General features: G+C 40.8%; 12 protein-coding genes, 2 long non-coding RNA genes and 39 other non-coding genes across 59 annotated transcripts in view; 41 read left to right on the top strand and 12 right to left on the bottom strand.

The window, feature by feature from the left end:
- Positions 1–9,591: 9,591 nt before the first annotated feature.
- On the bottom strand, positions 9,592–18,959 carry LOC115010876 (acylamino-acid-releasing enzyme). Its single transcript, XM_029435741.1, is given in 22 exon segments — positions 9,592–9,992; positions 10,103–10,209; positions 11,049–11,151; positions 11,248–11,441; positions 11,627–11,715; positions 12,122–12,202; positions 12,463–12,546; positions 12,698–12,830; positions 13,217–13,320; positions 14,182–14,233; positions 14,648–14,707; positions 14,709–14,743; positions 15,331–15,391; positions 15,550–15,671; positions 15,760–15,797; positions 16,216–16,307; positions 16,515–16,649; positions 16,890–17,002; positions 17,170–17,245; positions 17,331–17,406; positions 17,888–18,023; positions 18,559–18,959. Coding segments are annotated over 22 exon segments (2,109 nt in total). The 5' UTR covers positions 18,677–18,959; the 3' UTR covers positions 9,592–9,892.
- Positions 18,960–20,924: 1,965 nt separating this feature from the next.
- ifrd2 (interferon-related developmental regulator 2) lies at positions 20,925–31,202 on the bottom strand. 2 transcript variants are annotated; one of them, XM_029436279.1, is made up of 13 exons: positions 30,622–31,202; positions 29,507–29,563; positions 25,964–26,080; positions 25,659–25,743; positions 25,409–25,533; positions 25,151–25,308; positions 24,403–24,456; positions 23,737–23,915; positions 23,517–23,625; positions 23,229–23,363; positions 22,952–23,080; positions 22,601–22,693; positions 20,925–22,459 (listed from the first exon to the last, which is right to left on the bottom strand). In XM_029436279.1, the coding sequence occupies exons 1-13, from the start codon at positions 30,662–30,664 to the stop codon at positions 22,379–22,381; spliced, it is 1,365 nt and encodes a 454-aa protein (XP_029292139.1). In that variant the 5' UTR covers positions 30,665–31,202; the 3' UTR covers positions 20,925–22,378. The 2 variants fall into 2 exon arrangements, with proteins under 2 accessions (XP_029292139.1, XP_029292140.1); XM_029436280.1 differs by lacking the exon at positions 29,507–29,563 and having other exon boundaries at positions 30,622–31,201.
- Positions 31,203–32,310: 1,108 nt separating this feature from the next.
- amt (aminomethyltransferase) lies at positions 32,311–44,512 on the bottom strand. Of its 2 annotated transcripts, XM_029434910.1 has the most exons (10): positions 44,494–44,512; positions 40,528–40,703; positions 38,883–39,050; positions 38,595–38,675; positions 37,526–37,657; positions 37,346–37,424; positions 35,864–36,009; positions 34,780–34,960; positions 34,120–34,275; positions 32,311–33,662 (listed from the first exon to the last, which is right to left on the bottom strand). In XM_029434910.1, the coding sequence occupies exons 2-10, from the start codon at positions 40,657–40,659 to the stop codon at positions 33,487–33,489; spliced, it is 1,251 nt and encodes a 416-aa protein (XP_029290770.1). In that variant the 5' UTR covers positions 40,660–40,703; positions 44,494–44,512; the 3' UTR covers positions 32,311–33,486. The 2 variants fall into 2 exon arrangements, with proteins under 2 accessions (XP_029290770.1, XP_029290769.1); XM_029434909.1 differs by lacking the exon at positions 44,494–44,512 and having other exon boundaries at positions 40,528–40,789.
- A 9,841-nt stretch (positions 44,513–54,353) lies between these two features.
- hyal3 (hyaluronidase 3) lies at positions 54,354–62,484 on the bottom strand. The gene is given in 9 exon segments (XM_029434951.1): positions 54,354–54,701; positions 54,788–54,877; positions 54,958–55,084; positions 55,805–55,952; positions 56,159–56,264; positions 56,266–56,595; positions 57,616–57,909; positions 61,471–61,571; positions 62,070–62,484. Coding segments are annotated over 7 exon segments (1,347 nt in total). The 5' UTR covers positions 57,883–57,909; positions 61,471–61,571; positions 62,070–62,484; the 3' UTR covers positions 54,354–54,422.
- Positions 59,197–64,870, bottom strand: naa80 (N-alpha-acetyltransferase 80, NatH catalytic subunit). Its single transcript, XM_029434954.1, has 2 exons — positions 64,736–64,870; positions 59,197–60,447 (listed from the first exon to the last, which is right to left on the bottom strand). Coding segments are annotated over exons 1-2 (912 nt in total). The 5' UTR covers positions 64,738–64,870; the 3' UTR covers positions 59,197–59,537.
- On the bottom strand, positions 63,331–63,444 carry LOC115011468 (U5 spliceosomal RNA). The gene has a single exon (XR_003832586.1). It is a non-coding gene; the product is annotated as a U5 spliceosomal RNA (small nuclear RNA).
- Positions 64,871–65,824: 954 nt separating the features above from the next.
- Positions 65,825–107,928, bottom strand: prkar2aa (protein kinase, cAMP-dependent, regulatory, type II, alpha A). 2 transcript variants are annotated; one of them, XM_029434953.1, is made up of 11 exons: positions 107,282–107,928; positions 106,116–106,395; positions 81,467–81,502; positions 76,097–76,233; positions 73,668–73,774; positions 70,643–70,784; positions 70,002–70,103; positions 69,573–69,647; positions 69,382–69,447; positions 67,611–67,749; positions 65,825–66,691 (listed from the first exon to the last, which is right to left on the bottom strand). In XM_029434953.1, the coding sequence occupies exons 2-11, from the start codon at positions 106,360–106,362 to the stop codon at positions 66,567–66,569; spliced, it is 1,176 nt and encodes a 391-aa protein (XP_029290813.1). In that variant the 5' UTR covers positions 106,363–106,395; positions 107,282–107,928; the 3' UTR covers positions 65,825–66,566. The 2 variants fall into 2 exon arrangements, with proteins under 2 accessions (XP_029290813.1, XP_029290812.1); XM_029434952.1 differs by having other exon boundaries at positions 106,116–106,399.
- Positions 107,929–109,391: 1,463 nt separating this feature from the next.
- Positions 109,392–127,423, top strand: LOC115010506 (uncharacterized). 2 transcript variants are annotated; one of them, XR_003832483.1, is made up of 4 exons: positions 109,392–109,517; positions 116,790–116,886; positions 118,891–119,062; positions 127,360–127,423. It is a non-coding gene; the product is annotated as an uncharacterized LOC115010506 (long non-coding RNA). The 2 variants fall into 2 exon arrangements; XR_003832482.1 differs by lacking the exon at positions 127,360–127,423 and having other exon boundaries at positions 118,891–119,318.
- On the bottom strand, positions 111,556–149,207 carry mgll (monoglyceride lipase). 2 transcript variants are annotated; one of them, XM_029435084.1, is made up of 8 exons: positions 148,956–149,207; positions 147,181–147,344; positions 135,246–135,352; positions 131,391–131,527; positions 121,527–121,637; positions 120,929–121,018; positions 118,804–119,019; positions 111,556–117,705 (listed from the first exon to the last, which is right to left on the bottom strand). In XM_029435084.1, the coding sequence occupies exons 2-8, from the start codon at positions 147,321–147,323 to the stop codon at positions 117,574–117,576; spliced, it is 936 nt and encodes a 311-aa protein (XP_029290944.1). In that variant the 5' UTR covers positions 147,324–147,344; positions 148,956–149,207; the 3' UTR covers positions 111,556–117,573. The 2 variants fall into 2 exon arrangements, with proteins under 2 accessions (XP_029290944.1, XP_029290943.1); XM_029435083.1 differs by having other exon boundaries at positions 147,181–147,515.
- A 2,141-nt stretch (positions 149,208–151,348) lies between these two features.
- Positions 151,349–172,050, bottom strand: slc26a6.2 (solute carrier family 26 member 6, tandem duplicate 2). The gene is made up of 19 exons (XM_029435082.1): positions 171,923–172,050; positions 170,708–170,847; positions 170,417–170,527; positions 169,057–169,232; positions 168,095–168,259; positions 167,506–167,658; positions 167,295–167,377; positions 167,047–167,194; positions 166,846–166,959; positions 165,464–165,541; positions 165,049–165,144; positions 163,999–164,105; positions 163,745–163,814; positions 162,173–162,265; positions 156,298–156,411; positions 155,398–155,544; positions 154,738–154,792; positions 153,535–153,674; positions 151,349–151,444 (listed from the first exon to the last, which is right to left on the bottom strand). Exons 1-19 carry the CDS (start codon positions 172,048–172,050, stop codon positions 151,421–151,423), a joined length of 2,142 nt encoding a protein of 713 aa, XP_029290942.1. The 3' UTR covers positions 151,349–151,420.
- On the top strand, positions 158,839–166,109 carry LOC115010505 (uncharacterized). Its single transcript, XR_003832481.1, has 5 exons — positions 158,839–158,896; positions 162,185–162,278; positions 164,001–164,076; positions 165,076–165,151; positions 165,441–166,109. It is a non-coding gene; the product is annotated as an uncharacterized LOC115010505 (long non-coding RNA).
- An 18,693-nt stretch (positions 172,051–190,743) lies between the features above and the next one.
- Positions 190,744–190,815, top strand: trnam-cau (transfer RNA methionine (anticodon CAU)). The gene has a single exon. It is a non-coding gene; the product is annotated as a tRNA-Met (tRNA).
- A 250-nt stretch (positions 190,816–191,065) lies between these two features.
- trnam-cau (transfer RNA methionine (anticodon CAU)) lies at positions 191,066–191,137 on the top strand. The gene has a single exon. It is a non-coding gene; the product is annotated as a tRNA-Met (tRNA).
- Positions 191,138–191,387: 250 nt separating this feature from the next.
- On the top strand, positions 191,388–191,459 carry trnam-cau (transfer RNA methionine (anticodon CAU)). The gene has a single exon. It is a non-coding gene; the product is annotated as a tRNA-Met (tRNA).
- A 250-nt stretch (positions 191,460–191,709) lies between these two features.
- Positions 191,710–191,781, top strand: trnam-cau (transfer RNA methionine (anticodon CAU)). The gene has a single exon. It is a non-coding gene; the product is annotated as a tRNA-Met (tRNA).
- A 250-nt stretch (positions 191,782–192,031) lies between these two features.
- trnam-cau (transfer RNA methionine (anticodon CAU)) lies at positions 192,032–192,103 on the top strand. Its single transcript has one exon. It is a non-coding gene; the product is annotated as a tRNA-Met (tRNA).
- Positions 192,104–192,353: 250 nt separating this feature from the next.
- trnam-cau (transfer RNA methionine (anticodon CAU)) lies at positions 192,354–192,425 on the top strand. The gene has a single exon. It is a non-coding gene; the product is annotated as a tRNA-Met (tRNA).
- A 250-nt stretch (positions 192,426–192,675) lies between these two features.
- On the top strand, positions 192,676–192,747 carry trnam-cau (transfer RNA methionine (anticodon CAU)). The gene has a single exon. It is a non-coding gene; the product is annotated as a tRNA-Met (tRNA).
- A 249-nt stretch (positions 192,748–192,996) lies between these two features.
- Positions 192,997–193,068, top strand: trnam-cau (transfer RNA methionine (anticodon CAU)). The gene has a single exon. It is a non-coding gene; the product is annotated as a tRNA-Met (tRNA).
- A 250-nt stretch (positions 193,069–193,318) lies between these two features.
- trnam-cau (transfer RNA methionine (anticodon CAU)) lies at positions 193,319–193,390 on the top strand. Its single transcript has one exon. It is a non-coding gene; the product is annotated as a tRNA-Met (tRNA).
- A 250-nt stretch (positions 193,391–193,640) lies between these two features.
- trnam-cau (transfer RNA methionine (anticodon CAU)) lies at positions 193,641–193,712 on the top strand. The gene has a single exon. It is a non-coding gene; the product is annotated as a tRNA-Met (tRNA).
- A 251-nt stretch (positions 193,713–193,963) lies between these two features.
- Positions 193,964–194,035, top strand: trnam-cau (transfer RNA methionine (anticodon CAU)). Its single transcript has one exon. It is a non-coding gene; the product is annotated as a tRNA-Met (tRNA).
- Positions 194,036–194,285: 250 nt separating this feature from the next.
- trnam-cau (transfer RNA methionine (anticodon CAU)) lies at positions 194,286–194,357 on the top strand. Its single transcript has one exon. It is a non-coding gene; the product is annotated as a tRNA-Met (tRNA).
- Positions 194,358–194,608: 251 nt separating this feature from the next.
- Positions 194,609–194,680, top strand: trnam-cau (transfer RNA methionine (anticodon CAU)). Its single transcript has one exon. It is a non-coding gene; the product is annotated as a tRNA-Met (tRNA).
- A 250-nt stretch (positions 194,681–194,930) lies between these two features.
- trnam-cau (transfer RNA methionine (anticodon CAU)) lies at positions 194,931–195,002 on the top strand. The gene has a single exon. It is a non-coding gene; the product is annotated as a tRNA-Met (tRNA).
- Positions 195,003–195,252: 250 nt separating this feature from the next.
- Positions 195,253–195,324, top strand: trnam-cau (transfer RNA methionine (anticodon CAU)). The gene has a single exon. It is a non-coding gene; the product is annotated as a tRNA-Met (tRNA).
- A 250-nt stretch (positions 195,325–195,574) lies between these two features.
- On the top strand, positions 195,575–195,646 carry trnam-cau (transfer RNA methionine (anticodon CAU)). Its single transcript has one exon. It is a non-coding gene; the product is annotated as a tRNA-Met (tRNA).
- A 250-nt stretch (positions 195,647–195,896) lies between these two features.
- On the top strand, positions 195,897–195,968 carry trnam-cau (transfer RNA methionine (anticodon CAU)). Its single transcript has one exon. It is a non-coding gene; the product is annotated as a tRNA-Met (tRNA).
- Positions 195,969–196,218: 250 nt separating this feature from the next.
- trnam-cau (transfer RNA methionine (anticodon CAU)) lies at positions 196,219–196,290 on the top strand. The gene has a single exon. It is a non-coding gene; the product is annotated as a tRNA-Met (tRNA).
- A 250-nt stretch (positions 196,291–196,540) lies between these two features.
- On the top strand, positions 196,541–196,612 carry trnam-cau (transfer RNA methionine (anticodon CAU)). The gene has a single exon. It is a non-coding gene; the product is annotated as a tRNA-Met (tRNA).
- Positions 196,613–196,862: 250 nt separating this feature from the next.
- Positions 196,863–196,934, top strand: trnam-cau (transfer RNA methionine (anticodon CAU)). The gene has a single exon. It is a non-coding gene; the product is annotated as a tRNA-Met (tRNA).
- Positions 196,935–197,184: 250 nt separating this feature from the next.
- trnam-cau (transfer RNA methionine (anticodon CAU)) lies at positions 197,185–197,256 on the top strand. The gene has a single exon. It is a non-coding gene; the product is annotated as a tRNA-Met (tRNA).
- Positions 197,257–197,506: 250 nt separating this feature from the next.
- Positions 197,507–197,578, top strand: trnam-cau (transfer RNA methionine (anticodon CAU)). Its single transcript has one exon. It is a non-coding gene; the product is annotated as a tRNA-Met (tRNA).
- A 249-nt stretch (positions 197,579–197,827) lies between these two features.
- On the top strand, positions 197,828–197,899 carry trnam-cau (transfer RNA methionine (anticodon CAU)). Its single transcript has one exon. It is a non-coding gene; the product is annotated as a tRNA-Met (tRNA).
- A 250-nt stretch (positions 197,900–198,149) lies between these two features.
- trnam-cau (transfer RNA methionine (anticodon CAU)) lies at positions 198,150–198,221 on the top strand. Its single transcript has one exon. It is a non-coding gene; the product is annotated as a tRNA-Met (tRNA).
- Positions 198,222–198,471: 250 nt separating this feature from the next.
- On the top strand, positions 198,472–198,543 carry trnam-cau (transfer RNA methionine (anticodon CAU)). Its single transcript has one exon. It is a non-coding gene; the product is annotated as a tRNA-Met (tRNA).
- A 250-nt stretch (positions 198,544–198,793) lies between these two features.
- On the top strand, positions 198,794–198,865 carry trnam-cau (transfer RNA methionine (anticodon CAU)). Its single transcript has one exon. It is a non-coding gene; the product is annotated as a tRNA-Met (tRNA).
- Positions 198,866–199,115: 250 nt separating this feature from the next.
- Positions 199,116–199,187, top strand: trnam-cau (transfer RNA methionine (anticodon CAU)). Its single transcript has one exon. It is a non-coding gene; the product is annotated as a tRNA-Met (tRNA).
- Positions 199,188–199,437: 250 nt separating this feature from the next.
- Positions 199,438–199,509, top strand: trnam-cau (transfer RNA methionine (anticodon CAU)). Its single transcript has one exon. It is a non-coding gene; the product is annotated as a tRNA-Met (tRNA).
- A 252-nt stretch (positions 199,510–199,761) lies between these two features.
- trnam-cau (transfer RNA methionine (anticodon CAU)) lies at positions 199,762–199,833 on the top strand. The gene has a single exon. It is a non-coding gene; the product is annotated as a tRNA-Met (tRNA).
- A 250-nt stretch (positions 199,834–200,083) lies between these two features.
- Positions 200,084–200,155, top strand: trnam-cau (transfer RNA methionine (anticodon CAU)). The gene has a single exon. It is a non-coding gene; the product is annotated as a tRNA-Met (tRNA).
- A 250-nt stretch (positions 200,156–200,405) lies between these two features.
- trnam-cau (transfer RNA methionine (anticodon CAU)) lies at positions 200,406–200,477 on the top strand. Its single transcript has one exon. It is a non-coding gene; the product is annotated as a tRNA-Met (tRNA).
- A 250-nt stretch (positions 200,478–200,727) lies between these two features.
- On the top strand, positions 200,728–200,799 carry trnam-cau (transfer RNA methionine (anticodon CAU)). Its single transcript has one exon. It is a non-coding gene; the product is annotated as a tRNA-Met (tRNA).
- Positions 200,800–201,049: 250 nt separating this feature from the next.
- On the top strand, positions 201,050–201,121 carry trnam-cau (transfer RNA methionine (anticodon CAU)). Its single transcript has one exon. It is a non-coding gene; the product is annotated as a tRNA-Met (tRNA).
- A 250-nt stretch (positions 201,122–201,371) lies between these two features.
- On the top strand, positions 201,372–201,443 carry trnam-cau (transfer RNA methionine (anticodon CAU)). Its single transcript has one exon. It is a non-coding gene; the product is annotated as a tRNA-Met (tRNA).
- A 250-nt stretch (positions 201,444–201,693) lies between these two features.
- On the top strand, positions 201,694–201,765 carry trnam-cau (transfer RNA methionine (anticodon CAU)). The gene has a single exon. It is a non-coding gene; the product is annotated as a tRNA-Met (tRNA).
- A 250-nt stretch (positions 201,766–202,015) lies between these two features.
- Positions 202,016–202,087, top strand: trnam-cau (transfer RNA methionine (anticodon CAU)). The gene has a single exon. It is a non-coding gene; the product is annotated as a tRNA-Met (tRNA).
- Positions 202,088–202,337: 250 nt separating this feature from the next.
- trnam-cau (transfer RNA methionine (anticodon CAU)) lies at positions 202,338–202,409 on the top strand. Its single transcript has one exon. It is a non-coding gene; the product is annotated as a tRNA-Met (tRNA).
- Positions 202,410–202,643: 234 nt separating this feature from the next.
- Positions 202,644–202,715, top strand: trnam-cau (transfer RNA methionine (anticodon CAU)). The gene has a single exon. It is a non-coding gene; the product is annotated as a tRNA-Met (tRNA).
- A 2,867-nt stretch (positions 202,716–205,582) lies between these two features.
- On the bottom strand, positions 205,583–218,030 carry LOC115010502 (solute carrier family 26 member 6). The gene is given in 16 exon segments (XM_075074126.1): positions 205,583–205,648; positions 206,381–206,505; positions 206,863–206,917; positions 208,101–208,268; positions 208,614–208,703; positions 210,548–210,617; positions 213,238–213,344; positions 213,525–213,620; positions 213,883–213,960; positions 214,114–214,227; positions 214,585–214,732; positions 215,190–215,272; positions 216,113–216,265; positions 216,489–216,672; positions 217,505–217,640; positions 217,922–218,030. Coding segments are annotated over 16 exon segments (1,746 nt in total). The 3' UTR covers positions 205,583–205,618.
- A 2,798-nt stretch (positions 218,031–220,828) lies between these two features.
- On the bottom strand, positions 220,829–233,299 carry LOC115010499 (WD repeat-containing protein 6-like). The gene is given in 11 exon segments (XM_029435081.1): positions 220,829–221,484; positions 222,508–222,852; positions 223,832–223,865; positions 227,485–228,481; positions 228,677–228,793; positions 229,098–229,175; positions 229,420–231,737; positions 231,739–232,229; positions 232,463–232,627; positions 232,823–232,939; positions 233,163–233,299. Coding segments are annotated over 10 exon segments (4,839 nt in total). The 5' UTR covers positions 232,893–232,939; positions 233,163–233,299; the 3' UTR covers positions 220,829–221,260.
- A 458-nt stretch (positions 233,300–233,757) lies between these two features.
- fsbp (fibrinogen silencer binding protein) lies at positions 233,758–237,711 on the top strand. Of its 2 annotated transcripts, none has more exons than XM_029435085.1 (4): positions 233,758–234,028; positions 235,601–235,656; positions 235,859–236,027; positions 236,582–237,711. In XM_029435085.1, exons 1-4 carry the CDS (start codon positions 233,764–233,766, stop codon positions 236,980–236,982), a joined length of 891 nt encoding a protein of 296 aa, XP_029290945.1. In that variant the 5' UTR covers positions 233,758–233,763; the 3' UTR covers positions 236,983–237,711. The 2 variants fall into 2 exon arrangements, with proteins under 2 accessions (XP_029290945.1, XP_029290947.1); XM_029435087.1 differs by having other exon boundaries at positions 236,621–237,711.
- An 809-nt stretch (positions 237,712–238,520) lies between these two features.
- The window catches only part of celsr3 (cadherin, EGF LAG seven-pass G-type receptor 3), a 44,759-nt gene continuing 20,779 nt past the window's right edge, over positions 238,521–262,500 (bottom strand). The window contains exons 8-23 of the mRNA XM_029435938.1: positions 261,851–262,042; positions 261,580–261,766; positions 260,630–260,797; positions 257,886–258,012; positions 256,491–256,697; positions 253,609–253,783; positions 251,451–251,563; positions 250,480–250,559; positions 249,329–249,455; positions 248,946–249,065; positions 247,371–247,468; positions 246,802–246,893; positions 246,358–246,531; positions 244,703–244,897; positions 242,023–243,055; positions 238,521–241,719 (exon numbers count right to left, since the gene is read on the bottom strand). Of these exons, the coding sequence (XP_029291798.1) occupies positions 241,692–241,719; positions 242,023–243,055; positions 244,703–244,897; positions 246,358–246,531; positions 246,802–246,893; positions 247,371–247,468; positions 248,946–249,065; positions 249,329–249,455; positions 250,480–250,559; positions 251,451–251,563; positions 253,609–253,783; positions 256,491–256,697; positions 257,886–258,012; positions 260,630–260,797; positions 261,580–261,766; positions 261,851–262,042 (3,116 nt within the window). The 3' untranslated portion in view covers positions 238,521–241,691. The remainder of the gene's footprint in view (positions 241,720–242,022; positions 243,056–244,702; positions 244,898–246,357; positions 246,532–246,801; positions 246,894–247,370; positions 247,469–248,945; positions 249,066–249,328; positions 249,456–250,479; positions 250,560–251,450; positions 251,564–253,608; positions 253,784–256,490; positions 256,698–257,885; positions 258,013–260,629; positions 260,798–261,579; positions 261,767–261,850; positions 262,043–262,500) is intronic.

A 262,500-nucleotide genomic window follows, 5' to 3' on the forward strand; every position in this document is an offset into this window, starting at 1 on the left:
CACACATTCTGCATACATGTATAGACAGACACGCACACATGCTGACACAAACATAAAAAAATGCTGAAATTAACAAAAACTGTGAAGATTTAGAATTATTTAAAAGAACGTGCAACAACAAAATAAAAAATAAAATTTGCTTAATGAAGGTTTTGATAAAATAGAATTGCAGCTTGCTGAAAGTGTTTAATGTTGTGCACCTATTAAGCCCAAGTAGTTAAAGTAGCTAAAAAGGAATAAGAGACACACTGGAGGGTAACTCACTGTATTACAGATTGAAAGTTGAACAGCAATATGAAGGTCCTGTACTAAATGGTCATGTTCTTTGTACTATGTTATAATCTCACTATGTATCCCTCTTATACAGAGAAGAACCCATTAAATGCTGGAGCAGATCCGAATCCCAGGGCGGATACACAAATACTTTTTCACTCATGGCAGCGGCCTTGACAAATTTCTGCGCTCTCCGAGTGCCCTTCAATTTAATAACAGTATTCATTTTTATTAGTTCCAATATTATTTCATTATTAAGTACATGGTTGAAGAAGGCTACGATTAACATTTCTCTTATGTCATATTAAACCTGAAGAGACCTGTGGAAGATGTGTGTGTTTCTGTGTAGCGAGCCTGTCCTGTGGCGAGTCCCAGCATGCTTTACAGATGTTCATTAAGCAAGAGGTTAATGTTGAGGCCATAACCTGCTGACAGAAGAGTAGTTCAATCAGACCAGAGAATACCTGAAATGATTTGGGTAAATAGAGAGGACGTTTTAAGTACTCACATTTTAAAGCAGGCAGCCGTACCACTTTGAACATTTATATCGAGGTCTTAAAGCTAGGGTAGGTAGTGTATTTTAGTAAAAAACTTTTGTTGAAATACTCTTTACATCTCAGTTGAAGTCAGCAGAACCCTGCTGACTTCAACTGAGAAGGTTATTGGCCGCTGGAAGGAGCACTTTGAGGAACTCCTGAATCCGACTAACACGCCCTCTATGGTTGAGGCAGAGCTGGAAGCTGATGGGGGATCATCGTCAATTTCCCTGATGGAAGTCACTGAGGTAGTCAAACAACTCCACAGTGGCAAAGCCGCAGGGGTTGATGAGATCCGTCCAGAAATGCTGAAGGCTTTGGGTGTTGAGGGGCTGTCTTGGTTGACACGCCTCGTCAACATTGCGTGGAAGTCTGAGACAGTGCCTAGGGGGTGGCAGACCGGGGTGGTGGTTCCCCTATTTAAAAAGGGGGACCTGAGAGTGTGTGCCAACTACAGGGGTATCACACTTCTCAGCCTCCCTGGTAAAGTCTACTCCAAGGTACTGGAAAGGAGGGTTCGGCCGGTAGTCGAACCTCTGATTGAAGAGGAACAATGCGGATTCCGTCCTGGTCGTGGAACGGACCAACTCTTCACTCTTGCAAGGATCCTGGAGGGGGCCTGGGAGTACGCCCATCCAGTCTACATGTGTTTTGTGGATCTGGAGAAGGCGTATGACCGGGTCCCCCGGGTGATACTGTGGGAGGTGCTGCGGGAGTATGGGGTGAGGGGGTCACTTTTGAGGGCCATCCAATCCCTGTACGCCCAAAGCGAGAGTTGTGTCCGGATACTCGGCAGTAAGTCGGACTCGTTTCCCGTGAATGTTGGCCTCCGCCAGGGCTACGCTTTATCACCAATCCTGTTCGTGATTTTCATGGATAGGATATCGAGGCGTAGTCGTGGAGGAGAGGGGTTGCAGTTCGGTGACCTGAGGATCTCATCGCTGCTCTTTGCAGATGATGTGGTCCTTATGGCCTCATCGGTCTGTGACCTTCAACAGTCACTGGATCGGTTCGCAGCCGAGTGTGCAGCGGTTGGGATGAGGATCAGCACCTCCAAGTCTGAGGCCATGGCTCTCAGCAGGAAACCGGTGGATTGCCTACTCCGGGTAGGGAATGAGCCATTACCCCAAGTGAAGGAGTTCAAGTACCTCGGGGTCTTGTTCGCGAGTGAGGGGACAATGGAGCGAGAGATTGGCCGGAGAATCGGAGCAGCGGGGGCGGTATTACAGTCACTTTACCGCACCGTTGTGACGAAAAGAGAGCTGAGCCAGAAGGCAAAGCTCTCAATATACCGGTCGACCTTCGTTCCTACCCTCACCTATGGTCATGAAGGCTGGGTCATGACCGAAAGAACGAGATCACGGGTACAAGCGGCCGAAATGGGTTTTCTCAGACGGGTGGCTGGCGTCTCCCTTAGAGATAGGGTGAGAAGCTCAGCCATCCGTGAGAGACTCGGAGTAGAGCCGCTACTCCTTTACGTTGAAAGGAGTCAGTTGAGGTGGTTCGGGCATCTAGTAAGGATGCCACCTGGGCGCCTCCCTAGGGAGGTGTTCCAGGCACGTCCAGCTGGGAGGAGACCCCGGGGAAGACCCAGGACTCGGTGGAGAGATTATATCTCCTCACTGGCCTGGGAATGCCTCAGGATCCCCCAGTCGGAGCTGGAGGATGTGGCCCGGAGAAGGGAAGATTGGGGTTCCTTACTAGAGCTGCTGCCCCCGCGACCCGATCCCGGATAAGCGGTAGACGATGGATGGATGGACTCTTTACATCCCGACAGCAATCAATAGATCAAATGCTCTCACAAATAAAAGGAAAATAAAATCCTGTATTTGTGGCTGTCGCAGCCTGCCTGTCTACATAGTGACCTTTCTACCTGAGCGCACTCATTGTGTCGTCCACAAGCTGCTAGCTTGACAGTTGTGAGTACTAATAGCCACGCTCCTTGTTTACGATCATTATGATATGTTTAGGTTCATAATGATGATTTTGAGGGAGTGGTTTTTGACGGAGTCCTGAAGTTGTAATTGTTAATTGTTAAAAATAATTCTATAATCCCATCGAACATTTGAAATGATGAGAAAACAAAACAGCTGCAACATACAGCTAAAAATGTGCAAGCTAGCTAGCTGAGCTAAGCTAACGTAACAATATCAAGCACTGTTGACGAAATGTTTTTGTTGGTTATCTTTCCTGTTTGCGATTGGTAGGAATGAGTGTAGGCTTTCAAACTAAATACTTTATCTCCCACTCGATGTTGCAATCACGTTACACAAAGAGCAATAAAGAAACTGGAGTCAAATTACTTCTATGTGTACAAAACGTTGCCTGAGCAATGGTGATGGTGGAGCAAATGCATCCCTACATTATTCAGTCATTATTCACTTTTTTGTCTTTTCAAAAATTGTAATATCATACAGTCCCTGCAATCAGGTCCATTATATTTAAGCAGCCTTTATCAACGATCTTTTTATTATTTTCAGCATCTGACAAAAACAAGCATTAAAAAGATCAATGGACAACCCTGGTTCTGTTGAATCCTTCGCTGATCGTTTGTCAGTCTGTTAATGCACACAGGAGACTAACAAAGGTAAGAAACATGCCATTTAGCTTAACTGCGGTCAGGGACTGAAAATACAACATGGGAAAAGATAGGCTAACGTATGTTAAATGAACCTGCCCGGCCCACTGACTCCAGCCAAACTTTAAATTAATTAAAAATAGGATTGCTCTGTTGCCGAAATGCTAGCAGCTAGCTGATGGGACAGGATTCAGCTGTGGAGATGGGGCATTCGCTTTTTTAAGTGTAACTTGCCGAACAATATTTAGATTTTTTTCGAGGGAAGTAGGAGAGTGGTGTAGAGATTCAGCAAAAGAAAATGTTTTTTTAAATGTATCCGCCAACTATGTATTTTTACAAGTTTGCTCCTGATATGGTTTTCTCCCCTATTATATAACGTAACCAGGCCCCCATGTTTGTACACATTAAAACTGACTCTGATTTTAGCTGCTTATCTCCTCAACCAAGACAGTGAACTATATTTTATTTAACACTTAAAGAAATCCCACAGGGAGGTAATGCCAGACTAATGGATAGGCTAATATTTAATCTGCACGACTTCTTTCAACCATCTGAGAAAAACAGTTTTAAGCAACGTGCATCATTTAAGTCTTACAATAAAGTGCAGCTTCATCTTTACATCTGCAGTGAAGTATTTTTACAAGTGTTTGGGGACAAGTTTATTAGCTTTCAGTAGTTTTAACAGATGGCCAGTGTGGGTTGAGTTTAGGAAAGTCCAAATACATGTTGAGACATTGAAGCGATACAGATATGAAAGACTTTGAGACGAGAAAACGTTCAAGTTATGTAACCTATACATTAAGTGAATTATTTTTGTTTGTGGTAATAAAGAAAGGTCATAACATTGGGATATATCACAGTGATAAAGACGTAAGCCGTAAGCCAGGCCCAAGGTGTTTATAAGTGTTTGTACCGTTTTGAGAAAGTGAAAGTACTGGGCGAAGATGTGATAGCAACATCATTCACAGTTTCACAGTGTTAGGACATTTGAACTTGGCTAAACTGCAATTTAGTTTGGAGTGAACTGACTTTAAAAGAGTACATGCATGTTTGAGTGACGTTGATGAGATGAAAACTTTATTATAAAGAAAGTTAAAAGCGAAAAACAATTGTCAGAAAACACAAGTTCATACATGATTTGAAGATCTTTAAAGATGTCTTATATTATTAAAGTGTGTGTAGTTTGTCCACACCCAGGAGCCATGAAAAGCACTCACGGCTGTTATTCTGAATTCTTGTCATTCCCGAGTCCTCACATTGACATTATGGAGATGTGAATGTGTTTTGTCCGACAGCAGAATCGTATGTTTGGGAGCAGAATGAAGTGAATGAACTTACGGACAGCTGGACAGAGAAGCTGCAACACAACAGACAAATGATTGACTGTAAATTGACAGCTTTATTGTTATTATTTTGTCTTGCATTTTGCTGTTGAAACTTTGACTCATGTCAGTGTTTTGTCATTACATCAAAAGTTTAAAATCCACCAAACATAATATCAATAAAATCGGGTTAAAGTTTAGATTTGATTGATTCTGATTTCTAGCTTTCTGATTGATTCCTTTTATTTATCGTGTCCTGCGAAACGATTTGCTTTCAATATATTTTGTTTCTTTTTCATAGATTGTTATTTAGCACTTTATTTTAATGCTGCCTAAGTAAAGGCAAAGTGTTACATCTAGGGAGAGACAATTCCTCAGATGGTCCAATTCCCGCGTTCGGAAGTCGTTCTTCTGACTTCAGGTGTGTTTATCACCATTAAATCGAAAGGTTGAAACGACATGGACGCCATAAAGATGTGTTGTTGTGTATTGCTCAGAGCGTTTAAACGACACGTTGATAGCCGTTTCCGAGTTGTTGTTCCGACACGTTTTTGTCTGATTATTCCGACACCACATGAATGCAGCACAAGTGCTATATCTCGCAATATTAATGAACACAAAATATCATTTGTGTATCCGTCTTGTGATTTGGATCATCCAAAATTTAATGAGTAATCCTGCAGATAGACAAACCGATCCGAAAACTTAACGTCCTTGGCGGAGGTAAACATTATGGTGACTTTTAGTGTCAAACTACAAAAACAGTAGATCATGCAATAGCGTCTTTAGACCCTCTCTGCCTGGTAAACACCCGTGTCTTCCAACTCTACCCCCTCCCTTTGTACTGTGGGCTTTCTGTTATGAATTTGAAGTCTGAAACAATTATTGCAGACATAACTGTTTCCTCGACCTTTAGACAGTTCCCTACAGATTCACAGGCAAGTAAACTGATCCTTATTTGTACATTCGATGGAGTGCTCCTTTAATTCTACTATCAATAACTCACTGAACTATTGTTAAGCTCTTTCATCATCCGTCTATCTCTTCATTTACACTACGTAAAGGCCCTCATGAACTCTCCCGGCAAATTCAGTTGAAGGAATGTTGCATGTAAACCAACATGGCTCCACCTTCGATTATTGTACATTATCTAAAAACCAGCAGGACATTTAAACCTGCATCATCTAGTAACCACAACAACAATCAGCAGCACCAACAATGAGGTCAAGAGATATCCCTGTAGCCTCAGGACGAGGGGTTTGTAGATGTCTTGTCCTTCTTTTGTTGTAAGTTGTCCGGATAAGAGCGCCATGTTAAAAGCCTAAATTGTAACCCAGGAACCAAGAAATCCCGTCTCTATATTATCTTGCATGGCACTGGTACAAAAGTAGCTTAGGCCGCAGCATGGGAATAGCGAGATAGATGAACGTGACAAAAGAAAGATGGATGTGAGCCAAATGGATGGAGGAGAGATGAAAGAGGCTTGTGTGTGTGAGGGAGGTCAGATGGCTTTGAAAGCTTAAGAAGAGCGGAGAGGGAATATTTCCATGATCTGCTGGGTGCTGTGGACTTAGATAGTACAGTAGACAGTACAGCACAGGCATTAATGTGCCAAACATGCAGAATTATAATGCACATGCAATGTAAAACTATAATGATTATTGCATTAGCTGTTTAACATGGTTTAAGGACTCATCACTGCAGACATTCTCCACTCTCCAGTTATTTTGTCTATTAAAAGCCGGGTTTCCATCCAAATTAAGTGCAATTTTAAACCAAATTTCAAGAAAAACAATAAAAGAAAAGTTGGTTTAAGCATAGAAAATATGGCATGTATTGTTTACATGTTTGTTTAATGTATTCATTTGACTGCTTCCAATACAAAACAGCTAGAGTTGAGAACACTTGATTCCAAATTTATGAAATAAATTGATTTATATTGGAAACGGGTCGAAATTACTTCACCAACAAACAGGACTCAAAAGTTGTATATTTTTGCCCAAGGTGCACTCATCAACTACAGAACCTTATAACAAACACAGACCAGACCCCAAAGCCTTTACAACATCCTCATAACCAACAACACACCCCCTCACTACGTAGACAATAGCTCCACCAGTTATAGACGGCAAACCCAAAGCCATCACAGTCCCGACCAGCTGCGTTGTAAAACCATTTCAATCCTGTGATTCATCAGCATTTAACAAAGCAAATGCCACAAAAAAAAGATAGCTGGAGCGAAAGAGACAGGACAGAGAAAGAATGTGAAGAAAAAAAAAAGAAAAGTGAAAGGTCACGACACACGTAGCGCTGACATAACAGAACGTCCCGTCCTCTCCTGAACCCCCGGCCCTCGCTGTTCAAACTACTTTTAACAGCCAAAGGGTGAATCAAAAAGAAGATGGTTAAATGCTGCTTCCGCCTGTTAAGACCTGTGTTCACAGGGTGTGAATGAACCCTGTGTACACACACAAATGCTGTTTTGTGGTTAAAACAGGGAGACAAAGAAAATAACGAGGATGGAGGGTAGGAAGAGAGTTCATAGCCCTCAAGAACTAACAGGTGCTTCCACCATTAGACTTAAACAGTTTGTTGGAGAAGTGAACGTGTCCTGAGTCTAATGCTTCAGTTTAAGATAAATTTTAATTCTGGATACAGTTGGAACCTTTTCTCTATTCCCGTGCGATTAACATCCATGTCAATATATGTTTCGAACTGTTTTTGTCATGAATACTTTGAGACAGAATGAGAATATTAAGCGGAATCAAATGAACGTCATTTTTATTTGTCAGAATGAGGACAATCTTTCTGAGCTTTCACACTGTGAACAAAAGCATCAACCAACCAAGTTGTGCAGAAAGTTTATTTATGAGGATTATAAAACAACACTTAGGCTCCGTTGTCCGAACCAAGAAACTTTATTGCTCCTTTCAACTATAACAATGGCAGCACATACCAGATCCACTCCTTCCGTTATATAATCACAGGGGAGTATTCTGCATTTTGATGTTGTTTTGATGTTTATTCGTCATGCTCCTGGTGTGTAAAGGTCTTAAGAAGAAGTTAAATATGCCAGTTAGCTTAGTTTAGCACAACAATGTGGAAACTGTGGAAACACGAGTGGTATCGATCTTCTCATCCGACTGGTTAGTCCAAGTGTATTTTACAAAATGTCAAACTATTCCTTTAATTCAAGGGGATAGCAGTTTGTCAAAAGCATTTACCAGACTGCCAATAATATTTTTATGGATATTCATAGTGCTACATAGATCATTTTGGTGATCTTAACATCAGGAAAAGGTTTCTACTATTGCCATAAAACTTTCCAAGAACATTCATATTGCTCAAAGATTGAACACTTTCCATTTGCTTGTTCCTTGTTGAGTCTTTGGGTCAACATTACATGTGTTATGTAAAGTCCAGCTCCCTTGGGAATGAAGCCTATACTCACTGATCAGTTTGTAGGACAATGTAGCCTGCCCTGGCTCTCCCGTTATATTGTATTCAGCCCTTTTCCGTCGTCCTCTGCTGTGCTGTTCTCCGTCTTACATTGCTGGAGAAAGACGGAGAAAGAGAGGGGAAGCACCAGAACAAACCAACTCCAAAAGACTCTTTGTCCCCCAGCATCAGAAAACACACTTGCACTCTTTCCTCCCTTTGTCCGTCTACCTCCTACAGCAGAAGCATGAGTCTTTCCCCTGTCTTCAGCTTTCAACAATGCTTCATCTCTGTGCCCCGGCCCACACAGCAGAATACCACGGCGGGGTGCCGTGAACTTCTCTCTCTATCCGGCTCATTCATTGTCTCGATCACCCAGTCGCCTCTGTCTCACTCCTCTTTTCTTTATCTGTCCCTTCCTCATCAACATTCTCTCAATCTCCATCCTTTTCTCCCTCCATCTATCAAATTGGTGATCTCACCCAACACCCACGTTACAGTGACTTCATCGGGCAGCAGCTGCTGTCGAGGCCGCAGAGCAAAGTGTTAGTGGAGGGGACAATTAACACCCACCGCTGTGTCTGCGACGCCAGGGTCGAGACTGAGGAGAGGAAACTCCTGGAAGATATCATTACCCTCAGTGTCTCATCTCTGGCACTTACTCTTTCTAAATCCGCATCTGTGAATTTCATTTGTCAACTGAAGGAATGCCAACTTGTGTTGTCTGGGAGGTGAGAGTGGTGGGACTGTTAAAGGCCGCTATCAAGACTTAACAAGGCCACCGGCGTATTCTCGTAGTCTGTTTGTGAAAATAAAGCTTTGAGATCTACGTTGGAGTTTGTGTGGGAGGTTAGGTAAAGGTTTACGAGGTAAACAAGTGTCTGTGAGGAGATGAATACATCTGTCAGGCAATACTCAGAGTTGACCTCCACGGCAAGAAATTCAGAAGAAAAGAAGAGATCTCTTTGTCGGATCGTCTGTGCTTGTCTGAAGGGTTACAGCAGATTATTTGTTCGGGCAGCCCTGTGAGTAAAGTGGTCAAGAGCCTAAATAAAAAGCTCCAGATGAGGTTTCAAGTGGTTTGGGTGTTTTACAGCTCTGCAGTGGGTCTGTGTGGTTACAAGGCTTCAGATGTCAAATTTTTAAATGTGACTGCTCTGGGAAAATTTTCCTTCCCTTTTTTGGCTAAATCTAAAGCGAGTGATGATATGGCCACTAAGAGATCTAAAAGAGACATATAAACATGTTCGTCAGAAAGCTGGTAACTTATTATTGGGATAAATGTTTAGAGAAAACTGTTTAGACGGACAGACACTGCCATCTGCTGGACATTGTACAAATTACATGTACTGTTGATGATCTTTGCCATCCTGCACTATAATAATTGTCATTTATTAGGAATCTTGGGAGATGAGTGAGGAGTAATATCTAGTTGTTTTTTTATTATTGTGGGGGAAAAAATAATAAATACATGTGTCAATAATAGTTTGGGACACTTTTCACAAGAAGTACTGAGTAACTAAACATGACAAAATACATTATTATTAATAATAATAAGGTTTGTAAGAACATTGTTTTATTACAAGCTTTGATTTGGAAATGTTTTTACAAAATTAGGTTCTTAGTTGTTAACAAGGCAGACGTGTGTTCAAGCATCGTGTTGAATCCTGTGATGGTGAACTCATTTATCCTCTTTCATGAGCAGCAGGACTCCTTCATCACAGTTTGTGTGTATGTGTGCGTGTTCAGAAATGCTGGTGCAGCCACAGCACTGTGTTGAGGAAGCAGTCGGCCTGTGTGTCCACTCTGGACAGAGAATGTCCGTCTTCAGGAAACCACAACAATCTGCATGGACAAACAGAACGATGGGTATTAAAACCTGCTGTGAGCTGTTGTGTTGGATCAGATGGTCCAGGTTTGTTTACTGGCCGTATTTAATGTTTGCTCTGTTGTACCTGACAGGTGAAGCTCGGCTCTTCAGTGCTTTGTAGAGCTCCAGACCCTGGTGAGGAGACACTCGCCTGTCTCTGCCGCCCAGCATCAGTAACACTGGAGCCTTGATCTACAAACAAACACACAGATGAACACACTGACAGCAAACCAAACGTGTGTTGGCCCATGACAAGCCCCTGTGTCCATGGAATGGGAAAAAACATCTTTCTTTTGTTATGACCTCTTCTCTATTACCACCTGAGCCACTACTGATAAGGCTTACATTGACGTAGGTTTCGGGGGGGGGGGGGGACCCAGGGGACTCATGCCCCTCAATATTTAGAACATTCCAAGTAGTAAAGGACTTTTATTTTGAAGAACTGCTAGAGCCTTAAACTGTGAATAAGAAGTGGACGTAGTTGCAGTGAAGTCACACTTTGGTTTGTGGACTGCGGTTTTGATGCCTCGAGGTTGGCATTTTGGCCGTCACCATCTTGTTTTTTTGAAACCAGAAGTGATACGAGAGGGTGGAACAACCGAACGCTGAAGAAGACATTTTTAAGCCCAAAATGACCTTTGTGAACTGAAAACACACCGTGAAAGGGTTAAAGTTCTAAAACGAAAACACGGAGAACACCCAATCTCAGACAGCAATCTGTGGTAGCGACCTGTCAATCACAAGATAGCCACGCCCTAAAGCACATCCTGCTTTATCGTCTATTTTACTCTAAAAGGGACCATAGTTTACAGAATGAACATCACGCTGTATTGAAGAAGACCTGAAACGAGAGATGATCAGGAAAATGTTTACTGTTTTCAGAAGCTGCTAGTATGGCTTAAGATTTCTATTATTTTGATCAAGGCAGCTACATAAATTGCAGAACAAAAATAACTCCTGGTTTTAGAGTTGTATTGTTTATTTATATACTTTGATTAAAATACTGTATTTGGAGGCTGTGTGTGTCTGACCTGAGCAGCATGTGTGATGGGGGACTTCTCCAACATGGCCGCCAGGGCTTCAGCAGTGGGTATCTGGTCATATGAGTACTGAAGCCCCACACTGGTGTAACGCCTGGAGACACACAGAGAGGACAAGGACATGAGATGTGATGCAGTGGAGCTAAAGCTCATGTGCGGACAAGTTGTTCTGTACGTGCGTGTGTCTCACCAGTCTACTATGTCAGTGGTGCCCAATAAAGTCGCAGCGTTAATGACAGGGTTCCTGGCCGCACACGCTCTGTAGAACTCTGGGTACTGACCAACCAGATGACATGACAGGAAACCCCCGTGAGAACCACCAATCACAGCCAGTCGTTTGGGGTCAAGGGTGACGTCCCTCTGCAGCGCAGTGAGCACGGCCGTCTGGGTAAAGACACAAAATATTTGTGTATAACACATGACTGACTAAAAAAGCGCGTCAGACTTCTTCCTGCATGCAATTTGTCCTTTTTCTTCCTTAATCATCGCAACTCCAGTCCTCAATACTTGAAATTCTAAAGTATTTAACAGATACATTTTTCTATCCAGGACTTTGAGTCAGCCAGTACCTGCACATCTTTTACATCCTGGCCTCCGATCTGACCGATCAGGGACAAGATGTTGTCCTGGCCGAACCCCGTGGATCCCCGGTAGTTCACTAGATAAAGAGGCACAAAGAGGGAGAGAGGGGGAAGCTACATCAAAGGAGAAATGGAAAAGCCTTTGATAATGTGAGTTTAGGAGGATTACTGTTTTAGTTTTAGTTTTTGCTGGTTTTCGCCAAAAAAACTAAGTTTTCTTTTTAAAAGCAGATCTGACACACAAAAAAGACACGGACCACTTTTACAGTAAACTACGTCCCCGTTTCAAATAAAGCAATAGTTCAACATTTTGGCAAATATGCTGCTAATTCACATTTTTGCAGAGAGTCAGACAAATAGATCGATCCCCCGCTCATATCTGTGTACGTACTATGAAGTGTGCCAGTGTGTGTGCGTGTGCGTGTGCGTGTGTGTGTGTGTGTGAGTGAGAGAAAGAGAGAGAGAGAGAGAGAGGCGTCTCACCCATGAGCACAGCGAAGCCGAGTTGAGCCAGTCCAGCTGTGGTGCAGTTCCACTCTGCTGGGAACTGGGAGTGGGGGCCACCTGGGGGAGCAAACAAACATAATAAAAGCATAATATAAATTAAGCAATATGTTTCAATGGACACAAAAATACAGCAACAACACAGACAAGTAAACACAGACTGGGAGACCGATAGTCGAGGGCACATACCACATGGGTGCAAATGCCCTGAGCAGCGAGTCCCCCGCTGCATTTCTCTAGTCTCTTTCTATTTCCTGTCTCTCGCCAATATCATATAAAATGTGCAAAAAATAATCTTAAAATAAAAAGTAAACACAGACCATGGATGAAGATGACCAGAGGTATCTCGGCGTCATGGAGGGGACGAGAGGGTTTAACCAGGACAGCCCCGAAGTCTAAACCAGCTGAGAGAGAAAGAGAGAGGGAATCACATCACAGCGAGTTTCATACTAAAAGAGTGATCTTCATCATTTTTATTTTTATTTGACCCACTGTGTGTGTGTGTGCGTGTGCGTCTGCGTGTGTGTGTGTGCGTGTGCGTGATCTCATGCTCACAGTAGTGTGTGTTGTCCTCCTCTGGTGGAGGTGTCACATCTAGAACTGTCCAGTGGAAGTCAAAGGTCATAACGGGCTGCTGCAGGGTCCGCCAGGTCACAGCCTCACCTGCTGAGGGGAGGAAACCCACCCTCTGCACACACACACACACACACACACACACACACACACACACACACACACACACACACACAACCACTTGTAAATTAATTTTTCATCTGACTAATCTTGTAATAATATATTTTTACAATGAAAACTTCAAAGGATGAATGCACTCACAAAGGACAGGTTGTACAAAGTGTAAACCATACGTTGGTGTTTTCTTTTACCTAAACTAATTTTTTTCATAAAGATTTTCCTGTAATTGGGTTTAGTGCTAATTAGCTAATTTTAATTAATTTGTCATCTGACTAATCTTGCTTAACAATGCAGTAAACTCTATATTGTGTGTGTGTGTGTGTGTGTGTGTGTGTGTGTGTGTGTGTGTGTGTGTGTGTGTGTGCGTGTGCGCTGTCTTACCAGAGTGGGAGGCGTGTTGGGGCTGGAGCAGCAGACGACCATCAGGTCATTTTGGACCGTCAGCAGCTTCCAACTGCCATAAACTTTGGAAAGATCAGTGAGACCTGCAGAGGAGGAACAGAGGCAGAAGTGAAGAGAGAGAACGAAGACACGGTCGAGATACGAGACACAGAAACCAACAGAGATAAAGATCTGGTAAAAGTTTCAAAAGTAATTTTGAAATAATGTACCCAGATTCAATCGTACGTGCGTTGATGATATTACTCCCTGCACTTGTACATCTAAATCACAGAAGATGTTTGAATAGTTAAATTATGTACAGCAACTTTCAGCTCTTGCAATAAAATCTAGATAAATATAAATCCAAACAAAAACAATCATCGCTACTATTGTGATGTATTTGTCTTTTTTTATTTTCTTTAAATGGAATCTCTGCCCGTCAGTGCGTTCTGTTGCATTTCAGCAACTTCTCAATTATTTTGAAATTCCCCGATCTGTTGGTAGCAACATTAATCCTGTTGGTCTTGTCGTACCTTCCAGTTGTCTCTTGTGCTCCTGATGATGAAGATGAGAAGGTGGAGGAGGAGGAGGAAGGAAAGGAGGATCAGGAAGAAGAGGAGGAGGAAGGTGAGAGTCAGAATAAGGAGGAGGAAGTGGAAGTAAAGGGAAAGGAGAAGGAGAGGGGGGAGGTGAAAGAAGAGGGGAGAAGGGAGATGACAGAGGAGAGAGAGGAGCAGCAGGAGGAGAGGGAGGAAAAGGCGCATGAGGAAGAAACGCATCCCAGGGGGCAGGCCAACAGGGGGAAGGAGGAGGGGGAAGCAGAGGAGATGAAAGAGGAGGAGAGAAACGAGAAGGAGGAGGGGGAGGGAAAGGGAAAAAAATAGATGAAGATGAGGGCAGAAGAGAGAGAGGAGGAGGAGGAGGAGGAGGAAGAGGAGGAGGAGGAGGAGAGGATGGACTCTTACTATCAGAGAGGGAGGTAACTTTGTTTGATTGTCTGTCGACCATGAAGAGATCCTGAGAAAGAGAAGAAGAAAATAAATGAGTCATGGAAACTGTGTACGATGAACACAAAATAATAAAAGAGAAAATTAAATTAAATTGCTTACAATACAAAGATTTTTCTGCATGTCTGTTAAAGGAATAATTAACATTTTGGGGAATACATTAAGCTGCTCTCTGGCCGAGAATTAGACGAGAAGATCGATACCACTCACGTCTGTGTATTGATTATGTAGCAAGAGCCAGGAGTTGATTAGCTTAGCTTAGCATAATGACTGGAAACAAAGGGAAACAGCTAGCCTGGCTCTCCCCAAAAGGAAACAAAATGCAACCTCTAAAGCTCGCTGATCCACACAAGTTATGATTTTTACATTTCAGCTTGTGTAGCCATTACACAAATGATAAAGTGTGTAAACGTGTGGTTGTTACCTTCCAGTTCCTGCGGGCGCTGCTGAACACCACTCTCTGAGCGTCTGTAGACCAGCAGCAGGGTGGGCAGAGCCTCATACACACCTGCGAACTCACCTGAAACAGAGAGACGAGGAGAGAATTAACGTTTTACCTTTAAACCTTTGTATCTTTTAACGCTGGTCTTCCAGGAGAGCGCTCACTCCCCATATCAGCCTCTTTTATCCAGCTTTGTTAAGAGATTCTTAATCTGCAATCTTTTGTTAATCAAAGCTTTAAAAAACAAAACATAATAATATAAATGTATCATATTGTACAGGGTGAGGTATATTCAAGTCATTTTTGCAGATAACATAAAACTAATTATTGTGTTGAGAAAAGATGCATTTAAAGTATAAATATAATCTGTATTATTAACTCTGCAATTATTGTATTAGCAGTGCAGTTTCTGATGTTTAGCAGGTATTCACCATCTTATTTAGTTGGTAAGCATGCTAACATTTGCTAACTAGCGCTAAACTCAAATTACAGCGAGTATTAGACAAATTAAAGTTTTGACCAGATGATGGAAAGTCAGAAGGTAAATTACTACAATTCATCCTGAGTGGGGCATGAATGTGTGTATCAAACATCTAATAGTTGCTGAGACATTTCAACATTGCCAAACCGAGAGCACAGCGCCAGTGTGACGGTGTGTAACCTACCGGTCTGAGGTCTATTAACAACATCCAACAGTGTGGACGTCTTCCTGCTCGTCAGGTCCAACTGTGGAGGATTAACAGTCACTGTTATTATCTATCACACACACACACACACACACACACACACACACACACACACACACACACACACACACACACACACACACACACACACACACACACACACACACACACACACACACACACACACACACACACAACCTGCTGCAGGCTGAGGCACTGGTTGTGAGGACCAAACACTTGACCCTGCAGGTAGATCAGCGTGGAGCCGTCTGGACTCAGTCTGGGACAGGACATAGACAGGTTGGAGCCAGACAGACACTCTGGTGAGGAGGGAGGAGGACAAACAGGGATCAGATGAGCAGAGGGAGTGTGTGACTGTGATTCAGGAGACAAAGACAATGTGCTCACCGCAGTTTCCATCCAGGTGGAGCTTGAATAACGCTGACCTGAAACAGAATTTTAAGGGAAAGAGATACAAAAGGAAACTGTAATTTCCACTGTTTAGTTTCAGCCCTGCTACACAAATAAACTATATTTTATCAACACAATAAATGTTTAACATTGTTTCAAGAATGTTTAACATTGTAATAAAACAGGGATAAGTGTATGTAAATATGAGGATGTTTAGTGCCTGTATATACAGTATGTTATTAAAAATAGAGGAAGAATTGGTGAATTCTTCCTCTATTGGTAAAAGGTAATGTGCCACTATCCTTTATGTCTTTTTCCCTCCTGATAGTTTCTTTTTTATTACTTATCCAGATCAAAACTTGTGATTTTCTGCTACACAACTTCACTATATTTCAGTGCTTCAGTTGCTGCTGTTTCTTCATGTTGGCTGAATCAGAAAACAGACCATCTAACCTGCGGTTGGAGCAGAACCTCAGTCCCAGTCTGAAGGGTTCGTGGTACCAACCGATGAAAACCACCGACTGACTGCCGGGAGCCCACAGAGCCTGGAGGGCACACACACACACACACACACACACACACACACACACACACACACACACACACACAGTCAGTATTACTAAAGATGTCAATCAATCTACACTGGCATTAGACTTCGACACAAAGGCGCACTGGGACAGTTGACCTCCGCACACTAAAAGTCCTAAAACATAGAAATCCTGCAGTGTCAGGTGAATTGTCTCTGTCCTCACCTGTCCAGGTGAGACATCAGGTGGGACGCCCTGCAGTTCGCTGACGGAGCCGCTCTGCAGATTCACCACACAAATAACCGGAACGCTCTTATTGGTCAGCGTCTCGCCCCAGTCTTCACGGTACACACTCCTGTCCTGTTTGAGCACAATTACACACACACACAAGCACACGTGTCGCGTTGAGAACACAATATTAACACTCTGTGTAGTTAATGACGTGAATGTCATTTTGGCTTAAGGATGTATTGTACAAAAATACTCTTGGATTAACATTTGTAATTTATCTTTATGCAGTAAAAACTCAAATCCATCAGGTGTGTGTGTGTGTGTGTGTGTGTGTGTGTGTGTGTGTGTGTGTGTGTGTGCGTGTGATACCTTCCTGCATGCAGAATCCCCGCCATGTGATTCTATTGATGTGTCCTTGTTCTTCTCAGCTACATACAGAAGTTTGTTTTCACACTCTGACCAAGACAGACAGCCAAACTGGGCTGGAAACGCACACACACACACACACACACACACACACACACACACACACACACACACACACACACACACACACACACACACACACACACACACACACACACACCAATAAGTGTGTGTATATAAACACATGAACACACAACGATACAGTCTGAAAGATCCGTCTCACCATCATCGTACACTCTGCCGTGTTTGTTGAGCGCCGTCAGGTTGAGGCACTTCCTGAGGCCGCGGTGGTCCCATATCTGAGAGGCAGTAACCATAAACAACGACAGTCCGTCAACATGCTGGAACATTGATCTCACAGACACTGCGGACCATCTTTCTCACCTCGAGGAGCTGGTGGCCACTTGTTTCCCTGACAACGGCCCTCAGGCCTCGAATGGGAGAGAGTCCGCTCAGTGACCTGAAGAGAAGAAGAGAAATAGAAACTCAACAGCAGCTTCACTGTGCTCTCTGGGTAAAGGTGCACCTGTAACGTATAACGCAAAAACAGGGCAGAAGATTTACAGTTCACTGAAATGATTTAGGATGTTCTAATTCAATAAATGAAAACAGTGTAAGCAGAAGTGCAGCACTTTTATCATCATCATGACGAATATATGATCAAATGTTCATATCTTATGCTGCTCAGATCTCATATGGAAGGCTGCAGCAACACGGATTGAGCATTAATTTACACTAAAAGTTGTAATAAATCTGAGTTTTGGCTTCAAAACATACAATTCTGCTGAATAATGGTCATTCAGGAGTTGACACAGATAGATGTGCACACAGAGTAGCTCCCTTTAGAAGCACTTTAATGCACCAGGCTCTTCCTGCCAACCTTCTCACATAGTATAAGGCTATATAAATACATTTGATGAGTATTTTCAGTGTGCACTCACTCTCCAGACACAGGCACACAGGGTCCCGGTGGGAGGACAGTCCTGATGCTCTTCCGGTGGTTGCTGTCAGCGATCAGAGTCCACTGCTGAGAGTAGCGAAGTCTGGAGCCTCGGACCAGGTCGCTCTGACTCCACTCTGAATGTGGACAGTTTTCAAAGTGCCGTCAAATAAAGTTATTTAAAATCATGTCAATCCACTTTAGGATCGTTGCTAGAAAATGCAAACTCCCTGGTTTAAAGGATCATAATTAGTTGATCAAAGTTACACAGAAGGTATTACTACAATTTTATTATACATTAATTTATCAAAACTATCTTGACTCGGAGATATCTTTATGGCAAATGTTTAAGACATTGAGGATGTTGTTGTGCTATTAATGTAACGTTTTATGTTATGACAATCTAAGCAGCCATGTTGCTTGAATCAGTGGTAGTGTTATGTAGAGGACATGTACTGTGGAATATCCCAGAGAAACAGATGGGTTTACTCTGTAAACCTTTTTAAACCCTTTTTAAACCCTTTTAAAGACGAGATCACTGGTGTCAGTAGCAGAGCGCCTTTGAGCGGCAGCTTGTCGAGAGAGAGAGAGAGAGAGAGAGAGAGAGAGAGAGAGAGAGAGAGAGAGAGAGAGAGAGAGAGAGAGAGAGAGAGAGAGAGAGCAGCAGCTCACCTGCAGTCACGGTGTACGTCCGGAGCTCTGGGAGCTGCTCTTGACTCACATGGGCAGAAACAGGCACAGGGAGCCCGCTGACCTCTCCGTACACCCCGGTGACTTGACTGGGGTCCATATGTGGTTGCTGCCGCACACATGCACACACTTCACATTAACTCACCAACCTGTCACACTCGTACGGTGAACGCGAGCAGCCAGACAAGTGCAAACTCATGCATCTATCAATAACATTAAACCGTTAGCAGCGGTTAGGAGGGTTAAAATAGTCGCGAGCCTCCGTTCACTGCAGTTCCGTTCATGCATGTATCAACAAAACTCTGTCAATGGTGTGTTCGCCTCCCCTGCACTTGATTCAACCTTTTCACAGCAATGATTTTTACTCTACCAGCGCCTCCATGTTGAATTCATGAATGGACGATACCACTTTGGTTCAGTTTGGAGGGGTGTAGTAGAGGAAGGTGACCGCATGGGGGCAGCAGAGGTCACAAAGGTGGTCATTCTTGATTTTCTATTACTACTGATGAACTGGTTAATATACAGGTACATCTCAATAAATTTGAATATCGTGGAAAAGTTAGTTTATTTCACTAATTCAATTCAAAAAGTGAAACTCATATATGGATTCATTACACACAAAGTGAAATATGTCAAGCCTTTATTTGTTTTAATCTTCAGGATTACACTTTACAGCTAATGAAAACCCAAAAATCAGTATCTCAGAAAATTAGAATATTACATAAGGCCAATAAAAAAAGTATTTTTAATACAGAAATGTCGGCCTTCTGAAAAGTATGTTCATGTGTCTGCACTCAGTACTTGGTTGGGACTCCTTTTGTATGAATTACTGCATCACTGCGGCGTGGCATGGAGGCGATGTGGCACTGCTGAGGGGTTATGGAAGCCCAGGTTGCTTCGATAGCGGCCTTCAGCTCGTCTGCATTTGTTGGGTCTCGTGTCTCTCCTCTTCCTCTTGACATTACCCCAGAGATTCTCTATAGCGTTCAGGTCAGGAGAGTTTGCCGGCCAATCAAGCACATTGATTCCATGGTCATTAAACCAGGTAGTAGTACTTTTCGCAGTGTGGGCAGGTGCCAAGTCCTGCTGGAAAATGAAATCAGCATCTCCATAAAGCTTGTCAGAAGAAGGAAGCATGAAGTGCTCTAGAACTTCCTGGTAGACGGCTGCGTTCACTTTGGACTTGAGATAACACAGTGGACCAACACCAGCAGACGACATGGCTCCCAAATCATCACTGACTGTGGAAACTTCACACTGGACTTCAAGCAACTTGGATTCTGTGCCTCTCCGCTCTTGCTCCAGACTCTGGGACCTTGATTTCCAAATGAAATGCAAAATGTACTTTCATCTGAAAAAGGACTTTGGACCACTGAGCACTAGACCGGTTCTTTTTCTCCTTAGCCCAGGTAAGACGCTTCTGAAGTTGTCTCTGGTTCAGGAGTGGCTTGACACATCCCATGTCCTGGATACGTCTGTGTGTGGTGTCTCTTCACTGACTCCAGCCTCAGTCCTTGTGAAGCTCCCCCAAATCTTTGAATGGCCTCTTCTTGACTGATCCTCTCAAGGCTGCGGTTATCCCTGTTGCTTGTGCACCTTTTCCGACCACACTTTTCCCTTCCACTCATCTTTCTCTGACTGTTTGGATACAGCACTCTGGGAACAGCCAGCTTCTTTAGCAATGACCTTTTGAGGCTTCCCCTCCTTGTGGAGCGTGTCAATGACTGACTTCTGGACAACTGTCAAGTCAGCAGTCTTCCCCATGAATGTGAAGCCTGCTGAACCAGATTGAGACCATTTAACGGCTCAGGAAACCTTTGCAGGTGTTTTGAGTTCATTAGCTGATTACAGTGTGACGCCGTGAGTCTACAATATTACTTTTTCACAATATTCTAATTTTCTGAGATACTCATTTTTGTGTTTTCATTAGCTGTAAAGTGTAATCATGAAGATTAAAACAAATAAAGGCTTGAAATATTTCACTTTGTGTGAAAAGAATCCATATAATATATGAGTTTCACTTTTTGAATTGAATTAGTGAAATAAACAGACTTTTCCACGATATTCTAATTTACTGAGAAGTACCTGTAAGTAATATAACATAATATAAAAATTCTGAGAATTATTAAAATGAAAAGTGGACTATACTAATATGCGTCATGCTGTGCCTCAGGCCAACATTGACATTTTCTTCAGGCTACCGTAGGTGTAATATCTCATTACTCTACATCTTAAGTAACAATCCAATGAAGTTCATTGTTTAATAACGTTTATTTTCCTCACTGATCCGGAGTATAAACTACTTTCTCCTTACAGAACATTTTTGGAATTACAAAAGACACAAAGAACATGCTTAAATAGTCTTTATTTCATTTGATCCATCTTCTGTCTATGTGCCGTAACACCAGAACCACTGAGGAGTTTGGTGAAGCCGTTCTTCATCCAGGAGGGTCAAACCTGGTTCAACAATAGAAACTATGAAATCTGATTGGGAAGTTTTCCACAAGGGACTATCATCCCCATGCAACTGATTAATGTGCTTTTTAATTTAACACAATTAAAAACACCTGACCATCATTAAAGACAACACCATCACACCTTCATCAGCAGCTCTGGTGAGAGGCCTGTACGGTATGTTTAACTGCTCGTCAGAGGGACAATCCTTCCAATGCATCTGATGATACAAGTACGTATCTCACCATAAATCCCTATGTACAGTATATCTGCAACACATGCACATGGATAGATTGTATGACCCACCAACCCGCATTAAAAATATACATCCCATCGTTGTGTCTGTAAACAGTTCTTAGCATTTTTAAGTTTCTTAAAAAACATACAGTACTGTTCTTTTAATAAATTAGAAGGTAAAACACATTTAGCCACCAGAAATGTTTAAAACGTATTTTTACTCTCAAAAGATATTAAGAAAAGATGACAATATTACCTCTTTGATTTGACTTTTTAATTAGGCATCTTCTTGTTTACGCATTTCTATGCGCTTTATTTTATGTTAAATAAAATTCAATTAAAACACACTCACACAAACACATTTTCATTTAGGTTGCATTGTTTGTAAAGCCAGTTTCTGGTTTGGCAGTTGAAGCAGCCACAGATGTTGATGCTCAAACGTTTAACTTCAGAGAATAACCGAGACTGATCACGTCCTGGAAAAGCAGCTTTATGTGGAAACTAAAGTCAATAATTAGCATTTAAAAAGACTTGACTGACCCGTCAAGCCACCAGGCAGCAGTTCAAGCTGAGTATCAGAAACAATACCCATCAGCACCAAAGACTTTCAGTATCCGTATCATGGACGGCTTCCATGTTGTCCCAGCTGTACGACAAAGCTTTAAAATGTTTGACTTATTACTTTCTCTGTATTTCTATTCATAAAATTAATAAAAGAACGTTTTGATATCTGAAGATCAAATTTATTTTACTCTCCCGTGTAATTTAATCCCACGAAAAAAAGAAAAATTTTTGCATTGCTTTTCAGTTGACATCTACTTTGAAGAGTCAGAACTGGTATTTGGGAAATACTGAGCGATTGTAGTTGCATTTCACTCCATTTTGTGGAAGAGGAACAGTAAAATAGCCTTTCCCTGTGGGAGCTAAGAACGAATGTTGGCCATCTTGAATCTGGAGTATTAGTTTGCAGGTGAAGAGCACAAGTGAAAAAGCCCTTTTCAGAGTTTGTGGAGCCTTCGTGTGTCTGACAGCCGAAGTGTTGAAGGCATCATTTTGTCTCCATCTCCATAAAGCCAACTACTCATCCATTCACTCCATCCCCGTCCTTTTCTCACATGATGTCAGCCCGTTTGTCCCGGACTTTGTTCCTCTGTTTAGTCCTGGCCTTGAAGGCAGCTGAGTTGAAGAGATGCTGTTGAAGAAAAAGAGATGAATGAAACAATTCAACTCCAACTACACCGGATGCCTTTTTTATTTACTTAATGGAGAAGAATACAATCACACTCTACAAGGTCGGCTTGTTGCAGCGTGAGGACGGAAGAGATGCTGTTACCTTCTCAAACCGAGAGATCTTGTTGCCTTTGGTGGTAGCGTCCAGGATGAGGGGAGGGCCGAGGCCAAAGATGTCTCTCACTAGTGGGTTGAACTGCACCAAAACAAAAACACTAAAATTAACAACATGGGTTGTGGACATAAATGTCCAACTGTGAATCCACTGATTTTCCTGTTTTGTGTTTTTTAGCATTTCCTTTCTAATGTTCTGTTTCTGCTAACAGTTGCAGTATGTGAATGCCATTTTTAGGGCTGTACCGAATAGTTGGAACATTTTCCTTTTTTTTTTTAATGCAGCACAACTGGGGCACAAACATGTCATTACACTCCCGGCTTCAGTGCATTTCCTGACCTGTAGATGGTGTCTCACTCCGGACTCCAGGATCTCTTTGAAGGCATCGTAGATTCTTCTCCTCATCCAGCTGTCGATGTAAACGCTCTCCACTCCAAACCTGATCTTCTCGTCGGTGAAATCCTCGCTCTGCAGGAGAAGAAAGGGGACATCACGAAGTCAAAGCCGGGGCAGACGTTCACGACTCAAATATGAAAAAGAGCATTAGTTTACGGAATGATTTACTAACATAAAAATCATTAATTACAGTTATCATCGTTGCAGCGATCAAACATACCTCTATGTAATGTAGCACCTCTCTGAAGATGGAGCGCTGTTTCCGCCTGTCGTTCTTGGCTCGGTGCTTGTTGCTGTCTGTGGCTAAACTCTTCAGACATTCACACAGACTTTCACAGTCCTCCACCTCAAACTCCTACACAAGTCACAGAATGCAGCATGAACATATGGCTTTAAACCAATACAATCCTAAATCCATAGATTAAGAGGGTATAAACAGTAAAAGAAGTATACATCCCAAAGGTACTCAAGTGTGTGTGTGTGTGTGTGTGTGTGTGTGTGTGTGTACCTCGTCTATATCTCGTCCCAGCTCCACCAGCAGGGCGATGGTCTCTCCCACTGCTATCCTGTAGTTGACGTCACTGCTCTGCAGACACGCCTGCAGTTTGGGGAGGTGACTACAGGGAGGGCGACAGAATCACTGTTGGTTAAACTATTAGTCATCGTGTTGAGGACTTTTTTTTTTATCAACATGATTTATCAAAATGTCATGAGAATGTTTCACTCACAGGTTAAGCAGCACAGTCAGTCGAGATGCAGGGCAGAGGGTGACCAGCAGCGACCAGGCCTGCAGGGCGGCGCTGTGGAGGCCTGGACTGCCTGGTTTGGGTGTTGGCAGAGTTCCCTCTCTGTTGGGGTAGGACGACATGAAGACACTCTCCAGAAGGGCCAACGACTTGACCAAGTCCTGGAGGGGTTCAGTGTTATGTTGAGGGGGAAAAGAGAGAAGACGTAATGAGGGGTGAGAAAGACAAACAGCACATTGGTAAATACAACTATTGTTAATGACGCCATATTATGATTTAATATCCCAGATAATAAACCCACATTTGATAAGATTGATCTGTTTAGAAGTCTCTTGTTTAATATATCTTTGTTTACACTAGGACACAATATCAGATTTTCCCATTATTTTCACATAATTAAACATCCCTCCCCCAAAGATTTGTTTGTTCCAAACACATTTTCTACTGGCCCCGGGACGACTGGATTATTTACACAACATCATCATCATGTTTTGGTTATCATCAATATTGGTATATCACAACAGTTTAGTTTATACATTAGGTGCTGCGGTAACAATGTGTAAAAATGAAACTTCTGAACTACTAGCAGTCAAACTATTCCGTGTGGTGCCGGTGTTTCCCCCCCAGAAAGAATCACGTTGTTCGCACCTCTCCTTCTTCAGCAGTAGAAACATAACAGCACATCCCCAAAGCTCTGGCACACTGAAGGAGACAGACACAATAAAAGTCAAATAACCAGACAAACAAATAAACAAAATGCAGGTTTGCTAACATATAACCTTTGTAATTGAGTTAATATCATAACCCTAATGCAAATTCTTTTTGAATTCTTCTGAAAATTCTATTCAGAAAAACTCAAAAGGTGGTAAATAACCGGGTTTTAACTTCCTGTATTTGTTGCTCCAGAATTAAAATGTCACACTGAGAGTTCCTCCAGAGTCCCCTAAACTCTGTCTAGTGTTGTTTCTTTAAGTCTTCTGCTTGTTTCCAAAACTGACAGTGGGCAGAAGATAGCAGGCAATAAGGGCAGCATGACACTTAGAACATCAGAGTTACAACCTTGACAAGCAGGGAGTTTCTGCTTAAGTGGAGAGTCCACCTTTAAACTGAATTTGCCAAAACTCCATTAAAACCATTATTTTTAAGTGGAATTTCCCTTTAATGGTGTAAACTGAATTACGAACTTTCGTCTAAACCAGATGTTTTTGGATGTGTTGTCGTTGCAGTGCAACTTTTGTCACGTTGCTGAGATTTAAGCTGCAGTCCACGCAAGCATTTAAAAACATGCATACGTTTTAATCTTTTGTTCTTTTTTTTCCAGGACTTGCTGTAACGAAAGATAACTCCACATCCAAAGTGTTGCACAATGTCAGAGAAGGCTTATGTGATTACTCACACTCTGGCGGGCTGCTATGCTGGCACTGTTGTCAATCAGAATTGCGGTGAGGATGGGGCGAAGCATCTTGAAGCCCTCCTCCGCCTCGTCTCCACCGCCCAGCTGGATACAGAGCAGCGTGAAGACTGTGGCTGCCGCCGCCTGCTCGTCCGCGCTGCCTAGAGGGAAACAGATGTTTGTTATTTGTTTAACTGCAGTAGTTGTTAACTGCGTTTCTCTTCCACCTGGAGAAACAGAGGATTAAATGTTTCGTCTTACCCTTTTTAAGGCTCCTTTCCAGGCAGTCGCTGATGGTGAGGCGTCTCTCTGTCAGGAAGTCGTACAGCACTCTGGATGAGAAGGCCTGTCGCAGCGACTCGAGACCTGCTAGACGTGTCTTAGAGCTGAGAGAGACACAAAGGGAGACAAGGAGCGAGAGAGGACAACAGGGTTTGTGTTAATGGGAAGACTTTTCCTTTTTTGTTTTTATTCATAGCGACTGGGTGAAAGCAAAAAAACATAAACTCACCTCTTATCCATCAGGTTGTCTATACACTGCTTGAGTTTGTCTTCAGTTTCCACCTGGGCAGTCTGCTCATCAACCTGCTCCCCTCCTGTGATGGCCAGTCACACACACAGGATTTTGTTAGCTGTATGCAACTGTAATGTTTCACCTTAAGGGGAATTCATGCACACTTTACTGTCACTAATAAGAATCTAAAATGTTGGCTGTATTCATTTCCTTTGGTGCATGTAAGCAGGACCTTGGCTCTCATCCAAAATGAATAAGATTCTAAAAAGCGTGTGTGTGTATTATCTGATTTATGTACAAACCTGTGCCCTCTTCCAACACAGAGGTGCTTTCACTGGCACTGCTGCAGTGGCTGAGAATATCAGACGTCAGCTCATCATCGCTGGCAGCCGACTCTCCCTTCACCCCATTTTTAACACCTAGAGAAAGAAAGAAAAAAGGCCGATGGGGAAATAGTGAGACCAGGGAATAATGAAGGAGAGAGCAAGGGTTGTGTTATATTTACATGAAGGGTGAGAAATATTAATAATCATTCAAAACTCCCACTTTGAGTTAACACCTTAGCTTGGATTTTGGGGTTATGACAAGAGAGTAAAATGTGGATGAATCACTCCTGATTTATGATACGAGCCAACAAGCCCAAGTCTTAATGCTGCTTTCAGACTGGGAGAAAGATGATTAAATATCAACTCATCTGGACAATGCTGAGCATCTATCATGACAGGCATCATGAGGACTAACAAGCACAATAACAGCTTGTAGAAACAGGAAATGATGATCAACACTAAGTGAACAATATATCTAAAAGTTTCTAAAAGAAGCAAACACAACGTTGTTGGTCAACAACAGGCATTTCCTCCCTTTACTGTCCAAAATGGTCAGGCTGCAATACAAGGGGGTGGACAAAATAGCAGAAACACCTTACACTAGAATGCCATCATATACAAGAGCCCCATAATAAATAATACCTTTGCAAAACATACAGGTGTTACTATAATTGTATGGTAATGTGGGTTATATTGTATCAGTGTTTCCTCTACCATTGTCTTTGGGGGGGGCACACTAACAGGACAAATCCCCAAATTAACCAAAATTGGCATGTTTCTCAGCAGTGACTGATTTAGGGACGCTGACTGTAGGCTTACTCTGCTCAGCTGTCTTTCTTTGTCAGTAACTGTACACCAGTAGGGTTCCTCTTATAAACGCACGCATGCACACAAGCACACGCACAGGCAGGGATGAATGGCAAACACAAATTTGCCCCCAACAGAGTTTCAAAGGCAACACTGAGGACTTACAGTCCTCCTGAGACAACGGAGATATGTCTACTCGTGTAGACCGATTCTCACAACTGAAGACGAGCCCCCTCCAACTTATATAAATAACCAGCGCGGCCATTCAAACTGTAACATGACTTCTATCTGGAGTAACTATGCAAAGTGACTTTCAAATGCAAGTTCTGTTTAGTTTGTTTAATGTCAGCCCTGTCACTACTGTATTGCTCTCCAACATGCCACTGTCGTGTTTTATTATCGTTCTCACCCACACAGGAGCTGACCTTATTTATGTTTACAATCAAGACATAATGATGAATAAAGGATTTTCCATTAGGCAATTATCCGTCAGCTTTTATGTTTTTATTGGTACGAGGCGGTAATTTGTGTTTTACTGTTTGAACACAGCTCTGTGCATGAGGAGTGTCCATTTGTTACAGAGTCTGAACACAACAGGGGGTAAGAGAAGGCAGGCTAAGCTAAGCTAACCCTCATGTTCCTGCTGGCTCAGGACTTTCTACTGTTGGTGGGATTACTAGAGACCAGAGTGACCATTCAATCATTCAGTCAGTCACTGTGTACCATCCAGAATGGTCAGACTGTGTGTGTGGTGAGTGGTTTGTGTGTGTGTGTGTGTGTGTGTTCAGTTCAACCAGGTCAGTCGAGGTAACCCAGAGGTCACTATTAGTGCTGCAGCAATGCAACGTGGAAGTTGTAGTTGTGAGGCATTATAAATTGTAGACTACCTGCAAAACTATAAACGTGTTTTCTTATATCATTTAGCTGTTTCCACCTGTGCTCAGGTAGTAAGAAAATTCCAGAGAATAATTTAAAGCAGCTAAATGGGTAACCGGACTATATTTGAGGTCAGAATATGTAAAATGAGCCGACCCAATTGTAAAAGTTGCATTTTTTTCTGCTGAGTGATACCTCATGAAAAAAATCCAGTTTTTCATTGATACAAGATAAACCTGAATCCTACAATTGGGCTTTCCTTATGTAACAGTCTGACTTCATTGTGAAAGGGGGAGGCTCTTGTGACAAATCTACAGTTCATATCTGAGATAACGCCGAGCGAGCCTCGATCAGTCACTAATGTCCCAGTCATCATCCTTGAACCCCCGGCCACTGAACAGATTACATCCTCGAAGCCACACAAACGCACACAACTACACACCCTCCCACACACACAGTAACACTCAGTAATGTTAAGTGTGAGGGCCATGCCTCAACTCGCGTGTCGTCTCTACTTTGCGGTTACATAGCAATCACTCAAACAGCTCCAGCAGTCAGTCCCCGAGGAAGAGGATCTGCTGCTGACGGACAAATCAGAAATCCAAGCCAGAGGGGTGGGAGCTCGTTTTGAGTTCCCTGGCCGTGGCCTTGTAGTACAAGCTTTAAATGGAAGACTAAATTAACCTGTGTTCTCTGGTCGAGCCGTTGCCTCACTACAACTTACATCCCAAATGTAACATCGGATTCTGTCAAATTTGCTGTATTTGTGGAAAGTTGCAGATTTGAACTCTTAACCAACCAATCAATAACACGTCACTTGTACAAGTATTACAAATAAATAAACTGATTACAGCAATGAAGACAAATAAAGCAGCTTCTCAGGCTTAGTCCACACATACACAGGCATTTTTGCAAACGTAGCTTTTTCTATGTATTTTGGCCTTTCGTCCAAACCCAAACACCATTGTAGGTCACTGGAAATGGAACTTTGGTAAAACTCCAGCCAAGGTGAATATTTATTCAGAAACGTTGTTTTCAGTGTTACATGTAGACAGGGAGGCGACAAAAATATATCCATTAAACAGCGGCCGTGGCTAAATATCCTTCTAACAGGACTTTGTACATGTTTACACATAATGTACAGTTACTCTTCCACTATATCGAGGAACAGAGGTGTCAACATGTGTTATGGGGGTGCGTTTTCATCTGGACGGAGATTTGTTTTAAACAATGATTGTGTGGACAGGATTGTTTTTAAGAACAAAGGAGTAAAAGCCTTGTTAACAACAATACCTGTGTACGTGCAGACTAGATAGAGATAGATACTTTATTCATCCTGAGGGAAATGTAGGCCTCAGTGTTGGATGGTCAGAGATATTTTAACCAAATGAATGGCCTGATGGGAGCACACTCAGACTTAGGCAAAGTAGATGGTGATGAAGAAAGACTAGATGTTAGCAGCAAGTTGGAAGTGAGCAAGTTGGAAGGCTGAGAAGATCAGATGTGAAGAAACTTCCTTTACAGCTTTTCGTCTTTTAAAACAGCCATCATACTCAGCACGATGGTGGGTCGTTAACATCTCGGTGCAACATGCATGATGACAAAAGTGATTGTAATGGCACTGTGCTGCAAAACCAAAAAGAGGCTGTGGTCAGTCAATACAGTAAGCAGCCTGGACAGGTTACATAATGAGGGAGGGGGAGGTTATTCAGTGCACACAGGGAACTTAGCATTATGGGAGGCTGGTGGGTTTACTGCATGCATTGTAGTGAAAGAGCATCAGGACAAGCCTGGAGCTGGACACAGAGCTGGGTCGGGATCGAGCGTCAGAGTTACCTTTCAATGAGGCTTTAGTCGACAACTGGAGCTGAAGAACCTCCTGACGAAGAGAGCCTGGAGATGATGTACGTGTGAATGGATGGATAAATTAAATGGTGTGTAGAGGGGGGGGGGGGGGGGGGAGATGGTGGACGGATCCATAAAATAAAATGGGAATATTCAGGAATAATAGAGAAGAAAACATCAGAAGTGAGCTCCATTTTCCCCTTCATTAAACTGTGTATTGCAAAATACTGATTCACAATAAACAATACTGCCCAACTCAGAAGCCTTCAATAAAAGGGTTTTATCATTGTGTTTATTTCCCCCGTCCTGCCCTCTTATTTGTTTTACTTTAAGCAGAAATCTTCATCCCGTAGATGTAGGCGCTGGCACGTGCGGGCGACATCATCCATAAAACGTGAGGGGGCTGTACTGTAACGCCCTTATAAGCACATGCATGGGACGCACCACCACTACTGTACAATTATTAATAACGTGTAGCTCTGATTCACAAGCAGCCACTTAACTGCACGTAAACGAACTCAAATCATGTGATAATGCACTGACAGGCCCAACTGCACGTGTTGTCTTTTCAACAGTTTTCACCAAACCGCTTTAAATGGTATTGCTGCTAAAAAAATAACACGGTTAACCTTAACCCTATAAGTGTGTAGCCTTAGCAAACCAGGGTCCTGAATGATAGCAGGACTCACCAGTTCACCAAAAAAATGCATCACACGTCCTTGGACAAGTCTTCAATGTTTCTACACGTATATGAACTCGTTGAAGAGAGTGGCTTCAACATAAATAGCACAAACATGCGGATTGGACTGTTAAACTGCAGCACTAATTATAATCCACATGGCAGACTGTAAAACTATATAGAAGTCAAGTAGCTCAAAGTTAGAGGAGCAACAGGCTGTCTCGTTGTTTTATCAGTCATGACATATGGCAGACACCTAAACAGCTACCGCTAGGTTAGTCTGGCTCTAACGGGGTGGCGTTTAAGCTTTACGGTGTGTACTAACACTAAGTTACATCGTAACTGCCATATTTAGTCTTTACATTCCTGCTGGTTACTTGCCAGAAGCTGGACAGCGAGTTAGCTTGGCCGTTACTGATGTACTTACCCGGCTTGCTGGAGCCACGTTTCCCCTTTTTACTCCGTGGCATTTTGAGCAGCGCTCTGATCCACAGTTCACAACAAAGCTAGCTGAGGTTAGCTAGCTAAAGTTAGCCTGCTTTCAGTCCAACTGCCAATATGCTCCTCACTGAACTGACAGTCGGTGCGAAGGTGGAAGCAAGAGAGGGCTGGATGGTCTCCGTGGTTTATCTTGACAACTGGATTAAAAGCTCCCAAAATTACACCTTCTCCCACACTTTTGTTGACTCTTAGGCTAACGGTGGCTAGCGTCCTTCACGAGCACCAACCACCAGCAGCACGTTCAACAACTCTCCGCTTTCTTCAGTCTTGGAATAAAGAATTGTTCAGTGGCAAAAAAAATCACGTCTTTCAACGGTTTCAAAATGTATTATCTATGATTGTCCCCCGGTAATCTATATCTAATTCCAGGTGGAGATATAAATGTTTTTCCAAAGTGTTTAGGACGGAGTTGTGAGCACGCTGTTGTCGCGAAGTCCACCATCTTCTTCAGTAACTACTAAACTAACCGGCAGCGGGGGTTGCCAGGTTAGTTCTGTTAGCATCCCTGTTTCCGGTGTCTAAAAACAAGCCCAGGCGGGATGGATTGTTTTTACTCGAGTTCAATGATTAATCTAACTCTAAGGGACGGACGCATTTGAGTGAGTAAAGTCAGAATTCTGGATCAAGTTTCAGGACTGAAATGTTGTTTTTTCTTAAAAATAGTGAATTCTCAGAAATAAAAACAACACTTTGAGATTTTTAGCATTTTTTTTTCATTTGCAAATGCTTTCAAACAGACATTGCTCTACCCCAGGGGTCTGCAACCTGCGGCTCAGGAGACACATGTGGCAACAACAAAAAAATGGAACTAAATATTTATTTTAATGTATTTTTTGTTGCATGGTGGACAATCTTTCAAAGGGAACACCTCTTATCTTGGAGTTCGAGGTGATATTATGACACTGACAGGGGAATTTTTTAAAAGCCAAATAAATTAATAATCAAATACAAACTGGCCTATTTCTTTTTAAGCTATCAGGCTGCAGTTTTCATTTTTATATTGTATTTTTTATTGTTTTGTGTATTTTTATATTATATTATATTCATTTCATTTTTATTTGATTCAACAAATATGGGGAGGACTCAAATAGACCTGCATAGTTCTGTATGTAGGCCTAAACATGCCAGTGTAATTTCTCCTTCTCTTCAAAAGAGTTTGGTGTTTTCCTTTGTTAAAACAGGTAAAAACAGCAATACGATCGCAACAGTTTCCTTTATTGTCATTCTATAATTTCATAAATGCAACAAATATAGTATAACTATATATAAAATGTATAAGCTGTGTTATCAAATATGTTTTGCAGCTCCAGACAAATCTTATTTGGTGGAAGAGGGGGCAAAATGGCTCTTTTGATAGTAAAGGTTGCCGACCCCTGCTCTACCCAAACCCTTATGTGCCACAATTTGAATGTTGTGAAAGTCATAAGTATGAGACACTCAGAGGCCCTAATCGTGTTCCATTTCTCCGGGCCCCTCCAGACTCTTCTTTGGGAGCCAACATTTTTGCCAGACTGACTGACCACACTAATGTGAAGAGGAATGTCTTGTATAAAAAAACATCTAATCAATTACATTTATTTCAGTAGAAAAAATAACAGCGGGTCATGCAAAAATGAAAATGAAATTGTCTTTAATAAAGAGAATATCTTTTCTGATCAAATAAACAATGCTATTCAAAATGTTTACATAAAGAAATTAGTTAAATATTAAAATTCACAATGACGCAAAAAGTTCACATTTAAGACAGAGCTGACAAAAACTGTCAAGCTATAAATCAGTAGTTTCATTTCTATATTAAGTATGTTATTATTTTTAAACAAAATAGTACATTCAGAATTCCACAGAAAGTGCAAAGACAATGAAATTACATTTCATTAGTTGCCAGACACATAATGACAATTAACATCTTTTCAAGTTAGTTTATCATTGCAACACATGTAGTGTACAATTATCTTCACATCACATTATAAACAGTCTGGTCTTATCTGTCGAGAACTCCCTCAAAATCCCTCCAATGTTTTTGTGTTAATTAGCACATTTCAGATGGGGGTTTTGTATTGGAAGGGTCATTAGCTGGCCATGTTTGAACCTCCCTTGATCAAGCTGTTAACAACTAACGATAATATGCATAGAAATGTGGCTCTGTGGTCTTTAAAACAGCTGAAAAAAAAAGTAATGCAGACAAGTATTGATTTAATATTAAAAGAACCATTTGGATTCTCTTTGTTTTGGTCCGGCAGTGAGAAAGTAAAAAATGTCACGTTTTGTTTGCAAAACCTATATTCTACAACAGAAAGTGAATTCAATCCTTGTGTTTAACGGTTCCACGCAGCCTCACTGTTTCTCTTCTTACTGAATGTGCAGTAAGTGGATTCAGTTTAACCTGCGGTCCACTTCTAAATTAGAAAAAGAAAAAACACAACTTAGTCTATGAACCGTGTTAACAGAGCATCTAGGCCCATACTGTCATACATACATTCTCAGACTCAACAATACTGCTTGTAATTTATTTCCAGCACACATACTATACTGTCTTGTATAAAAGTTTATCATTTTGAATAATTTTCTCTCAAAGGACTCGCCAATGAAGGCTTTCAGTCTTATATTGGTATTGCTTTGCTCGAGGTAAACAGAAGGGGGCATCATTGGGGAATATGGGACAGAGCGGGGGAATGGTCCAGTGTGTGTGTGTGTGTGTGTGTGTGTGTGTGTGTGTGTGTGTGTGTGTGTGTGTGTGTGTGTGTGTGTGTGTGTGTGTGTGTGTGTGTGTGTGTGTGTGTGTGTCTCCCTTCTATCCAAAATAGTAGTTGGTGGGGACGAAGGGCATCTTGCTGACGGTAGCGGGCACAGCTTTTTTCCTGACCTCGACCTGGATAGCTGTTCCGTTCTTAGCGAATGCCAAATCCACGTAACCCATGGCAACGTTCTTTTTTAGGCAGGGAGAGGGGCAGCCGCTGGTCACCTCACCTAAATAAAACAGCAAAGAATAGGTCATAACTTTGGAAATCTGTCTGACACCCTTTCTGTCTAATTCTTCAGACAAAAAGCGTTGAGCCAATATAAAAACATTTACTCTGGGACACAAGGAATTCTATCAGTATTAATATATATCACAATTTGACTCATGCATATTTTATGTCACATTAAACCGTCATTTAAAATGACATTTGATCAATTAAGGCCACAAAGTGTAGGATTTGAAAATGTCTGACTTTGACGACCCCCAGTGGTAGTACCACACAAATCACAGCAGTGCAAGTTCTACACACTGTGGCTTTATTATTGACTTTTTTGTGTGTCAGTGGTGGTGCTTTGTGTTATTTCATGTAATTTCCTTCCACTGGAGTTGCACCACTCTTAATTGAAATACAGAGATACCACAGCTCTCTCGTGTCCACCACCTCCACCGTGTTTGCTTTCTGACCTATGACTTTTCCATCAGGGCCGAGTATGGGCGTGTGTTGTCTGACGGGGGGGCCGGTGGACACCAGACCGACTCTCTTCCTGGCTGTCTTGGCTTTGATCTGAGGAACAATGATGTCAGCGCCGGGGAAATCCTTGGTCTGACGCCGTCGCTTTCCTGCGTGTGAGAGGACAAAAAGCAAAGGAGTTAACACACAGAACAGACTGCACTGTATATTCAAAGCTCAAGATTGCATGTGAAAATCAATAGGGATTAATTGTGAAGCAATTGCGGCATAGCATCATCTCCTGCAATGTCCGTTCAGTTTCTGTGGTTCAATGACACACGAGTTGACAGAAATTCATGCAGTTTGTTTTTTTTCCTAGTGAGATATTATAGCTAAAGGCCTGCAACTGAGTTTAATCAATGTGGATTTTTATTTGTATTGTATTATTAGTTTTTTAACCAGGCAATATCGTTTCAGTTTAGTTTGAAGTTTTCTTAAAGGATATACAGTACAGTTATACAATTTTATATATAAAATACGACTATTTTCACCGCTTATTTTCTATTTAGTGATAAAAACCCACCCCAACTCTCTGCTTGACAAGAGTCCCAATACAGATGAAAGGATTGACAGATTTTAAAATCATATTTTTGTTCTGAACACTGAAATCGTACCTATGGTCCAGACTAGGGTGCCCTCCACAGGCGTGGTGGTCTCATCAATGTCGTTGCCATAGAGACAAAGCCCCGCCTCCAGCCGCAGACTGTCCCTGGCACCCAGTCCGGCCAGCTTCACCTCACCGTTAGCCAGCAGCTTCTCCGTCAGCTCCACCACTCTGGACTGAGGGACGGAGATCTGGGACATAGAGACACGGACAGAGTGTAGAGCTCGGTCTCCATCCAAACACGTTGAATGCAAATTATGAGCTGGAAACATCAATATCATCAACTTTGAAATAATTGTCCTCAATTTTTTGCAAACCTCTAAATGTTCATGAAATAAAAACACAAGTGAGTCTTAACAATGAGGGAAAAATAAGTTAATGTAAAAGGCAAAATCAGATAAAAAGAAGCAAACTCCCACACTCCCTCTGTTAGACCACCCACCCACATCCACCCACCCACATGTCTACAGCGGTCCAACAGAGTGGGCCGGGAGAGAGCGTGAGTAAAATAGATAAATCCATGTAGTAAACCATTCATCTGAAATCAGGCTGCAGTTGGCTTAACCATGTTACTAAGTAAACTATCACCATGTTAAATGAGTAACAACAAAAGGAAGTGGAACTGAGCAGACCGGACTGAGGTCTGTGTGTTTAATGACACAATGCAGCAAATGCTGGGGCACGTAAGTCCAAACAAAATGCACAATAAACGAAGTTAAAGATTAATTTAACTGAAAGCATTATTATTATTTAAATTATATATAGATAGAGATAAAATTGTTACTGTGAATTCTTTTGGGCACGATAATTGTGTCGGGAAAATCTGATATCGTGACAGCCTTTATGGATCCTTATAGATGAATCCTGCTGACTTTGGTGATCCCCTGACTTCTCCTCTAGTGCCTCTATGAGGTTCACATTTGTAGTTCTGAGAGATACTTCTCACAGATAAATGTAAAACACACTCAGGGGGAAGATCTACAAATGTGAGGAAGTAGCAGCTCAATTACCTTCAGTCTTTGCTCAAAGTCAGTGTCAGAAAGAGCAACAAAAGTGGAGGAAGGAAGCAAAGAGAGAGAGAGAGAGATGCTGACCTCCACCCCGTCCTCTCCTGTGTATCCGCAGCGGGTGACCCTGCAGCCAGGAATACCAAACACAGTGGCCAAGGTGGAGGTCATGAAGGTCAGCTTACTGAGGTCCTCTTTCAGCCCCTCCTGTAGCACCTGAGACATGGATGGACCTGCAAACACACAACAAAAGAAAACAAAAAAACAATCTACATGAACTACGACATGGAGAGTTCTGTATAGATCGTGTGCATGTGACGTCACGCTTACGTCCCAACCCGTAAATCAGCCATGTTGGATAATATACACAACCAAGACGGCGCCCGTTCACGTGTGAGTTGCTGCAACGCTTCGTAATTTTCTTTGTATTTAAACGTCTAAGATTGAAAGAAAATGCCAATCGTGTGCGCAGTGTATAATTGTGGTAATAACGCTACTCGTGACCCAGAGAAACGGTTCTTTAGATTTCCTAAAATCATCAAAAACAACGATCCACAAAAGAGGGATGAATTGCTGTCTACCGAACGCCGTACGCTGTGGTTTAGCAACATAACTCGTGAGGATTCAACAGAAGAAAAAGCACAATTCACCTGTGTGTGTGGCGTCCACTTTATATCTGGTAAGAGCTAAAGCTATGTTTTCAATGTTTATGTTAAACATTTGTGCTTATGATATACCCGAACACTGTAAGACTTTACTTCTCGTCACCAGGAGAAGCGGCAAAGCTTTATGATGTAACATCGCCGCTCTTCTCACTCACATTACCACGGCTTGAGCGGTGTATCTCAAGCTCTTTGCGAGTGATTTACACGGGCATGGACGAGCACCCTGTCATCTTTCAGTGGTTTGGTAAGAAGACTACCAACCCAGCCAGAAACAAAGACATTATAAGCATCTAAGCTCTTGTATGCCTTCATTTGTGCGTTGGTTGCCCACAACGTTTGTAGCACAAGGTAGTTCACAATATCCGGATATTCAATCGGCGGTAATGAATCTAAATCCTCAATATAATCCGACGGCTTTAGCGTGTACGGGTCAAGGCCGCAAATTTTGACTTTTTCTCTGAATCTTGCCTTTGCAGAGGACTCCAGAGAGTCACAATACTTTGAAGAAGTCGGAGTTGTTGTTGTTCGCTTTAGTGATTTAGTGTTCGCATTGTTGACTTGTTTTCCAACCAACATGGCATCGCACGCATACGTCACACAGTTTTGTCACGTGTTTGCACACTACCTATAGAGGAGATCAACTAGCCAATTCACAAAAGGATTCAGGGAGGGGCGAAGAAAGCAGCTGAGATAATGAAACAAAACTGAGGAAAGAGATAAATTAAATAGAAGGAAGATCAAGATAGAGGAAGCAAAACAAAAAGAAAGGCAGAATGATGGGCTGACATGTGGGAGGAAAAAGAGAGACGGGAAAGAAGAGAGAGGGAAGTAGGAGGACAGAAAAAGAGAAGAAAGAACAGAATAGGGGTGGAGGAAAGGAATGAAGTAAGGAAGAATATTTTACCTTGCACAGCAATCAGCGCTTCCTCAAGGAATTCCAGATCCACATCAAAACCTGCAGCTTTGAACTCTGCCAGTCTGACCTACAGGCAAAAAGACACACACACACAAACACACACACACACACGTCAGTCTACCACACTCCCGACCTGTCTGTCTACACACACTCTCTGTCTGCATTTACCTTCATATGAGCCGAGTCCTTGTCTGCGCAGCCAGCGTTGGAGACAACGTAGAGGTAGCCCTGGTCAGTCTTTGTCACAATGAGGTCATCGATAATCCCTCCTTTCTCCGTGGTGAAGAGGGACAGCGTACCCTGGGGGGGTGAGGGAGGGGGAGAGAAAAAGATGAGTCGGTGAACATCTTACTTATGTAATGGCAGTGTTTCCCGCCCCCCCCCCCCCTGAATTTCAAGGTGTATTTTTTCACTTTTCACATTGAACAGGTGCTCTTTTATTAAATAAACTAAAAGCTTGTTATTTATCCAATGTATGTGCATGTTTCAGTGTCTACTGCGTTGCTTTGCGCATTCACATTCTCTGTGTCCCCTGTTTTAATGTTTATGTGTACTGCTCAGTCTGTTACTACTTCATCCTTAATTTCTCTCATGTGTGTATCGGAACAGGTTGCCTGGTTGTTTTTATATCTTAGGACATAGAACTTATTATTTCTTTGAATTTATCAGTATTCTCTGGAAAATATTCTGAGCTGTCCTTACACAAAAGTAACCTTGTCAGTGTTAAAAAATAAGTTCTTATCACATGTACTCTCTATTCCTTTAAAGCAGCTACGATAAGCCGACTGAAAAGGTGCATTTTAGAGCCTTTCAGCTCGTTGTTTTGGTAAAAGCTTTACTCTTTTGTTTCACCCTCACTGCTTTCATCAGCTTTGTTTCAAGATACAGCAGGCAGCTGTTTTTAGCTAAAATAACAATCTAAATCTCCAAAAACCCACTGTACTCTCCCTGTTCAGCCCCAAACAGACACAGTTAGCAGCTAGCTGGTGATCATAGTGGAGCATTTAGTAGCTAAATATTTCCCTAAGGAGTTGGTAGAGCTAAAAAGGTGAGTGGATACTGGACTGACATTTATCAGGCGGCCAGAAACTCTCCAAATGAATGCAAATGTTTCTGCTGAATGTTTCCCCCACTGTTAACAAGTACCCATATCAACATAAGAGTAATTATATGTCTATGTATGGGGACAGAAAACATAGTTATTGCAGGTTTGATATGAAGCAATCCTTCATCTCACCTGGTTGTCTTGGAGTTCTGCAATATCTGCAACGACCAGAGACTCCATGAACTTCACCCGGTCTTTGCCGTGGACTTTGATCTGACAGAGGAAAGCAAAAGGATTAAGATATATAGATTAATATAATTATATAGATTTTTTTTTTCTGGTAGGTTGTTTTGTGGATCACAACAAATCTGATTGACAAAGCGTTGCATTTTTCCTATGATGATGCAAGTTTGAGTTTGTTTCCTTGTGTTCGGGAGTGTACTGCATGTACCTGTGTGTGTCCGTGTACACTCGTCTCACCTGCAGCATGTGACTGACATCGAAGATGGCGCAGTGCTCTCTGGTGTGCATGTGTGAGGCGATGTGACTGTCTTTGTACTGGACAGGCATACTCCAGCCTGCAAACTCCACCATCTTTCCCCCCTGCTCCCTGTGGAAGTCAAACAGCGGGGTCTTCTTCAAGGCAGCCTGGGGAAAATAAAAATATATATTAATTATAATACTAAATGGTTGAAATTATGTAACTTAAATATCTATACAATGTTTAAATCTTACATGCCAGTGACATTTGTATCAGTGTTTCTAAATAAATTGATAATTTTAGTATTTAATTGTTTTATGGTATTTTTGAAATGTAGTAACAATCCAACACCGTTTCTAAAAAATAAAATAAAAGTTACATATTGCATTCCATTCCAAAGAACATGCATATTGTCAAATGGTAGAACGACAGGGGAGACTTTTCTACGCTCCTATGATCTGTTCTTTCTATCGGCCCCTAACTTCTGACCTTCGAACCCGCCAGTGAAGGGGGCTTATCAGCGCAGCAGCAGAAATGCATTATGGGGCAGAGTGTGTCGGCACTTAACATAACACTCAATTGTTTTTTACGAAACTGTTCAAGTCCAAAGTCAGCTATTAATATGAATGAACAAAGGGGATGTGCTTGTTCTGGTGGTAAAACACACACACACACACACACACACACACACACACACACACACACACACACACACACACACACACACACTATATTTTACAGCTTGTCACATGGTTAGGAATTAAGTCTTTTTACCCCTTTTTCTTTGCGCTACACTCAAATATAAGTCATAGCTGACATATTACATATGACTGATCATTTAGAAAAATGATAAACAATAAATTTATTGTTTGTAGAAATGATACATTCTGAGTCATGCAACTGATCATTCATAACCTCCTCAGTGAGTGCAGGAAGGAGATTAATGAATTCATTGCTGAATGCATGAATCTGGGTACGGTCACACTTCGCAGCCCCACATTGAGTTAGCAGAGACAGCGCTGACAGGAGATTCAGTCACTCGTGATTTTAATAAAATCATGTTGTGCAGCTCAGTGAAGTGAGGCAGGCAGAGGGAGGGAGGACGACAGTCTGCTGGGACAGATGTACATTATGTCTGCATGAACTGACTGCTGCTGTGACACACTCGTGTTGTTATTGTAATATGCAGTAACACTAAAAGAGACTGTGATTTCATTTTGAGGTTTTATGGAGTGACGGTCAAATGTGAGGGCCAAAACAGCTCCAGCTTCAATTCCACAAACTTCCACTGTATCCTACAAACTAAATCTAAAATATGATCCAGGAAATTAACTAATCTTGCATAAAGCATCATCTTAATTAACATTACGCATACTACTGAGGACAATTCACTCATGAAAGAAAATATAATAGTTATATCTTATGATAAAACATAAAGCAGGATATCGACACACTGGAGGGCCACAGATACTGTAACATAATGAGTAGTATTGAAATATTGTACTGATAACATGAGACACAAACTTAATCTTGCAGTTAGAGAACTGTGATTACGTTTAGTTTACTTTAACCAAAGTAATGCATTTATAAGATGCATCCTACCCTAGAAGTTTACCGTGCAGGGACACTTCACGGTCTACTTACATCTCCACTTGAAGCCTGCCTCTTCCCCACACATCCAGCTCCAGCGACCCGCAGCAAACCCTGGAAGTCCCTGGAAGCCCGCAGCCCGAGCCCCGAACCCCCGACTCCAACCAGCAACCGAGCCCACATCATGGCACCTGAGTCCCCGCTGAAGTCTCACACACACGCGCTCCTTACTGGAGGGGAACTGCTGTTACTAAACTCTGTGGACTCCACACTCGGGAATTTCTGCTCTTCTGGCAAAAACACATGAAGCGGCAGCGATTGGAGGAAGGAGCAAAGACTTGTGGGAGATGTAGTTGACGAGCGTTTGCCCTGCAGGAGTTTGGTCCACGCTGTGGTGTCAAACAACTAAGATACTAAAGAAATAATGATTGTTTGAGCCATAATGTCGCAGCCCCAGAGTCCTACTATAGGACATATTGACGGACCATATATTAGATTATATTGATTACACATCTACAAAGACCCTTTGTATTATTAGTATAGTTAAGTGTGTCTTCACAAAGCTGAACTTTCTTTAAAAAATAGTTTTTTATTTCAGTTACAGCAACTTAAACAATCATATTCATAATTGTGCCTACTGTTTTTATTCTGTTTTCTTTGATTTAAGATTTTAGATAATTTAACAAAGTAAATTAAAATATATATATATTTTTTTTAACTTTTATTCTCTTAAAGTATCCTTGATAGGACATTTAGGAATTACTGTAGATGTGCTAATATACTGCAATAAAAAGCACAAAAACACTGAGTGACAGGAGACATCATAGAGGTAGTTAATGGCCGCTGAGACCACAGGATCCTCACACATTACATGTGTTGGAATTTGCCAGTTGCTCTACTCTCACTTACATCCTATGGAAATCAAGACATTTAATCTTATCTGTCGTTATTTTCAGTTCCTAAAAACGTAAGCATTAGTTTTAGTCAGATAAAGTTGACCACCCAATGACATTTTTCCATGTGAGTATTTGTGTGTGTGTGTGTGTGTGTTTATCCCCATGTGCCCCATCATGCCCTCCAACTAGATCATTGAGTCATCCTTTGGCCTGAGGAACTAATAATACCCCCATGCCTCTGCTGCTATTTTAGGCCTTGGAGGCCTGCAAGGTTGGGCGTGAGCATGTTTGGAGGGGGGTTAAAGGGCTGAGAAGACTCGCTCTACGTCTCTCGCAAGACAGCCATGGTGGTCTAATTCAGAGCATGGACACAGACAAACATACTTAGCAGGAGGGGGGTGGCCTACAGTTGCTCAGTGACACACACACACGCACACACACACACACACACACACACTCACAAGAAGCAAGACCCTGAGGAGAAACCTGGAGGTTCACAACATTTTTGGGATTTAATTTGAGTTTGGTTGGAAGACTTTATTCACTGTGTGGCTCTTGGATAACCTGCGTGGATATTTAATGAATCTGGTTGCTGCACCTGTGGGAGGCGACACATGTTTTGGTAATCGAGTTTGAGGAGACTCGGTGAACAAGAAGAGCGACAGATTGACAAGAACAAACAAGCAGACACACATAAAAACAAAAAAACAAAAACAAAGCTCTTGTTTGTGTTGACAGACGGTAAGTGGGAAGGGAAGGACAGTATTCTTGTTTTATCTGGTTTGGCTACACAGCGTCTTGAGCAGTCAGTTAATCAGGCAGCTTATCATCCAGTCATTCATTCAGTTAGTCATTACTCATTGGATAGGAGCCTCTCCTGTCCTTTGGTCCTTAATTCAAACTCCAGCAACATTGTGCCTTTATGGGTTTGACAACAAGCTCTATTATTAGCTCTGATTAATCAGCTATTCACATGCCCCATGTCTTACAAACCAATACAACCTACTGCTCCACTTTCATCGTTTTCCTCCTTTCTCCTCCACTTTCAGAACCAACCCATCATATTCTCATTTCTATTAATTACCAACATGAAATGTGATATTAAACTAGATCCAAATAGAACAAACAAAACTATTTATCAATGTAAGGCAAGTAAATGACCACAGCGCAGACGAAAAGCATCTGCTGTTGCTGCCGCGATATCTCCTATGAAGCAAGCAAGAATAATTTAGACATAAAGTGCTGTGTATTATAAACACAGCAAAAAAATAAAAGCTGCCAGCTCTTTATAAAGCATTAAATCCTTTCATTTGCTTTGCCTCTCGGTCTTGGAATGGCTACAAATGATAAATAGCTAATTACAAACAAGCCAATCATAGTCAAAAGCTATTTAAGTTATTTAAAGCCCAATTCCCTCATACACCATCTTAGTGGATGTTTTTTTGTTTGTTTAGGAAGTCTTTGGAAGCTATTACTGGGGAAAACTGCATGGCATACCTTTAGGAATATAGCACTATATAATCTTTTATATAGCTTCCAGATATATTCACTGGAAAGAATGTGTTGACTAGTGGAGCGTCATCTTGAACCATCTGTCCATTCCTCAAGAGGAGGCGAGATGTCGAGGCCTCCTTCCTCCCAGACCACTCCTCAGTTCTACAGGGTCAGCGAAAGAGATCTCACCGAGATCGAGCTACATTCTGTGGATTCTATCAACGACCTCCACCGAACACACCCTGAACACAGCCACAAAGGTAAACACACACACACACACACCCCGAACACAGCCACAAAGGTAAACACACACACATACCCTGAACACAGCCACAAAGGTACACACACACACACTTCGAACACAGCCACAAAGGTACACACACACACCCCGAACACAGCCACAAAGGTAAACACACACACATACCCTGAACACAGCCACAAAGGTACACACACACACACTTCGAACACAGCCACAAAGGTACACACACACACCCCGAACACAGCCACAAAGGTAAACACACACACATACCCTGAACACAGCCACAAAGGTACACACACACACACTTCGAACACAGCCACAAAGGTACACACACACACCCCGAACACAGCCACAAAGGTAAACACACACACATACCCTGAACACAGCCACAAAGGTACACACACACACACACACACACACTTCGAACACAGCCACAAAGGTACACACACACACACCCCGAACACAGCCACAAAGGTACACACACTTCGAACACAGCCACAAAGGTACACACACACACACACCCCGAACACAGCCACAAAGGTACACACACACATACCTCGAACACAGCCACAAAAGTACACAGCCACAAAGGTACACACACACACCTCGAACATAGCCACAAAGGTACCCACCCACCCCCCGAACGCAGACACAAAGGTACACACACACACACACTGAACGCATACACACACACCCTGAACGCAGACACAAAGGTACAAACACACCCCGAACACATCCACAAAGGTACACACACCCCCCGAACACAGCCACAAAAGGAACACACACAAACACACACACACCCTGAACGCAGCCACAAAAGGAACACACACACACCCTAAACATAGACACAAAGGTACACACACACTTTGAACCGGCTACAAAAGTAAACACAATGACACTGATTGACTCCCCTGTGTATGATTTCAGGGGTGAGGCCTCCTCGTCCTGCTTACTCCCCCTCCTCGAATGGGAATCTCTACACAAGTGACATGACAGCTGTCAATCAAAGAGGGCGTCCAGTTAGCAGCAAATGGCAGAGTCGTCTACAGGATATGTTGACGCCGAGCTCATCGCGTGCCTATGCCATGGGCTGTGCTATTATCACTTTGCTTCTGCTAACAGTGTTACTCATCTTCTACTTTTTGGGTGAGATATCATATTTATTTATTTAAATGTGTTCCCCCTTATATTTCCTGGATATTTTGTATTTCCTGGATCGATGCTTCACCAAGTTTGTTTCTCCAAATGTCTTTGCAGTTATTATGTTATTTGCAATTTCCCACCTAAATTTCAACTTCAAGCTATATTTGGTAATGACTACAATTTGTTTTAAATGAGTCTGTAAATCTAACTGAAGAAAGAAAAACTGACATTTTTCTATTGCGTCGGTTCCGCCTCCAGTCCAGCAGGGCGGCGCAGTCCGGATGCTGACTGAGGCAGTGAGGGAGAAAGAGGCCGCAGCCACAGAGCTGTCACTGCTGATCCAAGAACTGCAGGCACTGAGACACAACCTGACAGCCATGAGAGGAGGGACATAATATGCACAGAAGACTAAACATGCACATGTATACAACACACACTGGACATGACACGCTTTAAATTGCAGTAAAACTGGGTCTTACGGTGGATTTTTTCCTAAATGTTGTCTGTGTTTCAAGATAAAATGTAACTTATGAAAGCATGTCATACCTGTCAACATTGGAATTTCAAAATAAGGGACATTTTCTGGCGGACTCCGCCCATACCTTAACAGCTCTCAGCCTCCCAGCCCCTACCCATATAATGTAAATGTAAACACATAAAGGACATTCAGGAATACATGTTTATTTAAAGTATCTATTACTTGTACAGACATGTTTATAAGATGTATTTATTTTATTTGTTAGTTATTATCATCAATGTATTTGATGATGGATGAGTTGTGTGGCTTTTGTTTCCCCCCCACGAGGACTTCCTTGCGATGTCAGAGTCAGGAAACATGTCCGCGACACTGCGACTGAAATCATCGCAGAAGCTGAAGGCTACATTATTGTTGGCGCAAAGCATCGACATCTTTCCCTCAGCTTTGGTCACTTGGTCTGCCTCCGACACAGTTCTTGTCACACATGAAGTCATTGACAGTGTATGTTTTGTGCCTCGTGCTTGTGCTTGGACGATTGTTCGTGCTGACGAACATCGCTTATTCCGTCGTGTGCGATGCTAACATCTGAATGGCACACTTTACAAAAAGCACGAGTTTGCCCGACTATGCTTTTTATTAAATAAGGGAAGGTCTCCAATCATTTGTTCAGGTACTTGCATAAAGTTTGAACTTGTTTGGAAGATACAACTGCGTCTCCATCTATCTCCCGTTCACTGTGACTCTCATCCATATGTTTCGTCTTCTTCTGTGTTATTGGTCCTGTTTTCTTCTTCTGTGTGTTTACTGGCACATAACGTTTTTCAGCTAAAGTTAAACATAATACTGCCACCTGCTCTACCGGAGGTCACTTTACCACTGTACACCAGGGGTGGGCAATTAATGTTAGCAGAGGGCCTCATGAGAAACTGGGACTGTTGTGGAGGGCCGGACCAACAGGCTGATCTACCTGCAGACAGATTGATTTCTGGAAATTGACTCGTGGGCCGCACAAAGTGATGTATAAATGGTATGTCCATTCTGATAACTGTGTTACTAAATATCTGTATTCTGTCAACGAAATTAGCTCCTGAGCAAATACCAGGTGTAATAACTACAGCACAGCACATATTAATATTCATACTCAAGCAGCATGCGCTATATCTTTTTTATATTTTCTCCTAAGCAGCAGGGAGAGAAAGGTTTACTGAGGAAAGTTCTCGAGAAAGACAACTTTGAAGGAAATACAAGCTATTTCCTTGACATCTTATACAACTGTTGCTTATTTATATTGAGATTATAGTTATCGTGAATTCTTTTTGCCACGATATATTGACAGCCCTGATATAAATGCTATATATATATATATATATATATATATATATAAAATAACATATTCATTTAAAAATCTATATTATGTTTTAATTTTTTTTCTATTCACGGCAGCACCCGCTGCTCATTGAGGACAGTAACTGCAGAACGATAAGTCACAGTCTCCAAAACAACAGAAAAGTCTCCAATAACACCAGCAAAAGATTTGTCACTAGTAGCTTTTGACAAAAAAAAAGTCGCCAAGAGGGTTTGGAAAGTCGCTAGATTTAGCGAGAAAGTTGCCAAGTTGGCAACACTGAATTTGTGTGGTGCGTGGCACGGATTCTATTTAGTTCCCTCCTCTCCTCCGCTCTGTCTCTGACTGTAAGTGTATGCGCAGTGTGTGTGTGTGTGTGTGTGCCCCGCCCTTTGCAAAACTGAGTAAAGAAAGTAAACACTGAAACGTGCACATAAGTTAGATAAACATAAGCGTTTAGTTTATTTAATAAAAGAGCACCTGTTCAATGTGAAAAGTGAGTTGTGAATATATATATATATATTTTTTTTAAAGAACTCTGGAAAAAAACAACACCTTGAATTTCAGGGGGGGCGTGGGGCTCCGTGAAACAATGGTAGGGGAAACACTGCACTATATACAGATAAGGTTTGGCTGAGTAGGGAGTCCATGGTGGTGGTGCTGGACTTGGACCTGGACTTCTGATGGTGGGCATCATCTGAGGTGGTCTCCAGAGTATACCGGTATATGGGATGCCCATATATCGATTACATGACCAATCAGTGTGTTCAATTTCATAGCAATCCATCCAATAGTTGTCACGACATTTGATTAAAACCCAAAAAACCTTGTGGTGGCACCAGGGGTAAATTGATGGGATCACCAAAGTCAGTAAGTAACTTACAAATGACTAAAGAAATATAAAACGACTACAAAGACACGCAAAGCAACTGCAAAATAACAAGAAAAGGAGCAAAACAGCACAAAGAGACACAAAATGACTACAAAACGTATAAAGCTGGAGTACATACAGTAGTTTTAAAGTATATTGCCTTGTATGGAATTCTATGGACACAATTCCATTCCAGAATGTTAACTGATGTCATAAAAAGAATTCCTCGCACACAGTCTCTGAGTGTGTGAGAGAATTCTTCTTCAGTGTATCACTGCAGACGAGCTGGTGTGCACCTTCGATCGTACCTGTGTGACTTTTGTGTGGCTCTCACTCTGTGTGGCTCTGTGTCACTCTGTGGGACTTCTGTGGGACTCTGTGGGACTTCTGTGTGACTCTGTGTGACTTATGTGTGACTCTATGTGACTCTGCGTGACTCTGTGTGGCTCTGTGTGGCTCTGTGTGACAGAGTCTGGCAGAGTGGGACAGAGTATGGCAGAGTGTGACAGGGTGTGACTGAGTTTGACAGAGTATGGCAGGGTGGGACTGAGTGTGACAGAATCTGGCAGAGTGTGCCAGAGTATGGCAGAGAATAACAGGGTGTGACTGAGTGTGACAGAATTATTTAAACAAATGTACCCATCTGGGAAGAGGAGCAGCAGCCGCAGAGGAATGTCAGCGGTGTCTGGCGAGCACCTCCACCTACAGCCTTTCCTGGCAACTTGGATGTGCAACACACACACACACACACACACACACACACACACACACACACACACACTATGATCTTTCAGTTAACATGCAAACACATTTATAGCTGCCTGGGCAGATAGTTTAAAGCTGCGTTTCTGTTTACGTTCGGTTTACGTTTTCTTCTTCTTCTTCTTCTTCTTCTTCTTCTTCTCCAGACCCTGTTGTACTTCACAGACCACAGATCTACCAGAAGATGATCGAGGGCCGTCAGGATACTTTCCTTCTACACGAGCTGTGCACCAGAGATGCTTCTTCCTCCTCCCCATCCTGCACGTTCACCACCAACTCCTGCTCTTCTTCCAAATTGAGAGCGACCCTCCCTATCTCAGTTCCACCAGCAGTTTCTCACCAAGCAGAGTAATGGAGGTCTGAAGAATGCAGAGACGCTCCACCTCATCCATACTTTCTATTTCTTTTTTTTTTTCCAACACAACATAATTTCTGTCAAATGTTGTATTTGTACTATGTTGTTTATACCTGTACACACGACATCTATTGCACGTCTGTCCGTCCTGGGAGAGGGATCCCTCCTCAGTTGCTCTCCCTGAGGTTTCTTCCATTTTTTCCCCTTTAATTTTGGGGTTTCTTTTAGGAAGTTTTTCCTTGTGCGATGCGAGGGTCTAAGGACAGAGGGTGTCGTGTCCTGTACAGTCTGTAAAGCACACTGAGACAAATGTATAATTTGTGATATTGGGCTATACAAATAAATTTGATTTGATTTGATTTGACGCCTCACTTTTCTAGCCATGCTCCCTAAAAAAGACGACCAGTTTGCACTTGTATTGTTTACTTCTGATCCTTTGCACTGTTCAATAAAGTTCATCATTATCTGCAGTCATCAGTTCATCAGTCATTTCAGTCCACAAGAATTAGCATGAAACACATTTTGGGATCCGAATAAATGAGTAACTTTGAATGCTGTCACACGTTTCTAATTTATTTTATCTTTTCTATTTGAGTTTGCCAGTAGATAACTTTACCAACTAGTTACTTTGTGATAAGTCACCCTAATGAATGGTTTATAAGAATAATTTAATATCTTAGAAATGCTCGTGTCTCTTTCTAGTAAGTTTTTCCATTTCTAATAAGACATCAGAAAAAGCTTGTCAATTCTTATAGTAATCCATTGTTGCAGTTGTACATTTTTTATTTCTATTCATTCATATTATGTTGGATATCAATAACAAAAGGAGGTTCCCACTAAAAGCTAGTGAAGACCAAACGATGCGTTACACCAGGGCTGTTCACTGGGGGTTGGTGGGCCACACAATACTTAGTCAATGAATGACTCTTACTTACAGTAGTGTTAATAGTAACTAATACATGAAATGAACTAGTCACATGCATGCCTTTTTTTTCACTTTAATTGTATCATCATAATTCATTGGAGAAAGCAACCAGTCCACACACAAAAGTAGGAAAGCTATGGTCACAAGGCTTCACACAAACGTGCAAAATGTTTCATCTTCAAAACTAAGGAGACATGAGTTTCCTTGTCCACTAATGTAGAAAAAAAAGATGAATATAATAAAACAGTATTCACCACATTAACAGTAAGTAGCCCTGTTATGATATACATAAGGTGCTATGAAAACAAGTCCATATCCATAGAATGAAATACTAAATTCAAATAGAGCATAGTAAAACAGTAGCATCAGATTCACAATAACAAACATATCTTGGATACATTTTGGAACATACAACTCACTTTTCATATTGAACAGATGCTCTTTTACTAAATGATATTTATCCAGCTTATGTGCATGTTTCAGTGTTTACTGCGTTGCTTTGCGCATTCACATTCTCTCCTCTGCTGTTTCGCGATGGGCAGGGCTCCACCCCCGACACACATACACACACATAGTCAGTCAGACACAGAGCGGAGGAAAAGAGAGGAGATAAAAGCAGGGATGCTATCGTGGCTCTCTCTTGCTCCGTGCAAAAGCGACCAAAAGCCACTTCAAATGATGCTAGTGGTCCTTGTACTTCCTTCTCCGTTCCTCTGAGCCAGGGATGGGCAATACATTTTTACAAGGGGCCACATGAGAAACCCGAGCTGTGTTGGAGGGCCGAATCAACAATACATTTAATTTAATTCTGCTCAATATTCATTTTGTCCCATTGTAAAAAGCAGTACATTATATATTTTGATTAGCTGCTACTGGTAATCAAAAGAATAAGGATATTCTTTTCCAATAAATATATGAAATTGTGGAGTGGGTCAAATAGGAAAATACTCCTAGAGAAGTAATAAACAGTAAAAACAATCATTACATCAGTATTCTTCACAAACCAATACTGAAAAGGTGTTTTACAGTATGTAAAGAAAAGCAATGAATCAACTTTATACAAAAAGTAATAAGTGCTTTTCATGTTTTTCAGTTCACTTTACTTGTTCAGTGAGAAACATCCGTCTGTCTTGAGCTTGAACAAGTGCACTGAACTCTGGTTGAATGTCTGAGGTGGATATGTGCAGGACAGCTGACAGGTGATCATCAGTGATAGAGGATCTGTATCTGGATGTGTTGAACTTCATCACTGAGAATGTCTGTTCACATATGTAGGTAGATCCAAAGAGGACCAGAATCTTCTGAGCATGTCTCCTCATGTGTGGAAGTTCTCCTCTTTCAGGGAACAGTAAAACTCAGGCAGTGAGACTGACCCAAAGTGCTCTGACAGAAGTGTGTCAGACTGCAGGTCAATGAGTTCAAGCTGAACATCACTGGGTGCATCATCCACATTGCATGTAAATGGGGAAACATCATGTGCATTTCATTCTCAACTGTTTTAAAGTCTTGAAATCGCCTCCAAAACTCACCATGCAGGCTTCTAACATGGATGAGTTCCTGTGGAGGTGATCAGCTGATGGTGTGGCTTCCTTCAGTGTTGGCAAGTGGGTGAGAATGTTGTCCTCCATTTGGCTTGAGAAGCTGCAACTTTCTCATGAAAGCCTTCACTGCGCTGTACATTTCATGCACACAAAGGCCCTTGCATTGCAGTTTGACATTTAGTTCATTCATTAGTGCGTCACATCTACAGCAAAACCAAGGTCTGCCATCCAGTCTGCATCTGAAAGCTGTGGGACGTCTTTTCCTTTCTTCACACAGAAGTCTTGACTCTTCTCTCAGGTCCCTCACTCTTTGCCCAGGCTGAGCCACCTGACAGCGGCGTGGTAGCCTATGTCACGATGTTCAGTCTCATTTTCCTCAAAGTGCAACAAACTGTCTCACAGTGCTTGACATCAAACAAGCTCTTGCCCTGATGAAGTTAACTATTTTAGTTACAACATCAACAACATGGTTAATTTGTAGAACTGACTTACACAACACTTCCTGATGTATAATACAATGCAAAAATACCAATTTCTGTTCAGGGTTCATTTCTGTCACTTTATACTGCATTCTCTTCACAAGTCCAACATGTTTCCCCGTCAGATTTGGACAACCATCCGGTGTCACGCCTGCCAGCTTGTCCCATTTCAGTCCCAACTTGTCCACACATGCATTTACCTCCGTGAACACATCCCTCCCTGTTGTTGTCCCTTTCATTGACTGCATGGCTTCTCAAATGCCTCCTTTTACAAACTAAGCACACGGCTTTACCTTTGACTTCTGTAAATAAATACTTAGCAGTCCATGTCTTCTTGAAAACGCGGCATTCTGTATCAATCTTTCTTATTTAGGCGTGAGCGGACATTTTGAGGGCCAGCATCACTTGTAGCTGTTCACGCGCGCGGCGCGCATACGTAAATAGAGAAAAACAGCACCCTTTTCAAAATAATAGCAACACAGTTAGAAAGTTATTTACACCATGCACGCAATACAATGGTGTTGCTTTTATTTTGAAAAGGGTGCGGTTTAAAAAATATATATATACTTTTTCATATATGTTATAATTTACGATTGTACCTCACGCGGGCCGGACAGGGCTGGCCAGATGTGGCCCGCGGGCCGTACAATTATCTCTGGGAAAAAATGGTAACCGGTGGTTGAGGACCACTGTGTTAAAGGGTTTTGGGAGTTTTTCCTTGCCCGCTTGAGGGAGGGGGGGGCTTTTAAAAATGTTTTTTGTGTGATTTAAATAAATAGTTAAATTAGTTCTGATTTAGGGAACAATTAATCTGAATTGCTGTCGGAGCTCCGTGCTGTGCTGCAGTGGTAGTTCTAGACCAATATCACTGGGGGGGGGGGCCTGGCTGGAGCCAAGTGTTTTGTCAGAGGGGCACATTCAACCTGGGACAAAAGAGGAAGCAGTGTTCAAGCCTTCAATATTTTTAGTTAAGTATAAATTAATCGCTCACAACAAAAACAATACCATGATTGGTATGTTCCTGACTGATGACAGCATCTCTCCAGTGATCAATCATAGCATGTGTTTTTATTTAGGTTCCCATGGTAACGAGTCAGACCGTTCATACTAGTGATGGGAGGTCCGGCTCTTTTCAAAGATTCAGCTCTTTTGGCTCTTATGGCTCCCAAATGGCTCTTCATTTAGTGTCACTCGGAGACTTCTAATTTTAGCCTAATTTAGCAATTATAAATGGTTTGTGTGTTGGTCAGCAATTTTTTTTCTCAGTGTTTTCAGAAAAGCCTTATTTTCATGCTTTTTTTTCCGTTACAAAAAAAATACACAGTTACTATTGTTTAACATTTAATCAAACCTTTAAATTAACGACTTAACACAGAACCACAGCTAACAGATTATTATATATTATATATATTATAAATATATATATTATTATATATATATTATATATACAAACATGATGACACTTTAGATAAAAGCGTCTTTGAGTTACAAGAAAAGCGCTATACAAGTCTAAAGTATTTAGTGTTATTATTATTATTATTATTAAAAGTATTTAGTGCAGTGCTTCTTTTTCGGTTTTCGCTAATTTCTTCACTTTCTCCCGACCTGTTGCATTTAAATCCGGCTCCCGTCTCTCTGTCGCTGTCGCTCTGTGTGTATCTGGCCTGCACCACTACACTCGCTGTCTTTGGAGCGTCTGCCCCCCTTCCTTCTTTCACATAATGGTATGATCCTAGTCTGTCCTCGCATGTGATTGACCGCATGGTGTGCCCATCAAAATAAAGTCCCGCCCCTGCCTGGACCGTCGCAAAATCAGTACTTTTTGTATATTGTACAATCTTCGTTCGGAGGGGGGGCACAGGTGGGTCCAGGCTCAGTGTTACAGATGTACTGGCCCCTGTTGCCCCCCCTCCAGAACCGCCACTGCCGTGCTGTCGGAGCAATAGTCAGGGGCATCTAGGAGTGCGATTAATCTGTGTTAATATTTTTAACGAGTTATTTTTTCTGTGATTAATTAATCGAAATTAACGCATTAATTTGACAGCCCTAGTTAAAACATCATTCTGAACTCTATGGACTGGAGAAAAAAAAGAATTAACATTCCCTCCGATATTATGAATCAATGTCAAAATAATCGGAAATGAGATATTTCTTTATAAATCGTTAATCTCTACTCCATAGGTCCGAGACCCCCAAGGGGTCTGCGGAGGTACTGCAGGGGGGGTCGCGAAATTGTCTGTAGATAAAGCAAAGCAAAAAATGTTTTTGAATATTTTGAAATGCTTCTCACAGCAAATATTGATATACGATTAATTTAGATTAATTAATCACAAAGCTTGTAATCAATTAGATTGATTATTTTAATGGCTTGACAGCCCTGATATATGGGAATATAAGGGAATGTGAATGCGCCAGGCAAGAACAAAAAATACTTGAATTTCATGGGGCATCCCTGAAGTAGATGTTAAAGGCTAAAAAAGTGTGTCCTCACTGCCAGAGGGTCCCTTTGCACCCCCCCTTCACGGAGCTCCGACAAATTGATTTCTGGAAATTGACTTGTGGGCCACACAAAGTGAGGGCAAAGGCCGCATGCGGTCCACGGGCCGCCAGTTGCCCACCCCTGATGTACACTTTTTAAAATTAGGCCTATTTTATTTTTGAAAGGTTAAAAATACGGGATAATTAAGGGAAAATATTTAAACGGGAGGACAGTGGGATAGAAGGAGAAATACGGGATAATACTGGGAAAAAGACAGGTATGAAGCATGTTATTGAGAGATGGTTGGATTTTGAAAATAATTTGACTCTCTCTCTGTATGTAACTGTATAAAAAGAACTTTTGAATGACTCGGATACCTTTTGATCTGTGATAACGCATCATCAAAGCAGTAACTGGTCGGAAGAAATGAATGAAGGAAGCATGTGGTAAACATTGCATAATATGCATTGTGTCAAACAATGCATGTTTCTAGTTTGTGTTGTCAGTCAGACATTGAGCATCACTGAAGAAAGTAACATGTGAAACAACACACAAGTGACAAAAAGTAAATTTTCACTCAGATTTGATGTCCTCTGGTTTGTTTCCACAGCTTAGAAAATGCTTCCAGTAACAAAATGTAAATGAAAATGACTAAACATATGTGCTGACGGAGAATGTCTACGTAATAAATAAATATATTCTAAAGTTAAACTCTTAAATATCTGCACTTCAGGGGAGATATATTTAAAATCTGATTATCATGTAGATTTTTGTATTATAGATGTTTTATGTGAAATTCATCCTTTTAAAATAAACAAATAAACCCAATTCACATATTTATTTGTTTCAATTTATTTTGACATTACTGACGGCCACCTTGATAGCAGAGTTGGGGTTACTTGCTCTTCTGTCTGTTTTCGTCCTACTCTTGACACTCCCGCCCGGTCCTGTAGCACTGACACATGAAGTGGTTGTTAAAAGGTTTGCCACTGGAGGAGTCAGTGAGGAGGTGGATTTCATTAGGATCAAAGGTCATAGCTGGACCTGAGGAGACCATGTGACTAGAGCTGGGGCGTCTCCTGGCGCAGCGTCCATTGCCGTTGCAAAGTTGGAGGCTGCAGTGCTTCGTGTCCGACCTCAGCGACTGGACGAAGGGACCCAAGACGGTGTGTACGTAGTCCCTGAGAAGGATGCACTGATGCTGGAGAGAGGGAGAAAGGAGACAGGGTGACACACACACGCACACACACACACACACATAATAACTTTCTCAAAAACATTACATACCTTGGATTTGGCAAACTTCAGCTCTCCCCACAACACCACTCCAGCAGCTCCCAGCGCCGCACTCTCCCCCAATGTGTGCACCAGGTCCGTCTGCACACACACAAACACTCACAGTTGGTATGTGTTTGCATTTGTGTGTATGTTTTTTAATGAGTTGCAACAAATCCCACCTTGTTAAGAAAAGTGAGAGTGTGTGCGAATGCTATCCTGGCGTAGGGAAGGACTGGTGTAGCATGATCGGTATTGTTGCCATGGCGCCAAACTGACGCCACCCTCAAAGCCTCCAGCAGTCTGTGTCTGAGTGAAGAAGAACCTCCATCAGTAACTCCTTTAAAAGGGACAGTCCACTCCAAAATCAAAATACACATATTCTTTCTCTTACCTTTCGTGTTATCTATATTTATAGACTCTTTTGGTGTAAGTCTTGGAGACATCGGCCATAGCGATGTCGTATATAATGGAACTAGATTGTGGTGCTCAAAACGCAAAAAAACACAACAGCAATGTCTCTTTCCAGAAATCATGACACGGATACTCAAGATAATCCGCATACCTTGTTGTGAGCAGTTTTATGTAGGAACTATTTTCTTTCTACACCCTCCGACGAGTGAGCACAAGCCTCTCGTCCGTGAGAAGATCTACGCTTCCTTCTGAGAGGTGATATGTTTGGGGGGGGGTGTAGTTCAGAAAATAGTTCCTACTACTCACAACAAGGTCTGCGGATTATCTTGAGTTACCGGGTCGTGATTTCTGCCGCTTTGAGCACCACAAACCGAGTGTCATCTACTTCCATTATACTACGGCCGGTTCCTCCAAAACTCCGCAACTCACACCAAAACAATCTATACTGATAATTAGCACTGCAGGTATGAGGGGAAATATCCTTTTTATTTTGGGATGAACTGTCCCTTTAACCCTTAACTTCAACATTTTTTTATAGAGGTTTGGAAGGCTATTTTACGGCTGAAGCGGTGCGATGTGGGTGAACATTTCTTCATGTTTCTCGGTTCTCTGTACCTGACCATCAGAGCTGCATCCGTGGATCCTGCCAGCCTTTGTGGCAGGTAGATGCTGGGATAGAGAGCGGTGGACTGACGCCAGAGCCAGGACAGTCGGTCGTTCTGCTTTTTGGTCCCCCCGTGGCAGCGTCCTGTGTAGTTTTCATCTAGTCACACAAATGAAACAAGAAAAGACACATGTTCAGTTTTTATCATCACTTTTAAACTTCATATTCAACAAAAGATAATTGTATAATCTGTTCAAAACATTATTTTTTATTTAAACTTATATAAAAAAAAGAGATATGTATATAAAAAGGAGGTCACAACCCATTAACCAAAATGCTCAACACATTGTTCATGTTTGTCCTACCTGTCTTTCTCTTCTGATTATTAAAGCAGGCAGGGAAACCATAAAACCCCCAGAGTCCTTTGGGGCGATCTCTGCCCGCCAACCGCAGCGTCTCCTCCATGAACCTTCCGAGCGCTGTCCTCAAACGTTTGCCTCGCCATTAATGTCGTGGCCCTTTCTGACAAATCCGGTCTCTCCTGTCTCACCAGCAGCTTGGACTGCCTCTGGTACTCCATCTTGGTTCCAAAGTTTCTCTCCCACAATGGCCGCCACTCTTCCCAGTCGATAACGGCCAAACCGGTGAAGTTTGGCTGCAGTGAGCCGGACATCTGCATCAGCGCAAGGGAAAGGTGAGCTGAGAGGTCGCTGAGCTGCGGTATCCCTCCGTTTACCTTGCTGCCGTCTCGGGAGAGGTATGGATATTTCCCCAAGCGGTCACGGTAGAAGATAGTCATTTTCTGGAAAATGTAAACATTTAGAAATGATTAGGCCACACAAACTCTGCAGCTCTACATATTCATTTAGCCTCTTTTAGCTTGATGTTTTGTTTTTTGGCACATTTAGCCTACTGTTTCAGTCTCAGCCGCCTCACCAACCCTCTTTCTAATAGCAACAGGAAACTTTATTCGGCATGAAGTGCTTTGAGAAACTGGTTCTCCAGCACATCAAAAACAACATCCCAACCAGCCTGGACTCTCAGCTGTTTGCATACAGAGCCAACAGATCCACACAGGATGCCGTCTCCACTGCTAAGTAACAACACCTACATCAGAATGCAGTTTGTTGATTTCAGTTTAGCATTCAACACAATCTCCCCCATTTGCGGACGACACCATTATCATAGGCCGGCGACAAACAACGATGATACTTCATATAGAGAGGAAATCAACAATCTTGCAGAGAGGTGAATAAGCTACTGCTCCATGTCAGTAACACCAAAGAGCTGATTGTGGATTTTTGAAAAAAGACACACAACCCTGTGTACATCAATGGAGCTGAAGTGGAGCAAGTGAACAGTTTGTGCATCACAAACAACCGGACATGGTCACCTCACATCTCCATCCTGATGAAAAAAAGCAAAAAAAAAATGTTTTAAGGAAACTAAAGAAGGCAAAATTCCCCCTGCCAAGTTATTGTTAACTTGTACAGAGGAGCAATAGAAATCCTCCTGACTGGAAAGATTACAAACAGGCATGGGATGTGCACGGCCCAGGAAAAGGAGGGCTCTGCAGCGAGTGAATAAAACTGAACATCACTGGTACCAATCTACCGAGCATCAGTGAAGAGCCAGAAGCATTTCAAATGTGTTGCTTTTCTCTTTTAAAACATATGTGCTTATAACATATATAATGTGGCCAATTTGTAAACCTTAAATAACACGTTTTTTTAAACATAGTATAATAAAAACATTAAAATATATTTACAGTAAAGTATCAGATCCCATTGGTGCCACCGTACTCCCCCCTGAGGTCAGTCACCTGTCCCTGGAAGAGCTGCTGTCGGTTCTCCACAATATCGAAGTCGCTCAGGTCCAGGTGGATGTTGTAAAGTTCGTGACACCGTGCCGTGGGCATGTTCCACACCACAACGAAGGGCCGCTCCTGCAGGATCGGACCGGCCGCTGCAGCAGGGGGTGGGTGCAGGGGGAGGACAACTCCATGGGGGGAGGTTGGTGACAGAGAGATGCAGGGGAGGGGAGAGAGAAAGGGGAGGAGGAAGGGGAGAGGGAGGTGAGAGAACAGCATGGCTGCTCACCCACTGACGTGTCCTTCCTGACAGGAGAGAGAGGTTGGTGGTGAGATTTATTGAGGAGGAACTTTCTGCATTGGGATAGACTAAGAGCAGTTGTGTGCAGTGAGATACGTGTGAGGATTATTAAACCCTGACAGGTAAAAACATAGAAAAATAAAGACAAAGGAATATGTTAATAACTCTCTTTATTTCCAGAAGTTTGGATGAGTTATATGATGCATCAGTTTCAATACAAAACAAGTCTTTTTTAATAAGGCTTCAGTTCAACAAGGCACATTCAACATTGACATCATTTCAGCAGCAGCAGATATAAAGAGCAACACTAATGTAAGTGGTTTGGATGAGCCAAAATATGTTTTAATTACTTACATAACAGCTTTTTCAAAAGATTCCCTCAAGAGAACAATTAAGAGCTCAATTAAGTAGTTAAACATTCTTAAAAAGACATTTACTCCTTCTCTTTCTCCTCTATGAATATACAAATATTGTTCATACCCACACAAGATGTCTCCTACTTCACAGAAAATTCAACTCTCAGTTTATGTGACCTGGTGGCTTCCAGTTTACGCAGCACACTTCTGGAAGGTGCCTTCTGGACTACAATTTCCAAACTAGTTGTATGTGAACGTGTCAAACTGAGATTTAAGGTGAGCACAGAGAAGCTGTCCCGCCTCAGCAGATTGATATTAAAACAGCCTTCTAGTGTCTCTTTATAACAACAGTTTTGTATGGGGGGGAACACTTCTTAAATGTACTAAAGTATTTAAGAAAAGTTCCACTTGTTTTACAACCATGGTTTTATTATTATAGTGTTGGCCACTATTTATATCACACTCACTGCTTCATTGCAGATATACAGGGAAACACCGAGCCCAGGATCGACACATATTATGTTCATTTTCAGATTCATATTTGAATTAACTTTCAAATTTTGGATTTTCTACTAGAACGTATGTTTACATGCTTTAATGTAAAAAAAATGACATTATTTTTCTCTTTAAGCCCCCGTCCGGAAAAAGTCCAGTGTGCAAAGATTACAATGGTAGTTCTCACGCCGTTGGTGCAGAAACATAGACGGGGTGTATTCTAACCCATGACACATAGGAAGGGGAGACAAATCTGAATGTCTTTTTTTAATCCCATATTTTCTGACCACAGAAAACTGACAGTTAAAGAGGACAAATAATATGTCCTCTTTAATGTGCATTTTATAAACCAGTTATTTGGAAGTGAAAACAAGCATCTTCTTCGTCTTGACTTGATGATGAAGATAACAACATTTAAAAGGTTCATAATGCTTTTTAAAAAAAAAGAAAGTGTTTGCTTCTGTAATTTGTGTTTTAGTCTCTGTGTTCCAGCCCGAGAAACTCCTTTATAGAGTGTGTGTGAATGTGTAATAGCAGTGAATGAGTGTGTAAATGAGTGTTTTGTGTATATCTTTGGTATCTATTTAAACATTTCTGTCTCTGAAGTTTTCCACACCCTGTATTTTCTCCATTACTTGTTTTCTGAGTCTGAGACACCGCTAATGGTGCGTGTGTTTTATAAGTCTGCACGTATGTTTCTGTCTCGATGTGAGCACATATACACTAACTGTGTGCATTAATGTGAGGGAATGTGTTGCCAAGTGTATCTGATTGTGTGTTCCTCAAATGTCTTTGTGCATCCAATAGATGGGAACTCCTTTGGCGTCTCTGTAGGGAGTTTCAGTCAGAGTCTGAACTACAAGCTGCCCTGCAGACTGAGGAGGTGGAGGAGGAGCAAGAGGAATAGAAGGAGGTGGAGGAGGAGGAGGGGTGAAAAGAGGACATGGTGGAGGAGGAGGTAAAGTAGAAGGTGGAGGTGACCCCACAACACAAGCACCTCCTTGTGGTACTTGAGCATCCATCTTTGTCTGTGTTTGCTCCTGTGTGTTCGCCTCTTCACTCGGTAATCTGGAGAACCTCAAAAGCGTCTCCATGGGAACAAACGTCGTCATGGCTCCTGCGTTCTGCACCGGCATCGACAGCACGTAGCCCAGGTGGGCGTAGAAGTGCTGCTTATCGTGGGTTGTCAGGTACAGGCGCTTGAACCCTCTGCTTCTGGCGTATCGCTCAGTCTCCTCCATCAGAGTCCGGCCGTAGCCCCTCCCTCGCTCCGCCTTGGACACCACCACCGACTCCACGAACAGGCTGGTGCTGTGACCTACGACCTGAGACACCCGGGCGTGGCCGAGCAGCCGCTCTGTCTCTCTGTGGCCCTGCAGGAGAACCAGGCAGATGGGGAATTGTGCAGAGGACTTCTGGAGGGAGTGAACCCGGGCGGCCTGGCTCCTCTGCCACTCAGAGTTGACCAGGTCTGCGCAGGCAGCCAGCAGGTCCGGACGCAGGTGGATCGGAACCGAACGGATCTTCTCTGGTCGCTCAGTGTGCAGCGTCTCTTTAACTTTTCCATCCAGCGTTGAGATCTCGCAGACTTTCCCAACATATTGCGTCGGACAGTCTGATGTTGAGATGGGGCGCGGGTCAACGCTCAGCTCACCGCCGCTCTTCGAATTGGTTGATGTTAATGGTTCAGACCTGTGGTGATCAGGGTTTAACTAAAGTCAGTCTTCATTCAACTCCTACGGCTAAGTGTCAAATGTTAGACAACACAGATGTTAGCAAATGTTTTCAACATGCAGTTCCTCAAATGTGTGATCAGGTCACAGTGTGTGTTACACAGCAGGTAGTCTGTTGATCAAAGATTCTTTAACAAATCTGACGGAGAAACCAGATGTTTTGGATCAGGAGACACATGCAGGAGGATAAAACTAGAGTGTTGATCTCCCTCTAATCTCTGTCTGCGCTCCCCGTTTCCACTGCAACCTTCACGGCCCTCCTGTTTCTGTAACAGATTGCCACAGTGTTGGGGGGTTGTGTGCCTTGCTCATGGACACTTAATTGGTAGATACAGAGGATACACACATTCATCTCCACGCAGGTCTGGTGTGACTGCAGAGCGACATTCAGTCATAAAACCATGCTCTTAAGTAGGGCTGCAACTGACTATTAATTTCATTATAGATTAATCTAAAGATTTATTTATTTTTCTTATTAATTTGGTACGTAAAATGCCAAAACATATTACCAAAAATGACTTAAATGATTAATCAATTATCAAAATAGTTGCAAAGTAACTTTCTGTCACTCAACTAATCTAAAAAGAACCCTTTGAGGACTTTCTGTGCGATTATTTTAATTAATTAATTAATTAAGTACAATTAATCATTACTTTGAAAAATACATTATATTAATAAACATTTTAGGCATCTTGGCAACATTTACCATGCACCATGAAAGTGCCCTTTGAGCAAACAAACAGTAAGCTGACTGAGACAGAAGAGCTGAGCCTGGGATGTCCTGCAATCACCAGATTTATTAATAGAAATGGTCATTTTCCGTATTGCTTTCCTGTAACTCTATGATGAACCGCTGTTTTAACTGTAAATGGAAAGATGATGTCTAGTATTTAGAAAAGGATGAAAATGACGCTAAAAAACCTTTATAATACAAGAGTGATGAACATCAAATCCTGAGACTTACATATACCATTTCCCTCACCTCTTTGTATATGTACTTGAGATGAATGTTTTTCAGCTGATATCTCCTGCAGATCTTTGTGTGCATTTATTGTTTGAACGCTGCCATTCGGTCTCATCAGTCTGAACGGGGAAGTAGACTTTTATCTAACACATCTTATCGCACAGTTTCCTGAGAAGGCTGAACTGCAATGCAGTAAAGACATCCATAAAGTATACTGGTTTACGTTGCATTTCTTTTTTGCAAACTATTCAGACAAATCTGTTTTCTATTATCTTCCTGATTTTAGTACAAAAAACAAACCTGATAATCTCATGTCATATCATTATGCTGTGACAGATAATGCTATCATAGATCGCTATGGCGTCAATAACTGGATTTACGAGTACAATTAATGAGAGTCTCAAACTCTTTTAGGCCTTAGAATAATCTTAACGAAGCAGAAGCACAGAGTTGAGTTCATCTTAAAGCTGTTAAAGTTTCTCTATTTTCAGTAAATGTTCAAAAAAGAAACAATGCAAATCTAAAATGTTGATAAAAAGTGCTGTGGTCCAAATAGCCTGCGTAGTATTGCAGAAACAAAGAAATAAAACACCAACAACTAAAGAATACCAACTCACCAAGAGATAAAGCCCAACGCCTGCCTGACTGTCACACAGCAATGAACCCAGTCCTGCCTACTCAACGCAATTTCACATTTTCACAACAGTTACAAAAAAAAGGATGTTAGAAAGATTGCCACAGGAAACTGTCAGTTGACTGATAATCACACAGAAGATGATGACATTGGCACCTCGGTTGTTTCCCCGACTCGGACAGCAAGGAATCTGAGTGTGACACTGGACGACCAACTGTCTTTCAGTGCCAGCAACATCCCGCTCCTGCAGACACACTCTGTACAACATCAGGAGGATACGTCCCCTACTGACTCAGAAGGCAACGCAGGTTCTTATCATCGCTCGCCTTGACTACTGCAACTCCCTCCTGGCAGGACTGCCTGCATGTGCCATCTGACCTCTACAGCTCATCCAGAATGCAGCAGCCCGACTGGTTTGTAACCTACCCAAGTTTTCCCACAATGCACCGCTCCTCCGCTCCCTTCACTGGTTACCAGCAGCTGCCAAATCTGCTTCAAGACACAGACAAGACACAGACAGGCAGTGCTGGCCTACCGTGCTGTGAATGGATCAGGTACTTCCTACATCCAGGCCATAGTCCAACCATACACCCCTACTCGCTCACTTCGCTCTGCATCGGCCCCCTATTCCCTGACTACTGTCTCCACTTGTGTCCAAGTGTCGCTGTAAGCGAGCAGCTAAATGGCATTCAGCCATCTGTATTCACACATCTGACATGTCATTATGGCTACAGTTCAAAAGGCCTTTTGAGCTCCCGTTGTACTTCAGGGCACTTGAACAAGGCACTGACTCCCTCACAGGGCAGCAAGAAAAACTACATGTTACATAAGTTATTTTATTATTGCATCATTTAGTGCATGAAAAAAAGGTTCTTTAATATTGTGGTATTTTCCAATTTAACGTGTTTTCTGTTTGTCTTTCCTGCCCATGTTGTTATGCCGACATTTAGCTTCTCACACGGTTTGCAGGGTTGTACAGGATAATGTCGTTTTTCAAGGATACATGTATGTTTAAGCTTTTCTGATTTAAAAAGTCAGATATGATTATCACTTGGAATGAAAATGTGAATTAAAGTTCAGAGTTTGACTATAGCAATAACAATAACGTGTATGTCAGTAACTTCATTCATTTGATACATATTGTGTGAGTTCTACCTGACTAGGACACAGAAATCAACAGATACAGAACTGAGGATCCTATACTCAGATATCTTTCTGTATTTTTTCTTTTTGACAATTTAGGAAGCCCCACATACGCAGGGCATCAAAAAATTAGTTGATACTCTTAGTGTTCCTCTCCACGGAAATCTTTAGTAAAAGGCGAAAGATTTATGCGCTCTGAAGAGAAACAAGAGTGTACTGACTACACACGGGCGAGTGCCGGACCCTATTCGCCGCCTTAGCTTTATCTGTCACGGTGTGGATACACGTTTGACATTTCAGAACAATTAATTTGTATCGACCGAAAAGAACGTGCTTGTACTGTCTGCTAACAACACCGTAATATTTTTTAATGAAATATGTGTAAGTGTAAGTGTAAATAAGTGTAAATAGTCTCTACATCTCTACAGCAATTGCACGCTATGCATTATGGGAACATGGCGACCACAGCCACGCCTCTACTTTTAAAACACGTTTTCTTCAGTTAAATTGCTATTTTTTTGTCAATAAAAAATAATTATTGGGTGAAATTTGAACTAAGCCACAATGTGAAGTTTTTACACCGCAAGAATAGCGCTACTTTTCACAGTTATGTGCTAAAAATGTTCCAGCGCATGCAACCTGCGTTACGCACTCCAAAGACTAAATGAATCAAGAGAGTAGTACCATTCCGCCCCTATGGTTTCGCCTTAGTGAACATTTTTTTTTTTTTAAATAATATGTCTCATTGAAACATTAACGCATTTATTTCTTCGTAACATGGTGTATTTTTCTTTCAACGCAGTGACCGCATATTCTGAATTGATTACATTTGAATCAGTATAAAGATGTTTTGTAGTCGGCTACATTTCTACAGACGGGAGGTCATTTGTCAGTTTTGCTCTTGATCGAGCAAATCTTTGTAACCTCTCTCATAGTTAACGTACTGTAAGCATCTTTGTTTCGCAAATACGTTTAATAGTAAAGCAAGCGCACTTTAGTCCTGTGGACACAAAAAAAGAATCTGATACACTAAAGTGAGTAAGACACACACATGTCGTATTTTATATAAACTATAATACGCTTAGAAAACACAATATTGTAGCCTCAAGATGAGCAGTTCTGTGTGCGTGCCCTAAAGTAAAAACTAATTAAAACAAAAAGTTTATGTGGGAAATAAAGAGTCAAATCTCCCATTTGAGATATGTAACGACTTGATATGTGGGCTTGCGTTGGCAAGAAAATAAAAATATGTTTTGGACACAGATTGTAAACCATTAGTGCTGTTCCCTTCTTGTCATCCACTTCCATGTAAGGTACGACTACAAACTGACAGTTGGAAGTCAGTGCCACATGCTCGCTAGCTCGCTAGCTTACTTTCAGCTGTAGAAGTACATGCAGTGCAGGGACATTCGTTAGACATTAGGGGGAACCACATGTTTATTGTTCGTTAGCGAACACAATGCTAGATTCTTGTTTTGTTTCTCACTACACAGTAACGTTACCTACATCTTGAGTATCACGGCTCGTCTCCGGTGCTCGCCCTCCTGTGTTCAGGTGTTTCAGCACAGCTGATCTGGGATCGGTTTTAATTCTTGCAACGCGGGACAAACGCGGCTGATAACCGTCCAGGATAACTGCTCCACGGTCAGTTCCTAACAGTCAATCCTGCCTCTTGTGTAACAGGAGGAAATGTTGTTGCTGAGTTTCTCACTGGTCTAAGCCGTCATGTGTGCCACCCTGCGGATGGGAGTGTTATTACATAAGATGCTAACAACCTGTTACTGGTACTATAGAACAAATTACACATCCTGCACCATTTATTGTAATGAGGTTAAGTGTTACATATTTACAAAACATGATAATTATCAGATTTCTGTTAAAGCTAAAACATACTGCTCTATTGGCGTTGATCTGAATGTGACTCACTTGTGTAGCTGCATTTATAACAGTAACTACAGCCTCTTCTCGTCTTTCTCTATGTGCTTGTTTCATTCTCCCATCTGTGTGAATGATGTGCTTCAGTTTTGCTTCTTGTGTGTTTGGCTCAGGCTTAAATCGGTTTGGTGACACCTGGAAGCTGCTCGACATCCTCCTGGATCCACTTTTGACATATGGATTGTCTATAATGTAATTTTATTATGTTGGTAAATTCTGTACACACGACATCTATTGTACAGTCCTTAGAGACGGACAGATGTAGAGAAGGATTCCTCCTGAGGTTTCTTCCTGTACAGATTGTAAAGCCCCCTAACGATATAAGTGGCCTTAGAAAGTCTGAAAGATTAGAAGGACATGCTCAAAATGAAACTGCATTAACAAAGCAGTGCAGTTGTGTAAATAGACCCTCTCCAACACTGCCTGAAACACACTTAACAGGATATTTTCTTCATGGCACCAGAAAAACTGTCGCGTTGCAATTATCACTGAGTTCAGTCACCAAATAGTGAGTTATGTGCTTTACTGCAAGGCAATAAATGTGTTGTTTTGTACATCCCAATTGCATGCGAGTGTAAAGTACATAGCCGAGTCATCAAAATAAGTAGAAATTCAACAAAGAGGCAAGATCTTTAACAAAATGTTTGCTTTATTTTTTTCATTTTTCTTTATCCAGGACAACTTATTCAAGGATAATCAAGGAGAAATAAGCACTAATGTTTTTGTTAGAATTCTTTTTTCAGTTTTTACATTTTGTCAGAGATGGATGGTGAATTTTATCAGAATTGGTCAAAATAAAACAACAAAATAATAAATGAATATATAATAACAATACATTAATAATTAATTCAATACAATGAAGTGTGGTGTCAATGAGAGAATAACAATGGCCCAGAAAACATAGGGTTTTTATTGTTTTCACTGCTTCTTCTGTGGTACTGCAATAATCACCAGCACTAACTCAACTCAATCAACAACAGTAGAGGAAGCAATGGAGTGCGCTCACAAAGTTCTGCACCCCGGCCTCCCAAAGAGGAAACACTTTTTTTTATTTAAATAATATTTTATCAAAGCTTCTGTTTCTTATCTTCATAAAACGTTTCTAAAACTTATCTGTCTTCTTTAAACTTTTCTCTCTTTTTTTTTGCATTTTAGTTCATTTTCCTTTTCAGAGATTTTAAAAGTTTTTTGTCTCCATTTTACCACAATGTGTCCGTTTTTGCAAGTGTGGTTGCCTATGTGTTTATGTATCTGTACCCCTGCGTGTGTGCGTAAGTGTGTGTTTCTCATGTGTTTGTAAGCCCTGTGTAAAGCTTATTACGAGTCTGTATAACCACTGCATGATATGTGTGTGTGCGTGTGTGTGCGTGTAATAGAAGGCACAGAGGGTGGTGTGGGAGGCTCAGTCTCTCAGGTCCATGCTGGAGCCGAACAGGGCCACCAGCTGTTCCTCGTAGTGGGAGATGTTCCTCTTCATGATCTCCTTACAGGAACCCAGGAGGCGCTCAAACGCCTGCACATCTATTACTGCGCACAGACGGAAGAGAGAGAGGTTAGGTGCGTCTGTGTCTCCAGAGCCATCTTGGTTGATAAAACGCAGCCCAGCTCAGTTGTCTTTTGAGATAACATCTTCAAAAAATAACAACTTAAGCAGATTGTTTTCATTTGTGCTTTGACATTTGTCAGATACAGGTAGAAAGACATTTCTGGGCCCCAGAGGACCCTTAAAGTCCTGCTTATCTTATGCAGCCGCAACAGAACAGGGGGAATGACAAGAGCACAACAGACAGTATGTAGCTGCAGCACGGTTGAGTGAAATTGTTCTCTGCTGTTGTACTGTTAGTACACTAAACAGAAAGCACAGGTCAAGACACACAGCTAGGTGTGTGTGTACTGACAGTGTGTGTGTGTGTGGCTAATATTGAAGGGGAGAAAAATAGGGGCACACAAAGAAGCGACAGACACGACATCGACTGTGAAAAAAATAACCATGTGTAAATAAACTAATAAAAGCGGTACAATTAGCATTCAGCACATTTCACAGCAGAAACATAGGTGACAGGAAAACAAGAGCAGCTGTTTATTAAAAATCCCGAGTTCATTTTGAAAAGTCCACTGCCTGAATTAGTGCACCCACTGAACGGCCTTTCACTCAACAATAAATTACAAGGTGATGACAGACGAGATGGAGACAAACACAAAATGCCGCTTGATATCCCATGGCATACTGGTTGTAAATTTAATGAATCTTTTAAATTGTAGCTTCATAAAGAACTTGAGAATAATTGGGCTGAAAGCAACATATTGAACAAACTTGATTATAAATCACATACAATGTTTCACATTGTCAAACATTGGTGGAAATCTAATGTTGAAACAAAGCTACACATCTGACTACATGACTGTTCTTGTGAGCAGAATTAGCATCGAGTGTATTTCATCTTACCCACACACTTGACATTGCCCACAGCGTAGACTGAGGCGGCCCGGGGTTTGTTGGTGACCAAGGCAAGCTCCCCAAAGTAATGACCCCTGCTACAGCGCGTTAGCTCCACCTCCACATTGTCTGCATGGTCCGCCTTCGTCTGTGGGGAAGAGAGGAGAGGATTAAAGGTTAGGAACCACTGGGCTCCTCTTTGTTTTTCTTCCCCCCCTCCAGCGAGAAGAATCTTTAATCCCCGCTGTTGTCAGGCAAAACCAGGAAACACTTTTAATATATATAAAAAAATATATCTAAAAAAAAATATATAAAAAAAAAATACATACTATACTATATATATATATATATATATATATATATATATATAGTCACCATGGAGCTCTGTCTAAAATGTGTATTTAATTGACACTTGAATTATTCTTTATTTTAAAATGATAATATTGAATATAGAATTTAAAAAACAAAAATGTTTTATGTATATGAACTCTGAGCCTGCGCAAGCTAAATCTCCATTTCCATTTTCGCTGAGACAATCTAGCGGGAGCAGCTACGGTGGGGCGCTAGGTGCGTTTTTTACGCTAAACATGGCAGAAAAGCGAAGGAAAACTAACTATTTTCACAATGATTGGGAGGAAGAATTATCTTTTACAACAGTGAAAGAAAAGTGTGTATGTCTCATTTGCGGGGCGACGGCAAAGCGGCACAATGTGGAGACACTTCGGTATGTGTCACAGAAGCTACCATGCTAACTAACCAACTAACTAACTACCTAACTAACTAACTACCTACCTACCTACCCACCTGGCAGCACTGCGGGCAGAACAAGCCGAGAGTTAAAGCTTTGGGCAGCAGCATCTCTTTTCACGAGGCCGGTCAACAAGTCACAAAAAGCAACGGAAGCTTAATTTAGAGCTGCACATTTTTAATGAAGTACAAGAAAGCCTTTCCGGACGGAGAGGTCTTGAAAGGTGCAATAATGTTATTGAAAACATTGTTCTAAGACTAGAAGAAAGGTTCCGATGTGATCTCCACTCTCTCTGATGTTACAAAGTTAGTGTTTGTACAAACAGGATATGATCTGAAGATGTGACAGTTAAAGATTTCCTATAAACTGTTACAGAAGTGATACTAAAATATAACTGCTTCAAATGTGCTCATTCATACAAAACTGTCAATACAGATATTTACAAAGATATCAGAGATGTGATGACTTTCAAATGTTGAAATAGATTGAGAGCATAAATAAATAATGTTGCTTGTTTAAATGTATCTGTTTCCTACCATAAATCATTGTTAATAATCATTGTGAAGAATAATTATCATTAACGGTGATCAGATAGTCTCTTCACATATATGAATATTTATTATGATTATTATTATTAATGATAATAATATTATCATTAAAGGCGAATTATGTTATTCAGGAAGTTTGTATCAAACAAGTCGCCCTTCGTATTATTCAGTACCCTTAAAGTAGCTCTCAGTATCAAAAAGGTTGGTGACCCCTGCTATATATACACATGCAAAATACAATTTCTGTGTCTCAATGTCACAAGAGTCGACAGAAATTCATGCTGTGTCCTCTTCTCGGTAGTGATACATTTTAGCTGTAAAGCTGAAATAAAATGTACGCTCATTTTTCTACATTTTTATTTAGTATCAGTTTACGACAATACATGTCACTGGTTATTTGCTTAAATTTCTGTTTTAGTTTACGATAACCCTGAGGCAGAGTGGTGAAATAGAGAAATGAGGAAGGTGAAGAGGGGTATCTTACTTTACTCTTCATCATGATCTTGACCTCCCCAGATTCTACTATATAGAAGCAGTCAGCCTTGTCTCCCTGAGGAAACAGAAAACAGACAACTTATAAATACATTTAAAATGAGTTATGTAATGTATCTGATGTTGAAATCCTTTACAGTTCACAGCTGTATGAAAACCACATCAGCTATGTCTGTGTCTTACCTGTGCGATGATGCGCTCACCCTCGGGGAACTGCTTCGATCCTAATACATCCACTATCTTCATCCTCTCTGTGACCTGCACACAAGAAGAAGAGGGGGAGGCAGGGAGGTCAAGAGGAGAAATAATAAGAGAAACCGTTGACTATGCAGTCTCTTCATTATGTCCTACTGTGCTACATGTTAAGCTTGGTGGTGTAAATAAAGGGTGGGTGACCGGGGGAAGTGTTGTACAAGTGGCCTAAGAAAGTACATTTATAGCTGTCTTCTAAACTAAATATACACTTTTTCCATCATAAACAGGTTTTGCTGTTAGCTGGATGTGTGGAGTGGGACTCAGAAAAACAGTGTGTGAAGGAGAGGGGGAGGGAGGGAGCCAACAGCTGGACCCAGTAAGAGGATTTTCTATCTAGCGTACGGCCGCTAAACTCACCTCCAGTGATTTGAGTAAGGGCACGGACTCGATGAAAGTCTCGTACATCTTCCTCTTCTTGGCGTTGTTCTTCAGAATGAGTCTACGAAATGTGGCGCGGTCCTAGGGAAAGCACACACGAGTTAACAAACGCCTCCTGAAGGCTGATTCTCTCAGAGTGTGTGACTGTGCTTGGCCACAGGGAGGAGCTGCAGCAGCATGAAGCCTCAGAGCGGAGCCCGGCTCCATTCATAGATAACAGGACTCCATTCTTAACATGTCGGAGCATCACAGCTCAATGTACTGTATTTGGTAACTGTATGTAACCTGCTCACAACGCAATCCTTGAGACAACTAGAGGGAGTTTAAAACGGAGCTTTCAAGATTTACAAAATGTGACACTTGCAGTTAGAAAATGAACCGACAGAGCAACATAAGAAACTGGTTGAAATCCAACTGAAAACACCTCGAGTTAGAAAATTGGATCATTTATGAATTACAAACGTTGAAAACAACCTCCACGTAATAAGGCAAGAGATTAACAAGTATGACAAAAGTGAGTTTCTTACAGTATTTTATAATCATCATCATCTACATATGATGCGCGTGTGTGTGTGTGTGTGTGTGTGTGTGTGTGTGTGGGTCTATTTGTACGTTCTTACCAGGCCCCATAGCGCTCCGTCCTGGGTGGCGACGATGGTGGCGGCGCGTGGTGTGTTGTACATGAGTGCCAGCTCCCCGAAGCTGCCCTTGTTGTTATACTGACCCACTATTTTCCCCATTACCACTATGTCATACAGCCCCCTGGAGATAAAGAGGGAGAGAGAGAGGGGGGGAGAGAGAGACACACAGCGAGAGAGAGAGAGAGAGAGAGAGAGAGAGACACACACACACACACACACACACACACACACAGAGACAGAGAGAGACACACACACAGAGAGACACACACACACACACACACACACACAGAGACAGAGACACACACAGAGAAACACAGACAGAGACACACACACACACACAGAGAGACAGAGAGACAGACAGACAGAGACAGACAGACAGACAGACAGACAGACAGACAGACAGAGAGAGAGAGAGACACAGACACACAGAGAGACAGAATTAGGGAAACAGACACATTTTTTAAAACAGCAAACGGGAAAAAAGGAAATAAATCCAAAAGAAACTTAGAATGACTTTGATTTATTTAATTGAGCGAAAGAGGTGATCAGTGTTTTGTTTATTGACCCACTGACTGGTTCAAATAGACATCTAATTGCAGCTTATCTGTAGCCTCTGGGCAGCACCCTGTGTTAGTTTGGCAGACTGGATGGGCAAATCATTGACTGCGTTTGTGTGGGTGCACTAGTGTGTATAAATAGTGTGCATATTTCCATTCAAGTAGCTGCGTTTCATACATTTGGAAGTGCCCGACTGCGACAAAATGTAAAGATGGGAGAGCAATTCTGTGAACATTGTTGCACGTCTGCTTGTACAGCATCAACATGATGGTCATGGTTGTATATGTTTCTGACAGACGGTAATACTTCAGCAGAGAAGCACCGCCTCCCCTCCCCCCCTCCCCTCCCTCCCTCTGTATGAGGATTAAACCTGGAGAAGGTAATTTGCAGCGTTGTTGATCGGTAGGATTAACCAGTCACTTTGTAATGTAGCCTGTCCTCCCATTGGCTGCGTAGTGGGGTTAAAAGCCTCGTCGCTGCTGTATTAAGTATTAACTTGGTTTGACTGGATTTACTATGACGATGGGGACGATCACTTGTGTCAGACTACCGAAACAATCTAGAGGTTGTTTAAAAAAGAGCTATCGGCATACTATTTTAAAGAGACTAAAGTACATTAATAAATTATTCACGATAAATCTGCTTGATCTAAGAAGGACAGATGTAGAAGAAAGTAATCTTTCTTCTACATAATAACCACTTTAAGTCTTCGTAATACTGACAACTCTGAAGTCATTCATTCAAGTGTACCACTGAGGCCGGAGGACAAAGGATGCTCCTCGGGCGTTGTCTTTTTGTGATGGAACATTAACGGATGTACAACTTGTGTGGTTAAGTTACAGCCGATGTAAACACAATTCAGCCAATCAGATCAGAGTGCCACAATGACCCTTTTAATGCCGTACACGTCATCCCTCCCATTATATATTCAGACCTGGTCCCTGGGGGTTTCTGAGTGATTTCCAGTTACTTCCTGTCTTCAAGACTTCAGCACGGATTGTTTAGGTTTGTTTGTGAAGGGCGTTCCCTCCCATACTGAAACACAGGCCAGCTAGAAGCTTGGAGTGTACTGTTATACTTTCAGTCTCCTTTTATGGCTCAGGAAAAATCACAGATATTTACCATTTTTAGACAATATGTCTGTTTACATTGATGGCTGCCATTATGATACATAAACAGAAATGCTATTGCCTATGGTTGTGTTTGCCTTTGGTTGAGTTCCGTAATAAAAATGGGAAACATTTAAACAACGTGTTACTCCATCGTGCTTTCCTTTTTCGTTTCTGTTTATCCCTCCATCTCTGTGTGAGTCCATGCTTACACACCCCACCCTGCTGGTGACATTAGCTACCACCTACGCCTTTTACAGGCCAAGGAAAATCCTGGGATAGTATATGACCGGGCAGGCGCCCTGCTCTTAAAAGGTCATCGCACATCTCTTGTGCACGGAGCACGCCGTTAGAAAGTGTGTATGCAGATGGAACGATAGCACACAACAAGTGGAACGAAACCGCTGTGCTGAACTGATATGTGCCATGCCAAGAATAAATAGAGGCCAGGCTGTTCTCTCTTTGGTGGCAGAGGTTTCAAAACAGCCATCGTTGGGGCGTGTTATAGTAAAAAAAGGGGCTAGCAAGGAAATATTAATTCCTCTCAGTGCAGTGGACTCTCAGGGGTCATCGTGGAAACTTAGTGAAGTTTCCTCCATTAACTAAAAAATAATACATTCTACATTCAAACCTACAATGTTTTAACCTCTTTTTGCACAACAAGCACACTTGTGATGGAACGTTTTCTAGCTAAAATGTGTTATAGTATGATCAGGAGACCCATTTTAATGTTCCTGCTGCGTAACATTGTATCCCAGCCCGGGGCAACAAAACCTGTCCAGTAAGTCTTGTGTACACAGCAACAGTTTACATTAGCAATATGGCAGGAAAATTACGCACAACCGTCATAGGTACTGTATACATGGGCACAGACAAACGCATATAATCATAAACAAGTCCAACTGTAAAGACCAGCAAAATGGCCGCACTGTTGTAAGACTTTGTGGTTCACCACATTATTCTTCCACTATTATTTATTGCATTCAAATACAACAGTCCAGAAATAAAAACAATGTTGTATTGCCACTGTCAGATTCGACTGTCTGGTATTTCTATAGGCTGTAATTGATGGCGTTATATTTGTTTTAGAAGTCTCTAATATTTTTACTCCACTACGACTCTAGTCTCCACTATACAGGGCTTCACATGCCTGTGATTAAATGTTGTCTAGTCATTCAGTGTAATAAATACATGCGTATCAAAAACACACAAAATGTGCACATCTTTCTCGCCTTAGTCAGACTTTTTGCGGCAACTGTCGAGCCTTTCCGTCATCTAAGCTCGAACAAACAAATTGACCCGGCATTCATGACCGGACACGAGTGTGTGCCTCCTACCTCTCTATGACGTAGAAGTTGTCTCCATCGTCTCCCTGGTCGATGACGTGATCCTTGGTCTGAACCCGCAACTCAAACATGGCGTCCAGCACCTCCGAGAACTGCTCCTGGATTGGGGGAGAGAGGCAAGGACGTCATACACAGGTGACGTGGAGCAACAAGGAGCAACAGTGGAAATGTGTATGTGGGGTTCATATAGCAGCTCAAAATGGCATCTAGCTCATGTGAGTGCTGCCATTTATCCTCGTAGAGAAAATGTGTGAGAAAAGTATACAAGAAAGAGAAGAGGGGACACTTTGTCCATGTTTCACGACAATATGCAATTTCAGGAAAATATTGTTGTCTCTGGGGTTTGAGTACATCATAATGTCATAGATGTATCATAGTAGATACCAAGTGCTACATGGTTCACAATGGAACCAGAAATAGGAAACAAATATATAAATGTATTTCAGCCAAAACAAACATGGATAAATCAAGTACAGCGACATCAGACCGACATATTGCTTTTTGGAATTGCTTTTTGGAAAACAGGCAAAACAATCTTCTTATGCCTAAACATAGGAGGGTTAAAGTGGAGTAGTTTTGCCACTCCAACAAAAATCAAGCCTATAATGAAACATCGCAACATGGGCTTCTATGACTTTAGGTTTCCAGGCAATAAGACGATGAAGCGGATTGGTTCACGATACAATGTAAACATGCCCATATGTTATGCATTTTTCGCCACTTATTAAACACATGACAGCATAGAAGCAGACGGGAGTGGATAGAGGGGTACGACATGCAACAAAGGTCCCGAGGTCGGAATCAAACCTGGGACGTCGTGGTTGTATGGCATGCGCTCTAACCAGACGGTTAGCAAGGTGCTCCATATTCTGTGATGTGAACAAGTACTTCTTTGTCCCTTTTCTCTGCAGTTCATGTAGTGAACTGTATTTATATCTTGAAATGTTTTTGTGCACATTTATCATTTGATCTGCCCCAAGAGCTTCTAAGTGTGAAGTAAAGTGAAGTTACACAACGAGCGACCAGAAGGGAAACCCACGTTCTTTGGAAGGAAATCCAAAGCAGTAGCTATTAAAACTACTTTTGAAATATAGAATTCTTCCTTGCTGTTGGTGTAGTTTGTATTTTATACATTGTTTAAATTATTTTTATATGTAGATGAAGTGACAAAATATTAGCAGCACCTACTATATAATGTAGTCTACTGAACCACTGCGCCGTCGTAAACAGTATATTGTAGGGTGGGACTGGGCAATTAACTGAAACTAACATTTGGACTCTAGTTTCCGAACCTAATTTCTATCACACGGACAAGTGCATTCCTTCATATTAGGCTGCAACCTCCCCCAACCCTGTACCTGAAAGTGCAACAACAAAACCCTTGATAAGAACACAACCAGTCAGAGTTGGATGTATGGGTTCATTTCATAAGTCAAGTTGACCTAGCTGTTTTAAGAGATGTAGTTATGCATGTCCAGTCTAACTCCAATAGAAAAAAAAACAACTCAAGTACTGGAGAAAATGCAGCTGGGCGGCTGCGGGTGAGAAAGAATGGTACAGAAAAAAGATACCATGTCTTTCATGACTTCAGTCAAAACCATACAAGACAAAACACAGCTGATATGTAAATACTGTGGAAAAATAGAGTGCTCCAGTGTGTGTGGTGAGAGAGCAGGGAGTCAGGTATGTGAATATAACAGTGAATGTTCAGTATGAGCTACAGGCTGATACAAAATAAATGCAAGAGCTGTTCAAGAACCAATCAGAGCTCCCGAGTTGTGTTGACCAGAAGCTCAGGAGAGTGACAGGGTTAACGCCAAAGCTAGTCGGGAGGATAAAGTTATGTCAGACTCGGCTGTCTATTAAAGTTTAAATATTTTCACTCTGTACCCTAAAACATCGAGCTGATGGAATTAAATAACAGAAGCTTTAACAGTTAATAATAACAATTAAGCAATATATTTTTAATATTTTGAAAGTCCCTAGAGATGTAAAATATTTTACTTTAATTTTACTCTGATTTAGAAAACAAATATCTGTGTAGTGTGTAAATACTACAGTCATCAGTTATGATTTTCTGTTGAATGGTCGTACAATAATAATAATAATAATAAAAAGTAATAAGAGCTCCACTGTGAGAATCTTGTGCACAGTGTATATAATGCCTGTTAAATGTTAGAAATAGGTAAATGTAACTAACATAAATGACATTATAAGGGGTTTCCATTTCTCTGGTTAATAAATGTCGAGGTGACTTTTATGTGTGGATCTACATACAGTTGACTAATTAAAGGGGAACACCTGAATAACTGAGTGGAGAAACATAATAAATGCAGATGCTTCATATAGGGCACAACAGAAACTGTAAGCTAGTAATGTGTTAGTGTGTGGACATGCCTGTGTATGTCGGTAAGTTTTACCTGATCTAGTGTTTTGAAGAGTAGGATGTCTCTGCAGGATTCCTGCAGTCTGCAGCGCTGCTCGTCTGTTTTTGGGTGAACCACCCTGGGCTCCGTGTCCTCCTCTTCCTCGTCTGGGTTGAACGCCTCCGCACACACTGGAAGGAAGACGTGTAAACACACTTTACACACTGCAATAACGTCCTGTGTGATTACATTGTAATTAGACAGAGCAAACAATCCGGGTAAGAAAGCATATTATAGTCGTGTTCAGAAGCTCATTAAGCCACATTTAAATGTAAATTAAATGAGTTTCCAACGAACGAAACTACAAATAATATTGGCAACAAGGGTAAAAAACAACAACAAGCACGCCAACAGGTTGCAGGCAACTGAGGTAGTGACCATCTTGTCAAAATACATAACATAGCAAATCATTAATGGTATGACTAAGTTTGGAAGGTTTTTCCCTGTAACCTTCAATCAGTAACAACTAAATAAACAACATTAGGTGCCAGTTTACAAAATATTTTTGTCATTACACAAACTATTTTGTAAATTATTACACAACATTTATCATTTCAACTACTGTAAATGCTGAGTGTTAGCAGATGTGCATTGTAATTCACCCCACTAACATATGCTTATTGGGATTCTACACTGTAATTAATACAATAGATTCCACATAACAAATATACATCATAGGGACGAACCATCTTTAAAGTGTGGTGATGCATTTAAATTAGTGTTAGACAGATTACTCCTGATGCCTGTGCACACACGGTCGATTATGCATTTATAGTATTTTACTGAGCCAACACCAGGGAAGGCCATTACGCTAACATTGTTTATTCATTACTTTTTTTTAAATGCAACTTTACACATTTTCGTTCTTTCAGAAACAAGGAGAAGCTGCCGATAAATGCTGTGTTGAAGTGCACTAAAACTCAATAAGTTTGTACAAAGTTAAGATTTTTGAATACCTGTGGACATTTATTTAGTTGACATATTTTAAATGTTAAAATAAGTGCACTGCAAACGGAGACAATTTAGACAATAACTGTTAAATAAATGTTCATTTAAGTTCAGCAATTTAGTGTCTCGGTTCTTATTATTAAATTGTTGCATTTTATCAGACGCGAAAAGCAACAACAACAATATATCGGCATTATACTTCGCCCGTCCTGCTCTCTAAATATCGGCATCAGCCATTAAAAAAAACACATCGGTCGAACACTCATTTAAAATGTCACAAATCATACAGTTCATCAAAGGATGTGCTTTAATGTTTTAAACGCACACAAGTAGATGAGCAAAGAAAACCACAAAGATGCCCACACAGACACTGTTTCCATTTCAGTTCTCACACACACACACACACACACACACACACACACACACAGTAAGATGTTACACAAGCACACACACGCAGAGAGAAAGATATAGTATAACACAATATGAGGCAATGGGCTTCAGGAGAAGAGAAGAGGGGACATCATTACTGCAGGACACAGAAGGAGCCCAGAAGTGAGGAAATAACACACCCACAGTGACATGTTATACCACACTGGATGACAAACACTGACAAGGTCATTTCAAATTGTCACAATGCATCTGTGTTTCCTCCAACTCTGTCGAGACACACTCCGCTTCTCGCATGACATTTACCACAAAACACATGGCAATCTGTGAGTGTGTGTGCAATCATGAGTGTAACGTCTTATCTCTCAGCATTCATACCAGTCATGTTTGGAGCAGCGTGACCTCTGAGTGTTAACTCCTTTAGTTCAGCTTGATCGGGCAGGTAAATACAATGGAGCACATAAAGCAGCGGTGAGCCTCGGTGCTCTGCCAGCCAGAATGTGATGCAGTTAATTAAGCGTGAGAACATAATGTGAACCAACGACAAGATACGACCTCAAAACACTAAGGTTTTATGAGTATGAAGACACAGATGTTAGTGGAAATAATCAGCTTTTGTGTGTTCTTCATTACGATAAGATGAGGCAGAGAGTGCAGGCAGGTCATCATCTTAAGTTGCAGAAATCAGATGTGTCAGTTTCCCCTCCATGTATCCCTGGCAGGATGACAGGATACCAAAACATCTGCCGGCAAACACGCTACTTGGGAGTCTCCACGTTCTGTTTACAAGTTCACTTGAACCAGGGCAGTGTGATCAAAACTAATGCAAATATGTAAGCAAGTCATCATTTCCAGCTCGTTCTCTGGCCAAAGAAAACTAATTGTAGATGTGATTGTGAGCGTTTGTTTCTCATGTGAGAAAAACAGATTCTGAATAATGTTGATGCCGTCCTTCTTCCTGAATGTAGCACGCATGTCTCAGTGTACTTTTAGGATGAGGATTGTAAAACGTGTTTGTTTTCTACATCTGTCAATAACTCCGTGCTACCTTCTCTAGCCGCATCACAAGTTTAGCTAAACACAACTCTTTAAAGATAGAAGACCTGGAAATATTTAAAAGACCATCCAGTGTAATGTTGGCAACCACCTTAAGCCGCAGCGGTTTCAAGTGCAGGTCGATCTAAACTGTGACACAACACTGCATGAGCAGAAATACTCTGGAGGGTTGTTTTTAGGATCAACCACTGTCCCTTAACCTTCTCATCTATACATTCAGTCACTGCTTTTGTACATTTCTCAAAACTCTTTCGAGAAGCAAACAACGAGTATAGAAGTAAAAAGACGAAACGGTGGTGCTTTTTTGACAACCACCACTAGATGGCGTTGTGGTAGTGCTGCCGCCATTTTGGATTTAAAATGCCAAAGGGATTGTGGCCATGGATGTATAAAGAGAACGTCTGTAAATCAGCGGATCATCTTTTTGATGTACATCAACTTCCCAGTACAAACACCTAAATAGCCCTTATTTAAATCATTATGTCCTAAAAGTTGCATAATTCACTCGAAGCTAAGAGTTATTTTCCTAGACATAATTACCGTGCATCAGACCCGCGGGACTGCACCGCCCTACACGCTGGGGCTACACAATATATCGTTTCAGCATTCACATCGCAATGTGCGCATGTGCAATAGTCACATCGCAGGATGTTGCAATGTCAAGTAATGCAAATCAACACTTCATGCTACAACTTATTTTTGCTTGATAAAAAAGATAAACATGTTCCATGACTAATCTACAAGTCTGTCTGATAGAACATCATTGAGGCCTACTCAAACTTAAGGGTACTTGGACAGTTTGTGACTAGTGAGTGACACTCAGGCTCTGTATGTACAGCGAACCACCAATAACAACCAAAGCATCCCTGCTAGTCGTCAAACACAACCTGAAAATGAGGCAGAAACAGGTCGCAAAAAGGAACGCAACATCAGCTATTAAACATATTTTGGCTACAGAAGGGATGGCGAGGACAAAAACGGCTAATTTGTAATCATCTGTTGAAAATGTATATTGTAATATATATTGCAGAAAAAACAAAAAAACTGCACGCCAATATGACATGTTTGCTGTATGCGCCTGTAACAATGGATATTTTGTCTTTAATTCATCTCTTGTTATTATCTTATCATACATCCATGGGCTGTATGCTGTAAAGGCTGCACCCTCAGTGTATTAACATCTCCCAAACAACCTGCTATTGGCTTGTCGCACGAAATGAAGGGAATGTTAAAGAAGCATTAGTTGTATGGCTATTTACTAACACACGAGGGACAGGGCATCGCTGGTCTGTTCTGCATCTAATTTGGAAACACAGACTCGCGAGGTGAAAACAATACCAGCGTAGCTGTCATGGCTGGTACATATTATTTTCTTGTGTAACATGGATAATTTCAGTAGAGGCGTTAAAGGACAAAATAATAGAAAGAATTCTGTCATTTTGTCTTTTGCTTTGCCTTCAGTTCAAAATGGTGGAAGTGTAGCTCTGCTGCTGCCCACTGATGTTGCAACGCACCGACCAATTAGCTTGCACTTCTTATCACTGTAAGTTCTTTGGTTACAGGTGCAACAAAGCACACATCTGATAACACCCGACACAGCGTGATGCTGGCTGTGGTCAAAGGTGAAACAGGTTTGATACTTTCAGACAGGGCAATGAAACATTGCTTCTCAGCCTGGTGTAAGTTCAGTTTGTGTTGAGAATACTGCTTTAAATCAGTGATTCAATTATTTTTCGAAGCTAAAGTTAGGGATGGTGTTGTATTATTCAGTATAATAAAAGTTGTTTTGAATATTTTGTCACCTTATTTACATATACTATAATGTTTAGAAACACCTGAAAATATGATGTAATTCACTACAGCTCCACTACAAACCTGTTGAATGAACATCTCTCGGACAGTGCAAACACAATTTAAAAAGTCTCTTAAAGATGATCTACAGATTTACAGAACGTGTTGTCTTGGATTGAATTATAATAAACCAGGGCCTCTATGTTTAAGTTAAGTGCGTGCGCATTTTACTAAGACTGTACCAACTAAATGGGTCCATTGTTCATGATCACACACACACACACACACACAAAAAAAGATGGAATTTTCTTTTAAGCTTTAATGAGTCCTCTTCCCTTGGGAGAAGTTCAAATGTGTCTTCCTGAGAAGCAAAAGGAAACCACGTTGTACAACTTACAAACTGTAAAAAGAACCTAACATCTCTGAGAAACATGATGAGCAGCAACACATTAATGCTTCATCTTTGTTGTTGTATTAACACAATCTTCTCTTCAGGGCTCAAAAAGGATCATTATGTCCTTCAACCAGTACAAAGAAGGTCTACTTGTACCACACAAATAAACTTAGCTTAAATGAAAACAAGGAGCTCTAAACAACTGGATTTAACAGTTACAAAACAACTTGTACAAATTAACACCACATACTCCAGAACAACCCTTTATGACGCTGTGGTAAAGACAGCAGGGTCAATAGTGACAGTAGGACAGCAGTAAAGATAAACATCAGCTGCAGGGCATAATCAAAGTGCAGTGCTCTGTGACGGCTGACGACATTCAATTACTTATGTGTAAACACTCGACGGGTACGACGAAGCGTGAGAAAACAAGAGCATCGTACACATAAGACCACAGGCGCCAACACAGAAACAGGGAGAACCCAGTCGCACAAAACCCAAAACACACCGCAGTGATGCCTTTTAAGTGTGTTTTGAATCCATGACATGCGCAAATACACTCATTATCAAATGGCAGAGACGCACAATTCAGTAAGTCTACCACTTGGCCTCAACATGCACGACATGCACAATAACGCAGACACTGAGCCAATTGGGCAGTAATGTTGTCTCCGGTGTGGATTACACCTACATGACGTCAAACATAGACACATACACAAACAACTATACACGTACACAAACAAATATACACGTACACAAACAAATATACACATACACACGTGTCTTACCGGAAACTCTCCTGTTGAATCTGCTGGGTGGTGGAGCTGTGGAGAGAGGGAGAGGTGAAATTAACATCATTGTTCTTCAATAATGACATTTAATATGATTTTGCGATTGCTTTGATATCCCCATTACCATTATGTACTCTGAACAGACGGTGTTCATAACAATAATTGAAGCGAAAGAAGAAAAAGAAAGGAACAAAAAGGCAGCCAGTGAGTCAGAGTGACAGGCAGCATTGGAGAGAGAAACATACAGACAGTCAGAAAGATAAAGGCAACAAGAGGTGAAGAGAATAAAAAGTGGGACACGTTTAAAAAGATAGACAGGCGTGAAGGAAAACAGAGAGACAGAGTGTAACCAGGACAGAAAGCACAAGTTAAGAGAGAGAGACACACACACACATTATTTTTTAATGACTGCAAACTTAAAACCAATAAAACAAAACTTGATCAAACACAGAAGCATTGATTGCCTCAAGCCAGACAGATATGAGTGGATTAACAAATGACTTAATAAGAGCCCTTATAGCAATGTGTTTAGAAGTGAAATATTTATGAGGAATAATGTATTAGGAGAGAGAAATGCTGATGGCAGTTATGTTGTTATCAAATCTGTTGCACTGTGGCTTCATTACACCACAGCTCCCAATACATAAAATCAATCAGTCCGAACCAGCAACACATTTCTTTCTCCAAATATTGAGTTGCCCCATCTTTATCTTCGATGCCAGTGTCAACTAATCGTAGTGTCTGTGTTCATTACAAACGGACGAAGAGGTTTGCGGTTTGTTTACGTTTTTTGACTTGACAAACAGTCTCATCTGTGCCAGTGTAGCCAGCCTCAAGCTGTTTTAAAGCACTGTTTGGAGGCACAGATGCTGTTAACGTCCCTGAGCCACCAGGTTGGCACATCTGATGTCGCTCTGCTTTAAAATTCAGCATTCAAGGACTGACAACAGCAGGCATCTGTTCAACTGAAGTGTTTTCTTAAGCAAAACATGGAACCAGGAGAGCTGTTGAGTAGCTGACCCCGATCTCTGACCCACCTATAGATCTCTGTGCTACTAATATATTTGCCCTGCTGCATGCTCGTTCAGCCCTTGCATCTAGGTCAGAACCTCTAATTGAAAATGAAAAGGAAAAAAAAGAAAAAAGAAAATAGCTAATCACACGGTTTAGCTTCTACTTAACGCAAACATTGTGCCAATGAATGTGTTTATATTCACATATTATTTGAGATACTAATCTATTTAAGTGTTGGCCCATGATAACGCCACATGCCTTATACACTAGGCCAGAGGAGCTCATACATCACTGATTATGTGATAACCAAACATGAGACACTGATACTGACACTGCCTAGTATATAGCCTAAACCTATCATCCGGTTATGAGGGGAATGGTTCTATGGAAGAATGCAGAATGCATTCCATGTATGCAGGATTAGGGTATTAAGGTGATCAACAGCCTAACCTAAAAAGGTAAGGTAAAATACCAGCACCCAATGGAAACAAATGTTTCTTGGTATATGCATTGTTATTCTTTAGGTTAATGGGTAATCAGTCCTTTGCTGTTAAGAAGTCTAGTTTTATCCATCAATTTTCTGCTGCTAATCCAGGCTAATATCGTCACTGGTGTTGGGCCCACATGGCAGCAGCCCCACTTTTTGTTTTTAGTCTTTGCCCAACTGAGCCCAAGATACCAGCCTCTTGAGCAGGGACTGGGAGACCCTGGGGCGAGGGGCTTCTTGCCCATCTTGGCCGATCAACAAGGTAGTTTTCTAGTAAAATACTGAAGGGGGCAGGCATGTAAAGCACACACTATAAATGGGTTTAATTTAAATTAATGGAATTATAGTTGGCTTTAATGTCAAGGTCAGCAATCATTTCAGTGGTGGAGCTCTCATTCCGTAATAAAAACATGCACGCATCATTTTGCCAGATGATACAGAACCCGGCTTGAACTAATGTTTGTAACAACATCATACCAAACACAGGAAAAACATCCTGTGCAAAGCAGAGGATGATTCCTGGACATGTCAGCAGCAGCAGTAATCAAGTTTAATGTCTGGTCATGATTTCAGCACTGTGCACATGACAATATTCATCAGAGTAGAGGCAGCCTTGAGGACACTGCTCGATATGAATATGCATCAGGGATAATAAAGTGGAAAGTCAAGAGAGAGCAGTGCGAATGAGGGAGAAACGAAAGGGCTGTGTGTGCGCGAGTGTGTATTTACAGTATGTGTGGTTGCAGTCAACAGGGTGTATATTTGTATTTTGTGTATGTATTCTGGCCTTGGGCAGCACTTGTTTCCATCTATAGAACCTAAACCTTGTGAATGTGTGTAACAGGGTCTTAATGTACGCACACACGCACAAACGAGCCTGGGGGAAACTCACACATACACACCACTTTCCCCCGGTCACCTGGGGAGATGGACAGAGTTTAACACTCGACTCTCCACAGAGATCACTTTTAGTATCACTCAACTCAGATCAACCAACAGGATAGGCTCGGCTACTGCTGCGCTGACATTTGTGGCATCTACAAAAATGTTTCGCTCTTCTTTTTTTTTTAAGGAATTCCCAAAACAGCCCAGTAACTGGTTGTAAGTAACTACATGCATAGGAAAAATGCATTAACAGTGACTGCATTTCAACTCTATTTGTACGCATGTGTCAACTATCACATACATACCACACATTCACTCTTTTGGCATCTGCTTTACCTGAACTCTCATTCTGCCTGCCCACATATAAGCCTTGTTGAACGTGAAACATGCTAAACAGCTAAGCGTGTCCTTCCCAGATAATGATTTCCATGCAGGCCACGGTACTTTCGGACCATTAACCAATGGAAAGGAAGCAAATCCATGGCTCTTAAACTTAAGCTGTTAAACAAGCTCCTCAATGGCAGCCTGTTGAACTGGCAAAGCAGTGGCATGTAATCTCTCGACAAGACAAATGTCTAAGTCAGATACAATAGACCGGTTCAAAGTCAATGTGGTGTCACTGCTTGACATTTTTCTTTTACAATTGGCACCATAGACTGTTCTGTTTGGCACTTAACAGTGCTGGAGGGTACCAACAAGTCGATCGTTCTATTGAGGAAATACAAAGTTTTTTCCCTCTCGTGTGGCTCCGAGTTGCATTATGAAATAACAAACTTGTTCCACTGTGTAAAGTGAGTGAGCAAATGTTAAATTAACACATGTACCCAACACCAAACTTTAAAAAAAACTTGAGGCACCACATTGACAAAACAGGCCATTAAAAATATTCAGGAAAAATATATATTATAAAGGGTAAAATATATGAATGGCAGGTACACAAAATACTATAGTTTACCACTTGTTGGTGAGTAATCCAAAAAGAACACTGCTTACATGTTAGTGTCTCCTTGCTCTGTGTGCTTTCTAGATGTTTTCATTCAGAACTTATATAGACCTTCACTTTTAACAACTCAATTGATTTTTAAGGAAAGAAAGCAATCTCCTAACCCTTTTTGGGTTGCCTGCCAACTAGACTGGCAGACAAACCTACCAGCCACAGCCAAAATGGAGACAGAAATGAGTAGGAACGGAGTCAAATCTTTGACCTACGAGTCTGTCTTTTCTAATCTTTTGCTTTTACTTAAACCTTACCCAAGCACTTGCAGCCCACACTGTGGAAGTGCAACAAGAATTCCCTCACGATGCGACTTTTCTCAAAAATGCCAAAATATTATTGCCTGTATATAGCGAAAGACAATAAAATACATAGTTGACTTAGATATCATCTTATGCCGCTAAAACATAGCACGTGTTTATATTTAATTGTCCATCAGCCCGATTTGTCTTGTGCAGGCTTATATATCTGCGCTGCTACTTTCCAATAATTAGTTCATTTCAACCCTCTTTATACAAAAGGTATACAGTGAAAGTATTAGTAATACTCTCACATGAGTACACCACTATTCTTGGTTTCTCTGTCATTTATTGTATACCTCGCCCCCTCAGCTGTCTCAAAGGAACAGAACTTCCTCCCCCGTGTGGCTCCTAAGGCTTCAGGACTCCTCTCCCTCCCTCCATCTTCTCTTTTGCATCCGAGTCTAGTTTCTTACTTTATCTTCTTAACCTTAGGACAGAGATCGATCCTTTGGAGTTGGTAGTTGTGGATTGTAAGAGGACAGATACAAAACAGAGACTGTGGTGTATTACTTGATTTATTTTCTCTTGCAATGCCAGTTTATAACCAAGATGAAAGTCAACATCCAAAGAGCAGTAGTTAACAGATACTAGCCTCAGGTAGTCTGCTGGTGCACAGTAAGGTGGAGCCAAAAACACTTGAGGGCAACTAGCATTATGTTTACACTGCAAGCCTTACTGGATTGTCTTGGTTGACTGCTTATCGTTTACTTGCGTATGGACGTAACACATAGGTAATGCCAATATATATGAGCAGCAATATTTAAGCAGTGACTAGAGCAATAATTATAGACACACCTCGGTCTTTATTTCTAATGGCCGATTACAGTTTATGTCTTTTGATGAAGAATGAACTGAGGCTTCTTTCCAGAGAGCAATCAAATCAGCTATTTTTATACAGCTTTCCTCCCATGTGCGTTCTTGTAAGCTATGCTCATGCCAGCCCAGCCAAGCTATGTGATGCCAAAAATGTTAAATACCAAACTATTGTGTCTGGTAAATTACATTATATTTACATGTTTTCATGGCAAGGCAAATGAGAATCATAGTCTCCTCTACCAGATTACAGCTCTCAACCTCACCCTGACCTTTGACCTCCCTGTCCCTGGTACATTAGAAAAGAGGAATAAGGGAGTATGGATAGAAAACAAAAAAAAAGAAAACAAAAACGTGGCAGGCTAGCTTCAACCACATTCACATGCAAATGTCCCCAGTTTGACTTGATTCGAGTCCAGAACAGAAAAACTAAAATCAGATAAATATGGAAAAAGTTGATATTTTCATGGGGAAAATAATGTGTCATGTGTCCTAAAAGATACACGGCTACATCCTTAAACATCACTTAACCCATTAGCCATCAGTTATCTATTCCCCATGAAACCCTTTCAAACTTAAACCTCTCTTCCTCTTTCACTGCTGAAACATTTACATTACACATTCTTTCACATGAACAAATTAGAACATGTCTTTCTTTATAAATCATTCTCTCTTTTTCCTCTGTATATTTAATCAACCTCTTCCTGTGACCTTGACCTATCTATTCCAACATCTTTCCATTTTTACTTTTCCCCCCTGTGAGTTGCATCCTTGCTGGCAGGGGGGGGGAAACACTGATTGAGGAAGCCATAAGTATTGGTGGATGCACTGTGGAGATAGCAATGACACAGATCACAGTACGAGAGGACTGGTCATTCAGAACTGGGGTTAAAACAGGGTCCTGTGTTGCCCTGGTGGCCTCGGGGGTTAAAGTGCTGACCATAACGTTCCCGGTCTGCAGCTGGACAGGGACCTTTGATGTACATCATTCCCCTGTTCTCTCTCCCCTCATTGCCTGTCATCTCTTAAAAGAAAATGGGGGCCTGAAGAAAAGCAACATGCATTTCAGTGTGATTATTCAACTCTCCAAGGAAAAACAATTAAAACAATTGATTAGCTGAAAACAGCTGCTTAATAGAGCATACACAATGTGTGATAAGTGGAAAAGTTAATTCTCAGCATTTCTGCATGAATTATGTGATTGCAACCTCATTTTTACCCTCTCCTAAAGTCAACTTCTCCCTTTACTTCAAAGCAATCCCCCCCCCCATCCAAAACTCTATTATCTGCAACACAAACCCCTACCAGGAGGACACATTCCAAACTGCTTAAATGACTTGTTATGATCCAAGTCAAACTCATGAACAGGGTCAGATCGCTGCAGGTACCGCAGCACAAAGAGGCACAAAGACCAACCAAAATGCTACACGCACAATTGAAGATCTACTCATAAAGCAGGGAGCACTAAATTGTTGTGGTGTGTGAACATATGTAGAACTATATCTTACTGCTATTTTCTACACTTGGTGCTGGTCAATATTTTGATCAGTCTATACATTGTTATAGATTGTTTTGCTCTTCTTTTTTATACATATATTGTTAAGTATATAAGTATAAGTTTAAACTCAAGGTTCAGGTTACTGATCAGGTTGTAGCTCTGAAACTCTACCTAAGCACATGTTTGTGTGGAAATAAATAAAAGTAGAAGAAAAAGCAGAAATGAACTAGCCTGATCAGCACGTGTTCAGTCCCAGAGTTTTGGCCGATTTGAGAATGCATCATGCACCGGTCACAGAAAAATGCGGTTTTGTCTGTCAAGAGCAGGTGTACATAATAAAAATGTGTGTGCGTGTGTGTGTGCACATGCTTTTATGCGTTTCAATGTGTGGGTACGTTTAACTGAGTGTGCAATGTGTGAAGTGCTCTCCCTACAGTCATGTGGCTGGGGGGGGGGGGACTGTATCAAGCGTATGCCTGAAGTTGCCTTGGAAACCTAACACAAAGAAGATCTCATCGCCATAACAACACTCCCCAATTCACCCTCCCTCCTCCCCCTTCTAGGTCGCCATGCAGCCCCTTCTCCTCTTCCCAGCTTGTAACAAGTGGCAGATCATCATCCCCCCTCACATTCGCTTTCTATCTACACACCCACTCACTGCCATAACAGCATTAACAGATGGAAAGAAGAGCGAGATAGAAGGGGAGAGAAAAGGAGAGAGGGAAGGACAGAGGGAGAAACAAAAATATAGACCAGAAGGGGTGACCCGGTGAGATCTATTGTGATGTGAAAAAAGAAACAGACAGAAACAGGGAGAGAAAGAGGCGAGAGATAAAACCATGATAGCAAATGCCAATATGATGGTGGTAAGCTACTGTACGTGCCTGTTGATATGGAAAAATAAAGGAGAAAGATTAAAGAGAAAAAAGGAACAGACGGACAGAAAAACTGGCTGTAGAGCTTTGTTATAAGTATAAATACAGAAAGAGGCGGTTTAACACTCAGACAAGATAAGAGGATGACTATAGCATGTGATAAGTGGTGATTCAGAAAAAAATGGAGAAACAAACACAAACGGAGAAAAAGAAAAAATCATTGAGGCAGAGAGAGAAAGCGAGAGAGAGAGAAGCGCGAGAGAGAGAGAGAGCGAGAGAGAGAGAAAGCGAGAGAGAGAGAGCGAGAGAGAGAGAAAGCGAGAGAGAGAGAGCGAGAGAGAGAGAGAGAAAGCGAGAGAGAGAGAGAGAGAGAGAGCGAGAGAGAAAGCCCCCTCAGTGAATAAGTGAATTAGGAAAAAAAAGGGAGCAATTCACCCACCCCGACCTGGTGTTTCCCATTGATTTCTCTTATAGCCATTCTCAGTGTGCGAGTGTCTGCCGATACATCAGCCCGTCAGCTGGAGGGGACACCAAAGTATCTCCAGCCAGCCTTAGACTCATCAAATTTCAATATCTTACATTTTGCTACTTTTGCTTTAACAAAATGGAAACGAAGTGGAAAGAAAGACAGATACGGCGACACATTGAGTAACGATCAAGTTAACCTAACCTAAACAGCGGAAGTAACAGCTGGCTTTCAAGTGGGCGCGTTAAAGGCAAATAGACTAAATTCGGACAGCTCTGTCATTTGTCCGCCCACCTGTTGCTGCTCACACCTCCTGGTTTCCCTCTGACCACTCTGCTTCCTTGAATAGAAACAGTAAAAAGCAGGGAAATGTTTGGCTGTCCATTACATCAGCCACTTTGGCAGAGAGTCAACCACCATTTGGAGCCTTTCATCTATTTGGCAGAATAAAATAATAACGGGGGTTGGATCGTGTTTGGGGATGGGTGTGCTGTTGGCGGTTTTTCAGTCCATCACTGAAAGTAGTCATGTAGACTATGAATGGTGCCCGACTATTACATTTAAAATTAAATGCAGAAGATCAAGCGGTTTGACTTGACAATTCTTAACTTTCAACACAGACACAGACACACACACAGACACAGACACTCTTGTGAGAATAATTCATTCATGAACACAAGCGCGTGAGCTGACGCAGTCATTTCTGTCACCTAAATGGCCAATGTGTGCCCATTTCGAGCATCAGGGATCAACAGCTGACAAGTTCTGATTTATTGTTCTTTCATGGCCTCTCCGAGAGTCAAAGTCAAGGTGGCAACTTTTATTAACTTACAGGTTTAAAAAGGTTTGTGCACGCCATTAAGCACAATCTGAAAAAAGTAGGGCTACACGATCAGACTTTTTCAGTCCCGATACCAGTGTTAAATTAATAAGCTTGATGCCTCATGGTGTGGGAGTGACTGGGATCATATGTTATGACCAAGCAAACATCAGGCACGACATTGCTTTCTTAACTTTGTAAAACAAAATGTAACAAATAAATACATAGATATATATTTACTGAATTGTTATTATTAAAATAATAAATTGTACACCAGCAACTTGGTTGCAAGTTAACAATTACACAAGGATTCAAAACTTAATCAGGAATCTAATTTTTAGACATAGAATAGAAAAGATCTGCCCTATTGTCACCGATACACCACTATGGCCGATGAAGAGAATTTACAGACATTTGTTGTCTTTTACCTTGTCATTTTCCATGTCATTTGTAACAACAACCCTAAATGATTATTAAGTTACAGTAACACAGCATCACACTCCCTTCCTCCATATATTCCCCTTTCTCTCCCCTCGCCTACAGTATCTCCCCATTCCTCTTCCTCAAAAACAGCCTTTGCCATCTGTTCCTCCGCTTCTATCCTCCCACTGTCGCTCTATCTTTTTTCCCCTCTCCTCTCTGCTTATGCCTCTCCCTCACCCCCCTCTCCTCCCCCTCTCAAGGCCTGATTGATAACAGCAGGGTCAGATGTGGAGCAAGGAGCACCCCTCACGTGTTGCCTCTCCTCCAGAGCTAGCAGCCTCAGACGTCACCGTCAGCCTCATGCATGCAATTCTCATGTGCAACTTGTTCACACAGAGGACAGAGGATTGTGTGGCAGTGTCTACTCTACTATATTAAACAGTGGCTGAAAAATAAGATAATTAATAATAGCTTCTTCCCACATGGATCCACTGTTTATCATCATGATCTGGTATCAATACATCTTTCATCTTTACAAGTCTGTCTCCTCATCTCGTCCTTCTGCCCTGCTTCATCTCTCCCCAAGACCCATGCATGGAGGAACAAACATAAATCCTACCCCTGCATGTCCTACTCCCCAGAGAGGATATATGTAATCTGGCGCTAAATGTCAGTGTGTGCTGAAGTGCTGACATAAGCAGCACTAACTCCAAGCTCTACAGCTTTCAGTGAATATCAGGATAATGTGGAAATCTAATCACGTAATGTCCGCACTACACAACTTCTATAACTGTGCAAACAATTGCGCAATTACTTATGCAGGACGACAACTTGCAGTATACTGTATTCAGAGAGACTCTTAATAAACAGCAGAGGCATAAGCAGCAGAGGAGGTACACAAAGACGCACACCATACCAGGGACCGGTCTCGTCCCATAACAGATTTTACCTGAATGTCTATATCTGAATTGCCGTAGGAAATATGGACAAAATTAGTATTCCATTAGTTATTACATAACTTAACTGATAGTGACATATTTTACTGAAGCAAATGCAGATTTTGGAATACAAATTAAGTTGTGGACAACCCACCACAAGTGAATGAATTTAGCAGAAACTTTTAGGGGACCTCTTAAAATGGCTCATCATTTTCAGTTTTCCTTAAAAAGTAACTTGTGAAATTACTAGTTCTGGTATCATCCAGATGTTTTTCTGAACATACAAAATATATCCAATGTCTTGAAAATGAAAATGTTTAATTGTCAAAGCTTAGAATAAATGCCTCACATGGAATGTTCTGGAGCAGACAGTAGATAATGATCCTTGTGAAATCTTTTGTGTCATTCTCGGTAAAATATGTAGTGCAATGCAGGTATCAGGTCTGCTGACGTGTCATGTCTGCTGGCTGTTGTGCGTCATACCAGAGTCAAACTATAAGTGTCAAACAACATGTCAATTATTGCTTCCAGCAAATTGGAGCCTTACCAAGTGGATTGAGTGCACACTCCAAATACCGAATAATAAAACTGTATTTTGGATAACACCAATTGGATGATATTTTGCGGTGGAATTCTCCTTAATTAGAATCACAGGGAGACAAAGTGTCACATTAGTACCGGCCGTTTCATGCAAGCGGCTGATCGTCTCATGATAGTCAGCTGGGAAAATAGATTGTTAAGAAACACTACATGGTGAAGTGGGTTGCAGTGTAATAGAGGTTACAGAGAGCAAGATTAACTTTCGAAATACAGGAGGTTTACACCCTGTTTTTGTTTGTTAAATGGAGGACTGCATAAGAAGACCCGCATAAATCATAAAATCAGGACTGCGCTGACATTTGAGAAAGGTTTCAGGAGAACAGAGGTCAAAATTAAGAAACAATCCTGGTGAAAATCAGGGAGCAATGACAGGTGTAGTACTGACTGGTAAAGGTAGTGGTGGACAGTACTATACATGAAACCTTGGTGAAGTTTTAACATGAGTCTCTGGGCAGAGTTTAGTGGCTGAAATGGCCTTGAGACAAAGATATGATCAGGCACTTTGATCAGCAAAGAAGCTTGATATTTTACAACTACAAACTTGTGTCGGGGAAAAACAGCTTTTACACCTTTGACAATAAAGAAGGCCTACAGTACTTCTCCCATAGCGACAGCCATTTCTGTTTTATAGACAGCCAACAGGATGAACTGGTAGTGTCAAGTAGCAGAACAGATTTACATGTTATTAAGTTATATCTCACACTCCCTGTCTAGTGCCATCACTTAAATGAATAGGAGTGGAGACCTCTCACTCCCTTGCTGTGACACACAGGTGGTTGAACCTGTACGCACAATCTAAGCATGATATATGGAGCATAAACACAAGCCATATTAAAAAAATGTACAAATAAATGTAAACGTTTTCAACCTGCAAAATGCCTGTGTGATCGGGTTGAATGAGCAAGCTCCCTGTACCGATCAGTTCCTCCACTCAGTGATTTATGGTTGTGAGAACTTTTTTGACTGTTGAATTTATTACACAGAAGTTGTAAACAGAGATATGAGAAGTTACAAGTTATCACCAACACTGGGGATTTCTGCACATATGCCCAAATTAAAAACACATATACATTGACACACACACACTTGGGGTTCCCTCTGTGATAGATGTGCAGCTGGGGTCCATTAGCTTACAGAAAAAATAGCTTGTCTCCCTAATGAAGCACTTTCTTTGTCAATTTATTCCCCCCGTCATGCTGCCTTTCCCCATCTACACAAAAACACTTTATTCTTAGTCGTCGTCTTTTATGTTGCTTTCTTTACTTTCTATGTGTCCCTTTCTTCTTATTACTATGTTTCCTGTAAACATCTAGCATTTTTCTGTTCTCTGGTTCAGCCCGTCTCATTCTTTCTCTTGCCAATAAAGCAGTTACACTCGTCATCTCTTGCAGGTTATACCTTCCTCTTCCTATGTCATGGAGCTTCCACCATTTTTCTCACGCTCTGTTTCAGTCTTTTGTTTCCCACCATGCAACTCTTCTCACTCTTTACCTTTCCCACTATCTAACTGTCCATTCCCCTCCCACAAAAAGTGTCTCTTGTTCTCTCTCTCATTCTCTCTCTCCTTGCCACATATCTGACTCTCTCCCTTTCCCAGTATCTCACCCCCTTTCATTTCCCTCTCCCCTTCTATTGCGCTCTTCAGAAGACTTAAGCCCTTAAAAGGAAGTAGCCCTGCCTGTCCTGCTTATAGCTGCATTGGCGTTAACCCTTTCCCAGCATCACCAGGTTTGCTGATGCCGCTTAACCCCTTTAAGCCCGACTTAGCCTGATACCCTTTCCTATATTTGTCACCGTCTATGATCAACATGTCATAAGCAGAGGTTGAAATCAACATCAGTCATTAGCGTGTTCAATTACCATATTAAAATACTAGAATCTCAAAAATGAACTTCCAGTACTTAACCTTACAGTTTTGTTTTGGTGGGTAAGATAACCATAGCAGTGAGCTGAAAGCAGCATTGAGATGTTAATTGGGTTTTGATTCTCAGTGGAATCTGCAGTGCTTGCAACCCTTGTACATAACAGTGCGTCTTTTTTTGTTAAAAATATCACTTAATGGAACTTTAATGTAAAGAGGATAGTAAAGTAGCTTAAAGTACGAGGGGAAGGAAACTCAATCAGTCTGGTGTTTAGAATCAACTGGTGAATTTACAGAACCCCTCACAAAGCCTCTAATTCATGTTTGCTTTTGTCAATAGTGCCATACCTTTCTTAACACACCACTTAGTACATAGTTAACTGCGGATGATTAAACACTCGCACATAAAAAAGAAAATCTGACCAAGCGGTATACATACCATGAGTAACTCAAGACCGATAAGTAACTCAGCTTCGCTAAATAAATTACGTTAACTTCGATTACGCCCTTTGCGAATAACACAATCTGATTAAGGTGTTTACATGAGAAATCTGAGTTATCGCAGTATTCAAACAGAAGTTCATCAGGTTGTACGGCGCACACTGTAGAAGTCCAGCGGCTACCGCTTTATCCTCTGGCAAATGTAATGGCACACATGCATATGGCAATTAGCAGAGGCCTTCTAGAGCATCATGATAACATGCTTATGTAATGACTTATCCCCCCCCCCCCCCCCCATGACCATAATAGTATTAAGACTATACTATGCATTAAGTTACACAGGCCATAAGTAGTTAAAAGAAGCAGAAGGGACTCTTTTACAAATATCACAAGGGGGATATTTTTCAAATACTGGACACATCAAACAAATGAGACCAGACATAGAGAGAAGCTATGCTCCATATAAGCAAGACTAAACAGCTTTCAATGTCAACTTAATTCACAAGCGGTTACTTACCATGTTAATTCCTGACCTGGCCTTTCCACTGAACTACAGGACACGCTGCTCTGAGAGTAACACAGGTCATTCACAACCGCAGATCTTATTGTCCCTTCAGAAGAGTATTAGACTACAGAATTTGATCTTGTTCTGATGATGTCCAGTTTTGATGCCAGTCCAAAAAAAATATATATATGTATATGCTTAAATACAAAAATCAATGAGAAAATAAAGGAAAAACTAATGCTTTACGATCGCTAACGTGTTATTATGACTTGTGTAACAGAGGAGAAAAATTATGGGAGACACCAATGTAAATAACTGACTGTAGACACTTATGGGTTGCTTTTCCCAGACTTCTTTTCTCAGGGGGGGGGAACAGTAAACTGTTTCTTTCTCTCATTGCACCAACCCCCACGACCAAAACTAATTATTGGAAGGGAACTAGCTAGTGCTTTGAGCTTACATCAAAAGCAGGTGCACAGTGTAATGTGAAATTGCACCACTGCTGACTAAATATGTGCAATGAAATGTTCTTAATATGAAGTTGTGAACTGAACATACCTTTAATCTGTTCAAGCAGCTCTACACTAGTCTAGTATGTGTAGCATGCACCCTTGATGGCGTTTCAATCTTCACTTGGCCGTCGCTCGTTCACAAAGTCTACCCTGTTATCAGTGACAGCCTGTGTGATTATAAACCTGCAGAACCCGAGCAATGTTACCGGCCACCTGTAGAATGTGACATTGCAGAATGTGGGTGAAAGGAATCTTTTTTCTGGCCTTATCTGGGACTGAGTTTATGAGTGTAGCTGCTGCAGGTTTTTCTACAACATTTAAAGTCCAAGACAAAACAAATAATGTATATTCTTCAACCCCAGGAGCTTCTTTCATTAAAACATACTGCCATAAGGAGAACTCACAAGAGCTGGGCCAGTTATTATTTTGGTGTCCTGGCACAGTTTAGGAGATGAGACCCTGGAGACAAGACATGGACCAGTATTATCCCAGTAGCCTGGGATGTGGCTAATCCTGTGTGGCAAAGGCAAGCTGAAAGACATTAATAATTACAATGACTCGGGCCCCAACATCTGGTCTTAAGTGTCAAGTCTCCACATAACAATCACAGCAATATGCTTTCATATCCCCAGGATGATGCTCAATTTATTAATTTTGGTTCCCAGGGTGAAAAAGTTTACAACCTCGCAGGCTAGAAACCTAATGGCATTACCACACATTAGCACAGGACAATATCTGACCTCCAGAATTCCTGTGTGGGGGTAAAACATCAAACTGCTGAATACCATTAGCGGCCAGCCTGCGGGTAGGAGAGTGCAACATGCTCTCATCAAACCACTGGGGTGTAACATAAACAAGGCCAATCTGGTCTCCCATTATGTGACCATTTACAGTCACAAAAGAACTCCAAACCTCCACATTCTCAGGCCTATGTTTAGAGTTAGGTCATTAAATAGAAGACCATTTCACTTGGTGCCATTGAAACCAAGAATGTACACTTGTATGCTTACTTTAAATCAAATTGCTACCACCACCATTAAGAGACAAAACAGTAACATTTGAGAAGGTATTTGAATCTTGTGAACAGGTCAAACTGTGTGTATGTCATGGTAATTTGGTTTCAAGTAAAGCAGGTGGTGTATACCATATACAACTATAAATATACAGCATAGACACAAAAAGTGACAGCTTTGTTTCTGTCTTTCTCTCGCTCTCTCTCTCTCTCTCTCTCTATGACAACTTTATTCATCACTGACGGACAGTTAACAGTACAGCTGTCCTTTAAGAAGATAAATAATAAGAGGTTTACAGAAACACACATTATCAGAACTGTAATACAAAGACAGCGATATGAATGTGTGTCATATCAAGGCTATGCAAATATTACTGATAAAGATACTCATTAAAGAGAGGGGGGCTGTGAATTACTAGTGACCTCTGACTTTTCTTTATCTGAATCATGATGAAACGAGGCCACTGCCTATCACTGTCACTTCCAGCAGCGAATGGCAGAGAGCAGTTTCAGGGCCAGTGGTTTCTATGGTGACCATGGCTGTGCCACTTCAGGACACTGTTGATGTTAAACCCACTCTCTAGTACGCAGGATTAAAATGCCCCCAATGCATCGTTTTTATTTATTTAAACCTGGAACCTCTCATGGCCTCCACCAAGGAGGTTAGTTTTGGTGGAATAAATAAGTCATATTCTAAGCACAACAACAAGGAGTTACTTTTTGGTGTGGGTTCAGAACCATGTACAGATGTAGGTTTAATATTATCTTCCATATGACCTAAACCATGTGTACTAGTAGGTGTAGTGTTATGGAAAATCAATAAAGAAATTACAGCAGCGGTGCAGAATTTATAAAATATATCCTATTTTCACATGTGCGCTTGACATTTGACATTCAGTTGACGAGTCAGAATGATGTCTGAGGCAGGGTGTGATACAACCACCAGCGGCATGCTGGTTTTTGTCTGTTCGGCTGTCTGCTCTAACATATAATTTGGCAGAAAACCAACCATCATCCCTTTTCTAAAACTCGTACTAGGTGGAGGCTTGGAAACTGTGGTCTTCACCCATACTCTGAAACACTGCGATTCTGTCTGGTTTCTAGAAAGCTTTAAACTATAGTGCGAAATTGGATATGATCAAAAGCATTTCTCTTCACAAAGAACTCCAACGCATGGTCATGTTTTGCATCTGACTCTTGAGGGGTATGGATAACCCCAGTCCGCTGGGGTAACTGGCTGTCCGTTTAATTCTCAGTGCCTGCAGGTTTGACAAATGTCCAACCAAACAATCTATCCACCTGAGGCCGAGTCTGTCTGCATGTCTTTCTTTCACTCTTTGAAGTAAACAAGTGGGTTTCTAGGCAGAAAGAAAATTATTAAAAGAATCAACAGCCAACCCTTTACAAGACAAACATATTTTTTGGAATACCTCTGAACAATATCTAGATCATGTCTGCTAAGGTGTCTGAAAGGGTAGACAAACCCAGCAGCCAAAGTCAAACATTAACTGCATTTGGCTGGTATTTACTTTTGGCTCTAACTCACTGCTTTCTCTCTCATTCAATCTCTTCCCATTCATGTTTTCCTTCTTTCTCTACACTTCGTCCCGTTGTTAATTCTCTTTCTTACCGTGCCAAAGATGGTTCTGCTAAACCGCCCTTATAACCCCTTCTCTCTCTAAGCCATCTTGTCTAATGAGATTGGGCCTGTACATTGAGACTAACACATGTCGAGCGAGGGAGACAGAGGGCTAGAGAAAACGACAAGTAGGTTTAGAGGAAACAGCATGGAGAGTGAGGGCTGATATTTAACGACAGACAGGTGAAGAAAAAAAGATATGGTCGTAGAGATCTAAAACGTGTCAGATGGCTGAATTTAGAGGGAAAAAAAGGAACCAGGAATTTGCATGACAGAGAAAAAGACAGGGCCAAAATCATGACATGTGACATGTCCTTCCGTCACTCTGACCATGGTTAAGACTGATCCAACAAACCCCATAATGGAAGACAAATTGAACGTGTTACTGTGACTTGCTCTCACAAGCTTCTGTTGTGCAAGTGTGGGGTAGAAAATTATTTATAAAAAAAAAAAAGGAATGCTAGGTAACCCGCCAGCGCCAAAACCCTCGGCCAATTCACTCTTATCTCACACTGCTAGGTTGGGAAACGCTGACAAACAAGAAATGTGGGTGGGCAGTGCATCTACTCTCACCACTATGTTGAGTAACCAACCATTGTTTAATTAAAAAAATATTTTGTGGCCGCATAAAGCAGAATATAGGGCAGATTAATGTGTGAATCCAATCACGGAATAGAAAAAAATCAACAGATGGATCATTGCAGAATATATAAATAGGCTTATTGGTGGTACATGGTGATCAAAGATGGTTGCCCTGAGGAAAAACATTACTTGGAAAATGGCTCTACAGGGAGCATGTTTGTAGAGCATTAAATAGTAGCAAAGAGTGATTATAAATGACAAAACAATGGAAGATATGCAGAGTGTTTTCGCGAGGGAACATCTTTGCCATACACTGCGATGGTTAGATTGTCGGATGTGTGACAAAATGCTGTGAAACACATAACCATAGTACAGACAATTATTCTGAATATTTTGTTCCTCGGGCTAAGGTATTGTTCTAATTGTGTTAATACTAGAATAATGTTGTGGCTCGTCGACATTCACTACTGAATTATTACAAAAAGATGGCATTTGTCAAACAGGATAGTGTAAAGGGAAAAGCATCTGTTAGAGTTTCAGGAAGGACTGAGAATCCTAAACTCCCAAAATCCCAGTTGAAGCCAGTCACACAACATTGATCTCTGGAGGACTGATTCCCACATCCTCATCCTGTAATTTGACCACTCAGCCCAGCTCATCCCCCTCCTTAGTCATATTCTGTGTCGCGTTTCTGGTACTTTCGTTCTCTCCACATCTCCCTCCCTAACTTTGTTCCTATCCCATGCCAGTCTCTGTTCTTTCCCTCTGCACTACCACTTCTCTCCCAAGAGAAACATCAATACATGGGCATACTTCCATTACCAGTATTATTATATTAGTTAGGTTAGTTATTTATTACTTACTATTATCTCCTATAAGTATTATACTTCATGCACTAATCAAATTAGCAAAGGAATACAAATAGCTTTGTTCATTTTTTACAACAAAAAAATCTGTTTAAAAAAACGGATTCTATTTGATTTACAAAGATTCTTAAACAGTCTCTCTTTAAAAGAACATCTTCCATTGAGACCCTTCATGCCCCTTTTATCTGCCTCATCCCCCACCCAGAAATGTCCCTTTGTTTTCCCTCCCTACTCTCCCTGTACGGTGAGGAACAAAGGTTGGTTGGGTCCACGGCCACTGAAAGTTTCTCTTTAAACATCACTAATACGTACAAGGCTTTGATGCAAAACTCTTTGCGGCCTCTTGTTTAAACTCAAAGTTGCAGATCGCCATCTGAATGTCACATTGGAAGCATATGTTATTTACAATACAGGCTTCTCCTCAAATAATGTGAAAAGGAAATATGATCGCCTACCATGAAAGTGACATGTGGTTTTAATCCCACGTACATGTTGCTCCCATCTAGCAATGCAAACAGAGGTTCGAGGTGAATTTGGAATGACTTGTAAATTCACAATAACAACATAAAGAGTCAAAGGAAGCATAACACATATCTTCTGTAAAGTAGATGAGTAAGAGGTTAACACAAGTACATAAATGTTTTGGAGGCAGTGATCAGACAACATCATGACCTAGAGAGACGGTATGTTGTGGAGCTCCACACAGGAGTAGCGGCGGAGGCTGTACAGCCACTGGCGAAAGGCCTGCCAACTCCCTTCATTTCCTAATTTTTCTACAGAGCCACTAAAGATAGCATGAGGGCAGAGAATTAGGAAGTACCAAAGTTCAAATAATGTCAATCCGTAAATGCAAGCAAGCCAGATTGTACCACAGCCTACTCTGCCACCGCCTCATCTGCCTTTTCTCCTGATGGCTTTTGTCCTTCTTTTTGTTCCTTTTTGTATGTTTCAAATTGTTCCTTCATTGTTTTCTTTCGGTTTTGTCTCTCTTTCTTTCAAAAGGAAGACCAGCTTTTCACTGTGGCATTCTAATAGGATCCCTAATGACAAACCAACACGCTGCTCAGTTTATGTCCTTTTGTCAACCACAAAAGTCACCTAGTAAATGCACACACACACACACACACACACACACACACACACGTCACCTTACATGGAGATTAGAAAACGACGGCTACAGGATGACACATACTTTCAATGACTTATTTGCACATGATTTAAAAGTGTGTGTTTGTGACTTGAACTGTGACCTAAGAATTGACTGGTATCTCAGCTGCACAATACACAGTGCGTCTCTCGCCATCACTGTTTATGTTTTCAAATGTTCCTTATTTCAATAAACTGATGTAGACAAAGAAAGGGATACACAGACTCATGTACAGAAATATGCTGACAGCAAGATATAGATGTAGAAAAATACGAGACACAGAAAAAGACGAAAAGGGAGGTAGAGAAACAGGTATAAAGCGATGTAGAGAGATACGACTACAGAGAAATACAAAGAAACTCTTTCTTTAAATTTCAAAAAGATAAGAAAGGCAAAGCTGGTGACGCAGGTAGGCAGACAAACCAGCAGACTGGCTTTTAAAAAGGAAGGATTGACGCAAATGCATAAAGACAACCAAGACCAATAGAGAGGATGATCAGCAGGTTGAGAAAAACACACATTCAAGAGGGAAACATGTAAGAAGAGCAAGCAAGGTAGAGAGCAGGTTCAGTGAACAGACATAAAGGTAAGGCACAGATAAAGAAAGACAAGACCTGAAATAAAAAGACAAGTCAGGGAGACAGACAGGTACTGTATTAAAAAAAACAGTCAGAAAGCCAGACATGAGCCGTCTGAGGGCTTTTCCACTTAGCGCTGCCAGTCAGTCAGGCAGGTCGTAGGGATGCTAGGCTGCATTAGATTTGCCTGCAGGCTAAAAGAACACTGGACACACACTGCAGCCTGCTAATCAGGTCACCTGTTGCACAACACTGCACTGAGACCAGCCACACACACACAGTTTGCACGCATGCCTCCCTCTCCCTTTTAAATTGCTCATACAACCATGAGCACACATACACACAGAGTCCCTGCAGGATAATGCATACAAGATCTTAGCTTTGCTTATTGCACTAATTACTAGCGCCTATAGTTACTCAGTATGATGTCAATTTATCACACAACTGCAAGGAAAATGTCACAAAGCAAAACTAAATTCAACGGGAAATCAACGAGTGACAGGACGAGGGGAAACAGGGAGAGAAAGGCCGAACAGTAGGGGTAAAGGGAGGGACAGAGAGAGGATGTCAGGGTGACAGAAACAAAGTGAGAGAAGTCAGAGAGACAGAAATTCTAAACAGTTGCTTGTGATTATGCCCCAAGCTAAATTAACCCCAGGCTTAACAACAACCAAACATGCAATACAAAAATCTGTCTGCTGCACCAATAAACACCGTGTGGTCACACACTGACGTTAAGACTAAGGGTATGTGGGTAACAATTTTAACCCTACCGTTGAGTTTGAAAAGCAAGGTACCTAAAAATCGTAGCCAGAAACTGTAAAGACAGACAGTGTCGGATTTTCTCAATTTTTTTAATGGACCATGTGTGACAAACACTTAAGGAAAAGTAACCAAAACAAAGCTTAAAAATTGTGATAATTTATCAAATCACTTTATTCTACACAAAAGTTTGCCAAAAATAAACCCTTTGCCTCAACCAGATGCAGATCAAAGAAATGTAATTTATGATTATGCCGTTGTTATATTGCACAAAAAAACATTTTTGAGTTCGCTCTACTTCTAGCCATGTTTGTGCCGTTTCCATAGAGGTGCAGGACGTGTATATCGCAGTGGAAAACAAGGTCACAGAGAGTAAAATGTGCCAAAAAAAACACTTGGGAGGTCACACTTACTTATATTCTTTTGAAAATATATTTTTTATTTTAGTACTGACAAAATAAATTAAAAAGACAACAACTGATGGCACACATACTCTCTCTCCAGAAGAATACTACACCTAAATACGACAGCAACTGATTTTAAAGGAGCCTGCTTCATTATGCATTTCAGATCATGTAAGGCCTTCAGCATAGTAAACAAAAACTCAGACTTTTTAAAAAGCTTCTTCAGGACTTTCAGACACCCAGCTTAAATGGTATGTACCACTTTTAAGGTTATAGGTAAAGGTTTTTGTTGTGTTCACCAAGCAACAGGCCTTACGTCATAATTGCAGACACACTGTTCAAAAACTAAAACCAACCATCTGGGAAAATGTGCACTTACTGGTGCGACGGGGCTGCTGAGATGAAACAGAAACCATTTACCATCTTCTGTTGATGTTATGAGTCTTCTCTGCTTTCAAAATACCAGTGCTCACATAATCAACACAGCACACCTAGGCAGGATTTTGAAAATACTTACTCATGATTTTCAAGAAGAAGAAAACACTCCCACCTAACAGATTACAACATTTTCGAGGTAAAACTTCCAAAGTCCCTTGATGGATAAAGTTAGCTGAAACGTCCTATTCATCGGTGATAAAAAATTATAATACAAATTGCACTGTCCAGGATGAATAAAAGCTAAGCTTAAAGTCTGTTATGTATCCAGGTGACTCGTCGTCTAGCTACAAAGCTGTGTTAGATTATGTTGAGAGTTAAAGCTGATTTTTTTCTTCTAAAAGACTCTCAGTCTCCCTCAATCATTTTTTTATATAGCATCTGCTTTATCCTTGCTGTCTTTCTTATAAAAACACATTTAATTCATTTTTATTGTGATAACTGGGACTCGTCTGTCCCTCCGTACATCTTTTAATAAAAAGCCCCACTTATTTCAGTCACAGAGGCATCCATTCGGCCCATTCTGTTTCTCTTAGTGAACACACACACTGCCAGACTGACACTAGACAGGCCAGCTGGAAGGAAAGAAAAAAACATGCACATATTAGGAAGACCTCCTTTGTATTGCAGCTTTTTCCTTCATCTACCACTGCCCTTTGTAACTCAACTGAATGCTGAGTGAAATGAAAAGATCACATATTTCATCTCGATTCACCAGGTAAGTCTACTTAAAGACAGCAGGTGATGTGATCTGGAGCGCTCAGTTTTAGTACAACTACATTCATTCTTAAACTCAACTTTTCAGCAACATACAGCAGCTCTGAATTAAAGGTTTATTTCAATCCATTCACACACCATTTCTTAACTGAAGCTTAGCCTCCACACAGAAAGGGTTACTTCAAAAATATTTTGAATGTAAAACCATTTGTATGTATCCAAAACAATATCTCCTTTTGTTAAGAAGCTTAGGCCTGTGATCCGGCTGTGGATTAAGGCAGCAGGAGTTAGGAAAGCAAAGCATGTTAAACAGGACGTCATGTTTTAGGAGTACACTTGTACTGTCCATGGGAATACATTACCAGCTACCTAACTCATTTACATTTTAGGCGTTTAGCCGACACACTCATACACAGCCATTTCCTGCGGCGCAAATGAAAGGTTAAGAGCACACTAGTGAATCATCGTATATGCAAGTAGTCTAATAAAAGGAAACAAAAAGAGTGTCAAGATATTTTACAACAGATGCATCAGGTACAGATCATGTCCACGTTACACAACTGCTGTGTCATATTGAAGCTCTCTTGACTTTTAAAACAAATTTTGTCTTCCTAATCCTAGGTTCATTAAAACTACTGCTCCAATACAGAGAGCTGTTCTATGCCGACTCAGCTCAATTAAATATTTCACAATGGCCATATTTTCTAATCATTGGATCAAAACACAAAAGGAGACACTGGCCTACTTATACTAGTGGGTCACTGTCTGATAAAAGCAGCATCGTGTAAAATGAGCAACACTCTAAAAGTGAGGAAATTACATTTTTCAAACCTTTAAAAGAGTGAAGCAGTCAGGCCTTGGAGAATTTGACACAACATATAAAACAATATTTTAGATTTTAGACAAAATATGAAGTCCAACCAGACCAGGGAAGTTTTGATTACAAGGTCAGCACCTTGAAGCCCGAGGTCACCAGAACACCCCATAACACTGAATTACTGATATGCTTCACATTTAGTTGCATACAGAGGTCCACCCTTTGTATTCTAGCTTCAGTGTCACTAATACTGTGACTGTAATGCCTTATTGTCTGTATATTGTTCAGTGTTGCAATATTTTAAACTAGGTTTGAACGATTAATCAAATTCAAACCGACGTTTTGTTGAAATTTTCAAATCATAAAAGCTGCAATTAAAAGAAAAGTGTGTTTTATTAATGCTACACAATGTAACCAACCAGAGGGTTGGAAGCAGAGTAGGCTTCACATGCACACACACAAATAGTAGTTAGTAGACGAAGACACGCCACCCGCAAGCCTTGATGCTAGCAGTACCGCTGTGTGAAAATGAACCCAGCAGAACTGAACACGGAGAGCAAGATGTGCCTTTTAGTGTCCATATATCCATAATAACTATCACTGTTTTGCAATCCCGAGTTTAAAAAGTTATTTTGGTGTTTTTATTCAAAGGACCTAACTGTTTTGGAGCATGTGCTGTTGAACTAGAAGCACTATAGTACTCTTTATACCTATGGGCTACAACAGCGGTCAGGCAAGAGCACATGATGTCTTTCATTATACAGGCCTGTTGTTCCCATTAGAAATGAAGGTCCCCTGGGGGTATTGTACACAAGCCTGGCTAGATAATCTACTGTCATGGATGTCATGTGTGTGACCCACAGCATCCAGGCAAAAGCTTCTCCCTGGAGAACAACAAGCTCAGCTCCCCGTCCTTTATTGCCACCTTGGATGATGTGTGGAAAATGTTTAACAACTGATCGCTAATCTAAAAGTACTGGGAAGATTTGCTATATGGCGTCACCGGGCTGGAATTTGAACAGGCGTGAAACCAAGTCATAATACATCTCTCACACACACACACACCAGCCAAATCCCACTTGTGTGAGCATAGAAACAGAATCTGTAATCCCCCTTTTTACCCTGACCCAGTGTGTACCAATCTCCAAGGTTGGCCAATATTGCTTTCAGCAGAGATGAACATTTGCTTCTGGGGCATGATAAATATGATTAACCTATAAATGCAACAGAGTAAAACTACCCAAGTCAAAAGAAGAGAAGAAGAGAAACTGTGCAAGCCATAATCATACTTTAGAAACATTTAGACCACACATAAATCATTGGGAGATTTTTTCCATTAGCTTAAAATGTTACTTGCACACAACTGGATTTAAGAAGTTACATCTATGGTAGCTTCACAGATCATCACAGCTGATCATCACAATGGATGAACTCATTGAGCAAACAGAATCCCCATTCACAAGGTAGCAGCCCCTGGCGCCGCAGCACACTGATGTGATGTAGGCCACGCTGCTCTCAGCAGCACAGAGGAGCTGCGCTGTGGAGCAGCTCACATCTTTTGCCAGTCTGACAAACTGGAGTGAAAAGAGGCATGGCATGACTTCTGCTGAAGGAATCGTACTGTGTGGGACCTTGATAGTTAGAGCTACAATACAAAGGTTATACAGGTCATAGACTCTTACATTCACGTGTGTGTGTGTGAGTGTGTGTGTGTGTGTGTGTGTGTATATTTCATATATTAATTCAAACTCTACTTTCAATGTGAAGTTGCGATGTGGGCCTATTCTTTTATTTTTTCTATGCCTTTTCTGGCAGTATGGATTTAACTGTCAGAGATCATGTTAAAGGGGTATCACTGTATCAAATTAAAATTGTTAAGTGGTAAAGATAGACTGTTGGCTGATTGTAAACATTTTCTTTGCTTAAGAATCCCTTGTAACTTTATCTCACAATGTATCCTGCAGGTTGCCTCTTGTTATTTTTCAATGCTTGCCAGGATGTAATACAAGAGCTTTTCAATGTAACTAACGTCTAAAGAGGGCAGAACACTTTTATTAAAGTCTCTGTAGTTGGGGCATCATTTTCACTTTTTAAAGTTTAATATTTTCAGTTTCTGAAAACTTTCAGTCTCCAACCCCCTTATACAAACACAGTACACTCTCTCTCTCGCTCTCTTTCATTCTGTCACATTTCACTCACACAGACATCTTCAACGCAACAGGTGACAATCATAACAACGAGACATAAACTTACGCTCAAAGTCAGAATCCTCATCATCGTCATCATCATCTCCATTGGACTCTGTTTGCATCGGCTCTCCATCAAACATCACTCCTTTCCCTGTCTTGCCACCGGCACTGACATCCTGGCTTCTGGTGTCCCGCAAACGGGTGAAGTACTGTACTGCAAAATCCACCAGGTCTGACGGCCTTTGTCGCAGCACCTCCACAGTGTAGCCCTGCAGCAGTTCCGTCAACCCCACCGGTATCTCAATACTCATGGCTGTGTGTGGCTCGGTGGCGGCGTTATCTATCTATCTAAAGAAGGAGAGAAAATTAGTCAAAATGTGTTTTGATACAGAGTCATACATGTGTCCGAGTACTGAGCTGTGGTTAAATATTGTTAATTGTTGCTTTGAACAGCTGACTTTGACTTTTACTATGCCTGTGCACTGCGTGCCCTGTGTGGCCTGTGAATGTTAAGTGGCTGATGATAGCTTTGCATGGCAACTGAAATGTACTGGGACAGCCTGGGTAACTGAAGAAATAACCATCAGGTTTGACAGCTGAACAGATAATGCACTGCCATTTATATGGTAGTCTAATGACGTACATGAAGTGTTGCTGTGACATTGTCACTGTGCAGCCACTTATCTCGGGTTGTGCCAAGAACACACAGTTCCCACAGCTGCACCAGCAGATACGAGCCTAACGTCTTCCACAGAAGAAACCGATAACCAGCGACATTCGCTGGGTTTCAGTAACATTACTACATGGCATTGACAGAAACTGAGCTGCCAACTTGGGTGGGTGGCCGTCTGGAACTTGCTAGCAAAGCAGCTAATCGGCTAATACTCATGAAACCGGTTTACTGCACTTTTCGATCCATAGTCATACTTAACTAGACTTACCTATCTAACTTGGCTAACAAGCAATGAATGAAGCAAACGTAGAAGAGCTCTGATTCAACCATAGTCTCACTTTCAAACCATCAAGCATTAGCTATCTTGCTAGCTAGTCCACCTTCAAAGAAGCCTTTACAGTTAGCTTACGCTAAAGTATGGCGCACTGGCTGTAGGGAGCTAAGCCACCGATAAGTGGCTGGCTGGATAAACGTTATCATGCAAGCACAGCAAGTTGTACAAGACCGTTAAGCCGTTTGGTAAGCTAACCTAACGTTACAAACTGTGTGTCACTTACGTGAGATTCTGTCTCCCCGGCTAAACTAGCCAGTCCCCTCCTTCTCGGTGTCTTCCTTGTTCTCTCTTATTTCGGCTCTTCTTTTTTGCCAGTCTCTTTGCCAGTGTAGCGACCGTATCCCTCCACAGAAAACACGTTTCCAACGTTAAAGCCAACAATTGTTTACGTTGGCGTCGCCTAGCTAACGTTTAGAGGCTTTTTTAGCTTGCCAGCCAGCTGTACATCGATGCTGGCTAAGTTGAGAGGAAAAGCACTCGACTTCACCGCTGCAGCCTCTTACGACGTCCACGCACTTGGTGAGGGTGGGACTTGCTGTGGCAGGAGGGAGAGCTGGCGAGCTGGCTAGCTGGCTGAGTTGCTAACTACTTGTCAGCATCTGCCTGTTTTTCCTTTGGCAACTGCCTAGCGACTCCACTCTGCTCAAGTCACAAGTAAGTCAGCTGCTGCAGCCGGGTGACAAATCCTAAACTCAGCGTTGCGCCACACCGCCGTTGAGTACAACACGAAGTACCGACAAAAACTATTTGTTAACGTTATTCCAGCAGTGTGGCGGCTAGTTACAACTAGAGAAGCCTGCAAAAATGAACGGAACACACGTTTCTTCCCTCCCGGCGAGGCACTCCACACTACACGCACGAATGAACCGCTGCCTCGAGCCAGCGTGATGAGGCGTGGTTACTGAGTGAGCAGAAAGCGTTTGACATTGATTGACAGAAAGCACAGCGAATCAGGATAGAAGTTTAGAATACCCTGACCAATTGGATATAATTATATAAGCAGAGGCGGGATCAAAGGCAGAACCACATTTGTACACTCGAATAGGACCACACCCACAGAAGTGGCCTTGACAATTTGGTAGAGATATATTAAAATATTACATCATAAAAAAATAAATAAGATGTCGAACAAGTTCCTGCCAACATGCCTGGATCTGAAAAGGTTGTGAGAAGATGGGATTTTCTGTTTAATGTATTTTGTAAGATGTATTCTTTAATTAGTTCTTGCATTTGTACTGTAAATGGAGGATTCCTTGTAAATACACCTGTGATGTGGAAGAATAAGACAGTCCTTGATAACTGACATCTAAAAGGAAAAATGTCAACGTGCACTTTGACCCGGGTAACCCTTAATTTTAATACAATAATTATTTTATTAACTGTGGTTTGACTGAATAACAGATATGACACTTCATATACGTATAACAATCAGATACCTTGGTACAGCTGTAAGTCTGCAACATAATGCCTTTATTGAAAAGCCTAAATCCCCTCCGATATTATGTGTAAAAAGACTCAAAACCTCACACCCAGTCCCAAATCCCTTCCTTGCCCTCATCCCTCAGTCATTCCCTTCTCTAACCCACCATCCACCCTATAGTCCTTTCATTCCTTCCATACTTTCAAGGCTCTTCTTATCATCTGAATGCATGTATCAAATATTCCTGTAATCCTCTAAATTGTATTTCATCGGAGTAAATCCACCAGTCCCTGTTTTTCTTTCTATTTTTGTACACACACAGCTTCAGTGCATTACTACTGATGAGTTCCTCTCCCCATCTTCCTGCTCTTGTTGACTTTGTTTGTCTACAGTCTGTTTTCCCCTGCAGAAATGAGCCAGTCAAGGTTGAGCTGGATCACTGAGGGTGGATCTACAGGTACCTATTCTGAGAGGTTTGCTAAGCAAGCACCACCACCGTCAATGTAGCATCTCCTCTCTTCCATTTCCATTCCTCAGCTGTCACAGAGGTAAAGCCGTTGCCATGGCCACAGCGATCCCGGATTTAATTCCTCGAACCGGTTTCTGATTGGCTTAGGTTTTTGTTTTCGACAAACACGGAGGAAAACAGACCTCCAGACTCCCTCTGCTGGGAGAATACACTTTGGAAATAAAACATTCTTAAAAGATTTCTTGTTTAAAGATGTTTACTCAGAGTGTGCAACAAAATCCAAGCTGTGTTCCTTTCAAAAAAGATCAAGCTCCTCAAAATGAACCACATCATCAGTATGACATTTCTCGGTCTCACGGGGTATATGATGGAGGTTGATTACACGGCTGATATCAATTAGCTTGTGAACCTCACTGTTCTCCCTTAGTCACCGCTGTATGTGCTTGTATGTGAGTTGGCCCACAATAAGACTCATGCCTGCGTATCCCTCATGGGAGTGCCGTTTTCTGTGGAAGTATTTCCCACAGGAACATGAACAAGTGGCAGTACAACCTCTACTGAAAGTGACAGGTGAATATTCACATGTACAGTCGGGACTTTGGTCTTGGCTTTCCTAGAAGTGCCATCCTGTTAATGTGGTTCCAGTAAATTCTAAAAATGTCTCAAAGAGAGCTGCTAGCCTACATTTTCAGAGAAAGAGGGGGAAGGAGAGAGAACATGGGGCAGAGAAGAGTGCAGGGAGACAGTTAGTGTGTACTGTATGTGGATGTGTGTGTATATACTGTTTGTGTTTTAAATTCTGTCCTTTCCAAACGTCTCCGTCTTTGGCTGCTGACATACAGCCAATTTTATCTTTAGTCGTTATCAGGTGTTGACATGAGGATTGTACGAGGGGGAGGAGTGATGATGAGGACTGCACCATATGCTTGCAGTGAAACGGGTCTCCCGGCTTGTGAACCGTGTTGCATGTCATCCTTGCTCTACCTCATCGGTCACTTTTCAAAGTATGGAGTCAAACAAAAGCAGTAATGACTCAAGAAATAATCTTAAATGATGAAAAAAGCACTGTTTCGACTGAGTTACATGATTGTTGATGGAGGAAAACCCCACAAAATATACATACAGTGGATCATGTGTGTCGGCTTTGGAAACTGTACTGCTAATGCTCAAAATGGGTTGGGGGTAAGTATAGCGAGATTTTATTACACCATGACCTCTTGTTTGTACAAGAGTAAGGTCAGGGAAAATTCATGCCCTGAGATTGAAAAGTCAGAGTCCAAAAAACAAATAAAATATTGAATAGAAATCTGTATTTTGAATCTTCAGCCAAATCCTTGGTTCATTGATGCCTTGCGTGTGTGCGTGTGCGTGTGTGTGTGTGTGTGTCTCTCTGTGTGTGTGTGTGTGTGTGTGTGTGTGTGTGTGCACTGATATCGAAACACAGCTCTAACACTACATTCATACACCAGAGGCTTCGATTAATTTTTATGATGCGATAGCACCACCTACTGGCTGATGTCTGTTTTTTAATCTTCCTAAATCAACTGCTGAAACTATTTGCACCATCTGGGTAATTGTTATCCTCAGTAGTTGAATGTAGCTAAGTACATTTACATACTTAGTATGGTATTTAGGTACAAACTTGAGGTACTTTCCTTGAGTATTTCCCTTTTGTGCTTCTTTATACTTCTACTCCACTATATCAAACAAGCTGAAGGATGATGTGTTCCTTTATGTATCGAGAATAATCTCCTACGTATTAACTTGAATAAACTACGTAAAACCCCTAAAGCCCCTTGAAAATGCTTCTCAACCCTGAAAACATGGCTGTTGTTCTGAGCTCATGAAAATACTTTTTAGAGATATGTGGTTCCCACAGGACAGAGACACTACAAACATGATGATCTTATAGAATATGATGTGTTGCCATAGATTAAACTAGCCAAAAGTATTAGGTTATATAAAGGGGTAAACATGAGCACAACCGTAAACATCTACAGCCATAAAATGCTCCTCACACAATAATGCAGCATAACTATTAATCTTACAAACAATATAATAGTAAAACACTGACGGGGAACATTTTACTGTACAACGACTTTTCATACTTTAAAATGTAGCTGATATTACCTAAATATTTCCACTTAAGTAATGTTCTGAATACAGTACTTTTACTTGCAGAGGAGTATTTTCAGTGTGGTATTAGCACTTGTACTTAAATAAAGGATCTGAATACTTCATTCCCCACTGGTTATCCTGCATTGTTCTTAAGTTTCGCACATGAAACAGAACAGAAACCTGGTCGACGGATACACTGACCTGTCATAACCACTTATCAAACTCCATGTTACCTGCAGACGGAGGTGAATCATTGAGTATCTGGTCTGCATCCAAGGATTGGTCCCAAAAAGTATTCCAGTAATAAAAGTTTCTTCTAACTTTATAAATAATGACTACTTAAAATATTTGCTTGGAATTAGGGTGAAAACACAATAACAGGTCAGAACCACACAAAAAGTTTCTCACACTCTTTCTGATAAAGGACAACATTTACCGCCACACTGAACCCATAATGAAGAGACGCTGTGAAAGTATTCCAGTCAGGCTGCACAGTTAAACAGATGTATAGTTTATTCTGTAAGAGAGTATGAACATTGTAGTATCAGGTGTGACTTTCAGTGATTCAGAAATACTTTATTACATTTTATATACAATATTTTGTGACACTTTAATTCAATTGTCTGATGCCGATACTCAACTTATTGTGAAGGGCCTAAGATGTATCAGGGAAAGGTGTAGGATTCTGACTATGTTCAATATATGAATATGTGAGTAAAATTAAAGTTTTTATACTGGCTTTAGAGAAGTAGAGAACAACAAGTAGAGTTGAGAGTAGAGTATCAGCACTGGGCTATTCAAATAAAGTGTCAAACAGTATTTAGAAAAAAAAGCAACACACAAGGAAGACCCAATAATGAAACTACAATTCACACTTCATCTTCCTACTTCTTACATCACATATCTGAATTTTCCGCCACAGCTTCTTTAGAGACTATTTAAATATAGATCTTTGTCAGTAAGTAACTATGGCCAGAAGTATTTGTTTGTTCATGGATATTGTGCCATCTGACAGAAGTGCAGAGTTACTGCAAAGTACAAATAATGACAAAGCATGTTAAAGTTTCTCCAGTTCTGCCAGATATTTAGTGCTACGTTATTGTATAGTTGTTGCTTGGACCTTGTTGTATTACAAATCTTTGTGTTACGATCATGTGATGGACAGAGCTTCCTGTTTTCTGTTGGACACCAGTCATTAAAGCAACCTGTGTTTTTTCATAATGTGAGCTGTATCTCAGCCTCTACTGAAAGACTCAAATTCACACCGACAGACATAAATAGAAAGAGACAGACAGGAAGGAGAAGAGCAGAGAGACACAATTACTGAGACAGAAACAGATGTGACAACCACAAAAAGTGAAGTAACAGAGAGTCTGATCTGCTTATCGCAGCTCTGTACAGTTCATCGATTGATCAACACACACAAATGCACAAACACGTTCAGATACACGATCGTCACGGTAATAAGGCACATACACAACTAGACCACAATCCAAAAATAGACTTGCATTAAATTTTCCCATAAAAAATATTTTAATTGTGTGGAATGCTTATTTTTGCTGTTGGAATAAAAACCTGATACATGCAATTTAGTCCTGAAACATGTTTTGACCAAATTGTCTTTGATCGGAGATGTAGCAGAAGGTTTGATGAATGCAGAGAGCTGCATTAAGTCTCCCACTCAGGTCCATTTCATTTAAGTGTTTTTTTAAAAGAGGAGGTACTTCAAGATTAAAGTGAAAGTTCCTGAAAAACTAATTTGGGAAAGAAGTACAATATTTTCCCAAACCTGTAGCATTAACACCCTGTTGTTAAGATCTTGTTACAAATCAAAAAACATTTTAATATCAGATTAAACATGTATGGCAAACGGCAAAAAGACTCAACACAACGCCGACTTCAACACACAGTAGTAAAATACTCTCTGCAAAATCATATCAGAAATATTGTTATACATTTTTGGGATTACGGACTGTACATACATACAACCTTTAAACGGTTTCCATCTCAAAAAGTATTATGGAGCTTCATGTAGCTGATCATCAACAGTAAAAATGACATAATATGACTTGTTTATGGTATAAAAAAGTGCCTTGTCATGATGTGTAATCAATATATAGTAGCCTATGCATAAAATGAATTCCTATAAATACTCTAAACAAGATAAATAAAAGATTTGTCAAATACATCGAAGTCTTGATTTTTGTTTTTCCATCAAGTGCTGTTAGCAATGCTATGCTATTATTACAGTGTATTACAATTATGTTCAGTAATCAAGCAGTCTGACCACTGGAAATAAACATTGTACATAAATCCAGCAAGATTTGAATGAAGGTTTTTGTTCCAAAATGCAATATCAACACACTTTTATAGACTAGAGTGTAATTTAAGTTCTCATGGGAGGATATGATGACACCTTAACAGCCTGGATCATTTCTACTTTACAGATATGGTGATGAACTTATTTTTTCATGCATTTACAGCATTTTGGAGAAGACCGCTTAAACTCTTGCTGTCCACTTGAGCACTGACGCTAGACTTCGTTCATGCACTGAATCCTTCCAGTGCACTCTGATCTCATAAAGCTACAGAAAGATTGGCCTGTGCCCCTTAGTCCTCCGGCACGTATAACAGCTCTTTTCTTAGAAAACAGTCATAAAGTCGAGATAAAAAAACAAAACGGCCCTATTCACAAACAGACAGGCCAACTGAACTTCGGTGTCAGAAAAGCCGCAGCCCAATCAGTAGTTTCCTTCCTTAGTTATGTTCTCTCCCTAACATATAACTTCTGTCCTAAATAAAAGAGATATTAACAGTCGAGTGAATTATTACATATTAACAGAGCAATGCATCTGTACATGGCTATTTCTCAGTATGACAAACCTCTACCACTTTTTAATCAAGACCAAAGGATTGATGGGGGTAAAAATACACAAAAATGTAAATAGTGTGATGTCAGTACAAACAGCAGACCTGTCTGAATTGAATTCAGTGAGTGTGTGCTGCTCTTATTATTCACTGCGAGCTGATGACGCTAATTATTTGCTCTCTTATCTCAACGCTCGCACAAAAGGGAATCCTCAGAGCAGCGAAATGGACAAGCGGCTCTGAAAGCGCAGCAGCGTCTGCTTTCCATCCTGCACCATTAAAAAATAAACATTTCTCACTGGGTGATTCCACAGAAAAACAAAACAAAAAATGTGTTACCATGGTTACTCTCTTCTCCTCTCTCTCCATCTCTCTCCGCCCTCATAGCTAACGATAGCCGTAATATGCACTCGTGTAGTCTGACAGGTAGAGCTTTTTGAATGCTCTGTTACATAGCATCCATTGTGCAGCAGGGGTGCTATTACCAGTGTGAATACAACTGGGACTGAGCAGCCTTTGTGTGTGCTGCGCCTGCTGCTGCTCAATCAGAAGCAGATTGTGTTTGAAGTGCTTTTGATATGAGGTTGAGGTTAAGGGTCGGACTCCCACGGGACCGATGAATACATTACATCTCAATCTATGTCTGCAGCCATGGCAATGCAACCTGACATTTTGTTCTGGCTTCTAAAGCCAGAGAAGATGGATAAGATGAGGCATTCACATCCTGAACGCCCTTCTATTGTTCACTTTTCTTTTTTATTATCCTTTTCTCTTTTTTTATGATGCATTTTACCCTGTTATTATCCCCTAAACTGCAAAGCACTCAAACGTGCATAGAAAATGTAGACTATAAACTCCCCTTACTTTTCCTGCTCTCAATTCTCCTGATCCCAATTCATTGATCCCTCATTTTCCATTGCAACTTCGTGGTTTCAATACCACATCAGAGGCAATAAAGAGAAGCATTGCAAAACACATCATAGCTGGTAAGTGTTTGCAGGACATGCCAGCATGAGAGCAATTAAAAAAAAAAAGTCAAAACCAAAAGTAATTGAGTGGCTTTGATACAGCATTAAGTTTAGCTGAGTCAGTGGCAGGTTAAGTAATATGTCCCACGTTTAAAGAGTCCGAAAAAAAGCCAGCTGAAAAACAAAACAAATGTAATGTAACCTGTTGCTGATCTGACAGTTGGCCACTAGGAGCAGTATTGGTGACTGACAGTACAAGATGTTTGAATTCGCAGCAGAACAAGGAGCTCTGTGATGGACAGAACAAAGAGCGCTGATCACCACAGCAACAAAAAAAAGGTGGTGACACGGGGTGAGACAGGGAGAGGAAATAGAAAGTTAGGAGAGAAAAAGAGACAGAGCAGGCACGAAGCCAGAAATTCATCTCATTGCATCAGTCTTGTAGTGATCACCGTGGTTACTACACATGTAAAACGGAAAGAAAATTCTACCTTGTCGCTGGCCTGCTGCCGTGGTTACACGTGAGTGATGCTCAGCGTGGATACTGCACCGAGCCTCCCCTACACTCTCTGCATGAGTCCCTTTGAACTCGGTGTGATAGAGGAAAAAAGAAAACATTCTAAAAAGAAGGAGTGAGGGGGGTCGAACTGCACACGAGATGTATTCTCTACAAGACATGCATGATGTCGGAAGTCAACAGATGCTTGTTGTGTCTGAATTGCCAAAAAATCTGGGTGCGGACAAACACGTGCAACTTTAAAACTCTCGACTCCTGCTGCTGAAACGTTCTCATGCAGGATGTATAGGAGGAAAATCTTAGCATGTAGCAATACCTGCTAATAACAGTCTACCTGAAATATATAATAATGAGCTCAATGTGTGTCTGTTTAGCTTACAATTAACGGCTACCGAGAATAAAGGCTACTGTGACATTATTGCTATGGTTTTGTTGAAAACCTATTTGAGGCCAGGGTTGACTTCAAGTACTGCACAATGCTGCAAACATTTTGAAAAAGTGACAGATTTACACTTTGGGAACATAGAAAAGAAAAGGGGAGATGTTAGCTTGACCACAGCTTTAGCTACTCTTACTGTAGATGGGATTAGAGGAAACCCAAGCCACACTATTCCTATTGTTAGCTAGCAGGCATACAATCTATCTCTTTGATTATTTAGATTCTTTGAATTTTAAAATCAAATCAATTACATTTTCTATATGTTTTTTTAAATCCAACATTAGGGTATAAAAGCTGCTTCAAAGCCTTTTCCACACTGCCAGGAATAATATTCTGGAGATACACTCATTCCTTTTTTGTAATGGCCTTTTAGTAGTCAGATTTAAATAAAAGTTGTCTATTAAGTGCCAATCATGTGTAGAGATTTTAACTGTAGTGAGTAAATATCCATAACATTTCATTTAAATCAGATGAATTTCAATTTGAAAACATAAATGTATGTATATACTAGATTGCTGTGGTGTTCAGGTGTTTTTGAAGCCAGATGTTGAATTGTCAGTAATATCCCTTTCTGTCCCTCCGCGTCTGGAATCCATTTTGAAGAACATCCTGCTTTCCCAGAAGCATTATAAATACGTCATTGTTCTGAGGGGTTGGATTCCCACTGAGGCAACCCATGCAAGAAATGCACACATCCACATTACTTGATTTGGAAATGACAGATGCTGTGTGAGCAGAGGAGATCTCCTCTTTTGTCCACAGTAACAGAGCGATGGCTCCCTTTCGTTCTGCAGCTGGTCTGAACGTAATGAAGTTATAGCTGCAGAGAAAGACCCTAACAGGGAAATCAACTGTGACCTTAAAAGGTCAAAGGTCACATAGAGCGGGGACTTTTTGAACTTTGCCCTCTCCCTCTAATTCTGTATCTGTAGAGAGAGCGAGAGACGGAACAGCTTCACCTGGTTAATCTGCATCCTCTTCATGCTCCTACACCTTGAGCTAAACTCACTGAAACAAGAACTATGAATGGTAAGTCTTTGTGTCCATTGGTAACTTAGTCAGTAAATGGAGGGGATGGCAAACTAATCTTTAGGATATAATAGGAAAATAAATAAAATATCACTTTATAAGAGGGGAAAAAAAGACTTGAGATATGTTGCCGGCATCCATCACCCAATTCACGTCATTTATAAAACAACATGTTAAATTATTACAACTAGATTTAAAACTAGACTTTAGGGCTCTGGATTTAGATTAGATAGATTACACCATTAATGTATCAGCGCCTAGCATCTGTCTTCGGACCAAAGAAAAGGGACATACGGAGGAAGTGAGGAGAAGAGAGGGTTTGTAATATATACACAGTCACATGTGCTTACAGTATAAATTACCGACTGACTCTATAAGTGTCAAAAGTGGTATTTTAGGTCATTTGTGAAAAGTGCGATCGAGAGGGAGGCAGAGAAGATTATGAAGAGAGCTTGCGGATGCTTTCTGAGATGTCTGATATTAAAGGTAAATGTGCTTGTGCAGATCACATTACATTTGTCCTTACTTCTTAAAAAGATCTGGCTTATGTGTATAAGTGAGGAGGAAACTTCAGGAAACGTCAGAGAAAATAATGTGCTCAAACGTGTAGTAGCAGTGTTGTTATGCCTCTTGGGACGATGTTGGCAGTTGCCTTGGAGCGCTGAGCGGGTTGTCAAAGTCCTGATTCTAGGATCCTTGCGGTTGCGGCGATGTCGCAGCGGGGAGGCGCTCCATGATCCAGCTGGTCAGCTCCTTCAGCGTGGACTCGGCCACCTCTGGGAGGTCGTGATGAAGGGCGTGGTAGGCCCCCTCGAAGACCTGGACAGGAGCAATGAGAGTGTCAGAGAGATGGAATGCACGTAACAAGGAAGCTGTTCAAAACTGGTTCATCTGAGCTGAAAAGGGACATTTGGAGAACACCAAACAAAATCATAGGGGCCAGTTGTACAATTAACATTAAGTTAAGATCTTCCTTAAATCGTCCAAGATCAGGTTCACTATATTATTTGATGTTTTCTCCTTATCTTGGTCTTATACTTAAGGAATTCCTTAAAGTTAGTTTAATTGTTGCACAAAAGACATTAGCAACCAAAGCAAGGAACACAACTTAAGGTACTTCTGACTCTCTTACCTGCAACATGGCCAAGTTCAAGGGAGTAAATGAGGAAAATGAACGCATCCCGACGCATACAACCGATGGACGAGCAATTGATTTTACACTATAGTAAACTTGTTTACATAGAATTTCTTTCACTGACATCCATTTAACAGCTACTTCAAGTAAGCTTGAGTTAACTTAAAGTTAAACATTAAAGTTATTCTAACCAGTTTTGTTGGATTCCTTCCTGTAATCTCTTTTTTGGCCAGAACAATCTCTTTCTCTCTTTTACCGCTGTAAAATCTCTTTCAATGCAGTAAATGCCTTACCGTTTTAACTTAGCTTCTGAGCAACATCTTAAGTAGATCCCTAAGCTAAAGAGAATTTAACGCTTCAGTGTCATACTTCAGCAGAAAACTTTTCTCGTGTTTTGTGCAACCGGCCTCTTTTCATTCCAGTTATGTTTAGTCCCTCATGTGATTTAAAAAAAGTGTGAGAACTTCCTTCTTCACAAACACACATCCTTCTGCAAAGAGGAACAATGTGCTTCTGTCACAAAACCAAATTAGTTTTGCCTTCAAACTGTAGAAACCTCCAATACAACCACTGCCCTATTTAAAATGTCAGAAGGCAGCTGTGTGAAGCATTATTCCCTAATGTTCGGATCCTCTATGTAACAAATGTTTGTATCGTTTGTCTCAATGTGATGATTTCATTTTTTTTTGACAAATCACAATTTTAAATAAAGAAAAATAAGATTAAATTAAACATTTCCAAAATCATTTACTTAAAATGTACTGTGAAAAACCCATCCCCACCTTGATTATCTTGTCTGAGCTTGCAGCATTCTCGTGCATCATCTTGGAGCCTCTAATGTCGCACAGCTTGTCCATGTCGCCGTGCAGGAGCAGGAAGGGCCAACTGATGGACGGGATCTCCCTCTCGATGCGCGCCGCCGCCCCCATCAGCTGCATGGCGAACGACACCCGCATGCCGCCGTGGAAGTTCAGCTCATCGGCATCATACGCCTCCACCTGGCAGGAGAGAGAGAAAGGAAAAGAGTTATGGAGCAAAGAGGTCGATACTCAATCTTATCACTATTATTATTATTATGCCTTTGGTGCAGGGCTGATTCTGATGTGTCATTTATCCCTTAATGCAATCAATATTTGACAAACACAATAAACTTTATAGTTTAATCCTAATATGGAAAAAAGTCAAGAGTATACGTGCCTCCAGGGAAAAAAATAGGAACATGAATATAAGAAGACTCTTGGGAAAACTATGAGAGTTGGCAAATTGCAGTAAGGGGTCATAAATAAATGGATGAGGGTCTTTTATGGAAAGAAAAATTAGAGGACACACTGTTTTTCCTACATTAAACATTAATACTTTCAAATTCCATTTGTGCTCTTGCATAAGTCCCACACACACACACACACACACACACACACACACACACACACACACACACACACACACACACACACACACATTTCTATTCATTTTATTATGTAAACACAGCTGATGGCCCACTCTCAGGCCACATGTGCTGCTGCTTTGAATAATGAATGACTGTAAGTCGAGATGTGACACAACACGAGTCAGAGACACTCAGAAACACTGAGCCTTAAATGTGAAATCATTTCTCCTTAACTGAGATAACATCATATCACAAAAGGTTTAAATTACATTACATACAAATAATATTTAAACTTGTTTCTAGACTAATAATCCCACAAAGGTAAAGTTACAGTAACTATGTAGAGTGAAGGCTGAGAAGTTTCTCGTAAAAATGTTAATGATTTATTGTTTTTGTATCAGGCCATATTATTTGTTTATTTATATATGATTTATGTCATAAAACGTCTGGTTGAGCATCCCGGTGGCTCGGTTAGATGATGTTGCACATTATATCCTTATGTATGCATAAGTCGAGGTGGAGCTGATTTTAGCTGCACAGAATGGTCTCATATTCAGTAATGTAACAAGGTGGATCTTTCCACTGTCGCTCGTATCCCAAAGCATATAACAGAAAACACTGTGGGGTAAATAATTATAGCACGATAAAGCCCAATCATGTACGCGTTTGTCATGATGTCATTTGTGGTCTGATAAACGGTAAATTCATCAAATTCAGTGCCCCATATCGATATTTCCCAAGCTACAGTAGCTGTCATAGCCGTGACCCTAAATAAAAAATGTTTTCTAGCAAAGGTTTTGCAACGTTTTGCAAAAGCGCATTTTTTTTCTTTTCAACCTTCAACTTTTTTCCCCCTTCAATGTCCCTGAAAAAACATCTTCAAAGTACATGACTCATGTAGGTTTACTTCCTCCAACAGACAGTAGGAAGCTGAAGCAGCAGGATGTGGGATTCTATTGTTACTACAGACTGTTCTCAAAGGCCGGGTTTGGTGAGCTAATACTTACAGACAACAGTAGCAAAAAGTATACGTGCAAACAGAGGTGGTGTGTAGATGTGCTTGCATGTGTGTTTTGTCACCCTTAAGGTTAATTCAAAGTACACACAGACCGCACCAAGCTATTTTGTCTTCTTGTCCTGTAGGTGACACCGTACATGCACCTGTTTTTACCATTACAAATAACACAATACAAAACACCCAAGGTTATACACACACACACACACACACACACACACACACACACACACACACACACACACACACACACACACACACACACACACACACACACACACGCAAATGGAAAGAATTTGAATGATGTATTGTGGGGTGTGCTTTCCTCCTGGGATTGTCAACTGAATTTGTTGCTTGACTTCACACGAACACATAAAACACACATGCAAGTTTTCCCCTCGAGACCTTGTAAAATCTATTTTCTGCGACGGCCATACCTGATATTCCAATCACAGAAAACAATACAGCTCTCCAACAAAAACACACACCAACATGCGTCTCTCACCTGCTTCTTGTCCCGTGAGACCCATTTGGAGTCGATGGAGCCCAGAGTGAGGCTGGGCAGCAAGTGGTTGAGGACCTTCGCCATAAAAACCTACAACAACAAAACACACAGAGCATTTCAGTATATTTTCACACGTCAACACTTCCCTGATGAATGTTTCTATCTTTCTCGATTTTATTTTCTCGCCCTCTGACAAGCATTACAAAGAGATAGAGTGAGTGTTTGCATGCAGTGTGTTTTACTGTATGTTTAAGTTAGTGCAGGATTTAAAAAACACATTGCTTCATTTCTTAATACATGCAAATAAAAATAAAAACACTTCTCCTCCCATGCAGATTTTGACACACATGTAATGTGTGGGATACAGTAAGAGACAGCTAATGTGTGGCACTTACACAGCTTCTTGCCTTTGAAACATACACAATAAAAGTAGTTGATATTAAAGTCGTCACCCACAGCAGGGCTGAGTGGAGAAAGACGAATGACTCCTGGGTTAACTGAGTACTTGACTGAATAGTATGACTCCGATATGAAGGAGAGAAGAGAGCAAAAGTGAAGAGCAGTGGCGAGAATGTGTGGACGATAGTTGTGTGGTTACCTTGAACGGTGTGGCTGAGTCTGGGTTCATCTGGACCATCGGAGCTATCAGAACCACTCCAGAAAAATCTCTGGGCCTCTCACAGGCCGTCAGAATGGAGATAGCACCGCCCTGAGTAGGAAAAGGCAAAGAATATTTATTTTTGTAAATTAAGTGAATTAAATCGATTTTTTCTAATTCAGGTGTTTAAAACTTGTGTTTTGATCAATTTAATATATATTTTTAAAGGTGTGATGTTTCTTTTTAAATGGATTTCCAATGCAGAAGGATCGAGGTTGTAAGCTGATAACAGTTTTGAGTTTGATTTTCAATTGAATTTTGATTTAGTTAGAGTTTAGTTTTCAGAGTGTTTGCCAGTTTGAGTTTATAATATGTTTTTGTTAGGGGCTGGTATAATGTCTCAGAAGTATGTAGCTACATGTACATACAAAATATAGTTGCAGTACGGCTATAACTTTTAAGCCTTTTGATTTGGGAATCAACTTGAATACTTTATACAAATTAATACAAGGAATAAATACAATATATGCCATGTGCCACAAACAAAATAATATCGTTCATTACAGTGCATGTAGAATATGTTTGAAGCTATTGAACATACAGTACGCTGTGAAGAACATTATGCTGACAACTTGGTTATGTTTGAGCAAACATTTCCAACTAAACACTTTTTCCTACAGGACAGACAAAAGTAACTTATTTTCATCAGACCAACAACTCCTTCATGTTTTAATAAACAGAACTCAAGAATTATGTGTTGATCTACAAATCTAGAAAAGACTCGATCATGAAGATTTATTTTCAGTGGATCCATGTCCCAAGCGATTTGCTGTCCATTGTTGTTTCTTCTGTGTGGTGACCAAAGTGAGTATCAGCTGCTCGAACTGACAGTCATGTGACCTGAAATCAGCCTTTTCATTGGTTTCTGTGTGAAACAGTGTTGCAGAAGGCAGCCTTTCAGTTAAATTAAATAGTTCATATAACAAAGTTGCATGATTTTTGTTTTGTTTTTGTTCAATATTACACGATAGGAATTTATTTGACACTTGGACAGAGCAGCTTGAAATTAGGTCAAATCTGTTTGACTTTCTAGATCTTCAAAGGGCCACTGGTGAGGAATAAAGCGTTCCAGATGGAGAATTACCAAGATTATTATACAATACAATTATACAATAACAATTATTATAATAAAAAAAAGGTAAGATAGAGGTAGAATGTATTTAATTAAACAAGTTGAAGAGTTTAAAAATGGAAGAAAGAGGATGTTTCAGTGAAGGGAACATGATCGAAGCTCCTTCTTCGGCCGGTAATAAAAAGACAGGGAGTGTCAAAGCAAAGTAGGTGAGAGGTTCTGATGCGACGAGCAGTGGGAAAACTCCTCCGAGGTCAAGACGAACATAAAACAATCTGTCTTTTGTTTAGACAGGGCGTGAATTTCCACCCCGCTCTTTTGTTGCTTCTGCTCTACACAGACTGTGAGATAAATTCAAATGTGAACCCACGGCCCTTAGGACACAGCGTGCACTGTGTAGCTGCAGCGAAACAGCAGCACAGGGCCACACCTTGGAACTCAGGCTGACATTCGGGATTGTGATTTAAATGCTGTGATGTTGGGGCTACGATAATTAGCAACTCTGTGGCGGCCAAGACTCAAATCGATTTGCCGCGGTTCACTTCACGTCGTGGTTTCACTACTCAACAAGTGCAAGTGTCTGTGTGGGTGACACACACACACACACATACACACACACACACACACACACACACACACACAACACACACACACACACACACTGATTTTGAATGGGTGAATCTGTCTCTCTTTCTCTCTCTGGAGACTAATTGGCTTCAACTTTGTTTATTGAGCGTTCTTTGTCACTTGTTTGAATATTCATCAGGCTGGGGCCAATGACAGGCTCACTTCACAAAAAGAGGCACCAAAAGATAAAACATTTCCCACCAGAAAATCTCACTTTCTCTCTCACTCACTGCATATGACTGCAAAAAGAGGCATGTTTCTCCTTAACACACACATTTCAACACGTACTCAAAGACACTTGAGCTCACACTATCCATGTGTAAATACCCGGACTCACAGAAAAATTGCCCTATTAAGGGCTGAAATTTCTCGTTAAACATAACAAGATGACACTGTAATTTGGTACAAAAGCCCATTCTGGGCACAACCACGTACTGTACATTTTGTCTAGCGGGCTCCAATGATGGAGAGAGATAAGTGTGAATAGGGAAGACTGGGACAGAGAAGCCCTTTAAGAAGCTGATTAAAGGCCTTCTTACACTTTCTCTCGCTGAACTTTGGTTGAGACGATGAATGCTTGTATTGTATGCTAATAGTGGGTGGACTCGAACTGTCAAAAATTCCCTGAGGAGCTAACATACTGACATTATATGGACTATACAGATCTAACTATTCAGCACAAAGTAAACAAAGAGTGACGAGTTTAGACACAAAAAAATGGCACAATATGAAACAAAAAAGAGAAACGTGGTTTAGTGTAAGAAGAAACTGTACGAGTAAGAGATACCGAGAGAGATGGAGGGTTGACAAGCTGAACAAATACATCGAAAGCCCTAAACAGTGACGAACCATTACATAAAAGTCTGGCACGAGGGAAGTAGGACAAATGAGCCTCGGCCAGAAATACTAATGGAGAAGGAGAGAGATGAGGAAGAGTGAGAAGGAGCCAGAGCTGAGGGCATTTGTCAGCATTCCCATGAGCTGATACAACACCAGCAAACTGCTCCAACACACTGCTTAAACAAAGAAGATGCAGAGATAATTATGAAATAGTCAGTGTTGTGTATCAGACACAGAAGCTACAAATTATGTAACTGTAATTTATTTTGTCGGTTTTAATCAATTCCCATTGTTATTCCCTCGTCCAGATGTTTTGTGATGTGAACTGTGATTCTTCTCTGGAAATGATAAACCCATTCTTCAGCTGGCAGAGCTTTCAAATGTATAAACTGTAATTATTCCCTTATTCTAGGGAGAAAATTATTTCAGAAAAGTTTACAGTCATTCTAGCGGCTTTGTGAGGCTTTACTTAGACACAACGGTACTTTGAGCTAGGCGCCAACGTCAAGATGCTAACATGCTGATGTTTAGCAGGTATAAGTTGAGTCTGAAATAACTTCCTATTAACTATATAGTGCAATATATTTACTGTTTGCCTTTTTTGAGTGTTACTTAAAAATGTATCCACTCTACATAGTCAATGTATTGTAAACTACTTCCTGCTAACAATACCACAATGCAGTTTCTCTGTCATTTGTAGCATCAATATTGGATACTTTAATAATTTGAACTGATTATGTAACTAGAGGAAAAGTCAAAGGATCACCACAGTCATTAAGATTCATCCTCTGGCCACCTTGAATGTCTTTACATAATTTCATGCCAATCCATCACGTAGTTGTTCAGATATTTCACTGACAGACCGACATTAGTCATGCCAGAAGCCTGGCTAAAAATAACACAAAAATGTTGAAGAAGCCCATTTAAATCTACACCTATCTTCCCCACATATAAGAGTATGTATTTGTTTTTGTCTTTCAATTTTCATCAGGAATCTAACTCATGACTGCTGATACATTTAACCTGAGCGTGAACTCTTTGATAAACTACTGGCAGTGTTGCAGGTGCATGGTCTCCTGAAAATTACGTTCTCATACAACAAAACTGAATTGACAATAACGTTTGGAGGGAAATATATTTTTTTCCCGGATTACTTTTGTTTTTGACGTGTCGCAAAAACATTTATAATCGTTTCCTCAAAAGTCCGCGAAGGTAGGAGTTTGGGGTGGATGAGTTGGACAAAGAAACACACACAAAAGGGTTACTATCATACGTAATTGTACGTAACAATTTTTAGGACAAACCCTGATCTTTTTCTAAACCTTACCATGTAGATTTGTTGCTTGAACAAAATCAAGTAATTTTGTTTAGTTTTGGTTTAGTTTCAATTTACAACGTTAACCACGTCTTTAAAGGCCGGTGATGTGTGTTCTTTACTTAATCCACACTGTGGCTGCTAACTGCTCCGCTGTCTCCTCAGGATGTTATCGTTGCAGCTCTGCACATACTGTAGAATCCACAGGGTGTATCCACATGGTCTTGTAGTTTTTGCGTCATCCCGGCCCCGTTAAACAAGATTAATGCAAGCAGAGGAACACGATAATAGAAACAGGATGAGGAGCCACAACACTGGGAAGCTGGGAAATGAGGCCTGTAAAAACACAGCGACACAGCAATTGAATTGGGTTTGGTTTCCCAAACTATAAGGTCTGGGTTTTATTTGTTTCCAAGGAAAGGAGAATATAAAAGGAAGAAAGGCTATGAAAAAGGGAGGACAGGGAGGAGAAACATAATGAGAAAATGTTATCAAATCAAACAAATGAAAAGAAGTACTGGGGAGGAAAGAGAAGACAGGAAATGAAAGTAGGAGATGGTAGGACAGGTGGACTTGCTTACATGACAGCACAGAACAAACATCTGATGAAATGACGCAGTTACAGGAACGAACAGAAGGAAGGAAATACCAGAGAGAAAAGGGGGAACAGGGGCTGAGAAAAGATGGGGGGGGGGAGAAAAAAGGCGAGAGGCGCTGCTGTGACGTCAGTCCGCTCTGCCTTAATATTTACAGTCTCTGATGTCTAAACAGATGCTCAGCCCCCATCTGAGATCCCACAGTTTAATTTACACAAAACTATTTAAGTCTGCGCTCCTACAACCTCAGATTGTTTTGAGTCTTTATATAAATACAGTGCTGCTGGACAGTAGATCACGAGCCATAAAAGGATGCAAAAACAGACGTACAAATTAAATGGAGTGTTGTTTAAAGCGTCTAAAAGCCCAAGTGATGAGGTTGAATATGGAAGACAGTTTCATGTAAAACACACAATTTAAAGACTCAATAGCAGAAAACAATATTTAATCCAATGCCGAACATGGGATTGGAGCATTGGATCCACAAAAAAAGACATTTATATTATAAAAAGAGACGCTGTTCTAGCAAACAGCTTCATATGCACACAGATCATAAAACAATGTGATAAAGCCATTTTCTCACTTTCAGATAAGAAAGACAATAAAGTCATTAATGAAACGTAATGGATCTCTCACTTTATAAGCCATCAGGTCCCCATGATTGTTTGCACTTTTTGTACGTCGCTTTGGACAAAAGCGTCAGCTAAATGAACTGTAATGTAATGTAAAGATCTGAAACTATAAGTCATAATTAAAGGATTCTTCTACTCTTTATATCAAGTTTAACAAAAGTCCTTCACTGAAGACAGAGGCTTGGTTTTTATTTGACCTCAGCTTGGAAAAGTGCTTCTGACAGATGATTTTCATGCAAAAATCATTAGGTGAAGGGTAAAATTGGTACTCTTTCAGTTTGCACATTTTTGTGGGGATTTGCGAAAAAGAGAAAATCCTTTATTCTTAGGATTGCAAGATCATGAATTCCTCCAGTGAATGACGAGCTGTTAAGAAACGGAAATTGTTCCAGATGCTCTGCAGATCTTTTTCCAAACAGGTAAGTGATGGAACAGCACATGGAGGGGGTCGTCCTGATGCATAAAAAAACAAGCTATAAAGACAAAGCTAGTGTTTTGCTGAGGGAGTACCTACAGTATACCATAAGTTGTTCTGATAAATCACTTACTCACTGAGCTAAAGTGTTAATAAAGATACTTGACGTATAAACCTATAATGTATAACAAGGGTTTCCTTCAAGTTAAGCGCAATGTCTCGAACATGTAAAGATATATATTTTCTAACGTTTTTCCTCATTCCCTTCCTTTACAGCGCGTCATATCTTCTGTAAAAAACAATTTTTTCAGTTGAATCCAACAAGCCCACTGAATCACTGCTGTGCTGCGAGATAACAAGGCTCCACACGCTTCGTGGCGGAACAGTTCGGTAATGAATTTGCATTTATCCTCTGTGTTCCCTGCTTGAAAAGAGTCTTCCAGCTGTGAGCTAAAAGACTAAAAACTGGGTATGTTTGGCTGGCCTGAAATATTGTCGATGTTTTCCTGTTTAAAGAAGGTCATGTTTCATGCTCTGCGACAGTGAAGTAAGCATCTTCCTTTTACAACATGAGATGTTAAACTGAAAACATTTGTGCGTTCTGCAGGATCTGAACTGCTTGTTCATCCGACGCGAGCGAGTTCATGGGAGTACAAATTGATTGGAACTACAAACACGGACAGTAATCATTTATTATATAACTCATCAACACTGTATGTGTTCTGTTAGCTGTACTAACAGTTAGTGGGTCACTGAGCACAACAGTGAGAGGCTGTGATGTTGAATGCAGCGCTATGAAAAACTGAATAAACTGATAAAAATAGTTCACTGGCCGGCCTTGATGCCTTTTGTGTCCAGGTGTTATGTAATTTTTTATCAGTAAGAATTCTGGTCTGCAGATTTCAGAAAGCCACATTAAAGACTTGTCAAAGACTTGTTGATGCCATATGCATTGAATTTAACACAATTCTAACTAAATTGAATTCAGTTGTTAGGAAGCAAGGAACAACATATAAATAAATATATTGTTTTTTTTTGCATTTGCAACTGTTTTGCATGTTCTATGTTAAAACATGTTCACTGTACAAAACAACTCGAGTACAGAGGCGATTAGCTTAGCTTAGCATCAAGGCAGGAAACAGTTAGCCTGGCTCGCTCCAAAGTTCAACATCCACATAATAACTGAATATAAAAACAACAATTTGTGTTTCTTAAAGGACGACAGTACTTCTATGCTGAGTGCCTCTGGCTATAGTGCCGGTTGCCTGGCAACCTCACTGTGATGACAACAGTCGCTGCTGGCTGTTGTTGTTCGATCAGAGATAAGTTGCAACCAATTTAATAAATCGATACATTTTTAATGCCACACACTTGCTTCTCATATATGAGGATTTGGTTCATTTGTCTGTTTTTTATCTCGAATATCTTTGACTCTTTGACTGTTGGATGGAAAAAACATGTAATTAATTGGGCTGTGGGAAAATATTTAAAGCAAAAGTTAGACATTTTGGGAAATACGATTACCGCTTTTTGCCAAAGAGTTAGATGAAAAGATTGATATCACTCTCATGTCTGTACATTAAATACACACCCACAGCGAACAGCCTGTTAGCTTACCATAGCACAAAGACTGGAAACAGCTAGCCTAGCGGACAGAAAGGTCAATTTTTGAGTGAGGTCTGTTTCCAGTCTCTATGCTAAGCTAAGCTAACCAGCTGCTGGCTGTTTCTTCATATTTAACAGAGTTACATTAGAGCAGGGGTGTCAAGCATGTGGCCCGGGGGCCAAAACCGGCAAGCCAGAGGGTCCAATCCGGCCTGCGGGATGACTTTGCAAAGTGTAAAAATGTGTTGTTTTGATCATAAAGTAAAATACTGTTCCAGATACCTGTGACAAAATGTGTTGTGCCTTTGTAGATACACTGATCTGTAAGTTGTAATGCACATGTGTAAATGTTAACTAATACTATTGTAAACTGTTTAATCAGGCAACTCATTGTAATCAGTTTGTCCCAAAAAGTCGCTTAAGACTCTTCAGTTGATCCAAAATGCAGCGGCACGTATATTGACAAGAACTAGGAAACGGGATCATATTACTCCTGTATTAGCTGCTCTGCACTGGCTCCCGGTAAAATACAGAATAGAATTCAAAATCCTTCTCCTGACTTACAAAGCAATTAATGGTCAGGCTCCAGCATATCTTAAAGATCTCATAGTACCTTATAAACCAACTAGAGCATTGCGCTCCCAGACTGCAGGGTTACTTGTAGTTCCTAGAGTCTCTAAGAGTACAATGGGAGCCAGAGTCTTCGGCTATCAAGCTCCTCTCCAGTAGAACCAGCTTCCAGTTTGTGTTCGGGAGGCAGACACCCTCTCCACATTTAAGAGCAGGCTAAAGACTTTCCTTTTTGATAAAGCTTATAGTTAGGGCTGGCTCAGGTTTGCCTTGGATCAGGTCCTAGTTATGCTGCTATAGGCTTAGACTGCCGGGGGACAACTCCCTGCTCTCCTTCTTCTCTTCCTCTCTCCTCCCCTCCCTCTCCCATCCTCTGTATGCATTTATGTAAATGTATGTTACTAACTCATCATCCGGGGTATGATCCCCGGAGTTTCTGTGTCTCTCATGTGGCAGGTTGCCACTGATAAAGTTTACGTCAGGATCAGGAATCGTGGCTGCGCCTGCTGCCCTGGTCCTGCTGGACACCGAGAAGCCTTTTTGACATTTTCCTGGATTCATCCAAACTTTCTCTTTTTTTCAACACAACATAATTTCTGTCAAATGTTGTATGTGTACTATGTTGCTTATCCTGTACACACGACATCTATTGCACGTCTGTCCGTCCTGGGAGAGGGATCCCTCCTCAGTCTCTCCCTGCGGTTTCTTACATTTTTTCCCCTTTAATTATGGAGTTTCTTTTAGGAAGTTTTTCCTTGTGCGATGCGAGGGTCTAAGGACAGAGGGTGTCGTATCCTGTACAGTCTGTAAAGCACACTGAGACAGATGTATATTTTGTGATATTGGGCTATATAAATAAATTTGATTTGATTTGTTGAAATTGTTCCTTTTTTTCTTAAGAAATCTCAGGTAAAATTATATAAAAATAAAAAGATAAAATTTGAACATTTTCAGAATGTACTTGTACTTATTTGCACTAAAACGAAGGGGGACATGGGGAGTTGTCTTTATTTATAGGTTATAATGCTGTGATTTTACTGGTCCGGCCCACTTGAGATCAAATTGTGCTGCATATGGCCCCTGAACTAAAATGAGTTAGACTCCCCTGCATTAGAGTGTTATTGATGATCTACCAGAAAGCGTAGTTCGCAAAATGTAATGTAAAATAATCAGTTAAATAATTGAAAAATAACTGACGGATTCATGGATAGTGAAAATAATCCTTAGTTTCAGCCCTACTTTACTTTCACTGAAGAAAACTTTCAAATATTAGGACACCGACTGCTTTATTGACCATTTTTCAAGGTGAAGGTGAACCCAGGGACCGACACAGAGGAGGGTCAGAAGAACATCATGAAACATGACCTAGATTCCAGGTATGACAGGGTAAAGTGAGCACACTGTCTCTTCTCTGTCAACAAATCCTCACACACTGCCCTTTAGCAGGTCTCTGAACTGTAACTGCTCATTTGGAGGTTTTCAGTGACCAGCAGCAGCTGCAGGCTGTGCAGAATCCGTGTCACTGTGTAAAAGGTGAGTTTACTAGGCAAACCTACCCTGAACTGTTTTCCTGCAGGTGGAAGGTGGAATTTGTTCATCATATAGAAATAATGTATCTGGTGCTAGGATCAAACCAAATATCATTAAAAGAACGGTGTCAAAGTATTTTACTGCATCATACAGTGTCTGCAATTTTAAAACAACCTGATTCTATTGTTATTCAACGGTCAGATTTCATGCAGAACACCATGTACTCTGGTTTTTCATGGCGGACTCATTTGGGACATAAAACCACTTCATATTGAAAGAAGAGCGTGTTCCATTTCATTCATTTAAATGTCACGTTTCGCAGAAAAACTCTCATCTTTTTTTGGCATTTTTAAGAGCTTGCCCTTTAATTTCATGCAGCTGTCTCTATCTCTGTTTGTGTCAAGCACACTTTACCAGCAGCTCTGAAACAGTATTACGTAATTTCCCAGCAAACAAAACAGAGAAACAAACATCGACGTCAGCGAGAGTTTCCCAATCCTCGGAGCTATTTTTTAAAAATATAATTATGTCATTAAAATAAATTATAACCCAAAGACTGACCCACAGTTTAACAGCAAAATACTGCATGGAAAGTTTCCTACCATGGAGTGACCCACGATGAAGATAGGCAGTTCTGGGTGGCGGGACTTCATCAGGTCAACGTGCTGCAGAGAGTCTCTGACGTAAACCTGGAAGTCTTTGATGTTCATCCTTTCTCCTTCACTCTGACCATGGCCAACTGTGTAGGAAACAGGGAAGAAGAAGAGACTGGTGTGAGGTAAGTGGTACTGCTATAAGATATTTTATGATTTTAAAGACCTTTTTAATATCTCCAAAGGAGAAAATAATAATTTTTGTGGCAAAAGAAGAAAGGTTATTCATGGCTTCAACAATCATGTCAAAACAAGTTTTTGTCACAGGTGAGATATACATAAAAAAAAGACAACACAGAGAGTAAACAATAAAGCAGACGCATACACAAATGAATACCTTACTTCTTAAAATTAAATAGACAGACATTTTTACGCATTTTTGAAATCTTTGTTTGGATTGGCTGAAACTAGTCTAGGAATATAAGAGAAGGATGAGGCACTTTATCAGAGAAGCTTTCCTAAAGTTGAACTCCAGATGAATTTTTAGTTTGTAATTATTTCCATTTGTTGGCTGCATTACACAAAACACTGATAAGCTCTGCTCTACAGGGGAAATCTGCATTCATTGATATTCTGTATGTACATTCATTATTCAATTATCCAAGTCATGATTCGAAGTGTAAATTACGTAAATATATCTCACCAACAACTGCATTTCTACCTGACGGACTGGGATTTTTAGCCTCACATATGTGACTGAATATATATGACAATAAAGAATTTAAATGTGTTTATTGCTGAAAGACAACAAACTCTTCTCCACTCCCTGACTATAATATTATTCATGATACAGATTAAAAGGGGAATGCTCAGAGGAATTATCAATAAAAGGGAACTGGCATGTACGAGAGGAAGAAGAAAGGGACAGGAAAGTGTGTGATGGAGGGAAGAAAGATGGGGTAGGAAGATAACAGGATGACAAGAGGAAGGAGAAGAAGAAAAATGAGGAAGTGAAAAGAAGACACAGCTGAGTGGAAAGAAAAGACGAATGAAAAGTTGAGATAAAAAGGAGGGAAGGCATGAGTGGAGGAGGAGGGGTGAGGAGAGACAGACAAGAGGAGACAAAGACAGGAGAGAAATTTGACTGACAGACGGAGAGGAGGCTAAATAATAATATGTATGTGGGTATGCATACATAGATTGTGTGCGTCTTCTGAGCTTTCTGCAGCAGTGGCTGAGAGGTGAGGCGGGTTGCCATGGTAACCATTGAACCAATAACACCGCTGAGCTCCTAAACATTGTGCAGCTCACACATTCTCGGTCTCGCTCTGCAATCTTAAGTGTGTGTGTGTGTGTGTTTATAAATGCTGTGTATGTGCACGGTATACACAAGGATGTCTTCGCGCTATATGCTTTTTCTTCTCGTCAATACTAACGCGTGGAAATCAATGGCCAATCACGGCAGCGGCGAGCGATGGAGCGCTGCAAACCTCAGATCGATGCACACTATATCCCCTCTCCCGTCAGATCAATGACCTCACACTCTACTGAATCCACATCTTTTGGTATTACTCTCGAGCACACACAGATATTCACACATGAGCAGATCCACTGCTGTTCGCCTGGAAGAGCTGCAACATGCGAACAGCAGCCCTGATATGAACGTTTTTCCTGGTAATGAGTTAATTGGATTTCAGAGTTGATTATAATACAAAGCCAGCCCAGATGACTCATCTTAACTGCTGCAGGAATTAGATCCATTTTGTGTCCTAATTACATTACAAGTGGGCTGATACAGTAGAAAAAAATGCACAATTGATTTTTACGGGAGACACAGCCAGAATTTCAAGAGAAGTCATTTGGAGCGGCATTTCCAAACAACGCATCCAAAATTCAACGAAACTTACGCACCTGGAAGAGAAATTAGTAAAAAGATAGAGCAGCTTTGACAACTAATACAGCTGAACGATTAACTGAGGCATCTTTTGAGATTGCACGGAGTTTGGCTCGGGCAAAAAAACCTTCTCAGACTCAAACATTGTGAAACACTGCTTTTTGGCTTCAGCAGAAATATTGTTTGCAGAGTTTGACAACATCATCCCAGTATTAAGATAATCCTACTTTTAATGAATGCATTGGTTGGCTGCATTGCATATTGTATGTTTTGGGTGGGATGACAGATTAATAAGCATACGTGCTTTTTATGACTGGATGTAGCTTTTCATACTTTGCGGTAAAAGTGGATCTCCTATTGACTTTGTCTTATCAATGTGGCTCTCATGTAAAAAAATAGTGAAGACCACTGTGCTAGGGGATGCTGACAAACTTTGTGTTGAGTGCTTCTTGTTTATAATTGTACAAATGATGGCTGTTTTATGGTGTGTGCAATGTCATCTCATTGTTTAAAATGTTTCATATTTCTGAAATAAACTCAATCAAACACAAAACAAACATATCTTTCTCAATAATGGCCTCTGGATAATTCAGCTGGAGTTGTTGTAAAAACTATTTTTTTTTCAAATAACTGTCAAAGTTCCATTATTTTTCCTATAATGTAATGAGAGGACAAACATCCTTTGAGCATCACCAAACAGCATCATGCAGGTCCTGTCTACTGTTATCTGTGCCTCTCACAAACAAATTCATTCGGAATATTTTACCAAATGCTTCATATTTTGCTGTTAAATTTTGATTTAATTAACCAGCCACCAAGCCATTTTTGGAGGTTGTTCTCTGGTAAGTAGCTGCAGTGTGACAGATGGAACAAACCTCCAGTCTGTGCAGGCTGTGAATAAATAAGCTCAAAGTCCTATAATTAGAAATAAATACATTCGAGACAGTAGAAAGTGTGACAGAGGAAGAATAAGTGAAAGATCTCAACTGCTGAACACACACAGCCCGAGGCGGTGTGTGTGTGTGTGTGTGTGTGTGTGTGTGTGTGTGTGTGTGTGTGTGTGTGTGTGTGTGTGCGTGTGCGTGTGTGTGTGTGTGTGTTAAGAGAGCTATAGATAGATGGAAAAACTACAGGGACTTTTAGTTCAGTATTTTCCATTTAGGAGTGTGAGAGTGAGCAGCCTCAGTCATCCTCACCATTCAATCTCTTTCTTATCATCTCTGCAAGCTCTTTATGAGATGTCTAACTCTGTAAATATCAGTCGGTCAGATACACTCTCTCTCTCTCTCTCTCTCTCTCTCTCTCTCTCTCTCTCTCTCTCTCTCTCTCTCTCTCTCTCTCTCTCTCTCTCGTTGACTTTACTGAGCACACATGCTGCTCTTTTTGCAGCGCATTCCTGCTGTAGCTAGGACCAGTTATCACCAAACAGTATTGCCTAAGAGCACCTTTGTGGGTGGGGGGGGCTCCTTTGCTCCCCTTTTGACCTCAACTAAGCATCTGTAAAGTTTCGTGACTGCATCTTGAACGGTTGTGACATAGCGTTAGCTGGTAACTAAGCAGGTCTCTTTCCTCCCAGCTCTATGCTCACGTCCTAATATGGTCATTTCCGGTCCCAATAAAAAACAAGATGGCGACAGCCAACATGCCAAACTCGAGGCTTCAGCACGGTAGTCCACAAACCAATGAGTGGCCAAACCACAACAAGATTTGTGAGGATTTCCTTGACAGTTCATAAAAAGTGCACCACCTACACACTACCACACACACAGGCATTACGTCAGAACAATAGAGCAATTTACCAGCGTGCCCAATTAATTTTCCCTAACAGGCTTCGTTCTTGCAACAATTAACAAGGACCGTAATAATCAGGGCTTTCTTTGAAGCTACACACAAGGTATTCTGTGTTTGAACTACCGTGAGTGTAGGTGTGAGCCTGTTAATGTGATGTTATGTGTGTGTTTGTGACTCACCGTGGTCGTGTGCAAATACCAGCATGGACAATTCCTTCAGTCTCTGTGCGATCTCATCATACGGCCCACAATGCTCCCCGGCCCCGTGGACAATAAACACCAGGGCCCTGACAAGAAAAGAGGAAGGAGTTAAATCACAAAGTCAGACCTACACTTGGCATCCTTTTCTCTTTCTTTCTATCTCTCACGCACATTTACAAACAAACAGCAAATGTTTACATTTTTCTCCAAGGAAGATATCAAAGTTTTCTGGTTGAACTTAATCTTGAAGATTGTATTCCTTCAGTACAGGATTTGGGATTGTGTGTGTTTCTTTTCAGGTAAAATTTTAATCTATCTCTGTACATCATTGCTTTGACTACGTGTGTGTGTGTGTGTGTGTGTGTGTGTGTGTGTGTGTGTGTGTGTGTGTGTGTGTGTGTGTGTGTGTGTGTGTGTGTGTGTGCGTGAGAGAGAGACTGAGATGATAGAAGAAAATAATGTTTTCGTAGATAGCAGCTATCATCCCTCTGTCTGTATATCTGTCTCAACACACCCCTTCCTTCCTGACTCAAAGCAAACACTGAAGGAATCCAGTAAAAAACAACACGACCCATTAATACACAAAATAAATTGATGAGGAAATTATGCATAACTTGTACTGGAATTTCAATTTCACATAAATGACTTGGTATAAGAAGCACTTTTAGGGGTTGTGTTTTATGTTCAGCAGCCCAATGTTTGTCCCAACCCTGCACATGAAGACATGCTATATTTCTGTATTTTGCATGTTGGCTGCGGTTTCAATTGAAATGTAATTAACAATCACATTACTATCTCTTCCGAGGTAAAAACATAAACTAAGCTGGCTTTGGAGTATCAAGAAACAGAAGCCAAAAATTAAAGTGACGATCAATATATTTTTCAAATACTAATGTATCAAATTACAATGTGAAAACAATGTGAAAGGATCGCTGCTAGTGATGAACCTACAGAGAATGGAACTTTATGCGAGTTTCAGAAAATTGTTTAGCTATCGGGCCCATAACTTTACTGTTTTTATTGAGTCTCACTGCTCTCATAACACAGGCAGCTGTTTTCAGAGAGAAAAGCTCTAAAGACTGATTGTACACTATCAGCTCAGCAGCAAACAGCAGGCAGAAACAGTTGGCGACTAGATGGTGATCATAGTGGAGCATTTAGCAGCTAAAGAGCCAGATATGTCCTTCAGGAGTTGGTAGAGACCAAACACAGAGCTGAAAAAGAGAACTGGGGACACAAATACCATATCCAAATGAATGATAATAATGATAATGTTTCCCCATAACTTCTCGATGTGTAAATAGGTTGATGATAATAATAATATGATTGCTAGAAAGGTAAGATACAACTCACATGTTATAGCAGTACAAATTACAGTCTAAAAGAGGACAATTACAAATATGTTAATATGCATATAGAGCCATGCATTTTATAGGAAGCTGTGCACGTGTATGTGTGTAGTGTTTTAATGAGGTATAATTGGGACTGTGTACAGTATGTAGTATTTAGTATTAAGTTTTAGTATTTATTGCTGACTTGATGCCTCGTACCAATTGTGGAAGTGTTGTAATGTTGCTAATAGGCAAATGTGTGATATATGATATTGGAAATTAGATTTTCAACAAATCTTGACATTTAAACAACCCCAGGCTGGTTAGACAACTAGGTCTTTGTCTACCTTTCCTTTGAGGTGCGTCAACAGTCTCATTACACACAATGCAATTACCAATCTGTCAAACATGCCCCTAAGGTAAAGCTACTGCAAACACTGAATGTCAAAAACCTGCTCTTTTCACAAAATGCACTCATTATATAAAAGCCAACTGGATAATCCCTTGTTAATTTCACCTATTAAATCTATTTCAGGTGGGGAAGAGCAACGCTGACAGAGAAAAGAGAGGTTAATAAGATATCTCGTATAGTATACTCTTTAAAAGATGGTGGTTTAACTTCATGTTTAGTCAGAAAGAAAATACCTTTTGCTAATTAATGCCCCGGCTGTGAGAGCAGTTTTCTTAAGGTTTAACTTCTTCTATCGGTGCATATTAAGTAGCGGAGCAGCACTGAAACCCTGCAGTGTTCCTTCTCTAAGCAGCAGCAGTGCTGAGAAGCCTGTGAGAGCTTCAATCAGCAGCAGACAATTAGCCAAAATGTATTCAGCGACAGAGCAAAAAGGAATGGAGTGAAACAGGGAGAAAGGGTGTGAGTGTGAGGCGGGTAGAAGAGTAGAATAAGAGGAGCTGTTCATCAGGCTTCATTATCAAATTGCTCTGATTTCACCCGCTGCTCTTTCCCTCCTTTTAGAAAAAGCCATCGTCTCGGGGTAAGACTTCCTCTGCACTTATTGGCTCAGAACAAGTGTGTGTGTGTACATGCATGTATGTGAGTGTGTGTGTGAATGAGGGTCTTTGTATAGGCACAATGTTCTGTAACACACATCCAGAGGGGCAGCAGGGGATTAATGGGGCTAATCTGGGTTCATTGTAAAGATGACTGAACAGTGAACAACACTCTGCACAGTCTACTGGAAAGTACAGTTGTAATGTGACATTTTTAATTTGCGGTCTTTCTTTCTCTAAGATTTCCTCCATCCATCACTCTCTAAATACTTATTTGGTCTGCTTCACAACCTCTCTTTCACCATCTTTGCTTCCTCTTGTCAATTTCAGTTTTAGCAGGGCTGTCCTCAACTAAAGAAATTCTAACATTCATACAATTTCTTCGACTAATCGATTTGTTGATTTAATCGGAAATCATGTAAAGCACCACTTTAAATCTTGTGTTTACAATAGATGTGCTAATACATTTCTTGGAATTAAGTCATTTAGCATGAAAAGAGCACAAATATTTTTGTAAACGACTGATTAGTTGTTTTGTGTTGTTGGCAATAGGTCTTGTGATAGCCAACAGTGGGAGATGTATAATCAGCATTTCTTTAAGGATTTAATGAGCCAGAAATCTAAACTTAACAGCAGGCTGCATTCATTCAGCAAGATGCATCTGCAGACAAGTAACATCTACCTCGACTCCTCCATCCCCTAGGTGGACAAATGCACCAAACCCTGGGCTATAATAATACCACATTTTAAGTTTTGCAAACTTTATTGATTTCTTTATGAAAAGCTTGTGTTTAAATGTTTAAATTGACTTGCACCTCAGCCTTTCTGCAACACATCCAGAGGATACACAGCTGCAGCAAGTTCAGGTTACATTCTACTAAACACCTTGTGCTCAGACAGCTTTTTCTCTGAAACTTGCTGCCTGATCTCTTGAAATCTCCTGCAAACTTCCCCACTTTTAAGAGAGCTACCAAATCCTGGTTAATTCGGCAACAAACATGTAAGCCATGTCTAGTTCTTCAATGTAATGTTTTTATGTGTGCTTTATTGTATCTCGCTGTATTCTGTTTGTGAATACGACCCCTGGTACTGTTACACTAATGCTAACTTCCATTTGAAGGCAAAGTAGAATTGATCAATCACAATTAAGTGGGGACAGGACTTCGCAGGGAAACATTCAAAGACTGACAAATATCCCAACTAACACCTTCAAAGTACATTTGCCTGTATATTGTATATATTGTTCTATATTTAGGACTGCAACTATTGATTATTTTAATTACTGAGAAATCTTTCAATTACTTTTTTATTCAAGTGATTGTTAAGTCTTTAAAAATATGCAATAGTAAAACAAAAGGGCCATCAATGTCTAAAAATCGCTTGTTTGTTCAACCAATAGCCCAAAAGCTAAACATAAACAAAAATAAAATAGAAGTAGCTTCAGCACTAAATATAGTAAGCTCACAAAACAATGTTCAGAAATGGATGTTTTAGCCTTGAAAGTGTGAGCAGCCACACATTAAGACTACAGTAATGTTTAGGAATAACTAATAATATTCTCTGGAAATGTATTGATTATTTTGTGTGCAGCTGAAGTACTTTAATCTTCCAGTGAGTGAAAGAAAGACTTTTCATTTTTCTTTCTCATTATCTCTCTTCAGACTCTGTCCTTCACTCTCATCTCTCATGGGAACTGGAGACCCACTTGTCTCCCACACCAGTTTCAGTTGCTGGAACAACATGGCTTATAACCAGCCTTATTAAAACATTTGGAGAGTGAGAGAGAGTTTAGTCCTCCCCTTGGCTCTACTCAGAGCTACTCCAAACTACCCCAGGCCCAAAACAAAGCCAAGACCCTAATCCCCTTAATGCAATGCTGACTGGCTACTCCAAGATTTTTTAGGAACTCACAAACCTCCCAACGGTGCTCGAATGCCACATTCTGCACCTTCAACTGTGAATTCTTTATGAAGCAAAGATTTGGAAGGGGAGCTGGAAATGTCTCTACTATTTATCTAGACTAGCCTCCACAAAATGGACCATTACTGAGCTGTGCAATCATTAAACATCATTGTGCTTACATTCTTAAATTCTTGCTTGATTTAGCAAAAAATCTATACTGGCGTCTGTAACATTGAGAAAGTGCACATCAAAGTGGTAACCATGAAAGAGCTGCAATGCTGTAGCAAGTAGCACAAATCCAGTAAACTACATCATGAATAGACATTTCTAATGTACATTTACTTACAAGTTGACACGAGGTACAGCGGAACTTTTTCACCAAAGACATTTTGACATGGAGCAGCAGTAAAAGCACAGGTGTAAATAATAAAATAAGTGATGGCTGAATTCCATTTAGCTGCTTCAGTTTCTGGGTCCTGGTGTTGTGCATGCTGGCTCACACTGCGATGGCTTGAAGTGAATGGAGCCATCATTTTCCTACTAAGACAAGTAAAAGGTCTGCTGTGAAACAGCCTTAAGCACCCTGACTCTCCTTGTGTTGCACCTGATTGGGCAGGACAATGTTTAATCAGGCAGAATAACTTAAAATACATTAGAATTGACATTTACAAATATTGATTGATTGTGACATGTCTCTGGGCAACACCATGATAGTTGTTACTGATGTGCTCTTATATAAACATACTGTGGAGTTAAATTAACACTGAAGGTTTGGCCGTCCATGTGTCCAGATTGGACAGGAGCCAGAGGACGAGACAGAACGACCGAACACTGGCATGTTAATCTGATTAATACACAGACTGCTCAGAACTTAATGGTGTGTGTGTGTGTGTGTGTGTGTGTGTGTGTGTGTGTGTGTGTGTGTGTGTGTGTGTGTATTTGTGTGTCCCTTTACTCTAATCTTTTGTGTATCACAGTGTGAGTGTAGGAAAAAGAACCACAAATTATTAAGCTTTCTTTGAAGAGCTGCTCAAAAGAATTGATGTACAGCGTGTGTATGTATGTACTGTATGTCTGTATGTGGGTGGGTGACCACATCAGTGCTGCTAAGTGCAGTATCAGTAAATGTACAGTTATAGGGGTGTGCATAGAAATATAGAGGCAAAGACTAAAAGAAAAGAAGATAAGATCAAAGATAGAACGGGAAGATGTATGTGAGACAGAGAGGAAACAGGACATCAGCATCAGGCTGACACGTTTTTTACTGAGTGAAGAATATATCAGGAAAAGCACAGTGACTGTACTTGAAACCAATTATGTCTAATCATAGGCCACTAGCATTTAAAATGAACTGACTACTGTTCGCATGTCCCATGCTGGCTAGCATATTCATGGTTATCTTGTCAGTTACAGCAGCTCACCAAGTAGCCCTGCAAGTAGCATCTGCATTGCATTTTGCTCAATTCAAGACATTTCTAGAGTTCTGTTTTGACCTTCAGACCTTGTAAGAACCCGTAAAGTTCCAGGTGACAGTGAGATTTAATGCACTTGGAGCAAAACAAAATGGATATGACAGAGAAGAACAATGTGACAGGTGGAAAATTAGATGGAGTCTGAGAGAGGGATGAAGTGTGACAAACCGGTTTTGAAAGAAAATAGCATAAATGAGTTAAAAGTACACACAGGAGCATTATAAATAATCATAGGATTGTGTGGATATTTTAAAAGCTGACAGCTCATGTTATTTTCCATTAAGTAGTTAATTTAACATGCTACAGTGCTGCTAACATGTCAAATAACATGCCTCAGTTATATAACATGTTATAGTTACATGCAATTTTTTTTAATCAGATATAATGCTTATATTTATAATTCTGCTCTCATTCCTTTAAAGGTCATTGTAACTGATTCACATTTTCGTATGTCTGCATAACTCGTTTGCTCTCTTCTTATGTAATTGTATTTTTTCTTTGATGTCGCAAAATTCCACTTCCCATGGGCATCATCAAATGACATTTAACAAGCTGTATAATATTTAATCTATGGAAATCCTAATAATTATATAGAATACTTTCATAATTATTTACACAAGACATATCTCTTATTTGAATGTTAAGGCTGTTAAGGCAGTAATAACATGTATAAATGAAATCTTTAAGTCTGTGAATACGAGCAACAGTGGAATGAAAACTGACTTTTCTGTTTCCTTTCAAATTAATTTGCAGTGAATGATTACAGCTGGCACTTTAAATCACCTACTCAATGAATGTTATGGGAATACATGTGGCCCTAATATTTTAGACACTTCAATACAAAATTTGCCTCCAAGCTCAAATACAAAGGGAACCATTATAGAGCTTTTATCTTTGTTAAGTATCCTCCACTGGCAAGTGTAACAGTAGGGAAATTAAATGATCTGACACCGGAAACACAAACAGGGAAGGAAAATGATCCAGACACCATCAGCAAAAACATCGATAACAGCGTGACCTATTTACACTGTGTGACTGTCAGTCGTGTGCAAAGATGAGTGTTGTTTTCATTATGTAGGTATGCAGTGCATGTATGGCTCATAGAATGTATTAAAAAAGTGGACCATTGGATTGCAGACTACCGTTTTAAAGTCTTGAGTTTGGCATTTTAGCCGTCGCCATCTTGGTTTTTGGAGCTAGCAGTGACCATATTTGGACGAGAGGAAGGAGCTGGGGAGGTATACACATTGCTATGCCTTTATCAGGATTGACGGGTAGCTGTTAAAGCTTACCCTGTTTTATTGTCTAATTTACTCTAAATGGGACAAATACTTAATAATAATTAAAAATTGCATCAAGACTTGAAACTAGAGATTGAGACCATAAATTCATGTTTACAATGTTTACCGATAAATCAAGTGAAAAGTAGGGTAATTTTCTCAAATACGTTTTTACAATGTGACTTGTTTTTGCAACCAGTGGAGTCGCCTTGCTGGCCATTCGATAGAATGCAGGTTTTTAGGCACTTCCGCATTGGATTCACTTCAGAGCTGGGGTCTACGTCTTCTTCTTTTACGCAGTCCATGGTATGACTGGTATGCTAATCTCCATGTAGGTTCAAAGCCCTAGTTGGACGTCTATTGGAAGATCTGTCGATCATTGTTGTTGAATCCCCTCCACCTTTCACCTACTTCCTGGTTCTGGTGCATGGGCTCTGCAGGAGCTCATGACCTTTGACCCCATCTCTTTTTACATCCCAACAGGAAACATTTCAAACAAACATTTGCATATGTTTGGAAGTTTTATTGCTGTATCTTTCAGACTTTCCAATTGTTTGTTAGTAATGTAATTCATGCAGAATATACAGCATGTTGGAAACATGGTGGACATGAAAAAGTAAATAGCAGAAGAGTTTGTCTTTTCTCCCTGAAAATGAACTTGAATATAAGGTGTTTCCTTCCCTGCCTACAAGTTCATGCTCAGTTATCCATGAGAAAACATTTTGTATGACAACTGACACTTGAGAGAAGCTATATCAAATAAATAAATTGCACTGTATAGATACTGTATGCTACAGTAATATAATAATAATATAATATAGAAATATCTTTCTCATAAGCTACTACCCAAAATAAAACAATCATCACAGAAATAATATTCCTTCGAATAATTTACCAATTTAAGCAACAATGTAAACAAAACAAATTTGGAAAGGAAAAACATTTAAGGCCTTAACTGTTCAGAAAGTGAGTGTAACAACAAAAATCAATATCAGAAAGTTTATGCTGAGGTTCTTCACACTGCTAAATTCACATACTGCCCTTTGTTGATGTCATTACTGTCCTTGAAGAACATTTAGAACCATTAACAACCAGTTGATATTCATCCCAAAATTATTTTTGTAATAGGTACAGAACAGTGTGACGTCTTTTTTTATTTCATCACCTGCTGTTACTTCAATGATTTACAAAGACCAGGATTGCTGACCGATGGTCAGATTATTGCTAAAATCCTTAGTCTTAATCTATGAACATTTTTTGCACCAAAAGTAAAGCAATAATCAACCGAAGTCCTTAAATCCCTCCAAGGCGTCTCCACCACCTTGCCATTTTCCACAAAGAACACACATTGCATGGGTCCATTTAATGTCAGATTGAATATCAAACCGCTTGACTTTCGATTCTAAACAAACACCACAGCCCATGTGATAAACTGTCTGGCCTACAGTTAGTTGATTCAATAAATGTGGGCCAGCCATTCACAAACTGCTGCCATGGTCATTATGGTACATCACATCACAACTTTATTGGTGTTGACAATGATGGTGAATCATTTAATCATCATTTAAGCCATTTTCAAGCAAAAACATTCATCAGTTTCATCTCAACTGTAAGGATGTTGTGCTTTTATGTGTCTAACTTTCGGTTTGAGAAAACAAGCAATGTAAAGTCAAGTTGGGCTTTAGGAAATTTGGGGATTTTTTCGTCACTATTTTCTGGCATTTTATAGATCTATCGGTTAATCAATGAAATCTTCAGATTGATTGATAATAAATGATAAATGTTTATTGTTAGTTAAAGCCCTGTTTTTTCCGAGTACTCACTGACCAGATGATTTACTGCCAATATAAGGACGTTATCAGAAGTCACTGATATTATTATTGTCATGCATAAATTCAATTAAAAAAAGTCAAAGGCAAATCTCTTGTCTGGAGTTTCCTTTGATCGTCAAAGCTTATCACTGCACCAGCTGCTACTGTGGCTGATTTAAAACGATTCTTATCACAAAAGTACTGTTTTCAGGAATAATCTGAAAACCTAAAATGTATCCATCCTTTCATAAAGTTTAGCCTTTTTGAGATGAAGCTATGATGAAACCTGTATTTTAAAAGCATCCACAGTGTATACTAAGAACTTCTCATTTCTATTCATGCCAATGGCTATAACCACTTTTTAACTGAAATTCTTATAATGCAATAAGCTTCTGGCTAAACTGCATCTAGACAGATTTCATAAATTGGGTTCTGACACGCTGTCTCACGTTGTGTTGAATTACTAATCTGACTGCTGCAGTGAGTGGGTTGCTGTGAGTCTGGATGCTGCATCCACCCAGACTGCAGTCAAATCAGTTTTAGGTAATGGTTAGGGTGTGATTTTACTGAATAGCTTCTGTTTTGTCTGCTTGTAAAAGGTGCAGTAAACCTCACACAGCTTCTAGGAGCTGCTAGCTCAGCTAAAGTAATTTAATTAGTCTGGGTAAAAAGTCTTAATGCAGCTTCCAAAGCTTTTTCACTGCGATATGTATACAACATTGGATATGCAGAATACATATATTTTGTGGTAACAAAATTGTCAAGACATACAAAACTATGAAGTATCTTCTATAATCAGCTGTTAAAAGCACACATTGGTCGACAGATAAAGACACCACGATAAACAACATTTCACGGAGTCTGGCATGCTCCTCTGTACCTTGACTGCATGCATTTTTAGCATGGCCGGCCTCCAGTGAGAACCCTCTTATATAAGCCATCCAAAGCCTTGGCTCTGAAACAGTTACAACACAGAGGGATCTGCAGCTATTTTTTAGTTATTTGATTTATTGATGATTTTGGCAGGAAGAGTAGGAAGCATTTTTAGAATTGGTTATTAATTTGCAAGACTCCTCGCTGCAAATGTATGAGCATGTAGTAGATTTCTGTTCATGTGGAGCATTGGCATGTGTCTGGAAACGGGCTTCTGTGTGACCACAGCAAAGCCTCAGCCCTCAGAGGCCTTGTGGGCAATTACAAATCAAATCTTTGTGACACCACCTGAGCAGAATTGTGTACATTTACATTTTGATAAGAGCTGCAGGAGTGCATCAGGCAGAGAAGCTCAATGCAACCGCAAAAACAAACTCTCAAGGTTTGCTCCTCACATACACAGATATCTGCAGGTATACAGGCATCCACATACAGAATAAATCATGGAGGACTGCAGAATAAACACACATGCTACTGTAAACTATGAGCTTCTGTGTATGGAGCAATTATGCAGCAGATGCACCTACACAGTGTCAGTTAATGAGCCACTGCTCAACTGAGATGTGTGAGCCTTGTGTGTGTGTGTGTGTGTGTGTGTGTGTGTGTGTGTGTGTGTGTGTGTGTGTGTGTGTGCGCGTGTGTGTGTGTGTGTGTGCGTGTGTGTGTGTGTGTGTGTGTGAGAGAGATCAGTAATGTCTTGACTCCAGATGTTTTGAGGGCCTTCCTGTCACATCCCTTTCCTTCTATGCTCTCACACCACACCGCATGCAACAGTGTGGTTTGTAAGCGAGGTTAAGTGTGACATCTGTGTTCTGTTTTATGTTCTGCCACGTGTGTATAGCTAAGGGGCCTCCAACAGCAGACTATGTACCACTAGTATCGAGTATGTTTTTTTTAATAAACTGGACCCATTATTCAACTAGTTGCATTCTTTGATGAGAAACAACATTAGCATTTACACGCTTTCACACACCAGAATGCCCAATGAGTCAGGATCTTGGGCCTTTTTCAAATTAACTATGATGTTGTTTATTAGGGTTGAGAATATTATTTGGATCAACTACAAGGAAACGCAAGGGTTTATGGGTATGAGGAGTGTGTTCCTTATACTCAAATGTGTGTCGGACTGTAAATCATTTTGTGAATCTAGTGAGCCATATACACAAACTAAAACTAAGTTAGTTTTTTCTGCTGAAATCTGTAACTTTCTGCATATTGTTGTCCTTTCGAGCCCCAAAAAGTTAATATAGTTAATATAGAATATAGAGAGGATCTCCAACCACAGTAAATGTACCGTTTGATTTATTGACAAAATGTTTTAACTTGTTTAGTTGGTTGAAATAGTAACTGTGCCTCTGTTGTTTTTTAACGGGGTCATGACCCAGCATGAGTCACTGGTGCATCTGGTAGTCGAGACGAGATTAACATAATTATAATGTTTTTAACGAGCTTGGGTCACAGGATAAGACTAAACTGTCCAGATTTACTACAGATCGATTTTGTTTCATTTCATTTTCTCTAACTAATGTCATTTTTTTATCTCATTTTGACCTAGTGATGTGTTTGTGTTGCACATAGTTAAGAAGTAAACTGATTATTTAAATAAGTGGTCATATGACTTATAATAAAGATCTGAGGATGATGTATTGTTACAAGCATGGAGCTGGGCCAAGTGACTACAAGAGCATTTATACAAAGTAGGCTACTTTTCAGGCAGTGTTACTTTTCACAATCATAAAACAAAACAGTTTGTGGTGTTGATGTTACTGTGACAGTCTATGGAAGATGAGGAGTAGTGACACTCAGATATGACTCTTCGGCAGCTGTTTGAGAAGAGATAAATAAGAAATGAAGTTGAGTGTGTGTGACTGAGTGACTACATACATAACTGTGCACACACACACACACACACACACACACACACACACACACACACACACACACACACACACCGAAGATAATGCAAGACATCAGAAGAAAGTTTAAATCCATGTGACTCCAAGACTGAAAGCAACCATGTGAATAGAATCACTTCCCTCAAAAACACAGGATAGTAGGCTCATTTTAAACAACACTGAGCCCAGCTCTTGTGATATACTCCACCTCATACAAATAGCATGAACACATACAGAGGGACGATACAGTGAAGCAGTTTCCTAGTCACATTATGCACTGACCTTGGCGGTCCGGCGGGCTCCCAGTAGCGGCAGAACAGGTGCAGTCCGTCGGCGTTGACGATGTGCTGCATGTCGGTGTAGGGGACTCCCTGCGGGCTCCGCCGCGGAGCAGCTCCCGGCTCGGGCATGGAGGGCTCGGGCATGGAGGGGTCTGCAAGAGAAACCTGGAGCAGCGATAACATCACATCGCTGCCGTAGAGGTAGCAGCTGAAGCCGGCGACGAGAAGGCAGGTGGCGGCGGTCACGGTGTTCATTGTTTATTTATTTTTGGTGAGTGTTTTAGGCATGCATCGTAGATGACACGGCTTGTCGTTCAGGATATGCTGGATGTAATCCTGAGCCGCACACACACACACAGGCAATGTTGTCAGACCTTCCGCAACGACCGACGTTACGTCACGAGACCATATGCTCTGCTCTCTCTATTTCTCTCGAATTTAAATTATTATATTGTAATAATGAGTGCAGTGTTGCACATTGACTGTTCAACGTCCACAATACTACAACAACTGCATTACTATACTGTAAGAAAATAAATAATAATCATAAAAACTAAAGAATTAAATAATACGATGACACATTAACATAGAGTGACCTGTGATAATATGAGATACAGTTTGAAAATTGAATGCATGTTATACAGGAACAATAAAAGAGATAAAATATTATAAAAATAAATGTTCGTGTTCGTGTGCGTGTGCGTGTCCCTGGCATAGGCTGAAAACACTTACTAACATCATTATTTTTAATACATTTGTATACAAATAAAAACCTTTCTCTACCTCTGCCAGACCTTGCAAAGCTGCACATACAAACAATATTTATAGATTCCCGTTTTTCTTGAAGCACACTCTGGCATTACGCACGAGGCTTCCCATGCATCATCAGGTCCAGCTGGATATACTAGATCCCCATCATGGTAAAGGCATGTGCAGCATTACAATGAATAAAATAGCCCTGGTGTGGAGCTATTTCCGGAGGTGATTGGGTGTCCTCTTTCAGGTTTAGGAACAACCTGAAAGCTTGTACTTCAATATGTAATAGGTTATAGCCAGTGACAAATAGTCAATAAAAACAAGAGTAAACTAGGTGGCTGCCTGTTTTTGAGCTATAAGGAAAAGCTTTAATCCATGCGTCTTGCTTGTAGATGCGGATTAACTGTTTTTTTTACCCTCAATTACAGGCAACATTTATGCTTTGCAGCCAATTCTGTGTGGGGAAATAAGGCGCAATAATTTCAGCTACATATAGCAGGATAACAAGAGAACACATAAATAACAGTGAGTAGTGTGCAGCACACATGTGGAAATAATCGTCATTACTAAACTATACTTGTGATCATCACTGGGAACTGCCTTTTGTTTTCATCTCTATTGCAATCATCAGTTTCACCTCCACGCACATGGGAAAGACTCTACATAATGAGACAGTACGGTGATTATTGCCAGCATGATTCCAGGAAAGAAAGCAAACGTTTGCAATGCAAGTGTCTGTTATAAAGCTCACATTATAGCCTGGTAACGAATCGATTCAGATGGTTTGCGCTGTTATTGATGTCCTGGCACCTGGAGTAAAACACGCGCTTTGACATCAATATTATGGTTTGCAGGTTTTATGTGAACACATGAATACCAAAGAGTAAAGGGATATATGGTGATGTTGGAGATTAAACACACTGGAGGTAAAGTCAAAACTGAGTCCCGCAGACGCACTGTTACTGTAAATCCATATGCAGAAATAACCTATATTAAGAATATTATAGAGATGGCACCAACCTGTGCAGGAGCGTCTGCAGCGAAGTTTCAGCTTTTTCTTGGACTCTCTTATCTCTCTCTTTCTCTTTTCTATCTCTCTCTCTTTCTGTAAATCTCTCTGTCCGATACTCCGCTCGCTCCACCCGCCAAGGAAAGAATGCAGTCAGCGACGTTTGGGTTGAAACTAAATAAGTATTCATACACACACCCTCTCTCTCTCTCTCTCTCACACACACACAGCCATCTCTCTCTCTCTCTCTCTCTCTCTCTCTCTCTCTCTCTCTCTCTCTCTCTCTCTCTCTCTCTCTCTCTCTCTCTCTCTCTCTCTCACACACACACACACACACACACATACACACACTCACATTGCGCATTTTCCCCAGAGATACAGCTCTTCTCTCACCCCTTCTGTTTAGCCTCATTTACTGTAAAAACAAAAGCTGGTTGAGTCCACATGGTTCACATTTTGTACATGCCAGAGCCACTGATATTTGTCTATTAATAGTGTCATATGTATATGGTCATAGCCCCTCTCTCTCTCTCTGTCTCTGTCTCTGTCTCTCTCTCTCTCTCTCTCTCTCTCTCTCTCTCTCTCTCTCTCTCTCTCTCTCTCTCTCTCTCTCTCTCTCTCTCCTTATTTACTGAAAAGCTTCCATCTGATGAGCGAACATATTCCTCTAAACTAAATGACAAGATAGGTTGTTTATCATTGTAAAAGGTAATTGGAGGATCTATCACCTTTATTCATGTTTTCTTAGATTAGGCAAGTAAAACTGCTTGGATAAACCAGCATTTATTGATTTTCTTTTGGCCACTTGGGGGTAGAACATTTCCAATAGGTACACATGGCAAAGGCGAATTTGCCATGTGTTTCACAATGCTTTAGGGCGGATGGAATGCATTCGACATGTTTGTTAGATCTAAAATACACACAAAGCTTCTTAGAGATTAACACAGAATGTAAACACAACTTTTGTTTGATCAGAAGAAAACTCCACAGGGCACCTTTAAGTTTAAGAGAACTTGAACACAGTTGCCTATTTACACATCCAGTTAACACAGAGCAACATTAGCATTCACTTGGTGTTTCTGGCCACCTGACAAATGTCAGTCCAATATTTACTCTTTCAGTTCCGTTTTGCTCAGCTTCAATTGCGGATGATGAGAGTGGTGAATCACACTGTGACCTCACTTCTGGGTGTGGATATAGATGCAACACTCTTGTGTTGCTTGTTTGAGCTAATGACTTGTTGTCATGTATTTGGTGAATATAGTTCGACATGGAAAATTTTTGTTTTGTTTTATTATGACTAAAGATGATTGAGATAGTTTTTCTTCCAATAAACAATGACTAATTATTCCTGTTAACAGAGGACTGCTGTGTGCAAATCTTTGTGGTGGGAATGCATTTCTTCCCACCTCTCTAACTGCTTACAGACCTTTCCTTTTTTCTCTAAAAATTAAACAAACAGCAAACCTGTAAGTGATCAACTGAAATACATTTTTTAATCATATTTTTGTTCCCATATCCATTTTTGACTTTAAACTTCCTGACCAAAACATGAATTGTATCTGTAAATAAGTAGTTTCATAAGAGACTCAGGGTGGAAACATCTGAGCTGGTTGTGGGTTTGATTTCCACTGTGGATGTCATTACTGCTACATTTTCTGTGCTTGAGTTACTATAATGAATATCCTCAACAACACTTTATACAGTATACACAAGTTCACTGAACACATCTGCAAATAAACAAGATGTATGCCAGAGTCTGAGTGTGAATGAAGCAGCCAGTCGCAGTGAGACAGGAAAGGAGAACACCCTTTATCCACATGTGAGGCATCAGTTTCATCAGTCCAGAGGTATTTGGAGATTTGTTGTTGCGTCACCAAATTAACACACAAATTGACACATAGACATTGTGTTTGGAAAGAAAAAAAACATTTCCCTTCATTGGAAAAGCTTTTGACTCTGTAAAATATTTGTTTTACATGTAAGTACATGAACATTGGCACATTTTTACATTTTCATAAATTAACCATCCATCCTTGTTACTGATTAAAGACAATCTAATAAACTTTATTTTAAGAAAATTGCATGCAAAGTTGTACAAAACATACATTGCAGAAGAATATCAATAACACTGTAATGTGCTTAAACTACAAGAGTGTATATTTGTGTCTTTTTGTATGACTGTGTGTTCTTGTGCTATTGCTCTGATCTTTGACTCTGATGTGTGTACTTATATATTTGCATTCTGTTGTTTTTGTCTTCATTTATTGTGTTTGTTACACTGTATGTGTGTGTGTGTGTGTGTGTGTGTGTGTGTGTGTGTGTGTGTGTGTGTGTGTGTGTGTGTGTGTGTGTGTGTGTGTGTGTGTGTGCAGGTGAGTGTTTATGACAGACGGGACTCCCAGAAATCTGAAGCTCCCTGGATAAAGACTGTCTGACACTTCTTCATAATATCCTCCATCGTTCCTCTCAGGACTCACAAATGTGTCGCTGAGATCTCCTGTGAAACAGAAGTACAGGAGAAATAAAAAAACACAGAAGAAGAAGCAGTGAGGGTAGAAGAGACATACCAAGTGGGAGGGAGAATGGAAGATTTTCCAAATATGTTCCATATTTTTCTTTTCTCTCCAGTGGCATGAACGTCTCAGTCGAGGTTAATGAGGAGGAACAGAACAGGACTGTGAACATGTTGCCTGAAACATTGGCTCAGCATGCTGCAATCTCAGAAATAATAGTTACTCCGCACTATCTGTATTCTTGCATTCACTGTATTATGTTAAATGTTATATATAGTTTTTTTGATGTTCCTTGGATGTGCTGAAATGCTTCTGTGAAATTAGGTGAACTGGAGATGCACTATATGCCAGATCGACTTCCAAACCAACCGCTTCCTTCTGTAACACAATTTTCATGTAAAATATATTCATACAGTATGGGCTGCATATATAAATGTGTATGCATGAATACATGTGTATGTATGTGTTCCCTTGACCAACCTCATGCTTCTCTTATCATCCACTTGCTTAAAGGCTCTGTATTTTTGCATCCCTTTGTGTATGTGTGTGTGCCACTGACTCTATTTGTGTGTGTGTGTGAGTTCCCTGTCTCTCCAATGAAAAGCCTTTGCCCCTGTAAACTGTATTTCATGGATCAGTGCCACGGCTTTGTTCTCTGTCAGATTTCTCTTATGGGAGCAGAAACATAAAGTCACACACTCAACTAACAGAACAATATGAATAATGCATGAATAATATGCAGACATCCTTACAAACACAGGTATATAAATTAGATTAACACACACACACACACACACACGCACACACACACACACACACACACACACACACACACACACACACACACACACACACACACACACACACACACACACACACACTAATGCAATGCCAAAGTGTTAGCATGATTGATGGTGTGGGCTGGGATGAACTGGTATCTGTATGTATTCTGATGCATATAAGAATATGTGTTGAACTATGAATGGGAAACAAAAGGTATTTATCAAAATACATTAAAGAATATCAAAATATAATATAATTGAAATACCATTTCCACCCCCCCCCCCCATCTCACTGTGTGCAATCAATTTGCGGTCCAGGCTTCGCTGCACAGTGAAGATCAATGAACAAATTTTATTCATTGTCCCTAAAGATATTAAGAGCTTAATACATCATCCTCACACTCCAGGCTGATGAGGGAACTCAGCCATTTCCCCAGCTTGTTGTCAGTGACGAGGTGGGGTAATTTTAAAAGTGATTTATTTTTTAGATTTAACTAATTCCTGTAAAACATGTAAAACTGTTGCCACATTCACAGTTTTACATACAATTTTAGTTGCAGTAATTTGCAGTTATCGTTTACATTTACATCTCAGTTACAGTTATCAAGGAGTGGGGTTTGGTTTCAAATCAGGCAGCCATGATTTAGAATGTAAAATGTATTTGTTCTTCGTTGCAAGATAACAATAAGTTGGAAGCCTGCCTCACGCATTAGTACAATGAGCACCTCTGCTGACTGTGCAAATAAATACTTAAAGCCGCTGTGATCAATATTGGTGAGCTAAAAGGACAGTGAATATTAGACTTTGATTCATTTTAACTGTAAATGAATGATAATGTTACTCCGTGTTCGCCAAATGTGTACTGGTGCAGTTTTAAGGAAGTTTTAAGCAGCAAGAAACACCAAATTATTGTTTTTAAACCTCTGTTGCCATTAATGGCAAGTTAGAGGTCAGGCCTTTTATAACTATTTTTTAGTACTCTCACCACACTTGCTATTGGATAATACTGCAGTGTTTTGTTCGTTATTACAACAATAAATATTGTTGCCTGTAGATGGCATGTTCTCTATGGTAACTGGTCATGACGCCCATGGGTAGCATTGTATTTAGAGCATACCAAACTCAAAAATGAAGTAAGCAAATATTTATAACCCATCAATATTTTTTAAATGACCTCCTTCTGAGACTTCTGCAACATTGAGATTATCACTAAAAGTAAACTTGCACACTTCAGTACTCTATTTTCTCATGTATGATGACGTGTCTTTTTGAGTGCATGTGTGCGTACTTACTGAGTACATCAGCTCATCTTGGCTGTGTGTTCTGGCAGATTGACAGTGCAAAACGGCGTCATGGACAGTGGCAAAGAGACAGGATTTTGTCACTTTGTCATTAAAGAAACCTCCTGTCTGCAGGTTGTCCACGACACCAACTAGAAAGAGAGACAGGAAGAGTGGGAATAATGAATCCGCAGGCAGAGTCGTGTAGGATAAGTTTTGGGAAGATAGAAGGAGACAATGAGCAAGCCCGTCTGAGAGAAATACATAGAAATTAAGGATAAATAGAAACATTTGGAGTAGGAGAAATAGAAATGGACCAAAAGAAAATAAGAGACGAAGAGAGAGAGGGATAGTCCTTGTGTTAAGTGAACCTTGGTAAATTCCTGGCTGTATAAATATTCCTTGCAGTCCCTTTGCAAGCCCAAATACTCACAATAAACACTTTTTTCATTACAGGCTATCAACTGGATAGTTAGAGCTGCTTATCCTAATAAAAAAAGAATAAACTGGACGGCTCCTAGCATTGTGGTTGAAAGATTTCTTTCCCTGGAGACCCACATTTTTTCCAGCAAGTCAGACCTAAATTTGTAGGCTACTATGGAAAACTAAACATGATGAGTAGATGCTTTATTAAAGTAAAAACATAACCTAACATAGCTTTCCTTAGGGACTCAATATAATCTTCTAATGACCCACTATTGCATTTCCAGACTTAGCAAACCTGGAATAGTGTTTTCTGCAAAACGTACCAGCAATTGATTGAACTACTTCCTTCACAGAAACGTAACAATAACATCAGCAAAAGGCTGAAATAACAACTAGTGTTGTTGAATGAATTCAATTTATGTGTGGCTAAGAGGGTCTGGAACATCAATGTAAAAACACATCCCTGTGTGTGTTACAGTATGTGGGACAAAGAACTCCCAAGGGGATTTTGGTATTTTTCTGACAAAGTTTCAGGGGATCACTAACGTCTACAATGGAAGATCTACTCAAACGCATTTCAAATGTTTCTTATAATAGAAAGGCAAATGTAGTTATAGGAGAGTCAACCAACATATTAAAGTAAATTATTGTATTATTTATAGTCATATAAACAGCTGTAAAGAGTAGTACAGCTGGTACACCTGTTGGGCTCCAAGATATTTTGTTTTTACTTTTCTGTTTAATTTAAAAAAAAGAACATTTTAATTGTATTATTGTAGAGGGACTTACTTTGGCAGCCAGCAAGAACCACCTCTATACCAATTTCACCATAGTCTCTCCAGATCTGAAATAGACACAGAAGCACAAAGCAAAGGTCAGACTGGGGATCATTTCATTAGTCTAACAATTCAATTTACAGTAATTGGAGGCCTGAGGAGCTACATAATAAGGAAAGGGAGGGATGAAAGGAGTAAGGTTCAAGTTGTTGTAGAGAGAGATGAGTGAGGCAGAGTTACAGGAGTTTAAACAGGAAATAAATGTATACAGCAAAAATAAAAGGATGAGAATCAGTAATCTTGTATTTGCCTTATTCTCCTAGGGGCAGCTAATTATTATTATTATTATTATTATTATTATTATTATTATTATTATTATTATTATTATTATTATTATTATTATTATTATTATTATTATTATTATTATTATTATCATTATTAGCTATCCACGGTCTGCCAGCTTGTTTCTTAGTTGCATTTGAGATGACACAAAATATTAGATCAGACTAAATGTATATTTATAGAGCTAATGTAATGCATATACAAAGGCAGATATACAATAAGTTAAATTCTTAATATTTATAAGTTAGTCAAACCTTGATTGAATATTCCCCTCTCTGCCTTTGTATATGTGTTGTGTGTACACGTGTAAATGTGACTGGCATATTCATACACTGCGTAGCGCCTTGACTCCAACAGTATCCAGGAAGTTGACGGGGCTGAGGTCCAGGACGATGGCTCTGGGAATTGAGGGGTCGGGCTCGTCATCCATCTTAATGATGGCAATGTCCTTCTTCTCCTCCCTCTCTGGCTCCCCCTCCTGTACAGGAGAGACTCATAAGAGGTTAATCAGAGTAAAATGTTATGCTTTAGATCAGAGGTCTTCAACAGGGGATCCGCGACCCGCAGGGGGGTCGCAAAACTAGTTGATTAGACAGTCTTTCATGTAATTTTTATTCTTTTTTCCAACCAATTTTTTCTCCACAAATTTAAATGTACACATTACATGAATCCAACATATTGTAGTGAACGGATAAATGGAGGCAGAAGACGTTATCTTTCAGTCAGCAATGCACACATTCAGCGACACACAGGAGATCTCAAGCTGGGCATGAGACTAGCCTAGACCCGCTGCTATCGCTGCTGTGCCAATCACGAGGCCGCATCTTATACGCTGGCTCTATCCCCCGTGATTGGCCGAGAGCCTGTTCAGTCCCCAGCTGACTAAGATCCCAGACACAAGGACGCACGCTGCAATATTACTGAAAAGAAGATATCTTGTATTATTTGAGAATTTTTTTTTCGTTTTGTAACTTGACCAAAAAAGTCCACAAGTGAGAAACCTCAGAAACCATCGGTAAAAATGCAAGTGGTGAGCCGGCACCTGCTGCTGATGTAGCAGCTGATAAGGGTAAGCACAAACAGGAGAAGACCCGAAAATATACAAATAATTATCTGGCAGTGGCCACCCTGTACCTCGCACATGTTTAAAATAATAACATGAATATTTGAACTTGTGTATTAATTGAATAGCTTAGTATTGATCATTAAATATTTATCCGGTCATTCTCACCATGTCCACTGCATTCTTCTTGGCAGCTTTCTTCTCATTTTTCTTCTCATGTCTCTTCCTTGTGGCCTCTAGTTTCTTTTTTGCTGACAGGATCTTAGTAATGTCAATGCCAGACTAAAAGAAACAGAAAAAAACAATCACACATAGTAAATATAGTGAAGTTCACATAACTTTGCATAAGCTTGCTTACTCTTGAGGTATTCATTATTACTGCAATGTACCACACGCAAAATACACTATTCCAAATTTAAATTGCACCAATTCTTTAGAGCATGCGAGTACTTAGTTCAGCTGTGAACTATACGATCCTTTTCATCAAACATCCTACAGTAGGAATTGTTTTCAATACTTTATCTCCCCAAGAGTCTGCAATAAACTTTCTGGTTGTGTTGATGTAAATATCTTTACTCAAAACCTGAGTAATAAGGAAGGGTCTCGATATATGAATTTGCATAAATTATTGTAAGAGGAAAACATATAAATGCTATAAAGCTATTTGTAATATTGGGAGGTTAAATTCATTACAAGTCACAGGAACACAAACGTTTATCTCAGCCAGCTCAGCCAGTTCAACTAAACAAACATTGTCAATAAAAAAACAAAAACATAAACCAACGGAGCAGGTCTTTCTTGTCCATACAACTGTATGACACACAACCACAGGACTTCACAGGAAATTCATTTAAAGAAAAGTCTTACTGGGTCAACAAGCTTGGTTGCTTTGCTTGAGGGCTCTTGTCTTAAATAACATAAGTGAGCTTTCTCACACTCTAAGTTATCAGGATGGACTCACTTTTGTTAAAGCAAGAGACACATTCTAGGCTGAAATTAAACATTTTTTAACTTTAATGCTGATCATTTATATTTCTAACAATCTGTAATCCTAATTTATGGCAAATAATAAAAATATATGCATTTTACAATGTTGTACGCCAGCACAATTTGGTAAACTCAATCTGTATATTTTTTGTTTCAAATATTTGATTTGTTTAAAGCATGTAATCCACACTGTACTGACATCCACACCAATGCAATTACAACACCACATATAGCTCTAACCAAAACACTGTACTGTATGCATAACAGGCCAACAACAATTCAGTTGATAGCACAGCTCTCCATATAGTTTTAGTTGCTGGAGTAAAATCAAGTCAATTGACTTTAAAGGATAGGTTCACAAGTCTTAAAACACTCTTAATATATCTTACAAATAGCCAATAGATCTGTCTAACAGCTGAAGCCTCATCTTATCTTTTAAATACATTTTTGCACGGAAGGAGGGCTGTGGATTTTGTCCCTCATCACTTGCATTGGAATCACTTCCAGGGTCTTTTAATGGCCAGTATGAAGTACTGGAGGAATGAGTACGGCAAGTAAAACCTCAGTGTACATATGGGCACCTGACAAGTGTTTTAAGACAGACAATAATTGTGAGCCTATCCTTTATGACAAGGGAAATTCTGTTTTCATAATGGGATCAGCAAATACCAAGGCCATCAGTCAGCTGCAATATTACTGTTTATTTGTCACAAGGAGACTGTCATGAGCCCTCTCCCTGCCTGGTAACACCACTAATTGTTTTCAATTACCTCCACCTGTCTCTGCTCCACCCTCGTTAACTTACCAGCTGCACTGCATTTACTACTCATCATGCCCTGTATAGAAAGCCCTGTTTTTCAGTCCACACTTGTCAGATCATCTGCAAGCCTACATCGGAATCCTGCCTGCCTGCCTGCCTGCCTGCCTGCCTGCCTGATCTGATCTGTGATCTGTTACTCCAGCCCCGGTAAACTGACTTGCCTTCCGCCTTACGACTACGAGTTTAGAATATCCCTGAACTGTACTACTGCCGTGCCTTATTCGGTCCTGTTGTGTGTATGTGTGTTTCAATAAAACCTTGATCTCGAAATTGCGCTCCTGGGTCCTCGTCTGTCTGTCCTGACGGAGACATTCAGTAGAAATGACCTAGTGTTCACATAAAGTATTGTTCATACTAAGTGTGTAGTTTGCAAGTGTCATTTGCAATGCGTAAGGACTAACAAACAACCAGGAAATGGAATATGCCAGGAAAAAGGATGACTATCATCAGTCATCAACAGCCAATCAGATTTCCATTGCATGTTTTTTGTGAATTTTATTTCATAAATAAAATGTCTGCCTGGCAATGGCCAGTATGAAGTACTGGAGGAATGAGTACGGCAAGTAAAACCTCAGTGTACATATGGGCACCTGACAAGTGTTTTAAGACAGACAATAATTGTGAGCCTATCCTTTATGACAAGGAAAATTCTGTTTTCATAATGGGATCAGCAAATACCAAGGCCATCAGTCAGCTGCAATATTACTGTTTATTTGTCACAAGGAGACTGTCATGAGCCCTCTCCCTGCCTGGTAACACCACTAATTGTTTTCAATTACCTCCACCTGTCTCTGCTCCACCCTCGTTAACTTACCAGCTGCACTGCATTTACTACTCATCATGCCCTGTATAGAAAGCCCTGTTTTTCAGTCCACACTTGTCAGATCATCTGCAAGCCTACATCGGAAGCCTGCCTGCCTGACTCCTGATCTGTGATCTGTTACTACTACTCCAGCCCCGGTAAACCCGACTTGCCTTCCGCCTTACGACTACGAGTTTAGAATATCCCTGAACTGTACTACTGCCGTGCCTCATTCGGTCCTGTTGTGTGTGTGTGTGTGTGTGTGTGTGTGTGTTTCAATAAAACCTTGATCTCGAAATTGCGCTCCTGGGTCCTCGTCTGTCCTGACGGAGACATTCAGTAGAAATGACCTAGTGTTCACATAAAGTATTGTTCATACTAAGTGTGTAGTTTGCAAGTGTCATTTGCAATGCGTAAGGACTAACAAACAACCAGGAAATGGAATATGCCAGGAAAAAGGATGACTATCATCAGTCATCAACAGCCAATCAGATTTCCATTGCATGTTTTTTGTGAATTTTATTTCATAAATAAAATGTCTGCCTGGCAATGGCCAGTATGAAGTACTGGAGGAATGAGTACGGCAAGTAAAACCTCAGTGTACATATGGGCACCTGACAAGTGTTTTAAGACAGACAATAATTGTGAGCCTATCCTTTATGACAAGGAAAATTCTGTTTTCATAATGGGATCAGCAAACACCAAGGCCATCAGTCAGCTGCAATATTACTGTTTATTTGTCACAAGGAGACTGTCATGAGCCCTCTCCCTGCCTGGTAACACCACTAATTGTTTTCAATTACCTCCACCTGTCTCTGCTCCACCCTCGTTAACTTACCAGCTGCACTGCATTTACTACTCATCATGCCCTGTATAGAAAGCCCTGTTTTTCAGTCCACACTTGTCAGATCATCTGCAAGCCTACATCGGAAGCCTGCCTGCCTGACTCCTGATCTGTGATCTGTTACTACTACTCCAGCCCCGGTAAACCCGACTTGCCTTCCGCCTTACGACTACGAGTTTAGAATATCCCTGAACTGTACTACTGCCGTGCCTCATTCGGTCCTGTTGTGTGTGTGTGTGTGTGTGTGTGTGTGTGTGTGTTTCAATAAAACCTTGATCTCGAAATTGCGCTCCTGGGTCCTCGTCTGTCCTGACGGAGACATTCAGTAGAAATGACCTAGTGTTCACATAAAGTATTGTTCATACCAAGTGTGTAGTTTGCAAGTGTCATTTGCAATGCGTAAGGACTAACAAACAACCAGGAAATGGAATATGCCAGGAAAAAGGATGACTATCATCAGTCATCAACAGCCAATCAGATTTCCATTGCATGTTTTTTGTGAATTTTATTTCATAAATAAAATGTCTGCCTGGCAATGGCCAGTATGAAGTACTGGAGGAATGAGTACGGCAAGTAAAACCTCAGTGTACATATGGGCACCTGACAAGTGTTTTAAGACAGACAATAATTGTGAGCCTATCCTTTATGACAAGGAAAATTCTGTTTTCATAATGGGATCAGCAAACACCAAGGCCATCAGTCAGCTGCAATATTACTGTTTATTTGTCACAAGGAGACTGTCATGAGCCCTCTCCCTGCCTGGTAACACCACTAATTGTTTTCAATTACCTCCACCTGTCTCTGCTCCACCCTCGTTAACTTACCAGCTGCACTGCATTTACTACTCATCATGCCCTGTATAGAAAGCCCTGTTTTTCAGTCCACACTTGTCAGATCATCTGCAAGCCTACATCGGAAGCCTGCCTGCCTGACTCCTGATCTGTGATCTGTTACTACTACTCCAGCCCCGGTAAACCCGACTTGCCTTCCGCCTTACGACTACGAGTTTAGAATATCCCTGAACTGTACTACTGCCGTGCCTCATTCGGTCCTGTTGTGTGTGTGTGTGTGTGTGTGTGTGTGTTTCAATAAAACCTTGATCTCGAAATTGCGCTCCTGGGTCCTCGTCTGTCCTGACGGAGACATTCAGTAGAAATGACCTAGTGTTCACATAAAGTATTGTTCATACCAAGTGTGTAGTTTGCAAGTGTCATTTGCAATGCGTAAGGACTAACAAACAACCAGGAAATGGAATATGCCAGGAAAAAGGATGACTATCATCAGTCATCAACAGCCAATCAGATTTCCATTGCATGTTTTTGTGACTTTTATTTCATAAATAAAATGTCTGCCTGGCAATTGCAAAGTGGATCACAATTTGATTACAGCCATTCAAGCCTTCGTACTTCTCCAAAACAAAATTGATTGGAATTAGCATCTCAAAAGAGTTTGTAAGACATTTCAACTCATGTAATAGTATGATAGGAAAGATAATTCATACAGAAACAATGCATGATTTACCTCTAAAACCCTTTCTTGGTGCATGACATCACTAGTGTCTGCAATTACAGTATTAGTATCTCCTTATACAAGAGGAACTCTATCAGCTTTAGTCGCTGCCAGTGAGAACAAGCAGTAAATTATCCCAGATTTCCCCAGCACCCTTCACTATTTCTTGGAAAATATTCTCCAAATTTGAGTCGTCTACACGCCACTAAGACTGGTGGAGTAGAAACACTTGTGATCCAGATCCAAAAATGACCAGAATTCATCTGGTGGCAATTTCTCATCTTGTAAATAGACGTGCAGCCTCTGCCAGTCAGTAACAGTTCTATGGAGGCTTATTTGTGCGTCAAACATTAGAAAGAAAAGAGCGACCTTGCGGCTTTGACATGCTGACATTTTAATGAATGAGACGTTCTATTATCTCCCTGCCGTATTCAATCTCTCCTTTTCACCATCCTTCTATCTTTTGTCATCTTTTTTCTACCTTCCCTCAATCTGTCTTCCCATTTCTCCCAAAGAGACGTGACAGGGGAGGAGGAAGAAAGGGTGGAGGAAGGAGAATCAGGGGAGTGTTTAAACAAAAGTTTAACAGAAGAAGGGAGAGGAGAAAATAGTGGGATGACATTTTGAACAATGTCTGTCAGGGTCGTGATGTGTGAATTGGTGAAATGTCGGGTCAGTTATTAATGTGTCAGAAGTAAATGGACTGCATTTAGTAATGTTTGTTAGAGAAGAGTTAATTGCACGGAAATTGTGACTAAGGGTAGTATTGAAGTTGGTTTGTTCCTGTTTTTCTGTGTGTGTAGATGTGTTGTGTTTATATGTATGTTCATATACATTTCGGCTTGGTGTGATTGTATGTCTGATACTGGGTTTTTTTTGGGGGGTGGGGGGGTCTACATTAATATATTTATACGCATTAATTCTCCTGTGTTTGTTTGTGTTCTGGTGCGTACACTATCTTTGTGAGGAGATTTAGTCAGTCCTCACTTTGTTAAACAGCTGTTTGAGGGTTCAGACCAGGTTTTAGGGTTAAGATAAAGTCAAAGGTAGGTTAAGGTTGTGTGTGTGTGTGTGGCCTCACTTTCTTTCCAAGGGCTTCTTGGTACATCTCAGCATTGGCGAAGTATAGAGTGGCAGAGGAACGGAAGATCAAAATCCCTGGCATCCGCTTCACCTGAAGTCAATCGGTCAGTTAAATCAATTAAACAGGCTTTGAGCTAAATGCTAACATTATCATGCAAACATGCTCACAATGTCAATGCTAACATGCTGATGTTCAGCAGGTATACTGTTTAATATGTCCACCATCTTAGTGTGGTGTGTTAGCATGCTAAAATCAGCTAAATGACTTAAAGCAAACCCAAAGTACAGCTGATGTCTTTCAGGTAGTTGTTTACAAACCAAAGTTTTGACCTGATGATGGCGCTAGATGAACATTTATTACAGTTCATCCTGAGGTGGACATCAATGTATGCCAATCCATCCAACAGTTGTGACATTTCACGTAAAACCACATATGGCAATGTCATAGAAACATCAGGCGATCACCAAAATCTTGAAGATTCATAATTAGGTACCATGGATATTTATACAAACGTTTGTGGTAATTGATCTTGTAGATTTTGAGATATTTCACAGGATAAATTAACATTTTGACCAGCTGGTGGCGTAAGATGAAAAGTCAGAGGATCATCAAAGTAAGTAGCATTCATCCTCTGGGCACCAAATTTCACGGCAGTCCAATCAACAGTTGTCAACCGACCGACAGACTATCATTATCATCAGTTGAGCCACAACGTTTGTGGTGTAAAACACTGACACCATAAGCACTGTACATCTTAACTATACACAGTAAATATCCTATTGACAGGTTTTGTTTGACTGGCTTAAATAATATTGCTATACAAGAACAAAAGGTTCAACACTAGGGCTCCACCAATATTGTTTTTTCAAATTACAGCTCAGTGAGAAATTAATTATCTCTGTCTTATCTTCTTAATTGTTCAGTGTATACATTACTTTCTTATATAAAGGCAGTAATGTATCCTAGGCTTTTTCCAATAGTTGACTAAATGTTATATTCAAAATACAAAAGAGACTAATTTCTAGCTTCAAAATAAATATTGATGGAATGATTGTATCACTTCTGGCAGTGAACTCTTAATGTGAAGTTTTGCTTTACTCTTTTGAAATCTCTTTTTTCTTTTGAAATGGGCATTAATGCTACTTGAATAACAAATGATTAGATACAAATACCATGTAATGGAATAAAATAGGAATGTGATTAGCAGATCACAGTAATTGAAATGGGACTTGTTAAAAAATAAAAATAAAAGAAGTTGATAAACACTTTAAATTGTATCAATATGGAATTCAGCGTTGTTTGGGAATAGTGCATTGTGGTCTGCTTAGACAGAGTGGTACATAACTTCCATTAACACCTCTATATTTGACTCTTGTCTTTAATGTTAGGGTACAAAGCAACTCAGGGTCAGGTGTGCTTTATAAACTTCAAAGACATTCAAAGATCAACACACAGACGGTGTTTAGGCTACTGACATTAGTCTTTTTTGCATTTTTCATAAAAACTCGCTCAGATTATTATATTCTTCTCTGGACAAGTAGTCGGTCATTTAAATATAATGTGCAATACCTGATTGTAGTCCTCCAGTGGCCTGTAAATGTCAGTATCTGGGACCTGCCCCAATAAGGAGTATGTTGGTCTGGAAAACACACAAAACAAAGAAACGTTTGAACAATTTGTAACACATTGTGATTAGGTATGGTCTGCAAGAGAAGGACTAAATGAATTGTTTGTTTTGGTGATTGATAGCACACACTCTCCCAATGAACTGTGTGTGCGTTTATTAGTGTATATTTTGTGGGTGTGTGACAATGTATTCCTACAGCTGTGTCCTGAAGATGACGGTGAGCATGGAGAAACCAATGGCAGCAGCCAGCCCCAGGTCAGGGTTGAATAGCACGGTAAGTATGAAAGTGACCACCCATATCAGCTGGAGAATGAGAAAGAGAAAGAGAGTGATGATAAGTAACAACGGGTAATGAAACTCATTACACAAGAGAAGTGTTGGATCAAAATTGAATGCAACTTTGCTATTGTTAGATGGTTATCAGTAGGAGAGGAACATGACTTGTTGACAGGTTGACTTGATTGTGGCACCACAGGAATAACCATGTTGTTACCTAAATCCTCATTGCAGCCTAATCAGATTAAGCAAATTTGTCAGTCTCAGGTGTATTTCATTAGCTATATGTACTGCTGCATTCACACTGTGTCAGACTCTGCAGGATGGCAGGTACGGGAAAACCTAGCGTAAACTTGCTATTTTATTTATTATATATTTCTAACAATTTGTTAACAAGTGAAACCTGACAAACCAAACAAACAGCATATCGCTCATTTTTTAAATCCTTTTTAGTAACATATGATTTTGCTTAAATGTATCTACCAGAAAGAATGGCTTTGCAGCCATTCAGTCACTGGTTTAGACATCTCTATGGTTCTTTCCAAGAGATATCGTAGCTGTCAGAAATTCACAACATATTTAACTGTAACTTACTCCTTGAAAGCTGCATTTTCCCCCCTTGGCTGCCTATAGCTATCTGAACACAACATGCTCAATAGATTGTTGAGCTCAATACTAACATTTTATAATTAATATATATATATATATATATATATATATATATATATATATATATATATATATATATATGTGTGTGTGTGTGTGAATATTGGCATGTTAGCATAGTAATGTGTAGAACAGAACCTTGAGCTTGTTAACTTCTTAGCATGCTAAATTGCACTCATGCTAACAGGCTAACACTAACATTCAACATGTAAAGTTTACTATGTTAGCTTTAAAAAGCTGACATAATATGTTAACATGCTAACATAAATTAACCATTTCCTTGTCTAATTCTTAGCACACTCACCATGTCCACTTTGTTGCTCCTCCACAGTGCAGGGATGTCCATGAATTGCTTCATTATACCATGGAGGTTTACAAAGATGATGGCGGCCAGCACTGCCTGAAAAGTGAGTCAAATATTATAGTTTACATGGAGCACTCCACTTGTGAAAGTGAAACATGAAGTTAGTTAGTTTTAGATGAATGACATATCATTGGAATTAATTTATTACCCGTAATGTTATAATCATTTGTTTTTTAAAGAAGCCAGTGGCTTTAGTCTGAAGCTGAAGATGTATCTGCATCAGCCTTACAGCAACACAACCTTAGCTGTCGTCCATATTTTGAGGAGGAGGGCTTATCATTTTTGCAAAAACATTCACTCGGACTCATGTTTATGCTCATGCTTGTGCACAGCTGTGAACACCGACACACAGTACCTTCGGCAAATCTTCAAAGAGCGTTCCAATCCACAGCGTGATGAAAAGGATAATAATTGCTGAAAGAGCCCCAGCAACCTGCAGTGAAGAGAGAGGGAAGATGGCGGCACGATGAATGTAAATCAGAAGAGAGAGAGAGAGAGAGAGAGCAGAGGAAGAGAGGTAAAGAAGAAAAAGAAAAGATGAATGATGTAGTCGTTATAAGAGTGAATTGGTACGTGATTATGAGAGGATTCAACGCATCATCAGTCAAACCTCTTCACTCCTCTCCTCTGTAATGGGCCTTAGCTGATTAATGGTGTTGTCAGACTAAATCGTTTAGCCTCTGAGCAAATCTGTGTTTGTGTAGGTGGACTTCAACGATGTGAGTGAAAATCAATTTCCTAAGTGATTTTTAATGATGCCACTTATCAGAGTACTGTTTGTCATTCAATTTAACCTTTAAGATAGCCAAGTTTTGGAGTGAAGAGTGAAATAGTGACCTGAAAAATGATCTCATGAAACGTTGTCAAGTTTTTAAAAATAACAGGCATAAAAACCAAAAACCAATAAAACATTTTTAAATGTTGTTGAAATTATTTTCAGCCATGTGGAATAAACAAGGGAGAAGCAACACATATCATGTAAACGAAATTAAGAAAACAGATATCCCATTTTCTTTTCATCAGTAGCAAGATAATTGTAGGTAATGGCCTAATAAAAGGGTACGCTATGTTGATCATGAAAGCAGCATAACAGATATCAGATGTGTTCATTTTGTTTACATGCCAGGTGTGTTGATAATGATGTGTTAATATGTGTTGATTTAGTTTCTATGGAAAGTACTGCCAGCCTGTTATAGTACTATATAGGATACAAAATCAGCATAACATTCAGGCAGTCGTCATTTTAAAGGTGCAATGTGTAATGCTTCAAAGAAATAGGGGGCATCATTTTACCTACTATTGGGTCAATACAATCTAAATTTACATTTTAAAAAGACAACTACTGTTTTGGTTTTATGTTTCTTTACTTCTTTGTTAGTTCTCTGGGGATTTTTGTAACATAAACAAGTTTCCTTCAGTGTCTTGGTTAAGGGTTCAGTTTACTTAAATAAAAAATAAATGCAAATTCTCACTTAGCTCAAGTAGTATTGCCATGCACATTGTTATGGTGAGTTTAATTTCTGCATGGATAGTAGGAAGGGTAAGTGAGACAATATAGCGTATTTTGTGTGAAATGAGTCAAATATGCAATTCATTTTATAAAATGTAATAGTCTGAAAAAAGACCTTCTTTGCGCACTGATTTCTGAAATCATACTAAATGCCTTCTGCACAGAAAGTACTCTCACAATGTATTACTTAAAGGCACTTCAGCAGAATAATGTCCACTCATACCAACCTGTGTCTTCCCTCCTGTGCTCTCCTGAACCATGGTGCGAGACATAGAGCAGCTGATGGCGAAACACTGGAAAATTCCTCCGATGGAGTTACTTAGACCCAGGGCGATAAGTTCCTGAACCGAGAAAAACACACTATTTATCTACAAGTGATCAACCTTAAAATAGCAGTTTATTTCTGATTCCATCCATCACCTCCTTACCTGGTTGCTGTCCACCTTGTATCCATATTTCAGGGCAAAGATTCGTCCAAGTGAGATTGCGATGCCGTAGCCAACCACAGCCAGAGCAAAGGCATCCCCGATCACCTTACCAAACAGAGAGGAAGTTGGGAGAACAGGTGGCTGGAGGCTGGTAGAAATGGACAGAGTAGAATAAAGCGCTCATTACAAATATACACATTCCTTTTTCATACGTGTAAACACACATTTTTGGTGTGTGTGTTTCTCACCCTGAGGGAATAAGTCCCACCACATCCACTCCATATTTATCCTCCAAGTTAACTTGCCAGGAGATCAATGTAGCAATAACAACCTGGAGGAACAGATAATACGAGATGCGTTATTGGGTGGAAGTGTAATGGTGTTAGAGTTTATCATTGTTAGGTATTACCTGTCCATAGAGTATATTGTAAGTGCATTTACATATTCCTGTATACTCACACCAAGCAGCTCCACAGGTATAGGAACAGGTAGTTTTTTACTGAAGTATGCGTTGAGCTCCTTAGCGAGGATGAGGGCGATTATAGCGACGATACTGACAACAAGAGTACCAATGTTTGTCTGTGGAATGAGAGAGCATATCTCCAACACAGTCTGGAAATAAATAAATATAAAAAAGGTTATTTATTAAATGCTTGTATGAGGAAGTATGACAAAAATGTGTAGTACAAATAAACACTACATACGTATACAAGCATATAAAGTGTTAATTTTAGATTATTGTCCATCACTGAGAAGACTGTCAGCTCGACTGGCTAATAATCATAAGGCAGAAGCAAATATCTCAACCATGGCTTAATGTTGTGGAGATCAAAGCATGCATACACGAGGATAGAGACATTATATTTCACAGCACAAGATGCTCGATTAAGTTTTGGGTTAACATTTGACATTCTTTCACTTGCAGAAATCAGGACTGTGCAAAATCCAAAAATGTTTTGGAAATAATTATTAGTTTCTGCCTCACTTTGTAAAATAAATAAAAAGCATGTAGAGGCAAGCAGGCGTTAATGACTGTGATCTTTCTTACATATATCAATGAGAAGGATCCACTGTATCTCATAGGGTTGATGCCAAAGGTATATTTGAGCTGGGACACGATGACGTGGATGGCAGCTCCTGTGGTGTAACCACGGACAAGTGGTTCAGACAGGTAGGTCACAACAAAACCAAACTGGACTAGACCGAGCAGAATCTAAATACATAACACAGAAGAGAAAAACACATGGAGCTTCACATTAAAGTGAACACAGATACTCTCCCCCTCCCCCAGCATTTCCAAGTGATATTATTGTTGGTGCCGCTGTCGCAAAGTCAACCGTAACACTTTCCATTTTCCTCAGAGCTACCAACAACACAGGACATACTGCATTCAAACAAACAAACTGCGCAACAGAGACAATGATGATATATTTTTGTCTGTTGATTTTTATATGAACAAGAATATCAATCTACATACAGTATATCCTGAGGAACATGGCTAGCGCTCGCACCTTTTCTACTGTTCGAAGAAAGAAACAACTGAAAGAATCCCATAAAGAAGTAGATACCTTGATCTCAGAGCAATGATAAAGGCAGCAATGATAAAGGCAGAGTAGTAGTATTGTATTGAAGTATGCAGGTTTTGTTACTTACTGATCTAGATTAGTAGAAAGAAAGTTTTTTTTTTTTATCACTCTCCCTCTTTGCCTTCAAAGGTCAGTACATCTAGTTAGCAGCTCCCCTTCATGCTTTTAAAATGATCAATAATTCCATGAAACTTATTTTATAAAGGCGGAAATCTTTTGTTGACATGTACTTGCTGTCTTCAAAGAGCAATGCAAGCTTTGAGTATTTGTACAGTTTTTTATTTTATTCATTGATGTTTTCCTTGCTAACAGCATGTGCCTTTTGATTGTGATGGCAGCACGTTTGTCCAAGAAACATCAAAACCTCAAGATTATTCACAAATATTTTACTTCCAAATCAGAGAATCCAATAACTCTAATTTACCTGAAATAATCCAGACATAAAGGTGACAGCTGCGGCCACTCGGACCCTTTCTGCATCCCGGGAGATGATGTCGACTATACTGGAGTTGGTCACATTGTCATATATCATAAAGTTGGAGTCTGGGGCTAATCGCTCTGTCACCCCTCCTATCATCACACTCATTACGGCATATGTTCCTGAAGAAAGGAGACAGAGACATAAAGACACATTTTTGCTGGCCATATAACAACATATTGGATATTTTGAGACAACTGATGGGGTCCTATGTGATACATTATCTTCTGCCAAACACAGAACATTTGTAACCATTTTGGTTACAAATAGTTTTGTTTTACACCTACCAATCAGAAATTAGCTATCTAAAAAGGAGTTGTGAAGTAGGATGAGCTATTTCAGGCTGCCCTGGTTTCAGAAGTTAATCATTAACATTAATTTTCCCAGGAGCAACTCTATTCCTTGGATCGGCATGAAACTCTGCAGGATTAATCATCAGTACAAAAGATTAACAACTGTGTTAAAATATATTTGCTTCTTTGATAAAATAATAAGGTACAAGGCTGTATAAATAACAATTTTGGGTAGGAAGTTTAAATCGAAGAAAATGAAATTATGGCACTGTGTTTTGTTCATAAATTCAACATCAAAGCGTTTTAAATTTGCTGCCATTCTGAGTCACGCCTTTGACTGGTTTCTTTTCCATGGCATTGGTGGCAGAGGCTCAGGGCTATTTAGACCCACCTGCCATGCCAAACTGACTACATAACTTGATTTCTCAGGAACAAAGTAGATATGCTGTGGTGGCCACAGCATAAATGTATATGATTGTTACGCGGGAATGCAGAACCAGCTACTCCTTCCACTCCACATCTTTATAAATAATAATCTGATTAAAGTAATCAGGTTATTAGCTTAGAGAGATGCCACTGTCAACCACATCTGACAAGACCCCATTTGCTCTTTAAAGAGCAGATTAGCTGAGTTGTTTTTGAATGTTTAAACTCTTAATAAATAATATATATGTCTGAGGATTTATTTTTTAATTGTAGAGAAATACTAGATGCTTTAAAAACAAGCATGTCAAAAGTTTTGACAAATCATTTTGTAATGACTTCCCCTCTGTTCTCTCTATATTCCCTTCAAAAGAAGGGAATATAGCTTCCTAAAAGCCTTTAGCTTTAGCTAGAGATCATATACTGTACGTCGATGCTTAAAAGCGGAACCTTGTAGATTAGAGCGGACCAAAAACATATTCTTTCTCTGTCTGTTAGTAATCCTGCTATTTTTTCTATATGATACTATGCACACAACCTTCTGGTGGATTAATCCCCCCTTGTCAAAATGACGCAAATACAGTACAAACCGACAGAGATGTGCTTCGACGTGCCAAAGAGAAAGTAGATAAGGACCGGGTAGAAGGAGGAGTAAAGGCCAAAGACTGGAGGAACAGATGCTAGCAGGGCATAGGCCATACCTGCAAGATAAGCAGAGGATAAAAAGTATTCACTCAATACAGTAATAATAACAAAACAGCACAACCTGCAGATTACCATTTAAAGTATACTAATTATAACAACATCCATTATTTGATCTTTTCTACCAGTTCACCCGGAACCGTCTCTACTGAACTGATTTCCTGAACCTCCAGCCTCACCCTGCGGCAACTGCATGATTCCCACACTGATTCCAGCAATCAGGTCACCCAGGGCGTTTTCTCTGATAGAGTAACGAGGCAGCCATGATAAAACAGGAATGCTACCCAGCAGGCAGCTCTTCAACTTGGGACCAGAACACCTGAGTTTTTGTATCAGAGAGAAAGACAGAGAAAAAGAAGACACAGAGACATTTTATAAATTGTTGTAGGATATGCTTTGATATTAGCGTACATGTTGAGTTTGAACTCGAGGACACTTGGCCGATGTCACTTTGGGCAACTTTCGATGTTAACTTGTTTTTTTTATCCAACAACCAAAAAGATTAATAAACTATCTTTTATCTTTCTGTTTCCGCATGTAATCATTAAACAGTAAAATTCATAACACAATTCTTACTTGTGGAAAGACATAACTTGTTGCTTTTGGTCAGAGAAATGTTTTATTTATTTATTATTTCAAATCTAAAATGTGGACAAAAGTGCCTACTTTTCATGTATCTTCATTTACTTGCATATCGTATCTATATACATGACCAAAGACCATTTGACATGCATAGACCTAAGATAAGATAAGATAAGATAAGCCTTTATTGATCCTCAGGTGGGATATTCAGGTTTTGTAGTTGCACATAGACAGAAATAAGTACAGATAAATAGAGAAGTAAAGAAATAAGATAAGAATTAGGAGGTATACAGCTAGTATAAGAGTAGAAACCATACAAGAGCGAATAAAGACAAAGTTGTGAGTTAAAGTGACACGGTATGCTTAATAGCAGCGAGTCTAGTATATACTGTATGTAAACAGTGTACATCAGAATAATATATTCTGTGATTAAGTAATGATACTTAGGGTTGTCTGTATTAATATAGCAAAATAGAAATAAATATAGTATATGATGTGGTAAGACAGTACCACATATTAGCATAGTATAATATGATCTAATATAGAAATAATACGTAGATAAAGTAGGAATTGTTGCACACTTTGCTGAGTGTAGTATTATGTACTGAGTGAAGATTGTTCTTTTGATTAAGTTTAGGTAATTAGGGTCCAGGGGATCTAGCTTGAAATAAAACGTATAAGTAGAACACAGTGAATTTAGTACCTTATTTCTTAAGAAATCTGGTGTATAAAGACACATTTTTTTGTATTTGCTGTATGTTTTGTTTTTTCATACAAAATGAAGATATACAAGACAAATGTCTGAACTTTACCTCATCGACTTTTTGGCCTTCTCAGACAAAGATGTTTTTGAGTCTGACTTTTCTGCCATCTCATCCACTACTCCTTCGTCCAGGATCTCCCTGTGCACGCTGTAGCCCATCTGTCTCCTCTCTGCCATGGCTAAAACTGTCAACAACATAAATAAATGCAATATTTGTTTTGGCAGAAAATGTGTGAAAATGTTTTTCAATCATTACTGCACAAATGCTGCCATTGTATTTTGAACAGTGTTTCCATTTAGTGAGAGACACACAACTTTATCCATACGATCTTTATCTAAATATTGTTTTGGCCCAATAAAAGCTGTAAAAAATACAATTTGTTAGTTCCATGGCCATTCAATTCCTGATCACAAATCACTCTGGAACTGCACTGTTTGAAACTTTTGATAATAATTAACATGTGTGTTCAAGCTGTATCAGAAACATGTTTTTTTTTATGTTGAAGATATTTATTTTACTAAAAGCCCAGAACCTACTAAAGCCCTGAGATGAATCATGCAAGTTTAGTGTAGATTGTCAGAGATTTATATAATTATTTGTCTTCTATGTTGATCATTGTTATCCGTTTTTCCAGTTCTGTAAAAATAGTTTCATGTCCAGGACTATTTCTGGTCAGGGTTGTAATCAACCTAATTAAAAACAATAGTTCCTTAAATCATAGTATGGCACATCCCGCTTAATGAATAATTAATCCTCCCAGTGTGAAGTAATCCCTGGGCTTCAAATTGAATCAGCTGTAGATTTTCCCATCAGATCCAAGGGGCTCTGAGTGCTACCTAACGACGAGTCTTGTTTGCTTTTTGTTGCATCCAACAGATGACACGTCAGAGAGGATTCTCCTAGAAAATAGACAAGAAGAACAGCCTTGCATATGAATAAATATATATATTTTTAAATCCCTCTTTCTTCCCTATCGCCTCTCTCCCTCAGTTGTCTTTCTATGTTGTGGTACCACTACTGTACCTTGAGACGTTGAAGAGAAATCTAGATGAAATTGGATATGTCTGTGGAGTGAGAGGGCAAAGTTCAAAACAGTGTAATTTGTAGAGGTATGGATATTTGATCATTTACAGAGTGAGTTAGTTCACTGACTATAGTTATTTTCATCACTTTATAATTTATTGGGTCAATGAATCTATGCCAGAGAGAAAGACAGTAAGAGAAATTTGTTCGAAATTAAACCAACTTTTTCTGAATTGAAATTACAACATAGAAGAGTGAATGGGAGGGCCTGCTTAATACCTGGAAGAACAAACACTGGCTATTTTAGCAGGGCAAACAATGTGCATTCTTAAAGACACAGTGGGGCAGTTTCACAGTCAAGGTTTAATGCTAATCCTAGACTAAAATGCTTGTTTAAACTTTTCTAACTCTAAGAAACCTGCACAGACTCATTTTAAAATAGTCCTATATTTAGCTTGTTCTGGATTAAACTAAAATGGATGCAAGAGGGAGGGTTTGAGCTACTCTAGGACTAAATTGTATTTTAAAGTAATCCTTCAAGGAGGCAAGTTTAACCTCTGCTTAAGTCCAACTGTTTGTTTGTGAGGCAGCATGGACTACTTGGAATACTTAAATGAAGATGACGCAATATGGCTTGCAGACAATTTTGAGCTGACATTTTTAACATGATTAACAAGTAATAAATAATTATACTGTGTCATTTTAAAGTAAAACATTTAGCAGGGGATTTTTTTTTTAGTTCTCCCCTCTCATCTCCTCCGCTCTGTCTCTGACTGTACACCTGTGACCAAAGGTTTTGAGATGCAAACAAATATTTATTTTCACAAAGTTTGCTGCCTCAGTTTTATGATGGCAATTTGCATATACTCCAGAATGTTATGAAGAGTGATCAGATGAATTGCAATTAATTGCAAAGTCCCTATTTGCCATTCCTGATCACAAATAACTCTGGAACTGAACTGTTTGAAACTTTTGATAATAATTAACATGTGTGTTCAAGCTGTATCAGAAACATGTTTTTTTTTATGTTGAAGATATTTATTTTACTAAAAGCCCAGAACCTACTGAAGCCTTGAGATGAATCATGCAATTTTAGTGTAAATTGTCAGAGATTGATATAATTGTTTGTCTTCTATGTTGATCGTTGTTATCCGTTTTTCCAGTTCTGTAAAAATAGTTTCAAGTCCAGGACTATTTCTGGTCAGGGTTGTAATCAACCTAATTAAAAACAATAGTTCCTTAAATCATAGTATGGCACATCCCGCTTAATGAATAATTAATCCTCCCAGTGTGAAGTAATCCCTGGGCTTCAAATTGAATCTGCTGTAGATTTTTCCATCAGATCCAAGGGGCTCTGAGTGCTACCTAACGACGAGTCTTGTTTGCTTATTGTTGCATCCAATAGATGACTGTCAGGTTTTATTTTAAAATCCACGTCAGAGAGGATTCTCCTAGAAAATAGACAAGAAGAACAGCCTTGCATATAAATAAATATATATATTTTTAAATCCCTCTTTCTTCCCTATCGCCTTTCTCCCTCAGTTGTCTTTCTATGTTGTGGTACCACTACTGTACCTTGAGACGTTGAAGAGAAATCTAGATGAAATTGGATATGTTTGTGGAGTGAGAGGGCAAAGTTCAAAACAGTGTATTTTATAGAGGTATGGATATTTGATCATTTACAGAGTGAGTTAGTTCACTGACTATAGTTATTTCCTTCACTTTATAATTTATTGGGTCAATGAATCTATGCCAGAGAGAAAGAGAGTAAGAGAAATTTGTTTGAAATTAAACCAACTTTTTCTGAATTGAAATTACAACATAGAAGAGTGAATGGGAGGGCCTGCTTAATACCTGGAAGAACAAACACTGGCTATTTTAGCAGGGCAAACAATGTGCATTCTTAAAGACACAGTGGGGCGGTTTCACAGTCAAGGTTTAAGGCTAATCCTAGGCTAAAATGCTTGTTTAAACTGTTCTAACTCTAAGAAACCTGCACAGACTCATTTTAAAATAGTCCTATATTTAGCTTGTTCTGGATTAAACTAAAATGGATGCAAGAGGGAGGATTTGAGCTACTCTAGGACTAAATTGAATTTTAAAGTAATCCTTCAAGGAGGCAGGTTTAACCTCTGCTTAAGTCCAACTGTTTGTTTGTGAGGCAGCATGGACTACTTGGAATACTTAAATGAAGATGACGCAATATGGCTTGCAGACAATTTTGAGCTGACATTTTTAACATGATTAACAAGTAATAAATAATTATACTGTGTCATTTTAAAGTAAAACATTTAGCAGGGGATTTTTTTTTTAGTTCTCCCCTCTCATCTCCTCCGCTCTGTCTCTGACTGTACACCCGTGACCAAAAGTTTTGAGATGCAAACAAATATTTATTTTCACAAAGTCTGCTGCCTCAGTTTTATGATGGCAATTTGCATATACTCCAGAATATTATGAAGAGGGATCAGATGAATTGCAATGAATTGCAAAGTCCCTATTTGCCATGAAAATGAACTTAATCCCAAAGAAAACTCATTTACAATTGTTGTGAAGAAGGCTTCAGAGCACCAAAGAAAGTCCAGCAAGCACCAGGACCGTCTCCTAAAGTTGATTCAGCTGTGGGATCGGGGCAACACCAATGCAGAGATTGCTCAGGAATGGCAGCAGGCAGGTGTGAGTGCGTCTGCACGCACAGTGAGGAGAAGACTTTTGGAGGATGCCCTGGTGTCAAGAAGGGCAGCAAAGAAGCTACTTCTCTCCAAAAAAATCAGGGACATATTGATATTGTGCACAAGGTTCAGGGATTGGACTACTGAGGACTGGGGTAAAGATCGAAACCATTCTCTGCTAACAGTGTTTTAAAGGGTGTTTTCTTCCACTGCTTAAAGTTAAACATAATTGATTTCAATCGAAACAAAGACAAAGAATAGAAAAACCCAATGCAGGTTTTGTTTAGTCCACGTAAGTTGTGTTACCTGGCAAAGCCATTATCACAGATTTTGGTTATCACAAAATTGGATATCAATAAAGTACTTAATTTGAAATTAGCCTCCTAAACCAGAGTTTGTGGGTACAAGTCCCATGTGGGGTGAACAACTCTGAGCAGAGTATCGCAGCGGAAGCATGCTGGGCCCATAACCCAGAGGTCAATGGATCGAAACCATTCTCTGCTAACAGTGTTTGAAAGGGTGTTCTCTTCCACTGCTTAAAGTTCAACACAATTGATTTCAATCCAACCAAAGATAAAGAATAGAAAACCCAATGGAGGTTTTGTTTAGTCTAGGTAGGTTGTGTTTCCTGGCAAAGCCACTATCATACATTTTTGTTATCACACAATTGGATATCAATCCAGCTCTTACTTTGAAATTAGCCTCCTAAACCAGGGATTGTGGGTTCGAATCCCATCTGGGGTGATTAACTCTCAGCAGAGTGGCGCAGCGGAAGCGTGCTGGGCCCATAACCCGAGGTCAATGGATCGAAACCATTCTCTGCTAACACTGTTTTAAAGGGTGTTCTGTTCCACTGCTTAATGTTCAACACAATTGATTTCAATCCAACAAAAGATAAAGAATCGAAAACCAGATGGAGGTTTTGTTTAGTCTAGGTAGTTTGTGTTACCTGGCAAAGCCACTATCACACATTTTTGTTATCACACAATTGGATATCAATAAAGCTCTTACTTTGAAATTAGCCTCCTAAACCAGGGATTGTGGGTTCGAGTCCCATCTGGGGTGATAAACTCTCAGCAGAGTGGCGCAGCGGAAGCGTGCTGGGCCCATAACCCAGAGGTCAATGGATCGAAACCATTCTCTGCTAACAGAGTTTTAAAGGGTGTTCACAAAGTTCAACACAATTGATTTCAGTCCAACAAAAGATAAAGAATAGAAAACCCGAAGGAGGTTTTGTTTAGTCTAGGTAGTTTGTGTTAGCTGGCAAAGCCACTATCACACATTTTTGTTATCACACAATTGGATATCAATAAAGCACTTACTTTGAAATTAGCCTCCTAAACCAGGGATTGTGGGTTCGAGTCCAATCTGCAGTGATCAACTCTCAGCAGAGTGGCGCAGCGGAAGCGTGCTGGGCCCATAACCCAGCGGTCAATGGATCGAAACCATTCTCTGCTAACAGTGTTTTAAAGGGTGTTCTCTTCCACTGCTTAACGTTCAACACAATTGATTTCAGTTCAACCAAAGATAAAGAATCGAAAACCAGATTGAGGTTTTGTACAGTCTAGGTATGTTGTGTTACCTGGCAAAGCCACTATCACACATATTTGTTATCACACAATTGGATACAAATAAAGCTCTTACTTTGAAATTAGCCTCCTAAACCAGCGATTGTGGGTTCGAGTCCCATCTGTGGTGATCAACTCTCAGCAGAGTGGCGCAGCGGAAGCGTGCTGGGCCCATAACCCAGAGGTCAATGGATCGAAACCATTCTCTGCTAACAGTGTTTTAAAGGGTGTTCTCTTCCACTGCTTAACGTTCAACACAATTGATTTCAGTTCAACCAAAGATAAAGAATCGAAAACCAGATTGAGGTTTTGTACAGTCTAGGTATGTTTTGTTACCTGGCAAAGCCACTATCACACATATTTGTTATCACACAATTGGATACAAATAAAGCTCTTACTTTGAAATTAGCCTCCTAAACCAGCGATTGTGGGTTCGAGTCCCATCTGTGGTGATCAACTCTCAGCAGAGTGGCGCAGCGGAAGCGTGCTGGGCCCATAACCCAGAGGTCAATGGATCGAAACCATTCTCTGCTAACAGTGTTTTAAAGGGTGTTCTCTTCCACTGCTTAACGTTCAACACAATTGATTTCAGTTCAACCAAAGATAAAGAATCGAAAACCAGATTGAGGTTTTGTACAGTCTAGGTATGTTTTGTTACCTGGCAAAGCCACTATCACACATTTTTGTTATCACACAATTGGATATCAATAAAGCACTTACTTTGAAATTAGCCTCCTAAACCAGGGATTGTGGGTTCGAGTCCAATCTGCAGTGATCAACTCTCAGCAGAGTGGCGCAGCGGAAGCGTGCTGGGCCCATAACCCAGAGGTCAATGGATCGAAACCATTCTCTGCTAACAGTGTTTTAAAGGGTGTTCTCTTCCACTGCTTAACGTTCAACACAATTGATTTCAGTTCAACCAAAGATAAAGAATCGAAAACCAGATTGAGGTTTTGTACAGTCTAGGTATGTTGTGTTACCTGGCAAAGCCACTATCACACATATTTGTTATCACACAATTGGATACAAATAAAGCTCTTACTTTGAAATTAGCCTCCTAAACCAGCGATTGTGGGTTCGAGTCCCATCTGTGGTGATCAACTCTCAGCAGAGTGGCGCAGCGGAAGCGTGCTGGGCCCATAACCCAGAGGTCAATGGATCGAAACCATTCTCTGCTAACAGTGTTTTAAAGGATGTTCACAAAGTTCAACAAAATTGATTTCAATCCAACCAAAGATAAAGAATACAAAACCCAAAGGAGGTTTTGTTCAGTCTAGGTATGTTGTGTTACCTGGCAAAGCCACTATCACACATTTTTGTTATCACACAATTGGATATCAATAAAGCTCTTACTTTGAAATTAGCTTCCTAAACCAGAGATTGTGGGTTTGAGTCCCATCTGGGGTAATCAACTCTCAGCAGAGTGGCGCAGCGGAAGCGTGCTGGGCCCATAACCCAGAGGTCAATGGATCAAAACCATTCTCTGCTAACAGTGTTTTAAAGGGTGTTCTCTTCCACTGCTTAACATTCAACACATTTGATTTCAATCCAACATAAAATAAAGAATAGAAAACCCAAAGGAGGTTTTGTTCAGTCTAGGTATGTTGTGTTACCTGGCAAAGCCACTATTACACAATTGGATATCAATAAAGCTCTTACTTTGAAATTATGCTCCTAAACCAGGGGTTGTGGGTTCGAGTCCAATCTGCTGTGATCAACTCTGAGCAGAGTGGCGCAGCGGAAGCGTGCTAGGCCCATAACCCAGAGGTAAATGGGTCGAAACCATTTTCTGCTAACAGTGTTTTAAAGGGTGTTCTCTTCCACTTCTTAACGTTAGACACAATTGATTTCAATCCAACAAAAGATAAAGAATAGAAAACCCAAAGGAGGTTTTGTTCAGTCTAGGTATGTTGTGTTACCTGGCAAAGCCACTATCACACATTTTTGTTATCACACAATTGGATATCAATAAAGCTCTTACTTTGAAATTAGCCTCCTAAACCAGGGATTGTGGGTTCGAGTCCCATCTGGGGTGATCAACCCTCAGCAGAGTGGCGCAGTGGAAGCGTGCTAGGCCCATAACTCAGAGGTCAATGGATCAAAAGCCATTCTCTGCTAACAGTGTTTTAAAGGGTGTTCAACAAAATTGATTTCAGTCCAACAAAAGATAAAGAATAGAAAACCCAATGGATGTTTTGTTTAGTCTAGGTAGTTTGTGTTACCTGGCAAAGCCACTATCACACATTTTTGTTATCACACAATTGGATATCAATAAAGCTTTACTTTGAAATTAGCCTCCTAAACCAGCGATTGTGGGTTCGAGTCCAATCTTCAGGTGATCAACTCTCAGCAGAGTGTCGCAGCCGAAGCGTGCTGGTCCCATAATACAGAGGTCAATGGATCGAAACCATTCTCTGCTAACAGTGTTTTAAAGGGTGTTCTCTTCCACTGCTTAACGTTCAACACAATGGATTTCAATCCAACATAAGATAAAGAATAGAAAACCCAAAGGAGGTTTTGTTTAGTCTTGGTATGTTTTGTTACCTGGCAAAGCCACTATCACACATTTTTGTTATCACACAATTGGATATCAATAAAGCACTTACTTTGAAATTAGCCTCCTAAACCAGGGATTGTGGGTTCGAGTCCAATCTGCAGTGATCAACTCTCAGCAGAGTGGCGCAGCGGAAGCGTGCTGGGCCCATAACCCAGAGGTCAATGGATCGAAACCATTCTCTGCTAACAGTGTTTTAAAGGGTGTTCTCTTCCACTGCTTAACGTTCAACACAATTGATTTCAGTTCAACCAAAGATAAAGAATCGAAAACCAGATTGAGGTTTTGTACAGTCTAGGTATGTTTTGTTACCTGGCAAAGCCACTATCACACATTTTTGTTATCACACAATTGGATATCAATAAAGCACTTACTTTGAAATTAGCCTCCTAAACCAGCGATTGTGGGTTCGAGTCCAATCTGCAGTGATCAACTCTCAGCAGAGTGGCGCAGCGGAAGCGTGCTGGGCCCATAACCCAGAGGTCAATGGATCGAAACCATTCTCTGCTAACAGTGTTTTAAAGGGTGTTCTCTTCCACTGCTTAACGTTCAACACAATTGATTTCAGTTCAACCAAAGATAAAGAATCGAAAACCAGATTGAGGTTTTGTACAGTCTAGGTATGTTGTGTTACCTGGCAAAGCCACTATCACACATATTTGTTATCACACAATTGGATATCAATAAAGCTCTTACTTTGAAATTAGCCTCCTAAACCAGCGATTGTGGGTTCGAGTCCCATCTGTGGTGATCAACTCTCAGCAGAGTGGCGCAGCGGAAGCGTGCTGGGCCCATAACCCAGAGGTCAATGGATCGAAACCATTCTCTGCTAACAGTGTTTTAAAGGGTGTTCTCTTCCACTGCTTAACGTTCAACACAATTGATTTCAGTTCAACCAAAGATAAAGAATCGAAAACCAGATTGAGGTTTTGTACAGTCTAGGTATGTTGTGTTACCTGGCAAAGCCACTATCACACATATTTGTTATCACACAATTGGATATCAATAAAGCTCTTACTTTGAAATTAGCCTCCTAAACCAGCGATTGTGGGTTCGAGTCCCATCTGTGGTGATCAACTCTCAGCAGAGTGGCGCAGCGGAAGCGTGCTGGGCCCATAACCCAGAGGTCAATGGATCGAAACCATTCTCTGCTAACAGTGTTTTAAAGGGTGTTCTCTTCCACTGCTTAACGTTCAACACAATTGATTTCAATTCCAACCAAAGATAAAGAATAGAAAACCAAAGTGAGGTTTTGTTCAGTCTAGGTATGTTGTGTTACCTGGCAAAGCCACTATCACACATTTTTGTTATCACACAATTGGATATCAATAAAGCTCTTACTTTGAAATTAGCCTCCTAACCAGGGATTGTGGGTTCGAGTCCCATCTGCGGTGATCAACTCTCAGCAGAGTGGCGCAGCGGAAGCGTGCTGGGCCCATAACCCAGAGGTCAATGGATCGAAACCATTCTCTGCTAACAGTGTTTTAAAGGGTGTTCTCTTCCACTGCTTAAAGTTCAACACAATTGATTTCAATTCCAACAAAAGATAAAGAATAGAAAACCCAAAGGAGGTTTTGTTCAGTCTAGGTATGTTGTGTTACCTGGCAAAGCCACTATCACACATATTTGTTATCACACAATTGGATATCAATAAAGCTCTTACTTTGAAATTAGCCTCCTAAACCAGGGATTGTGGGTTCGAGTCCCATCTGGGGTGATCAACTCTCAGCAGAGTGGCGCAGCGGAAGCGTGCTGGGCCCATAACCCAGAGGTCAATGGATCGAAACCATTCTCTGCTAACAGTGTTTTAAAGGGTGTTCTCTTCCACTGCTTAAAGTTCAACACAATTGATTTCAATCCAACAAAAGATAAAGAATAGAAAACCCAAAGGAGGTTTTGTTCAGTCTAGGTATGTTGTGTTAGCTGGCAAAGCCACTATCACACATTTTTGTTATCACACAATTGGATATCAATAAAGCTCTTACTTTGAAATTAGCCTCCTAAACCAGGGATTGTGGGTTCGAGTCCCATCTGGGGTGATCAACTCTCAGCAGAGTGGCGCAGCGGAAGCGTGCTGGGCCCATAACCCAGAGGTCAATGGATCGAAACCATTCTCTGCTAACAGTGTTTTAAAGGGTGTTCTCTTCCACTGCTTAAAGTTCAACACAATTGATTTCAATCCAACAAAAGATAAAGAATAGAAAACCCAAAGGAGGTTTTGTTCAGTCTAGGTATGTTGTGTTACCTGGCAAAGCCACTATCACACATTTTTGTTATCACACAATTGGATATCAATAAAGCTCTTACTTTGAAATTAGCCTCCTAACCAGGGATTGTGGGTTCGAGTCCCATCTGGGGTGATCAACTCTCAGCAGAGTGGCGCAGCGGAAGCGTGCTGGGCCCATAACCCAGAGGTCAATGGATCGAAACCATTCTCTGCTAACAGTGTTTTAAAGGGTGTTCTCTTCCACTGCTTAAAGTTCAACACAATTGATTTCAATCCAACAAAAGATAAAGAATAGAAAACCCAAAGGAGGTTTTGTTCAGTCTAGGTATGTTGTGTTACCTGGCAAAGCCACTATCACACATTTTTGTTATCACACAATTGGATATCAATAAAGCTCTTACTTTGAAATTAGCCTCCTAACCAGGGATTGTGGGTTCGAGTCCCATCTGGGGTGATCAACTCTCAGCAGAGTGGCGCAGCGGAAGCGTGCTGGGCCCATAACCCAGAGGTCAATGGATCGAAACCATTCTCTGCTAACAGTGTTTTAAAGGGTGTTCTTCCACTAAAGTTCAACACAATTGATTTCAATCCAACAAAAGATAAAGAATAGAAAACCCAAAGGAGGTTTTGTTCAGTCTAGGTATGTTGTGTTACCTGGCAAAGCCACTATCACACATTTTTGTTATCACACAATTGGATATCAATAAAGCTCTTACTTTGAAATTAGCCTCCTAAACCAGGGATTGTGGGTTCGAGTCCCATCTGGGGTGATCAACTCTCAGCAGAGTGGCGCAGCGGAAGCGTGCTGGGCCCATAACCCAGAGGTCAATGGATCGAAACCATTCTCTGCTAACAGTGTTTTAAAGGGTGTTCTCTTCCACTGCTTAAAGTTCAACACAATTGATTTCAATCCAACAAAAGATAAAGAATAGAAAACCCAAAGGAGGTTTTGTTCAGTCTAGGTATGTTGTGTTACCTGGCAAAGCCACTATCACACATTTTTGTTATCACACAATTGGATATCAATAAAGCTCTTACTTTGAAATTAGCCTCCTAGACCAGGGATTGTGGGTTCGAGTCCCATCTGGGGTGATCAACTCTCAGCAGAGTGGCGCAGCGGAAGCGTGCTGGGCCCATAACCCAGAGGTCAATGGATCGAAACCATTCTCTGCTAACAGTGTTTTAAAGGGTGTTCTCTTCCACTGCTTAAAGTTCAACACAATTGATTTCAATCCAACAAAAGATAAAGAATAGAAAACCCAAAGGAGGTTTTGTTCAGTCTAGGTATGTTGTGTTACCTGGCAAAGCCACTATCACACATTTTTGTTATCACACAATTGGATATCAATAAAGCTCTTACTTTGAAATTAGCCTCCTAGACCAGGGATTGTGGGTTCGAGTCCCATCTGGGGTGATCAACTCTCAGCAGAGTGGCGCAGCGGAAGCGTGCTGGGCCCATAACCCAGAGGTCAATGGATCGAAACCATTCTCTGCTAACAGTGTTTTAAAGGGTGTTCTCTTCCACTGCTTAAAGTTCAACACAATTGATTTCAATCCAACAAAAGATAAAGAATAGAAAACCCAAAGGAGGTTTTGTTCAGTCTAGGTATGTTGTGTTAGCTGGCAAAGCCACTATCACACATTTTTGTTATCACACAATTGGATATCAATAAAGCTCTTACTTTGAAATTAGCCTCCTAACCAGGGATTGTGGGTTCGAGTCCCATCTGGGGTGATCAACTCTCAGCAGAGTGGCGCAGCGGAAGCGTGCTGGGCCCATAACCCAGAGGTCAATGGATCGAAACCATTCTCTGCTAACAGTGTTTTAAAGGGTGTTCTCTTCCACTGCTTAAAGTTCAACACAATTGATTTCAATCCAACAAAAGATAAAGAATAGAAAACCCAAAGGAGGTTTTGTTCAGTCTAGGTATGTTGTGTTAGCTGGCAAAGCCACTATCACACATTTTTGTTATCACACAATTGGATATCAATAAAGCTCTTACTTTGAAATTAGCCTCCTAGACCAGGGATTGTGGGTTCGAGTCCCATCTGGGGTGATCAACTCTCAGCAGAGTGGCGCAGCGGAAGCGTGCTGGGCCCATAACCCAGAGGTCAATGGATCGAAACCATTCTCTGCTAACAGTGTTTTAAAGGGTGTTCTCTTCCACTGCTTAAAGTTCAACACAATTGATTTCAATCCAACAAAAGATAAAGAATAGAAAACCCAAAGGAGGTTTTGTTCAGTCTAGGTATGTTGTGTTAGCTGGCAAAGCCACTATCACACATTTTTGTTATCACACAATTGGATATCAATAAAGCTCTTACTTTGAAATTAGCCTCCTAACCAGGGATTGTGGGTTCGAGTCCCATCTGGGGTGATCAACTCTCAGCAGAGTGGCGCAGCGGAAGCGTGCTGGGCCCATAACCCAGAGGTCAATGGATCGAAACCATTCTCTGCTAACAGTGTTTTAAAGGGTGTTCTCTTCCACTGCTTAAAGTTCAACACAATTGATTTCAATCCAACAAAAGATAAAGAATAGAAAACCCAAAGGAGGTTTTGTTCAGTCTAGGTATGTTGTGTTAGCTGGCAAAGCCACTATCACACATTTTTGTTATCACACAATTGGATATCAATAAAGCTCTTACTTTGAAATTAGCCTCCTAAACCAGGGATTGTGGGTTCGAGTCCCATCTGGGGTGATCAACTCTCAGCAGAGTGGCGCAGCGGAAGCGTGCTGGGCCCATAACCCAGAGGTCAATGGATCGAAACCATTCTCTGCTAACAGTGTTTTAAAGGGTGTTCTCTTCCACTGCTTAAAGTTCAACACAATTGATTTCAATCCAACAAAAGATAAAGAATAGAAAACCCAAAGGAGGTTTTGTTCAGTCTAGGTATGTTGTGTTAGCTGGCAAAGCCACTATCACACATTTTTGTTATCACACAATTGGATATCAATAAAGCTCTTACTTTGAAATTAGCCTCCTAGACCAGGGATTGTGGGTTCGAGTCCCATCTGGGGTGATCAACTCTCAGCAGAGTGGCGCAGCGGAAGCGTGCTGGGCCCATAACCCAGAGGTCAATGGATCGAAACCATTCTCTGCTAACAGTGTTTTAAAGGGTGTTCTCTTCCACTGCTTAAAGTTCAACACAATTGATTTCAATCCAACAAAAGATAAAGAATAGAAAACCCAAAGGAGGTTTTGTTCAGTCTAGGTATGTTGTGTTAGCTGGCAAAGCCACTATCACACATTTTTGTTATCACACAATTGGATATCAATAAAGCTCTTACTTTGAAATTAGCCTCCTAGACCAGGGATTGTGGGTTCGAGTCCCATCTGGGGTGATCAACTCTCAGCAGAGTGGCGCAGCGGAAGCGTGCTGGGCCCATAACCCAGAGGTCAATGGATCGAAACCATTCTCTGCTAACAGTGTTTTAAAGGGTGTTCTCTTCCACTGCTTAAAGTTCAACACAATTGATTTCAATCCAACAAAAGATAAAGAATAGAAAACCCAAAGGAGGTTTTGTTCAGTCTAGGTATGTTGTGTTAGCTGGCAAAGCCACTATCACACATTTTTGTTATCACACAATTGGATATCAATAAAGCTCTTACTTTGAAATTAGCCTCCTAGACCAGGGATTGTGGGTTCGAGTCCCATCTGGGGTGATCAACTCTCAGCAGAGTGGCGCAGCGGAAGCGTGCTGGGCCCATAACCCAGAGGTCAATGGATCGAAACCATTCTCTGCTAACAGTGTTTTAAAGGGTGTTCTCTTCCACTGCTTAAAGTTCAACACAATTGATTTCAATCCAACAAAAGATAAAGAATAGAAAACCCAAAGGAGGTTTTGTTCAGTCTAGGTATGTTGTGTTAGCTGGCAAAGCCACTATCACACATTTTTGTTATCACACAATTGGATATCAATAAAGCTCTTACTTTGAAATTAGCCTCCTAGACCAGGGATTGTGGGTTCGAGTCCCATCTGGGGTGATCAACTCTCAGCAGAGTGGCGCAGCGGAAGCGTGCTGGGCCCATAACCCAGAGGTCAATGGATCGAAACCATTCTCTGCTAACAGTGTTTTAAAGGGTGTTCTCTTCCACTGCTTAAAGTTCAACACAATTGATTTCAATCCAACAAAAGATAAAGAATAGAAAACCCAAAGGAGGTTTTGTTCAGTCTAGGTATGTTGTGTTAGCTGGCAAAGCCACTATCACACATTTTTGTTATCACACAATTGGATATCAATAAAGCTCTTACTTTGAAATTAGCCTCCTAGACCAGGGATTGTGGGTTCGAGTCCCATCTGGGGTGATCAACTCTCAGCAGAGTGGCGCAGCGGAAGCGTGCTGGGCCCATAACCCAGAGGTCAATGGATCGAAACCATTCTCTGCTAACAGTGTTTTAAAGGGTGTTCTCTTCCACTGCTTAAAGTTCAACACAATTGATTTCAATCCAACAAAAGATAAAGAATAGAAAACCCAAAGGAGGTTTTGTTCAGTCTAGGTATGTTGTGTTAGCTGGCAAAGCCACTATCACACATTTTTGTTATCACACAATTGGATATCAATAAAGCTCTTACTTTGAAATTAGCCTCCTAGACCAGGGATTGTGGGTTCGAGTCCCATCTGGGGTGATCAACTTCAGCAGAGTGGCGCAGCGGAAGCGTGCTGGGCCCATAACCCAGAGGTCAATGGATCGAAACCATTCTCTGCTAACAGTGTTTTAAAGGGTGTTCTCTTCCACTGCTTAAAGTTCAACACAATTGATTTCAATCCAACAAAAGATAAAGAATAGAAAACCCAAAGGAGGTTTTGTTCAGTCTAGGTATGTTGTGTTAGCTGGCAAAGCCACTATCACACATTTTTGTTATCACACAATTGGATATCAATAAAGCTCTTACTTTGAAATTAGCCTCCTAGACCAGGGATTGTGGGTTCGAGTCCCATCTGGGGTGATCAACTTTCAGCAGAGTGGCGCAGCGGAAGCGTGCTGGGCCCATAACCCAGAGGTCAATGGATCGAAACCATTCTCTGCTAACAGTGTTTTAAAGGGTGTTCTCTTCCACTGCTTAAAGTTCAACACAATTGATTTCAATCCAACAAAAGATAAAGAATAGAAAACCCAAAGGAGGTTTTGTTCAGTCTAGGTATGTTGTGTTAGCTGGCAAAGCCACTATCACACATTTTTGTTATCACACAATTGGATATCAATAAAGCTCTTACTTTGAAATTAGCCTCCTAGACCAGGGATTGTGGGTTCGAGTCCCATCTGGGGTGATCAACTCTCAGCAGAGTGGCGCAGCGGAAGCGTGCTGGGCCCATAACCCAGAGGTCAATGGATCGAAACCATTCTCTGCTAACAGTGTTTTAAAGGGTGTTCTCTTCCACTGCTTAAAGTTCAACACAATTGATTTCAATCCAACAAAAGATAAAGAATAGAAAACCCAAAGGAGGTTTTGTTCAGTCTAGGTATGTTGTGTTAGCCTGGCAAAGCCACTATCACACATTTTTGTTATCACACAATTGGATATCAATAAAGCTCTTACTTTGAAATTAGCCTCCTAGACCAGGGATTGTGGGTTCGAGTCCCATCTGGGGTGATCAACTTTCAGCAGAGTGGCGCAGCGGAAGCGTGCTGGGCCCATAACCCAGAGGTCAATGGATCGAAACCATTCTCTGCTAACAGTGTTTTAAAGGGTGTTCTCTTCCACTGCTTAAAGTTCAACACAATTGATTTCAATCCAACAAAAGATAAAGAATAGAAAACCCAAAGGAGGTTTTGTTCAGTCTAGGTATGTTGTGTTAGCTGGCAAAGCCACTATCACACATTTTTGTTATCACACAATTGGATATCAATAAAGCTCTTACTTTGAAATTAGCCTCCTAGACCAGGGATTGTGGGTTCGAGTCCCATCTGGGGTGATCAACTCTCAGCAGAGTGGCGCAGCGGAAGCGTGCTGGGCCCATAACCCAGAGGTCAATGGATCGAAACCATTCTCTGCTAACAGTGTTTTAAAGGGTGTTCTCTTCCACTGCTTAAAGTTCAACACAATTGATTTCAATCCAACAAAAGATAAAGAATAGAAAACCCAAAGGAGGTTTTGTTCAGTCTAGGTATGTTGTGTTAGCTGGCAAAGCCACTATCACACATTTTTGTTATCACACAATTGGATATCAATAAAGCTCTTACTTTGAAATTAGCCTCCTAGACCAGGGATTGTGGGTTCGAGTCCCATCTGGGGTGATCAACTCTCAGCAGAGTGGCGCAGCGGAAGCGTGCTGGGCCCATAACCCAGAGGTCAATGGATCGAAACCATTCTCTGCTAACAGTGTTTTAAAGGGTGTTCTCTTCCACTGCTTAAAGTTCAACACAATTGATTTCAATCCAACAAAAGATAAAGAATAGAAAACCCAAAGGAGGTTTTGTTCAGTCTAGGTATGTTGTGTTAGCTGGCAAAGCCACTATCACACATTTTTGTTATCACACAATTGGATATCAATAAAGCTCTTACTTTGAAATTAGCCTCCTAGACCAGGGATTGTGGGTTCGAGTCCCATCTGGGGTGATCAACTCTCAGCAGAGTGGCGCAGCGGAAGCGTGCTGGGCCCATAACCCAGAGGTCAATGGATCGAAACCATTCTCTGCTAACAGTGTTTTAAAGGGTGTTCTCTTCCACTGCTTAAAGTTCAACACAATTGATTTCAATCCAACAAAAGATAAAGAATAGAAAACCCAAAGGAGGTTTTGTTCAGTCTAGGTATGTTGTGTTAGCTGGCAAAGCCACTATCACACATTTTTGTTATCACACAATTGGATATCAATAAAGCTCTTACTTTGAAATTAGCCTCCTAGACCAGGGATTGTGGGTTCGAGTCCCATCTGGGGTGATCAACTCTCAGCAGAGTGGCGCAGCGGAAGCGTGCTGGGCCCATAACCCAGAGGTCAATGGATCGAAACCATTCTCTGCTAACAGTGTTTTAAAGGGTGTTCTCTTCCACTGCTTAAAGTTCAACACAATTGATTTCAATCCAACAAAAGATAAAGAATAGAAAACCCAAAGGAGGTTTTGTTCAGTCTAGGTATGTTGTGTTAGCTGGCAAAGCCACTATCACACATTTTTGTTATCACACAATTGGATATCAATAAAGCTCTTACTTTGAAATTAGCCTCCTAGACCAGGGATTGTGGGTTCGAGTCCCATCTGGGGTGATCAACTTTCAGCAGAGTGGCGCAGCGGAAGCGTGCTGGGCCCATAACCCAGAGGTCAATGGATCGAAACCATTCTCTGCTAACAGTGTTTTAAAGGGTGTTCTCTTCCACTGCTTAAAGTTCAACACAATTGATTTCAATCCAACAAAAGATAAAGAATAGAAAACCCAAAGGAGGTTTTGTTCAGTCTAGGTATGTTGTGTTAGCTGGCAAAGCCACTATCACACATTTTTGTTATCACACAATTGGATATCAATAAAGCTCTTACTTTGAAATTAGCCTCCTAGACCAGGGATTGTGGGTTCGAGTCCCATCTGGGGTGATCAACTTTCAGCAGAGTGGCGCAGCGGAAGCGTGCTGGGCCCATAACCCAGAGGTCAATGGATCGAAACCATTCTCTGCTAACAGTGTTTTAAAGGGTGTTCTCTTCCACTGCTTAAAGTTCAACACAATTGATTTCAATCCAACAAAAGATAAAGAATAGAAAACCCAAAGGAGGTTTTGTTCAGTCTAGGTATGTTGTGTTAGCTGGCAAAGCCACTATCACACATTTTTGTTATCACACAATTGGATATCAATAAAGCTCTTACTTTGAAATTAGCCTCCTAGACCAGGGATTGTGGGTTCGAGTCCCATCTGGGGTGATCAACTCTCAGCAGAGTGGCGCAGCGGAAGCGTGCTGGGCCCATAACCCAGAGGTCAATGGATCGAAACCATTCTCTGCTAACAGTGTTTTAAAGGGTGTTCTCTTCCACTGCTTAAAGTTCAACACAATTGATTTCAATCCAACAAAAGATAAAGAATAGAAAACCCAAAGGAGGTTTTGTTCAGTCTAGGTATGTTGTGTTAGCTGGCAAAGCCACTATCACACATTTTTGTTATCACACAATTGGATATCAATAAAGCTCTTACTTTGAAATTAGCCTCCTAGACCAGGGATTGTGGGTTCGAGTCCCATCTGGGGTGATCAACTTTCAGCAGAGTGGCGCAGCGGAAGCGTGCTGGGCCCATAACCCAGAGGTCAATGGATCGAAACCATTCTCTGCTAACAGTGTTTTAAAGGGTGTTCTCTTCCACTGCTTAAAGTTCAACACAATTGATTTCAATCCAACAAAAGATAAAGAATAGAAAACCCAAAGGAGGTTTTGTTCAGTCTAGGTATGTTGTGTTAGCTGGCAAAGCCACTATCACACATTTTTGTTATCACACAATTGGATATCAATAAAGCTCTTACTTTGAAATTAGCCTCCTAGACCAGGGATTGTGGGTTCGAGTCCCATCTGGGGTGATCAACTTTCAGCAGAGTGGCGCAGCGGAAGCGTGCTGGGCCCATAACCCAGAGGTCAATGGATCGAAACCATTCTCTGCTAACAGTGTTTTAAAGGGTGTTCTCTTCCACTGCTTAAAGTTCAACACAATTGATTTCAATCCAACAAAAGATAAAGAATAGAAAACCCAAAGGAGGTTTTGTTCAGTCTAGGTATGTTGTGTTAGCTGGCAAAGCCACTATCACACATTTTTGTTATCACACAATTGGATATCAATAAAGCTCTTACTTTGAAATTAGCCTCCTAGACCAGGGATTGTGGGTTCGAGTCCCATCTGGGGTGATCAACTTTCAGCAGAGTGGCGCAGCGGAAGCGTGCTGGGCCCATAACCCAGAGGTCAATGGATCGAAACCATTCTCTGCTAACAGTGTTTTAAAGGGTGTTCTCTTCCACTGCTTAAAGTTCAACACAATTGATTTCAATCCAACAAAAGATAAAGAATAGAAAACCCAAAGGAGGTTTTGTTCAGTCTAGGTATGTTGTGTTAGCTGGCAAAGCCACTATCACACATTTTTGTTATCACACAATTGGATATCAATAAAGCTCTTACTTTGAAATTAGCCTCCTAGACCAGGGATTGTGGGTTCGAGTCCCATCTGGGGTGATCAACTTTCAGCAGAGTGGCGCAGCGGAAGCGTGCTGGGCCCATAACCCAGAGGTCAATGGATCGAAACCATTCTCTGCTAACAGTGTTTTAAAGGGTGTTCTCTTCCACTGCTTAAAGTTCAACACAATTGATTTCAATCCAACAAAAGATAAAGAATAGAAAACCCAAAGGAGGTTTTGTTCAGTCTAGGTATGTTGTGTTAGCTGGCAAAGCCACTATCACACATTTTTGTTATCACACAATTGGATATCAATAAAGCTCTTACTTTGAAATTAGCCTCCTAGACCAGGGATTGTGGGTTCGAGTCCCATCTGGGGTGATCAACTTTCAGCAGAGTGGCGCAGCGGAAGCGTGCTGGGCCCATAACCCAGAGGTCAATGGATCGAAACCATTCTCTGCTAACAGTGTTTTAAAGGGTGTTCTCTTCCACTGCTTAAAGTTCAACACAATTGATTTCAATCCAACAAAAGATAAAGAATAGAAAACCCAAAGGAGGTTTTGTTCAGTCTAGGTATGTTGTGTTAGCTGGCAAAGCCACTATCACACATTTTTGTTATCACACAATTGGATATCAATAAAGCTCTTACTTTGAAATTAGCCTCCTAGACCAGGGATTGTGGGTTCGAGTCCCATCTGGGGTGATCAACTTTCAGCAGAGTGGCGCAGCGGAAGCGTGCTGGGCCCATAACCCAGAGGTCAATGGATCGAAACCATTCTCTGCTAACAGTGTTTTAAAGGGTGTTCTCTTCCACTGCTTAAAGTTCAACACAATTGATTTCAATCCAACAAAAGATAAAGAATAGAAAACCCAAAGGAGGTTTTGTTCAGTCTAGGTATGTTGTGTTAGCTGGCAAAGCCACTATCACACATTTTTGTTATCACACAATTGGATATCAATAAAGCTCTTACTTTGAAATTAGCCTCCTAGACCAGGGATTGTGGGTTCGAGTCCCATCTGGGGTGATCAACTTTCAGCAGAGTGGCGCAGCGGAAGCGTGCTGGGCCCATAACCCAGAGGTCAATGGATCGAAACCATTCTCTGCTAACAGTGTTTTAAAGGGTGTTCTCTTCCACTGCTTAAAGTTCAACACAATTGATTTCAATCCAACAAAAGATAAAGAATAGAAAACCCAAAGGAGGTTTTGTTCAGTCTAGGTATGTTGTGTTACCTGGCAAAGCCACTATCACACATTTTTGTTATCACACAATTGGATATCAATAAAGCTCTTACTTTGAAATTAGCCTCCTAGACCAGGGATTGTGGGTTCGAGTCCCATCTGGGGTGATCAACTTTCAGCAGAGTGGCGCAGCGGAAGCGTGCTGGGCCCATAACCCAGAGGTCAATGGATCGAAACCATTCTCTGCTAACAGTGTTTTAAAGGGTGTTCTCTTCCACTGCTTAAAGTTCAACACAATTGATTTCAATCCAACAAAAGATAAAGAATAGAAAACCCAAAGGAGGTTTTGTTCAGTCTAGGTATGTTGTGTTAGCTGGCAAAGCCACTATCACACATTTTTGTTATCACACAATTGGATATCAATAAAGCTCTTACTTTGAAATTAGCCTCCTAGACCAGGGATTGTGGGTTCGAGTCCCATCTGGGGTGATCAACTTTCAGCAGAGTGGCGCAGCGGAAGCGTGCTGGGCCCATAACCCAGAGGTCAATGGATCGAAACCATTCTCTGCTAACAGTGTTTTAAAGGGTGTTCTCTTCCACTGCTTAAAGTTCAACACAATTGATTTCAATCCAACAAAAGATAAAGAATAGAAAACCCAAAGGAGGTTTTGTTCAGTCTAGGTATGTTGTGTTAGCTGGCAAAGCCACTATCACACATTTTTGTTATCACACAATTGGATATCAATAAAGCTCTTACTTTGAAATTAGCCTCCTAGACCAGGGATTGTGGGTTCGAGTCCCATCTGGGGTGATCAACTTCAGCAGAGTGGCGCAGCGGAAGCGTGCTGGGCCCATAACCCAGAGGTCAATGGATCGAAACCATTCTCTGCTAACAGTGTTTTAAAGGGTGTTCTCTTCCACTGCTTAAAGTTCAACACAATTGATTTCAATCCAACAAAAGATAAAGAATAGAAAACCCAAAGGAGGTTTTGTTCAGTCTAGGTATGTTGTGTTAGCTGGCAAAGCCACTATCACACATTTTTGTTATCACACAATTGGATATCAATAAAGCTCTTACTTTGAAATTAGCCTCCTAGACCAGGGATTGTGGGTTCGAGTCCCATCTGGGGTGATCAACTTTCAGCAGAGTGGCGCAGCGGAAGCGTGCTGGGCCCATAACCCAGAGGTCAATGGATCGAAACCATTCTCTGCTAACAGTGTTTTAAAGGGTGTTCTCTTCCACTGCTTAAAGTTCAACACAATTGATTTCAATCCAACAAAAGATAAAGAATAGAAAACCCAAAGGAGGTTTTGTTCAGTCTAGGTATGTTGTGTTAGCTGGCAAAGCCACTATCACACATTTTTGTTATCACACAATTGGATATCAATAAAGCTCTTACTTTGAAATTAGCCTCCTAGACCAGGGATTGTGGGTTCGAGTCCCATCTGGGGTGATCAACTTTCAGCAGAGTGGCGCAGCGGAAGCGTGCTGGGCCCATAACCCAGAGGTCAATGGATCGAAACCATTCTCTGCTAACAGTGTTTTAAAGGGTGTTCTCTTCCACTGCTTAAAGTTCAACACAATTGATTTCAATCCAACAAAAGATAAAGAATAGAAAACCCAAAGGAGGTTTTGTTCAGTCTAGGTATGTTGTGTTAGCCTGGCAAAGCCACTATCACACATTTTTGTTATCACACAATTGGATATCAATAAAGCTCTTACTTTGAAATTAGCCTCCTAGACCAGGGATTGTGGGTTCGAGTCCCATCTGGGGTGATCAACTTTCAGCAGAGTGGCGCAGCGGAAGCGTGCTGGGCCCATAACCCAGAGGTCAATGGATCGAAACCATTCTCTGCTAACAGTGTTTTAAAGGGTGTTCTCTTCCACTGCTTAAAGTTCAACACAATTGATTTCAATCCAACAAAAGATAAAGAATAGAAAACCCAAAGGAGGTTTTGTTCAGTCTAGGTATGTTGTGTTAGCTGGCAAAGCCACTATCACACATTTTTGTTATCACACAATTGGATATCAATAAAGCTCTTACTTTGAAATTAGCCTCCTAGACCAGGGATTGTGGGTTCGAGTCCCATCTGGGGTGATCAACTTTCAGCAGAGTGGCGCAGCGGAAGCGTGCTGGGCCCATAACCCAGAGGTCAATGGATCGAAACCATTCTCTGCTAACAGTGTTTTAAAGGGTGTTCTCTTCCACTGCTTAAAGTTCAACACAATTGATTTCAATCCAACAAAAGATAAAGAATAGAAAACCCAAAGGAGGTTTTGTTCAGTCTAGGTATGTTGTGTTAGCCTGGCAAAGCCACTATCACACATTTTTGTTATCACACAATTGGATATCAATAAAGCTCTTACTTTGAAATTAGCCTCCTAGACCAGGGATTGTGGGTTCGAGTCCCATCTGGGGTGATCAACTTTCAGCAGAGTGGCGCAGCGGAAGCGTGCTGGGCCCATAACCCAGAGGTCAATGGATCGAAACCATTCTCTGCTAACAGTGTTTTAAAGGGTGTTCTCTTCCACTGCTTAAAGTTCAACACAATTGATTTCAATCCAACAAAAGATACAGAATAGAAAACCCAAAGGAGGTTTTGTTCAGTCTAGGTATGTTGTGTTAGCTGGCAAAGCCACTATCACACATTTTTGTTATCACACAATTGGATATCAATAAAGCTCTTACTTTGAAATTAGCCTCCTAGACCAGGGATTGTGGGTTCGAGTCCCATCTGGGGTGATCAACTTTCAGCAGAGTGGCGCAGCGGAAGCGTGCTGGGCCCATAACCCAGAGGTCAATGGATCGAAACCATTCTCTGCTAACAGTGTTTTAAAGGGTGTTCTCTTCCACTGCTTAAAGTTCAACACAATTGATTTCAATCCAACAAAAGATAAAGAATAGAAAACCCAAAGGAGGTTTTGTTCAGTCTAGGTATGTTGTGTTAGCTGGCAAAGCCACTATCACACATTTTTGTTATCACACAATTGGATATCAATAAAGCTCTTACTTTGAAATTAGCCTCCTAGACCAGGGATTGTGGGTTCGAGTCCCATCTGGGGTGATCAACTTTCAGCAGAGTGGCGCAGCGGAAGCGTGCTGGGCCCATAACCCAGAGGTCAATGGATCGAAACCATTCTCTGCTAACAGTGTTTTAAAGGGTGTTCTCTTCCACTGCTTAAAGTTCAACACAATTGATTTCAATCCAACAAAAGATAAAGAATAGAAAACCCAAAGGAGGTTTTGTTCAGTCTAGGTATGTTGTGTTAGCTGGCAAAGCCACTATCACACATTTTTGTTATCACACAATTGGATATCAATAAAGCTCTTACTTTGAAATTAGCCTCCTAGACCAGGGATTGTGGGTTCGAGTCCCATCTGGGGTGATCAACTTTCAGCAGAGTGGCGCAGCGGAAGCGTGCTGGGCCCATAACCCAGAGGTCAATGGATCGAAACCATTCTCTGCTAACAGTGTTTTAAAGGGTGTTCTCTTCCACTGCTTAAAGTTCAACACAATTGATTTCAATCCAACAAAAGATAAAGAATAGAAAACCCAAAGGAGGTTTTGTTCAGTCTAGGTATGTTGTGTTAGCTGGCAAAGCCACTATCACACATTTTTGTTATCACACAATTGGATATCAATAAAGCTCTTACTTTGAAATTAGCCTCCTAGACCAGGGATTGTGGGTTCGAGTCCCATCTGGGGTGATCAACTTTCAGCAGAGTGGCGCAGCGGAAGCGTGCTGGGCCCATAACCCAGAGGTCAATGGATCGAAACCATTCTCTGCTAACAGTGTTTTAAAGGGTGTTCTCTTCCACTGCTTAAAGTTCAACACAATTGATTTCAATCCAACAAAAGATAAAGAATAGAAAACCCAAAGGAGGTTTTGTTCAGTCTAGGTATGTTGTGTTAGCTGGCAAAGCCACTATCACACATTTTTGTTATCACACAATTGGATATCAATAAAGCTCTTACTTTGAAATTAGCCTCCTAGACCAGGGATTGTGGGTTCGAGTCCCATCTGGGGTGATCAACTTTCAGCAGAGTGGCGCAGCGGAAGCGTGCTGGGCCCATAACCCAGAGGTCAATGGATCGAAACCATTCTCTGCTAACAGTGTTTTAAAGGGTGTTCTCTTCCACTGCTTAAAGTTCAACACAATTGATTTCAATCCAACAAAAGATAAAGAATAGAAAACCCAAAGGAGGTTTTGTTCAGTCTAGGTATGTTGTGTTAGCTGGCAAAGCCACTATCACACATTTTTGTTATCACACAATTGGATATCAATAAAGCTCTTACTTTGAAATTAGCCTCCTAGACCAGGGATTGTGGGTTCGAGTCCCATCTGGGGTGATCAACTTTCAGCAGAGTGGCGCAGCGGAAGCGTGCTGGGCCCATAACCCAGAGGTCAATGGATCGAAACCATTCTCTGCTAACAGTGTTTTAAAGGGTGTTCTCTTCCACTGCTTAAAGTTCAACACAATTGATTTCAATCCAACAAAAGATAAAGAATAGAAAACCCAAAGGAGGTTTTGTTCAGTCTAGGTATGTTGTGTTAGCTGGCAAAGCCACTATCACACATTTTTGTTATCACACAATTGGATATCAATAAAGCTCTTACTTTGAAATTAGCCTCCTAGACCAGGGATTGTGGGTTCGAGTCCCATCTGGGGTGATCAACTTTCAGCAGAGTGGCGCAGCGGAAGCGTGCTGGGCCCATAACCCAGAGGTCAATGGATCGAAACCATTCTCTGCTAACAGTGTTTTAAAGGGTGTTCTCTTCCACTGCTTAAAGTTCAACACAATTGATTTCAATCCAACAAAAGATAAAGAATAGAAAACCCAAAGGAGGTTTTGTTCAGTCTAGGTATGTTGTGTTAGCTGGCAAAGCCACTATCACACATTTTTGTTATCACACAATTGGATATCAATAAAGCTCTTACTTTGAAATTAGCCTCCTAGACCAGGGATTGTGGGTTCGAGTCCCATCTGGGGTGATCAACTTTCAGCAGAGTGGCGCAGCGGAAGCGTGCTGGGCCCATAACCCAGAGGTCAATGGATCGAAACCATTCTCTGCTAACAGTGTTTTAAAGGGTGTTCTCTTCCACTGCTTAAAGTTCAACACAATTGATTTCAATCCAACAAAAGATAAAGAATAGAAAACCCAAAGGAGGTTTTGTTCAGTCTAGGTATGTTGTGTTAGCTGGCAAAGCCACTATCACACATTTTTGTTATCACACAATTGGATATCAATAAAGCTCTTACTTTGAAATTAGCCTCCTAGACCAGGGATTGTGGGTTCGAGTCCCATCTGGGGTGATCAACTTTCAGCAGAGTGGCGCAGCGGAAGCGTGCTGGGCCCATAACCCAGAGGTCAATGGATCGAAACCATTCTCTGCTAACAGTGTTTTAAAGGGTGTTCTCTTCCACTGCTTAAAGTTCAACACAATTGATTTCAATCCAACAAAAGATAAAGAATAGAAAACCCAAAGGAGGTTTTGTTCAGTCTAGGTATGTTGTGTTAGCTGGCAAAGCCACTATCACACATTTTTGTTATCACACAATTGGATATCAATAAAGCTCTTACTTTGAAATTAGCCTCCTAGACCAGGGATTGTGGGTTCGAGTCCCATCTGGGGTGATCAACTTCAGCAGAGTGGCGCAGCGGAAGCGTGCTGGGCCCATAACCCAGAGGTCAATGGATCGAAACCATTCTCTGCTAACAGTGTTTTAAAGGGTGTTCTCTTCCACTGCTTAAAGTTCAACACAATTGATTTCAATCCAACAAAAGATAAAGAATAGAAAACCCAAAGGAGGTTTTGTTCAGTCTAGGTATGTTGTGTTAGCTGGCAAAGCCACTATCACACATTTTTGTTATCACACAATTGGATATCAATAAAGCTCTTACTTTGAAATTAGCCTCCTAGACCAGGGATTGTGGGTTCGAGTCCCATCTGGGGTGATCAACTTTCAGCAGAGTGGCGCAGCGGAAGCGTGCTGGGCCCATAACCCAGAGGTCAATGGATCGAAACCATTCTCTGCTAACAGTGTTTTAAAGGGTGTTCTCTTCCACTGCTTAAAGTTCAACACAATTGATTTCAATCCAACAAAAGATAAAGAATAGAAAACCCAAAGGAGGTTTTGTTCAGTCTAGGTATGTTGTGTTACCTGGCAAAGCCACTATCACACATTTTTGTTATCACACAATTGGATATCAATAAAGCTCTTACTTTGAAATTAGCCTCCTAGACCAGGGATTGTGGGTTCGAGTCCCATCTGGGGTGATCAACTTTCAGCAGAGTGGCGCAGCGGAAGCGTGCTGGGCCCATAACCCAGAGGTCAATGGATCGAAACCATTCTCTGCTAACAGTGTTTTAAAGGGTGTTCTCTTCCACTGCTTAAAGTTCAACACAATTGATTTCAATCCAACAAAAGATAAAGAATAGAAAACCCAAAGGAGGTTTTGTTCAGTCTAGGTATGTTGTGTTAGCTGGCAAAGCCACTATCACACATTTTTGTTATCACACAATTGGATATCAATAAAGCTCTTACTTTGAAATTAGCCTCCTAGACCAGGGATTGTGGGTTCGAGTCCCATCTGGGGTGATCAACTTTCAGCAGAGTGGCGCAGCGGAAGCGTGCTGGGCCCATAACCCAGAGGTCAATGGATCGAAACCATTCTCTGCTAACAGTGTTTTAAAGGGTGTTCTCTTCCACTGCTTAAAGTTCAACACAATTGATTTCAATCCAACAAAAGATAAAGAATAGAAAACCCAAAGGAGGTTTTGTTCAGTCTAGGTATGTTGTGTTAGCTGGCAAAGCCACTATCACACATTTTTGTTATCACACAATTGGATATCAATAAAGCTCTTACTTTGAAATTAGCCTCCTAGACCAGGGATTGTGGGTTCGAGTCCCATCTGGGGTGATCAACTTTCAGCAGAGTGGCGCAGCGGAAGCGTGCTGGGCCCATAACCCAGAGGTCAATGGATCGAAACCATTCTCTGCTAACAGTGTTTTAAAGGGTGTTCTCTTCCACTGCTTAAAGTTCAACACAATTGATTTCAATCCAACAAAAGATAAAGAATAGAAAACCCAAAGGAGGTTTTGTTCAGTCTAGGTATGTTGTGTTAGCTGGCAAAGCCACTATCACACATTTTTGTTATCACACAATTGGATATCAATAAAGCTCTTACTTTGAAATTAGCCTCCTAGACCAGGGATTGTGGGTTCGAGTCCCATCTGGGGTGATCAACTTTCAGCAGAGTGGCGCAGCGGAAGCGTGCTGGGCCCATAACCCAGAGGTCAATGGATCGAAACCATTCTCTGCTAACAGTGTTTTAAAGGGTGTTCTCTTCCACTGCTTAAAGTTCAACACAATTGATTTCAATCCAACAAAAGATAAAGAATAGAAAACCCAAAGGAGGTTTTGTTCAGTCTAGGTATGTTGTGTTAGCCTGGCAAAGCCACTATCACACATTTTTGTTATCACACAATTGGATATCAATAAAGCTCTTACTTTGAAATTAGCCTCCTAGAACCAGGGATTGTGGGTTCGAGTCCCATCTGGGGTGATCAACTCTCAGCAGAGTGGCGCAGCGGAAGCGTGCTGGGCCCATAACCCAGAGGTCAATGGATCGAAACCATTCTCTGCTAACAGTGTTTTAAAGGGTGTTCTCTTCCACTGCTTAAAGTTCAACACAATTGATTTCAATCCAACAAAAGATAAAGAATAGAAAACCCAAAGGAGGTTTTGTTCAGTCTAGGTATGTTGTGTTAGCTGGCAAAGCCACTATCACACATTTTTGTTATCACACAATTGGATATCAATAAAGCTCTTACTTTGAAATTAGCCTCCTAGACCAGGGATTGTGGGTTCGAGTCCCATCTGGGGTGATCAACTTTCAGCAGAGTGGCGCAGCGGAAGCGTGCTGGGCCCATAACCCAGAGGTCAATGGATCGAAACCATTCTCTGCTAACAGTGTTTTAAAGGGTGTTCTCTTCCACTGCTTAAAGTTCAACACAATTGATTTCAATCCAACAAAAGATAAAGAATAGAAAACCCAAAGGAGGTTTTGTTCAGTCTAGGTATGTTGTGTTAGCTGGCAAAGCCACTATCACACATTTTTGTTATCACACAATTGGATATCAATAAAGCTCTTACTTTGAAATTAGCCTCCTAGACCAGGGATTGTGGGTTCGAGTCCCATCTGGGGTGATCAACTTTCAGCAGAGTGGCGCAGCGGAAGCGTGCTGGGCCCATAACCCAGAGGTCAATGGATCGAAACCATTCTCTGCTAACAGTGTTTTAAAGGGTGTTCTCTTCCACTGCTTAAAGTTCAACACAATTGATTTCAATCCAACAAAAGATAAAGAATAGAAAACCCAAAGGAGGTTTTGTTCAGTCTAGGTATGTTGTGTTAGCTGGCAAAGCCACTATCACACATTTTTGTTATCACACAATTGGATATCAATAAAGCTCTTACTTTGAAATTAGCCTCCTAGACCAGGGATTGTGGGTTCGAGTCCCATCTGGGGTGATCAACTTTCAGCAGAGTGGCGCAGCGGAAGCGTGCTGGGCCCATAACCCAGAGGTCAATGGATCGAAACCATTCTCTGCTAACAGTGTTTTAAAGGGTGTTCTCTTCCACTGCTTAAAGTTCAACACAATTGATTTCAATCCAACAAAAGATAAAGAATAGAAAACCCAAAGGAGGTTTTGTTCAGTCTAGGTATGTTGTGTTAGCTGGCAAAGCCACTATCACACATTTTTGTTATCACACAATTGGATATCAATAAAGCTCTTACTTTGAAATTAGCCTCCTAGACCAGGGATTGTGGGTTCGAGTCCCATCTGGGGTGATCAACTTTCAGCAGAGTGGCGCAGCGGAAGCGTGCTGGGCCCATAACCCAGAGGTCAATGGATCGAAACCATTCTCTGCTAACAGTGTTTTAAAGGGTGTTCTCTTCCACTGCTTAAAGTTCAACACAATTGATTTCAATCCAACAAAAGATAAAGAATAGAAAACCCAAAGGAGGTTTTGTTCAGTCTAGGTATGTTGTGTTAGCTGGCAAAGCCACTATCACACATTTTTGTTATCACACAATTGGATATCAATAAAGCTCTTACTTTGAAATTAGCCTCCTAGACCAGGGATTGTGGGTTCGAGTCCCATCTGGGGTGATCAACTTTCAGCAGAGTGGCGCAGCGGAAGCGTGCTGGGCCCATAACCCAGAGGTCAATGGATCGAAACCATTCTCTGCTAACAGTGTTTTAAAGGGTGTTCTCTTCCACTGCTTAAAGTTCAACACAATTGATTTCAATCCAACAAAAGATAAAGAATAGAAAACCCAAAGGAGGTTTTGTTCAGTCTAGGTATGTTGTGTTAGCTGGCAAAGCCACTATCACACATTTTTGTTATCACACAATTGGATATCAATAAAGCTCTTACTTTGAAATTAGCCTCCTAGACCAGGGATTGTGGGTTCGAGTCCCATCTGGGGTGATCAACTTTCAGCAGAGTGGCGCAGCGGAAGCGTGCTGGGCCCATAACCCAGAGGTCAATGGATCGAAACCATTCTCTGCTAACAGTGTTTTAAAGGGTGTTCTCTTCCACTGCTTAAAGTTCAACACAATTGATTTCAATCCAACAAAAGATAAAGAATAGAAAACCCAAAGGAGGTTTTGTTCAGTCTAGGTATGTTGTGTTACCTGGCAAAGCCACTATCACACATTTTTGTTATCACACAATTGGATATCAATAAAGCTCTTACTTTGAAATTAGCCTCCTAGACCAGGGATTGTGGGTTCGAGTCCCATCTGGGGTGATCAACTCTCAGCAGAGTGGCGCAGCGGAAGCGTGCTGGGCCCATAACCCAGAGGTCAATGGATCGAAACCATTCTCTGCTAACAGTGTTTTAAAGGGTGTTCTCTTCCACTGCTTAAAGTTCAACACAATTGATTTCAATCCAACAAAAGATAAAGAATAGAAAACCCAAAGGAGGTTTTGTTCAGTCTAGGTATGTTGTGTTAGCTGGCAAAGCCACTATCACACATTTTTGTTATCACACAATTGGATATCAATAAAGCTCTTACTTTGAAATTAGCCTCCTAAACCAGGGATTGTGGGTTCGAGTCCCATCTGGGGTGATCAACTCTCAGCAGAGTGGCGCAGCGGAAGCGTGCTGGGCCCATAACCCAGAGGTCAATGGATCGAAACCATTCTCTGCTAACAGTGTTTTAAAGGGTTTTCTCTTCCACCGCTTAAAGTTCAACACAATTGATTTCAATCCAACAAAAGATAAAGAATAGAAAACCCAAAGGAGGTTTTGTTCAGTCTAGGTATGTTGTGTTAGCTGGCAAAGCCACTATCACACAATTGGATATCAATAAAGCTCTTACTTTGAAATTAGCCTCCTAAACCAGGGATTGTGGGTTCGAGTCCCATCTGGGGTGATCAACTCTCAGCAGAGTGGCGCAGCGGAAGCGTGCTGGGCCCATAACCCAGAGGTCAATGGATCGAAACCATTCTCTGCTAACAGTGTTTTAAAGGGTGTTCTCTTCCACTGCTTAAAGTTCAACACAATTGATGCATCGAAACCATTCTCTGCTAATTTCTTTATTGCCAGCTGTGCAGTGGTTTTCTCAATGACACTGTACCTCGATAACGTTTCTTTTTTTTTATCTACCCGTGACTGACTATAAAGTGACCATGAATTATATAATAGTACAAAGGATATATATAGGAGATAAGAGATAGATAGAGATAGATAGAAGACAGAATTAAGATAGAGACACATATAATATACTATATAACACAGAAGTATATATATAATACACAATATGAGAGTAATAGATATATAAGACACATATAGATAGTATAAGATAGAGGATAATATAGATAATTAGAGATCAGAGAGATATATAATATAGAGAGAGAGAAGACCCAGAGATACATATAAGGAGAGAATATAGAGAGATTATACACGACACATATATACAATCTGATCCTAAGAACAGACAAGATAATATATAGAGTATATACAGATCGATATAATAGATACAGAAAATACATATAGTATTAACAACATATATATATACATATATATACATACATATATATATATATATATATATATATACATACACATATACATATATATACATACACATATACATATATATATACATATACATATACATATATATCATACACATATACATACACATATACATATATATACATACACATATACATATATATATATATATATATATATACATATATATACACATATATATATATATATATATATATATATATACATATATATACACATATATATATATATATATATATATACATATATATACACATATATATATACACATATATATACATATATATATATATATACATATATATATATATACATATATATATATACATATATATATATACATATATATACATACATATATATATATATATATATATATACATACACATATACATATATATATACATACACATATACATATATATTATACATACACATATACATATATATACATACACATATACATATATATACATACACATATACATATATATACATACACATATACATATATATACATACACATATACATATATATACATACACATATACATATATATATATATATATATATATATATACATACACATATATATATATATATATATATATATATATATATATACATATATACATATATATATATATATATACATATATACATATATATATACATGTATATATTTATATATACATATATATATATACATATACATATACATATACATACATATACATACATATACACATATATATATATATATATATATATATATAGCCTTTTGGTAAAAGAGTAACTTAACATCTTGCTTTGTTTACAGGTGCATCAGACCCCACTCTTGACCACACCGAGAAGTGAACTGTGTGTGATTGTGTTGTTCTTGCTCACGTCTCAAATACTTCATGTTTTTAAAATATTGTATTTATACAACTTGAGATTGTCGCCGGTTTTCGGTAGGCTGTTTTCTAAATTAATTTCAAAGGGGGAAGGTGTCTGATAAGGTTTGATACTGTGAGGAGACAAATTCCTCTGAATGTGGCCTTAGTGATTATTGATAAAACTTAGAATAAGAAGCCTCTTAACCTTTGAAGTTCTTCACAGCGGATTGCATTTATATAGCACTTTTCCAATCTTTGCGACCGCTCAGAGCACTTTACAACACATGTCAGCATTCCCCATTTACACACATTCATTACAGAGTCAGAGGATATCATACAAGGTGCTGCTGCTTGTTTTAACATTGATTGTAATTGTAAGAGAAAAGGCATGAACACATTGCTTGAGTGTTACTTGAACATACTGTTGAATAGACCTTGATAAAACCAAGCAGCCTAAAGAGTCTAAAACATAGTTCTGTGCCCGTGGTGTGTCTGCACGGGAAAACTACACTTTTGTTATGTTCTGATTACAAATAAAGTTAGAAATAAAGATAATCTAATTGAAAAAGAAATACAGAAGGATGGGCAGACATATTTTCTGTCATTCACACACTCTGCCTGTCATCTGCAGTAAACCAACACTGTCATTGTCACTTAATCCATACAAAGTTCAGCACAGAACAGGACAGTCAAAGACTACGATGCGGTTATGAAATCAAAGTCAACTCCCATCTTCGGTATGTAGGAGTGTAGATTTATTTTTTGTGTGTTTTGTTATTATACAACAGTAGGAATGTGTCATTCTGGAGGCTTTGCATAACAAAGATTTAACAGCAGTACTGTATTAGTTGATTAATTCATTTTGAAATATTTGTCTTGTATTATCCTGTGCTTTCAGAGCTTTGGGTGTTCATGTTTCTCTCTCCATTGTCTCCATTGTCACATGACCTTAACGTCATTTACACTAAGCTAAAGGCAGAATAGTGTTCACCGTGATGACGTTTAGTAGTCTCATTTAGCCAATTCTTAGCTAGAAAATCTCTTAAGCTTGTTTTAACACAGACCTTATTTCAAGCACCTAACAAAAAATCCATTCACTTCCAGACGAGGGAAACGGACGAGACAAAAATGCTGACTAATTTCCGGGTTTTACAGGAAACATTCCTGAAGCACTCTATACTTCATGACAGAGAGGTCAATAATGGTGGCGAAAATTAGTGAACAATTACATTTATTGTCTGAAAATATGTGAGAAGTGTACGCATACATATTGTGAAAGGTGATTATGGCTTTCTTTCAAAACAAAATGAAGCTGTGATTGGTCCGTCTGGCTTCTTAAAGCCTGAACTATCACCACAAGATTTTTCTTTCTGTCCTCTTGTTGCTGTGAGATGACTTAACTGTCCTGTAATTTACTTTCAATAGCAGCAGTCATGGAGGTTCAGCATTCACTTGCATCTTGATTGATTTCCTGAGAAGAGATAAAAAACATATAAACAAATATTAATATATCTTGAAATGCTATTGTACACTTCGTATTCAACAAGATGTCATCTTAAAAGGAGTACTCCATTGATTTTGCATGGCACTCCTACAACGTTGGTCGGAATTATGACAGTTTAAAAGTAGGATCAAAATTGAGGCAGCAGAACCAGAGATATTATCTATTTTTCCTTGACAATACTTGGCACCTACATCTCCCACAATTCCACTTGACCGCCAATATTTAGGTTGGAGATTCTGTTGTCTTATGCTAGTAGCTAATGTAGCCTCGAGCTGGTAGCCTCAAGCAGAGATGAAGAGTGGGCTACAGAGGTCTGGTTAGATAATTATTTTTTAACTCCACACTCCATGTTTTTCTTTTTCGCACTGTAGTCTTCAGCCCCAACTGATGCTTACTCAAGTGACATCACTTGAGGACAATTAGGAGATTTTGGGCAGCTCCCGCTGAAGCCAGAAAAGGCTTTCTACAATGTTTTCACATATGCAGCAGTATTCCCAGACATCTGTAAACAACCTTTTATTTGATCAGTTCAGACAAATGCATGACATTTATTTTTTTAATCGTTAGGGCTCACAGACCATCATATCGGAAACATATGACAGAACAAAGAAAAAATAAAACTCATTTGAAATCTCTTGGTTGATATTGTTTTTTTCTCAGTAGGTCTACAAATGAAGTTAGAAGAGAGATAGTGTTTACCTTGAAAGGCCTGGGCAGGGTGCTGAGGCAGCGCTGGATAGCATGATGGACTGATGGGAAGACACAGGAGCTGGGCATGCTGTCTGGTATACAACCCTGAGTCTGAAGCTTAGATAAAACGCTCTCTGTTGACATAAAGAGAGCATCATTACCACACACTTTATGTTTTAATTTAAAGTTTCAAGTATTTATGTCATGCACGCAGCACAGTAAACAATTCCACAATGCATTGAACTATTAGAAAAGACAGTTTGGTTATTCAGCCTGTCTGATCGCATGTGTTGATGTGAAGGTTTTAAGCCCAAAAAAAGTTACTATACCAACATAAAGTTCAGAAAGAAAAAATGTTTCAAGCAGTGCTACAGTATAGCTAGTATAGTACTAGCCCAACGCCAGACAAAGTGTGTCCGTGTGTCCGTGAGAATAAATATGTGAGAGAGTACGTCTATAGAAGATTAGTGAGTATGAAACATGAAGCTGACCTGGGCACTCTGCCAGACACACGCTGACACCCTGGACTTCCAAGTCTTCTACGACCTGGTGAATAACACACACACACACACACACAGTATACGTCACAAAACTCTTTTCTTCACATATGTAGTTATACTCAAGCACGTGTTCATTCTGTGAGGCTGATGAATGAATTTTCTTCTTCTTTTAACATTAAGGTCAAAGTGGAGGACAACATAACAAAGGCATATCAGTACAATTGGTAACTCATCAAAAGCTGTGAGAGGTGTGTGCTTTAAATAATAATTTATTGTTAAAGTCTTTGATTATCAGAAAGGAGTAAATGTGAAGACAGTCAGTGAGGACACCATCACAGCAACTGATGACAAATAAGTGTAGAATTTATTGCAGGTTTAGAGCTGGCAGAGGATGACTGATATCCACTCAAAACAACCTACGCTGATGTTCCCATCATAACAGATCAAATTAATATGCAAATTTTAGTCAAGGCTAAAAATAACTTACAACTAGTGTACTCCATTTTTCTGTTTTGTTTTTGAGGCATTGTACTGTATGAATAAAGGCAGATTATATTTAGAATTACCAAAGAACATCTTTCATGTATAACTTTACATTTTTAACATCTGCACTCTACATCCAGCATACAAAGAATGAACTACAATATCAAATAAACAAACATATGCTTTGCTACATTTGAGTGTTAAATGCATCCTATAAATGGGTCATTAAGGCCTTTTTAATTGGTTGCACTAAATATGCAGTATTTTATGAAAGCCCATATCCATAGAGAAAACAAAGAAAGTACAAAAAAAGTTAGGTATTATAAAATAGAAATACTCCTGGTGGGTCAAACAACTAACAACTAAAAATTATGTTTATCATACAGAACTTTTTATCTTTTTTAGTGATAAAGAAGTAGAAGAGGCTTCACTAAGGCTTCAATATTGTAGTAGGTATTTTCTAGAAAATATGATTTGTTTCATGAGCGATTATGTAAGTTAAATTCCTCAGACAAAGAAAAGAGCACCAGCTGCAGAAACTCAAAGATAATTCCAGATAAAGATGTCCCACCCACACCGTTTGAGTGACAGATGTGCTTTAGGCAGTTTAGTGCAGTCACCACACTAACGAGTGCCATGCAGCAAACAAAATAATGAAAATCAATCCTTAATTAGAATATTTTGGTGTTTAGCCAAAATAAAAATGAAGATGAGTTTACACATTTCACTCAGTTCTCTTTCCTCACCTTGCAAAGTGCTGACATGACCACAGAGTCCACGAAGGTTACCGAGCTGAGATCCAGAACCAAGCAATGAGTGTGTATCAAAGTCTGGGCTGAAGAGGAGGAGGAGGAGGAGGAGGTGGTAGAAGTGTGGACTCCAGCTGGGTTCTCCTTCTGACCACGACTCACTGTCTGGACGTGTTGAAGAACGTTTACAAGTGGAAAATTATTAAGGCACACACACTCTCCAGCTGCATACACACACCTTGAATATTGCCTAACCTACTGCAGGTGCTGGCACTGAATTTCATAAAATAATGTCCACATAATGATGGATGGAAGGAATGTGCCATTTATGTAGAGGAGATAAGCTGTGGGACCAATGCTCACCTGGATTCATTTATTGTGTGTGTGTGTGTGTGTGTGTGTGTGTGTGTGTGTGTGTGTGTGTGTGTGTGTGTGTGTGTGTGTGTGTGTGTGTGTGTGTGTGTGTGTGTGTGTGTGTGTGTGTGTGTGTGTGTGTGTGCGGGCTGGCACCTGTCTGATTTGTGTGAAGACCAGTTCAGAGTTGGCAAAGTAAATAAGACTGGAATGGGAGAGTATCGTCACCCCAGGAACTTGCTTTGCCTGTTTAAAAAAACCCACAGACAACAGAGACACATGCAGTACCTGCATCTTATAACTTGGCACAATAGTCACACCCTGGGGAAAAGTTCAGAAAATTACAACAACAGTCTGGTGCATTTACTGTGTGTATATGCTACTTAATTGGCACAAACACAGAAAGGATTTACTTCATTTGGCAATTTCTCACTACATACAATAAACCAGTTTGATAAATATGTACTTCAGAGACACAACATATCTTCTGTTTTAAATGCCCTGGCTCTACTGTGTGGGATCAAAGACAATAAAAAAAGAAAGAATATATACAGAATGAAGAGGAACTTCTTCGGAGAAATCCACTGCATGCACCATCACTAATGCATGACAGATAGTTGACAGAGGGGAGTGGTGCCAGCAAGCAGTGTAACAGATTGAGGAGAGAATCAAAAGGAAGGAACAGAGAGCGATAAGTTGACAGGAATTCACTGACGCTCAGAGCCCAAACAGATTGCCTTTGGTAACAGTTCAGTGTTTTGATGTGGGACAGATGGTGGTCTCAGCCAGGGATGTATTTTAGTGTGTTTTGGCTGCATGACAGAGTGCTTCATTAAGTTTATAAAAGACCGACCTTCACTGAAGAATCTGTTGTGTAATTTGGTGTACGTTACAGACACCATCATTTTATGGCTTGCTACATAAATACTTTGATAAATCATTTCTGAACTTGTTTTAATATAAACTTTAAGATAAACATATATTTATAAATGCCTTTCCATCATGTGAAAAAAAAAGGCATTTATTGAGATTGACCTACATTCTGCATATTAGTGCAGATCAAATGCTTGCTTTTTGCCTCATTAATTATCTTTAGTGTCAAAAGTGTCTTCCCCTAATTGTCCCCTATTATTTAAATATAAATATATTATTATGGAAGTTATTATTAGTTAGTAATATATAACATAATAGTAATATATAAGTACCAGAGGCCGACACAGGCTGTCCGAGCGTCAGGGGTCAAAAGGGCACCAGCTGCTTGTAGGGCAGCCAATATGGCAATGCATCATATGTTCTGCACTGGAAGGGCACCCTAAAGGGCACTTCATCACATTTTCTTGCACAGTGTGTCACCGTAGAGTGCACTTAATCGTGTTTTATCTACCATAGAGGCATCCAAGACAGTACTTTTGCTGCATTTTTCTTCAAACATAGGGAAACAATCAATCCAAATGTGGATTTCCAGGCTCAAACAGCTGATAAAGATCACAGCAAGCAGTAACCTCAAGGCATTTAACAATCCCTTAATGTTTGTTTAGGTGATGTCATCCTTTCTCTATGGATATAACATAAAATAACCCTATTGCAGCAACATTGGAGGTTGTGGATTGATTGTGAGGAATAGACTCAAGCGGTGTAGAGTCTGGTGGAAAAGAACAGAAACTCTAAATAAAGTTTTGGGGGAAACTAGAACAGTTAGAGGAGAATTCAGATGAAACTAACAGAGTTTTGAGTGAGTTACTGATTGTAATTAATTGGTTTAGTTCTCATGGGTACAAATAGGTGCTTCCAGGAGATTAATGTCACGCATCTTCTGAATGTTTACAACAGTTTTGAAAGCATTTCAAGAGCGCCAACACCATGTTCCTCATCCAAACTATAACACAGAACAGGGAATGCACAAGACAGGCAGATAGAAAATGATGACAATCCAGAGGTGGCCTTCAAAGGGTTGTTTCGTGTTTTCGTGTTTCATGTAACTTCCCAATTACTTTGGGGCTTACTCAACTTATCTTGAACAACACCAAACTTTAATCAAAGAATTTCGAAAACTTGTTGTCGTGAGCCCTGTAAAACAGATTTGAGCTTACCTCAGAGTACAGTCGAACATCTCTGTAACAGTCTGTACCAGCAATATGACCCAAAACAACAGTGGAGGAACTGGAAGACAAGAACAAGATGAAAGACAGGATTGAGACAGGGCGTTATTAATGAGAGTGCCTCTGTCTAGGAGACAAGCGAGGGGAGGGAAGGAAATACAACACTATGTATGAAAATAAATTACGAAAAGAGTCAAATAAATAAATAAGTGAAGACAAGATAAATCTACACAATATCCTTTTAGCACATACAGTATATATAACACAATTATCAATCTTTACTCCAATGCAATATAATAAATATTTATGGTTCAAACCATCCATCCATTGTCTACCGCTTATCCGGGGTCGGGTCGCGGGGGCAGCAGTTCCAGTAAGGAACCCCAAACTTCCCTTCTACGGGCCACATCCTCCAGCTCCGACTGGGGGATCTCGAGGCGTTCCCAGGCCAGTGAGGAGATATAATCTCTCCACTGAGTCCTGGGTCTTCCCCGGGGTCTCTTCCCAGCCTGGAACACCTCCCCAGGTTCTACTCCGAGTCTCTCACGGATGGCTGAGCTTCTCAACCTATCTCTAAGGGAGACGCCAGCCACCCGTCAGAGAAAACCCATTTCGGCCATTTGTATACGCAATCTCGTTTTTTCGGTCATGAACCAGCCTTCATAGGTGAGGGTAGGAACGAAGATCGACCGGAAGATAGAGAGCTTTGCCTTCTGGCTCAGCTCTCTTTGCGTCACAACGGTGCAGTAAAGCGAATGCAATACCGCCCCCTCTGCTCCGATTCTCCGGCCAATTTCTCGCTCCATCGTCCCCTCACTCGCGAACAAGACCCCGAGGTACTTGAACTCCTTCACTTGGGGTAAGGACTACCCGGAGTAGGCTATCCACCGGTTTCCTGCTGAGAGTCATGGCCTCAGATTTTGAGGTGCTGATCCTCATCCCAACCGCTTCACACTCTGCTGCGAACCGATCCAGTGACTGCTGATGGTCACAGACCGATGATGCCATCAGGACCACATCATCTGCAAAGAGCAGCGATGAGATCCTCAGGCCACTGAACTGCAACCCATGTCCTCCAAGACTACGCCTCGATATCCTGTTTAAACCTTTATCCATTAACAGGGAAGTTCACTGAGTGCCATTTTTCAGGAACGCCCTGGTCACAATAAAACAGTTACACATTCACACCTGGTAGCTGCCCAGTAAATCCACAGTTTTTCTATCTGCTGTCCACTGAGCAGCCCCACTGGAGCAGTGGAGGTTAAGGTGCCTTGCTCAAGGGCACCTCAGTGGTGGTAATGAGGGAGGGGCAAGGAGTTTCTTTTCACTTTCCCCACCCAAATGTCTCCCTCTGGTCACAAGTTAGCTTCTCTAACCTTTAGGCCACCACTGTTCCACTGACAGTATTCAATATTAAATAAATGAATATGTCTATGAAATAATTCCTGAAAAAATAAATAAATGTTTTTGTTTTCTTTCATTTATTTCAGGGATTTCTATTTCATAATTCCACATTTACATATATTATGTATTGTTTTATTGAATGAAATGGCATTCTAGTAATGTGCAGTTTGATCATTATTAACCTCTTAACCGCTGGCCCGTATATATATATTTTTGGAAAGCTTAGAATCTCGTCTATTTAGATATTGCGATGAAAACGGGTACAATCAGCTCCGCAAGCACACTAAAATCAAAATCATAACTTTGAGCCCACTTACCTATAAAGCCTCATAAATATCCTCTTTTCAGCAATATTTTTTTTTAAAACGATATCAGCTGATCGATTTTTACATTGTGTCATAAACAGTCATAACTTAATATCTTGTGCGCTCATCGCGGTTCAGACACTTCCTGGTTGTAGCACGTATTCTCAGCGTTAGACTGACACTTCATTTGAGCCAATCGGAGCTTAGATTGGTGTTTTACAACCTTCATGAGCCAATGAGTGTCAACTTCATAAGGAAGTTCCATTCCTCTTCTTTTGTTACAGGCTGCGCCAGGATCAGCTCAGCCTCCCTGTGGCGCGCGCATCGTATAGACAATGAACAAACGACATACCCAAAGTCAATTGTTCGTTACATGCGTCACTTCCCATGGTTTGATTTTACGAAATAAAATGTATTTTCAAAATTATATTTATTATTTATTGTTCAGAAGAAAATACAAAAAAAACATAAAAATATTAGAAAAAAAATGTGTTTATACTTCACTTACTCTGTGTGATTACTACTAACAGGGAATATGGGTATATAATAGTTATAAATAAAAATAATATTTTATTAATAAATATTATAATATGTACACACTTTGTGTACATCTGGTGTTACTCTTAGAAAAATATGCCTAATAAATTAAGTTTTTATCCCTTTAATCTGAAATTGGAAGTTTTACTTCATAACACTTGGTTCTATGTTTTTATTGTGTTTTCCAGTCCATACCTACCAGCTATACCCATCTTCAGGCATCTTTTTCAACAACAAACTTCAGGCGGAGTGTATTTTCTTCAAATTCAGTATATTCAGGCCACTATTAATCAGTGCCAGAAGCACTTGGAGTGATTATTGAAAGTTTTGCAAGAACAATAACAGAGTTATCTTTTGAATGAGACCAAAATCATGCAGCTGGGTAAATTCCTCCACCCTGTAATTAAACAACAATGTTTAAGAATATTTACTGACTGTTGTGTCCTGTAGATGAGTGTGAGCATAGAGAAGACAACAGCCACAGCGAGACCCAGGTCCAAGTTAAAGATGAGCGTGGAAATCAGCGAGGCTACAAACACCAGCTGAAGGAGAAGAGGGAGGAGAGATGACCAGCATCAGAGGTACAGTTTATCACCATGGTTCTAGTCTATGAGTTTGAATAATGATGTTTATGTGTGTGTGTGTGTGTGTGTGTGTGTGTGTGTGTGTGTGTGTGTGTGTGTGTGTGTGTGTGTGTGTGTGTGTGTGTGTGTGTAGCCCACCAGGTCTAATCTGTCAGACTTCCAGAGCACACACACGTCTTTGAACTGAGCCAGTATCCCTTGCAGGTTCACCACGATGATCGCTGCCAACACGGCCTGGAACAGACAGCAAAGCATCACTGAACTAAGACAAGTGTTTCATCCTGACGGTGAGTTTCATCCAGATGGAGCATAACTTAACATTTCTGAAAACATCTAACATCTTCACTGATATGCTCTATTATTCCATCGTCATTCTTTGGTGGTTTATGGAAAGTCATACCGGCTGGAGAACTGTCAACACAAACTTTTGGTGCACTTGCTTAACAACATTTAGAAAGAACATTAATAACATTTGTTTTTTCCATATAAGCTTTACCTTTGGCAGCTGCTCAAAGAGGTGACCGATCTTCAACAGGATGGTTAGAATCAACAGAGCTGATATCAAACCGACCATCTAAGACATGAGATTAGAACACAACAGAAGGCGAATAAGTAAAGGAAAATATTTAATGAAGAAAAGATGATTGAAAAATAAAGAACTTTTTAACAAAGTGCAAAGACAGAGTTAAGTTTGGGTTTTTATGTCTTTTAGAAAAGAATACAATACCTGTGATTTGACACCAATGCTTTCCTGGACCATACTGCGAGAGATGGAGCAGCTGACAGCAAAGCACTGGAACATTCCTCCTATGGTGTTGCACAGACCCAGAGCCAGCAGGTCCTGAGACAGAGACAGACAGCAGGAATTTGAAAAGTACAATACTACTGGAGTGTACGCAAGGCAACTGCTTAGCCAGTTCCTGGAATAACATCTTGGAGTAAGGGTAATATTAAAAAACAACAACAACATAAGCACAAAATATTTCTTCTTTATTTTAAAACAGATGCAGATACTGGAAAACTAATTCTTCCTGTGTCCAAAAAAAACCCTCAACAGTTCTCTACACATTATCTGAATCAATTGTGATTTATTTATGATCTGAATGCATCTGAATGTAATATGCATCTGTATACTTTTTTGTTGCTTTTTATGGTCCCTGGGTGAAATACATGAGAGTTACAACTGCCATGAGTGTACCTGACTGGAGTCCACATGGTAGCCATGTTTGTGGGCGAACACTGAGCCCATGGCTGAGAGGAAACTGAAGCCGACTAGAGCCAAAGACAAAGCAGGAAAAAACAGCTCTCTGGCCTGAGAGAGAGAAGGAAGCACTGGGGAAGACAGGCTAGAGAAGAGGAGGAGAAATAAAAGTTATGGCAGCTTGATCAACTGAATTACTAATTCTTCAAAGAAATGAAATTCAATATACAGTAATATAAAGAATTATGACCGCTGAGTCCCCCTATGAATTACAATCATTCTCTTAACACTAACACAATAAAGCTAGCATTTTAAAGATAACAATGTTGTGTGATGGGAACAGAAGTATGAGGAATAGGAGGTTAGAAGGTCAACGTGTCAGAAAGATGAAGAATCATATAGCTTTAAATTATATGGTAGAGGCATATTAACTAACACACATATATATTTGGCATCATGAATACATTTACAATACAACATTACCCAGAGACTCACCAGCCTTCAACAAAGTAAAAATGAACACAATAGTATTAGAAAATATATTTTAGAAAATAGCTAATTGAATGACAAGGAAAAACAGACAATGACACAGTTCTACTGACCCACTGGGTATGTGTCCCACCACCTGGACTGTGTACTGTCCAACCAGATCCATCTGCACTGACAGGATGGTGCCCAGGACAATCTGTGGGAGAAAAACAATGGACGTTTCATTTTGTGCACAAAATGTCCCGTTTGATAAAAACAATATACAGTATTATATAAAATGTCAGATCAGTTAGTCTGTTCCTACACATGCACTTGGGCGTACACAAACACGCATCATCATAATAGGGACATCTTTTCAGATCCCAGTGGTGTGTTGAAACCATAACACACTGTAATTTAACAAAACATAACAGACGTGAACCTACAGGGAAAAGATGCTATGGAAGTTTGGCATCTTTGTTTACGTTAACTCAAGATACCATCAAAGAAATCTTGCGATAGTATTATAGGTTGAAGATTTTATTCATCAATGTTATATAAATCATCAGGTTACTTTAAAAAAGAAAATCACATTTCAAGATGATAAAAATAATTAACTTTCTTTTTAAATAACAAGCAAAATATTTTCAGTTCCCGTAGTGATAATGATATCTACATTTTTGTGTTTTAGTTAATAATCAATAGTGAATTACTCTGAAATCCTTATACTAAATAAAACTACTGATAAACTTAAAAATATATTTTTTAAATATTAAATAAAACAAAACACCATCAGAAGACAGAATTATGATTAATCAGTGGCCAGGTGCAGATATTTATTGTATGTGGGGAATGTGGTTTTAGTGATAAAAACTGATCTTTATATAACTGTGAGTCATTCATCGGTTCATCACTGTGGCATCTGTCCATCTGTGTGGTTCTTATGGGCATGAGTCTACTGAGTGTATACGTGTGTGTGCGTGTGTGTGTGTGTGTGTGTGTGTGTGTGTGTGTGTGTGTGTGTGTGTGTGTGTGTGTGTGTGTGTGCATCCCTCACCAGTATGAGTTCCCATCGTATGGCGACAGGCAGTTTGTTCTTAAAGCGCTCATTCAGCATCTTGCCTCCAATGAGTATCACCATGGAAACCATGGAGACTGACAGCGCTCCTGGTACAGCACTGGTCACTCCGAGCAGGACATCCTTCAAAGTCTGGAAGAGGATACACACACATCTGGTGACAAGGTGCATCCTTGTAGGAGTTTGATGCCAACCTTGAATTTGACCTCTAGTGCCAAAAATACAAACAAAGCTATCACTCAATCCAGCTAAGAGAGGACTTCCGAGGTCAGGGATCAGCAACATAACAGCACTACAGGAGCTCGTAGGGCTTCAGATTCTTGCCCGAGGATACTTCCACAGTGTTTCAACTCACGCAAGCTGAAGCCAGCAGTCCAGTGTGTCTCTGTGCAGGTATTCCAGTCATCAGTGGCAATTGCAGGATGATCACATGCAGACCTGCTGCTGTGGTGTAGCCTCTGATGACAGGATCAGATAGCCAGCGACACACACCGCCTCCACGCAGCAGGTACAATAGGAGCTGAGGGAACACACAAATAGATTTACATACAGGTTCAATTTAGTTTTTTTCTTTATATCTCTTCTGAATGTCTGTACAAAATGTTGCCTCTTTGATTACGAGGTCATGATGTCTTGTTTTCCATCACTGAAAAAAGTTGTATTATCATACGCCACCTCTGCACTACACAACCAAAAACATCTAGATCGATTTGAAGTGCATGTGGCAACTTCCGCGTCTGAACAACCTTAAACCTGAATTCAAATTATTTCTCATATTCAGCGGGGCAATGCCACTGGTTGCAAAAATAAGTCAGGCTGTATAGAAGTCAATGAAAAAATGACCACCTCACTTGATTTAATACCTCAGTAAACATTTTCCTAATGAGTTTATGATCTAAATCAATATTTTCAAGTGTTCTTCAATACATGATGTTAAGAGAAACTATGGTCCCATTTAGAGTAAAATAGTCGTGGCAACCTTGTTTGATTGACAGGTCGCTACCACAGAGTGTTGTCTGATTTGGTTGTTGTTATTGTTTAGGTCTTAGAACTTTAAAACTTTCAGTGTGTTTTTGCCTAAAATGTCTTGTTTGTTGTTTGGTTGTACTTCGTTCAGGGGAACCTGCATAGAGCGGGGGGGGGGGGGGGGGGGGAGGCTCCCACATAGAGGAAAAAATATATCAAACAACAAAACAGACTTTTTTTTTTTTTACTTTTTCTCACAGTTTTAATACTTTGAGGCAGATCATTTCTTTTAACACCTAAGGTGGACCTGTAATGAAGATGAGTGAGTTTCACAGAACACAGCAGGTTGTGTATGGACAACAATAGAAGAAAAATACTATTTATATACATATATATATATTTGATACTTCTGTGGATGTCTGCAGGAAAATTCTCTTTTCTCCTGCTTGTCTCTACAATGGGGCCTCTTCAACACCGTTGCTAACCAACTCCACGTTGGCTGTCACAGACCCAATCATGATGGCCAGGACGGCAAAAGTACCTGTCACACACCAACAGACACACACACTGTATACATAAGTCCTTAACTCCCTTATCACTTGAGTTTTAGATTCAAGAGCATTTGATCATCAGATAAATGTACACTGTGAGTACTACATTATATTATAACTTGTATAAAACAGTTACAGTAAAAAACAAATATATATATATTTTGTATCAATATTTAATATGTTTCAGATGGTGCTCATCAGCAAGGCAATGAAATTATGGAAGACTACACCAGGTACTTTTTAGATATGAAAAATAAAGGTCGGCAGTCACCAATGGAGAGGTGTCTGGAGGTCCCAAAGATGAAATAGATGATCAGAGGATAGAGAGATGTGTAGAGACCAAACACTGGTGGAACTCCCACCAACATGGCGTTGGCCATACCTGAAAAAAAGACAAGCGGTGGAGGTGAAAAGTGTGCCTTGAATGAGTAGCTAGTGCGTATTACTAAAAGCAAAGGAAAACCCTGTATCATTAAAAACTCAACTGTTCAGAAATGTCTTAAAGTTCCCATGAAAAGGCTAGCAGGGTGCCATTTGATTCTGTGTATTTACATGTATCCTATAACAAAACGCTAGGGAGGGACTTGTCGTGGATATTAGTTGGCCTTTATGGGAACCAAAAGCATTGAATGTGCATTATACCCCCCTTTCAAATTTCAGATTGACAGTAGCTACTAGCTCAACATTGAGAACAGCCTGCTATCTGTTGTCAAGGATTTTCTCGCCACCACTGTTGACTATGCCAGCGGATTTTACCGACGCATCGGATGGTAATGAAATGGAGGAAGAAGATGACCATGACGAAGTAGTTTTTGAAGTGAGTGCATCTATGTAGGAACCAAGATCCGAAGCAGGAAGTGCTCTTCGTGAAGGAGATACGCAGGCTCATCCCTGTGACGGAACTGATGCATCCCAATAGCAGGCTTATGTCTATATTGAAACTCAAACATACCCTTAAGCTTAGATATTTAACCAATTTTTTTTCTGTCATTGTTCGGCCAGATATTGGCGACGACCAGCACAAAGTAGGCTACAATATTCTTAGGGTGATAACACATGGCAGATGGAGTTGCTACCATCTTTCATATACAATTGCATTCCCTACTTGCCCTCTTCCAACTGCAGTTATAGTTGAAGTAGTGTGAAGTTGTTGTGGCAGCATGTAGTTGTTTAAACTGCTGCAGCATCCTCACCCGTTGGCAGATGTATGATCCCGACACTGAGTCCAGACATCACGTCTCCAAGTGCGTTTTCTTTGATGGAGTAGTGAGGCAGCCATGACAAAACAGGAAAAAATCCCAGCAGGAGGCTTTTCAACCTGGGACCAGAACACCTGGGGAACACACACACACAGAGCGTCAGATAAAGAGCCTGACTGAGGGTCTGAACTAACACAAATAAAGGCCGAAAACTAAACCTATCATTTCGCTTACCAACATTGTGCCTTCACCCTCTCCAAAAATGATAGGGACTTGTTTTCTACGCGCTGCCCAAGGACATCCAACTGTGCTTCGTCGAGGGCAACAGCGAGAGGCCTGTAGTGAGTAAAGCCATTTTGCTCAAAGCTGTCCATCTGAAATCAATGTCAAAGATTACTGGCAGTGCAGTCAAAGTTCATTTTGTTCTTGTGTATGTTCAATGTGTCTCATGCACTTTTTTTTTATCCGTGTAAAATGTGTATATTAAGTTAGATGACAAAGACGAAGATGAGCAGTAGTAACTGTATAGATAACCAAAACAAACCAAAGCTGTGAGAGAGAGCGGCTGACCTAATCTGTATCACCACGAAGCCGCATGAGCACAAAGAGTTCACGTGCAACAGTGTGCATGTATGAGGATCATACACATATATACACACACACACACACACACACACACACACACACACACACACACACACACACACACACACACACACACACACACACAGCTCAACAAACTCCCACACGTGAGTCGGGGAAGGTTGAGAACAGCCTTGAACTCTGCACATTGCAGCGAGTTTACGGCCCCTTTTTCCCTCCCCATTCAATACGTCTGAATGCCTCTATTATCACAGCTCAGCTTTCAGAGACTCATGCTCTGAATGTGTGAGTGAAAGAGCGATGGAAAGAGAAAGAGAGCAAATGGGAAAGAGAAATATTTTCTTTGTTTTAATGTACTTTAATGTATTCCACTTTGCACAATGAGTAATTTTGGAAAGACACTCCAACTGGGGGAAATGAAGAATGAGCGGTATATGTAGAGGGAAAGAAGCCAACGAGAATGAAAACAGACAAAAAACTAATTTTCCACAGTTGTTTTTAATGTAATCTTAATCTCACCACAGTAAGGAATTGGAAGAGCAAAACTGTTAAAGGTGCAATGTGTAAGATGTGACCAGAATTGTATTTTAAAATCTAAAAATAAATTAACTAACATTATCAACAGAATGTGAAGAAGTAATGGTTTTTGCATCATGTCAAAGACTTCTTGTGTTGCAGAGATATCTACTACAATTAGCATGCTAACCAGCGAGCCCTGGCCCGTCCTGTCTTGTAATACCACTTGTTCCTCAAAAGGCGATAGTGAGTCACTGTAGCGCCTGTCTGACCTCAGTCCAGAGAACAAAGTAGGGCTGCGCTGAGGGCTTGTCAATCACGTTGAACGGCACAGTAAACACAAAGATGGCTGAAGCTCTTGGCATGCAACCTTTATCACCATCCTAATCACCCACTACTGGCAAGAAGCCACATTATTGGCTAAGAAAACAAGAGTAAACATTGTCCTGGCTTTCCACCACGGGAGACAGCTCTTGGCGAGTAAAGAGATGAGGTTTGATGTTGAATTCGCAATGTTTTGTCAACTATTAAGTAAAATCTAATTCTATTTAGTGAAATCTTCAGTGCGTCTAATGACAACAAAAATCGTATCGAAAAACATTCCAAATGGCATCGATATATGGTTTTGAAGTGAATGTAGCTTCTTGCCACTATAGTATTGCTCAAACTAAGCTAAGCAAAGATAGCTTTGCGGGCTCTCAGAGTTTCGTATTGTTGCTCGGATGTAGCAACAATTTTCTTTAAACTGATGGCTAGAAATTTTTATTCTATTAAAAAAATGTCAATATGTTCATCATATTCTAACCACTTGGCATTGCTGTTATGAGATGAGACAAGACTGGAAGTTTGTAAAGTATACATTTTTGACGACACTGCAAGGTTTATTTTGCGTGTCTAACTGTAAACAATCTTGAACAGTGTCAACGCTGAAATGTGCAAATCATGGAGGTGAAATGCTGCCCCCTTTTTGTTTGGAGGATGTGGCCAGGCATTACACATTGCACAAACAAAGAAAAGTGTAAGTCTTGGATAATACAAAAGTAAAAGATGGGGCTCATTAAAAATAAAGAATGCACTTAATCAACAGAAAGTTGAAAGCAGTTTAATTTGTTAACAGTGAATATAGCATAGCCTATATCTATCTCTCTATATCCCTCTTGATTCGACAACGGTACACTGTATTCTCTCTGTTTAATATATAGCACTAATAAAAGTAAATACTATATTTGAGAAAAGTAAATTCCTATGTCCTATGAATAGAAAAATACAACTGTCCATGCAGCACTGATTTCTCAGTAGTGTATCTGTCTCAAAAGCAGCATGAGGTTTCTTATGCGTTCGGCACGACAGCGAGGCGACTGGTGCAGCGGCAGCTCGAAGAAAGAGAAGGTGAAGCTCCGAGAGAAACTGAGGTTGGTGACGGGACGCAGTGGTGGGAGACGGGGAGGACGAGGCACCCGACTCTGGGGCAACAACCTCCGCCTGGCCCGCAAGCCTCTCACAGCTCCAGCTGCAGCTGCAGAGACAGAGAGGGACCGACATGGAAGAAGTGAAAGGAAATTGGTTACAAAACTATGGGAAAAAAACGGGGCCATCAAATTCATCAACACCCATGACCGAGCCACACATGTATTTTCACTTGCATGGTGATCTCAGGACTGAGCGGTACTGCAGATTGTGCTTGATAAACACCTCCCTCACCGTCCTACTGAAAACTTGCGGATAATGAATTTTGGTGACTTACATAATAGAACTCTTTCAAAGCAGACACTTTGACTTGTCATAGCACAGGTGTAAATAATCATCTTAAAGAGTTAGGTGTCATATCCTGCCTTCAAATGGTCGTGTACACAATGCTTGGTTTTCAACTGGAAAGTCGTGAGAACATCGCTGCTAGGCAACGGCAACATGGACGCCACGAAACTTAAAAATTAGCAAGCTAGCAAGCGGGTAATGTAATGCAGGAAATGCAAAGGCATAATAACATAGGAAAAATATGAGGCCATCATTGATTCCTACTCTTACACAACAAATGTGAAACAAATCAAGCTAAATTAGCTTATGCTAATGTTATCGTAGCTAATAGGCCTATTAGTCAGGGAAAGTCAACTTAAAAGTTATTGTGTTGCACATGGTAGTACTTGGTTTGTTACTTAACATTTGAGCACCCATTTAGCATTAATAATGTAAGCTAAATATTTTAACTCTATCTAGCCAATGTTACCAAGTTAAAAACAGTTAGCTAGTTTATGGCTGCTAGAGAATGTTGACCTGTGTGACCTGAGTGCAGCTCATGTTATCCAGTTAGACAAGGTGACGTTAGCGTTATTTCACATGCTAAACTCATATCCAAATCTGTTTTAATTTTATAGTAAACTGATTTTGTTCTTCAGTGGGGTGTCTTACCCATCTCACCATATATCAAAAATAATTAAAGGTTAACATACGGCAGTGAAGATGGAGATTATTAAAAAATATATACAATAGTTTAGTTTTGGTTAGACATGAACATGACTGGCCCTTGTTGTTCCAGACATACCCACACTGTCCTGAGGGACGGCACCAGGTGGAGATGGAGCCTCAGAGTTAAAACTTGAACTTGAAACTTCCTTGTCTTCGTTCTGTCTGCCACGATAAAGAGTGGACGGTGTGGGCTGAGGAGCAGGAGGGAGTGGGGGTGGGGGTAGAAGTGGTGGGGGCCGTGGAGGGGGAGGCGGAGGGATTGAGGTAAAGGAGGATTCGGAGAGAGCCAGGCCTCCCCAAGGCGTCATGGTGGTGTCTGAGACGAGAATGGAAGAAGGCCCTGGATGAGGGTGAGAGGAGGAGGATGATGTCTGCTGCTGGCTGCGTTTTCGATGATTAGCCTGATGGCCTGGCTGAAGACCTGGGGAGAAGAGAGGTGGCTTAACTGTTGTAAGAAAGTTGATATTAGGGGGGGGGGGGGGGGGGGGGGGTACAAGGTATCAAGGTATCGTAGTTGGTAGATTGATTAAATTTGCCTGGCTTAAAAATGTATTGGGCAAATATTTTGAAGCTAGAAGTGCGTCTCTGTCGCAAACCCACTTTATGGTTTGAACTGATAAGGAAAGTTTGTGTTTATATGATATTTAAAAAAACATCCGAATCAGCTCTGGACAATGTGATTAAATAATAACTTATTTCTGTCAGATAAACAGATTCTTCACCCAGAAGAGTAATATACTGGCCTGGAGTTGTCTATGAAATTCAGCCGAAGGCCGACAGTACCAGAGTTATAATGTTTTGAAAGTGAAAGACTGCTGCATAGGCAATCCCCTCCTTTAAAAAAGATACTTTTTGTAGATATTGAAGGCCAGCAACAGTGAATAAAAGAAGAATAAGCTACTGTAATAATAAACTATTTAGAGGAGCTGTCGATTCAGTTTGATTTCCAGCATTACACAGGCATAATTAAGAAATAATTAAGAATAGGTGAATAATCTAGATATAATGAAAACTGGTTTTCATGCCAAATCAAAAAAAGGCATCAGTTAATGGCCTGATGTAGAATAGGTATAATCAACACTTACTACTTCATTTGTTTAATAATTCTGATTTATGTAACAGTAAAGCCCCCTTTCTTATTATTTTTTACTATTAATTCATACACAATGTGTACTGGAGTGACTCTTAATGGTAGTAAAAAAAGAGTAAAAAGAGACACTTTGCACTTGATGCTTTTCAATAATGAAACTTGTGTTTCACACAAAAACCCTCAGGTAAGATATTATCATTGTAAAATAATGATAAGTATCTCCCAAATATGCTTGTGCATACTCAATACTCCTGCAGCATAATAGCCTCTGTAAATGGAGAGGTGAGTGGATCACCTGTCGTTTACTTACTTAGCCGTTCACGTGACATCACCAATCCGGGAACCTGAGCAGAAATACGTATGGCTATATCACACTTGTAGGAAACATGTTTACAGTTTACAGTATTCCCCTTTCATCATACACATATATAAGCCTATAAGTACAACCCCACAGAGCCGCTAGCTCGACTATACACTCTTTGTCTTGTTTCTTTATTCTAATCTCTCGCAATAAAATAAATCCTTTTTCAAAATTCCTCGTCCTAATAATTTTTTCCTTAACCCATGGGTCAACTATAAAGATATAGGACTGAAACCATAATCACTTAGCAGAAGTAATAATTAATGTTGAATGTGTGTAAAACTGTAAGGAAACGGCTCTTTATAAACATCATTTGTGTTGTAGTTAAAGCACCAAGAAAGCAAACATTTGAGCATTTTAGTGCTCATGATGCACTTTAGAGTCTCAGCAATGTTGCTCGAAGCAATTTCTTTCAGTTTGTTGTCAAATGCCACATTTAGCTCCTGTGTGAGTGTGAGTTATAGTTTGAAATGGGAAATGAAGAAAGGCCAGTGCTCTGTCCTTGCACCAAACGTGCTGATGAAGAGAGTAAGATAAAATGATCTAAAATGAAGGACATTGTCTTGACACCAAGTTTGTTAAAAGCTAGCATTTCAGAGTTGCAGATGAGGGTTAAGTTAAAAGACGGGAAATAAATACAGTGAATGGCACATTGTTTACCTCTTCGATGGATGTCACTCCTTCTGTACTTTGACAGCAGAACACTTATTCCGCTTGTAGTTCTCCTGGGTCAAACAAAGCATGCCTCACAGATACACACTCACACACTTGCACACAAGTCGTAATATACACGCATGCACAATTTCCCTACCAGCCCTTCATCACTACATTTGTTGATGATTTTTCAAGCTGGCTTCCATAAGTCACTTCCTCTCGCCACATGTTGTTTGAAGACTGAAGATAGCTAATTTGAACTTTTGCGAAAACTGCGAGTCTTTCCTTAAAACATTAAATGTGCCGCAGACACACATCAGGGCCTCTCTGTCTCATCTTTCACTCCCTCACTCATCAATTAGTCTTCTCCTTCATTTTGCAGCCTCGTCTCTCCTCTCATTTTGCAGCCTCGTCTCTCCTCTCTGCCCGTCTGTCTCTCCCCACTTTCTCTTCTGCGACCCAACAAACATCCGCAGTGACGCTCAGTGCAACAGGTGCCTTCTCCATTTCTGTCTCCCCCATTTTCTCCCTGCTCACCACCCTCACCTTTACCTTGTCAGCACTTTCACTCTCCCTCTCTTCCCCTCGTAAGTGAAAGGTGGTGGGTACACGGGTTCTTTAGCTCTTGATTTCTTTCCCTCCTTCTCCTTTCTATCGTTTGTAACAAAGATGGAGGGTAGTAGGGGAAATAAACAGACACTTTTATCCCATATCCTCTCTTTTTTCCATATTTTGTCCTCCCCTCTCTTTCTTCACCTTCAATGTTAATTTTCAGGGTGACATTAGCTTTCATTTTCCTTCTCTCTTTCCCTCTTCGTTTGCTCCATTGTGAGTGGCAGCTGGTGAGATGGAAGCTTGACAAAAGGAAACGTGAGACGACACTAAAATATTAAAATATTCATGGATACCTGCAGTCGGCCCCTTCATGGGCTCTGACCCCCACCTAGCCCCTCCGCAAACAAACACACAACACACAACACACACACACACACACGGATATTTACATTTAAATACGAGGCAAGTGATTGTGATTCAACACACACTCTAATCTACAGTGAATGGCATTTAACATGGTGCAAGTGAACATGCTGCTAGCCATCTCACACTACTGACACAGCGACATTTGCATACCACGCAGACACACACCCATCGAAAATGCAAATAATTGTGCACACTCCCGTATCGACCTGCCACTTAAGCAGTATTAGCATTTCATGTTCTGCATCAAAGGTGCTAAATTAGCATCTCATAACACATGCATGCATACACACATATGATCACAGTAGGAGTGGGCAGTTATATAAACCATCACCTTCGACCAATCATACACTCCATGTTCACACTTGTGTATAAAATGTTGTCTTTAATGATCCTGAAACCAATTCTATTTTCTAACTCTGCGGCTGGATAAACAAGCCTGTGTTTGCACAATCACAGATCTTTTTTTTACCGCTTGTAATAATGAACAGTTCTGTTCTTGCCCAGCTGTGTTCGAGGTTTCTTCCTGTTAAAGAGGAGTTTTTCTGTCGCACTGCTTCCTCATGGGGGAACTTCTGAAAATTAAAGTGCAGTCTAGACCTGCTCTTTATGAAAAGTGTTTTGAGAAAACTTCTGTTATGATTTGGCATTTTTATAAAGACAACATGACTTGACATTAATGCAAAGTGTGACTACAAAAGCAAATACACTGACACACACTTTGCTACACATGTGGGGACCCTCACTGACTAATGTATTACTACACCTAACTCCAACCAGCCCAACCTGAATGTAAACTCATGGTAACCAAACCTAATACCAAGTCTAAACTCCCAGACAGTAGTAGTCAAGTAAGGACCGGACAGAACTTCAGGGCAAACATTCCCACTTCAACATAAACCGCTCACGCTTGTGCTAGCGCGTTATTTGTTTGTGCGTGTCTGAAAGGTTTTTAGTGAAAATGCATGTGTTTGCGAAGTACTTAGCATAAGACTGGATAAATGAGATTTGGATTACACTTCACAAGTTGTGTGAGTTTGTCAACAGATGTTATGATATAGTTTTGCTTTTGTTTACTTTGATTCATGAATACTTTTCTCGAATACATTTATTCTAAAGTATTACTTTAAGTATGTCATGATGCCAGGATGATGTCTTTTGTAGGCATGTTAGGATTTAAGTGCTTTGCTCAAGGGCACCTCATGAGTGTAAGTTAGGCACAGGTGACATTTTAACCATAAACTTCATATAATCCATTATCTTTCAAAACACATTTTAAATGTGTTATTTTTGGCCTTGTTTTTTTACCGGAAATTGTGTCTTAATACTCTCTTCAAGTCCACAGCTTTATTTCATTGCTGGTTGAGATGTAACATGCTGTATTATTAATAACTCCAGTCACTTCAGCCATCACTGTGCAGTGTTGCGCTAGTCCCTGAAGGAGGCCACAGATGGCCCAAACACATCAGAGACAGTTTTAATGTTCTCTTGAAATATCCAGGAAGATTAAGATTTTTCCTTGATGAGCACCAAATGCTTTTTGTGCTTTGTTAAAAGTAGAAATGTAGCCAGATGCCGGACCCACTAGCAGAAATTAATAACGGGCTTTAGTTTCAGAAAAGTTAATTAATCAGTCTAAAACTCCATGAGAGAAAAATACTTTATATCTCTTCACACAAACTATTGTTTATGTATTTTTGTATTTACTTTTTATTACATCTTCATCGAGCCTATAAGCAATAAATGCTTTATAAATTGCAACGTACCCCAAAACCAATGAGAAACTTGACGAATAAATACACTTTATTAAAATGTAATTTAAAAATTACCAAAGTAAAATTAATCTGATATCAATTCTGCAATCAAGGAAAAATGTGTCCATTGAGAAAGTGATTGTTTGTACCGCTACTATGTTTTGATTCTACTTATGTTGACTTTTCTTGTAAAGTCACTTTAAGTCTGTGATTCACCTTCTCCATTTCGCTTCTTGCTGTCCACATCTCTGTATTTGGGACTCGTAGTAGTTGGAAGCCCTGGCCACAGACCAGCACCCATCCTGTCTTTTCTCTCTTTTTCTTGCTCTCACAGGAAGCCTGGAAACCTCTCTCTGTGTTTACCTCACTCCGTGTCTCACTCACTCTGTCAGTCTCGGCTTGATTTCTACATTCACCAGCTGTCTCCCCTCCTTTTTCATCACTGGTTTGACAAACTGGGTCACCCGTCTCGTTCACGGCTTCAACAGGTTCTCCATCCTCGGCCTCATCAGCTGTTTCCTCGTCCTTATTGAACTGTGCTGCTGTCTTACACGTCCTTTTTGATCCTGTCTGACTCGCTTTCCCTCTCCAAATTACAATCTCCTGCTCAGACTCAAACGTTGTTTTCCTCTTTTTATCTCTCTCCTCCTCCTCTTTCATCTGCCCTTCCCACACTGCTAGTCCTGCAGCATCTGCAATATGGGAGCACAGCGTCCCGATGTGGCTGATGCCGGTACTGCCGACCCTCCAAAGGCAAACCCTCTGATCTGAAGAAGTGGACACCACGAGGCCTGGGCTCAGGAGCTTCAGGGCGGTCAGAGGGGCAGCGTGAGCCAGCAGGATGTGGGACTGGGAGTGGAGGTGAAGATCAAGCTGGTTGGGGGGCTGGAACTGGGTTTGTAGAGAAATCAGGGGCTCAGAAACTTGAGAAAACCCTCTGCTGGCCCCAATCTTTCCATCCTCTGGGTACTGCACCCTAATCTTGGACACTGTCAGCTGCCCATCATCCCCTCCACTAGCAACAGTTACCAGGCAACTGCCCTCTTGATGTCCCAGATTCTCTACCCAAACAGCCAATGAGTTGACGCCGCTCTGGTGGGTGTGAATGTCGAGGCAGGGGATTGGTTGAGTACCGGTCAATAAGGAAGAAGCATCAGTCAGATCCCACACTGCAATTTTGCCATCTGTTGCTGCACTGAACAGCAGCTTATACCTGAGAGAAAAGTTAATGTGCATACATGAGAGATTGAAAGTTAAGCTAATTTACTGAGCTCTTAATATTGTATACCTATGTTTTATCTGCCAGTGACCGTTTAAAATAATAGAATATATTGTTATAAGTGGTCTGGTTCTAATGGGTTCCTACAAAACACCTAATTCAGGTTGACTGAAAAAACAAACGGCTCACCTGTTGCCTTTTCCATCCTCCAGGCTGCAGGCGGCAACACTGAGCACACAGCGCTGGTGGTAAAACATCTCCCACAACAAATCAATTTGATGTTTGACTTCACTTACTGAGAACAATCTGGAAAATACAGAACAGGAGGTGAAAAGACTGAAAAAAGGAGAGCGTAAGGACACTGTTACAAGACAAATAGTGTATTATAAAATGACATTAAGTGACACAACAACAGCATTTACGATTAATTAAGTATCGAGTAACAACACATTTTCTATCACATTCAATTAAAATCATCATCACTTTACTGACGAAATTACTCAGCTGAGAGCATTAAACCAGTTGGAAGATTTTTTTTATAGCTGTACTAAGCTCATGTGAGTTTTCAGCTGTGTGGAAAACTTTAAATTCTGCTCTAATGGACACCAACCTCAGAGCTCCGTCGCTGCAGGCCAGAGCCAGAAGACAACCGTCTGTCTTCTCATCCACAGCCACTACAGACATGTACCTGAAAACACACACACACACACACAGCTGATAAAACTGGATCAGAAATAGATTTAAAGAAATTCAGCTTTAAATTAAATACAGTATCTGATTTTCTCCAGCGGACATTTTTGAGAATATATACTTTATCTTGATGAAGAGAATAAAGACAAGTACCGAGACATTAGGTAGTCATAGAGAAAAAGTCCATCTCTTTATGGAAGAAATTTCTTATACTTGTGTGCAGAAAACCACCATCAACTTGCCTCGTTTCTGGGTCCATTTTCACCGTCTTGTGTCGGTTCCGCCTCTTCTCCCACTGTTCGTCCAATCGGTGACTGGCCACCTGGATCACCTGGCAGGAGGGAACCCGTCTCTGCTCGTCCCAGCCGATCAACAGCCGGTAACACTGCATCTGAGCTCGCCCGCCAGCTGACACGAGGAGAGCAGAGAGAGACTGTGCCTGGTTTTCACTCCCCCCCTCTGGACGTGTTACCGCTGTAACTGTGCGAACGCTTGAGATGTGGTCAGTAATAACTGAGAGAACTTTGATGCTGCCAGAGTTGGGATGCACTGCCACCACGGTTAAGCTGGTGTCCTCTCCTCCCATCACCACTATCTCCCAATGCCCTCCCTCCACCTCCTTTACTTCATCTTTGAGTTTATCCTTTCCCTCAGTTTCAGTCAAATCTCCAGTACTGTTTGTTTGAATCTCATTCCCAATTCCCCTAATCGTCCCCAGCCTGCATACACACCCAATCCCCTTCCCATGGACGCCCTCTCTCAGGCCCCATCCTCCAGTCCTTCCTGCCTTCCCACCCCAGCTCTGCGCCTCTCGTGGGGATTGCGAAACCAGGACAGCCCCCTGCTTGATGAAGACCAGAGCTCCGTATCCGGGCCAAACCCCTTTGTGGGACGGCCAGAGACTCCAAGAGCGATGCCCCCCACCGCAAGGCACCACTAACAGCCTCTCCTGTGTCACCGGGTCCCAAACCACGAAATGGACAGCATGAAAGCCAATGATGGCAAACCTGGCTTCTCTTCCCTTGTTTTCAGTTTTTTCTACTTCTACTCTAAAGCTACCCTCCTTTGTAACCACCAGCTTTTCTGTCATATTTGTCTTGTAGTGGTTCCCACATTTCTCTCCGAGCTCTTCCTCGTCCTCTTCCACAGGAATGTCAGGTTCAAGAATCAAAATCCTCTCCAGCCACTCCATACCCTTGCAGGCCCGCTGGACTCTGAGAACCTCCAGCCGAAGCCCTTCTTTGTTCTCAACACTCTTTTCTTCACGTTTTTCTAGTGGTGTTTGAATCACTCTGAAGACCCTCACACAGCCGTCCCTGCCAGTGCTGTAGAGCAGTCCCTGGTATTCATATACAGACGTTACACCCTGTTTTCCATGCACCCCGAACAGGCAGTTTAGGGGGTGCAGCTTCAGGTCACCCACTTCTTTTCTTTCTCTCTCCTCCATCATTTCACTTTTTCTGTCTCCACCATCTTCAACCCCTTCATCATCAGTCTGTTTTCTGCCTGTCAGCAAGCTTTCATCCACCCTTTTGTCATCTCTCATCTTTTGCTCCAGCTTTCCTCCTTCTTGAAACAAAAGCAGGGACCCTCTCCTGTCCCCACACACCCACAGCAGCCCCTGTGATGTGGAGTGGAGGCGCACTGCAGCTGTCAGCCAGCGTTTGGCGCAGGGGGGAAGGAGGAAATGAGGCAGAGGATTAACATTGAGAGCCAAGGAACTTTTTTCATCTAATTCTACCGCTATACACCACCGATAGACACGTCCTTCAGCACCTGATGCAAGCAAATACAAGCCTTCTTTTGCCTCTTGCCAAATAAGACTATGGATCTTCCCTAATCCGCCTGTGAGAAGAATCCCACACTGAGGATGAGAAATGGGGAAGACCTGTAAGGACCCACTGATGTTTCCCACAGCACACAAATTAACTTTTGCTGTTGAGTCTTTCACACTGACAGTTATTGTTTCCATCACACAATAAGATTGAAAGTCAGGAGTCCCTTGCCATACCGTCTCCCACTGCCCATCGCCATATTGGTAAACTCTTCCTTGGTCAGTGCAAACCACAAACTTGCTCTGACTCCAACTTGTATTTTTGTCCTCTTCCCCTGCTATACAAACCACTTTAGGCAAACCTTGAGCAGGAAATTTCAGGTCAGTTAGCTTCTCTGTCGCTGCTTCCTCCATTGTCTCCTTACCCTCCTTACTCCCTTCCACCCTCCACAACCTCACTCCTCCATCTGCCCCCCCTGTAGCCACCCACCTCTCCCCATCTCCTGTTTCCTCACTGACTGCGAGTGCACGAACCCCGCCTGCTCGGTGTCCCTTCAAGGTCCGAACCACCTTTCCCCCTCCAGCCCAGTCCCAGACTAAACAAGCCCCGTCCTCACCGGCACTGAACACGTTCCCTGCTGAGAGACGCACAGAGAATACCCTCGCCTGGTGTCCATATAGGACCCTTAAACAAGCCGGGTTCAAGTCTCCACATTTCCCTCCAGGGCCCCCTAAAGCACCAATAGCCCAAACCCTTACACTGCGGTCATCAGAGGCTGAAGCCAGCCATCCCTTTCTCCTGAAGGTAAGAGATGCTGAAGATGACTCCGCTGTGGCCCAGCAGACGTGTTTCAACGGGAGCTTTGTGCTCAGAATAGCTGCGTTTGTCACCACCTCCTCCAGGCTTCCAGAGAACCAATTGGTTGAAAACAGTCCCTCCTACTAAGATGGTATCTTCCCAGGATTCATGTACCAGAAGGAGGGCAGAGTACAGCAGACAGCCCTCCAGACAGAAGCGCTGAACCAGGGCGTTTCCTGTCATGATGTCCAGGAGAAGAGCACCATTGTGGGATACAGCCACACAGAGCAGTGAGTGTTTGTCTCCAGAGAGCCAGCGGACATCCAGGGCCCAGTCCTGTAGCTCCATGAGGGGACCCAGAATCTCCAAGTGCAGCTGCTCCCCATACTGGAGATCCACATGGAGCCTCACCAGCCTCACAGTCTTGCCTCCAAACACTGCGAGGTCAAAGAAGTTGGGACCTGAGGTGGAGCTCAGTTCTGGGAATTGACAGAAGAGAGGGGATGTTGTGAATTTATGAGAGAAAAAAATAGATAAAACAACATCTATACAAAATACTGTCAGTGAGTGTAAACTCTTTACCAACACTGGACAATTCTTCCGCTAGTCATCATTTTATATATCTCGACAAAAGTGAAGAAATAGAAAACCCTCACTGAACGCAACAGAAGAAATTAACAAAGAAAACAGTGAAAACAAAGCTTGTGCTAACCATCTTTCTTTTCCCCATATGTTCTTGTGGCAGAGCTCTGTGCTTGGACAGTCATCACATTTCTAGGTCTTATCCCGTGGATTCTGTAGTGTTGGAGCACACTCAGTGAGACACAGGCTTTAGGGCGAGGGTGGAGACTGTACACCGTCAAGACTGGACCCTCACCTGTCAGGTAAGGGCAACAGAAGATTTTGTTATGTGTGTTCTGAATAGGCATGAAGAGAAGTGACACCCCCCAACTTAAGACATATGACAACATTTAAAATGTTCAACCCATGCATTTGTAGTAACACTTTTTTCTTTTATTTGTGCATCACTACAAATATCACTTATATATTGACTCCCATCACTGCTTCCTACCTGTGAGAAGAAATGCATCCTGAAGGAACTCCAGAGCTGTGACTGGAGCTACCAGAGCTGCTGTCTCCATCTCTTAATGATTTATAATTTTCATTCAAGAAACATTATCAATGGTGCCTGAAAAATATAAAGTGACAACACACACTTGTTAAAGACGGTTGAGTAAAGATGGCAAACAGGCAGCATGGTTAAAAAGAATATGTTGAGAACAGTCACCATTAGCCTTTCATTTAGCTCAAGCAAGCTAACAGAAAGCACACTTCTAATGTTTCTAATGTGTCCGAATCAGGAAAAGCATCTGTGCTAGGTCAATACCAATGACGCTACATGAACTACTTACAAAAGCCTCAAACTCCACAAAATATGTGTTTAAAATCTGCATTAAAACATCTTTACTTGCTCCCAAAGTCCGCAATCTAGTACACATGTTTCTGTACTGACTTCCGTGCCGCGTCTAAACCAATCAGGCTACACTGCTGGCTTCCTGAACGCTGATTGGTTAGAAAAAAGGTAAACCCTATTTGTATTGGAGAAAGCGAGACATGTGACCGACTGCTGTTGAGTTGTGCTGCATTTAAGTGTTTCCTGGGAAAAAATGTTGTTTAGGATCAGTCATAGGTATTAATCGTAGATAAATACACGGGATATTAGTCTTTAAAAATGACGGATATGTTATAATTTTCTTGTTGTTTCTTGGATTATTTCTTAAACTTTTGTCATTACTCTTACTACACCTGCAGATACAATTGTGCTGTTTCTAAACGTTCTTTCTAATACTTTCAGTTATTTGAGAAAGTCATAGTGACATCATATGAGGTCATATGATTTAGCTAAATATACTGCTTTACAGCTATTGGCTATTTTTAATGTGCACAATTCATAGCGTAATTTAAATTAATATGCGCAGTGATACAGACTGACCTTGAATATTCCGACTAGACATGAACGCACCAGGAAGCAGTGGCCGTTCGGTAGCAGTCCCGCTAACTTTACCGTTAGCTATGCCTGGAAAATGTAAATTTCAGGACTCCTGGCTCTCCAAGGAAATTTATAAAGACTGGCTGGTCAAAGAAGTCCAAGACATTCACTTCGCCCGGTGTAGGGCCTGTTGTAAATCAATCAAGCTTCAGACCATGGGCGAGGCTGCTCTCACCAGCCACGCAGGGGGAGCTGGCCACAAAGCAGCGGTCCGCAAGATAGTGGAAGGTAGCTTAGCTTCAATTATAAAACGAGAAAACTGTTTAAAAAGCATGACACGAGACCTGTTTAATAACACTTATGTATGTGTGTAATGCTAACCCATCAACCGTCCCTGTTTGTTTAGCTGGTTGGTTAGCTGTGGTGTTGGTGGGTGTGTGTGTTGCAACAACTGTCCAGACGTGAGTGTTGAAACATCTGTCCCTGGCCAGCAACCGCAGCTTTTCCCTGTGGTCATGTATTATTTGTATGCATATATAAGATTTCTGTATGACAACAATATATGTCTAAACTCCCTCATACATTGTAGGCTGTACTATTAGAGCTTTAAAAACACAGTGATGATGAAGAGCAGCAGCTGTAGCCGAACATCTGCAGCCTGCTGAAGTGTCCTTGAGCACACAATTACCTGAGCCTAGCACTGTTTTCACTATGATGTAATAATACTAGTAGTAATAGTAGTTGTGATGTAATAACAGTATTGTGTTGTTACAAATGCAGGTATTTGGTCAATTTAACCCCATATAAGAACCTTTAACTATGCACAAAACACACTAAAACCCTGTATGATAGGAAATAGGTTCAACACACTATTTGGGCCAGACCTATTAAATACCTGACATATTTCCCAGAGTCCTTGAAATCCATAAACGTTTGTTAATTTGAGGGGGAGGAAATCATGGCCATGAAAGTTTTTTGAAAAGACAAATAGACATAGGTCTTAAAAAGTGCTTGAATGTATATATTTTGTACAAGAATAGAACTTGAAGTTCTTGTACTTAACTCTTCAACTTGTAGATAAGTCTCTGTCGCTATAGCTTAACTTATATGTTTTGCTGTGCTGTGTTAAGAGTCTGCCATCACTGTAACACAGAACAAATTCAAGCCTCTCTCTTTAATTGTTGCCTGTGAGCTTATGTACAGCTTGCTAGTTCTCTTTATAACAGTCTCAGTGTTGTTAAAGTAATCAACCTTGATCCGTGTCTAGCACTATGCTGCGTTGGGTCCTTGAATTTGATGTTTCACAAGGTGTGAAAACCCTGACCTGATTATTAGTATTATTACAGCAGACTACAAAGGCGATGTACAGTATGTTTACTCGCTGCCATGAGAGTTGGAACATAAATCCTCCCTTTAACATCCTGCTGCCTCCCCAAAACATGTTCATGTAGTCAAACATGCAATGTATTCAGCCTGGAAACTCATTGAATCATCCCTGAATGTAATGTTTAAATGTTAAAGTGTTATAATTTGTCAGTACAGAACTCTGCCTGAAACAAAGCAAATTTGAGGCTGACTTTGTTGACTGTTTCATTGAGTAAAGATTAACATCCCAAAATAGATTAATGTCTGTCAATTTGCCATCATGCTTCATTACTTACAGTAAGTTTAATTTCCACTTGGTACTATCCTTACTAAAAAAAATGATGTCATGATTCTGTAAGGTGCTTCGGACATAAGTGTGTTTGTCTCCTAGTGTGTAAATGTGATGTTGTACCTGCCTTCACCAGAGGGAGGCACTGTCTGCTTATTTCTCTGATACACATTTACCTGCAGTCTGTGTCCCTTCCTCCTTATTAGCAGGCAACGTGATGCTGATCAATGCCGCTGGGCAGATAAATGGCAGCGTGAATCAGGTAAATATTTTAAAGTGATTGTTTTGGTTTACATTTATTTTAGAGACAGAATATCACAGAATTTAAACCAAAGCACAACAATTAAATAAACCTGGAGCAGCTCATATCAATGTACAACTATGATTCCTAAACTAAGTTTCATTCTAGAAATGACAAATGTTTCACCAGCGTGAAGTAATTACTGAAAACACTTTGTTCTCAGACTGAGGACAGCAAGGAGCAAGTGGCCATCTGCCTCCAGCATGACGCCTTGGACAGAATAACAGGTAGCGGCTGGTCGGATCTACGCCACAGCCCCACTACAAACTCCACCTCCCACAGTGCAGAGCTGCAGGATGCCACATTTCCTGCTGCTTATTTCACAGCACCAGGTACCCTCAGATAAAGCTCTGCAAGCTGCCACACTATTTGTATTTGAATTAATATTTTTACATGTTATATTCCAGTATTAACCTGATTATTATTCTTAATTAAGACATAAACAGAACTGAATTATTACCTTTAGCATAATAAGATAATTTGTTGGGTTAATATTACAAAGGATGAGGAGGAAGGAGTGTCATTTTCCCCCGTCTCGTATTTGAATTCTGTGCAATGACAATACATTTGAATCTAATCTAAAAAGGCAATCTGATGAATATCTGTTTGGAATTGTATTGATAATGGTAATGTTTATAGTGTAACATTAACCTAAATAGAATACGTCATGAGGTCAAGGAAAGACGTGAAGAAGAATTCACAAGGGGCCATTTCACTAAGTTAGGAACCTTCATGAGCAAAAAAGACTATTCGACCGCAGTCCCTAGTTCCTCTGGTGCAAACACAGCTTTACTTCCTGTGTTTCTCAAAAGGTTCTCGGTCCCCTGTGAAAGTTCCTGCGGTGTGAACTCCCGCTATGATACCAGTAGTGTGTTGTTTGCGACAGTTAAATACATTTATAGATCTTGGACCTCTGACCTCGCAGGCACCTCCCGAATCATCAGCCAGCGTCTCCACCCGACAGGCAGCGAGGCGGAGGAAGCGACCCGCCGCTCAACTCAGCACGACTCTGCAGACATGTCGAGACAGGAGCACCAGCAGAGAGCAGAAGCTCTGGAGCAGCAGCAGCAGATGAAGATCCTGGAGTGGGAGAACAGGATGAAGGTGCTGGCGTGGGAGCAGGAGCTGGTGAGGGAGAAGAGGAGAGCAGCGCGGCAGAAGGAGAAGGCCTTCAGGATGAAGAAGGCTTACTACAAAGCCAAGCTAAAGAAGATGGGCGAGGAAGTGCCGCCATCCTCCTCCAGCAGCAGCGATGAAGAGGAGAAAACGTCTGATCCGTCAGGATGAACTGTTTTGAATTGTTGTATTTTTTATTAGTTTCTTGTATTCTTTTGTCTATATGCCATGAAACTGTTGCTATTTTTATACATTGTTTTGTATTTTAATGAGGATTCTCGGTTGCTTTAAATCAGCTGTTCTTTTTCTGTAATTGTAATTCAGTTGTTCTCTGTTGTTGAGACTTCTTTGGTTTTTGAGGCAGACTGTAGTTTTGAAAAGCATATGACAACGTCCTACTCGAGTAGGAGTACTGTTACTTAAAAGCACATGTGAGATTACTTGAGTTGCAGACTACTCAACAGTACAACGGTAGCTCTTTTGAAGATTAGTACCAGTTACATTATTCCATATGGCCAATATGACGACCACCTCTTCTGTCTCGGTAAGATTTCTATATTCAAAATAAACTGAACTAGTTGAGAGTGTAAGGTGTGCTGCTAATAGATCTATAGAAGTACATGGACATGCTATGAAACATTAATACTTTGCACATCCTGTAGACAAACCTCTGAATTGTGTAAAAGGGTTAAAAATCGAAATGATCCTGTTTTGTTTTATTATAATTCATCACAATGTGTCTTCACTATTTAAATGTATGAGACGTTCATTGATGTTTAAGGTTGATGTGTCTGTAAAGGTCATAGCCTATTCTAGTGGGAACGTCGCTTTAAAGAATGTATTGAGATTACATCTAATCACTGCAGATGTAGAAATAAAATGACATTTCTAAATGAAAAATCTTTTATTATGATTTATCTTCCTATGTATGCTTAAAATGTAGTCTTTGCGTTGTAAATAAATGTGCATTCGGTGACAAATCAAAGAAAAAAACTGAATAAATTAGGCAAAACATTCACTACTTGGCCAGAAGTAGTGTGTGGTTTACACTGCTATACCAGCCTCAGCTGATTTTGGGATCTGCTCCCCATTCAGCCACAAGAGCATTAACTGCTATGTAAATCTTTGTTTGTTTTTAGCCTCTCAAATATGGAGATTTTCTGCCGTTCTGTTTTACGTCATATTAAACTGAATATCTTTGGGTTTTTGGCTTCCGAGTTTCTGGTGCTGGTAGCCATATTTTGAATTTTGGACGTGAATAATTAAAATATCCCTTTAAGTTTTCACCCGTCTGTAAGTGCTAAAGCAAATATTTAGTTTGTATTTAACAGATATAAACATGTCTCATGGAGCTGCGACTGAGTCATGCTATTCAGAATGGAACAGGAGCATTGATCTGTTTTTGTTTTCGCACTTTACATGTAAGGTAATCTGAGGGAGTGTTATATTGTGTCTCAGCTGGGTGCTTCTGGTTTTGCCAGAATCAAGGTGGCAGCTGAACATCTCTGCCGCCTCTGAATGTGACAGGATACTTTGAGTCTAAACAAGTCAGAGAGCCTTCCTGAAAAACGTGTCCGTCTGTCAGGATGTTTTCTCTGCTCAGTTATTTGCACCTGAAAATGTATTTTCTCATGAATACCAAGCAGCGCACGCACACACACACACACACACACACACACACGCAGAATAAATAAATATAAACAGCCGTGTAGGAATAAGTCATTTTTTAATATCCAACATTTCTCTTGTTTCCGCGGTAACAGGGGAACAGCTGTTTCCATGCCGCCATCCCCTTGCCGACGGCGGGATAGAAGGCATCCCATAATGAACACACAAGCTAACAAAGACAATCTCCCATCCTTCCTCCTCTCACGACTTTCTCTCACTGTTTCTTTCCTCCCATCACTTCCCCACTGTGTTCCTGTTCCAGAGCACATCACAACGTTTCTGTCTCCCCTCACTCCTGTTGGTCCGGACCACATTAACCTGAAGCAGGAGTTTTGTGTTACTGACGTCTGACTGTTGTGTATAAAAGCACATACATGACCAGTGAAGGACCTGATTGTGTGCATGTGAATGGATCGATCACAGGGAGGGAAAAGGTTTGATTTGGGGCATATCTGCACTATGCCAAGTGTTCAACTTTTAGTTTGGATATGTTGACATTCTGTCTGGGGGGGATAAATGCACCGATATAAAGGTGGATCATTTGAGTTTGTTTTGTCAAATCTTTCCACATTTCACCTCCATGATTAGATAAAGAAACCAAATTAAGTGTCCTGCATGACATTGTAAACAGAGACATTTTGATCTGAAACAGAAAAAGGAAACATTTTGCCAAAAATAAAAATAATCCACATACTTCTTTAACAACAACCTCATTCAAAATGGCAACATAAATAATCAATACAATGTCAATAAATTATCAATAAATAAATAAAATAAATCTCATGTCTGTACAAGTTAAAGGTACTGTCAGTTGAAGATAACAAACAGATTTGTGAAGAAAAATAAATAAAATGGAGCAGCTGAATGAAAAGGGTGAGGAGGAATCAAACGCAGATATTTTAGGTGTACTACCCCTTTAACCGACTAGTGGGTTGTGTTCCCCTGCAGGAGCATTTTTTGGCAATACTACTTTAAAAAATATGTTCACTTTTCACCTCCCAGGAAAATGGGGATGACAGAGCAGGGAGATATGCATTTGTGAGGTGTGTATTTTTATTTCCACTATCTGCATTTCCATTTCCCTTCCTCTCTGCGATGAGTAACGTTCGCGGCCCTGCAGTTACATTTTGCACACAGTCACGGTTTCTGACCCAATTTGTTTCATCCTTGTCTGGTTTTGAACTTCATGATTTATTCTTTTGCTCATTGTGCTCTATTGTTTTGAAGTATTGTTTGACTGTCACCGTGCTCTCTGCTCGGGCACACGCAGACAACACATTTTTAGTAATACAGAAACACTGCATTTCTGTCATTACAAAAAAACACAGTTATGTTTGCCACAATCCCTTAAATCCCTTTGAAGGCTGGTGGAGACTGCCTGTCTGTCTCCATTGCTTACAAATGCCTGTGTGTTGTTACCTTAAGGCCTGAACTTGCGCTCGCTCCAACAGCTGTGAGAAAGGAACAGCTGCTGATGGAAAGACCTGGAACTCAAAACCACTTAGAGGCTTTTAGTGCTGACACAACTGACTCCTCTCCTCAGCAAACTGGTACGGTGCTGCAGAGGCGACGCTGGATCTTGCAAGAGACCTCATCTTTGCACAGCGGTCTAAACAATGAGAGCAAATCTGTATTAATGTGTTCTGGTGTGGAACCTCTTCATCAATGACAGCCTGTTAGCAAAGTCAGGAAATTTCCCATTTCAAGGATATTCTGAAGTAATTTCCCAGCAACTGTGTTCAGCCAAGCAAGGGAATAAATCTGGCATGGGATTCATATGCTACAGACATCAGCCAATGCATTCTGGATATGTACCAAAGGTTTGCTTTGTGACCTCCAAATAAAATATCTGAGCACACTTGGACGTGTCTTCCCTCTGATCCGCTCTCCTCCTACACGCCAAACCAAAATCCACTTTCATATTTAGTATGCAGCCAAATGAAATGATAAACACAGCGAGTTATGTTCTAGTGCAGATCAAGAGGCTCATTATGAAAAACTAATTTTTTCAATCACATTTAAACACAACTGTGAATTACATCCAGAGCGTTCACACCCTGCACAAGAGAACAAGAATGTATTGTTGATTTTTAAGCGGTTGTCCCTTTGGCTTGGATTTGCGCAGAACTTTTGCAAGAAAAAATTTAATAAGTGAGTCTCCTGGATGCTGCCGGAGAGATTCGACTGCTCCTGTGGCGTCTCTTGAGGCAGGTTGAGTCGTGATGCATCAAAGAGCAAAATACTTTGAGGGTCTTTAAGTGGTTGTTACATGACACAGAGAAGCAGACAGATATCTAACTCCACCCATCAGGTCTCAGCACCAGGCACAAAGATACACAGACGGATGACAAGGTCACATTCATATACAGTGGATCACAAGACAGCACAATCTCCTGGATGAGACGATACTCTGACACTCCAACTCTGAACCTCCCTGTGGTGTTGTAGCTTAACGTTGGCCATCTTTCTCTTCACAATCATCTTCCATCAAATCTCTTCTCTTATAATAATCCCTTCCTCTATTTACAATCACTTCTCGTTACTTTGATATTTCCCTTCAACCACGTGGCGCGGTTTTTGATAATCTCATCAGATACTATTGCCGGACCCCTGCTGTCGCTATACACACAGTTGATGAGTGTGAGGAAAGTTTCTGAGAAAAACTGTTTTCAGGGAGAAGTTTCAGGGATTTTTTTTTTCTTTGTGGGGGAAATACCTCCCTCAGCAACGAACAAGACTGCACTCCCACCAACCTCCCTCACAACCTCACACGGACACAATCGTTTAAAAAAAAAGAAAGAAAGAAAGAAAACATCACAAGAGATTTCTTCTTCATCTCCAATGTAAAAGATACAAAATGTATAAAAATGTTATTTACAGTCTTTTCTTTTTGTTCTTCCTTTAGACGGATGTTGTCTGGATCAAGCCGACTTCTGCGTTTGAAATCTGAGGATTTTGTGTTTTTAGGTAGTAGAGGTGGTTGACTCATCGTCCAAAGAAACATCGTAGATCATTGAAGGCGGTGGGATTTACACAGTACAAACTGCCCACGAGCATCCTTTTTCATCCTCATGGACGCTTTCTCTGTCATACTTTCTTCCCAACTCAGTGTCTCCTCTGTCCCAGGGTTCCCCAGTGGTTCAGGACCATCTATGACCTTTGAACCTGGTGTTCCAAGCACTGCAATGCATAAAGGGATATGTAGGCTGTCATCAAGACTGTCCTTCACTTCTGTTGGCTCTGAGGAAGGAAAAGAAAATGAGTCTTCAGCAACTTCTCTACCGATTGTAATTTCACTTACACATAATGATGACAAAATACTGTAGATACAGGAGCAAAATGCAAATTAGTTGTTTGAGGCAAAGGGACAAAGGGAGGAGGGAGACTGAGCAAAACACGCAAGGGACACGAAGATGAAGAAGCGGAACAGAGATGCAGGAAAGTAAAGCCAAACATGTTGTTGAGAAGTTAAAGACAGAGATGCAAAATAGAAAAAGGACAGGAGGAGAGTCCAGGCAGATTTATTAACACAGAAAGACTTACTCAGAGTCGGGGGAGACTTCCGATATGCTGTGGGAGGTGGCTGACTGGGACAGGGAGGGTGAGTGTCCATGGGCGGAGCCATTAGGACCAGGGTTAGAGGCAGCAGGGGGAGGAGTGAGGACAGAGGAGCTGAAGGATGCCAGGATGGAGGACAGAATATCCAGGTGTTCACTGGACGGTTGTCGACCAAGAGTGTTTGGACTTGAACCTGCGACCTGCGGGACAGTCTGACCGGGGTACATACATGGCGGTGCAGAGTCCAGCCGTCCTCTGAGGTGAGACGGGAGCTGGTCTTGCTGGGGCTCTTCAGAGATCGGGGGAGGAGGGGAGGAGGAGGGAGGCTGGTCAGGGTGCGAGGGCTGGCGTGGAGGCAGAGTACGGAGCCACTCCCGACATGGCTGAGCCTGGACTCCACTTCCATTGGTCTCAAGCTGCTCCCTCGACCTGCTGCTCATCAGCGCCCCCCCGAGGTGCTCCCGGGATGAGGCCTGCCGCCGAGTTAGCGAGTTGAGCTGCGACCTCGAGCCGCTGAGGTATCCCTCCATTCCCGCTCCCCCACTCAAGTCCTCCCTCGAGGTGTGGACGCTCCCTGTGTGGTGGTTGTCCAGTCTGTCCCTGGATCCTGACAAGTTCTCCCTGGATGATGAGACTCGCTGGTGATCCAGACCTAGGCCCCCGAGCCCTGCTCCCTGCCCCAGCTCTCTCCTCCTTGGTAAGAGATCCAGGTTGTCCCTGGAACCCCGGGAGTCCAGTCGGTCTCTCGACCCCCCTACTGTCTGCCTCCCTAGTGTATCCCTGGACAGCTGCCTCCGGGACAGAGAGTCCAGGTGTTCCCTGGAGGAGTAGCGGGAAGCCGGTTGAGAGAGAGAGCCGGAACCTCCACCGGCAGAGTACATGCGACCGTACGAGGCTGCAGGAACACCCCGATGGCCCAGAGTAGAGGTACGGTACCAGTTGAGCTCACTGGGGACCCGGCCCATGGTGGAAAGACCCTGGAGTGCCGGGGGACAGCCGAGACGATTCTTCAGGATACCTGAGGCATGAAAATAAGAACGTGAGAAAAAACTTGCAAAGTACACAGAGGGATGAAGGTGAAGGCGGGAAGCAGGAGGTAGAAGAAGTAAGCGTTCGTACAGCTTTTAAGAGTAAAATTCAACCACTTTCACGGTAACTTAAGCAAAAAATTGCCTCTAAATTGTTATTATAAATGCAATTGCAAAAAATAAACTTTACAGAATGAATTCATACCCACAGCAATCAGTGTATATTGACATGTTGTTGGTTTTTACCAAGTCTTCATATGAACTTTTATATTGTATATTTTGATCATGATTATTTAATGCTTTACTAGCTCCGGTCTGTCCGACGTGAGACGCCAGGAGACAACAAACAAATACAGTTTCATTTAGAATATTAAAAGGTATTTGGTTTATATGCGTGATTGTGTAGATAAAACATCAGATTACTGTGAAAATATATCATAATATTCCAAACCTTGGAAACATAACGTTTCAAATGAAACATTTTCCAGAACAGTTGAGACTTAGTATAAACCCTGAGAAGTGTGATAAGGGAAGAAGGGGTTCAGAAGAAAATGAAAGTCGCAGTAGGAAGTGTGTGTGCGTGCTTTGTCTATTAATATGTTCACTAAAATGGCACCCAAGCCTCAAAGGCAACATGAGTGATTTCCAACTTTGCCTGCATTTCTTCATCACTCACTCTGAGTGTGTGGTGCATGCATGTGTATGTGCATGTGTGTGTATGTGCATGTGTGTGTATGTGCATGTGCGCCTATGCCCATTTTATATGTATGTATTCTGAGTATACACACTATCCTGTACACATGACAGTGTCACCCACGCCTATAGGGCCAGATGTAGACCTTAACTGAAGCTACAGTGTTGTTAAAGTCATTCTGTATGCATCAGGGCCATTCAGCTGATTCCCTCCTTTAGTGCGTTGTGTGGGTAAAACTCCGCATGATATGCACATGAGGTGGTCAAAGTGTAAATCCTGGTATGATGACCATGACATTATATACTGACTGTGACTTAAGACGAAACATACTGCTCTTTGCACATCCAAACAACTAAAAGTCTGTTTACTAATAAAACCAACAAGAAAACTTGAACATGAGATTAAAAGCAATTATATTTGTGGACTCTTCTCATGATGTCATGTAGCACTGCTAGGTCACATAGAGGGTTTACTGAAATAATTCAAATGTATAACAGACTGACTGCACATAGAGCAGATAAGGTCTCAGTTATGGAGTGTTTTAATGATGCTTTGCTGATTCAGCTCACACAGCTGACATCGCCTCCATCTTCCTCTTGGCAAAATGCCCCATTTGCATCCAGATGACAGGGGCTGCATCAGCCAGACCGAACGTCCGGAGATTTTTGTTAAATAACATGATAAATACGATAATATGGTTTACAGGCCAGATACTGATATCTAAAGATGAACGTTTAATCAAAGATGCAAACGTAACAATCCTATGACTTTTTCCACAAGTAGATATTTATAAAAGAGAGAAACAAAAACACACTGTCTTATAGGTATAAGTCTGTTAGGTATGTTTCTACAAACACACAGGAAGCACAAACCAGAGATTACAATATCAAAAGTGAATCCAATCAGTGTGCCCTTAGATGGTATGTATTTGTGCTTCTCTCACCCTTGCGGTGCCTGTGTGGCTGGGTGAGGCCGTTCTCGTCCCCGCTGGTCAGCGCGGCGTCAGGTTGGTTGTTGTTGGCGGCGTCCTTGCTGTAATCTGCCCCCAGGGGGCGCTCTGAGCCCCACTTCTGAAGGCTGTGTGTCTCACACTCCTCCAAAGCTGGCCAGTAGGACAGAAGGTCATTGCCATCCAAATCTGTAACACACAAAAAGGACAATCACTACCTGGTTACACATGAACTGACACCTTCTTACACATACATACGTTCTCACGCCAGGTCATGACTTTGTTAACTAATCACTTTTGATAAAACACCCGTTATGAAAAGCTGCCAATATATTCTTATGCCTCAAACACAAAACCGATGTCTGTATCAAATAGCATGTGTTAACAGACTAATAGCACATGTTCATTAAGAAATAACAGCCGGGGATAATTAAAGTGACATATTGGTAGAGAATCTATCAGACGAGTGCAAATGACCTATGAATAGACAACATTCATGGACTTAAACAGGTGTCTTCCTCTGCAGCCATTCAACATGTTACTTTGTTCTGTGACGACATCATGCTTTATAAATTGCTTATTTATTATTATTATTATTATTATTATTATTATTATTATTATTATTATTATTATTCATTCCAGCTATAAAATACATGACGTCCTTGCACCATCGATGTTAAGCTTTGAGAACCACACGCTGTTCTAATTGGTAGAGTTCATTAAGCCTTTTTTATTTTCTGTAACATGTTTTTAAATAATGCAACAACAAAAGGTTATAAAAATCCATTCATTGTTTTTTTCTGTCTGTTTCAGCTGTCCATTTAATAATTACACAGTTATGAACATTCCTTGAAAAGTCCTCTAACACTGGCCCGTCGATGGCTCTGCTGAATTACTGAAGGGTTTAATGCTTTGTCACAACGAATAGGCCGCCATCTTCACACTGTGACCTTTCATTAAAAACACCCCTCAGCAATACTCTGGCCCTTTAGTTTGACTGCACTGACTGGACTGTATCTGCATCCTGTCCTCCTCTACTCACTGACCGCTTTGGTCCATGTTTTACCCTGAATTGATTGATGTGATCCAGACAGCTTATTAAGCTAATAATTGATTACTTATAAGGATTAATAGATTTGCACGTCTGGCCTTTTCTCACAGTAAAACCTTTCAAACCTGTATATGCATGCTGTTTATATCACGTACTTTTAGGAGTACTGGCACTGACATTTTCTCTTGTATGTGTGTGTGTGTGTGTGTGTGTGTGTGTGTGTGTGTGTGTGTGTGTGTGTGTGTGTGTGTGTACATATGTTGTATGTTTTTGGACTTTCTTTCTACAGCAGGGAACTTAAATGTTTGACTCTACCGTCTGGCAGGGTGGGGCTGGGTATCGGTACTACTAAAATAACCCAATAACAAGTAGTATTAAAACTTCTCAAGTACAATGATGTCATCCTTTTTGTACCCAGATCTAGAAAGAAATGCCTATTTGTATGGTTTCGCTCACAACTCCAGCAACTACAACCCATACAGTGTGTGGGGTGGTGAAGTCGACTGAAAGTATCGGTATGGCTTTGGTCCTAAGAAAGAAAAAACAAGTGAAAATGTCGAGATAAACCATTTGAAAACCACTTTAAGTGCTCGCCTACCTTTGGTGCCATTGTGGGTGGGCTCTGTGAGCAGACGCTCGCTGTGATTGGAGCGTTTGAATCGCCGCTGGATGCGCCCACGGAGTCGGACGTTGTCCTCGCTCTCAGAGGAAGGGATGGAGAGACTGCGCTCCTCCTCCATGGAGAGGTCTGAGTCTGAGTCTGAATCCTCACCTGGGAGAAGAAGGCGAGAGAGAGGAAGATAGAAAGGAAGAGGCAGAGAGGAAACAAGTGAGAGGAGGGAAAGAGAAAAAGAATAAAGAGGAAAGAAAGATAGTGTTGATGGGTCATTCTCCAGTGTAATGTATGTGAGCTTAATCTTGAATAAAATGTATATGAGAGATAAGAAAGACAGAAAGAGAGAGAAACAGGGGTGAAGAAATGGAGAATGTGTCACTCCTCCTCGTTAAAAGTGTGTGTTTGTGTTTGTGTGTGCGTGTTCACCTCCGTCTCTGTGGAACATGGCCACATCCAGGTCTGTCGCTCCGGTTTGAACGATGTTTTGTTCCAGAGTCTGACGAGCCAAAAGATTTTCTCTAACAGGGAAAGAGAAGAGGAGTGAGGACACACACACACACACACAAACAGTATACTGTATAGAGAGCATCCACACGCACACGCACACACACACACACACACACACACACACACACACACAGGACAGACAATCGCTGAACCATTAAGACACCAACAGCCACTCTCAGAGTACATTAGTGTTGCTCTACATACACTACAGTACATTGTTCCATCCCATCTTCTTCATCTTTACCCCACTGACCCACATAATGCACGACAGGGTTTTTGTTAGCGAGAGAAATTCCTCCCTGAAGCAACTTTCACCCCAATAAGAAAGTCACAAAGAATCAATCAAACCTGACAGACTCCTATTTAAAAGATAATGTATCAAACCATTTTCTCTTGAACTACAGGAGGAATTATACGAGTCCTAATCTACTTGACCAGCCATTCATTTCTGTGTGTGTGTCTGTGTGAACCTCTGTGTATTTAAATACCTGGCGGAGCTGACAGAGGAGATGGTGGAGGTTCCCAGGGTGATGCGGTGCAGCCCGCTCTGCTCCAAAAGAGATGCGTTGTGATAGGGGTTCTGAGCCTGAACACACACACACACACACACACAAGAAGGTTGAGAGTTATATTAACCATTACACTGAATGGTACAAAACATGAAAATTATGCTTTTTGAACACGTAACAAAGTGCTTTGAATCGTCTTTCCTTACAGCACGAACTAGACTGTGTCAAGAGTCAAACTCACATCCTCATTATGGGCCACCTTGTGCTCGGCTAGCCTCTGTTCCATAATTTATTATTGTATAAAAGACTTCTTTCTGATACTTTTCCATCCATATCATAAGATAATGGTACGATAATAGGTGGTTAAAAATTAATAACCTTGTAAAGACATCTTTTTTTTTGTTTTAACATTAAAAAAACTAAACATGATATTTTACTCTCCAGAGACTCGTGGGAGCTATTAAAGCTGACCGGGAAAAAGAACAAAAATGAGGCTAAACTAGTGGAGCAGAAGCCAACAGCCCGGAAATGAGGCACACTTTATCTTTCTATACTGTATTAGACTATATTCATAAATAACGTACCACACAGTATGAGTCAGAAAGGCGAAAGTATATAGGTGTTCATTTGTGTCTAATAATAGTTTTGGAAAGTTATTTTGCCCCAGATGGCTCAGAGATGGATAGGAAGAGCTTTGGGGAAATTGGGGTTAAAAGGTTGGAATGAACTATGTATAAACTAATACACACACATGCATGTAACACACATGTATACACACATCATGGACACATAAATCCAGGATAGCATATGAAGCTCACTGGATAAAAAGGGGATATTGGACTGTGAACACACACACACACACACACACCCCCCCACACACACACACGATGGCAGTAGCACAGAGAGATAATGAGAGAGGCTGAAGAGTGCAGTGAGCTATGAACTAAAAACACACATACGAGATGGACGAGAGAGTGAAGAAAAGATGTGAAGACAGGATTGGGTTTCACACACACACACACACACACACACACACACACACACACACACACACACACACACACATACACACACACACACAGCAGCGCTTTTGTAGAAGAGGGTTTAAGAGCAGGCAGGGTTCCACTGGTCGGTATATTATTGTTTTTTCTGGGTCAGCCACAAACCCTGAAGGCAGAAGGAGAGGAGAGAGGGGGGGCAGGAAAGATGGATGGATGGATAGTGTGAAGGAGGAATGGAGGGCAAGGGGGTCTTTGTGCTGCTCTAGTAGTTGACACAGTGAGGATGAGCATCTAGAAAAGAGAATACTGTAGAAGAGAATAAAACATATAAACCAGTAAACGATTCACAGCTTCAGGGTCTCAGATTCAAGCTGCAGTTATTGTGCAGTAATGACCACCACATTATAAGATCATAACTGTTATATCTTAATTAACACAATGTGCTGTGTAAATGTTAGCATAGTCAATTCAGAACGAGACACCAGGCCACATACATTTCCTTTAGCAGAGACGCGCTGCAGCAGTAGGGAGGCTGTATGTGTGTGTAACTCACAGTGTTCTGCGATGGTCTTGGTGGGTCTTCTCCGGGGCTCTTCTTTCCCAAACAGGCTACACTCCAGGCCTCTTTCACCTCTGAGTTGAACACAGTGAAGACCAGCATCACCGACACACCCTGGGAGAGAGAGCGGTAGACAGTTAGGATTAAGTTTAAGGTGCGACTCTGCCAGATCTTTGCATGTGTCTTATAATGTCTTTTCCTTTGGACACACACCGCTTGGTATTTGTATGCAAGCAATAATAAGAAAACTATTATTTGGCAAGTAACTTTGACCTACTGTAAATACAAATGTAAAAGCTTTAATTAACTGGATGGAAGTTGAAACAGTGAGAGAGTAAAGCAACATTTATTCATGTAAATATACACTTTGTTCATACCTGCACTAGGCAGAGGACATCGAATATGTAATAGAAAGCCAGGATGCTGTTGTTCACAGCCATCAGACCACACAGCCAGGTGGAGGTGGCCAGCAGCAACAGCAGGAAGGCGTTGCGAATAGTAGCACTGGAGAGAGAAACACGGAGGTCAGTGAGGGAGAAGTACAGTAATAAAAGACTGTCGGCTCACGTACCATAATGACAAATGGCCAACATGTGCAGACGTCTGCAGTTCTTTGGACAGACGATGTTGTCTGTTTCATCTCTACATTTACAACTTGGATGTGCAAGTGAACGACTTAAACTGGGATCAACACATGTTAATATTAACACTGATTACTTTGCTTATTACCCTCTATAACCAGCTCTTCAGTAAATGTAACATTTGGAACAAATGTACTTGTGCCTCATAACACTATATACTTTTACTACTGATAGCATCACAATGTGGTCATTATACATTTATGTATAATTTGCTCACAGCCAACTCTTTATTGATGCCCATGATTAGGGCAATGGAGAAATTTAGACACAGAAAACTCAAGAGGCAAGAATGACAGGAAGTGAGAACCAGCAGGAAGAAGTAGAGAAGTGTAGAGAACTATAGGATGATAGGATGAATACTGAGACAGAGATGTGGGACTGAGGCACAGAGACACCACAGAGCTTAAGTGATTTCCTTGTGTCGTTATGATTTGATCAATAACAAGGCCTGACGTGATCGTTGTCTATCAAATCAACATTGACTGAATGAGACAGATACAAATACATTCCCTGTTAGTTCATGTCACAAATCATTTTATAAAACTACACTGCACACGGTTTTGTGATGCTCATATGACAGCAAACAAAAATGATGAAACGTTTATTTTAATTTAAGCAGAGATTTACGCATAGTTTTGTTTCATTGTTCGTAGTTACTTTTAATGTATGTTGTATAGTACTTCAATGTTGGCCTTGGCATCTTGTTACCAGACCATCTTTATACCGTACCCTCTGAAGCCTGAAATAAAGAAAACTAGATTTTTCCCCAAACCCTGAGAGGTACAGTAAAAGTAGAGTGAGGGCTTCAACATAAAATAGACAACTTCAAGTCACTTTTTGAAAGTGAGAAAAGTAATTTTGGTAAACCTTGGTTGGTGGGTACTCACATGACAGGGAGCTTCTTGCTCTCCTTCTGAGAGGGATTGCAGGACATCTTGGCGACAATCATGAAAATCCCCCCATTCATCTGGATAGAGGGAAATTAGTATAAAGTGAGGTACGGCGACATTTCTTTATGCATTGCCAGCTAATCCAATACTGCCGTTAGCAAAATCAGGGATGAAGATAAACGGATGAAACAAAATCGATAAATCATATGACTTTATGATAAATCATAAAGTCATCTATGAGGGAAAAGGTACATTTATTAAAGACAAAGCCAGACAAATTAAGGACAAATGAATTGCTCCTTTATTTTGCTGTGGTTCCTTTGCTTGAACAGTGAAAGCAAATAGACAAATTAGAGAATGAAAGAAAAATAAATTGCTGAATAAATTAATTAGTACAGAAGAAGCAAAGGCACAAAAGAAGGAAAAAAAGGAAATAAAAACTGGCATGAACAAAGGTGATAAAAGTGAATAAGACACTGACTACACTGCACTGTAATTACAAAACTTGGCACAGTTACATGCCTAAGATGTTGCCGTGAAGTTGTTTTTACAGGGTTTTTTTTTCAACATCGGCTCTAAACACTCTACCCACATTAAAATGAATGGAAGGACTGGCGCTTTCGCCGTTCACGCCTAATTTGGTGTGGATGCAGCCTAATTTGGGGAGGGTCCCCAGCCAGCAATTGAAGGGCAGGGAAGAAATAAAGTGAGTTTACTGTAGGATTATATCAAGCCTAGTGCTGTAAGCGGAGTTAAGCTTATCTGCACCAGCTTTTATGACTATATAATCTTTTAGTGGGGAACAGAACTTGAATCAATGTTTCTCTGAAAATCAGAATTGACTGTTTGCTGAACGCTCATCGACTGTAAACCTTCTGATTCTCTATCACACCACTGTTTACACTATAAGTTTGTGTGCATACATTAGCATTAACTGCAGTATATCAGGCAGACAGGGAGACAGTTACCAGTATGACGATGGCTATCGGACCAGCAAAGCTCCAGATGAGTTTGTCATAGATGGAGATCCAGCAGAAGTCTGGGTTCCCGTAGCCCTCTGGGTCCAAGCCGACCGCCAGGCCTACAGCGAAGAGACACACAGTCAGATCAGACAGAGCAGGAAGTGACAGTGGCAGCAGAGCTCAGAGACATCCAAATGAAAGTTGGGTATTAATCTTTTAATCATTCGTAATCTTTTAAATAATAATTATAGGTCATTGGAAACAGTGGCTCTAAATGCATAATTACATTAATGAGCTTTCAGAGGTGTCAATGTACCGGGAAGTTATCACTGAAGCTTCTGATAAATTACTATCTAACATTAATTCTGCTATTTTTATAATGGTACTTCAGACTCATTTACATCTACGATGTGATTATTGTACTGTAAATGCTCTTATTCTGTCCTTGTACTAATTGTTATGTTTGTGCTGTGAAGCACTTTGGGCTGCAATTCTTGTATTAAAGGTGCTATACAAATAAAGATTATTGTTATTATTGTTATTATTATTATTATTAATAATAATAGAAGCCAATGTTCTCAATTTGTGACTGAGCTTATTAAACTTGTGTGTTTTGAAGGTTAGCTTAAAAACAAAATCCTTTTTGGATGCAAATATATTTCACTAAGAACATCACTGAACTCGAACACATCCACACCACAACAATTTTTAGGAATCTGTTTAATGATGGCAAGGTGTTTTGTATTCCTACATTTTCTGTGTGCAGCCACTTCTCCACAACGAGGTCGCTGGGAGATTTGTGACATGAATTGTGAAGTCTTTACTCCTTTTCTATCCCTGTTAGGACAACTGTCAAGATTCTGACAGTCGTGGCTATAAATAATTTTTAAATTGAATTGCAAAAGTAAGGCAGGGAGCCTAAATAAAGACGGACAGACAGATTAAACACACCTCTGAGCCGGAGGAATGAGACATGCAACGTGTGTGTGTGTGTGTGGGGGGGGAGACAGATCCATTCTCAAGGCAAGGTGAGACAGCGGTCGGTGTGTGTGTGTGTGTGTGTGTGTGTGTTTGTGAGAGAAAGTGACAAAAAAACAGCAACAAAGTGGGGAGTTGACAGCATGCATAAGTCCGGATGGAAACTGCAAATCTTTGTGTTTGTGTGTGTGTGTGTGTGTGTGTGTGTGTGTTTGTGTATGTGTGTGTGTGCGTGTGTGTGTAAATGAAGGACGGATATAGAAAAAAGCAGAAAGATATTACTTGCCAACCATATGTGTCAAGGAAGAAATTGCTTGCGTCTGTGTGTGTGTGTGTGTGTGTGTGTGTGTGTGTGTGTGTGTGTGTGTGTGTGTGTGTGTGTGTGTGTGCTTCACTATCTCTATATTAAAATGTCACAGAAACCTGTTTAATACAAGTGTCAATAGGACACCTTATCTACACAGCCAGACTCATTGTGAATGTGTGTGATGTGTGTGACTGTGCACATATGACAGGGCGTGATGTCATAAATGTATAAATGTGGCAGGGGCATGGATGCATAGACACGCTTCCGACAAACATCACAGAGATCTCACGTGTCTGCATGTGTGTGAATTAGGGGTGGGCGATACAGGGCCAGTATTACCGATTCCGATACTTTTTTGAAAGGCCTCTGCCAGTGACTTCTGTCTCGGTGCCGGGGGTCTGGTTGTGGTTTGGGGATTTCTCTTGAGTTCTCTTTTGGGTGTGTTTTTAGATGTTTGTATACATTTGTGGTGTTGCCACAGTACCTTATTTGTTTTCTGCAAACATCGCAGCTTGTATTATTTTGGTCTACAGCTGTAAAATAACACCAAACGGCGCTCCTCTTGTTCTCTGCCATCATGCAGCCAGCAGTGCGCCGCTGAGTGACGTCACATGCACGCCGGCAACACTCACAGTATAGCGGGGGGGGGGGGGCAGAGTGAGCATGAGCGAAGTGAGTGAGAGGAGCAGTGTTTGCACATGCACAACCTCGATGATTTAACGGGAGTTGTGTACTGAACGTAGAGAAGAGAAGCTGAAATTTAAGTATCGATCTTATCACGCAAGTATTGGTCAATATCGATACCAACGTTGGTATCGATACATCGCTATTTTAGACCGATCCGCCCACCAGTAGTGTGAATGCGTATGTGTGTGTTACCTGTGATGATGGCGGGCACGCCCCAGCCGATGGCGTAGTAGAACCTCATGGCACCGTAGTTGATGTTGCGCTGCTCCGTCTGCATGCGGTAGATATGAAGGCCCTCGACGAACAACCAGGCAAACGTGGACATGAAGAAGTAATGCAGGAGAATGGCCACGACCGTACACAGGAACTGGAGGTGCAGAGAGAGAATTATTAAAAATTAGAAATGATTAGAAATGAGAAAGAAAAGAAGGGAAGGAAAAACATTTGAAAAAAAGATGGTGAGTAATAAAGAAAATATAATCCTTATCCGTATTGTTTTGCAGAGCAGACGTCCTGGCAAGTTCCTAACAAGTCTTTATTACAATACAGCAGGTGTCAGCAATGAAGTAACAGGCATTCATGATTTAATTACCAACGCAACTAATGAACACTTTATGGCAGCATGTTAGACTATGTCTCTAGGAAATGTGCAAAATAACTGATATGAATATAAATTGATGTTGTTAATGTGCTGAATTGTAGTAATAATAGCCAAGAGAGCATACTTAAGTAGCATTATGGGTACGACAGTAAGCACCATCGGTACAGGAGTACACATAGTAAAGAACGCCCTCGCAGGTAATGTGATCGTCATAGCAATTATGTGTGTAAAAGTCTGTAAGCTTCATTTAATGTAATATATTTACAATAGTGAAAACAGCATGAAATAGACATAATTCTAACTTGTTTCCTGGTTTTAAGGGGAATTATCAGCTCAGTTGAAGCATATTTACTTCAATTGTTTGAATCAATAATTTCAGATCATATATTTCAAAGCTTAAGGTAATGAACTAAGACAAACAACACTTTTGTACTAGTGATACATATCATGAATCATACCAAACATTTTGGAGCGACACATTTATAAAATGTCAGCTTGGTCCATGGTTGATTTTTGAAATATCAATTAAAAAGTATTGATGGACATGGTAAACTGTGTCTTTATTGCCTGAGATGTGATGCTGCACAACTCCTGAGAGGCCTTTCAAATCAGAGCAAAGAGATGTGTAATCTTCTATAACATAAATATCTGAAGTCTGTCCAGTGCCCTGGTTTACATATTATCAGGAATGAATCCCAGTTTTATTTGTCAGGGCAGGAGATAAACCTCAAATCCATTTGGTTAGTTAAAAGCTGCTGTTTGATTTGGCAGTTATGCTGAACTTCTTCATGAATAATGCAGAATTTTAGCATTAAAACCTTCTGAGAAATGACCCTCAGGCTGCATTCAAACACGTCTGAAGTGGTTTATTTAAACTCGGCCTTCGGTCTCTGTTGTTTGTTTAACCAGATGAGAAAGATGCCATTCAAACTCAAGTGGCTCTGAATTACAGCACCGACATATCTGAAAGAGCAAGTCACTGTCGTCTAACACAACTGTGTCAGAAGAAAAACTAAATCCAAACCAATAACAAGTAACACCTTGAAAACGCACAGGTGTGTAAATAGATAGCTGCTGGCAACTGACAGTCAGCTTTTAAAGCTTTGAATACCAAGTATAACAAAATGAAGTGAGAACAAACAGTCTGGTGAGATTTCTTCATGTGTTCTTAACCATCATAAACACCAGACAAGGAGGATTAAAAGTTAAACCACTCAAACTGTCCATCCTGTTTTGGCATAAGGACTGAAAGCAAGGTTCTTGTGACCCCCTAATATTCGTAATGTTCACCAAAAGGGGCATGTTGGTGACATGATGACCGAAATCATATAGAGAAATGTGTAAAAAACTCTACCATGACTAAGCTGTTGCAGTCCTAATTTACTCTGGATAAGAGCGGGTAAACACCTAAAATGTAAATGTAAACATTTCTCTCTCTCTCTCTCTCCACCTTCAGTGACTCTTATGAAAAAGAAGAAATACTTCACTCAAGAAATACTACAGCTGAGAACTCTTCATCTCTAAGTTAAGGAAAGGAGACTTGTACGTCCCAGACTTTAAGGTTAAAACAAGCTCAATACAAATTCCTAATGACGCAGCCAGAGATGACACAGAAAGAGCAGCAGCCTCGGCAAGAATACAGCCCGACGATGAATTTCACACACACACACACACACACACACACACACACACACACGCACACACACGCACACACACGCACACACACACACACACACACACACAATCCGAGTCACTATAAGTTAGAAAGACTAAAATGCGCACAAGCATGTAAAAACAAGTGTGCACACAAACACACACGACTGCTGCGAGCACTAACATGCTCTCCGAAGCATGACGCACATGAATTAGAGAACATATTGTTCAGCTAGAAGTAACCGGTCCCACTGTACGAGCCGTACAGCCGGCTGTGTGGGGGATACAGCTTAATTAATTGGATTTCATGCAGAGTGAGCACATATTTGCAGTACCCTCTCTACAAGACTCGCTGCTCTTTAAACACACATACACACACGCATGATGTGATGCAACAAAACAAGAAAGTGTTCAGGAGAGAGGAAGGAAACAAGAGAACAAGGGCAGAGGAGGAAGAAAAACATAGGCAGTATTAAGCATAATAGGATGAGGACTTGCAGTATAAGGAGCAGCAGAAAACAAACAGTGAGGCACATAGTGACAGATGCTGTATATGCTTTAGAGCTGCACTACAGGATATATTATATTCTACAGTATAAGGCAAGGTCGTTTTTAACTACTAGCAACAGTATGGAGATGAGTACACTTTCAAATCTGTTAAATATGGCTAAAGATTAGACAATTTTAGGCCAAAGCTGTAAGTTGGGAACTGGAAAGACAGTGATCTGGATAAAAAAGAGGGAAGGCAAGGAAGCTAAAGACATTACGGAACAACCAGGACTACAGAAACACAAGCACACAACCCCCCACCAGTATCTACCTGTTGTTCCGTCTGATTGACCCCGAGCAGAAACACCAGCTCCGACAAAAACATGGCCGCCGCTGTGTTTGAATGGATGCTTCTGGTGTTGGACTTGAGGCCTCGGAGGCAGGAGAGCACCAGGACAGTGAAGAGGAGGGCCAGCATGGAGACGCACAGAGAGGAGTATGTGACCAGGGCCAGCGTCTCCAGATCCCCCTCCAACTGCTGCTCACAGAGAGATGTGAGAAGGGAGAGAGGGTGTTATTAATCATTAATATATAATTTTGGGGGGAGTAGATGGAAAGAAAGGGCAGAGAAAAGGAGGGGAATTAGAAGAGATAGAAGATGTGAGGGAAAAGTGGGAAATGGGAAAGTAAGTCAAGACAGGCACAGCTAAGGAAGCAGTAAGAGTGAGAAACAGATTAAACACCAGAAGGTGAAATAAGGCAAAGAGAAGAAAACAAATCATTTTAATTTGTTGAAATGCTGCTGCTTCAGTTTTGGGTTCAGTCTGGCTTCACTGAGCGAGAGCAGTAAAATAGATAAGAAGAAACTAAAGCTGCACCAGCCAGCAAGTTGTTTTAGATTTCTAAAAAAACATCAATATCTACAAATGATGAAATATAATGTTGGCATGTAACATAACGGCATGTACACTGTTTTGTAATGCTAAATATGAAAATGCTTCCTAAAGGATTTTAAGAGCCAAAGGACTCAAAACATTTGAGAGAGAACATAATAGAAAGCAGAGAGAAATATACTATGTAGATGTATCGAACAACAGACCCATCTAATCTGTCAGGGGAAACTAGAGTATCAAAAGTATGAAATTGATTGATCACAACCTTTGCATGCACAAAAAGCATTCGCTTCAGCAAGTGAATGAAAGGGATCTCCTCTTCCTATTGTTCTGAACTAATGATGATGAATAAACATCTTATTAAAATGCTTAATTCAATGTAAACTCCACATATTTGGAGAAATGTACAACTTAATATTCATCATTAGGCATGAGGTTTCTGATTTCGCAAGTTTCCTGTCTCAAACCTCAAGATCTGTTACATCATCACTTAGTATGCTGGCGTACGATGGGCAGGGGGATTGCATTAAACCGTGAAAATCTTCAACAGCTGTAACAAGGCTTCCTTTAGTCCTTCAGAATGTCAGGCAGGATTAATTATCTGGGATTTCAAACCTTTACACCGGCTAAATCCAGCAATCTTCAGCTGAGATGTTCAAATGAAAAAAGAAGAAGCTAAAACCGACACGCTGCCAAAAACAGGTATGTGTGTCTACAAAGCGGGATCAGGATAGGGAATGTACAATTAATCCACTACATGCCTCATTATGATAAAGTGGCATATACATTCAATTAAAGGGCTTTAAATATGTGTGAGACCACAGATCACTAACCTCTCTGTGTGAACTGTCCATCAACACGCCGAAGGTGCCCAGTCTCTGGCACTGACAGCGGACATGAGAGGTGTTCCTGTACACCACCATACAGTCCCTGACTGTCCAACAACCTCCTAACTCATACCTGCAGAGGGAGGGGAGAGGGAGAGAGAGAGAGAGAGAGAGAGAGAGAGAGAGAGAGAGAGATAGATAGAGAGACGAGAGAGAGTAACCGGGAGAGACAAAAGAGAGAGGGAAGCGAGAGAGAGAGGAAGAGAGAGAGAGAGAGAGCGAGAGAGAGGGATATCGAGAGCTGCCGCGCGATCTGCGCTCGCTCGCGCCCCACCACTGGTCGCTCGGACCCCCACGCTATCTCGCTCGCTGCGCTCGCTCTCGCCGCTCTCCACCCCCCCGCTCCTCTCGTTCGCTCTCTCTCTCCCCCCCTCGCTTTCGCGCTCATCTCCCCCCCTCCTCTCTTTCTCTTCGCTCTCTTCTCGCTCTCTCTCTCTCGCTCTCGCTCCCCCCCTCTCTTTCTTCTCTCTCCCCCCCTCTCTCTCTCGCGCTCTCTCTCTCTCTCCTCCCCCCTCTCTTGTCTCTCTTTGCTCTCTCAGCTCTCTCTCTCTCTCGCTCCCCCCCCCGCTCGCTCTCTCGCTCTCTCGCTCTCTCTCTCGTCTCTCTCGCGCTCTCTCGCCCCCCCCTCTCTTTCTCTCTCTCTCCTCTCTCGCTCTCTCTCTCTCGCCCCCCCCGCTCTGTTCTCTCGCTCGCTCTCGCTCCCCCCCTCTTTTCTCTCTCTCTCCCCCCCCCCCCCCCTATATCGCTTCTCTCTCTCCCCCCCCCATAGGCGTCGCGTCCTCCCCCCCCCTCGCGCTCTCTCGTGTACCTCTCTTTCTCTCTGCTATCCCTGCCCCACCTGTCTCGCTCGCCTCCCCCCCCCTCCGCTCTCTCCCGCCCCGCCCCTCTCCTTCGCTCGCTCCGCCTTCCTCTCGCCCCCCTCTCTCTTAAGAGAGAGATTAATAATAAAGGTCAGATTTTAGAAGATGTTCAGACACAGATATAAAAAGACTGACTGTGTCGTATGTGCTAAAATATGTGTTTGTATTGTGTGTGTTTGTTGCTGCATTCATGTGGTGTCCCAACAATCAGAAAAACTCATTCCCGTTTGGGAACATTGACACGAAAGCCCCCTCAAGTCAGAACAACATATTACGCAGAAACATGGCGGACAAAAGTACATTTTGGGTTGATGGTAAGAAACTTTTTAACAATTTGCATATTGCACATACATTTTTTGCTCACATGTAATTTGTAATATGTTATGATCTTGTAACCGTTAGTTGCTGTCAACATGAGTGAGTGACCTAGATTAGTAAGAAAAGTTATTTATTAGCATTAACCCTTGAAACAGCTGTCAGCGTGTTGTTTAAACGCTCTGAGCGATACAATACAGCACATCTTCTTTGCAGCGTCCATGTTGTTTCCACATTACGACTTAACCCTCATAAACACATCAAATTTGGAAGAACGAATTTCCCAACTTGTGAAATTGGACCATCTGAAGAGCACGAGAATGCACCTTGATAACCAGTATACACTTTTCCCTCACTTGCGTCTTTTTCAGGAAAGAATGCGAGAAGAGAGGAAATGAGAAAATGTGGTTTTAGAGAAATGAGACGTCTTTTCCTCTGAAGCGTCTTGTAAAGCGACGTCCGTTTCTGAAGTCGACGATCACAGCTGTGGAGACTTTTGACGGCGCTCGTGTCTGTGCACTGTGCTTATATTAATAAAGACACACAGTTATCACTGGCAGAGCAGCAGCAGCAGCAGTAGGTCCCTGTCTAACAAACACCTGCACATGAATAACAACCTGCAGTCTGTCTTTATACGGATTACTGTGTCCTGCTTAGAGGCACAGGGAAGAATGCATTTATATTATTTAAGCATTATCTCTGTTAATATGTATGGATATTCTGATTGTGAACTCATTATTTAATAATCCAGAATATGATTATGGTATCTTTTGAACATTTTTTATTAGGTCTAATGTTTCAGGGACAATATGTAATTCATATCAAACCCGACGCTCAGGAATGATCAGCCTCACATGGGACTGAATGGAGATGATGATAAAGATGTAAATCCATAATAAATGTTTTTGGGAGAAATAACAGATCATGAAAAGAAAAATCTTTCTTATATATAAAGAAAGTAGTTTGAGGTCCGTTTTGTTGTTTAGATCCACAATGATCAGATTTGATCAGACTACCTGGTAAATCAGAAAACAAATATAAAACAATATAAAACGTTAGAGTGATGCACTTGAGTTTAATCTGTTATCTGTCTTCACTGCGGTATAAACCTCCAGTGATGTTGAAATGTATCAGATCAGCTGCAGCGTCCAATCAATAACTTATATCTACTAAAGTGGCGTGTCGGCTGGTAAAAGACTTCTGTGAAGGCTGCTCTCGTGTATCCGCGCTGATCGCTCCTCAGAGATCGCTCATCGCTCCGCCGAGCAGAAATAAAAGCTTTGTGACGGTCTTCAAGATGGCAGAACAACTTCAGCTTCAAGCGAGGATTGAGGATTGAGGAAATACCAAATAGGAGACTTGGGATGTTCCATCGGTCTATGTGGCACTGAACACACTAATACATTGTAATGTGTTACTTTGTGATTCAGGTCAGCGCTCAGCCCTAGTGTACAGTATGCATGTGTGTGTAGGAATATATGAACAAGTGTATATGTAAGTGTAATCTGAACTCACAGACTGCTGTGGTTCCACTGCACACACAGTGGCTTGCTGCGATTGGCCGTCTCCAGCAGCTTGAACTCAAGCAGGATGGGCTGGTCCAAGTGTCCGCCCACAAATGTTTGGTTGTTGTAGACAGAGATACTGACCACCGGGGAGTTCATTACCGGGTGTCTGGGAAGCCTGAGGAGAGCGGAGAGTTAGAGTACATCTACTAGATAAGACAGAAAGAGTTTGATGTGCTGGTTAGGACGGTAAAAACAAAAGACAAGCTGAGCAGAGGAAGGAGATTGGTATACTAGGACTATGACTGTTGACTGAATGACTGTTTATTAACACCTGATGAAAACTGGACAGTTTGTTACTTTGTAATTAAGCCCAGAGGTGAGGAAGAGCAGAGGGGGCAGTGATGGGAGGAGAGGGGAGAGAGATACTATGAGAGAATCAAACAGAGGTCAAAAAGGTCATATCGGAAATAATGCTGAAGCAAATCGTCCATTAGTCAACTGAGAAAATTATTTTACTACAGTTTTAATAACCATGCATTTGTTTAAGGTTAAATTAAGAAATCAAACCTTTCTTATTCCAGCTTTTCTTTTTTTGTCCGTTTCATTCTGTACCATTAATAGAATATCTTTAAGGGTTGGTCGAATAAAATTAGTAATTTGGAGATGTCACCTTGGCATTTTCTCTGGTGTGTTTTTCCCCCACATTTTTAGAGACTAAATTATTAATGGCAATTATAATAATTTGGGATTTTTGATCAAATTCTGTCAAGAAACTAGTTATAATTAAAGATAAAGACAGTGCAGAATGTGTTTATAATAATGTGATGCTCCGGTTATATAAAACACATTTTGGTTTACTATTTGCTATCAAATAAAAGACACATGTTTCCTCCCTGAGAGGATTCAGACGGCTGCTGTAATCAGGTTTTTATTGTTCTGAGTGAGATTGATTCCCACCTCACTCCTCGTCGGTCTGTGTGGTACTTGGGAGGGAGGGCGCCGCCCAGACTGCGATAGATCAGCAAGATGACGATGGTGATGGGCGGCTCTGGCAGTGAAACAGTGCGTCTGGCTGCAGTGTATTCTCCTGTTTGATTGGCTGAGATACTGACGGAGGCCGGAGCAGCGTTCTGAGGAACCAAGGCTGAAATGCAGAAGTCCGTGTGAGTATATTCTCTGAATCAAGTTTCAGCCATCTACGCTCTCAGGCCTTTAATTCTGTTCTTACTCTCTTTCTCCGTCCGCTCCTTCTCCTTCCAGTTGTGTTGTTGTTGCTGTCGTTGGGGCACCAGGGCAGCAGGGGGCAGTATCACATGGGTGTTGGGATCCCACAAAGCCTGGCCGCGAAACAGGGTGGTGTGGTAACGCGGGAATCGCCGCCGCACATGGGTCTGGTTCTCCACACGGTCCAGGTTCATGACTGACAAACAAACAGGCAGCAATAAACACATATGAACACACAAGTTTCGATACAATATAAGTGACAGGTCTTGGTCATGTGCCCTATACATGAACAGTAAAGTGTTATTAACCATATTATTATGAGACCTTGGTATAGTTACCATAATGTCACTCGTTGAAATGACTTATATTATATCTCACACCACAGGCAGCATGAGGAGTTGTTCTGCCTTCTGTTGTAAAGAGGACATTGAGAGCCAAAGTCATAGAGAGCTTAGCCTCTATTCTAAGCTAACCTCTAATTCCATTACACTTTCTTATAGAGGGTTATGTCATTGATCCATATTGTAAGATTAATTTATATCTATGACTGTACTGGACTGTACAGTACAGCACTTTTAACAAAGATAAAACCATTGTTATCTTGGTAGCATTGAACATCAACATACTGTAGTGTTTAGCACATGTCTTCACTAA

Source organism: Cottoperca gobio, chromosome 7 (genome assembly GCF_900634415.1).
Source record: "Cottoperca gobio chromosome 7, fCotGob3.1, whole genome shotgun sequence".
Classification (NCBI taxonomy): Eukaryota; Metazoa; Chordata; class Actinopteri; order Perciformes; family Bovichtidae; genus Cottoperca; species Cottoperca gobio.

What these genes read in the sequence shown, in the direction of transcription:
- mgll (XM_029435083.1), bottom strand. Translation starts at nt 147,434, where the DNA reads ATGAACACCGTGACCGCCGCCACCTGCCTTCTCGTCGCCGGCTTCAGC. An exon ending in GAGCCCGCCGGACCGCCAAG is followed by an intron (nt 135,353 to 147,180) that starts GTCAGTGCATAA and finishes TTTTCTTGTCAG; the next exon opens with GGCCCTGGTGTTTATTGTCC. An exon ending in ACTCAGCCACACCGTTCAAG is followed by an intron (nt 121,019 to 121,526) that starts GTAACCACACAA and finishes TTGTTGTTGTAG; the next exon opens with GTTTTTATGGCGAAGGTCCT.
- amt (XM_029434910.1), bottom strand. Translation starts at nt 40,659, where the DNA reads ATGATGTGGGCTCGGTTGCTGGTTGGAGTCGGGGGTTCGGGGCTCGGG. An exon ending in GGCAGGCTTCAAGTGGAGAT is followed by an intron (nt 39,051 to 40,527) that starts GTAAGTAGACCG and finishes TATTTTCCCCAG; the next exon opens with GCTGCCTTGAAGAAGACCCC. An exon ending in AGCGCTGATTGCTGTGCAAG is followed by an intron (nt 36,010 to 37,345) that starts GTAAAATATTCT and finishes GTGTGTTTGCAG; the next exon opens with GTCCATCCATGTCTCAGGTG.
- prkar2aa (XM_029434953.1), bottom strand. Translation starts at nt 106,362, where the DNA reads ATGAGTATTGAGATACCGGTGGGGTTGACGGAACTGCTGCAGGGCTAC. An exon ending in ATTCAACAGGAGAGTTTCCG is followed by an intron (nt 76,234 to 81,466) that starts GTAAGACACGTG and finishes TCTTCCTTCCAG; the next exon opens with TGTGTGCGGAGGCGTTCAAC. An exon ending in GTGAGCGCATCATCGCACAG is followed by an intron (nt 69,448 to 69,572) that starts GTAAGACACAGA and finishes CTGTTTCCTCAG; the next exon opens with GGAGACAAGGCTGACTGCTT.
- slc26a6.2 (XM_029435082.1), bottom strand. Translation starts at nt 172,050, where the DNA reads ATGGCAGAGAGGAGACAGATGGGCTACAGCGTGCACAGGGAGATCCTG. An exon ending in AAGGCCAAAAAGTCGATGAG is followed by an intron (nt 170,848 to 171,922) that starts GTAAAGTTCAGA and finishes ACAAAAACTCAG; the next exon opens with GTGTTCTGGTCCCAAGTTGA. An exon ending in AATCATGCAGTTGCCGCAGG is followed by an intron (nt 170,528 to 170,707) that starts GTGAGGCTGGAG and finishes CTTATCTTGCAG; the next exon opens with GTATGGCCTATGCCCTGCTA.
- ifrd2 (XM_029436279.1), bottom strand. Translation starts at nt 30,664, where the DNA reads ATGCCACGGAGTAAAAAGGGGAAACGTGGCTCCAGCAAGCCGG. An exon ending in TGTGTTGGAAGAGGGCACAG is followed by an intron (nt 25,744 to 25,963) that starts GTTTGTACATAA and finishes TGGCCATCACAG; the next exon opens with GAGGGGAGCAGGTTGATGAG. An exon ending in CTGACTGTGCTGCTTAACCT is followed by an intron (nt 23,626 to 23,736) that starts GTGAGTGAAACA and finishes CCCTCCCTGTAG; the next exon opens with TCACCTCCCCAAACTGCAGG.
- fsbp (XM_029435085.1), top strand. Translation starts at nt 233,764, where the DNA reads ATGAACGCACCAGGAAGCAGTGGCCGTTCGGTAGCAGTCCCGCTAACT. An exon ending in GGTCCGCAAGATAGTGGAAG is followed by an intron (nt 234,029 to 235,600) that starts GTAGCTTAGCTT and finishes CCTCCTTATTAG; the next exon opens with CAGGCAACGTGATGCTGATC. An exon ending in TGCTTATTTCACAGCACCAG is followed by an intron (nt 236,028 to 236,581) that starts GTACCCTCAGAT and finishes TGTTTGCGACAG; the next exon opens with TTAAATACATTTATAGATCT.